At 41.3% G+C, this 288358-nt stretch overlaps 1 protein-coding gene across 3 annotated transcripts; it reads left to right on the forward strand.

Moving 5' to 3' along the window:
- Window positions 1-6643: 6643 nt before the first annotated feature.
- On the forward strand, window positions 6644-205754 carry LOC124787971 (coiled-coil domain-containing protein 22 homolog). 3 transcript variants are annotated; one of them, XM_047254978.1, is made up of 11 exons: window positions 6644-7308; window positions 75379-75547; window positions 97270-97402; window positions 102527-102730; window positions 130692-130972; window positions 141347-141544; window positions 142588-142824; window positions 145607-145746; window positions 157501-157675; window positions 158406-158540; window positions 202313-205754. In XM_047254978.1, exons 1-11 carry the CDS (start codon window positions 7259-7261, stop codon window positions 202442-202444), a joined length of 1854 nt encoding a protein of 617 aa, XP_047110934.1. In that variant the 5' UTR covers window positions 6644-7258; the 3' UTR covers window positions 202445-205754. The 3 variants fall into 3 exon arrangements, with proteins under 3 accessions (XP_047110934.1, XP_047110936.1, XP_047110935.1); XM_047254979.1 differs by having other exon boundaries at window positions 6645-7308; window positions 102530-102730; XM_047254980.1 differs by lacking the exon at window positions 202313-205754 and having other exon boundaries at window positions 158406-158546.
- Window positions 205755-288358: the final 82604 nt, after the last annotated feature.

Consider the following 288358-nt stretch of genomic DNA (forward strand, 5'->3'; position numbering starts at 1 on the left):
CGGTAAGCGCTCGGGTTCGTAATCCGAAGGTCGCCAGATCGAATCTCGCGCCATGCAACCTTTTTTTTTGTATTCGTTTTTTGTAATTCAAATATATTTATTTATTTATTTATTTATTTATTTCACAAATGTTATTAATTGTCTTCATAATGTTAACCACGTATAGTTAACGGAAGACGTAGAAACGATATTCCAAAACGAATACGTATAGCGTAAATGAAACGTTCGAATTAGAATAGAGACCCGACGAACACAAATTTGCTGTGGCAGGTATGAAATATAAACTCCGTTACTCGCTCGTTACACTTGGAGGACAGATGTTGAATGGGCCGAAACGAGCCGCCGCATAACAGCGTAGTTGCCTGCTAACTTCGAAAGACGGTAGATGCGGTCCCTAGCGCAACTAATAACATCGTCGAAAATCAGTGCTGACGGGAGAGCTTTGGTACACCCTGTTAAAAAAAAGGGGAAAAATGGAGGCAGTACATTTGGAGAGCGATCCGCCTTCACCAACATGCATAAGCAATTGATTAATATATATATATATATATATATATATATATATATATATATATTTGAATTACAAAAAACAAATACTAAAAAAAATTGCATGGCGTGAGATTTGATCCGGCGACCTTTGGATTATGAACCTGAGCGCTTACCGCTGCGCCACGACGCTGTAGAATATTATTAATCATAGAGGATACTTCACCGCAATGGTTTCTTTTAACTGTCGATTTTCTCGACAACGGCTCAGAAGTGCATCTTGGTGCTTTGCCACATTACACCTCTGGCCATGAACTTTTATTATGCGCAGTATGAATCGAATCTGAATTTCACAATTGGCGGCCTCCCCTTGTAAGAATAGAAACCTCTCTGCTTTTATAAAGCATAGCTACCTGTTCCGACTTTGGTCCTACTGTTCTCTAGCAGACAGGCTTGTCTGCTACCATCAAACATGCAACTAGTAATGCATTTGCTCGTTCATCCTTTCACACAGAAGGGAAGGGGGATGACAGTATCTTATCATATACAGTATATAAAAGAAAGCGGATGTAGGTTCCGTATAAGACGGTTTGACATGAATTACATATAAACTGTGTTTTAAAGTGTAGTAGTGTGACAGATCGTTCTTGATTATGTGTAAAAGTAACACGTTTCACTGCTCAGTCTCCTCCCAGATAGTCAGAAACACCACAGTAAATTTAGAAGTGGACTGTATGCCGTAAATGACAACAGATTTAAGAAATTAACATGAAAAGAATCCAACAGAGACCTTTCAATTTTTAGACTTCTGTTTGATTTGAGTTAACTTTAGGAGAAAACAGTTTTCAGAAGAGGAAGTAACTTTATTAATGCACGCTTTGCATTTTTCATTTGAGTCAGAAACGTCTATATAATTCATGTCTTTGAGAAATCTCCTAAAATTCTCAATTTTTGACTGATTTATTATCCTCCCATCCTCAGATTTAGTAGATTTTTTTTGCATGACAAATTACAACATTTAACACAAGTTTCTGCTTGCCGTTGTCAGATAGCCCATTTACTATTGGTTTTGTGATATGAGTCTTTTTCCTAGATTTGTCTACAAAGATGTTATCAATAACAGTTGTGACGAAGCAAGCTTGGATATTTTTACTTCACCTCTTGTTTTGTCATCTCCCTCCCTAAATTCAGTTTTTTATTTTGACTAATTACCATTAACATACATGAGTATAACTTGCATCTTCATAAAAGAGAAAGGTTGGCCCAGTTTTAAAGAATATGACATCAAGCTAATTTTGTGCTTAGTTTTATGTATGTAATAGATTTTCTGATTTATTTCGACTATTCCTAGTTAATACTTTCATTACAGGGCGGAATCAGTAATTGTTTCATAACTTAAACTCTGTTGTTGATATATAAACAAATATAAAGTCTATACTAATTATAAACGTTTTGAGGAACAACTAATAGTATTCTTAAGGGATCTATTTTTCTCTATTCGAAAACATGTTAGAAAAACCAGCACCTAATTAATTCCAAAATAATTTCTAGTTTCATCAGAAGTATCGTTTGGGTAACTATGTGCGTTAATTTCATAATTTAAACAAATAATTCGGCCTAAACCTTGTTGTAGGAAAAACTGTTAAAAAGACAGAAGTTTTCGAAGTATTCTGTTAATTTAATGCGTTAAGTTTTAATTGTAATTTTTTTAAATTAAACTTCGAACGATGTGTAGTTTCAGCACCAATTATTGTGAGGATATATAAGGGCCTGAGATAGTCAGTCCACGGCCGAGTTTGAGATGACAAACCTGTGTTGATTAGAACAACAACAATGCTTCAGCTTAACTATGAAATAAATGTTACACAATTAGGCTGTGTTTTGAAAGCAATGACAGTGACTGTTCCATACGTACCTTGATACTCTTTAAGAACTGTGTGGTTGGGTTTTTACTGCTCGTTGATGTTCAACAGTATACTATTGTAGCAGTATGTGGACGTTCGCCTGCAACCTATTAACGAAGCTTATCGGAAGTTAAACAATAGTGCACTGGCTATATAACTGTGTATTATTGGGGGTTTGTGGACAGTGAAAGTAAAGTACTATGAAACGCAAATGTACACCTGTCGGCTACATCATTTAAAGTAGTCAGTGTTGCACTTCTACAACCCATTTTTCAGCCAATGTAGCAACACAGCTCGTCGACACCAAGGACAACAAAAGAGGAAACAAAGCTGGCAAACCGTCACACAGTCTCAGAGCATTTACCAACCCTACTTGCAAAGTTCATATTAACAATCTAATTGAATGACAGTTTTGATTATTGCAATAATTGTTCACAGCCAGAGGTTTTCAATAAATCCAGATTAAAATCACCAGCAACCACTATATCCATTTTTTTTTACCTTGGAGTGGGACAATAGAGCTTCCAGATTTCTTATGAAATGGTTGGAGTTTCCTGAAGGTGCTCTGTATATACATACTACTATAAAAGACATATTATGAAATACTACATCTGTTGCACAAGCTTCAGCGTGCTGCTCTGAGCAAAATTTATTAATATCAATATTTCTGATATGAAAACAGTTTCTGACAAATGTGGCAACTCCTCCTTTTTCCATATTTCCTCCACAGAAGGAATCCTGTAACATTTAACATATCTATGAGCGGTCACATGATGTTTAGAGAGGCAGATTGTACCAACTGGTTTGCTCAAATCTAATTCTTCAGTACATATAAAAAACTCATTAAGCTTTCCCCTCGGATATTCTGTTGTAATAAGGATATCTGTTTTTGTGCACTATCTCCATGAAAGGTGGATGAACCTTATTTTTCTGTCAATTTTTCAACATATGCAGTTTCAATCAGAGGCTATCTGTATGAATTGTGTGCATTAAAATTTGGTATGTGTCTGCTTCTTTTATCAGTGTGAATGTCATTTCGAGTCTGTCTCTGAACATCTTTTGTTTCTACCCTTCCTGCCCTAAAAACCTGCTGTTCTGGCACTTTCAACCAATTGCATTTTACTGTTTGTGATAGTGCCCCCCCCCCCCCCTCCAACTCCCTTAAGTTATTTGCTACTAGCCCAGACAGTTTTCTCTTTCCTTTTCTGTTGAGGTGAAGGCCAGTATAATCCCACCTATTGATAGAGTCGACAAGAACCACACTGATACAAGACCCCATACTTGATCCAAGCAGCTGTTCCACCTTTAAATTAACTATTCTAACAGAAGAGTTTAAATGAGGACAGTCATGGCGCCTCAGAACAGACACAAGCCCATCACCACTAACTCTTGCTGCTGAAGCTATCTTTACCAGGTCATCCTCAATCGAATGAATAGGGTCCCTATCTATACTATTACCCAACCCACCCACTATTACCATGGTGTCTTCTTTGTGAAGTCTTTGCAAAGTGAACCTACAGCCTCTATCAGCTGATCCAGACTTGCACTAGGTTTTAAAAAACTTGTGACCTGGTAACTTGATCCTAGTTGATCCTGCAACAGATGGCCAACCCTTCTTCAATGTGAACTACCTAATAACAAAACTTTCTTCTTCTTCACAACTTTTCCTGACTTCTTACTTCTTACTTCTCAAAATCTTTGTGAAAGTTTCTTGTGTCCTGTCTACTCCTACATCTACTTGTGGCTCATCAGTTTACACCTTTGACAATAGATCAAATCAGCTTTCCACATCGACAACAACACTGTCTGAGAAAGTCCTATTCTTATTTTTTCCATAAACTGTTGTCGCTTCCCACCTTCTTCCTTTCCCTCCCTTAACCTTTCCAGATCCTGTTTTGCCTTATCCAGTTCCATCTGAAGGACAGCAGTCTTCTCCTTCTCTTCCACTGCCTTCCTGTCTGCAGCAAATCCTACACAACCAATGAGCCTTGTTTATATCTCTGATTCCCAAGCCACTACAGTCACCCATATTAAAGAAACTGCAACAACCCTCACATCACAACCCATAACTAACACTCCTACAGCAAGTCATACACTTCTCACTCATGGCAAACAAATTTTAGCTTTAGTCTCAATTAAACAAGAATAATTTCACAGACTACTCAACTAATATTCAAAACTTCCGGAGAAATAGAAATGATTAACAAATGAGCTTGTTGCTCATGTGATCAGCAATGGACAGATGATGTCAGCCATCAAAACTTTCCCCCAGAGAAACCTTGACAGTGCCGTGACATGACATGATGTGACGGCATGGCCAGTGTAGATGCTGCCATTTGAAATGCATTGCAGAATGTTTTGATGGGATGGAACTCGACGTGACATGATGGGCAGTGTGAATTGTCTTTTATCCTCTACAGCAAATATGGTTCAAGAAGTCCATAGTACATGGGGGCACATAGAAGTTGTTTGTTGGTATAATGTGAAAAAAATATTACATTCCTTAATTTACGAGAGACATTGTCTATATATCGTCCACATTGGAGTTTACTACCAAATGTAAATACCAAAACAATTATAGAGGTTACTTCTTTCAGTTTTGTTTCATATATGTATATATCTATGTAGTCTTCATTTTCTCTGTTCATGAACACCACGAACATTGTCTTTTCAAATTTATGATCACCAAAAGCTATTCTGTTTGAGTCAATGCAGTATGTTGTTTGTTGAAACATATGAGGTTCTTTTTCTATATTTACTAACCTCATGTCATCAAAATTCTGTAATACTCATTTTTTTTCACTGATTTCAATATTTGCGTGAAGAGACTCAACAAAAGTGAACCAAGTACTGATGCTCAAGATGCACCATGCTCTAACTTCAGATCTGCATCTGACCTCTGTAGTCACAGATTGCTTTCTGTTCTCAATCCATTGTACTGCATGTTAACAAATGCCATAGCTTCCAAGTTTTTCAATTAGTTTTGTGAAAATCAGTACATCAAAAGCTATAGAAAAAACCAAAAAAATTAGCAGATAACGAGTTTTTATAACTAATGTATTGACTACTGATTCTTTTGGTACTGTTTTCTGTACATTTCCCTTATTGGGAACCATGTTTTGCTGGAATCGGAATACTATGTTTCTCTAGAATTATAGTATGCCTCCTGTGCATAAAAATCTCTGTATTTTGGTCATCTTGTCATCTTTCTTATGTCTTTGTATCAAATGGTTCAAATGGCTCTGAGCACTATGGGACTTAACTGCTGAGGTCATCAGTCCCCTAGAACGTAGAACTACTTAAACCTAACTAACCTAAGGACATCACACACATCCATGCCTGAGGCAGGATTCGAACCTGCAAACGTAGCAGTCCTGAAGTTCCAGACTGTAGCGCCTAGAACCACACGGCCACTGTGGTCGGCCTATGTCTTTGTAGTCTACTACTTTGTTTAATTTAAGCCTTTTTCAGAATACCCCTTGTGTGAAGCAGCTGTTCACTGTATCCGAAAGTTGTTGAAATATTTCTTCACTCACATGCTTAATTCGATACTTAATAATCTTTTGCAGACGCTGCTCTATGAGTGAAAGATGAAAGACTACTTGTGTGTAGCAAGAAAAGGGATGATTCCAATACTGAACCTTGTGGAACACGACCACTCATTTGTTCTCACTCAGAGTATGATTCATCATGAGAAATGTATTATCTGATATGACCGTTTACTTGCTATCTATTATAAGTGGAGTGAATCACAAACCGATTGTACCGCATAAGTCATAAGTTTGAAGTTTCTCATCAATAATATTGCGATTTACGCCTTTAGATACCATCTTTTATAATATTTAGATACATATTAAGTGAAATCGTAGGGGGCAGTGGAAAAACCGTTCCGAAAATCAAATTGTTTTTGTCTAATTGAAGCTAACTAAATAAAATTTGTTGCGGTTGTCTTCTGCTTTGCTTCCTGATTGTTCACAATTACTTTAAAACCACAGTTGGCAAACCTAAAAATATATTCTTGTCTGTTCTTGTTAATTCAACCTGTGAAATCACCCATTGCACACAGGTCTTCTTCGTACGCAATAGAAATGATCTTTTAAATCCCTATTTTAAATACATGCTAGACACTGTCATTACCCCACTATTGTTACAACACCAGATTACTTCTTTATCAGTGTTTTCTACTTGGTTTTATTAAGTATTTCCAGAACTCATCAAGTAATACTGCAGCATGGTGATCAATAGATGGAATAAATGTTTGTAAATGATTAAACAAACGTTTAGTAGTTTGATACGCGACTGGTGTTGAAATAAAAATTTATTTTACTGGGTGTCATAGCACTTATGCAGCGATAAATTGAGCGTGGAATGCGAACAGCGCAGTGATGTAACCAAACCTGTGACATCGGCGTGAGCCGAGGGGCGTGCGCTAAATGTATGTTGATCTTGAGTTGGCGATGTGTTAGTAATTAAGCCGGTTAAAATAAAGTCTCTGAATTAGTAGAAGTGTGTTGAAGTTTTGAATAGGAATTGCGTGGATGAAACATTAGTGAGAATATGTTTAAAGTGTCAATGGTGAACTTCCTGTATGTCGGAAAGGATTTTAACCGGAGTGGGAAACTGGAGAGTGTACTGAATATTGCGCTAATTACTATGTTAACGTAGCATTTGAACGGCAAGTGATTTACGTAATTACAGTACATCCTATCTTGCGATTCTTTGGAGAAACGCTACACATGATGTGAGGAAAATAGCTAACCGTTTTGTACAAGACAAAAACTGCGTTATTCCTTTCGGTACACAGATAAAGGACTGCACAGAGAGAAGTGTCCGACTGGAAACTTACGTACGTGATCATAAGATTTACGATGGAAGAAGTGGATAAAATAATTATTCACTCTCTGCGGCAGGTGGGATGGTAAGTTTGTGATAGGTTTAGTTGATAATGAGTACCCTTTAGTTACTGTGCTATCAAACCACACATATCTGAATTTAATAATTAGAAAAATTGTTTTGTCGTTGCATGCGAGTGTCATGAAAGCTAACTAAAGTGAACGGTTTATGAATAATAGTTTGGTAATATTTCTGAACGTTCAGAGGTCTGCTACAACACTATTAGCAAATCTGATTGTATGTTCTGAAGACTGCAACGAATGTGATCAACACGACAGTAAATAAAGTAGGGCAAAACAGTTTACTTTGTGTGAACGAGTTGACAAGATGATAATATTTTGTTTATTTTACTTGTGAAAATGTATTGATAATCATTATCGGTCTATGATCCAGGTTTCCTTTTAGCAGAGTTCATAGTTATCACGCCCTCCGTTTTCAACAATTGTTGATTGGTAACGTTTTTTATTCGTTTACTAATGTTCAGCTGACTTATGTACATCACAGAGGCACTATCTGCCAACTGGTAACACGTGAAAATATGTCTTGCAGGATTTGCGGTTTGCAGGCCTTCCTGGGATAGGCCTGCATGACAACATAATTCCCTGCTCCTCCGAAAACAGTGCCAGATATTTAAAGAAATGATATCAAATTTGAAGCGAGGGAGGGATATAGGGGGAACCATTAGTATACATTTCGTTTAATGCCATTAAGAGCCAGCATTTTGGTAGAAGGCAGATGGAACAGTGAATGTCCTCAGCTACTCTTAGGTTGCCACAATGTAACGAAAAATTAGAAATCAAACATATAAAAGTGTTAAGATGGTTTAACTGGTTGTTATCAGATGAGTGTGTGTGTGCATCAGATGTTATGGACATTGTTTTATATTCTGAAAAAGTTAATGGTTCATCCTTATCCGCATTGTGAGCTGAGCTCAGAAATCTCTGGCACAATGGTTTTGTGATGTTTTTGTTATCAGGAATTGTTCTCAGTAAATTGTTCATTATGTCATCAAAGAACCACGGAAATAATGTTGAAAAGTTTAATGACATGTTGTATGTTGGAGGGCATGGATGGGACAGAGATCACTGCCAAAACTGAACATTTTGGATGTTGTGAGAATGATAAAAGTTTAGAGCTTTTTTATGTCTTATCTGTCTACTTTGTTTTGAACAATAGTCACAGCATTATTCCAGTTTTTCTGAATTGTTTCTTCCTACAGACATTGAAAAAAGCTGTTTGGATGTGTAGATGTAGATCATGCAAAACCTGATATTGTATTATCTGACATGAGATTGATTTGTTTGGCAACTGAGAGCTGCAAAACTTTAGTATATACAAATGAGGTAGGCTATATTTTTCTAAACTGAATTCATAATTACCAAGAAAGATCTTCTACAGATAACTGTTTTGACCAAAGCCTCAACTGAACATTATTCTGTGATAGAACTCTAGCCACCGCAGCTTAAAAATATAATGTTATGCTGTACGAGTGTTTATACCTAAAAGAGTGTACACATGGGAAGCTGACATTCTGGTATCCATTTGAATGTGATCATTTCATCAGTGTGAGACCAATGGTGCCTCATGGAGAGGTTTATTGTTAAAATTTCAAAAGAGCAAGTTCTGGGAAGAGTCAGGTGACATATAACTTCCTCCCATATGTGTCATGAAATGACCACATTTAATCATTGTCAACCATTTGTCATTCACTGCAGCATAAAGGTGTCCTCGAGACTTTTCCGTGTGCCAGCCATAAGAACAAGTGCTGCTCCTGCATGTTTTCCAATGTCATTAATCAGTCTATCATTGCATTGTCACTTAAGACTTTCCTTGTGTATTGGGATCCATCAGTGACATTCGTTTATCCATTTACACCCATTTACCATGTTTCATTACAGTAATAAATAAGATTTCTACTCCAGTATGTTCTGTGATAGGCTTGTTTATTTTTCTGCCTCTCCGAGTAGTTGCTATCATGCATCTCTGCATTGCTTGCAAAGCAACTCTATCTTTGGGTAATTTTAGGATTAAAACTACTGTCTCACTGCTGCAACTGCACACATACAGTTGAATACAGACTGCTAGTAAGCAGTCTCTCTTAGACACATCGAGACTAAAGTCAAGTGTTGACACCTGTTTAATTTAGCCAAATTATGCTAGGGCATTTTTCTTTCTTGAGCTGTCCATCTAGTCATTTTCAGTTGTTCTGGTTCTGTGACTTCATTGATAATGTATACTATTTTCCATTAATTGTATTCATTATTTATTTATTTAGTTCTATTGTAATTGATTGGCTTATCTACTTTCTAGATAATAGTGTTAAGATCTGCAATTTGTTGTTGAAGTTTATCCTTACCAGAGCCAAAGAGTAGTGTCTCCTCAGATAATTAAACATTGTCCAGATATGTTTCACCAGCAAGTATTCCTTCATTATTTTGACATTTTAAGAAAACAAAAACTTCCTTAAGGCCTCTTGAGAGGAGTTTTGTTGAGATGGAATCCCTTAAGATGCTAAATTTCTTGCTAAACTGATGAAGCCTAATTTGAATCTGTAGCACGTTGTATATGTTCTCCCGTATACTAACATAGGTTGAATTAATACCTTGTTTCTCAAGGGCTATTGATATAGATTTTGCTGAAACTGAATCAAAACCTGTGGCAAAGAGGTTTCTCTGCAATATCCTTTTGTCCCAGAGGATGGTCCAGCAAGATAAGCAGGCAAACTTTTGGGAAGTAGGGGGAAGGTACTGGTGGAAATAAAGCTGTAACAGCAGGTTGGAAGTTTTGCCTGGATAGCTTAAGCCAGTAATATCACTGTCAACGAAGGGCAAGGTTCGAGTTTTGAGTCCTAGTCGAGCACACAAATTTTAAAATACTAGGAAGTGTCAGAACAGCCTGCCACTGTGCTGAAAATTAAAAATGTAATGCTGGAATGTAATCTGATGTCTGTTAATCCCAAGCAAATTGGAAATTTCTACTCGTTCCATTCTGTAATTTCATTCACAACTAAAAAATACTTTGAGTGGTTGTACACTGGTTCAAATAGATATGGGTTGCAGTCACTTGACCCCTCACATTACTTCCTATCTTTCTTTACTTCTTCTGGTCCCGATCCAGTTTCAACCAATGTACTTTTCAGAATTTAGAGTGTGAATTGCGCAAGGAGGAGCACCCAGTGTGGCCATCCTGTCACCCAGTTCTGCACAAATGTCCTTCCATATCCAAAACTTAACACAATAGCTAGTTTGTTTAAGGGTGGATTGCGATGTACCTGCAAGGCTGTAGCCCACTGACAATGCAGGGATCCGATGCATTTACAGGGGACTCAGAGACAACAGGGTTGCTACCGGTGCCTTCATCTTGGCCTTTGAGGGTGACACATTGCCTGAAGAGGTCAAGGTGATGGTTCACCACTGTAACGTTAAACCTTACGTCCCTCACTCTATGCGGTGTTTTAAGTGCTGGAATTTTGGGCACATTTGCTGCAGCTGGGCCCTCTGGGCCTTCCGAATACATCTGCCCCCTTGGTGGAAGGGGAAAATCTCCTTCCGTTGCTCCCAAAGTACCTACTTCAGAAGCAAGGAACCCCCCCCCCCCCCAAATGCAGAATATCTCGCCCCCCCCCCCCCCCGCCAGCTGGAGAAGCAACAGCCTCCTGCGGTCCTCTTGTGTTGAAGGGGTCCCAAGGGACCCTCTCTCCAAAGGTCTCCACTAATGCCACAGCGGACACTTGCCAGTGGCTAAAGGAGCCAATAGCTGCTGGACAGAGAGCTTCACAGTCCTCCTCCATGCCTGAAGCTACTTCTGAGAAGTCCTCCCAGCAAGCCCCTAAAGAGAAGCGAGAGGTCAAGCAAATAAAGAAGTCTACTAAGAAAAAGGACCCTCCGGTGGCCACAACACCAACCACTCCCTACCAGTTCTGCACCTGCGGATGAGGTGGAGATCTCGGTGGTCCCTGAGGACCTGGATCTCACTGATGCCCCATTCACAATAGGAATGGATACAAATACTCAATCGGTGGCAGCAGGTGATCCTGAGGCGTAATCTGCCTCCTTGCACGCTTCATACCTTCCCAGCCTCACGATAATGTCATCCACCAGCGGAATTGCTGTGGTTTTTCCCACCACCTGGGTTGAGCTACAGCAACTCTTAAGCTTTACACCTGCTTTCTGCATTGCCCTCCAGGAAACCTGGTTCCCGGCAGTGCGGACCCCTGCCCTTCGTGGCTATAGGGGATGTTACAAGAACCGTAGCGACTATATTAGTGTCAGGTGGAGTTTGTGTGTATGTCCTGAACTCCATATGCAGTGAATCTGTGCCCCTTCAAACTCCTCTTGAAGCTGTTGCTGTCAGGATGAGGACGATGCAGGAAATAACTGTCTGCGTCCTCCATATGGTGCAGTACCCTTGAACGCAATGGCTGCACTGGTTCATCAACTCCCTAAGCCTTTCCTACTTTTGGGAGATTTTAATGCCCATAACCCTTTGTGGGATGTCACTGCGCTTACTGGCCAAGATAGAGATGTCGAAACTTTCCTGTTTCAACTCGACCTTGAAACTTTCCTGTCTCAACTCGACCTCTGCCTCTTAAATACTGGGGCGCCCACAAATTTCAGTGTGGCTCATGGCACTTACTGGGCCGTTGATTTATCCCTCTGCAGCCCAGGACTTTCCCATCTATCCACTGGAGAGCCCACGATGACTTGTGTGGTAGTGACCACTTTTCCATCACCCTGACACTCCCCCAGCACCATTCCCCTGTACATCTACCAAGAAGGGCTTTGAATAAGGCAGACCGGGAAACTTTCACCTCTGCTGTCACTGTTGAATCTCCCGCCCATGGTACCATCGATGTGGTAGTTGAGCAGATCACTAGAACAATTGTTTCTGCGGCGGAAAACACAATCCCTTGTTCTTTAGGGTGCCCCCGCCTAAAGTCAGTACCTTGGTAGTTGCTGGAAATTGCTGTGGCCATTAAAGAGCATTGGCGAGCTCTAGAGAGACATAACCTACAGCCTTACCTAGAGCACCTAATAGCTTTTAAACAGCTCCGTGCCCATGTTTGCCAGCTTATGAAAAGATTAAACAGGTGTGTTGGGAGAGGTACATCTCGATCATTGAGTGCCGTACATCACCTTCCCAAGTCTGGACGAAGATCACACGTGTTTGTGGGTACCAGACCCCGACAGGTGTTACTGGCATTAACATCAATGGTGTGTTATCTACTGTCACAAATGCAACTGCCGATCACTTTGCTGAGCACTATGCTCGAAACTCGGTGTCGGAGAATTATCCCCCAGCATTTTACACCCTCAAATGGCGGGTGGAAAGGAAAGCCATCTCGTTCACTGAACGCCACAGTGAACCTTATAATGCTCCATTTACAGAGTGGGAGCTCCTCAGCATCCTTGCACATTACCCCGACACAGCTCCTGGGCCAGATCAGATCCACATTCAGATGGTCAAACATCTCTCATCTGACTACAAGCGACATCTCCTAGTCATCTTCAACTGGATCTGGTGCGACGGTGTCTTTCCATTGCAGTGGTGGGAGAGCACCATCATTCCAGTGTTCAAACCCAGTAAAAACCCACTTGATGTAGATAGCTATCGGCCCATCAGCCTCACCAATGTTCTTTGCAAGCTGTTAGAATGTATGGTAAGTTGGCGATTGTGTTGGGTCCTGGAGTCATGTGGCCTACTGGCTCCATGCCAGGGTGGTTTCCTCCAGGGCCACTCTACCATTGATAATCTAGTTTTCCTCGAGTCTGCCATACAAACTGCCTTTCCCAGAAACCAACATGTGGTTGCCATAATTTTTTTTAACGAAAAGCATATGACATGACCTGGCGACATCATACCCTTGCCACATTATATGATTGGGGCCTTTGGGCCCGCCCCGAGTTTTATCCAAAACTTCCTATCGCTCTGTACTTTCCGTGTCCAAGTTGTTGGTTCCCATCTTTATTTTTTGTCGCCATTAATGGTCAAGCAGCAGCTGTTGGGCCGTCCGTCTTACCCCCTCTGTATGTGGATGACGTTCTGCTCCACTGGTACTGGTGTTGCCAAGCGGTGCTACAGGAAGCCAACTACAAGGTGCAGTCATGGGCTCTAGCCCACGGCTTCCAGATTTCGGCCGCAAAGTCGTATGTTATGCACTTCCGTCGGTGTCGTACTGTTCATCCAGAACCAGAGCTTTACCTTACTGATGATCCCCTGTCTGTAGTGGAGACATAGCGATTCTTAGGATTGATTTTTGACACCTGATTGACTTGGCTTCCTCATCTTCATCAGCTTAAGTGGAAGTGCTGGCAGCACCTCAATGCCCTCTGCTGCCTGAGCAATACCAACTGGGGTGCAGATTGCTCTACGCTGCTGCAGCTGTACAGAGCCCTTGTACAGTCCTGCCCTGACTATGAGAGTCTGGTTTATGGTTCAGCGGCACCCTCAGCATTGCATTTACTTGACCCAGTGCACCACTATGGCTTTCGACTAGCGACAAGAGCTTTTAGGAAGAGTCCGGCGACCAGCGTCCATTGCAGGTCAGGCGTGTGCAACTGCTTGCCAGTTACGTTGCACACGTTCATAATACTCCTGCGCATCGGAATTACCATCTCCTTTTCCCACCCACCACGGTTCATCTCCTGCATCAGCAGCCCAGGTCGGGGCTTATAATGGCAGCTTGCATCCGATCCCTTCTATCTGAACTGGAGTCCTTGCCTTTACCGCCTATACTCGAGGTCCATTCGTGTACACATCCATGGTGTTCACCTAGGCCGCAGCTTTGCCTGGATCTCTCACATGGCCCTATGGCTCTCCACTGTCACGTCCTCTCAATTCTTGACATGTACCGAGGCCATGAAGTGGTTTACACCGACAGCTTGATGGCTGATGGTTACATTGGCTTCGCGTTTGTCCGTGGTGGACATATTTAACAGCAGTCCTTGCCTAACGGCTGCAGAGTTTTCACTGCAAAGCTGGTGGCTATATCTCGTGCTCTCGAGCACATCCATTCATGCCTTGGGGAGTCATTTCTTCTGTGTACCGACTCCTTGAGTAGCCTACAAGCTATCGACCAGTGCTACCCATGTTGTCCTTTGGTAGAGACCATCCAGGAGTCCATCTATGCCCAGGAACGGTCCGGTTGCTCAGTGGTGTTTGTGTGGACCGCAGGACATGTCAGAATCCCAGGCAAGACCTCCATGCGGGCTTCTCGCATGGACTCTGTGGTTCTCTGCTGGCTCCGTATTGGCCATACATGGCTAACACATGGCTAACTCCTCCGTTGCGAGGACGCACCTCAGTGTCACTGTGGCTCACGTATGACTGTCATCCACATCTTGCTGGACTGCCCACATTTAGCTGCTCTGCGGCTGACTTTTAGCCTTGCCAGCACCCTACCTTCAGTGTTGGGCGACAATGCATCTACAGCAGATTTAGTTTTTCATTTCATTTGTGAGGGGGGGGGGGGTTATCGTACAATCTAAGGGTGGGCATTTAGCCTTCTCTCTGAGGTCGCCACCCTCCCTCCATTTTAACTCTGTCGCACTTTCTTTGCATTTGTTTGTCTTGGTGGTTGTCTTTTTCCCTACATGTGTTCATCTCGCCTTGTCTTTTTAGGGTGGACATTTTAATGTGTTTCAGAGTGGGTGGGTCATCCTCTTTTATTATTATAATCAGCCAGCCCAGGCCATATGCTCTATGATTTTAATACATTCTTCTGCTTTTCCTTGTGGTGTCTGTTTTCCCCATTTTTTGTTCGTTCCATTTGTTTTCTTTTTGGGTGTGGTGTTGGGTGTTTTTGTGCCTTGACCCTTGCTTGTGTCAGGAAAAAGGGACTGATGACCCTGTAGTTTGGTCCCTGTATACCCCAAACCAACCAACCAACCAACCAACAATGCACTGCTGGTGTGTGCACTACAAACTTTCCACGTAAGCCAAGAATTTGCCATGTCGTGGTGGCACCTGGGGACATACCACTTTTGGAATGGGTAACACTGGATCAAACAGTGGTACACGAAGCAACTCAGTCTTTCTTAAGCCAGCGAATGTGAGACCCTAGCAGACTCTTCAGATCAGAACTTCCTCTATAATGCTTTTAAGTACAACCCGAAAGTCTTCCCACCATTGGCTGCAGCATGGTAAGTTATACAACAGTGTTGGCATGGAGAACTATACTCATCACAGCACTTACTCAGTACCGGAAATGATGGCAAGACCTTTTTAATGACAAAACCTCAATTCTAAGCTGAACAAATTGGAAATAAGTTTTGAGAGTTGGTAGCACTGCATAACATGGAGGAGGTCCACACTGATCAAGACAGTGGAAGGACAACATTTAGTCTTGAGCCTTGCTTCCATGTACTTCTTTGGCCGATATCCATTTCTTGTACTGTATAGAAGCTAAAAAACACTACTAGGAATTATTAGTTCAATTTGATAAAGAACTACATGCTAACATGGAATGATGAGAGATGCAATTTGTGTGCTTATCAAGAGAGGGCTTAAGGATAATAGTTGACAGGGAAACATTTATTCTAGTCTTCGAAAGAACCACGCTCCCAGAAAAGGTGAAGATAATGTTGTACTGCTGTGATGCCAAGCCCTGCATACCACCACCTATGTGGTGCTTTTAGTGCCTCCATTTCAGACATAAGTCATCTAAATGTCCCAATAGATCACCTGTCATAATTGTGGCTGTGCTTCACATTACAGAATACCTTGTGTCCATCCTACAATGTATGTCAGTTGTCGGGACTGGTGCAACTCCCACTCGCTGATGTGTCCCATTCATAGGAAGGAATGGATAGTCCAAGAATTCAAGACATTATACTCAGGTCAAAATTACTTTGCCATTGACAGTGCCATGGGGGAGAGGATCAGTGTTGGTGGTGTGCAGCCAGCCACACTTCACAAGATGCTGCAGGCAACCTACAAAATAGGCAACACTGTAAGCACATGGCACTTTAGAAAAAAGTATGATTGGATGATGGCTGGACCATACCTCTAGACTTGTGGAAACATCAATTGCAAAGTAATTTTACATCAACAAAACAATCAATTTTTCAAAATATAAGTAACTGAATATATTAAAAAAATCTACTCACCAAGTGGTGGGAGGAGACCACAAGTATAACATTTATTACAGATGGCAAGCTTTCGGAACCAGTGGCTCCATCTCCTGGCAGAAGGGCTGAAAGAAAAGGGGTAGAGCCAGAAAAGTTGCCCAGAACCCTGGTCAGGAGAGACTTATCGGACAGGATGAGAAGAAAAGACTGATTGCTGGGGATTGCACCAGATGAGATTTGAAAACCTGTGAGCTTGAAGGTGGAAGATAGGGTAATATGCAAGAGAGAGATTAATGCCAAAACATTGTGCACGAGTTAATAAAAGCAAAAAGCTAAATGCATTGTAAGTGATAGAGGTGGGAGAGGGGCAGTGAAAAATAGGCAGGTCAGGAAAGGAAAGATGTAGAAAACTAAAAGGGAGTGAAAAAAGGAATAGTTACTGTGAAGAAATGCTGAGACTGAAGAAATTAACATAATTAAAGGTCATGTGGGTGGCGAGAACAAAGGACATGTTGTAGTGCCCATTCCTACCTGCGGAGCTCTGAGAAACTGGTGTCTGGGGGAAGAAACTAGATGGAATGTGTGGCAAAACAAGTACCAAGGTCTTGACTGTGGTGCTGTAGAACATGCTTTGCAACAGGATATTCTGTGTTGCCAGTATGCACACTCTACCTATGCCCATTCATCCTGATAAATAACTTGGGCGGTAGTCATGCCAATGTAAAAGGCTGAACAGTGTTTACATAACAGCTGGTTTATTACATGTCATTTCACAGGTGGCTCGCCCTTGGATAGTATATGTTTTGCCAGTTAGAGGTGGTAGGAGGTTGTATAGGGCAAGCCTTGCAGCGGGGATGGTCACTGGGGTAGGAGCCATAGGGTAGGGCCACCCAGGTTACCCCACTGCAGTTTGGTTGGCCTTTTAACCCCCCTCCCCCCTCCCCCCCCTCCCTCTGCCTGCCATCCCCCAAAAATCTTGTTGCAGTTTACTTTGATCTTTGTAAGGTCTATGAAACAGCTTTTAGCTTTGTGCCATAACATCCCCCTTAAGCTCCATGATTGGGGTTTTTGGGGTCCCCTCCCAATTTCTGTTCACCAGTTCCACAAGGCTCTGTATTAAGTTTCCTTCTTTTTCTCATAGCTATTAATCGACTTGTGGCCTCTGCCGGACTGTTGGTCACCCCTTCTTTGTATCTGGGTGATTTCTGTTTTTGGGCTAGCACCCACTTGGTGGCCTCTGTGGAATGACAGCTTCAGGTACTATCGGGTGTGGTCACTCTGGCACAGTTTTCATTTCTTTCCCCTCGAGTTGAGTGTGGTGCATTTCTGTTGCTGTACTACGGTCCATGTGATCCAGAGCTCTGCCTCGATGCCCAACACTTGACTGTGCTCCTCCAGTTTCATTTCTTGGGTCTTCATTTTGCAACAAGCTTACTTGATTGCCCCATTTCCGTCATTGAAGGTTAACTGTTTTCGTAAACTCAATGTCTTTTACTTTTTTGCCCACACCTCTTGGGGCATGGATTGTGTAACCCTTTTTTGCCTTTAATTCTGTCTCGTCTGGACTGTGGTTGTAAAGTTTATGGATCAGCTGCCCCTTCCACGCTGCTCCTCTTGGACCCATTTCACCATTGTGATATCCATTTAGCCACTGCTGCCTTTTGCACTACCCCTATTGCTAGTCTTCTGGTTGGCACTGGGATCTCTCCCCTCTGCTCCTGGTTTCCTGTGCCATCATTATCCACTCTTCTACTGCTCACAGCTCCAATTCTATTCTATTCTTTTCAGGGCCTCAGACCATTACCCACCCATTGCCCATTCTTGGGTGGATTTACTGGTTGGGCTCTGCCTCACTTCCCTCTGCCATAATTTCCATCTCCCCTCCTTGTCCTCTTCCCACCGTTTTCTCCCAACCACCCTGAAAGCTCTATCTCTCCAGTGGTGTATCGTTGATGGTTCCGAATGCTCTTATGGGAGTTTCAGGATGCCATTGTTTTTTATATTGGTGGCTCTAAATGTGCTAATCACTTGGAATAGTGGATATGCTTTCATGTCTTCTGTTGGCACAGAACATCATCTCTTGCCTGTCACATGTGGGATGTTTACTGTGGAATAGATGTCCATCTATCGGGCTCTCTGCCTTATTAAATGGTTCTCCCTCAACTGAGATTTGTTATGTACTTCCTCAATGAGTGGCTTTCAGGCAATCGCTCGGCGTTTTTCCCTTCACCGCTTTATCTATGCCACCCACGACCTTCTAGCCAATCTCGGTGATGCTGCTTGTTCAGTTGATTTTCTTTGGGTTCCCGGCCACGTAGGTATCCTGGGTAATCAATTCGCTGATCGTTTGGCGGGGTGTGGGGGGGATTGGACACCTTCATCAAGTTGTCAAACAAAATGGCAATTGTTGAGTCATTTACTCTCTTGAGAGCTTCATGCTTTCCGAGGAACATTTCACCATTCCCGTAAACTTTTAGAACACAAACAGCAACATTTGCAACATAATGCCCACCCACATCGATAGTGTCATCTATAGACACCCAGACCTTTTGGACAGCAACACTACTTCATATGTTGTTGAGCACCTCCTTGTAGTACACAGATAAATAGTTCTTTCTCATTGTAGATTCATCTGGAACTGGATGTGTTGTGTTCTTCTCCAATAACTGTCTGAAGTGTGGATTCGTCAGCATCTACAGTGGGATGTTGCAAGATACCATCATCTCACACAGGTCCTTGAAGAATGATTGCAAAGTTGAAGATGGACCTCTCTGCTCAAATAACAGCATTTGTGTGCTGTAATTTTCAGCACATCTCTTCATACAGCTGCTGTGTTCAGCAGTATTACAGTTTTGATGCACATTAAAATGCTTTTCTGCACTAACTTTAAAGTCACATAGTTTACAAAATAATATTTCTCCATCTGTGCAGAAGAACTTCTCTCCAAAATGATGAACAATACCTTGAAAACTCATGGCAGTGTAGCATGTTACTTTTGGCATGTTGAATCACAAGTTTGTATTCAGACTGAATAGTGTGAACACGTGTGCAATGTTTAATATGTTTGAAGCAGCCTTTGTTTTCTTACAGACTGTTTTGTGGACGTCACAGAACAATGTGTTAAGTCAGCTAACTGACTAGTGTTACGCTGTGTGTCTACTGTAGTCCCGATAAATAAGGCTTTGTAGTAATTGTGTTTATTTGTGAAATATTGTTTGAAACATTGATATGTGAGCAACATTTTTATGTTTTCATTCTTGTTTCCTTAAATATAAGACGAATATGTGCATTTGTGGCAAAAGTTGAATGAAATATGACCTGTTACTAAAAACAGTGTAAATATGCACAATAATTTCTCTGCACTATAATTCCTGTATTTGTGCGTAAGTTGTAAAATGCGTCCTAAAGTTCAGGGGAAAAAAAATGATCTGTCATTAAAATCCAGGCCCAAATGATCTCCTACCCATTTCATTGCAGCATGCAGCTTGTCATCAGCCATTGATCTTACACTTTCGTCACCCATCTTAGTCACCTTACACAATCTGCGTCTATTTCATTGCTCTGCAGTTCACACTTGTTTGGCAGGCAGTTCATACAACCGCAATTAGAATATTTCTCCACTGCTGAATAGCACGTAGGGAAAAATGAACACTTGAATCTTTCTGTTCAAGCTCTAGTTTCTCTTGTTTTTTCACAACGATACTTTCTCCCTAGGTAACAGAGAGTCAGCAATAAATTTTTGCGTTTGGAGGAAGGACTTGGTGATAGTAATTTCTTGAAATTATCTTGCCACAATGCTCCTTTCTTTTAATTATTACCAACCCAACTATAGTCTGATTAAAATTACGTGATAGCTGACAGTTCATGTGTTGAAGCTTGTTTCCTCCAATCAGGGCACTTACTGTAACACCTGAACTGTTTGCCATTACAAACTGCCACAACTCTTGGTCGGTTTACTTCCAATCCCTCGTCTGACATTCTGTCTGGAGTGTTTGGATCCTGAATCATGGGTCTGGCACTTTTGTTTCATTTTTCATCGTACATGATTACTACACTGCAAACAACCCATACATACAACACGGTGCAAATGAAATATATGTTTCATACACAACATTAACTAAACACTATTGGATACTTCTGTACAATACACAATTCGGCGTCACATGTGCAGTTAACATAATCACAGAGATTGGCTTACATTAGATAAGATTTGCTCAACATTACATGAAACAGAGGTTTTGAAGGCTGCAATTCATCATTGCAACTGGATGATCACAGTCAAAAATACGTATAACAACGTCATTCAGAGTTGTACTTTAGCGCAGTGGTTAGTATATTAACATACTATGTTGAAGGTCATAGGTTCGAATCTCATCAAATGTTGTGAAATTATTTTTATTTCTAAATTTATTCAAAAGAATTTATCATTTTATTCCATTAATTGGTTTAAAAGTAATTTTTTATTGTTAATTCTTTGTCGTGTGATTTTCATCTTCATATTGACTTTATTTCCTCTTATTTTTCTACCTATCATTCTTTTTTTTGTCTGGAAGCTGCCTGTGTCATCTATAATCTGCAACCAAGTGCCAATGAGAACTGCTCATCGGTTGATAACACAACAGCTCGTGTAGCCAGTGAGAGGATAGTTTCAGGTAACCAATGATAGCAAGAAATTACAGTTTGCTTTTAGGGCTGAAACTGAAATTTTTGTGTCTTGGGTTTTTTCATTTGGTTTAGCTTTAATAGCTCCACCCCTAGGTGGACAAAGCGATTGTGATTTTAGTTCTGCCGCAGATTGTTGGCCGCGACTTTTTCAGATACAATACACATCAGGAGGTTGTGATTGGTTTATGACATAAGTTCAAATTCAGAGCTACAAAACACATCCCCTGCTACAGTTCAGTCATTGGTCACTTGAAGTAAACTGTTGACAGAACATCTCATGTTTCTGACATACCTCGCGACAGCCATTTCCAACTTTGCTCCATGTCACACATTAACAGCATTTGTGAAACGACTTGCCGTGTCTGTGTGTTACCTATAACTGAGCTGGCCGCCAGTGTGGCAACACTATAGCGGCAAGTGACAGATATCAACTATCAAGTAATTTCAGACTGAGTATAATTTATCATTTCCATGATACGCTCTCCCTTATTTCATGGTAAGTGTTCTGCCCATAAGCAACCTTGAGTTTGCCTCCCCCACAACATTTTCAGTTTGTTGTTTGTAATATCCTGCTGTTATGTGCTCTGATAATCCTGTTCCATTGAATGTAAGAATAAATATGGCCATTTTGTAAGTTTGAAGGCCAACAATCTTTTGCCTGTTTGATCCTGTCACAATTCAATGGGAGGTGGAGCCATGCACTATGGGTTGCATAAAACACCCCTAAAAAGTAATAGATACTCTTCTTATCAAGGTTGCAACTTCTTGGTTTGTTAGGATGTCAATGTTTCTGTCCAAAAACACTTTGTGATGAGCAATTTGTATTAATTTACAATTGTTTGTGGCTTGGGCTGTATATAATGATCTCTGCAATGGTGACAACTTTCCAGTAGTACTGTCACTCCCATTCCACACTCTACCACTCCTCCTCCTCCTCCTCCTCCTCCTCCTCCTCCTCCAGTCCAATCTGCCCTTCAAGCATTCAAGAGATTAAACTGTTAGGTCTAACAGTTTAATCTCTTTGAACTTAATTTTTGTTGTCTCCCATAACTTTTGTTGTCTCCCAATATGTTCCCACTGATGGTGTTTCTTGAAATGTAACAACTGCAACCATAGACACCCCTGATGTTAAATGTAGTGATCCCATTCTCCAAGGGCCTTTATCATTGATAGCCAGTTTCACGGGGGACTTAGGGAATTGTGGTGACAGTCAGAGACAAATGATGAGCTTGCGAAGAGTTCTCGGGCTTCCAGCCGCGTGGCGGTGTCTTCAAACAGCGACGTTTCGACGAGTGACATACTCATCATCTTCTGGCGAAGTGCCGAGACTTTGCGGATGCCGGTCCCTTTATACCTGCGGTGTGCCCCCCACCACCTGGCCGCGGGAGGCTGGGTCCAGAGGAGCCGGCGGGCGAGGTGGAGGGGGAAGCGGGTGCGCCGTTCGTGTCTCCGTCAGAGCAGTCTGATTGCGTCTCGTGAGCTGGACGGTTCTTGTTGCGTTCCTGGTGTATTGCGGCTAATGCTGGATTCCAGGCCGCGCTCAGTTGATAGCCTTCGTCCCTGTACACAGGTTCTCGTGGACCCGTATTTCTATTGATTCTTTAATGACGCTATCCCAATAGCTCCCGGCTCGGCATAGCACCCTGGTGTTTTCGAAGTCAAAGGTGTGGTTTTCTTTGATGCTGGAAGCCCGAGAACTCTTCGCCAGCTGTATACGCCGGGAAAGCATACACTCACATTTACGACACCTCTACGGGGAGAAGATGCTCTGTAGCTTCAAGCTGCTGCAGAAAGAACGCAACGGGAAAGCCAAATTGCTCAGCTCACTGGCATTCCTCCAACGTTGCCGAGACAAGAACATCTTGCCACGATTTGCGGAATTAAGACATCCTGTGAAAACGAAGAAAACCGAACGTATTTTACGGCGAGCAGGGATGGCCATTGTCAGGGAACGCATTCACTACACACGGCAAGAACTGGACAAGAATGCACGCATCCTGATCGCATGTCACCTGAAAATGGCAGAAGCATTACCGGCACACACTTGGGAGTGGGTTGACTGCAGCTCTCACTCCGACAGTGAGGTGCAGAAACGACATGTTGCCGCAAAACAGATCAACAAATTCGGCAGACTCTCTGGAGCTCAGTCGACCCAGAAGGTGACAAATAGCACCAGAGCTATTGTAAATTTGACAGATAAGGTGCTAGATGCAGCCACAACTTCTGTCCTCACGAAAGGGTTGAACTTTGCACCTGTACCAAGGACCATACCGAAACGGGACATCATCAGCAGCGTAGAGGAAGCAATCCGGGGCCTACCCAAGGAGGAAGCTGAGCAGATCCGAAGGGAGACCTGCAGGATCATCGACAAGTCACGACTCCCTAAAGCTAACGTTACTGCGCAGGAGCGAGAGGCTATCCGCGCACTGAGGGATGATGCTGACATCATGGTCCTCCCAGCAGACAAGGGAAATGCGACGGTGCTGATTCGCACCGTCGACTACCAACAGAAAATCTGCTCTCTGCTGCAAGACCCAGCCTACAGGAAGCTCAACAAGGACCCTACATCGACGATGACCAGGGAAGCCGTGGCGCTACTGAAGGACTCAGATCTACCAGAGGCAGTGCAGAAACGGCTGTATCCCAGAGCGCCAACGACACCGCGCCTGTATGGGTTGCCCAAGATTCACAAAGATGGGGTGCCTCTACGGCCGATTCTGGACACTATCAACTCGCACAGTTATGGACTGGCCAAATACCTGGCGACACTATTGAAACCACTGGTGGGACACTGCAGTCATCACGTGAAAAACTCCGCGGATTTCGTTAGAATACTGAAGGACATCCGAATACAGAGTGATGACCTACTCGTGAGCTTCGACGTTACCTCCTTGTTCACAAAAGTACCGCTACAAGACGCCGTGGCGCTCCTTAATCGGCACTTCGAGCCTGAAACAGTGAAGCTCTTTGAATATGCACTTACGACCACCTACTTCAAGTGCAATGGAGAGCATTATGAACAAGTGGATGGAGTGGCCATGGGATCTCCCCTTGCTCCAGGGATCGCGAATCTTTATATGGAACACTTTGAGGAGGTGGCACTACAAACTGCTCACCGTAAACCCAGGCACTTCTTCCGCTATGTGGACGACACTTTCGTGATTTGGCAGCATGGCAGGCAGACACTGGAGGAGTTTATGGACCACCTAAACGGCATACATGAGAATATAACCTTCACGATGGAAGTAGAAGAGAATGGCTGTATTCCATTCCTGGACATACTGATCAGGAAGAAAGCGGATGGCACGCTGGGCCATTCAGTATATAGAAAAAAGACACACACAGACCTGTACCTCCATGCAACCAGCTGCCACCATCCGGCGCAACGCCAGTCAGTACTGACCACCTTGGTGCATAGGGCGCACGTCATTTGTGACAAAGAAAGCCTCTCAGACGAATTACACCACCTAAGAGAGGTATTTCGGAAAAACGGGTACAGTGAAACACAGATTGGCAGGGCCTTCAAGAGGAGACAGGCTGACAAAGCTCAGGAAGAGGAAGAGGAAGTTAACAAGAGACTCGCCTTTCTTCCATATTTGGGGCCCACATCATCCAAAATCGGGAGGCTATTAAGAAAATCTAACATAAATACCGTCTCCCGACCACCGCCGAAGACGAAAGAGCTGCTGGGGTCAGCTAAAGACCCACTCAAACTAAACACACCTGGTATATACAACATTGCCTGCGAATGTGGTGTGCAGTACATTGGTCAAACGCAGCGCTGCATCTCAAAAAGGTGCGAGGAACACATCAGGCATGTTCGACTTGGACAGATAGAGAAATCTGCTATAGCTGAACATAGCATCAAAGAAAATCACACCTTTGACTTCGAAAACACCAGGGTGCTATGCCGAGCCGGGAGCTATTGGGATAGCGTCATTAAAGAATCAATAGAAATACGGGTCCACGAGAACCTTGTGAACAGGGACGAAGGCTATCAACTGAGCGCGGCCTGGAATCCAGCATTAGCCACAATACGCCAGGAACGCAACAAGAACCGTCCAGCTCACGAGACGCAATCAGAATGCTCTGACGGAGACACGAACGGCGCACCCGCTTCCCCCTCCACCTCGCCCGCCGACTCCTCTGGACCCAGCCTCCCGCGGCCAGGTGGTGGGGGGCACACCGCAGGTATAAAGGGACCGGCATCCGCAAAGTCTCGGCACTTCGCCAGAAGATGATGAGTATGTCACTCGTCGAAACGTCGCTGTTTGAAGACACCGCCACCCGGCTGGAAGCCCGAGAACTCTTCGCCAGCTGTATAGGCCGGGAAAGCATACACTCACAAATGATGAGCTTTTCAGTGATTTATGACACCCCACACTGGTCAGTCTCTTCATCTTTAAGGCTGCACACAAAAGCCTGTGTTTTAATTAAACATCAAAAGAAAGGATACTAGGGACAAGACATCTCCTTCCTTGGAATGCCTACACCCTACACTTACGTGTGCACCTAACTCTGTGTGTTTTTGGGTCACCAGTGACAAATGAATGTTCTCAGCCTGTGATTTAATGCTGGTATTTTCCACCGATCCATCTTTACGTTTTGTGATCTGCTTTGCAGTGGCACCAGAGACTGCCTTTTACTCTTTCTGTTTTCTAGAAAGTAAAACAAGGACAGACACCTTCCTGCCCTTTGCTGTATGCTGTCTAGAGCCACATAATGATCGATTTATGGAGTGAGAGCTGGGTGCTGCCCTCAACTTATCCCACATTGCCTCTGGCCCTCCATTGACCCATAATCAAATGATATAACATTTGAATTCACATAAGAAAAATTACCTTCCCAGAGTTTTCAGTCATATGTGGTCCAGAGATAAATTCCCTTCACAATGAAGAGGTAGTATAATTGTCCAGCTCTTTGAGCCATGAAAGCACCCAGCTTCCATTCTTAGGTACAGAAAAATCAGCCTTACTCAACAGGATGGCAGCCCATTGAACGTGCAGGATTCTTAAATTGTGGGGCCTTCTATCCAGTGTCGTTTCTGGGATGGCTGTCCATAACTGATTGTGTGGTCAAATTAGAACTGGCAGTTGGATTAGCCTTTACTAAACTCCACCATCTTAGTATGGTTTTCTTCGACAAGAGAGTGCCACACTGCCTGGCACCATCATTTGTGGCAACACTCTGTCTTGGGATTTTTTGGTACACTTGTCACACCAATCTTTTAGAGTTAGTGTAAAAACTCCTCATCTCCTTACAGTTGCAGCATAGTGCTGTACCCCCAGTTATTCTTGTCCTCCATGCAGATAACATTTACATTTGATACAGCTTTCAGTCCGTGGTCCTTGCCTAGTCTTAAGACCATTGGGCCTTACACACACACACACACACACACACACACACACACACACAGATAAAATGTAAACAAAATTCAAATTTGGCACCAAACTCACTGGTGAACAAATTAACACTGACTGGGCTGGGACACACAACGGCCACGATTACAGTGTGCCTTCTGCGACCAAATTTCTGAAAATATGTGTTACATTGATGTTTGCTTCACAATACCTCATCAGGATGCTGAGAGAGAAGGGCTTGCTACACAAAAACGTAAGTAAAAATGAATATATGCACGAAATATCGTGACAAACTAAATTATCTTTGAAGCATATAATGGTAGGTTAACTCCCAACAAAATTTCTCAACAACATTGTTTGGTTGCAGATGACAAGCTACCAGTAAGAAATAATACGCAAGTGGTCCTGCAAAACCATGCAAACCGAATGTAAAGGTATTAACTAGCAGAAACAAATAGTTGTTTGAACTAAATATTTCTGTAATTTTGTAATCATTTACTGCAAATGTTCATATTACAGAGTAAATAAAACAGAAACTCACTGATGATGGCACAGAGGTGTTGAAACATGTTTGGGAACCTTTTTTTTTTTTTTTTTCCGGTGTTTTGCGTAAGTGGCGGATCTTACAGCCAACAATTTTAACTGCAGACATGAAAAATACAAGCACCGCAAATCCAAATGCTGAATAAATGTATTATTTCATCTTTTTTTTTTTTAACGGATAGATTGGCATTTCAGTATTATTATAGATTAACATTCACATTCACAAAAATTCGTTGTGGGAAAGAATGATGTAAAGAAAAACTGCGAACAAATGAAAAAAAATCATACAATGAATAAAACAGAAAGGAATAGAAATAAAAAATTACCCTTAAACCAATTAACTGAATAAAAATAATGATCGAAGTCATTTTGACAAAAATTTAAAATTAAAAAAAAATTAAGCACTGACATGATTTGAACCCATGACCTTCAGCATGTGAAACCCATACTGTATCAAAAAAAATTAGACCAAGCATCCACTTTCCAAAATTCTTCTCTCTTAGTGCTACTGAGTGTCCGGTAAAATTCCAAAATTTTTATTCGTCAATTACTCGCAAACGAGGGCTCACCAGGGTGAATGTCTGCAGGGTATGATACATGGCATCTTAACCTACATCACTAAGTAGATGGTTTCAAAAAATTTATCCCACTATCCCACTGCTGGGAACGTCTCCTTTTCAGACACGAGCAGAGAAATGCCCCCCCCCCCCCCTCCCCCTCCCAAAATACTTAGTTTGCTCTAGGACTGATCGGGATTCATTTTTGAACCACAAAGCTATTATTCTTTGTTGAATGTTTTGATGACAGGTTTAGAGAAGTAGCAGCAATTCGAAAATGAAAACTAGTTCATTACTGAGAAACGGCATCCTCTGCTCAGTTGCGGACGCAGTGTGCCTGTGGCAAGCTGGGTGACATTTCTGTAAGTATCATGCCCCCATAACAGTGTTGAAATGGTACTCGCCCCCATAACATTCTCAATATGGTACGAGGTGTCATCTTCCACTACAGCGTCCTTTTACAGACAGATGACAAGTCATGTGCCAGTATGTCCAGTGGGGACCAAAGCACAACAGGGTTGATACAGGGACCTTCATCTTGGCCTTTGAAGGCAATTCATTGCCTGAAAAGGTCATGTTGATGGTATATCAATGTGTTGTGAAACTGTATGTTCCCCCACCTGTGTGGTACTTTAACTGAATGAGGTTTGAGTTTTGGGCACATATCTTTGCATTGTAATGCGAGCCCTGTTTATTGGTATTGTGCAGATCAGTTGCACACGAACTTTTCTTGTGCCCCTCCCTCCATCTGTACCAGCTGTGGGGAGCACTGTTCCCTCTGCTCACCTGATTGCACTGACTTCCAAAGAAAAAAGAAAATCCAGTATTAAAAGACTCTTGACCAACTTGTGTGTAACGAGGCCACAAAGAAATATAACCATTTGCATCATGTACATATGACAGTGACGTTTGCTGTGGCTACCATGATGTCATCCTTTCTAGTGACAGTACCCTCTCCCACTCTTCGGGCCTTCCATTTTGGTTTTTTGGGACCACTAGACTACACCCACATTACTGATGGCTATGGGTCCTCTTCCAGCAGTTTATTCGTGCACATTTTGGGAGTGTTGATTCCTCCAACCACAGGGGACGTTGATACTCAGCTCCCAGCCAGAGAGGAAACACTCTCCTCCAGTGTCTCCACCAGGAAGGGGTCCGTTGGGGTGCTCCCCTCCCAGGATTCTGCTGATCAGCAGCTGGCTACCAGCCAGTGGCTGAATGAGCCAAAGGTTGCTGGTCATAGAACTTTGTATTCCTCTTCTGTCCCTGAAACTTGGGCAGACAAGCAATCACAGATGTAGAAATCATCCAAGGAGAAGAGGGACAGAAAGAAGACCAAGACAAATAAGATTCTGGTGGTTCCCAAACCTTCGGACCCCATGTGTTCCAACTCATTGCCTGAGGCAGAGTTCCAGATGGCACATCTGTGGTACTAGACACCCCCCTCCCTCCCCCCCCCCAAACACACACACACACACACACACACACACACACACACACACACACACAATCTGCTTCAGAATAAATGTGTATTAATCTTTGCAGCTGGTGGCAGCATTCGAGCCTGGGGCATGACTTACCTTCTTGGTCCCTTCATGCCCTCATAGGATGCTGATAATGTGATCCTCCAGTGGAACTGAATGGTTGTCCCCCCACCTGGCTGACCTATGACAACTCTTATGTGTTTCTTCTGCTTTCTACATTACCCTCCAGGAAACTTGGTTTCCTTCATTGCAAATCCATACCCTCTCCAGCTATCAGACATATTTTAAGAATCAAGCTGACTGTGACTGAGCATCAGGTGGAGTTTGCACTTACATGCTGGAGACTGTCTATAGTAAACATGTGCCACCCAATATGATGTTGACCAGGCGAGATGGCACAATGGTTTGCAACTGGACTCACATTTGGGAGGACAGCGGTTCAAACCTGCAACGGGCCATCCTGATTTAGGTTTTCCACAATTTCTCTAAATTGCTTCAGGCAAATGCCGGGATGGTTTCTTTGAAAGGACACAGCTGACTTCCTTCCCCATGCTTCCCTCATCTGAAGGGACAAATGACCACGCTGTTTGCTCCCCTCCCACAAAATAACCAACCAATCAACCCCACCCTGTAGCCCGTGGAGGAATAAGAATAAGATATTATTTTGGAAGCTGTGGTTGTTTGTGTTAGGACATCTTTGGATTTTACTGTCTGTAATGTGTACCTGCCTCCTGATGGTGAAGAGCCTCTGAACATGTTGTTGCACTGATTACTCAGCTCCTCCTCACCTTTTCCCCCAGCAGGTTCGAGGGTTAGAATAGACCCGTGGTATTCCTGCCTGTCGTAAGAGGCGACTAAAAGGAATCTCAAACAATTTGGCCTATATGTGATGGTCCCCTCTTGGGTTTGACCTCCATATTTCCAAATTCTTCCGAAGAGCAAGCCAGCTGGGGAAGGGCGCCTTACATGGTGCATTGTGTCCATCGTGCATTGAGACCTTTAGTCAGTTTTCTCGTGGTCGCATTGCCGTCCCGCTCGTTCTCCTTCTCTAGGGCGAGGATACATTCCTGAGTGCGATTTCCACCATGCACTGTGCAGTGTTGCTTTTAGCGGAGATGACAACCATGGACTTGCTTGCACCTAATATCCAGCACGGTAGCCAGTCCGTTGAGGTGGGGCCGCCATGTACCCTGTTGGTTATAGCCCCCTGACAACACGGATCGCTCTGCTGATGCCTGCACCATTAACTCCCCACGTATGCCAAGAAGTAGATGCCTATCTCCCTGGGGCATCGGGACTCCTGGCAATGGCCATCCTGCCAGGTGACCCTTGCTGTGGCTGGGTGGCACCCGTGGGGAGTGGGTGGCATCAGGGCAGATGACATGCAATGATGCATGGTACATCATCTCTTGCTGGTGGCCAGCTACCAGCAGTCTCTAAGCGTTCTTGGGCTCAATTCAATGCTCAGAAATACGATCCCAAATCGTTCCCCTCCCTGGCCACACCGTAGGAGGAGCGTAAGGCTCAGGATGGCAGTGACACTTATTTGCCCCGGTTCCTAGTTTGTACGAGAGCTGGTGGGGAGTCTTTCATGTCAACAAAGCCACAGTTCTTCGTAGAACATTTAGAGGACAAGTTTGGGGAGGTGGAGGGCTTGTCCAGAATGCACACTGGGTCAGTATTGATAAAAACGGCATCCTCTTTTCAGTCACGAAGGTTACTTGCTTGTGACAAGTTGGGGGATGTTTCAGTTACCATCACAACCCATAAGAGTTTAAATATGGTCCATATTTTCCATAGGGACCTTCTTTTGCAGTCTGATGGTGAGCTGCACACCAATTTAAGAGTGTCGAGGTGTTCATTTCGTCTGGTGTGTTCATCAGGGTCCGAAGGATAATCAGATTGGTACCGGTAACTTTATCTTGGCCTTCGAGGGTGATACGTTACCGGAGAAGGTCAGGTGATGGTCAACCGCTGCGATGTCAAGCCCTATATCCCTCCCCCGATGCGGTGCGTTAAGTGGTGGAAGTTCGGCCATATGTCTTCCTGCTGTACTTCCAGCCTCACATGTCAAGATTGCGGACTCCCATCAAATCCCAATACTCCATGTGCCCCACCTCCCATCTGTGTCAGCTGTGGAGAGCATCATTCACCTTGATCGCCAGACTGCAGGATCTTACAGAAAGAACGGAAAATCATGGAATATAAGACCCTGGACCGACTGACCTATACTGAGGCTAAGAGGAAACATGAACGACTCCATCCTGTGCAAATGACTTCCTCATATGCTGCCACTACGACAACCGTGATAGCCCCATCAGTTCAGCGAATTCCAGTTGGCTCACCGAGCCGTACAACTGCACATGCCCCCTTGCCCATGGGGGGCACTACTCACCCTGTTGCTCCTGCACCACCTACCTCGGGAGCAACACCCCCCCCCCCCCCCCCCCCCACCCATCAGGGATGTCCGTCCCCACTTCTAAGCCAGAGAAGCGTCCAACTTCTTTGTCTCCTGTCGCTTGCAAGGGGTCCCTTGGGTCCCTCCCTTCCCAGGTTTCCCCATGTGGGAAGGATGATGTCCAGCAGTGGCATAATTGCCCACAAGCAGCTGGTCGTAGGGCTTTGTGATCCTCCTCTGTCCCGGAGACTGAATCGGTGAAGCTCTCCCACCCAGTGAAACCCAAGGAGCAGCAAGAAAAGTCCAAGAAGAAGACCTCTAAAACGAAGGAACTTGTGGTGGCACCCACCCCACCGCAACCTACAAGCTCTGCGTCTGAGGGTGAGGTAGAGATCCTAGCGTCCACTGAGGACCTAGATCTCGCTGGACTCTCAGACACAATGGATGTCACTCGCACAGATACTCAGTCAGTGGCAGCAGGTGCCCCAGTGGCGTAATCTGCCTCCTTAGTCCCTTCACACCTTTCTCTGCCATAGAAAATGTCATCCTCCAGTTGAACTGCAGTGGTTTTTTGCACCATCTTGCTGAGACCCAACAACTTCTCAGCCTTCACACTTTCCTTTGCATAGCTTTTCAGGAAACTTGGTTTCCGGCGATGCGAACCCCCGCCCTCCATGGCTATCGGGGTTATTATAGGAACCGGGCAGCTTATAAGAGGATATTTGGTGGCGTCTGCATTATGTCCTTCTCTCCCTTTACAGCGAGTCTGTCCCTCTACAAACACCTTTAGAGGCTTTCGCTGTCCGGGTGTGGATGCCGCAGGCTGTTACTGTCTGAAGTCTCTATCTTCCACCAGATGGTGATGTGCCACAGCATGGCCTGGCTGCGCTGATAGCCCAATTGCCGCTACCTTTCCTGTTACTGGGCGATTTCAACGCCCATAACCCTGTGTGGGGTGGATTTGTGGCAACAGGCCGAGGCAGCATCGTTGAGCAAGTATTGTCACGGCTCGACCTTTCTCTTTTAAATAATGGTGCCTTCACACATTTCAGTGTGGCGCATGGCAAGTACTGAGCCATCGACCTTTCGATATGCAGCCCTAGCCTATTACCATCTGTCCAGTGGGGTATGCATGACAACTTGTGCGGTAGTGACCACTTTCCGATTTTTCTGTCACTGCCACAGTGTCACTCTTCTGGGTGCCCCTGCAGATGGGCTATGAGTAGTGCTGACTGGGACCTGTTCACCTCCATTGCCACTATTGAACCTCTTTCCAGTGACGCCATTGTTGCGGTGGTTCACTCGGTCACCACCGGCATCGTTACTGACGCAGAATCTGCCATTCCCTGTTCTTCTGGGTCCCCTTGGCGGAGGACTGTGCCTTGGTGATTGCCTGAGATCGTTGAGGTGATTAAAGATGGCAGGCGAGCACTCCAGCATCACAAGTGGCATCCCTCATTGGAACACCTCATCGCCTTTAAACGGCTCCGTGCGCGAGACCGCCGCCTCATTCGCCAATGCAAGCAGGAGTGCTGGGAAAGATATTTCTCCACCATTGTCCTCCGTACTACTCCATCGCAGTTTTGGGCCAAGATTAGGCGACTCTATGGCTACCAGACCCCCATCAGCGTACCTGCGCTTTCACTGAATGGAGTAATCTGTACTGACTCCGACACAGTTTCAAACCGCTTAGTGGAGCATTTTGCTCAGAGTTCCGCATCTGTGAATTACCCACTGGCCTTCCGCTCCCTGAAAGAGCAGCTGGAACGTCGGAGCCTTTCATTTCACACGTGCCACCCTGAATCATACAATGCTCCATTCAATGAATTTGAATTCCAAAGTGCGCTAGCCACTTGCTCTGATACGGCTCCCGGGTCAGATCGCATCCACTGTCAGACGCTCAAACACCTCTCGGTGGACTGCCAGTGACGCCTCCTAGACTTTTTCAACTGTATCTGGGTTGAGGGTGAGTTCCCATTGGAATGGTGGGAAAGCGTGGTAATTCCCATGTTGAAACCTGGCAAGAACCCACTGGAGGTGAACAGCTACTGCTCTATTAGCCTCACCAACGTTCTTTGCATATTGCTCGAACGCATGCTGAGCCAGAGGTTGAGTTGGCTACTTGAGTCTCGTCGCCTTCTGGCTCCATCTCGGGGTGGGTTCCATAAGGGTTGCACTGCCACTGATAATCTGGTGTGCGTGGAGTCTGCCATCCGTAAGGCCTTTGTCCGCTGTCAGCAGATGGTCGCAGTCTTTCTTGACATGCGGAAGGCATACGATATTACATGGCGACATCACATCCTCTCTACGCTTCATGGTTGGGGTCTTCGGGGTCCGCTTCCAATTTTCATACAAAATTTTCTGTCGCTTCGTTCCTTCCATGTGCAGTTTGCGGCCTCCCATAGTTCCTCCTGAGTTCAGGAGAATGGGGTACTGTAAGGATCCGTCTTAAGTGTCTGTCTCTTTTTGATTGCAATTAATGGGCTCGCTGCGGCGGTGAGAACATATATCATTTTCCTTGTATGCTGACGACTTGTGCCTATACTATAGCTCCACTGGCATTGCAGCTGCAGAACGGCAGCTGCAGGGCGCTATCTGAAAGGCACAGTCTTGGGCTGTAGCGCATGGCTTCCAGTTTTCGGCTGCCAACACCTGCATTATGCATTTCTACCGACGACGCACTGTTCACCCTGAGCCATGGCTTTATCTTGACGACGAACCTCTTACTGTGGTGGAGACGCATCGGTTTTTGGGGGTTGGTTTTCGATACCTCGTTGACTTGGCTGCCTGATTTTCGGCAGCTTAAACAAACATACTGGTGGCATTTTAACGCTCTTCATTGCTTGAGTCACACCAGCTGAGGTGCCGATCGGTCTACCCCTCTACGGCTGTACCAGGCGTTAATTCAATCCTGTCTAGATTATGGGTGCCTGGCTTACAGTTCGACATCCCCTTACGCATTGCGGTTGCTGGACCCCAACCTTCACAGCGGGAACTGACTTGCCACTGGAGTTTCCTGGACAAGCCCTGTCAACAGCATACTTGTGGAGGCAGGTGTCCCTCCATTGCGGTTCCGGCGCCAACGATTACTGGCCGCTTATGCTACACATGTTTATAGCTTGCCCAGGCATCCCAATTATTGTCTTCTGTTCCCTCAGTTCGTCGTCCATCTTCTGGAATGGCGGCCCCACTCAGGGTTTATGATTGCAGTTCACGTCAGAGCTCTTCTCTCTGGGCTTGAGGTTTTCCATCTTCCACCTATTTTCCGGACCCCTCTGTGTATACCCCCATGGTATGTGTCCCGCCCGGGTCCCAGGGCCCAAAGGACTCAGTCCCTACTGAGGCCCTCTGCCGCTGCTTTCTTTCAATCCTTGCCGTGTTTCAAGGCTCTGATGTTGTTGATACTGATGGTTTGATGGTTTATGGTCGTGTCGGTTATGCTCTTACTCTAGGGGATCATTATGAACGACACTCATTTCCAGCTGGCTGCAGTGTTTTCACTGCCGAGCTGGTCGCCATCTTTTGCGCCCTAGAGTATATCTACTCCCACTCAGGTGAGTCACTTCATTACCTGTAGTGACTCCCTGAGTGGTTTATGAGCTATCGACCAGTGTTTCTCTCGCTCTCGTTTGGTGATGGCTATCCAGGAGTCCCTCCATACTCTTGCCCGTTGCGGCCGCCCTGTGGTCTTTGTGTGGACTTCGGGTCATGTAGGCATCCTGGGAAATGAACAGGTTGACACGCTGGCCAAACAGGCTGTCGCTGCATCAGCCTTGGAGATTGGCCTTTCGTAGAGTGACCTCAGGTCAGTTTTGCGGCAGAAGGTACTTCGCACTTGGGGTGAAGAATGGCGCGCCCTGCCTTCACCCAACAAACTTTGGGCCATCAAGGAGGCTACTGGTGCGTGGCGCTCCTCCTTGTGGCTCTCTCGCAAGGCCTCTGTTGTCCTCTGCCACCTGCACATTGGCCACACCTGGATAATGCACAGCTATTTATTGTGCCGCGATGACCTGCCTTTATGTCGCTGTGGGTCAGCTTTGACTGTGGTCCACATCTTGTTGGACTGCCCGCTTTTAACTGCGCTCAGGCAGACGTTTGCGCTGCCTGGTACACTTCCTGCACTTTCATCAGATGATGCTGCGATGGCAGATTTAGTTTTGAGTTTTATTTGTGCAGGGGGTTTTTATCGCTTGATCTAAGTGTTTGTCCTTTTTTTGTGTTGAGTCTGGCCTTTGGCCTAGACTGCAGTTTTTAGTGCATTTCTTGGTGGTTGGCTTCTCTTTTTTTGTTTCTATGGTCGACCAACCACTGTCACACTCGATGAGATTTTAATTCCTTTTGTCTGGTCTCTGTCTGTGTCTTTCTGGTCCTGTGTCATCTCTTGTCATCTCCATTGTATGTTTTTATTCCTTGTGGGGGTTTCAAGTTCATGGAAAAAGGGACTGATGGCCCTAGTAGTCTGGTTCCTTAAATCCCACCAACAAACCTTTTCACCTTTCTTCATTTTGGGTGAGTTCAATGTCCACAACCCTTTGTAGGATGGAAGTACGGCCACTGGCTGTGGTAATATTATCGAAACTTTGCTCACAGAGCTCGGTCTTTGTCTCTTGAATATCATTGCCCACACATGATTCATTGTGACATATGGACCTTATTCGCCCATTGATCGTTCCATTTACAGCCCTGGTCTTCTCCCCTCCATCCATTGAAGAGCCTACAATGACCCCTGTGATAGTGATCGTTTTCCAATCATCCTTTGCCTCCCTGCACATCACTTGCTTGGGTATCCACCCAGATGGACTCTCTCAACAATGCTGGCTGTGATACCTTGGCCTCTGCTGTTGCTCTGAGCAACCTGCAATGTGAATGTGTCAATGTAGCTGTCCAGAGTACAGCCACAGCCAATCTATTTGCAGCAGGCTTGCGATCCCCTATTCCTTGGGATTCCCCCTATGGAAAGACAGAACCTTGGTGGACTTCAGAAATTGCCCAGGCCATTGGAGATTGCACATGGGCTCTCTAATACCATAAGTGACTTTCACTGAAGGAGCAGCTCTTTGCCACTAAACAGTTCTGTGCAGGGGTCCGCCACCTAATAAAACAGCAGAAACAAGAATATGGGAATGGTATGTTACTACCATTGGACTGTGCACTCGTTCTTCACAGGTTTGGATAAAGGTTTGATGCCCCTTGTAGTCAAACAGCAGGTGGAGCAAATGCACTTACCTTTCACTATGTGTCACCTGAAGCCATATAATGTTCTGTTCAGTGAGTGGGAATTCCTCATTGCCTTTGCATTGACATGGCTCCAGGGCCAGACTGCATCCACAGCCTTATGCTCAGACACCTATCGGAGGATTGCCAACATCACGTCTAGCCATTTTCAACAGTATCTGGAGTGAGGGTGAGTTCTCATCTTGACACTACATCGCACGATCATCCCGGTACTGAAACAGTGTAAACATCCCCTTGAGCTGGTCAGCTATCACCCAATGAGTCCTGCTAATGTTTTCTGCAAATTGCTCAAACATATGGTGAGCTGGTGGCTGTGTAAGCCTTGGGGTTCTTTGTCTCCTTCCCAGGGTGGTTTCCACCAAGGCTGTTCTATTGCTGAAAATTTGTTCTGCCTGGAGTCTGCTACCTGGTCAGCTTTTGCCTAGTGCAAACGTCTTATTGCTGTGTTCGTAGACTTGCAAAAGTCTTAAGACACCACATGGCATCATTACATCCTCATTACCTTACATGAGTGGGGTCTCTGGGGCCTGCTCCCGGTTTCTGTCTAGAACTTCTTGTCACACTTTACTTTCTGCACTGAAACTGAAGTTGGTGCCTCATACAGTAAATACCCCCACCTCCCTCCCTCCCCTCCCCTTCCCTCCCTCCGTACATGAGAATTGGACACTGCAGGGTTCTGCATTGAGTGTGCTTCATTTTCAATGGTTATCTGTGGTCTTGCTGCAGCTGTGAGGTCTACTTTGTCACCCTCCATGTATGTGGACAATGTTTTCATTTCATATTGCTCTTTCACTGTGGCTTTTGTCGAATGCTGACTGTAGGGTGTCATACAAAAAGCACAGTTCTGGACTTTCCCCCTTGGCTGCTGGTTTTCCGACACACAGGCATGTGTCGGGCATTTATGCCATTGCCGTACTTTCCCTCCATAACCAGAATTGTGCCTTGATGACCTATTGCTTACTGTGGAGGAGTCCGACTGCTTTTTGTGACTGTTCTTAGACGCCTGATTGGTGTGGTTTGCCCATCTTCACCAATTTGAGCAAACACGCTTATCAAACCTTCGACAATCTTTGCCACCTCAGCAACACAATCTGGGAGACTGGCCAGTCTACACTTTTGTGGCTTTATGAACTTCTGATCCTGTGCTGTCTTTATTACAGGAGTATGGCATATGGCCTGGCTTTACCATCAGCATTGCGGATGCTGGGCCCGATACACAATTGTGGGGCTTGATTTGGAACAAGTGTCTTTTGGACCAGCCCCGTGAACAGTCTACTCACAGAGGCGGGGACCTTCCACTACAGATAAGGCACCAACAACTGCTGCTCAACTATGTTGTACACATTCACTGCTCCCCTGAGCATCCCAACTACCTTGTCCTTTTTTCTGTTGCGGAGATACAGCTCCCACAACAGTGGCAGGAACTGGAGTCATGATCACATATCATTCAGTGTCTCTGCTCTGAAAGCAATGTGCCCTCACAGTCACCTTTTGTCAGGGAGCTATTGCGTACACCCCTATGGCATACACTACCCTGCTCTTGGATCTGTTAGACCTATCTTTTGGACGAAAAGATTATGTTGACCATGTTGTTCTTCACCACCTGTTCCTGGTTGTTCTTGACGCATTTCTGTGGTTGATGGATGAACTGGTTTTGCATACACACATGCAAGATTCAGTGAGCTACACTCTCTGCCAAACAGATGCAGTGTATTCACTACAGAATTGGTCGCCATCGCTTGGGCCCTCAGTCATGTTTCCTCCCTGTGGGTCCGAGGGTTAGAATAGCCCCAAGGTATTCATGCCTGTCGTACAAGGTGCCTAAAAGGAGTTCCACACGTTTTGGCCTTTATGTGATGGTCCCCTGTAGGTTTTGACCTCAATTTTTCAAAATTTTCCCTAAGAGTGAGCCAATTCAGGAAGGGCACCTTACAAGGTGCATCGTGTCCATTGTGCATTGAGATCTTTAGCCCACTTTCTCGTTGTTGCATTGCAGTCCTGCCCATTCTCCATCTCTTGGGCGAAGACACCTACCTGGGTGTGTTTTCCATCATGCACTATGCAGTGTCGATTTCTGCGTCGATGATGACCATGGACTTCTTTGCACCTGATATCCTGCACGGTAGCCAGTCTGTTGTGGTGGGGCCGCCATGTACCCTGTTGGTTATAGCCTCCTGACCACACAGGGATCGCTCTGCTTATGCCTGCGCCACTAATTCCCCATGTATGCCAAGGGGTAGATGCCCATCCCCCTGGGGCATCAGGACTCCCGGCAATGGCCATCCTGCCAGGTGGCCTTTGCTGCGGCTGGGTGGTGCCCATGGGGAGGACCCCTGGTCGGAGTGGGTGGCATCAGGGCGGATGACACGCGATGAAGCATAGTCCATCATGTCTTGCTGGTGGTGAAACACCAGCAGCCTCTAAGCGACCACGAGCTCCATTCAATGCGCAGAAGTACGACCCCAAATCATTCCCCTCCCTGGCCGCACCATGGGAGGAACGTCAGGCTAAGGATGGCAGCGGATCTTATTCACTCCAGTACCTTGTATGTTCGAGAGCTGATGGGGAATCTTTCATGACAATGAAGCTTCAGGTTTTTGTTGAGCTTTTAGAGGACAAGTTAGGGGAGGTGGAGGGCTTGTCCAAAACGAGATCTGGGTTGGTCTTGATCAAAACAGCATTCTCTGCCCAGTCACAGGAATTACTTGCTTGTGACAAGCTGAGGGATGTTTCTGTAACCATCACGCCCCATAATAGCTTAAATATTGTACAGGGTATCATATTTCCCAGAGACCTTCTTTTGCAGTCCGACGTTGAGCTGCGCACCAATTTAGAGCAGTGAGATGTACATTTCGTCTGGCGTGTCTACTGGGGTTCGAAGGACAGTGAGGTTGCCACTGGTGCTTTCATCTTTGCCTTCGAGGGTGATATCCCTCCTTCGATGTGGTGCTTTAAGTGCTGGAAATTCGGCCATATGTCTACCCGCTGTACTTCCAGCGTCACATGCCGAGATTGCAGATGCCCATCACATCCCAATACTCCATGTGCCCCGCCTCAACTGCGGAAAGCACCATTCACCTTGCTCGCCTGACTGCAGGATTCTCCAGAAAAATCATGGAGTACAAGACCTTGGACAGACTGACCTACACTGAGGCTAAGAGAAAATTTGAACGCCTGCATATGACATCGTCTTAGACCGCCACTACAACAGTTCTGACACCATCGGCTCTACCAACCCAGGTCACCTCTCAGAGCCGGAAGACTATACCTGACCACTTGATGTTGGGGGGCCATTTCCCTCCCTGTTTGCCCCCCCCCCCCCTCCCCCAACCATCGGCGGACATCCGTCCCCACTTCTAAGATTCTAAGATGGAAAAGCGTAAGTCGTCTTCGGCTTCTCTTGCTAGGAAGGGGTCCCTTGGGTCACTCCCTTCCCAGGTTTCTTCTAATGGGAAAGACAACACCCACCAGTGGCTGAAGAGCCCAAAAACAGCTGGTCGTAGGGCTTCACGCTCATCCTCAGTCCCGGAGACTGAGCCAGTGAAGTCCTCCCAGCCAGGGAATCCTAAGGAGCAGCGAGAGAAATCCAAAAAGAAAACCCCGAAGACCAAGGAAATTGTGGTGGCATCCACACCGCCGCTACCTAAAAGCTCTGCGTATGAGGATGGGGTGGAGATTTTGGTGTCCTCTGAGGACCTAGATCTCGCCAGACACTCAGACGCAATGGATGTAGACTGCTCAGGCAATAAATCGGTGGCAGCAGGTGACCCTGAGGCGTAAACTGCCTCATTGAATGTTCCATGTCTTCCCAGTCTCATGATGTCATCCTCCAGTGGAATTGCGGCGGTTTTCTCCACCGCCTGGCTAATCTATGGCAGCTGTTAAGCTTTACACCTGCTATCTGCATTGCCCTCCAGGAAACCTGATTCCCAGCAGTGCGGACCCCTGGACCCCTGCCTCCGTGGCTATAAGAGATATTACAGGAGCCTTAGTGAATATAATCGAGTGTCAGGTGGAGTTTGCGTTTATGTCCTAAACTCAGTCTAGTGAACATGTGCCCCTTCAAATCCCTCTTGAAGCTGTGACTGTCAGAATAAGGATGACGCAGTAAATACCTTTCTGCAATGTGTATCTTCCTCCAGATGGTTGAGTACCCCTGAATGTATTAGCTGCACTGATTGATCAACTCCCTAAACCTTTCCTACTATTGGGAGATTTTAATCCCCATAACCCCTTGTGGGGTGGCACACTCAAATGGCAGCTGGGAGGGAAGGTCCTCTCATTCACTACATGCTGCAGTGAATTCTATAACGCCCCATTTACAGAGTGGGAGCTCCTCAGTGGCCCCGACACAGCTCCTGGGCCTGATCGCATCCACAGCCAGATGATTAAACATCTCTCACCTGACTACAAGCGACATCTTCTCGTCCTCTTCAACCATATCTGGTGCATTGGCATCTTTCTATCACGATGGCAGGAGATGCTGAAACCCAGTAAAAACCCACTTGATGTGGATAGCTATTGGCCCATCAGCCTCACCAATGTTCTTTGTAAGCTGCTGGAATGTATGGTATGTCGGCGGTTGGGTTGGGTCCTGGAGTCATGTGGCTTGCTGGCTCCGTGTCAGGGCGGCTTCCGCCAGGGTCACTCTACCACTGATAATCTTGTGTCCATGTGTCCATCGAGTCTGCCATCCGAACAGCCTTTTTCTGATGGTAACACCTGATTGCCCTCTTCTTTGATTTACATAAAACATATGACACAACCTGGCGAGATCATATCCTTGCCACATTGTATGAGTGGGGTCTCCGGGAACCGCTCCTGATTTTTATCCAAAACTTCCTGTCGCTCCGTACTTTTCGTGTCCAAGTTGGTGTCTCCCATAGTTCTATCCATATCCAGGAGAATGGAGTCCCGCAGGGATCTGTATTGAGTGTCTCTGTATTTTTAGTGGCCATTAACAGTCTAGCAGCAACTGTCGGGCCCTCCATCTCTCCTTCTCAGTATGCAGGCGACTTCTGCATTTCGTACGGGTGCTGAGCAGTGCCTCCAGGGAGCCATCCACAAGGCACAGTCATGGGCTCTAGCCCACGGCTTCCAGTTTTCAACTGCAGAGTCGTGTGTTGTGCACTTTTGTTGGCGTCATACCATTCATCCGGAACCTACACTTTACCTTAATGATGATCCACTCACTGTAGTGGAGACATATCAATTCCTAGGACTGGTTTTTGACCCTTGATTCACTTGGCTCCCATATCTTCGCCGGCTTAAGCAAAAGTGCTGGCAGCACCTCAATGCCCTCCGTTGCCTGAGCAACACCAATCGGGGTGCAGATCGCTGTATGCTGCTGCAGCTCTACAGAGCCCTTGTCCAGTCCCGAATTGACTATGGGAGTGTGGTTTATGGTTCAGCAGCGCCTTCAGCATTGCATTTACTTGACCCTGTGCACCACTGTGGGGTTTGATTAGTGACAGGAGCTTTTAAGACGAGTCCGGTGACCAGCATACTGGTGGAGGTTGGTGTCCCTCCACTGCAGATCAGACGTGCGCAACTGCTTGCCAGTTACGCAGCACACATTCATAGTTCCCCTGAGCATCCGAATTACCATCTCCTTTTCCTATCCGCGGCAATCCATCTCCCGCATCGGCGGTCCAGATCGGGGCTAACAATTGCAGTTCGTGTGCGGTCCATTCTCTCCAAACTGGAGTCCTTCCCTTTACCACCTCTACTTGCAGTCCGTTCACGTACACCTCCATGGTGTATGCCTTGGCCGCAGCTTTGCCTGGACCTTTTGCATGGCTTTAAGGACTCCATTAACCCTGCCGCTCTCCACTGTCACTTCCTCTCGATTCTTGACATATTCTGGGGCTCAGAAGTTGTTTACATTGACGGCTCGATGGCTGATGGTCACTTGGGCTTCACATATGTTCATTGAGGACATATTGAGCAGCATTCCTTGCCAGTTGGCTGCAGTGTTTTCACTGCAGAGCTGGTGGCCATATCTCATGCTCTTGAGTACATCCGCTCATGCCCTGGCGAGTCATTTCTCCTGTGTACTTACTCCTTGAGCAGCCTACAAGCGATTGACCAGTGCTACCCTCACCATGCTCTGGTAGCATCCATTCAGGAGTCCATCTATGCCCTGGAACAGTCCCGCCATTCCGTAGTGTTTGTGTGTCCGCCAGGACACATCGGAATCCCTGGCAATGAACTTGCCGACAGGCTGGCCAAACAGGCGACCCGCTTCTGGAGATAGGCATCTCCGTAGCTGACCTGCGTTCTGTCTTACACCGCTGGGTTTTCTGGCTTTGGGAGACGGTATGGCATTAAAGCACCCACAACAAACTGCGTGTCATTAAGGAGACTATGAATGTGTGGAAGTATTCCATGCAGGCCTCTCGCGGGGAATCAGTTGTCCTCTGCTAGCTCTGCATTGGCCATACGTTGCTAATGCATGGTTACCTACTCCGTTGCAAGTGCCCAGCTCAGTGTTGCTGTGGCTCCCAAATGACAGCTGTTCACCTCTTGCGGGACTGCCTACTTTTAGCTGCTCTGCGGCAGATTTTAACTTTCCCAGCACTCTGCCTTCGGTGTTGGGCGACAGTGCCTCCACAGCAGCTTTAGTTTCACATTTTGTCCGTAACAGTTGGTTTTATACTTCTATGTAGGTTTTAGCACATGTCCTTTGTCGCTCTGTGTCCTCCACCCAAGTGCTTTTAGGGTGGAGGTTTTAATGTGTTGCAGGGTGGCTGGCTTTCCACTTTTACTCTCATGGTTGACCAGCCAATGTAATCTGCTTTTGTGTTTTACTCTCTTCTGTTTCTAGCGTCTCTCTGTTGTTTTCTTGTTCTCTTTTGTTCCTTTTAGTGCTCACTGCCTTCCCTTCATTCTTGTGGCTTTTCCTTTCTTTCCATTTTGTGTTATGTTTCATCTGTTTTATTCTCACACTTGTGGCATTGTTTTATTAGGAACAAGGGACTGATGACCTCATAGTTTGGTCCCTTCTCCTGCCTTTAAACAAACCAACCAACCTCAGTCATGTTTGTTCTTGCGCTGGTGAGATGTCCTTAATTGGCAGCGACTCCCTGAGTAGTCTTCAGGCTAGTGACTAGTGCAACCGTTGACACACCGTGGTTGTGACTATCCAGGATCTCCTTTCAGAACTCCATCAAGCTAGATAGTCAGTCGTCTTTGTCTAGATCCCAGGTCATGTAAACCTGCCAGGGAAGGGCCATGCTGAACGATTGGTCATATTGACTACCAGGATGCCGACTTTGGAGATGGGGTACCAGAACTGGTTGATTGTGTACCATCAATTGTTGGAGGCTTGGAACAAACTTTTGTACACCCTGATGTCGCTGAACAAACTGCTAGCAATAAAGGGATCCACGGACATGTGGCACTCTTCCCTTCATGCTTCTCGCAGGGAATCTACTGTTCCGTTGGCTTTGCATTAGCCATATTTGGCTGCCCATGGCCACACCCTATGACTTGAGGATTCACTTCCATGTAGGTGTGATGGTTGTTTGACAGTGGCCCACGTCCTACGGGACTGCTCTAATTTGGCCACCTTGTGGCGAAACCTTAAACTTACTGACACACTGCGTCTGGTGCTAGTGAATGACACCAAAGTGGCTGATCCGGTTTTATGTGTGGAGGTGGGTCTTATCCCTCTCTGTGAGATAGAGCACATTGGTCTCATCAGCCACTTAAGGGATTGGAGGGTTGCCCCATCACCTGCTCCAAGCCAGGGGCCCAAGACTGCTCTTGCTTGGTGGTTTGGCCTGGCTCTTACCCTTCTCACCTCTTTAAATTCTTCTTCTTTTCCTTTTTCTTTTACATATGTTGTTGGGCTACTGTCTCAGCATTGATCTGTCGGCCAAAGTCTTCTCAACTTGTCCACATTGGTAGTTTTCTTGTGGTAATGGAGGGTGAGGAAACACTGATCGGATGCAGAGGGTGTCTCCCCCATTGCATAACATGTTCCAGGGGCCTCCAGCTGCATTCTCATCAGAGCAACTCGCCCACTTTAACTTCTACTTGATTCCATTTCTCGGTTTCGTTGATTCTCAGTTACAATTGAGTTCATCAGAATTTGTTGTCTGCGTCCTTCCACTCAGAGGACTCTTCCCAACTTGACGCATATAGGGTGGAAGGACTGATGACTTCGTAGTTTAGTTCCATTAGCCCCATTGATCCAATCCAGTCCAAGGATGGCCATGTGCAATTCAGAGCTGAGTTTCAGTTTCTTTGTACACATTGTTTTGATGGTGCAGCTAACACGCCTGGGTGGAACGAAGGGTAGAACGAAGGAGTAAAGGAAATACTCATTCATACCAACAAGTTGTTAGATCCACTGCAGTAATAATTGTTTGGCTCTTCCCCTAGAGGAAGTTTCAAGAATCTGTGATTCAGTGTGTGGTCTATTGGTAATTGTGAAAAACATTTCAAGTATAATCCTGGGATCTGCAATAAGTAAGTACATGTATGCTGATGATGTGCTACCATCTGACGTCGTCAAGATGAATCCAAATCCAAATGTGTCCAAATGTGTCAGATCCAATGAGATGTAAGAGAAAAATCTTTTAACGTTTCAGGGAAAACTATGACAAGGTCCAGAAAACAGTGACCAAAGTATTGAATGCAGATTAGAGGTAAAAGATGACGAGCTCCGCGGGACTGTGTGAAATGGCTCGAAAAGTTTGAAACTATTTTTTATATCACAGTTGCTATTGAAGTTTGGACTGTACGAGCTGGCCAGATCTCTACAGAATCCAAATTTTAATGCAGCCAGATTGAAACTTGAGTATATGATTTAAAAGTAGCTTTTGAGACTCATAGGACTGGGGCAGCATTCAAGCTTTCAGTACTCTGTTAGAGAAAGCTTATGGTTATCGTAAGAAACTAAATCTCAATCAAGTATGTCAGAAGCAAGAAACATACCAGCAAGACTGAATGCCCAGAAATGTTGTCTTCTCTTGCAAAGAAATGCCTCATCAACAAGGATTTGAGCATGGTGTGTTTGAAAATTTTCTTCTGACTGAGATTGATTGAAGGTTCAACAATTGGCTCTAAAGCAACTATCCCATCTTAAAGAGAGAGTTGTTACATCCTCACAAACAAATTCTCTATATTCACAACATTTGGAACAGGTACCTGGGTAACACATACCAGGGTGTAAACTGGAGGACAGGCTTTATGTACGGTTCTAACAGTTGCGCATCATCACAACCAATCGACAACCATGTAATGTGTCTTCTGTTGAAAGATAACGTTTTGCTTAACGTGATGGTTTTAAAGAAATATTTCACTAAGTTATTCACCAGATTATTCTGATTATGACAGTTCCTTTACTATCAGCATCATAGGAGGGTATTCACTGGTGTGTGATAGCTCAAAACTTGTCTCAGATCAACAGTGATGTCAAGACTCACTCATCTACTACTCCTTCATGTTCATCAAGAGAGGGCTGGAAAATTTAACTTAACAGTTTTTATAAAAGAATTTTTTTCTCTGAACTATGGAAAGGAAAGCTACATTTGGAAATTGTCAAGAATTGCGTGTAAAATATTTGGAACCTAAAAATAAACAAAAATAAATGCCACCTTCTTTTTCAAAGAAATTTCCATTCTTTTTAAAGATACAATCACTGTTTCTAATATGGTATTAAAATTATAGTAAAGGTGACATGGCAGCCATAAATGACCTACAGGGGCCCTCTCTCCTTCATGTCACATACAAGATATTCTCAGTATCTTTACTCCAAAGAACACAAGCACAGACTGAATGAACATTGGATTGGTGAATCCAAGCTCAGCCATGATGCTCATGTGGAGAACAGATCTTCAACCTAAAAACAGTACTGGACTGTAAGGCAGCCTGAAACAGCCCAGTCATCTGCTTTTATTTATTTTTTTTAAAAAAAAAAAAAAAAAAAAAAAAGATGGCACAGGTTTGGTTGGCTGATATTTCCTTAAAATCTTAAAAGTCAAGGGACTGGCCCCAAAGACAGTAAACCTCATCAACCACACACTCATGAACACACAGTCCACTGTAAAATTTGTGGAGAAAGTACTAGGAGCCATTGCAATTAAAACTGGTGTGCTCCAAGGAGATGGACTGTTGCCATTCCTCTTCAATCTCTTCTTAGATAAAGTCATTAAGGAATTTGAGAACTAATTAAAAAAAGAAACAATATCTGGAATCCTACTCAACTATGATGACTGGAAGATGATATTAATGTCTCTTGCTTAGCTTTCATAGTCAATTTAGTGTATCTAATGGACAATGAAATCACAGTAATCAAACAGATAGAAGTTCTCAAATTTTGTTTATTTATTGAATTTTCCTCTATACGAAGGTTTTTCTCCAACATAAAAAACACCTGTAAATTATTACGTCTGTTATATGAGCTTAATTTATCTCCTCAGGATGTCCCTCCAGGTATTTTGATCATGTATACCGTCTTCCTCTGCACCAATCTTCCTGTTGTTAATTGTACATTTTTGAGCCAGGAGGTGGTCTTTCCTTCTAGTTCCCATTCCAGGATCATGTTCAGTATTCTGGCTTCCTCCATTCTTCTTACCTGTCCGTACCATTGTAACTTCCTTCTATCCATTGCATCATGTATTCTTTTTCGTACTTCTGTTCTCTTTATTATTTTGTCATTTAATATTTCCTCTTTTCTAGAAATTCTTGCTGATCTTCTCCAGATGTCCATTTTTACTGTTTGCAGTTTTTTTGTGTGTTTCAGATTAGTTCATGTCTCCACTCCATAAGTAACGATGCTCTCTAGTTGTGGCTTATATATGATTATTTTGGTTTGGTTTATACATTTCTGCTCCATAAGATTGAGTTGAGGCTCATAGTGACCTTCCTTCCACTGCTAAATCTTTTATTAATTTCTACGTATGATTTTTTTTCTATCTCTAAATTGGATCTCAAATAGAAGAAAGTATTGACCTTTTTAATTCTTTTCCTTAACATATCTCATCTGGATCTTTAGTGAGGTGTTCTGTTTTCCGATAAGTGATCTTCAGTCCCCGGTTTCTGTATTCCATTGCTAACAGATTACATAATAGAAATATTAATCCTTAACTCTGTATTGTTATGTGTATATACACACACACACACACACACACACACACACACACACACACACACACACACACACAGCGCACACAGCGAGAAAGCACTGGTAGATAGACACAATAAAAAACATACACACAAATTTCAAGCTTTCGCAACCAAAGGTTGCTTCATCAGGAAAGAGGGGAGAGGGAAAGACGAAAGGATATGGGTTTTAAGGGAGAGAGTAAGGAGTCATTCCAGTCCCGGAAAGACTCCTTAGGGGGAAAAAAGGACAGGTATACACTCGCGCGCGCACACACGCATACATACATATCCATCCGCACATATACAGACACAGGCAGACATATTTACATGTACAACGTGTAGGGTGAGTACATTGAAGATATCTTTCAGTGTGTAAGTCTCTAGCTCTCACTGAATTTCGTTGGCATTATCAGTAAATGAGAAGCATATCAACTTGTTCTTCGAACAAATACATCATTCACATTTGCTTGATTCGACGATACTAGTCTTACCATTCCTGTTAGTGTTGTATTGCGAAACCATTGAATAGTGTTTACATGTCAATGGCACTTTAGATGGATATACCGTATTTGGCGAATATTTACTATTCGCACGATATATGAGAGAGAATTGTCAGAGCATGTGCTTTGATAAATGCCGATGTGATAAGGAATACCACTCGAGCCATGATGAGAAGATTGCAGCACTGCATTGATACCAATGGTCATCACTTCGAACACCTGTAAATGGACGTTCATGCCACCTTTGTGACCTTTGCTGACCTACCTTACTGTTACACATCACTGGATTCGTCTCTATAGCTGCTATCATAAAATAAGTACCAACCTATAGCATCCCATTTAAAAAAACAAAGTTGGTCTTCGTATCTCTGAAGCGACCCCACCTAGCAAAAAAAGCCAGTGTCATATTATGGCTCCCGTTGTCCCATGCAAATTTTGTTCCACTAACTTTTCAACTCCTATCATACTTTCAGAGTTATTCTTGGTGGCAATAATTAGTGACTCTCACTGTTTATTTCCTCTGTACTTCCTTCTAATGATTCTTCCAATGTCCTTCCCATTCTGGCAGCAAAGAATGTTTGTATACTTCCATCTTACAGGCTGTGAATATTGAAGTGTAGATTTTGAGTTTCCTCAGCACGGTCCATTTTAATGTTGTTAGTATTATTCTTTGCCTTCTTCCATTGCCAAAAACACTTCATTTTTGCTAGGTAATGATCTGATCCACTCTGGGCTGCCTTGAAACTACGTGTCTGTCTGAGCATAACATAATCTATTACAGAACAAAGTTCCCTAGCGATCTGTTGCCATGTATATTTATGAATATCCACATGTTTAAAAAATGTGCTGGTAATTTTGAGATCAAACTGTTTACAAATTTCAAACACTCTTTCAACTTGTGAACTGAAAAAAACTGGCCTACAAACCTATTTAGAAAGACCAGAGTTCATCTGTACCAAATTTAACATATCAGAAATCAAACATGAAGTATGGACAAATCAAAATGAGCAGACACTTCTAGTATCTCAATGATACCATATTTAGTTTAAATTTCAATTCTCAACCAAAAAGATGATTTGGAAAACATACTGAAGCAAAAACAAAGGATTGCCTAGAAGAAAACAGAAGACAGACACAGACTAAAATCCCGCACAGCAACAAAGATATTATGAAATCTGGCAGCAGACCTTAGAAAGCAAATATTAAAATTTTATGAAAAAGTTCAGAGATTCTTAACAGTATGACTTACACAAAAGATTATGACATACATCGGAAAATTAAAGAATGTACCATGGATCCAACAAGTTATAAAGGATCAGATAGAAGCAGTGGAAGTAACAGGCAGAAATCTGTTCAGTCAGAAGGTAAACTGTTAGACAGTACAGACAGGATGTGGTGTAAGAAAACAAAAGAAAGAAAAAAATAAATAGGAGCAAAGTATACAAGTGGACTGACAGAAGAAAAATAACCCACACAGAGAGAATGAAAATGATATGGAAGATCAGGAAAATAAATTTAAAAGCAGTGCATGATGGAACAGGGCTCATGTGTGTTGTAGTTGTAGCAACTGAATGCTACTCTTTAATTCAGCCCAAACATTCATGGTAACAGAAAACTGTTTCCCTGCTATGGTTACTTAATGGCAGCTGATTTTCATGCTTGAGAAATAACAGTTACTAAAATGTGTTACAACATGATACTTCACTTTGGGACAGTTTGACACATGGCACTTGATGTCCTATACCTAATAAAGTGATATCTAAAATATCTTTGCTGTCTGTTGGCAGTCTTTGATATTATAAGTATCACTGATAGTAACTGTTATAGTTCTCGGTAAATATCGACTGCTAAGTCGTAAGGTAGCCTTCGGAGTAGTATGCTGAGTGAACTGCAGGCACTGAAGTGAGCTGCCTAACAGCTGGTTTGTGACTGTCCTGAGTATCTACATTGCATCGTGTTCTGAGCCTATTGATGGAACAATATCCATTCCTGTGTGTACGAGGCAGAAGCAAAGTAGTCTGTGGTTAACAGCGTTCCCTATTGACTGTCCACACTATTGACGATGTACAAGACATGCTGGAGGGAATGGTATGGAAGCAGAAAGAGGTCCATGTTTGTGAGTGCCATCTGAAGGACACTACTCGAACCTGAGAAGTGCCAAGCAAGTGATTAAGTGATTGTGATTGTGTGGTGTGGCGTGGCTTCTCACAGTATTTGTTGTGTACTGACACAGGTTCTCCCTGTTGGTATTTTACAGAGCTTTTCATTTGAGCATGCCAGACATATAACAATCAAACAATGGAAAATCCAGGATAGAATGCAACAATATTATGAGAAGGAAAGTTGCTACTCGCCATACAGCGGAGATGCTTTAGTTACAGATAGGCCCAACAAAAAGACTATCACAATTATAGCTTTCAGCCACAAAGGCCTTCTTCAACCACACACACACACACACACACACACACACACACACACACACACACACCACAACACAAATGACTGCAATCTCAGGCAAATGAAACCAAACTGCAAGCAGCAGCACCAGTGCATGATGAGAGTGGTGACTGGGTAGGGGTGAGGAGGAGACTGGGGCAGGGAGGGGAAGAGAGAGTGTGGTGGGGGTGGAGGACAGTAAAGTGCTGCAGGACAGACAGAGGGCAGAGGAGAGGTATGGAGGAGGAGGGGGGGGGGGGGGAGCAGTGGAAAAGGAGAGAAATAAAAAGGTCGTGTGTTGTGGTGGAATGATGGCTGTGTAGTGCTGGAATGGAAATAGGGGAAGGGGCTGGATGGGTGAGGACAGTGACTTTCGAAGGTTGAGACCAGCAGGATTATGGGAACATAGGATGTAATGCAGGGAACGTTCCCACTTGAACAATTCAGAGAAGTTGGTGTTGGTGGGAAGGATCTATATGGCACAGGGCGTGAAGCAGTCATTAAAATGAAGGATATCTTGTTTGGCAGCTTGTTCAGCGACAGGGTTGTCCACTTGTTCCTTGGCCACAGTTTGTTGGTGGCCATTCATGCAGACAGACAACTTGTTGGTTGTCATGCCTAAATAGAAAGCAGCACAGCAGTTGCAGCTCAGCTTGTAAACCACATGAATGGTTTCACAGGTAGCCCTGCCTTTGATTGAATAGGTGATATTAGTGACAGGACTGGAGTAGGTGGTGATGGTAGGATGTATGGGACAGGTCTCACATCTAGGTCCATTACAGGGGTGTAAGCCATGAGGTAAGGGATTGGGAGCAGGGGTTGTGTAAGAATGGACGAGTAGATTGTGTAGGTTCGGTGGACAGTGGAATACCATTGTGGGAGGGGTGGGACGGATAGTGGGAAGGACATTTATCATTTCAGGACATGACAAGAGGTAATCGAAACCCTTGCGGAGAATGTCGTTCAGTTGCTCCAGTCTTGGGTGGTACAGAGTTATGAGGGAAATGCTCCTCTGTGGCTGGATGGTGGGACTTGGGGAGGTGGTCGGAGACTGGAACAATAAGGCATAGGAGATTTGCTTTTGTACGAGGTTGGGAGGACTTATAACAGTGTTTTCTCTGGTTTGCACAACCATGGAGCTTTGACTCCATTCACCATGAGCACATTAGATTACTGACAGGAACCTTTGGAATAAGCTCTGTACCCATCCTTTGTACTGAGCTCAGAAACCACCTAACAATCTGGTAGAAATCATCATAATATGACATACATATATAAAATATGATCGACCCTCAGTCTCCTCCCCATCTGTCAGCAGACTTAATGTATGTAAATGACAGGACCAGCAAGACCATTTGGCTTTAAAGTAAAGAAGCAACCTGAATGTTTTAATACAGATTTGGAGCAAATAACCTCCCCAGTTAAAAGTAAGGCCAAGGTTGTTTTTAAACTTGAGACAGTAGAAGAAATCTTTTACATCAGAGTTTATTTTTTAAACAAGCATTTTACAAACTTTTAGATGATCTCTGAAACTTAAGTTACCTGAACTGCTATATGTAACCAGGGCCACACAGTCAGCTGCTCGGCACTTTCCCCTAGCATTGTCTCTAGAATAGAATTAAACTTCCAGATGAATTTACATTCTTTGCTGCAGAGCTTGTGCATACCTAATGGCATTGGAGAAGATGGGTTGCAATTGTCAGAATAATTTCCCTGTTTCCTCTGATTTCCTAGGTGCCCTTCAAAACATTCAGCAAATGTACACACCAAACAAAAGTGCTCCAAAACATAAGACACAATCCACATACTACCTTGGCAATAGAAGTAAGTATCATTCTGCTGGGTAATGGATTATGTGGGAAACCAGAAATATGAGCAGGCTAACATGGCAATAAGTGCACGTGCTGCAACAAAAATAACGTACTACTCTGTGCTGTTCACTTGGATGCTGTTACCTCATTGTTGAAGAGGAGAATTGTATATTAGTGGGAGGAATGAGAGGGTGGTGAAGCCAACAGTTTTGATATGGTGAACTTCCCTCCAGTCACACAGATGAATGAATTGGATTTAACACAATTGAGAATCAGGCACTATCCACTGACAAACAGGCACCTTCTCTGGCGGTATTGAAATATATCACTGCATAATAATTAATTAGCAAATACTTACCTTTATTACTTGGTGATCTCCAATGCTGCAGTAGCTGTAAAAGAATTTGCGAATTATCTGCTCCATCAAAATTTGTTGCAACTTTCTGAGTTCTTGACGGTATAGCTGTGGGTTTGGTAAATGTTAAGAAAAATTTCAAGAAATTCAGGTGCATAGGATGCCTCTTTCAAAATCACATTTTGCATAATACTGTAACAAAAGTGACTCACATTTTTTTTATTGTCTATGTCATTCATTACTAGAAACAAAAAATTTATGGATTACAGTCAAATTATTGCTAGTGTACACAAACTGTCATCATTCAGTTACACATTGATTCGCTCCTCTCACATTGCAACATAGTTTTACAAGGCTTTTAGCTTTTAGTATTGAAATTCATAAAATATGTTGGCTAACAATATTTTTCATAAAGTTAATTAGCTGAAAAATGTCCGTAACATTTCTGTGGGTTTATTACCCAAATACTGTTGGGATTCTAATTTCAATTCTTACAAAAACTGTCCTGCAATTACAAAAATGAGAATCGTTTGTCTTATTTTCAAGTATCAGTTAGTAACAGTCGAACTGATGTACACATATCGGAATGAAATTAATGACAGAAAATGAATAAATTGAATTCTAAATGGTCAGATAATTGAAATAAGGTTGCTACAAAATGTATGTAAGCCTGTAAATGTGACAGACTGGCACCTAAAGTCAACACTTAATGTCATACTTAACCTAACAATCATATATTGGTACATTTAAACACCCACCTCTTGGAGCAAAGTTGATGAAAATCAGAAATGATACTCCGTTAAAAATAAAACTTCAATCAATTGCCAGAAGAATAGTTAAAATTCCCCCAAAATTGCCAGTCAGTACCATATGAAGTTGACTTCAATGAACATACCAGGTGTACCGGTATGAACTGAGCGTTAAGATACAAATGTGTCGATAAGGAACATTTGTTTGGTTGGTGTGACATCTGTCAAAGATATTTAGTATACATCAAGTCATGGAACAAACAACATCATATGTTTTCATCGTGTTAACAATGTCGAATTTTGTACCAGAAAGTGATGATTTGCGGAAAGCATCATTTTTTTTGTTTTCATTTAAAAAGAAAAAAGTGCTGCAGAGTCGCATCGAATGCTTGTCGAGACATATGGTGATCATGCTCTATCAGAAGCAACATGCAAAATATGGTTTCCAACAGTCCAGAAATGATGATTTTGATGTAAGAAATGAAGAACGTGGAAGACCACAATAAATGTTCGAAGACACCGAATTGCAAGCAATATTGGATGAAGATGATACTTTGAGTCAGAAGCAAATGGTAGCAATGCTAACTTTTGCACAACAAACAATTTCTGACTGTTTGAAAGCTATGGGAAAGATCCAAAAATGTGGAAAATGGGTGCCACATGAATTGAATGAAAGACAGATGGAAAACCGGAAAACCATTTGTCAAATTTTGCTTCAAAGACATGAAAGAAAATCAGTTTTGCATAGAATTGTTACTGGCGATGAAAACTGGATTTATTTTAAGAATCCTAAATTGGAAAAATGATGGGTTAATCTGGGACAACCATCAACATCGACTGCAAAATCAGATCGATTCGGCAAGAAGACAATGCTCTGTGTTTGGTGGGATCAGAAAGGTGTGGTGTATCATGAGCTTCTAAAACCCAGTGAAACTGTGAATACTAATCGCTACAGACAACAAATGATCAATTTGAACAATGCATTGATCGAAAAAAGACCAGAATGGGCCAGAAGACATGCAAAGTAATTTTTTTACATGTGAATGCACCTGCACACATAGGAAAACTGGTTCAGGATACAATCAAAACACTTGGCTGGGAGCTGCTACCCCACCCGCCGTATTCATCAGACTTGGCCCCTTCCGACTACCATTTGTTTTCATCAATGGGACACGCAATGGCTGAGGAACACTTCGATTCCTATGAAGAAGTCGAAAATTGGGTATCTGATTGGTTTTCTTCAAAAGTCGAACATTTCTATTGGTGTGGTGTCCACAAATTACCAGAAAGGTGGTCAAAATGTATAGAAAGCAATGGCCAGTACTTTGAATAAAATGTTTTTACTTTTCAATTCAAAATTAGTGTTTCATTTTCACACACACACACACACACACACACACACACACACACAGAGAAAAAAAAAAAAAAAAAAACCACGCTCATTTCATACTGGTAAACCTGGTAAAATGTGACAGTGAGTGTAGTAGATCAAATACGCAAAAAAAGAAAAAAAAATGTATATATTCCTCTTGTATGCTAGTCTCACTGCTTGAGAAGATTCTAGTCCATTTGTGGTAACTCCTCCTTCCAGTCTCTTAATATTCCTGTGGTACTCCCAGGCACACAGTCTGTGTTGGGTAATCTCTGCAAATACATACAATTGAATTTTAGTCGCTGCAACATACACTGCACAGTGTACAAAGAAAGAGAACAGGAAGTAGTTATACATGGTTGATGTTCAAATATATGGATATAGTGCTTATATTAAAGTTTCAAATTTCATTATCATTACACAAATGTTGTTTCTTAGAAGTAGCCTCTAGCAAGATAAGTTTTGGTCAATTTTACCAATATTGGTGCACGACTTTCTCAAATGGCATTTGTGGGTAACAGACATTCTCAAATCCTCCAAGACAGAATAAAAGATGCGACATTGTGTAGACAGCAAAGTCATTTTCAGTTGTTTTTTTGGATGTTTGAAAATTCATTTTGACATTATACTTGCTCTCTCCATCCCCCCCACCCATAACCCCCCCCCTCCCTCCCCCTTAAGAGGGATACACGATACAGGCACATGCTTTTGTGCTAGTGTCCCTCTGATGTTAGCAAATTAATGTTTATTTCCATACAGTAATAAAATTAGCAATTAATAATTTCCTTCCTCCTTCTTCCCAGTACTGTACAATTATGGTAACATAATATAAGGAATACTGTACAGGCTCATGCTTTTGTGCAAGTATTCCTCACATTGATATGTAATAAAATGTTCATAAAATTACAAATCAGTATGTTAAGTGTGCAAAATAAACACTGAAGCGCCAAAGAAACTGCTATAAGCATGTGTATTCAAATACCCGATGTATGTAAACAGGCAGAATATGGCACTGCAGTTGGCAATTCCTGTATAAGACAACAAGTGCCTGGCACAGTTGTTGATTGGTTACTGCTGCTACAATGGCAGCTTATTAAGAGTTAAGTAAGTTTGAGTGTAGTGTTATAGTCGCCGTACAAGCGAAGGGACACAGCATCTGAGAGGTAGCGTTGAAGTGGACAACCATTTCATGAGGGTGCTGTGAATATCAGGAATCTGGTAAACATCAATTCTCCGACATTGCTGCGGCCGGAAAAAGATCCTATAAGAACAGGACCAATGGCGACTGAAGAGAATCATTCCGCGTGACAGAAGTGCAACTCTTCTGCAAATTACTGCAGATTTCAATGCTGGGCCATCAACATGTGTCAATATATGAACTATTCAATGAAACATCATCGATATGGGCTTTTGGAGCCGAAGGCCTACTCGTGTACCCTTAATGACTGCACAACACAAAGCTTTACGCCTCTCCTGGGCCTGTCAACACAGACATTGGACTGTTGATGACTGGAAACATATTGCCTGGTCGGACGAGTCTCATTTCAAATTGTATTGAGCTTATGAATGTGTACGGACATGGAAACAACCTCATGAATCCATAGACCCTGCATGCCAGCAGGGGACCGTTCAAGCTGGTGGAGGCTCTGTAATAGTGTGGGGCATGCGTAGTTGGAGCGATATTCGACCCCCGATACATCTAGATACGACTCTGACAGATGACACTATGTAAGCATCCTGTCTGATCACCTTCATGTCCATTTGCATTCTAATGGACTTTAGCAATTTCAGCAGGACAATGTGACAAGCATATCTGGGATGCCTTGCAACGTGCTGTTCAGAAGAGATCTCCACCCCCTTGTACTCTTACAGATTTATGAATAGCCCTGCAGGATTTATGGCGTCAATACCCTCCAGCACTACTTCAACATTAGTTGAGTTCATGCCACATAGTGTTGTGGCATTTCTGTGTGGTTGTGGGGGGGCCCCCCTCACGATATTAGGCAGGTGTACCAGTTTCCTTGGATCTTCAGTGTATGATTAACAGTTATTAATCCAGTCGGATGTGTCACTACAACTGATAGCGTATATGCAAATTCTATTCAGGTAAGTCCTTTACTGATCCAACAAAGTTACATTACAGTAAGCCAACAACTGTCCTTTACTATAACTCATCCAAAGTAATCCTCCTTTTAAATTTGCTTAAATGCACCATGTAAATAGCATTAACTGTCTGTCACACAAATATTTTTTGACGTAATATACTGGATATTCACACCTCATGGGTCAGTAGTAGACTTGCATTTCAGCACCTTTGTAATCTCCCATAAATTATTTAATTAGTTTTGCAGTTCACCACCTCTCAAAAAGAAATAACAATGAAACTTGTTTATTCAAATGCATCTCTCAATGAACAAATGAACTGAAGTAAAAGTGTGCCACTGAGGCTATGTGCCTTAAGACAAATTGCAGTAAAATACCATAATACACAACAAAACTCTCGAGTCATCCTGATCCTTGACCATTGATCCTACAATATGTGAACAGTGCGGAAGTACAAGACAGTAAGAATACATGTATCTGACAAGAGCATTGGCTAAATGACTTCACAAACTGCTGTGACTCAGACATTCTTTTCTGTATATTATTCAATATCTGTTTGCATAAATTCTCTGTGTATATGGGGAATGGGGGGGGGGGGGGGGGGGGCGTGTTTGTGTGTGTTCCACAAAACAGCTAATTCATGTTTTGTCAATAAGATGTAACTAATAACATAATAGGCTATATACATTCAGCTCATTTAAAATCACTTTTTAGTAGTGTCTGCAGCATAGGCAATGTAGAACTCTTCCATGTGAATATTTTTGAGATATTTTATGGTCAAACTCAAACTATTTCTTCACAATAGTCTATCAGTCACTCTGCAGCTTGATGACAAGAAAGATAGTGTAAAGTAATATTTACCATACTCATTGTGTATCACTAACATCATTTTTTCATTCCCAGTAGAATAGAAATCATGTGAAATAGCATATAAAGATGATATGTATGTATAAAGTGGATTCAACTGAAATATCTGTGCATTAGTTCAAAGAAGTATCCTTATACTTCTTACTCATTATGACTGAACCACAAAATTACCCACAGGATGCATGTAAAGTACCTAACATAAATTTGCAGCAATATTCTCGTAACAACATAGTGCTTGTGTGAAAGTAATAAGTAATTGTTTAAAAAAAGTCACTCCAATATCTCTTAACAATCTAAAGAAATATATCTTCTAGTATCAGTAGTAAAATATATCTAAAAACAAAGATGATGTGAATTACCAAACAAAAGCGCTGGCAGGTCGATAGACACACAAACAAACACAAACATACACAAAAAATTCAAGCTTTCGCAACCAACGGTTGCTTCATCAGGAAAGAGGGAAGGAGAGCGAAAGACGAAAGGATGTGGGTTTTAAGGGAGAGGGTAAGGAGTCATTCCAATCCCGGGAGCGGAAAGACTTACCTTAGGGGGAAAAAAGGACAGGCATACACTCGCACACACACACATATCCATCCGCACATACACAGACACAAGCAGACATTTGTAAAGGCAAAGAGTTTGGGCAGAGATGTCAGTCGAGGCGGACGTACAGAGGCAAAGAAGTTGTTGAAAGACAGGTGAGGTATGAGCGGCGGCAACTTGAAATTAGCGGAGGTTGAGGCCTGGCGGATAACGAGAAGAGAGGTTATACTGATATCCTCTCTTCTCGTTATCCACCAGGCCTCAACCTCCGCTAATTTCAAGTTGCCGCTGCTCATACCTCACTTGTCTTTCAACAACTTCTTTGCCTCTGTACTTCAGCCTCGACTGACATCTCTGCCCAAACTCTTTGCCTTTACAAATGTCTGCTTGTGGCTGTGTATGTGCGGATGGATATGTGTGTGTGTGTGTGTGTGTGCGAGTGTATGCCTGTCCTTTTTTCCCCCCTAAGGTAAGTATTTCCACTCCCAGGATTGGAATGACTCCTTACCCTCTCCATTAAAACCCACATCCTTTCATCTTTCCTTCTCCTTCCCTCTTTCCTGATGAAGCAACAGTCGGTTGCGAAAACTTGATGTTTGTGTATGTTTGTGTGTCTATCGACCTGCCAGCGCTTTTGTGTGGTAAGTCACATCATCTTTGTTTTTAGATATATTTTTCCCACGTGGAATGCTTCCCTCTATTATATTAGTATCAGTAGTAATTCGTTTGTGTGATTTCTTTTTTAAGATTGCTAGTACAACTGACTAAAGTACAAAATTCTGTGTGCATAGTCAAGTATTAACTTCGAAACAACTCATCACAGTTCAGTTTTAAACATTGTTCATGTATAGGTTACTCAGTGTATACAGTCCACTCCTCCAACAAACTCTTCCATTGCCAAGGAAAATCTGTCTCACATGTTTAATATTACCCGTGAGAATTGGTGGTATATAGTTGTGTAGTTGGCAGACTCACGGAGTACAAATAAGATGAAATTAATACAGAAAGCAAATAAAGTTTCAGCACAAAGACTGAGCTTCTTTGTAAGATTAACATTTCATCTCTCATTGCTCAGTAATGTTTCTGTATAACCTTTTCTTACCATAATTCCACAGTGTTAGGTAAATGAAAATTGACAGTCACAGGTCAGACATCAGCAGCAATAACAGAGTAAAAGAAGAGTAGGGGAATAACTGTACCATCAGAGGACTAAATTACAGAATCAAATGGCCCAGGGTTGGGTCCCTAGAGGTTGTGCAAAGAGGACACACATCCTGTAGTAGGGGATATTGACATTGTTATAAAGTAAAATTATATCTCATACTTTATGTATTCAGAAAATAATATACAAAAGATTTCATGCTTTTGTGTGCCTCTCTATAAATTAGCCCATTCAAAAATTCATTCTTCACTCGGTTTCAGATCAAAATTTATTTCAAAAAAATCTCAAATTTATCATAAGACATTTCAGTATTAATATTTTGATTTGCCTATGACAGTGCCTTCTCATCTGAAGTCTTCTTTAAAAATTTGACACTTAGATTATCAGTTATACCACTTAAAAGTTCTCTTTACATTGGTGTAAAAAATCAACAGGGCGAATTTTACTGTCATCTGGAAAATGCTTAATTGAGATTGTTATCCCACAAGCCAACACAATTATTGCTAAAGCTTTTTAGCTACAACAATTTCCTTCAACTCAGTAAATTTCTTGTTCACTTTATTCATTTTGCTACTACATGCACCTATTTTGGTATTTAAGTTTGTCTACATTATTGAGTTTGGAGTGTAACTCTGATACCTTGTTATTAGAAGAGTCTCCTGATTTTTTGAATTTAAATTCTAAGCCTGGCTTGTTGTTATTTATTACGTTTTTCAGTGCATCACTACTTCCTGTTACAGTCTTCTGAACAACTTTGAAACTGTGTTCGGTACTTGGTAATTCTGCAAGCTATGGTATTACTTGAAGTATTAACAGTTCCACAAGCTGCAACATAGTCGCAAATTGAACAGTGACCCGAATACAAAATAAATTTCTATTATTGTAAGTCTATTGTCACAAATTTTTTTGTCATCAGACTACCAATTTCAGACTATAACGACCATTTTCAGATCGTTTTGATAAAACATGTCCTAATATCTGTTTTTATAAAACAGATCTGACGGTGGTCGTTATAGACCAAAACTGGTAGTCTGATGACAAAAAATTTGTGACCATAGACATAAAGTAAAGGGAATTTATAATAATGATGAAACAATGGAAAATCTAAGATGGAATGTAACAATATCATGAGAACCTTTTGAGATTCATACTGGCCTTCGACAAGGCAATGGATTGTCTCCATTATTGTTCAATTGTGTGCTGGAGAAAATCATGCGTGAATGGAACAAGATATGCCCACCATCTATTAAGATTGGAAGAAAGATTCAACTTAACTGCCTTGCATTTGCAGATGATTTGGCACTGATAGCAAACAATATTGATGAAGCAAAGGTTCAAGTAGAACAACTAGAACGATTAGCGGCAAAGGTCGGATTGCAAATTTCGTTTAAGAAAACAGAAATGATGCCCAGCTTCTCAGTTGACACATCCCATATCGTAAATCATAATGATCAAAAAATTAAGGTAGTAAAGAAGTTTAAATATCTTGGTGAGATTATTACCTGGTTTGTTAATGGAAGAGCATCAATAGATAGTAGAACATTAAAACTTCAGAGAGCCCAGAGAACCACGTGGCCAGCCTACAAAAAACGATGGCTCTCAATAAATGCTAAATTTCGACATTACTCCTCTGTCGTTAAACCGGAAGCAACATACGCAAGTGAAGCACTATTAAGGCTAAATACTCAAGCAACAACTGACAAATTGCAGAAAGTTGTTAGAAGAATACTCTGAACAATTATCAGTAAGAAACACCAAGTTACTGAGCAGTGGAGACTTTTGCCAAATTCATTAGTGTATAAAGAAAATGAACCCATTGTTGATACAACGCGGAAAAGGAGGATTGCATTTTTCAGCCACATATCTCTCCTGCCAAATACTAGAATCCTGAAGAAACTTTTTGACTACTTCTGGAACAGCAAAACCAAAAACACCTGGTTTAAAGAAGTACAAAGTGATCTGGATGAACTGAACATCACCACTCACCAAATTCAACAAAGAGAAGAGAAACTGCTTCTGAAGAACAAATACACATGGCTGACATTCAAACCATCAGAACGGAAGAAGTATGTCATATCTACAGAAGAACGAGCAGCCAGATCACAGCAAATGAAGAACTTTTGGGAAACGAAGAAATTGCTGACTGCTAAGACCTAAACTTAATTATTGTAGACTGTTGTAGTATGTTTGACTTTAGTTGTCCAGTGTGGGCATAAACCATGTAAAATAAATAAATAAATATCATGAGAAGAAAAGTTGCTACTCATCATATAGCAGATAAAGACCTTTGTCAACAGCACACACACACACACACACACACACACACACACACACACACACAACTGCAGTCTCAGGCAACTGAAACCACATTGCAAGCAGCAGCAGCACCAGTACGTGATGGGAGTGACGACTGGGTGGGGTAAGGAGGAGGGTAGGACAGGGAGGGGAAGGGATAGTATGGTGGAGGTGGCAGACAGTGAATTACTGCAGGTCAGATGGAGGGCAGCGGAGAGGTGGGGGGTGGGGGGGGGGGGACATGAACGGAAAAGGAGAGAAATAAAAAGATTTGGTGTGGTAGTGGAATGAAGCCTGTGTAGTGCTGGAATGGGAACAGGGAAAGGGTTGGATGGGTGAGGATAGTGACTAACAAAGGTTGATGCCAGGAGGGTTATGCGAACATAGGATATATTGCAGGGAAAGTTCCCACTTGCACAATTCAGAAAAGCTGTTGTTGATGGAAAGGATGCATATGTCACAAGCTATGAAGCAGTCATTGAAATGAAGGATATCATGTTTGGCAGCGTTTTCAGAAACAATGTGGTACACTTGTTTCTCAGCTGCAGTTTGTTGGTGGCCATTCATGCAGACATGCAGCACAGTGGTCGCAGCTTAGCTTGTAGACCACATGACTGGTTTCACAAGTAGTTGTGCCTTTGATAGAATAGGTGATGTTAGTGACAGGACTCGAGTAGGTGGTGGTGGTGGTGGTGGTAGGATGATGTATGGGACAGGTCTCACATCTAGGTCTATTACAGGGGTATAAGCCATGAGGTAAGGGATTGGGAGCAGGGGTTGTGTAAGAATGGACGAGTATATTGTTTAGGTTCAGTGGACGATGCAATATCGTTGTGAGAGGGGTGGGAAGGACAGTGGGCAGGACATTTCTCATTTCAGGGCACGACGAGAGGTAATCAAAACCCGCCCCCCACCCCCACACCACTCTCCCCCCTTCTCCACTTTCTCCGTTCTATCCCTATCCCGATCCACATCCACTAATTCCAACATCCAGTCACATCTGCAGTCCCCTTTCTTCACACTTACCCACCCGCAGATCTGCTACCCACAGTAATATAAACTTTTTATCAGTTAGTCTTTACTTTGCTCCTTGCGACTTCTCACCAGTTTTAGTGAGTTTTCACCTATCGCTATCATTGCCTCTCTCAGATTTCATCTTGTTTCATCCTTTTCCATCCATTTCATCCTTTTTGTGAATTTTCTCCTTGTACCCTACCCCCCACCCACCCTCCACACCTCTCTTCTGCCCTCTGTCTGATCTGCAGCACTTCACTGTCCGCCACCTTCACCATTCTAGCCCTCCCCCTTCCCACCCCAACCTCCTCCTTAACCCCACCCAATCGCCACTCCCATCATGCACTGGTGCTGCCACTCGCAGTGTGGTTTCAGTTGCTTGAGACTGGTGTTGAAGAATGCCTTAATGACCGAAAGGTTTAATTGTGAGAGTCTTTTTGTTGTGCATATCTGAACTCAGCATCTCTGCTATAAGGTAAGTTGCAACTTTCCTTCTCATGATATTGTTATGATATTAATAGTCTCATTAAATAACCATGACAACAATTCTGCAATTCCACTGTTAGATGCTACAACTTAAGGAATGGTGAACAAGCATTCACATTACCACTTACTACTGCCTCATTGTCACAAATCTGGTCCTGAGCTACATCACTGTTTACTTTGATTTCACTTCAGTGCTGCTGTTAGTTAAAGTCGGCCGGAGTGGCCGAGCGGTTCTAGGCGCTACAGTCTGGAACCGCGCGACCACTATGGTCGCAGGTTCGAATCCTGCCTCGGGCATGGATGTGTGGTTTGTCCTTAGGTTAGTTAGGTTTAAGTAGTGCTAAGTTCTAGGGGACTGATGACCTCAGCAGTTAAGTCCCATAGTGCTCAGAGCCATTTGAACCATTTTTTGTTATTTAAACTCATAACGTTGTCTACTTCCTGATCCTGTTTTCTAAGGACACACTATCTAGATTACTATTACTTGCTGGATTGCTAAACAAACACAGTTCTAAACTTTTTAAATGAAAATTTCAGTCCTCATACTAAAATTGTAGTTTCCACACAAAATTCCCACCACACAGAAAAAGAATAAACAAATTACTTATCTCAGTTGTTCTTGATAATGCAGTTCCATGGCAGAAACATCATTTTCTTCTTTGTGTCCACTTTTTAATTATTGTCTTTTTAATCTCCTTTTTTGTGTTAATATGTAGTTTGTTTTGGATATCCATTCCAGTGCTGTTTGTTAAAAGCTATCTTGTATCAGTGACCATTATTGCATAAATCAACCTGAAACTCAAAATCCTGTTAGCAAAACCTCCATAGCAGTGCAGCTGTAAGTCCAGGATCCTCCATAACAATTGAAATATACCAGTGCGCAACAAGTAATTAACAAACACTCATCTTTATTTCTCACTGATCACAGATGCTGCAATAGCTGTAAAAGAATTTGTGGTTTTTCTGCTCCACTTGCTGAGTTTTTGGCAGTGTAGCTGTTGATTTGGTAATGCTAAGAGATATTGCAAGAAATTCGGGTTGACACGATGATCTCTTTCAAAATCACATGTTTATTGCATAATCCGATAACAAAAATGGCTCACAAAAACTGTCAGAAAACTGACATGCACTCATGGCTTATTTGCCATCCTTATATATATATCTGTAGCACTTGCTGCCTATGTAATCCATTATTAGAAACAGAAAATTTATGGATTACAATCAAAATCACAATTCCACACACTGTCATCACTCAGTTATGCATTAATTTGTTCATCTCACATTGCAGGATAACGTTTTATACAACTTTTAGCTTTTACTATTAAAATTTGTAAAATATGTTTGTCGACAATGTTTTTTATGAAGTTGCTTATACCATGAAGAATGTCCCTAAAATTTCTGTGAGTTTATCACCCAAATACTGATGGGATTGGCATAATCCGTATCACTTCAGGCAGGGCGGTTACCTTCATAATCTTTGATGTTATTGAATTTAGCATATATTAAAATTCACGAGTAAGTAAGAAACAGCTATTTTTTTGTTTTCTCCAAAAAAATTCCTGCCCCAAGATACAGACCTCCAAAGATGACACTGTGAACACCATTTTGAAGATGCGAATCTCGGAAATTTTTTTAAAATGCTGTGTCCCTGTAACAGTTCTAGATAGTTTGTTAGAGTTTTTTTATTTAGAAGATAATTGCTTTATGATTACAATGGTATCATCCATTTGGACATATCTGTCCAAGTTCTTTTACTGTCGGCTTTTGCATTTTTTAAATAATTTACAGAATTTTTTTTTTTTTTTTTCAAAATGTCAATCCAGAATTTTTTTTCTGTTGATTAGTACCATGTAGTACTATATTCTCTCTAAAGAAGAGCTTACGCTTTTAAGTTGGACGGGTTTTATTTAAAAAAAAATAATATATTTTTTTTAAAACTTTCAAGGGTAATGTATGTCTTCACTGAAGTTGTTTCTTACTAATTTCTTTGTTACAATGTTTATTTCTATTGTATTTGTTGCAATTATTTCTTATCACTTTCTTTGTTGCAGTTATTTCTTTTCACATTCATAGTTGCAGATATTTCTTGCACTTTGTTGTAGTTTCTTGTCAGTTTCTTTGTCATGGTTGTTCATTGCAGGTTTCTGTATTGTAGTTGTTAAGTGCTAGTTTATTTACTGAAGAGGCTTCTGAGAAATCTGAGACCATCCAGTGAGTTCTGTGTTTTTGTGAGGAATCTGCCAGTTGACACAGTTGCAGTGTGTTTTGTGGAAAGGACTGTTTGAAATGTCTTCTGACTAGGGCTGCAGGAGAGTGAAGTGTGCTGACTATTTGCATATCCATAAGAGTGATATACAAGAAAAACAAAAAACAGAATTTGTTCAGGTTGGGAATAAGTGTTCTCATTTGAATACTTTGTTTCAAAGTGAAGATGTTTCCAGTGACGACTTTTTGTGTTCTAAATGTTTTGACACAATAGCATCAATGATAGTATCTGAACAAGGTGAAGCCTCCCATGGTACAGATGATGCAGATTTTGCATCTATAGAGGAAGAATAAATACCCTGAATCAGTCAACTACAGAGTTAGGTGTTAGTCCTGTTAAGAAATTGTGGTCAGTGAAGTCGTGTCATAAGCTCTGTGCATCAAGAAAGCACAGAGAAATTACTAAAGCTTTGGATGAATACACTACAGCAGAACTGACAACGCTCTTCAAGCAGAAATTCCATCTTCAGAAAAAAGTTAACCACAGCACTCTTGCATCTCTTTCCAGGAATTTTTCACCAATATCAATTCAGCTGTTTAATATTGTGCATCCTACAGTGAAAAGGTTCAAGCTTTAAGTATTATTCCAGAGACATTTTCAAAGAAAACAGTTTTGAACCATGTTCCATCAGTATTAAATGGTAGACAAATCAAGAAATGTGAGGTCTGTAAAAGGAGTCTTTGGAAGACCAGATCCCTATTATGGTCATCCTGTACAAATAGCTCAAGTTCAAATAGTGCAGTCAATTTATCTGGAAGATAAATGGGACTGTTCTCATCAGAGTTCCAACAAAAAAGACACTGTAACTGTAACAGTTGAAGGTCAAAAAGTTGTGAAAGTGAAGAGGTACATGACTCGTAGTATTAAAGAAACTTTTGCAATTGATAAGAGCAATTATACAACTTCACATACTGGAAGATCAAAATTTTATGCACTATGATCTAAGTGGGTAGTTCCACACCCACCTAGAGATTTCTGTTTACGTGTGCACGTCGCGAATTTTGAACTTTGTTGGTAACTTTGAAGAATTTACTGAAGAATGTGACATAAGACACTGGTTGGCCGTGTGAAGTCATTAGTAGTCTGTGACATAAAGCGAGAGACTTGTTTGTTTTATGAATGTGGTGACTGCCCTGGATAGGAAGGACTGTCTTTACAGGCACTTGGCCTGGAAGATATAGTAGATAACTCTGCAGAAATTGCATATGCGACATGGGAGGAAAATAAACTAATTAAGAAAACTGTTGCTTTTGATAGTTTCATTGATGATCTTGGTAAGTGGTCAGTGAAAGCAGTAACACACCAGCATCAGAAGACATTGCGACATCAACACATTGCAGAAGTGAAAGGGTGTGTACATGCTGAAGAACTATGTTTAGTGCTTCACTATGATTTTTCTGATAATTGGTCTGTAATCCTCCCAAAAGAAGTACAAGGGTATCATTGGAGTAATGACCAGGTTTCAATTTTTGCAGGAGTGACATATTTTTGGAACAAGACCACAAGTGTAAAGTTATAAGTGATGACACAGGGCACGACTTGGCACACGCTTTGCTAGCATTGTGCAAAATTCTTCAACTGCAAACAGAGGCAGAGATCATCATCATTATTTCTGATGGTGCTCCTAGTCACTTTAAAAATCGTTACCAGCTGGTTGAATTGGGCAAGTTGCTTGTGCCAACTAACTGGGTATACAGTGCTATTGCTCAAGGGAAGGGGCCTTGTGATGGTCTAGGAGGCCTGCTGAAGCACCATCCTACAAAACATAATCTTTCCAGACCAAATGCAGCCGCAATTCAGAATGCTGAGGATTTTACAAGAGTTGTGAAATCTTACACATCCACAGCCCTCATTCTTTTATTCAAAAAGGAAATTGAAGAATTCCATGAACAGAAAAAAGCAAAATGGTCCAAATAAACTACTCCTGTGAAAGGAATTCAGAAGACACATTTTTGGACTCGGAAGTGATGTATGAACTCATATTGCATGCACTTCAAAGAACAAGAAAGGAGAAATTTTGTTCGTTCGGCCAACACCTCGGAAATGGCAGGATAATAGTCAGATTCACAACCTGAGAGGGGGATGTGTGTGTGTGTGTGTGTGTGTGTGTGTGTGTGTGTGTGTGTGTTTGACTGTTGGTGGATTGCAGAGATTATAGACACCAGTTACGAGTTAAACAAAATTGTACTGGACTTTATGCTACCACATGGACCAGCTGGTGGATATAGATTTCCAGCTGAAGGACAGCAACACCACCATCAGTGCTCACTTCCTGTTAACAATGTTCTGAAGATTATAAGTGCTCCAATTCCAATTGGTTCAACAGGAAGGCATCAGTCTAATACTGAAGCAGTGGAACACATTTTTAGTTCATTGACTGGCTAATTTCAGTACAAAACAGAGTGCACAGAAGTTGTATAAACTGAAACATTTAGGCCTAAGTCTTTCAATCTTTCACATTCATTTTGGAACTATTTAAAATGCTTCAAAAATGAGTCTCATACTCATCTTTCCAAACTAAAATTATGTTAAATAAGGCTAGGTTTTGATTTTTATGAGCCTGTTATGTGATAATGTGGTAGTATAACATGTTTTATGTATGCCAAAAATTTCAATTGTTTATAAAATCTGTTCAATCTAAAAGTGGAAGCTCTCCTTTTCAGGGAATGTAGAACTATATGGCACTAATTAACAGAAAAAGAAACAAAATTTTATGGATTGGTATTTTTGAGAAAAATTTTTTTTTTCCACAAATTATAAAAAAGCTCAGAACGCTGTAGTAAAAGAACTTTGACAGATGAGTCCAAATGGAGGCGTTCTGTGTAGTCATAAAGCAATTCACATCTTCAAAATAGTATGCGCAGTGTCATCATTGGGGAGCTATATCTTGGAGCAGAAATTTTTTTTCCTAGCCTGCCTGAATTGATATGGACTATGCCGATTCTAATTTCAATCCTTACAAAAACTGTCCTGAAATTACAACAATGAGAATTGTTTGTTTTATGTTCAAGTATTGGTTAGCAACAGTCGAACCAATGTACATATATCAGAATGAAATTAATGAGAGAATATGAATAAATTGAATTTTAAATGATCAGATAATTGAAATAAGGTTGTTACGAAATTGATGTATTTAACTTGGTATACCAACAATAAATAATAAACAGGGTACAAAACAGTAAGTTCAAGGGTGTGCATATTGATGAAAACTTAAATTGTAAAAACCATATAGTAGACATGTTAAAATTTTTAGGTTCACCATCTCTCGCCATAAGAATAACTGACAGCATTGGGGATACAGAGCTCAGTAGGTTAACATACTTTCTTTCATTGATATCTTGTTGGATGTATCCTGGGGTTACTCCTTGCTTAAGCAAAACAGTATTTCATTGCATAAAAGAAATTAAATAGAATTATGTGCAGGTTTCTCACATATGCATCTTGCAGGTTTCTCTTTAAGCATCTGGGAATATTAACCACAGCCTCACAGTACATTTGTTTACTTATAAAATTTATTAACAGTCCATCTAAGTTTGAGAGTAACAAAGGTATTTGCAATTACAACACTAGAAGGAAAAATGGTCAGCATTGCCAAAGCTGAAATATGCACCTATAAAGCTCTCTGACTAGTTACACATGGAAGTAAAATATCTGACAGAAAACAGAACTATTTTCAAATGTAGATTAAGAATGTTATCACTTGACAACTCTTTCTATACCATAGAGGAATTTTGAAGTAGAGACAGTTAGTCATTAAGAAAAACCTGTAAATGGTGAGCATGTAGCCATATATATTTTAGGTTTGACTACCAAGGCAGAAGACCTTTGCCAATTGCCCGACTTGTACACCTATGAACTTTGCCAAAGTGATCCTGTCCCAGAGGACCAACATAACGTCCAATCCCTGCTTGAAGTCTTAGGCCCTTCCCAGGTCCTCTCCTCTGAGTCCATTTCCCTTCTTACCTGTATGACATCCCACACACTATCATCTAAACCATTGAATACTTAAAAGAGATAGGAAAGATATTGTAGTCTTCTTATGAAAACTTTTATTTGTTTGCCAAGATTGTTTTGTTAACATATTAGTGGATTACTAATTTCACCAATATAAATTGCCTTCTTCATATCTATAAAAGAAAATATGCTGAAGTTACTGGCTTATAGCAATATAAAAACACATTATCGCATACACAAAAACTCAATTACAAAAAACTATATACCCATAATGTGACCATATGGTATACAAATTCCAAGTTGTACATACATAAATATTGAACATCTGGCATGTTATTGTAATACCTTGACTTTCTTATGGTGTGTTTTTATTTAATTTTACTTATTAGATGGGTTCATTACTGTATTTTGGCTTTGGATTGCATCCATCCATATGAAGGGAATTTTGAGATTTATCATCTTACAGTACATTGTCTGTTCTTCTTGTGACAGTGATTTGAAGCACTGTGTGATGTTAATGCCACTGACTGGTTTTATGGGTACATAAATTTTTATCATTGAGATTTTATGTGTGCGTTATTGTGTTTTGATATTGCTTTGAACCTGTAACCTCAGCATATTTTATTCTGTAGATCGCAAGATGGCAATTTATATTGGCAAAATTAGTAATTCACTAATGTGTTAACACAGTGATATTGGCAAATAAATAAGTTTTCATAAGAAGACTACAGTACAAATTTATAGATTGCCTTTTGCATGGACTGATCATGTGAGGTAACAACAATATATGAAACGTAATCAAACGATGGAAAATCCAGGATGTAATGTAACAATATTAGAGAGGAAAGTTGCTATTCACCATATAACAGAGATGCTGAGTCGCGATAGGCACAACAAAAAGATTCACACAATTATAGCTTTTGGCCACTCAGGCCTTTGTCAGCAATACATACACGCACATGCGCGCGCGCCAACTTGCACACACTTCTGCAGTCTCAGACAGACTCCTGTGTGTGTGTGTGTGTGTGTGTGTGTGTGTGTGTGTGTGTGTGTGTGTGTGTGTGTGTGTGTGGGTGGTTATTGTACCTGTTGCGACTCAACCTATTGCGACTCAGCATCTCTGCTATATGGTGTGTAGCAACTTTCCTCTCTAATGCAATATATGAAATGTGTTGATCAGTAGGTAGTGTGTGTGTGTGTGTGTGTGTGTGTGTGTGTGTGTGTGTGTGTGTGTGTGTGTGTGTGTGGGGGGGGGGGGGGGGGGTTATTGTACCTATTGCGACTCAACCTATTGCGACTCAGCATCTCTGCTATATGGTGTGTAGCAACTTTCCTCTCTAATGCAATATATGAAATGTGTTGATCAGTAGGTTGTGTGTGTGTGTGTGTGTGTGTGTGTGTGTGTGTGTGTGTGTGTGTGTGTGTGTGTGTGTGTGGTTATTGTACCTATTGCGACTCAACCTATTGCGACTCAGCATCTCTGCTATATGGTGTGTAGCAACTTTCCTCTCTAATGCAATATATGAAATGTGTTGATCAGTAGGTAACTGGGACATCTTTGAATAAAAAGAAGTGATCTAACATATGCAGCAGCAAAGGAGGCGCATACTCTGGACACATTGCTACAAATTTGTGTTTTTCTGCTGTTATCTCATTTAACACACAAAAAATGTCTGCAGTGCTAACAAAAATAAAAAAGTATAATTCATAAAGATTTATTTAATATCCATGTTTAAGCATTGAAAAATGCAATCAATGTCATCTTCTGTGTACATTAACACTTACGTATATAGTTACATAAATGGTGTAAAAAATATTTTAGTTCATTGCTGTGTGTCAAGATACAAAATTGTCCCTCATACTGCACTTGTTAGATTCACTTTATTGACACATATATAGGTTTAATCTGAATGATGCTTTGTGGAACATTTGGTCTGCTGTTTTATATGTTACTGACGTTAATGAACAGTTTGTCTTTGTTTGTGGCTGTACTGGTTTTCTTGTGTGTGAGTTAGATAACTTAGTATAAAGAGGGACATAACACGGTATTTTTAGTTTTCTGAAATACAGTCTACAAGATTCAATATTTCTGACTCTACACATGTGTCTGATTGCCTTCTTTTGCCAAATGAGAACTTTTTTAGTCGAGAGGAATTCCCCAATAACAAAATGGCATATGTCAGGTGGATGTGGAAAAAGGCATATTATGCTTGGCGCAATAACTTATCACTCACACAAGACCTTAGTTTACCCAACAAATGACACATATTCTAACTTAAGAGAGATATAATCAGTGTGACTCTTCCATGTTAATTTTGAGAAAAGACGGGCTCCAAGAAGTTTGGTTGGAGCACAATCATTGGTATCATCTTTAATACATAAGCTAAAGAAGATAACTACAGTTTTCTCATAATTAATTTGCAATTCATTGATTTGGAACTGCTTACTGGTTGCTTTGCAATGATCCTACATTCATGCTTTAATGTTTCTAAGTCTTCCTCAGCTCTAACAAAAGTGATGTCATCTGCATAGAGTGGATTTACACAACATAATGCTGAGCAAGTCATTTCCATATATTATGAAGAGCAAAGATGCAAACATAGAACTTTATGGTGTGTCCTTTGTGATATCCAAGACATTTGGCTTCATTTTGTTGAACTGCACAATTTGTTTTCTGTCACTCAGGTAGGATCTGATCAGAAATAGCTCTGAGCCTCTTAACGGAAGTAGTAGAGTTTTTTTAGCAGTATTTTATGGCGGACAGCATCAGATGCCTTGTTGAGATCTAAAAGTGTTGTATTAACTGATAATCTTAATTTAGATAATGATAGTGATATTTTCAAACTTCATTCATTTTTGACAAGCTGGACCTTAAGTTGTACTGAGTCACAAAGAATATTATTCACAGACAGTTGTTGACTGATTTGGAGCTGTAAGCAATGTTCCACTGACAAATATTTGGTTTAGAAGAGGACATAGTGGATGTGCTATTACAGTCACAATTTCTTTGTTCACAAAATTGGTGGGACCATAAATATCTTCTGATTTTGAGTAACTTACTGAATTATGGATGTTGACATGTTCAGTTGCAGCAGTGTAATTTATATTGCCAGCATTAATGAATGTCATCTTGCGGTGTTGCAGTTCTTACGTTTGTGCTTGCTATGAAAATAGGACGAGGATTTCCACCTTATGCAACAAAACTGGAAAGGTGTCTATCACAAGGCAGAAATCCTTGTCCTATTAATGAATGTGTTGAAATCATCTGGTGTAGCACCAGCATCACAGGAATTACCCTTGCTAATATCTTCACTACTACACAGAGTGCTTTATATTTACTTTGGGACCTGTTATTACAAATCATCATTTGGCTTGAACATGCTTAATCTATTTTTTGCCTTTTATTTGTTCTCTAACCTTATGTAGTTTCTTCTTTCCATTTCACTGTTTGATTTGTCATAAGAAATCATTTTAGGATTCTGAGCCTTTGTAGATCTGGTGTGAACCAGTCAAGCAAGATGTGAGACCTGACAGTTCCCTTATTTTGTTCTCTCTAGTTTAGGGCAACAAATTTTGAATGTGTCTGACAGAGCACTGAAGAATAATATAAATGCGTTTCTAATGTGATTACTTTCAAGCAAAATGTCATGCCAGGAGTCAGAGATCAGCTTTTTAATTTAAACCAAATGCCTTCATGCTCTGATAAAACTGTGTACTGAACAAACCTAGTTCACACTGATTTGTCTCAGCACAGGTAATAGCATTATCAAAGCAGGCATATTGTCTTGTTGAGTTATCATTAAAACAGTACAGGTCATGCAATTTTAGCATATTGAGTAGATTTGTTGCTTAGATGTCCTTAGTCTTAAGTCAATATTTATCTCACCAAAAATTAAAATCCTATGTCTAGACCATTTCTCAAAGTGTATTATCAGTTTCTGTAAGTGTGATGTAATTGTTTATTTCAAGTTATGCCTAACAAATGGTGTGTGTTCGGTGTAGGTCATTTTCAATGATTTAGGAGATGGTTTTTCTCTTGCAGTCTACTGTTCCCACTTTTATTACTCATCTCTTCTTTGTTGCTTCTCAACTAATCTTAAATAGTGATGTCTGTATATGTTCTTTGAATTATTCCCATAAATACGATTCCTCATATTTTCCATCAAAAACTTCCATATTTCTTCTTTTTGTCTGTCTGTGTCATCTAGTTGATTCTGACTCAGTGTAACCCTGTGGACGAAAGCATGCCAATTTCTTCTTCAATCTCTCCTGTCATGTACTGTCTCCCAAAGGCTTTCCAGGTTGGACTCCCTTGCTGCTGTGAAACCATTAGTCCATCTCATCATCCTTGTGCCTTTGATCACCCTGAACGTGCAGGTACGTAAGTCATGTCTTCTCATGATGTGCCCAAAATATGTCAGTTTTTGTTTCATTATCAGACCTTCCAAGGAGTGGTCTGGATTTATTTTCTGTAATACCACCTATTTTGTTCTCTCTGTAGTCCATAGAACTCTAAGGAGTTTTCTCCGACACCATAAGTCCAAGCAGTCTGTTCTGTCTGATTTTTGTCATAGACAAACACAAATTTGTCAGTCATCAAGTAGGCTCTATTTTTTTATTCGTTAATGTTTGTTACAGGAAAATTTGTTCACATATAGAAGGTGACCAAGAAAGGCTAGCACATTTCAATGCGTTTTCTGCTGATAACTTACAATTATTTCTATTGACCAGGCAATAGAAATTATACAAATTTTTTTCATCAGATTTAATTTGCAGTGTCTCATCGTTTAACATGTCAATCAGTTCCAGCTGCACTGCTTCGGGGAGCAAATAAACAAGGATAAAGTGCAGGTTGCCATCAGAGTGGTAGCTGGCTTTATGCGGCCCACTGGTTGTGGCCTGTGCATACTTGGTGACAGTATGTGGTCATGCCCTACTCCTTTCTGAACCTTGACAAATTTAGTTTCTCCATATAGGATTCTCATTGTGACTTCTCGCTGAGGCTTTAAATTCCATATAAATGAGGTAATCTGGCATTCCCATGTTTCCAGTACTTCCCATAATTTATTGTGTCTGCCTTGGTCAAAAGCTTAAGCATAATAATAATGCAGGTATGAACATATTTCTGAGAGTCTTGCACCTTCCCCATAGTGCATCAGATGTGGGGAAACTAGATCTCTGGTTCCTGTTCCTTTATGAAATCCATCTTGTTCTTCAGGTACTGGGCTATATACTGTACAGACAAAGGTTGTTTTTTTAAGATTTTACGCATGTCATTGGTGGCATGTGAGATAAGTGTGACTGTTCCGTGATTTGAGCACTTTAGAAATTCCCTTCTGTGGAAATGGGATAAATACTGAACTTTTCGAGCCTTTTTGGCCACTGTTGAGCACTGAAATCATTCCAGTGGCTTCAAACAGCTCTGCTCGAATATCATTATATCCACTAGCCTTGTTTTTAGCAGTATTTTCTAGGGCTCCTTTGACTTCACTTTCTAAAATATTTGCTCTGGTTGTAAGATCATGTTATCTTAGTCATGACCAGTATTCAGTTCTTTCTTATACAGATCTGTGTATTCTGCCCATCTTTCCTTAATGCCCTTTACTTCTGTTAGATCTTTACCATTTCTATCTTTTTATCATTCTAATTTCCATCTGGAATTTTCCTCTGTGCTTTGTAACTTTCTTGTAAAGAAAATAACGGATTAATAAATTTGTATGTGCCAATCAAAACAAACATTTTTATTTTCACTTTCAGTGACCTTGAAGAAGCAGACAGTCTGAAGCAGTTCTCAACAGAAATGGTAATTGAGGCTGCTGTGCGATGCCTGGATGTCATTCAGCCAGGATTGGGCCTCCCTCATTCTCTGCCACCAAATATGTCAGCAAGGTTTCGAGTTGGTGCGAGCATTGCTCAAGCTTGTATGGTGAGTTTTTATAGACCTAATCTGCTGGAGGTTGATGTAGGAATCAACTGTGCTTACAGGGTTGTCTTTTCAGCTTTGTTCAGTTACAGGATGGCTCTGACAGATTTCAAGAATAAGATACCTGTAAAAAGCAAACAAACAACAGCTTTTTATACTTAATTAAATTTAGATGGTTTCCTACACACAAATTGGAAAGCTCTCCTTTAAAATAGCAGTTAAAAGTGGATAATGAAGATAGCTCCTGCATAACTATTTGAATTCAGTACACAAGCTGGTCTATTATCAAACGAAATTGTGAAGAGGAATTAGTGATCTGGTCAATTCTGCTATTTTAGAGGCTGTTATTGAGTAGCAAGTTTATCCAGGTGAGCATATTCACAGTACATGTCAAATGCTTACCCTGGACATTATTAGCCACATTCTACCATTACCATTGATAATGCAGGAGAAGTTAAGATATGGGCCATGGAAAGTCTCGAAGAGATTCATATGCTGAAATTATTAATTTCATAGAAAGTCTGGAAAATATTGAGCTTCACTTATTCCAATATGAAAAAAAATTGTTAGTGACCTACTTGATTAGTAGCAGTGGATTCCCCAACCACCCATGCTGAAAACGCTATGTATGATAATTTTTTTGTAACTGACAAAAAGAGGCAAAGATGACGCGAAGATCGTTTTTCACACACTTTCAAAGCAATAATTTGACATGTGTATTTTATGCAGCAGCTTTGTTAATTTTCTTGGCTTGATGTGGTAAATAAGATAGCAAATACAGACATGAATTAAAGGTGTTTCATGGATTAAATAAATTTATTAGATACACTTGGAAAAAAGGCTTGGCATTTTCGTACAGAGTGCACATCTTTTCTTGACCCCTCTACTCCAAATAATTTGAACTGTTTTTACTGTGGTCCTAGCTAATATCAAATGATCACACACATTGAAGTGCAATTGAAATACTGTGTTTATTACTGTATTATGTACTGTTCATGAACATATGGGTGTATAAGAGAATCCCAGTTTAAATGTTGACTCTGAGAAACATGAACATTTGCTCCCTGTGTGAGAGACGTATTTACCATGTTAGCTATTCAGGATGAAGCATTAAGTGTAAGTCCAACTTATTTTATGTTGCACTGCATGAGGAAAGCTGAGCTTACACTCCTCAACTAATTCTTCTCTCACCATGACATACATAATAGGTAACCTTGGATAAAGTCTTTTCAGTAATAGTACAGAAATAAACCAGTTATGAGGGACATTCAATACATAATGCAACACTACACATTGCTTTCAAAATGGCGTCTAAATGAGGTACATTCCAAGTAGAGAGCTGTCATTGAGTTTCTTTTGGCAGAAAACCAAAGCATCCCAGATACCCATAGGCACTTGCAGAAAGTCTACAAGACCTGGCAGTGAACGAAAGCATGATGGTCGTGGGCAAGGGGTCTGTCATCAACGCAAAAAAGTCGCACAAACCTGTCCAATCTCCTGTGTGCTGGTCAGCCACACACACACAGCTGTGCTTACCTCGGAAATTGAAAAAAACTACTTCAGCTTGTTCTTTGCAACAAAACTGTAAAGGAACTAACAAAGCAAGTCTGTGCACCTGAGAAGAGTTCACAAAACTGCATTGGATTGTTCTTCTTCATCCACCCTATGGCTTGACTTATTTATTGAACAGCCCTCGTGCCTTCTTGAAAAGTCTCGTAACATTATTGACAATTTGACAGGCAATTTTCATATTCAGCCTGCTGTAAACAGTTCATTGACGCATGATCCTTTTTTTATTCAGATTTTAAATACTAAACATATAAAGCTATTGTTGTTGTTGTTGTTGTTGTTGTTGTGGTCTTCAGTCCTGAGACTGGTTTGATGCAGCTCTCCATGCTACTCTATCCTGTGCAAACTTCTTCATCTCCCAGTACCTACTGCCACCTACATCCTTCTGAATCTGCTTAGTGTATTCATCTCTTGGTCTCCCTCTACAATTCTTACCCTCCACGCTGCCCTCCAATGCTAAATTTGTGATCCCTTGATGCCTCAGGACATGTCCTACCAACCGATCCCTTCTTCTAGTCAAGTTGTGCCACAAACTTCTCTTCTCCCCAATCCTATTCAATACCTCCTCATTAGTTACGTGATCTATCCACCTAATCTTCAACATTCTTCTGTACCACCACATTTCGAAAGCTTCTATTCTCTTCTTGTCCAAACTATTTATTGTCCATGTTTCATTTCTATACATGGCTACACTCCATACAAATACTTTCAGAAACGACTTCCTGACTCTTAAATCTATACTCGATGTTAACAAATTTCTCTTCTTCAAAAACGCTTTCCTTGCCATTGCCAGTCTACATTTGATATCCTCTCTACTTTGACCATCATCAGACCTCAGCATCACCCGACTTAATTCAACTACATTCCGCTGTTCCAAGTCATTTGCTGTCTCTGACAGAATTACAATGTCATCGGTGAACCTCAAAGTTTTTATTTCTTCTCCCTGGATTTTAATACCTACTCCGAACTTTTCTTTTGTTTCCTTTACTGCTTGCTCAATATACAGATTGAATAACATTGGGGAGAGACTACAACCCTGTCTCACTCCCTTCCCAACCACTGCTTTCCTTTCTTGCCCTTCGTCTCTTATAACTGCCATCTGGTTTCTGTACAAATTGTAAATAGCCTTTCGCTCCCTGTATTTTACCCCTGCCACCTTTAGAATTTGAAAGAGAGTATTCCAGTCAACATTGTCAAAATCTTTCTCTAAGTCTACAAATGCTAAAAATGTAGGTTTGCCTTTCCTTAATCTTTCTTCTAAGATAAGTCGTAAGGTCAGTATTGCCTCACGTGTTCCAACATTTCTACGGAATCCAAACTGATCTTCCCCGAGGTCGGCTTCCACCAGTTTTTCCATTCATCTGTAAATAATTCGCATTAGTATTTTGCAGCTTTGATTTATTAAACTGATAGTTCGGTAATTTTCACATCTGTCAACACCTGCTTTCTTTGGGATTGGAATTATTATATTCTTCTTGAAGTTTGAGGGTATTTCGCCTGTCTCATACATCTTGCTCACCAGATGGTAGAGTTTTGTCAGGACTGGCTCTCCCAAGGCTGTCAGTAGTTCTAAAGGAATGTTGTCTACTCCCGGGGCCTTGTTTCAACTCAGGTCATTCAGTGCTCTGTCAAACACTTCATGTAGTATCATATCTCCCATTTCATCTTCATCTACATCCTCTTCCATTTGCATAATATTGTCCTCAAGTACATCGCTCTTGTATAGATCCTCTATATACTCCTTCCATCTTTCTGCTTTCCCTTCTTTGCTTAGAACTGGGTTTCCACCTGAGCTCTTGATATTCGTACAAGTGACTCTCTTTTCTCCAAAGATCTCTTTAATTTTCCTGTAGGCAGTATCTGTCTTACCCCTAGTGAGATAAGCCTCTACATCCTTGCATTTGTCCTCTAGCCATGCCTGCTTAGCCATTTTGCACTTCCTGTCGATCACATTTTTGAGACGTTTGTATTCCTTTTTGCCTGCTTCATTTACTGCATTTTTATATTTTCTCCTTTCATCAATTAAATTCAATACTTCTTCTGTTACCCAAGGATTTCTAATAGCCCTCGTCTTTTTACCTACTCGATCCTCTGCTGCCTTCACTACTTCATCCCTGAGAACTACCCATTCTTCTTCTACTGTATTTCTTTCCCCCATTCCTGTCAATTGTTCCCTTATGCTCTCCCTGAAACTCTGTACAACCTCTGGTTTAGTCAGTTTATCCAGGTCCCATCTCCTTAAATTACCACCTTTTTGCAATTTCTTCAGTTTTAATCTACAGTTCATAACCAATAGATTGTGGTCAGAGTCCACATCTGACGCTGGAAATACCTTACAATTTAAAACCTGGTTCCTAAATCTCTGTCTTACCGTTATATAATCTATCTGATACCTTTTAGTATCTCCAGGATTCTTCCATGTGTATAACTTTCTTTTATGATTCTTGAACCAAGTGTTAGCCATGTTTAAGTTATGCTCTGTGCAAAATTCTACCAGATGGCTTCCTCTTTCATTTCTTAGCCCCAATCCATATTCACCTACTATGTTTCCTTCTCTCCCTTTTCCTACTCTCGAATTCCAGTCACCCATGACTATTACATTTTCTTCTCCCTTCACTACCTGAATAATTTCTTTTATCTCGTCATACATTTCATCTATTTCTTCATCATCTGCAGAGCTAGTTGGCATATAAACTTGTACTACTGTAGTAGGCATGGGCTTCGTGTCTATCTTGGCCACGATAATATGTTCACTATGCTGTTCGTAGTAGCTTACCCGCACTCCTATTTTTTTATTCATTATTAAACCTACTCCTGCATTACCCCTATTTGATTTTGTATTTATAACCCTGTATTCACCTGACGAGAAGTCTTGTTCCTCCTGTCACCGAACTTCACTAATTCCCAATATATCTAACTTCAACCTATCCATTTCCCTTTTAAAATTTTCTAACCTACCTGCCCGATTAAGGGATCTGACATTCCACGCTACGATACATAGAATGCCAGTTTTCTTTCTCCTGATAACGACGTCCTCTTGAGTAGTCCCAATCCGGAGATCCGAATGGGGGACTATTTTACCTCCGGAATATTTTACCCAAGAGGACGCCATCATCATTTAACCATACAATAAAGCTGCATGCCGTCGGGAAAAATTACGGCTGTAGTTTCCCCTTGCTTTCAGCCCTTCACAGTACCAGCACAGCGAGGCCGTTTTGGTTAGTGTTACAAGGCCAGATCAGCCAATCATCCAGACTGTTGCCCCTGCAACTACTGAAAAGGCTGCTGCCCCTCTTCAGGAACCACACGTTTGTCTGGCCTCTCAACAGATACCCCTCCATTGTGGTTGCACCTACGGTACGGCTGTATGCATCGTTGAGGCACGCAAGCCTCCCCATCAACAGGAAGGTCCATTGTTCATGGGGGGGGGGGGGGGAGTATAAAGCTGTATGGCATTTAAAAACAGATGCACTGCCATGATTATTCGTTATACATTTTTGCAAGGTCTGACAAAAGAGAAACTATGTAGCACTCATTACTAAGAAACTTTTTCTATGGGATATTAGTGTAAGACTTTATCAATGTTAAATTGTATCTTTGTGCTGTGCCAAGTTTAATTACAGTTGATGAACTTAGTGAAGAAGATAAGCGGTTTACTACAGGTGTGTTCTTGCATTCTACTAGAAGGTAAATATGGATAAAATGCATAAATGTTTTGGAGAAAACATACACAGACTTCTGTGGACTGAAATGGGTTCTATCTGAGAAGCAACCACTACTGATTGAACACCTTTGGTAAGGACACAAATTTGAAGCACTAGCTGACTTCTTTTAATTAGCGGAGCCTTCTTGTAACATCTGATACTGCTACAGGATCAAATGCCATCAGTCTTTCAATAAGTTCTTCAGCACTTGCAGATACTGAGTTAGATCTTTCAGAAACTGCAACAAAATGTTAGATGCAGGCTTCCAAGCAGGTTCAGTAGGGTGTACCTGTACTGAGCTGTGTGTTGAACATGCTATGAATATGACTGATTATACAGCAGTAAAGTAATTCAGACCTTCTATATTGACAGCTGTAGCAGGAATGTAACTGGAAATGGTCAAGGCCAGATGGAATTGGGTGGTGAGTTGGCAGACTTGGCCCTCGACCTGGAAGAAATCGACAGTTTGGGGATGGATCTTGAATTCGACGAGTAAGCTGAATAACTGATACTAAAGCGGAGCAATGAGCTTGCCATGATACAATATCACCTAGTTGAGAGGCCAGTGGATTGTTAAACAAACACCACTGCTGTTGCTGCTGCTGCTGCATGGTGGTCAAAAATAAAATAAAATAAAATAAAATGGGGTTGAATTCAAGATATCAGTTCACATTCCATCTAGCATATTACATTATGTGTGTACTGATGCCTTACTTGCCTGGGCTGTGGATAATACTTTCTTAAAGTTGTGCCACTTTTAGTGCTGCTAGCTGGACTTCGCTGTCAAAGGCAAGCTGAAACACACAGACACCCATTGTAGGATCAGTGTAGCATTGTCGGCACTTGTAATTTGAGCTCTCAGTTTGGCATTGGTACTTAACCACAACCTATGCCTTATACAATTATGACTGAAGCTAGTGGATCTGAAGAAATTTTGGCCTAGAAAATGCAACTTGTCCCTTATAACCAAAACGAGTCATTAAGAAACCAGCAGAAAAATGCTCCTATTGGAGCACAAAAAAAGGGCGAATTTTCTCCTGTTTATAAAAGATTCTGACTGAAAGGTGGAGTACCAGCTGCCTTATTCTATCTTCTTCAGCACCTTTTAAAAATTTTCTCAAAAATTTTAGCATGTAAACATATTCATTTTATCATGCAACTCCCCTCACTCCAACAAGCTCTCCTAACTGTAACTCGCTCACTCGCACTAATCGGTTGCTGTAACTCGCTCATACCCATCCACTCCAACTTGTCCATTCCCACCCACTCATTCACCACAACAAATGGTCATTATCTCTTTGTGTCTCTCTAACTGTTGCTGTCTCCTGTCTCACAGCCACTGTGTACTTCATTCTGTCCTAGCACTACTTTCCCTTCTCACTGTCACTGTCACTCTCTCCCCCTCTCCCTCACCATCCCCCTCCCCCTTCCCCCTCCCCCCTCCCTCTCCCCCTCCCCTTCCCCCTCCCCCTCTCCCTCTCTCATTCTTATTGTTACTATCTCATTCATTCCTTCCCACTGCTTCTGTCCCTTGTCACTGTCACTATCTGCCTCTTTCCCATTGTCTTCGTCGAAGGCTTTGTCTCTCATTGTCATTGCCTCTCACCCACTTCCACACTCTCCTTCTGTTTATTCTTCTCCCAATGGCACTGTCTCCTTCACTCTTTCCCTAGCACTACTCTGTCACTGTCAGCTATGCCTGCTACCACTGTGTAACTCTCTTTCTCCCACGTCTAGTATTTATTACTTTTCTGTATCTTTCACATGCCACCATCTCCTCTCTCAGTGCAAAGTATGAATATGTTCGCAGGCCAAAATTTTTGAATTTTTTTTTTAAATGTGCTGAGGAAGGTAGAATGAAGCAGCTAGAACCCCACTTTTCGGTCTGTCTTTTGAATGGGAACATAATCGCCATTTTTGTACTGAGGTAGGAGCGTTTCTAGTTTGCTTATGTGAAACTTAAATAATGTAAATTTATTTTTACACCTCAGACCAGACTTTACATGCACAAAAATTTTACATGTTCTTCAGTCTACAACATGGAGTTCCCAGAACCCTTATGATGGTAACAGAGACACTTTGCAGCATATTTGACCCTGCTGCATCTCTTTGTAAACTACACTTTTGCCTGGCACTGGATTTTACATGCGTATTTTACATGTGCAAGTAGGATAATTTTGAACTTCTGTATCTCCAAAACGGATAAAGATATCAAGAAAATTTTCAAGGCGGTTAGAGTTTGGGATTTTAGGAATATATCATAAAAATATATCATTAAAAAATTACTGTGCATAGCCATCTTGTAATTTTTGGCTTGGGTTTGGTACAAAAAATGGTGAAAAACACTTTGTATTTTTTCTTCCCCCCCCCCCTCCCCCTCCCCCTCCCCCTCCCCCCCTCCCTCCCCCCCTCCCCCCCTCCCCCCTCCCTAAGTAACTGCCCATGAACTAATGGTGCCTCAATAAGCTCCTTAAGGCCAATCATTAATCACATCAAATGCAAAAAGATGCAACTGATTTGCTCCACTTGCCTAAATAGGAGGAAGTGTGAAATGTTCATACTTTCATCCTGCACTGTAGTATAGTGACACTAAGACAGTGCATCTATTTGGTATTGAAATGTTCCTTAGCCCTACCTTTCTGTCACTAGTAAAACCCAAGGTATGAGCCTCAGAAGTATCCCATTTTTATTGCTTGTATTTAGGAACACATTAGGTAGTACTTCCTGTCAGATATGTACTGATAAAACTTCGGAAAAAGACACTCATGTAGTTAAAAAATAGAGAAAATTTAGTAGATTAAGAAAGAAATGACAATAGTTGCTTGTGTAAAGTATCTAGAATGCTGAGAAATGATGAGGAGTTGACGAGATGTGGCTTGAATTCAGAGAAACAATATTGATAGCAGTTGAGATATTTACACCAAATAAATTAATAAATGATGGAGCTGATCCCCCTTGGTACTCAAAAAGGATCAGAACACTGTTGCAGAAACAACATAAAAAGCATGCCAAATTTAAACAAACACACAATCCCCAAGACTGGCAATCTTTTAGCGCCAATCTTTTACAGAAGCTCAAAATTTAGTGCGGACTTCAATGTGAGATGCATATAATAGTTTCCACATTGAAACTCTGTCTTGAAACCTGGCAGAAAACCCAAAGAGATTCTGGTTGTATGTAAAGTATGCTAGCAGAAAGACACAATCAGTGTTTTCTCTGCTCGTGCACGGTAGCAATGGAAATACTATTGACGACAGTGGTGCCAGAGCAGAGTTACTAAACACAACCTTCCGAAATTCCTTCACCAAAGACGGTGAGGCAGATATTCTAGAATTTGAATCAAGAACTGCTGCCAACATGAGTAACTTAGAAGTAGATATCCTCATAATAGTGAAGAAACTTAAATCACTTAATAAAAGCAAATCTTCTGGTCCAAACTGTACACCAATTTGGTTCCTTTCAGAGTGTGATGATGCAATAGCTCCATACTTAATTATCGTGTACAACCGCTCGCTCGACGAATGATCTATACCCAAAAACTGGAAAGTTGCACAAGTCAGACCAATATTCAAAAAAGGCAATAGGAGCAATCCACTAAATTACAAGCCCATATAATTAATGTCGATATGCAGCAGGATTTTGGAACATACACAGATTTAGAAAACATCTTCTTGTGAAACACAACCAGCTCTTTACTCACACAAAGTGTTAAGTGCTATTGACAAGGGATTTGAAATTGATTCAGTATTTCTAGATTCCCAGAAGGCTTTTGACGCTGTATCTCACATGCAGCTTGTAATCAGATTGTGTGCTTACGGAATATCATCGCAGTTATGTGACTGTATTTGTTATTTCCTGTTGGAGAGGTCACACTTTGTTGTTATTGATGGAAAGTCAGTGAGTAAAACAGAAGTGATTTCTTGTGTTCCCCAAGGTAGTGTTATAGGTCCTTCGTTGTTCTGTATCTATATAAATGATTTAGAAAGCAATCTGAGCAGCCCTCTTTAGGTTGTTTGCAGATGTTGCTGTCATTTATCGTCTAGTAAAGTAATCAGAAGGTCAAAACAAATTGCAAGACAGATTTTGAAAAGATATCTGTATGGTGCGGAAATTGGCAATTGCTCCTAAATAATGAAAAGTGTGATGTCATCCACATGAGTACTAAAAGGAGTCCATTAAACTTTGGTTACATGATAAATCAAACAAATCTAAAGGTCATAAATTCAGCTAAATACTTAGGAATTACAATTACGAGTAACTTAAATTGGAAAGAACACACAGAAAGTGATGGGGGGAAGGCGATTCAAAGACTGTGATTTATTGGCAGAACACTTAGAAGATGAAACAAATACATTAGAGACTGCCTACACTATGCTTGTCCATCCTCTTTTGGAGTACTGCTGCACAGTGTGGGATCCTTACCAGATAGGATTAACGTATTACATCGAGAAAGTTCAAAGAAGAGCAGCATGTTTTTTATTATCGAGAAATAGGGGAGAGAGTATCGCGGACATGATACAGGATTTGGGGTGGACATTATTAAAACAAAGGCGTTTCTCATAGCAGTGGGATCTTCCCACGAAATTTGAATCATCATCATTCTCCTCCCAATGTGAAAAATTTTGTTGATGCCAACCTATATAAGAAGAAATGATCATCGTAATAAAATAAGGGACATCAGAGCTTACACAGAAGGATATAGGTGTTCATTTTTTTCTGCATGCTGATCAAGAGTGGAATAATGGAGAATTATTGTGAAGGTTGTTTGATGAACCCTCTGCCATGCACATAAGTGTGATTTGCAGAGTATCTGTGTAGATGTAGAGTAGAGACCTTCCATTGATCTATGTTATCATCAAAAGTCACAAAATGAAGCCAACAAGAGCTGAATCTGCTCTTGTTGTGGTTTTTGCAGCATTTCCATTTTGTGAAGAGCATAATTCTAAATCTTTCGACAATTAAAGCAAGTTACCATTCTTTGATCCTCTTTGAAATCTTATCAACAAGATCTGACTGGACATTTCTGCAGACTTTTACAATTGGTACTTCATTGTAGGTAATTGCAGCATCTGCAAAATGTCTCAGGTTGTTATTGACATTTCTTCCTAGGTCATAAATCTACGTCGTCAACAGCAATGGTCCCAACATAATCTGATGGGTCATGCCTAAAGTTACTTCTACATCTGTACATGCTTTGTCCTCCCTATGAATAAATCCTCAATCCAGTTGCAGATTTCATTAGATAGTCCCATATGATTGTGCTTTCGTAATAATCCTTGATGTGATACTAAATCAGATTCTTTTCGGAAGTCGAGTAGTATTGCACCTACTTGACTGCATTGATCCATGGATTTCAGGATGTCATAAGGGAAAAGCATAGTAAACAATATTTTTGGGAGCCCTTTTGGTTGGAAGTTGAGGAGGTCATTGTGTTGGAGCTCAGAATATATTTTGAGAGTCTACAACAAATGGATATAAAAACATTTTGGGTGGCAGTTTTGTGGATCCTTCCTATAGACAAGTGGGACCCATGCTTTGTTCCAAATATAGGGCACAAGTTCCTGTCCGAGTGGACTACAGTATTTTATGATTAAAAGGAGCTAACGCACCACAAATTATGTATAGAATCGGATACAGCCTCAATTGGGCACTACAGTGTTCATAAATTTTAGTGATTTCTTTGCAGTTGTGTAATAATTAAGTTCTACTTGTGAAATTTCATTTGTGACAGGAACAGTTATGTATTGAGATAACCATTTCTGTTTTTACTTTCAGACAATGGAAAATCCATGATGGAGTGTAACAATGTCCTTTTGACAACCAAACAAATGGCATTTAACATTTCTCTATCTACAGCACTATGCTTTATTTTGCATCTCTTGTGCAGTAGTCTCTGTTTCTCTAGAAATTTCTTTACAGAGACCATACCACAGATGATCACTTCCCTCATGAAATGTTCTACTAGTTATGTATTATCCAGGGTTTAGTCAACTACTCTTCTAACTTTCAGCCAAAATTCTACATGCTGCTGTCCAGAACGAAATGTTGTAAATTCCTTATTGAGATATGACGCTACTGCCTCTTTATCTAGTTTGCTGAACATGTAAATCTTTCTCTGTTTTTTGGTCATCCTTTGTAAGGTAGGCATTTTTACTGCAACCACCTTATGGTTGCAGATACCAGTGTGTACATCCTGAAAGTGGTCAGGTCTATTTGTTGCCTTTAGATGCGTTACACTTCTGCAATGAGTGGGCTTCTGAACTGTATGCTCCTGCTAGGTTCCAGAGACTAACATAGTTTTACAGGATATTTTGTCATTCCTATCACTTCCAAAACTAATTATTCCACTTGATTTTTGAGTGATTGAAATTGCCTCCCATGATGACTGTATGAATGGTGAATACATGTGTCGGTGGACTGAGGTTTTCTTCAGTGTCATTAGTTACCTGTGGATAAATCTGCTGCTCAGTAGAAAGATACATTTAAAACTTTATTCTCATCGTTGATACTGAGTCTTCCCCAATCAATCTCACATGTAGCTCAATTTCTATTTTGGTGAATTTGAATATCTTTTGTACTGCAACAAATTTACCACTTCCATTTTCCAGTGGCGTATCCTTTCGATATGCACCTAAACCCAGCTCTAAAAATCTCACTGCTATCAATATTGTGTTTTAGCCAGCTTTCTGTATTACATGAGCTCTATTACTTTTTGGAGTGCTTTAAATTGTGCCATTTTACTGTGAGTGTCTCAGCTGGTGATCAGAATGTGGCCTCTCCCTGAAGATTCTCCTAATTAGAAAAAAAAAAAAAAAAAAAAACCACATTCAGCTACCTAGGTAGCAGCTTTTGATGCGTAGTGCCCACTTAACTCATTTGGACAACCCGACAATTCTCAACATTATGGTGCAAGTCTAGGATGTAACAACTTAGCTTGCAGCGAAACAATTTTTAGTCCTTGTTGGCAACCCTACTTTCATAACTAACACGTGATTCTGGATTCTACATGACAGTATTTAAGGAGTAAGAGAACTTCTGAATTCTATTTACACACAAAGTTTGTGATATAACTACCTTATATGTGAAAGTATATTCATATTGAGTGTGCAGCTGTGTGTACATGAGCTGTACAAAAGGTACAATTATCACACAGGGAAAAGTTGTAGAAGAGGGAATACTTGAATATTTTTGGAATTCAGATGCTATTAATTAAAACAAATTATGTAATGGGTAGTCAGTGAGGATGGTGGCATAATAAACCAGAAATTAGTAAAGAAATTGACTTAAGAAATAGTGTCATCATACAGGCAAAGTATTAATGGCTGAAATTGTTCATTATGTGTGCCAGAACCAGAAAAGGGCTGACTGTTGCGGTGCACATGTGTATCCAGTATTAACAGCCAGTTTCTGAGACTGACACAAAAGCATTCAGCTGTTATTTGCTGTGTGTGACGTTCTGAGGCTAGGCACCCAGAGGTGGCAGGTGCCACCATCATTTGAACACCATATCCTGTTCATGTTTCTTAGTTTTGTGAGGATGAGAATACTATTGGAGTTGAAACAGTTCTTAATAAGTGCAGGGTGTATATGTCATGAGGCAACTGGGAAATACGGGAAAAACCTGGAAATTTTTTCACCTGGGAGAAATCTGGGAAAAACCTGGGAACTTTTTAGAAATCCAGGAACTTTTCATTGTTTCAGTTTTCAGTTAAATTTTTGTAATTTTGGCTTTTAGGAACTGATACTCCAACAAAGAATTTTACTTTAGCCCATACTTGAGAATAAAACTCCAGTAATAAAACATAGATGCAAGAATAGCACCAAAATAAAACTTAAGTTGTAATTAAAATGTTCCATTTACAATATCAAAAGACAGCGCACATAAAAGCATATGCCAACAGCAAAATGTGTCAGACCATGCAATACTTCATGACAACAAACTACTTTTGATGTGTCTTTCTTGTGGGCCTCATTTCGATGTGGGGCCATCAAGATTTATGGACCTGATGTCACACTAGTCTGCTTGCCCACCACGCTTTGCGAATGCTCTGCTCCATGCAGGGCTCATGGGAAATCAATATTTAATTGAAAAGGTATGCACTAAAGGCCCTAATTTTATCATGTCCTATCCAGAAATTCTATGCGTTTAAACATGGAGTTAAGAATTATTGAACTTGCCTGAAATAATTACCCACTCCACGTCGGAGGTGGCTTCTGGCACTCGTAAGATCTGCAGTGTCGTTTGCTGTGAGATGCCATGACCTGTCTTTTTTGTCGGCTTTATTTTGATGAGCATGAATTCACAACTATTTACATTTCTACGAGGTAACAGGAAAATACTTCGAATGATGGTTTGAGAAGTGTTACTTTCAAAGTAAATTTCCTTTTCCGCAAGATGAACTATGTAACATGCAAGAATGTGTGATGAATTTCTTAAACCATGGAGTGTTAGTTGCATTCTAAACTTAATGCTTATGACCAGCCATTTAGAAAAATTTTGAGCCCAGAAGACTAGCCATTTACGCCAGTATTTAAAATTTTACTGGCACATTTGTGTTTGATATATCTTAAACAATAACACAAAATAATGGATACCAAGTTTCAGGGTTAGCTTTTCACATTTATTGTAGTGCTTTCATAGATTACAAAGTAAGTAATAATGACAGCTAAAAATTTCAATTCTCCTAAAAAATGTAAAGTGAGTTCTTTAGCATGTTCACCTGTAATTGACCTTTCTGTAGAAAAGTCAAAGTGCTTGACAAAAAATGTATTCACCCAGGAAACACGTGAAATTTTCTGTCGCACAATAGTGAAATGTGTAATCTTGCTTGTCAGAAATATTCAGCTGATGTGCTCCTAGAATCCTGCCTAACACCACATAAAATAAAAAAAAATAAAAATGAAAAATTAAGTGTTGCTGCACATTGAAAATCTTTCTGAAACGAGATGTTTTTTGCTGTGTTTCTTTTCCTTAAGTGTCAGGAAGTTCTACACCAGATTATAAAACTTTCACTATTCAAAGGATTGATAAGTTTCATAGCTCCGGTGGAAAGTATCTTTTCAATTAACTCACAAAAAGTACTGTCACCAGGTGCATACTGTATTTTCACTGGGGGAAAAGTGTTCTTTTACACAGAAAAAAAGTGTATTTTTAACTGGGTAAAATCACGGGATATATTTTCCTTCTATACACCGTGCAAGCGACTTCAGGGCACCTGGTCTAGCCCAACTGTTCTGCTTGCTTTAAATGCAGAGCTTTGCTTGATCAGATGTGCAGGACTCTGTATATTTGTCATTTTTGGTTTCCTAGTTCCTTGTGCGACCAAAATTGCACTGAAGACTTAACATAATTCAGTTCTCAGTTATCTGTGTGTATCACTAGAGAGCAACAACACTTGCAATGAAGAGGATGAAGAACATCTGATGTACTGTCATCAGCAATGAAAGGAGATAGTAACTGAACACATGCCATTGTACAGATTACATTTATTATTAAAGAGAGGATGGAATCTGTATTTGAAAAGTTAGTGCCAGAAAATGCTTTGAACAGGTAATGAGACTATTTGTATTATACTCACTGAAAAAGTAATGGTTTGTCAGGAAGTATGGTTACTTATTGATAGTATTCTTGGTTAGTATCCCATAAGTTCCAAGAAAACAGTTATTGTGATGGTGCTATCATAGCAAACTGTAATGAATGAAAAATTAAGTTTAAAGCGGAGGAAGCAACAAATATAAATAATGTTGTGAAACAAATGGATGGAGAGCTTGAGACACCAAACTGCTAATATAATGTACATTCATTCATTTGAGCAGAGAATGTAAATTTTTAATATACATTTATCCGAAGGAAAATGTTACTATCAAGTTCTCCTCACCTAAAAATGCAAGCACTGCAGTCATGCTACCATGACATGTCTGGATCTGAAACAACACAGTAAATGTGGTAAGTGCGCGTGGTACGTGATTATTGGTTTGTGCTAACTGTAGAAGTAACCATGTGGTGTGGCGTGAGTCCTGTCCAGTTCAAATAAAAGAATGAAAACTGGAAGAAATAAAAACTGTCACTTGTCCCACAGTACAAAAAGCCTATAGAACTTTTCAGTCACCTGTATTGTTTACTTTTGCTGTAACAGTAAAAAAATAGTGCAGAGAGTTATTTCTACAGCAATACACTAAGTAATGCCAACAATATTAGTAGCTGCAATTGCACATCAGACAAACAAGCTCCATAGTGTCCAGTCTCCTCTAGACACCTGTGTTGCAGAAGTAAATATAGTATGCAAACAATGTCAGGTAAGCAAACACTGTGTCCCGCTGTCTAGTTAACTCATCATAAATACTGAAAAACCAGTATCCAGTAAAAAGTAGTAATAAATTCAGAAAGATTCAATCTGAAGTTGTCAGACCATGTCACTTTGGTTATGTGCAACAGATCAAGCTTCCAAATATAGTGAAGGGAATATGTGAGGAAAAGAATCCTTGCTGCAGAAATGGTCCCAAAATTGTTGAGAGATAGTGAGTTGGTTTGTGACTTGCTTGAAAGAACTGGAGCTCATGCCACAAGAACAGCCACTGTCATTGTTTTTGCGTGAAACGAATTTAAAACATTCTGATTCCCCGCCTGCAGTTCCGGGGGTAAGAATAGTCCCGAGGTATTCCTGCCTGTTGTAAGAGGTGACTAAAAGGAGTTCCACATGTTTTGGCCTTTATGTGATGGTCCCCTGTAGGGTTTGACTCTCATTTTTCAAAATTTTCCCGAAGAACGAGCCAATTGGGGAAGGGTGCCTTACATGACGCATTTTGTCCATCGGTCATTGAGATCTTTAGCCCGCTTTCTCGTTTTCGCATTGCAGTCCCATCCATTCTCAATCTCTTGGGCGAGGACACCTTCCTGGGTGTATTTTTCACCACGCACTATGCAGTGTCGCTTTCTGCGTCGGTGATGAACATGGACTTCTTTGCACCTGTCATCCAGCATGGTAGCCAGTCCATTGTGGTGGGGCCACCATGTACCCTGTTGGTTGCAGTCCTTGGCTATACAGGGATCGCTCAGCTGATGCCTGCACCGTTAACTCCCCATGTATGCCAAGGGGTAGATTCCCATCCCCCTGGGGCATCGGGACTCCCAGCAATGGCCATCCTGCCAGGTGGCCTTTGCTGCGGCTGGGTGGCACCCGTGGGGAGGGCTTCTGGTCAGCGTGGGTGGCATCAGGGCGGATGACATGCGATGAAGCATAGTCCATCATCTCTTGCTGGTGGTGAAATGCCAGCAGTTTCTAAGCATTCACGAGCTCAATTCAGTGCACAGAATTATGAGTCCAAATCGTTCCCCTCACTGGCCACACCACGGGAGGAACATCAGGCTAAGGATGGCAGCGGATCTTATTCGCCCTGGTACCTTGTGTGTTCGAGAGCTGATGGGGAATCTTTCATGACAATGAAGCCTTAGTTTTTTTGTTGAGCATTTAGAGGACAAGTTCGGGGAGTTGGAGGACTTGTCCAAAATGAGATCTTGGTCAGTCTTGATCAAAACAGCATCCTCTGCCCAATCACAGGCGTTACTCGCTTGTGATAAGCTGGCTGATGTTTCTGTAACCATCACACCCCATAAGAGCTTAAATATGGTCCAGGGTATCATATTTCACAGGGACCTTCTTTTGCAGTCTGACGATGAGCTGCACACCAATTTATAGTGACAAGGTGTACATTTCATCTGGCGTGTCCACCGGGGTCTGAGGGATAATCAAGTTGCCACCAGTGTCATCATCTTGGCCTTCGAGGGTGATATACTGCCCGAGAAGGTCAAGGTGATGGTCTACCACTATGATGTAAAGCCCTAGATCTCTCCCCCGAGGCGGTGCTTTAAGTGCTGGAAGTTCGGCCATATGTCTTCCTGCTGTACTTCCAGCATCACATGGTGAGATTGCGGATGCTCATCACATCCCAATACTCCATGTGCCCTGCCTCCCATCTGTGTCAATCGCAGAGAGCACCATTCACCTTGCTCGCCAGACTGCAGGATCTCCAGAAAGAAAGAAAACTCATAGAGTACAAGACCTTGGACTGACTGACCTACACTGAAGCTAAGAGAAAATTTGAACGCCTGCGTCCTGTATGTATGACATCATCTTATGCCGCCGTTACAAAAGTTCTGGCACCATCAGCTCCGCCAACCCCAGTCACCTCTCAGAGCTGGAAGACTACACCTGCCCACTTGATGGTGGGGGGCATTTCCCTCATTGTTGCTCCTGCATCACCTACTTCTGGAGAAACAAAACCTCTAAGACCAAGGAAATTGCAGTGGCACCGACACCACCACTGCCTACGAGCTCTGCGTCTGAGGTTGGGGTGGAGATTCCAGCATCCGCTGAGAACCTAGATCTCACCAGACCCTCAGACACAATGGATATAGACTGCTCACGCAATAAGTTGGTGGCAGCAGGTGACTCTGAGGTGTAAAAATCATCATTGAATGTTCCATGCCTTCTCAGACTCACGATGACACAGTCTTCCAGTGGAATTGTGGTGGTTTTTTCCACTGCCTGGCTGGGCTACAGCAACTGTTAAGCTTTACAACTGCTATCTGCATTGCCCTCCAGGAAACCGGGTTCCCGGCAATGCGGACCCCTGCCCTCCGGGGCTATAAGGGATATTACAGGAAATGTAGTGACTGTAATTGAGTGTCAGGTGGAGATTGCGTTTATGTCCTAAACTCAGTCTGTAGTGAACCTGTGCCCCTTCAAACCCCTCTTGAAGCTGTGGCCGTCAGAATAAGGACGACGCAGGAAATAACTGTCTGCAATGTGTATCTTCCTCCAGATGCTGCAGTACCCCTGAATGTATTAGCTGCACTGATTGATCAACTCCCTAAACCTTTCCTACTTTTGGGAGATTTTAATGCCCATAACCCCTTGTGGGGTGGCACTGTGCTTACTGGCTGAGGCAGAGATATCAAAACTTTACTGTCTCATTTCGACCTCTGCCTCTTAAATACTGGGGCCGCCACACATTTCAGTGTGGCTCGTGATAGTTACTCAGCCATTGATTTATCAGTTTGCAGCCCAGCACTTCTCCCATCGATCCACTGGAGAGCACATGACGACCTGTGTGGTAGTGACCACTTCCCTATCTTCCTGTCACTGACCCAGTATCATTCCCATGGACGCCTGCACGGCTGGGCTTCAAACAAGACAGACTGGGAAACTTTCATCCCTGCTGTCATCATTGAATCTCCCCCACATGGTAACATCATGATGATGTTTGAGCAGGTGATAACACCAATTGTTTCTGTGGCAGAAAATGTGATCCCTTGCTCTTTAGGGTGCCCAAGGCATAAGGCAGACCCTTGGTGGTTGCCGGAAGTCGTGAAGCAATTAAGGAGTGTCGGCGAGATCTACAGTGGCATATGCGGCACCCTCCCCTGGAGCACCTCATAGCCTTTTAACAGCTCCGTGCCTATATTCACCAACTTTTCAAACGACGGAAGCAGGAGTGTTGGGAGACATAAGTCTTGACCATTGGCTGCCATATGTCACCTTCCCAAGTCTGGGCAAAGATCAAACATCTTTTTGGGTACCGGACCCCACCATGTGTTCCCGGTGTCACCATAAATGGCGTGTTATCTACCGACGCAAACGCGATTGCCAAGCACTTTGCTCAAGCCCCTGCATTGAAGAACTACCCCCCCCAGCCTTTTGCACTCTCAAATGGCACTCTCAAGCTGCTGGAACGTATGGTATGTCGACGGTTGGGTTGGGTCCTGGTGTCACATGGCTTGCTGGCTGCATGTCAGGGCGGCTTCCTCCTGGGTCGCTCTGCCACTGATGATCTAGGGTCCCTTGAGTCTGCCATCCGAACAGCCTTTTCCAGACAGCAACACTTGGTTGCCGTCTTTATTGACTTACATAAAGCATACGACATGACCTGGTGAGATCATATCCTTGCCACATTGTATGATTGGGGTCTCCAGGGGCCGCTCCTGATTTGTATCCGAAACTTCCTGTATTCTGTACTTTCCATGTCCAAGTTGGTGCCTCCTGTAGTTCCATCCATATCTAGGAGAATGGAGTCCCACAGGGCTCTGTATTGAGTGTCTGTATTTTTAGTGGCCATTAACGGAGTAGCAGCAGCTGTTGGGCCCTCCGTCTCACCTTCTCTGTATGCAGACGACTTCTGCATTTCATACTGCTGCTCCAGTACTGGTATTGCTGAGCGTCGCCTACAGGGAGCTATTCACAAGGCACAGTCATGTGCTCCAGCCCACGGCTTCCAGTTTTCAGCCGCAAAGTCATGTGCCATGCACTTCTGTTGGCATCGTACCATCCATCCGGACACAGAACTTTATTTTCATGATGATCCACTCACTGTAGTGGAGACATATCAATTCTTAGGACTTGTTTTAGATGCTCAATTGACTTGGCTTCCTTATCTTCGTCAGCTTAAGCAGAAGTGCTGGCAGCACTTCAATGCTCTCCAATGCCTGAGCAACACAAATTGGGGTGCAGATCGCTCTACACTGCTGCAGCTCTACAGAGCCCTTGTCCAATCCCGAATTGACTATGAGAGTGTGGTTTATGGTTCAGCAACACTCTCAGCATTGCATTTACTCGACCCTGTGCACCACTGCGGGGTTTGACCTGCAACAGGAGCTTTTAGGACGAGTCCGGTGATCAGTGCACTGGCCTAGGCTGGGGGTCCCTCCATTGCAAATCAGACATGCCCAACTGCTCGCCAGTTATGTGGCACACATTCGTAGTTCTCCTGAGCATCCAAATTACCATCTCCTTTTCCCGCCTGCGACAGTCCATCTCCCACATGGGCAGCCCAGGTTGGGTCTAACGATTGCAGTTCGCGTGCGGTCCCTGCTCTCTGAACTGGAGTCCTTCCCTGCAACACCTCTATTTGCGGTCCATTCACATACACCTCCATGGTGTACGCCTCAGCCACAGCTTTGTCTGAACATTTCACATGGCCCTAAGGACTCCGTTCATCCTGCGGCTCTCCACTGTCACTTCCTCTCGATTCTTGAGTGTTCTGGGGCTCTGAAGTGATTTAAACCGACAGCTTTATGGCTGATGGTCCTGGTGTCTTTGCCTACATTCGTGGTGGCCGTATTAAACAGCATTCCCTACCTGATGGATACAGTGTATTCACTGTAGAGCTGGTGGCCATTTCTCGTGCACTTCAGTATCTCCATGCATGCCCTGGGGAGTCTTTTTCTTTTATGTACTGACTCCTTGAGCAACCTGAAAACTATTGACCAGTGCTACCCCTCATTATCTTTCGGTAGTGTCCATCCATGAGTCCATCTATGCCCGGAAGGGTCTGGTGTTTGTCTGGACCCCTGGTCACGTCGGAATCCCAGAAAATGAATTTGCTGACAGGCTGGCCGAACAGCCTACACGGAAACCACTTCTGGAGATGGGCATCCGTGAAACTGACCTGTGCTCGTTATTACGGAATGGCAAAATCTAAGTACGCATAACAAACTGCGAGCCATTAAGGTGACCACGAATGTGTGGAAGCCCTCAATGACGACCTCTCGCAGGGATTCTGTGGTTCTCTGCTGGCTCCACATTGGCCATGCCTGGGCTGCCCGCAGCTACCTCCTGTGCCGTAAAGACCTGCCTGAGTGTTGGTGCGGCACCTGGTTGACAGTGGCCCATATTCTTCTGCTCTCTCCTTCTTTGGCTGCCCTGCGACTTCCTCTTCGGTTGCCGGACTTGTTGTCATTGATTCATTGATTTTAGTAGCAGACAACTCCTCATTGGCTGATTTGCTTTTATGTTTCATCCGCGAGGTTGGGTTTTATCATTTTATTTGAGTTTTAGTGCATATCCTTTGTCCCTCTGTGTTCTCCATCCTAGTGCTTTTAGGGTGGAGGTTTTAATGTGTTGCAGGTTGGCTGGCTTTTCCTTTTTATTTTCGTGGTCAGCCAGCCACTGTGATCTGCTTCCTTGTTTTACTCTCTTCTAACTGTTTCTTGCATCTCTGTTATTTTTCTTTTCCTTTTGTTCCTTTTAGTGTTCGTTGCCTTTCATTCTTGTGGTCTTTCCTTTCTTTCTGTTTTGTGTTATATGTCTTGTCTGTTTTATTCTCACGCTTGTAGAATTGTTTTATTAGGAACAAGGGTCCGATAACCTCATAGTTTGGTCCCTTTCCCCCTGTTTTAAACCAACCAACCATTCTGATTCCATGAAACATCTCAGTCATTTTGATGACATCTCTGTGCTAAAAGTTCTTCTTATCTGCTAGCATACATTGTTGTTGACCAGCCGTGAGCAAGGGAAAAAATAGGACATTTAAGGAAAAGAAAAAGAAAAATACAGTAAAGATTTTATGCAAATGAACTTAAGTTATTGTTTATAGTCAACTAGTTTAGCAGTAGCATTATGTGAAATATATTACCTGGTATTTAAAATGTTTCTTATCGTTTGTGTATTCTTTCAGGACCTTGGTTATCCAGGTGAGATAGGGTATCAAACCTTCCTTTACTCAAGCGAAGCAGATGTTCGCCGTGTATTTATGTTCCTGATTGAGAAGTTGCCTAAGGAAACTGAGAAGACAATAGTTGATCCAACTGGTGAGTATTAAGATCAGCTAAAGTTGTAAAGCTTAAAAGAACAGCGAGTAGTGTCCCATTCAGTTTTCCTGATTAATCTTTTTTACTGGATGTATTGGTGTTTATTAGAAGCTCATTTGGTTCATTGCCGTACACATTTTGTCGTTTAGATTACTAAAAGGAGAAAATAAATATACATATGCTGTATGATAGTAAAGGTAGGGAAAAACAGATGATGATTCACATAACTTGTACAATTATCATAGATCATTAAGACTGTGTCTTTCTGCACTAATGGCCATTGGGGATTGAGAACCACTAGGGATGAGTTGTGGTGAGAATATGTGCTTGTACAGCAATGAGGCAACAGTGCAACACTTAACTCGGTGATAACTTATTGCTGCTCCACCTTACATCATGCATATGCACTGCAAAGGTAAGGTGTGAATGGCTACGGCTCACACAGGTGCAAACAGGCAATTATTTTACCATTATTCCGTTTGTGGTGGGAATGGGAAAAAAATAACTAGCAGTTTTGTGAAGTATCACCTGCCATTCAAAGCACAGAGGCATGCAACAGGCCACTTTTTATTGCTGACCTTATGCAATGTTTCTGCTTTGCTGTTCAACCACGGCACAGCTCTAGCTAGTACCAGCATTCCTTGGCAGTGGCCAGGCAATAAGAGAATGTGGTATGCGACATGAGAGCTTGTTGCTGGATGACTACTAGATACGCACACAGTCAACCATATGTCGTAAAGTTAAGACACTGATAAACTCCAGAAATAGGTTGGTTTTCTCCAAAGTACAAAGTCGCTTCGAGTTAAGCAGATGGTTCATTATATAAAAATGAACTCGGACATTAAAGGAAGCAATTGCAGCGTAATTGAATCTGTGATCAATTAAGTCATGTCAAGTGCCTTTATTTATTTATTTATTTATTTTTTAAGAAAGTAATAACAAGACTGAAGATCAAAGAAAATATTCGACCTCTTCATATTCTTCAAATTAAGAACTTAAGAGCTGTTGGATTATGCATTGTGACAGATTGTAACAATATCTTAAACCATAAAAAAATCAGATCATCAGATTTCTGTAATTTTATACTTACCTGGCTTACTTTCTTTTTTACCTCAACACAAACATAGTCATTTCTATATTTTTGATGATGCAATTCTTACTTTCTTCAAATATTTCCATCTTGGACATTACCTTTATATTTATCAGTGCACAATAGCTAATGAAACCATCAAAACTGCCTCCTATGAATATATACAGATCTAAAAGTAGTAAGGAGAGAAATCCCCAGAGGCAACTGCCAGCCAATCTGAATATATACAATATGGATGATAATAGTCAAAATTTTAATCCAGAAATTAATTGCAGTATCCAGACTGTAATATTTTGGTTCTTGCAAACCATAAAAAGTTTTGGAGCTGGAAACAATATATTACTAATCATTAACCTACATTTATGAGTGTGGGGTGCTGCTGTTCATGGTGGTGGTGGTGGTGGTGGTGGTGGTGGTGGTGGTGGTGCTGCTGCTGCTGCTGCTGCTGCTGCTGATGATGATGATTGTTGGTCACAATTACATTTACAAATACGAATAGAATCATGAACTCACAAAGTTTGCATTACGCACTCTACAAATATTCAAGTGGATCTCTATTCAGACAGTACTTGTCAAAGAGGTAGTAGCCAAATTCATTCTAAACCTTATGTAGCAGCATCCAGTCAGGGGCCATCACAGTAGCATTGATGCATTCTCTGAGCTGTTTTAGTTTTTGTATCTTTAAAGTACTTCAAAAGGAAAAAGTTTCAAGGCATTAAGTCAAGTGACCCTAGGGTGCCAAGGGAACAGACCTACATCATGTTCACCACTATGCGCAGTCCAACCATGCGGAAATTCGTCGTTTAGGTAGCGACAGACATTGATGCTCAAATTCTAAGAATCAGCAGTCACAGTCAGTCGCAGAAACAACCACCACCACAACATATTGAGGTATCAGGTACCCGTCACATTCTTCTCACAGAAGAAAAACAGCCAATATATCTTCATCTGTGAGATTGCACAGAAAACATTAACATTTGGTGAATCTTATTTCTGCACCACAATTTCATAAGGATGTTCCTTTATCCACACTCTCACATTGCAGCGATTAACCTTTCCAGATAAATGGACGGTTGCTTTGTTGTTGAGTATCAGCTTGAATGCTAAATGTTCATCCTCAGGTGCTTCCTCCACTTTGACGCACAATTGAAGGTGTGGACCATAATCTTCTGGTTTTAATTGTTATGTGAGCTGCGGGCAGCATGTTGTAAATTGTAACCACTATCGCAAAATCTTCCACACAGTTAGCTGTAGAATTCAATTTTTGTAACTTTGTGGGTGTTGATTTTTTAGGACTGCGTACACCCTCGACGCATTTGTATCTAGCACACTTGTGAGCTGTGATGCTGTTCACATTGGTGCTGTTTGTAGGTTTCCACCCTCTGTTGGAGGCCCGACCGTATCCTTTAGTTGGCATGGTTGCAGTTGTTTGTCTTCTTCTCGTCTTGACTGGCGTCACTTGTTTTGCAAGTGTTGCCTGTCCACTAGTGGCAGCAGCAGCGGTTATCGATATGTAGTAACTGTTGCCCTATCTTTGGGGTGACGTCATTGTTTTTCCGTGATGTGTGAGTGTGGCAGTTCGGTTGGGGGACTGGGGAGGAGCCAGGTCCACGCAGGGCGAGAACATGCCGGGACCGCTGGTGGCGCACATGGACTGCCAGATGGAAGGGCTGTGGTCATGAGGGTGCACGAACTCATCGTAAACCAGATCCTGCAGGCTTTAAGATGAGTGCATTTCAATTCAAGTAGAGAAACCTCCACCATTGTGATATCCCGCGATTCTCCAGTGACTCAGGTTCGTGTTGCTGCTCTTAGTGTCGCCGAGGCGAAGAGCAGTGAGTGGAGTGCTGGGGGAAAGCAGATCTGATTAGCTTTCCTCGACTTTTTATTACTGTTTACTGCGTTCAGCTTGTTACACTTTGTTAAATTCAACCAGCGGTATTTTTCCTGCCTGGTGGCTGCTAATGCCCCAGTTACCTGCCCTGGGGGTTAGTGTATGTAAAGGCAGTGTACGTTTCCTCGCCTTGCTGCTGTTGTCCGGTAAGGCCTGAAGTTTTGACAGCGTTCTTGATTGTAGGCCACTTGTGATTCTTCTACTGTGGTGATAGTGATTCCTTTCTCGTTCTAGGCACTCTAAGCACAGTATTCTGGGGGTGTAGTGCAGTCTGCCGGTTCTGGCTTTGGCAAGTTGTTCCATTCTTGTGTTTGGTTTATTGTACATCTGGTAGCTTCAGCAAGATTATCATTAGTCATTCTTTAGACTTCCACTAGTCTGAGTTACCATCTTGTGAAGTGAATGCAACTCTTGGCTGCCTATCTCATCGCTCGTGAAAGTGTTTGTTGCCGGACCTTCTCAGAGGTAGATTCCTGGAGCACCATCTGTAACTGGTCCTTGTTTTATTATTGTATTATTTATTACCATACCTTGTAATGCCTACATTAAAGGTTATGTATGTCTAGTTAATAGTTCCAGTCGCCTTCTGGAATAAATCTAGCAGTGTAAAGGCTGTTTTACAAGGTTACCATCATCTTATTTCACCCATTTGGTGGGCAGTTGCTTGTTTCTTTTAATTAACCTTTGCTTGTATTTGCTGTTTTACAGCAGGTTTGTAAATTTTTTATATAATTGCCGTTCCGGGCGTGTAAGGCCTTCAGTCTGATCACAGTGTCTTGTCTTCTTCTTCTTCTTCTTCTTTTTTTTTTCTTTTCTTTTTGTTTTAATAAAAAAAACATTATCTGTATTTTATGGTGATTTGCTAACTTGTAATGCACAGAAAACCCTATTATTTACACAGTTTTTTATTCCTTCATTAATAATGTGTGGTATTTTTTATTTACTGTTTTAAAAATAAATGTGTGTACCTGTAAAAGGCAGCCAATAGTAACTGATTACGGCCCCGTCCATGTTGTAACTGAATCCTGCCTTCCCAGGTCACAACTTGGTTGTCTAGTATTTTTCTGTTTGGAGATAACCAGTGTCCCAAAATGTTGACATCAGTATACTGTTTATGTGGTGATTCTTTTTCATAATTCCTCCTGAAAGCACACTGCACTATTGTAACAGATAACTATCTCACATGTTCCAACACACACAACCTCTTTTCCTGCTTAGTCACCATTTTGTCAAGGCACTGCACTCATAATACCAGCTCGTGGGCACAATGCAAACTAGATGAGTTTACAGTTCAGTTCATGCATGTCATATTTGTACATATAATACTTTGGAAAATACAGAACTTTGAAAACAGTTGAGTCATTTATAGTAGCATTGTATTCTTCATTTGTTTATAAATCATTGTTTCACAGCTGGGTATAATTTTAACATCAACGAAGTGCACTTCAACTGCAGCCAACTTATAACTAGTTAGTGACTAATTGCTTTGTCCTAACACTGGATCTTATGTAGATTTACGACAGTAAATGATGCATACATTATTGTTATAATTAGCATTACATGAAATTGATTATTGGCAAAGCCTGTACAAAATTATTTAGATGTGGTAACACACTAGCCAAATAATAAAAATGTATTTATGATAATTTTTTTGTAAAACCCAGAGTTTTTCTATGCTAAAATTCATAAGATAAATCTCATAAAAATGTAAGTCTGAAGAGCAAATAAAATACTGCTTGTTCACATCAGTACCATATCCTTTGCTTTGCTTAATTTTAAATGTGTAGCAGTCTTGGAGGTTAAACACATTATTCTGACAAAGCTACAAGTGTATTGAGTGTAATAGTGATCTCTTGAAGACATGATTAAACTTTTGGAATTTTAACATTTTTAGTCAGTAAAGAAATTTCCTCAGAAGTAACATTTCTCATGAGGGTGTAGTAAAATTTTCTTTTGTATAATTTTGAAACAGTGGTACCTTTGCTCTTAATGACAGTAGGTAAGCATTTTTGCTATCCGTTTTTGACTAGTTTCTTGTTGTTCTTGAAGTTGTCAGTCTGAAGACTGGTTTGGTAAGTGACTTTATGATAATTTCTAACATAAAGTGTTAATATATTTTGTAACAAATATTCTGTGTTAGTAGGTGGTGCAGAACTCTTGGAACAGCAGGTAGCTGAGGAGGTAAGAAGACAGTTATGTGCCCCATGGCTTCCAAGCTATTGTCGACAGGAAGGACTTCGTTGGCGAAATGATGGTTCCTGGAGTCGTGAAGGGTGTAGGCATTGCAAACCCTTCTTATCAAATGGCTTTCTTCATATTCCTGATGCTAATAACCAGTCAGAAGGTTTGTAATATCAGCTATCTAATTTTTGACTTGAAAACTGTAATGAGTTAATTTCTAGTGTACTTATAAAGTGAACAGGGTGTAGAAAAGTGTAAGTGATTGTAAGTAACAGTCTTCCCACATGAAATGGTGTGCGAGAGGGAGGGGGGGGGATTTGGTCAGCAGCTCTTCATACTCATTAAAAATATGTGTGTGTGTGTGTGTGTGTGTGTGTGTGTGTGTGTGTGTGTTTTTGGGCTCTGAAAATGTTTTGTGACTGAACCAATAACTTCACTAAAGATCTGTTGCTTTGATGTTGTTTGTGAGCACTTTCACCATATTAAATAGTTATGGTCACCTTCTTGTGGTTTCCTAGTGCAGTGGACCTGCTATGCAGTGCTGCTACTGGTGCTGTGGCACTTCTCCACCATCTGTAGAAGGTTGAGGGGTGTAAGAGAGCTCACAGCTAAGCCAACTTGCTACAAAATGCTGTCACTGCCTTTTTAGACAACTCCGCTGTACTTGGCCATTCTTGTAATCAACATTTAGAGCAATAGGTGACAAATCTCTTCTTACTCAGAACATCATCTGAAGTGAACCTCGGAACTGAACCAAAGAGAATGAGATTTCTTATCAACTTCTTTTAACTGTGTGTGGGTGTTGTCATTGTAGGAAAAGGTGCCTGCTCTGTGCCTTTTAACACATGGCTAAACTGTCACACTAAAGTGTAAATGCCACCTGATAGCAGGTGGACACCCTTAAAAATAGCATTGTGTCTTGCTGATGTTCATTGCTCATGCTTTTCCCCATCATCTCTGCAAAAACCAAAATTTTACAGAAACATCGTTCATCTGATTGCGAATAAGAGATGGAACAACTTGTTACACCACAGATCCTTGCACTAAGATGAATGATGTCGTGTAAAATAACTTACTTAAATAATTACAAACTTTTTTATAATCTCCAACTTTTGATAAATTATTTTTGTTACTAAAATTAGTGTCTCGTAAGACTGAATTCGGTGTTATTTCTACATACATCAGAATATATTATGATCTTACATCTAAAGTCAATCATTTTAAGTTTGTGATTACTAGGTTTAACAACAGTCCCATTTACCTTCTAATTATGCCTTTAGCACTTATGTTTCTTCAGTTAAAGGATAGAGTTTTTACTAAGTTCGTTTCTCTATCCTGTCTCATTTTCATAAACTACCAGAGCCATCCAACTACTTTGTAATTACATTGTTAGATTTTCGTAAATGAAGAAAATCCATAAAAGATTCGTTCTATTTGGCCTGGCTCAGCATTTATTTAATTACTCTTGCACAAAGATAATCAACTGCATGCTGTTCTCAAATCATTGTAAATAACAAAACCAGGTTTTCAAATTTATTGAGATAGACAGTGTTTAAGTCTTTATTTACCACACAGAGTTACATGCTGGTACTTCACCTACACTACTTTCCATGATGTGGTATCTTGGATTTACTGTAAGTCATGTAAGCAAGTGAAAATTTAAAGAAATTTTCGTTGCTTAGGTAAGTCCATTTGCTTTTGACTGCTCCCAGGTTCCTACCTTTGTAAGAACCGCACCCACACCTTATCCTACGGGCAGATTATGTGTACATATATTATTGTCTTTGTGATGCAAGTGTCCATTTTTTTACCCCTGTACATAAAAGAAACAGTACAGGTCATTCCTTTTATGGAGTCACATGCCCTGCACATAGACCATTCCTCTTTCAGGTCTTTACTCTCCAGTATGTTGCTAATATTTTACTGGTTGTTCCTTCTGTGGATTCAGCAAACGAAAGATTACACATACCTTCTCTGGTTTCAACTATCATTTTGCTCTGTCATACCTACATAACATTGAGTCCACCCTTTTTTAAAAATTTGACACTGTATGCATATTTTATGAACCTCATTTCTATCATTTTCAATGACAAAGTTTCTCCATATTCCAGTGACTTTACCAGGCTATTTCAAATGGAAATTTCCCGACTCCTTCATAACATTCTTATCCACGTTGTCAAAGGCTATTCACCACTGGTTTATTTATTGTTACTAGAGTATTATATTTGTATTTTTGGATCATTGAAGCGGTCATGTTATACTTTGATGGAGCCTAGGTGAGCAAATGCTAGCTACATGAAAGAGTGGAACTTAGTCATTTTCATGCTCTTTTTACATTGAAACCCCATATATTTGTAATACAGTAGCTTCTCACTTTCTGCTGAGAATACTTTTACATTTGCTGTTAATCTCTGTTTTATCTTTTCTTTATTATTACAATATATATGAAACCATTACTTCATAGCTCTTCAGTTTTCCATTTTACATTGAAAGACATATTCATAATTATTTGTGTATTTATTATAGTCACACATCCCTTCATACCACTAGTAGATTATATAGATTATAATGAGAGATCATTAAAGTTAACAAGTCGTTGGCTCTCTCCTATCCTACATAATGTGAATACCATTTATCATGACATCGGCAAAGCAGTTAGTGTTCTGTGCTATTTCATTTTCACGTGTTTGTTAGTACATAACCTTCTATTTTAAGGCTAACGTTAGCACTTGTCCCACCCTTTACCCCCGTACAATTGATGTCACTAACATTCATATTTCACCATAATATAAATGATTTCCTTGTTTACTATGTGTCATAAAAAAATTGTCTGTGTGAACTATCTATATATACTTGGTGCTTTAAAGTATTAGATCTTTGTCACCTGTATTTCTGTACTTCCTTGCTGACAGTGCATAATTAACATGTTAGATTATCTAACCTTCCCAATAAAGGATGTATGAAACCCAACCATTTTTCATAATAGGGAAAGAAAGGTAGAAAATACCATAAACAAAATATACAAAGGCGCAGTTGTTTAACTCAAAGTTCATAATTGATATTGAAAAGTGGATATTCTTTATGCATGAATAACATGCCTTCCCCATTACTTTCATTCTGCAAGATACTACAGCAAGACAGATGTAAATTATAAACAGTGGAATAGTTGGACAGGAAGAAATTGCTCCATGGACAACTAAATATGAAGCAATGAAGCAATTAATTTGGAACCTGGTGGTTATCAATCTACCTAATCTGCAAAGTTGGCATATTCTCCTGAAGGTTTAAATTTCTTTAATACACAAATGTTGTATAAAATCCGTTTTCTTGACCAGTCTCTCGATTTTGTAAATATATTGCAAGATCATGTAGCATAGATTATATTATGTACCACTAAAATACTTTCAGTTGATTACAATGCTCATTTAATATATGTCCTTGTTGTGGGGGTCCTACAGCTGTTGCCGCATGATACATCCCTGTTGCCAAATGCCTGTCCCGCCATTCTTCCTCGTGCTCCTCCATTCCTCTTCTCTCTTCGTTCCTTAGTCACCTTTCCATTGTCTTTCTCCTCTCCTTCCAGGCCATCTGTCTTCAGCTCTTCTGCTGATATGCCCAAACCATCCTAGCTGTCTTTTTTCTGTTTTATCCATAATACTATAATGAATTAATTTCCATTTCTTATGTGGTCAAGACGGGAAATTCCAAAGACTCTTCTCAAGTGGTCCATTTCTAAAGCTTTAAGTCTTTTTTAATTTCTTTCTGTAATTCCCAGTAATCACTCCTGTAGGTTGTTGTTGATTCCATGTTGGATTTTTATGAATGAATTCTAAACTTTAAACTCAGTTTTGAGGACCAGAGTGCAGGGTTTAATTTTTGGATAGCTGCACTCGGACCAAATTGAGGAGCAAATCTCTAAGGTCATGGAACATGTCAGTACATGAAATTACAACATAAAAGTAATAACAGATAAAAATAAAATGTTCATGAACCCAGAAAAAGTCAGGCCATAAGTTTAATTACACGCAGTCAACATAAGAATCGGCTTAATTTTTCAAGTAACTCCTCAACAGAATAGAATGAGTGACCTATGAGGAAACTCTTCAGTTTCGATTTGCAAGCGCGTGAATTACTGCTAAGATTTTTGAGTTCTTGTGGTAGCTTATTGAAAATGGATGCAGTAGTATACTGCACACCTTTCTGCACAAGATCCCAAGTACTAACTGAGTGAAAGCTGCTTATTCTTGGGAATAAGCTGATATTGTTAACAAGAAACAACAGTAATGAATATATATATTGAGAGGCCAATGTCAAAATTCCCAGACTAGTGGCCGACAAGAGGTTCGCAAACTTACCCCACTTATTGCCCATACCTCCCATTTCTGAGCCAAAAATATCCTTTTTGAATCAGAAGAGTTACCCCAAAATATAATACCATACAACATAAGTGAATGAAAATAAGCAAAGTAGGCTAATTTTTGTGCCAAACAATCACTTACTTTAGATACCATTCGAATAGTAAAAATGGCAGCATTGAGTCTTTGAACAAGATCCTGAATGTGGGCTTTCTGTGACAGTTTACTGTCTATCTGAACACCTAGAAATTTGAACTATTCAGTTTCACTAATTATATGTGCACTCTGTGAAATTGAAATGTTGGGTTTTGTTGAATTATGTGTTAGAAACTGTAAAAACTGAGTCTTACGGTGATTTAGCATTAGTGTATTTTCTACAAGCCATGAACTTAGATCATGAACTGCACTACTTGAAACCTAACCAATGTTGCACACAACATCCGTTACTAAACAAACTAGTGTCATCAGTAAACAGAAATATTTTAGTGTTACCTGTAATACTAAAGGACATATCATTTATATAAATAAGGAACAGGAGTGGCCCCAACACTGATTTCTGGGGCACCCCCCATGTGACCGTACCCCACTCAGACCCAACATCACAGCCATTCTCAACACGTGAATAATGACCTTTTGCTGTCTGTTGTTAAAGTAAGAGGTGAACCAGTTGTGAGCTAATCCCTGTATTCCATAATGGTCCAACTTCTCGAGCAATATCTTGTTATAAACACAAATGCCTTAGTTAAATCAAAAAATATGCCTAACATTCAAAACCTTTTGTTTAACTCATTCAGTACCTCATAGAGAAAAGAGAATATAGCATTTTCAGTTGTTAAAAGACCTCTAAAGGTGAACTGAACATTGATAGCAATTTATGTGACACAAAACGATCAATTATCCCTACATACACATCCTTTTCAATAACTTTAGCAAACACTGATGGCATAGAAATAGGTCTAAAATTGTCTACATAATCGATTTCTCCCTTTTTATGAAGTGGCTTTTCTGCTAAGTACTTTAATTATTCAGGAAACTGACCATTCCTAAAAGAAAAATTACAAATATGGCTAAGTACAGGACTAACATGTGCAGCACAGTACTTTAATATTCTGCTAGGCACTCCATCATATCCATGAGAGTGCTTAGTCTTCAGTAACTTAATTATTGACTCAATCTCCCCCTTGTCTGTATCATAGAGCAGTACTTCAGACATCAAACTCGGAAAGGCATTTGCCAAAAGAGTTACGATTCCCTGTAGAAAGCAAATTTATATTTAATTCACCAGAAGTGCGCAGAAAATGATTGTTAAATACAGTAGATGTATCTGATTTATCAGTAACAAAAATATGTTTACTACGAACTGAAAGACCTGAGTCGAAACAAGGCCTCCGGAGTAGACAACATTCCATTAGAACTATTGACAGCCTTGGGAGAGCCAGTCCTAACAAAACTCTACCATCTGGTGAGCAAGATATATGAGACAGGTGAAGTACCCTCAGACTTCAAGAAGAATATAATAATTCCAATCCCAAAGAAAGCAGGTGTTGACAGATGTGAAAATTACCGAACTATGAGTTTAATAAGTCACAGGTGCAAAATACTAACGCGAATTCTTTACAGACGAATGGAAAAACTGGTAGAAGCCGACCTCTGGGAAGATGAGTTTGGATTCCGTAGAAATGTTGGAACACGTGAGGCAATACTGACACTACGACTTTTCTTAGAAGAAACCTACGTTTCTAGCATTTGTGGACTTAGAGAAAGCTTTTGACAATGTTGATTGGAATACTCTCTTTCAAATTCTGAAGGTGGCAGGGGTAAAATACAGGAAGTGAAAGGCTATTTGCAATTTGTACAAAAAGCAGATGGCAGTCATACGAGTCGAGGGATATGAAAGGGAAGCAGTGGTTGGGAAGGGAGTGAGACAGGGTTGTACCCTATCCCCAATGTTATTCAATCTGTATATTGAGCAAGCAATAAAGGAAACAAAAGAAAAGTTTGGAGTAGGTTTTAAAATCCATGGAGAAGAAAGAAAAAATGTGAGGTTCGCCGACGACATTGTAATTCTGTCAAAGACAGCAAAGGACTTGGAAGAGCAGTTGAACGGAATGGACAGTGTCTTGTAAGGAGGGTATAAGATGAACATCAACAAAAGCAAAATGAGGATAATGGAATGTAGTCGAATTAAGTTGGCTGATGCTGAGGGAATTAGATTAGGAAATGAGACACTTAAAGTAGTAAAGGAATTTTGCTATTTGGGGAGCAAAATAACTGAAGATGGTCGAAGTAGAGAGGATATAAAATGTAGACTGGCAATGGCAAGGAAATCGTTTCTGAAGAAGAAAAATTTGTTTGCATCGAGTATAGATTTAAATGTCAGGAAGTCGTTTCTGAAAGTATTTGTATGGAGTGTAGCCATGTATGGAAGTGAAACGTGGATGATAAATAGTTTAGACAAGAAGAGAATAGAAGCTTTCGAAACGTGGTGCTACAGAAAAATGCTGAAGATTAGGTGCATAGATCACATAACTAAGGTATTGAGTAGAATTGGGGAGAAGAGGAGCTTGTGGCACAACTTGACTAGAAGAAGGGATCGGTTGGTAGGACATGTTCTGAGACATCGAGGGATCACCAATTTAGTATTGGAGGGCAGGGTGGAGGGTAGAAATCGTAGAGGGAGACCAAGAGATGAATACACTAAGGAGATTCAGAAGGATGTAGGCTGCAGTAGGTACTGGAAGATGGAGAAGCTTACACAGGATAGAGTAGCATGGAAAGCTGCATCAAACCAGTCTCAGGACTGAAGACCACAACAATAACTGACCTTATATCGTCGGCCTTGTGCTGCTGACCAGACACTTTTTTCACAACTGACCATATGGTTTTAATTTTAGCCTGTGAGTTAGTTATTCTATTTAAGTACAGATACTCTTTGCCTTCCTAATAACATTTTTAAGCACCTTACAGTACTGTTTTTAATGGGCTACTGTAGCTTGATTGTGACTACTTCTAACATTTTGGTATAATTACCGCTTTGTTCTACATGATATGCTTATCCCACTAGTCAACCACCCAGGCTGCCTTTTACTGCTAGTACCCCGTTCAGAACATTCCAGTGGAAAGCAACTCTAAAAGAGCATGACAAATGGGTTAAGGAAAACATTATATTTGTCATCTATGTTATTGGCACTACAAACATCATGCCACTCCTGTTCCTTGATGAGTTTTAAAAAACTCTTTGTAACATTACGAGTCAAGATAGCTGTAACGGAACTCGAATAGCGTAAAGTTATTGTTAAAAATGCACACCGCATGATTTGTTACGATTTGGTTGGTCATAATAATAGTGACATGCTTTTGAATACCATTAAAATATAACGGCGATACCTGTTTAGTGTTATTGGATAACATGTAATAAATTAATGAGTAAGGTAGCCGATCCGCAATGCTGTGACTAATACTCCACTGTTACATCTTCCGAGACTTGATCAAGATTTTTATATTGCTGCGGATGCTTCTGAAACAGGATTGGGTGCCACTCTTTTCCAGATGGACAATTCAGAAGATATCAGTGCCATCAAAATAAATGGGTTTGCCAGCAGAACACTCTCTAGCTGCGAACATGCGTATTGTACTACTGAATTGGAAGTACTGGCTGTGGTCTGGTCCCTTAGAAAGTTTCGCTATTTTGTATATGGAAAGAAGATCATTGTATTCTGCGACCACAAAGCTTTATCTTTTATTTTAACAGGAAGGATGTTCCATTCACGTTTAACCCAGTGGGCCTTGCTACTGCAAGAATATGATATTACACTCAAATACATCAGAGAGAAAGACAACATCATAGCCGATGCTCTTTCAAGACTACCAAAAAGAAAGAATGACGACGAGTGTGGAGAACGGACTATTGACTTTAAAGTCATGAATTTATCAAGGCAATATTGTGAGAGGCAGATTTCACAGCTATGTCAAAGTCTTCCACAACTGCAAGAAGATGATAAGTTGTGGAAAGCCATTAGACATGCTGTTGAAAGCAAAACGCTAAGTCACTCTCAAGAACAGTATCAATTAAAATCCGGAATATTGTGTCGGAGGAAGGATGAAGAAGATGTTTGGAAAGTTTGTGTTCCAAATAAATATTTAGAATCACTAGTGTGGTACACTCACTTGAATTGGGGTCATTTTGGTGCCGCTAAATGTACAGCCAAAATAGAACAATACTGCTATCATCCAAATTTGGGACGTCTAGCTACAAATATTCTTAAGAAGTGCAAAATATGTCAGAAGGCAAAACCCATAAACTATTGTCGGAAGATAGAATTACATCCGATCATCCCACAACCACCTTTAATGTTGGTGTCATGTGAGGTCTGTGGGCCATGTCCCATGACACGTGGACGGTTCAAATATGTTTTGGCTTTCTATGATCTCTTTTCAAAATATGTGAAATTATATCCTTTGAAAAATCTCCACGTTCGACCCATGTTACGCAAATTTATCAACAACTATATAACTGAGCTCGGCAAACCTATAATGATCTTGACAGACAACGCTGCTTATTATACAAGCAAAGTATGGAGAGACACTATGAAAGAACAAGGAATCCAGCACATTTACATCTCAAGATTTTACCCTTGTGGAAATCCGGTTGAGAGAATCTTCCGAGAGTTGAACCGATTTTTACGGACGTACATACCCAAACAACATTATAAATGGATCGATTGGATTTATGAATTTGAGAAAGTGTATAATGACTTACCACACTTATCGACAGGTTATTCACCTAACCAAATAGTATTTGGTGAAAGTATTGTGCCAGAATGGATGAAGAAATTACCTGCGATAGAACAAAAGATTACCAAGAAAGAAGATATGGTGAAGAAGGTCTACGAAAACCTGAAGCATCAAGCACAATTGAGAAAAACCCGTTTTGATAAAAATGTGAAGAAAGTAGTCACATATGATGTAGGGGAAGAAATTTTATTGAGAAATCACCCAAAAGCTTCAACCAGGAAAAGAATGAATAAGAAATGGCAATATTTATATACAGGTCCATACAAAATAATGAAAATGCGTCATGAAGGGAGCTACCTCCTGGCAGATTGTGATACTGATGTAATTAAGGGCTTGTTCCCTCACATAGACCTGAAGAAGTATTATCAATAATGAGCAAAATATAGATTCAAGAAACACTGAATGATACCAAGACTACACTCAGAGTGGACTAAATAAAAGCACCAGTGGATAAATACATACTTATACTAACTTACAAAGAAAATTAAAGAATGTACCGACGATTTCCATGAGATACCTTCTTGGTATCAGCAACAATGACGACGCTGAAATACGATTTATCCTCTCACCGAACAGTGAGGATGGATGATTTAAAAGTGGAATTAACAGGAAAAGAAAAGGACCCAATCCTCTCTGGTTAAACAAGTGGCCTGATAAGGGTTTTGGCCTGGGATGCCAATCGTCGAACCCGGCTGTGATCCCTGCCTTGCACAGTCGGTTGAAGAACTGAGGGCTTCATCCAAGAAAAAAAATGTGGTGTGAATATGAAGTGATTAGTGTGAAGTGTTTCTAAGACAACCTATAAACAAATGTTGAATTTAGTTAAGGGCATTTTGTCTAGGCCCATTAACTCAACTTTAATATTGTAGAATGTATGTACTGACTAGTTGAGTGAATCTGAGAGTGAGTGTATTTGCCAAAACAAATACCCTCTCCTGTCACAGTACACAAAAAAATAAGCCTGTTCTGTCTGGAACCCTCTTCAAGACATCACAGTCTGGGGGGCCGTGTAATGTTAAGAGTCAAGATAGCTGTAACGGAACTTGAATAGCGCAAAGTTATCGTTAAAAATGCACGCCGCGCGATTTGTTACGATTTGGTCAGTCATAATAATAGTAACATGCTTTTGAATACCATTAAAATATAACAGCGATACATGTTTAGTGTTATTGGAAATAATATGTAGTAAATTAATGATTAATATAATGGAAGGAAACATTCCACGTGGGAAAAATTATATATAAATACAAAGATGAGGTGACTTACCAAACAAAAACGCTGGCAGGTCGATAGACACACAAACAAACACAAACATACACACAAAATTCAAGCTTTCGCAACAAATTGTTGCCTCATCAGGAAAGAGTCATTCCAATCCCGGGAGCGGAAAGACTTACCTTAGGGGGAAAAAAGGACAGGTATACACTCGCACACACGCACATATCCATCCACACATACAGACACAAGCAGACATATTTAAATATGTCTGCTTGTGTCTGTATGTGTGGATGGATATGTGCGTGTGTGCGAGTGTATACCTGTCCTTTTTTCCCCCTAAGGTAAGTCTTTCCGCTCCCGGGATTGGAATGACTCCTTACCCTCTCCTTTAAAACCCACTTCCTTTCGTCTTCCCCTCTCCTTCCCTCTTTCCTGATGAGGCAACAATTTGTTGCGAAAGCTTGAATTTTGTGTGTATGTTTGTGTTTGTTTGTGTGTCTATCGACCTGCCAGCGTTTTTGTTTGGTAAGTCACCTCATCTTTGTATTTATATAAAATTAATGAGTAAGGTAGCCGATCCTATAAGAAGAGGTAAAATTGGGCATATTAAGGTGTTTTGCTTTATATCGACTAAGCCGATGATATGGCGTCTTTTTATTCCGTTTACTCTTAGAAAAAAAACAAGTAAAGAAGTGCTAATTGTGCGTTGTGAAAAATATAGGGGCGAATTTTAAATAACTACAGTGTATAATCAGGCTAACAAATGGACATTCAGTTACGCGAAATAACGGATAGCGAAGTGTGGTCATTAAACTGAGTACACCTACAGGGCGGTCAATTCCGGGATAAGTCTATTCGCATCTCACGAGGGATGCGGTATTGAGACCGTTTTTTAATTATATTGCGGAGAGTGGGCTTCAATTTATAAAAAGGAGAAAAGCTGTATCTTTATCATTGACTGTTGGTGTCAAGCAACCAAAACTGTTCATCAAAGGGTTTCGGTGAGTGAGTGGTGAATGCGAAATGAAACTGTGAACGAAGTTATGTTAAATAAAGCAGAAGAGACAAGACAGTTTGGTCGTATCTGTTATTATTCCATAAACTGTAACATTTCTTCTCGTTGTACGAAGTCTTTATAGATGATCGTTATGACAATTTGCTTTGAAGGGATCTCGTTAAGAGTTAAGTTTTGGGGACCTGGTCAAGAGGGGATAGTTCGTAGATCTTAACTACTGCAGCTATTCTGGAATCAGGTGCTACCGTGACCGTTGTGTGTTGTCAATGGCTTAAGATCATCATATCTCATGCTCTAAGATCAACGCGCCTTTCCTCTTGGTATAACGGTGTCTCACGGTAACAACGACAACGCCGACAGCGAAGGATGATACGGTAGATCTCTATTGCTGTTGGATTAACTTTCCTACGTAGTTTGCAATTATATGTGACAATGGTTTCAGTACAAAAGCCTTTCAGTGTTAAAAGTTCTGCATCATGGTCTGAAGGCCATTCACCCTTTTCCTCTAACAGAATGCCCATCTAGTAATGGAGAATGGATAAAAATATTGTCTATGTCTGTTCTACTATTCCCATGCACTCTGTTTGGAAAAAACACAGCCTGCATCACATCATAAGAATTTAGAAGATCTACCAACATCCTTTTTCTTGCACAATTATATACAAAATTAATATTGAAGTCACCACATATAATTAATTTCGGGTACTTCCTATAAAGGGAATCAAGAACCCTCTCTAGCTTGAGTAGAAATGGTCGGAAGTAAAGAGTTAGGGGACCTATAAACAACAAAAATTAGAAGTTAAGTTTCACTAAATTCAACTGCCCCTGCACAGCAATCAAATATCTGTTCAGTGCAGTGCAGAGATACGTCTGTGGACTCAAATGAAATACTGTTTTTTTACGTTCATGGCCACTGTCCCACCCCGCAAGGAACTCCTTGAAAAACAGCCAGCTAATCTGTATCCTGGTAAAGAAATCATCTGTATTGTCAAATTGTTTAAGTGGTGCTCCAATATACCAATAATTTCACAGTCAACATATATAAGCAGTTCACTAACATTCTTTCTTCCCTCACATGATGGGATATTATCCAGGTACTTAAACTCTTTACACACTTTGATGAGATGTTTGTCATTGTCCAGGTTATTTCCCCTCTTCTTCACAACAAAAATAAAAATAATTTTGAAAGCCAAACAACTTCCTTAGCATGTAAGATATATCTTCTTCATCATTTGCTGCAGTGACCAGATTGTCAGCACAGAAAAGTGTATACAAACACTGGTTACGTACTAAAATCCCCATGCCCAAGAACTTTCTACACTGTGGATTCAGTGCCTTCCATGCACATACATCTTAAAGAGGGTGTGAAACAGGCAACATCCTTGCTTCAGTCCTTTAGATATTCTGAAGGCCACTCTAGAAATTTATTTCTCTGCTTTAATGAGATATTCTGCTGACTTGTAGAGGTTTATGATGCTTCTTACATCAAGTTTTGGCAGTGCCCCTGACCACAGCATCTTGAACAATACCTTTAGTGACATTGTGTCATATGTTTTCTCAAGGTTTATGAAAACCAAATGACTGCTTAGGTTCCTTTTCAATCTTTCCTTGATGATCTGTCTTAGGGTAAAGTTGTTACCTACACATGATCTTCCTCTTCTAATTCTAATACTCAATTTCACTACAATAACTATCATATTTTTCATGTATTAACACCTAAGTGTCTGGGAAATATTTTGAACATTAAGGTTATGGTCTGTTGTTGAACCAGCAATTATATTTAACATTGGACTTTCTCTTCAGCAGACGAAAGCAAATGAACACCTTATAACATTAATTATGATACATAAATATGTAAACTTTCTCTAAGAAATTCTATTCGTTTACAGACCAATAAATGAAGAAGAAAATTACACCAAACTTCATCTCAGAAAAGTTATAAAGTAAATATAATCATATAACTGAAATAAATAAGTCCATTTTCCAGGTCTGTGACTGGTAATGTGAGTCACGCCTCATCTGTAATGATATTTTGATGCCATCTAAATTAACTATTCTAGCCTCCTCCCAGATCAGGAGAGAGAATGCATCCAAAATATTTCTCATTGACCTTTCCCACAATTCTCCTCAGAATGTACCGTGCATATACATAACAGAGAACATCTGATGCAGCACATAATTCACTGATGATAAACTTTCCTCCTTCAATCAGTGATAAACAAGAAGACAGCTTACTTAGCATGTCCAAGTAATTATAATGTAATTTTTCTGTCATGTAAGCCGTAAAGTACACACAATTATGATCCTCAGTCTTAAAACACAAACACACAATAATGCCACTCACACTATCATCAGATACTCTATTTTAAAAGTTCAGATCACCAGTATCGTATTCTTTATATCTGAAATATTTTTCAAAGATAGGTTTCCTCTCGATCATAGTTACTTTTATGTTCCTTTTATCTTTTTGCATGATAAATTGTAATGATGTGAAACAAGTCATCTTACATTCACATCACACATTAATTTGTAAGAAAGCCTACATGATGAATTGTAAGTTTTTTATTTTTTTAAAATCTTGTGAATCAGTTCACTAAGATACACAAATGGTATTTGGAATTCCATTCCACCTATTCCTGTTGTAAGTGTTGAAGATTAAAATTAATTTTAGCCATCGTTCTGCTTGACCTTTGGGTAACATTTCCTTAAATTGCATCAGAAATGTCACGAGATGTGTAGGGTCATCTGGTTTGAAATTTATAAATTCCTTCTGGTGTACTACAGTATCGTCCAAAGAATTGGTGATTGTGCTAGTAAACTCAACATTCTGTTGGGGGTGATTGTAGGTAATGCGTAATTCCCAGCCCCGGGTCATAACCCTTGGTACAGGCCATGCCCAGGGAGGGGTGATTGTCTGAGCTTCTACCTTCCCAAATTGCTGATTGGTCCCTATGTCTGTCAGGAGTTGTGACCTGAGGTGTGAACAATCACCTAAGGTGGGTGCACCCCCTTGTGAAGGGGGCCACCAGTTGGAAGGAGCACGCCATCGGAGACACTGGCAAGCGTGGGGGGATTTTCTCGCAGTGAGCCAATCATCTTCACAATCAACGTCTACGAAACATTAATGGAATGAAGCTAACAATTCAGAGACCCTTCCAGCTGCACAACGGTTCCTTGTGATCTCACGTACTGAAGATGGTCAGTCCTTTGCAACAGTAAATCCATTTATTACTCAGAAACATGTTGATGCCGTTGCCGGTTCTGTGAAATCCTGCTCTAATTTACGGAATTGCACTTTGCTCTTGGAGACCACTTCTAATTCTCAATCACAACTACTGTCTGCTGCCTCGCTTCTCCATGGCTACCCTGTTTGTGTCGAGGCCCATAGAACTTTGCACTCTTCCCGTGGTGTTTTTTACACTAGGCTGCTCCATGGTCTGACCAAGGCCAAAATCCAATCTTACCTTTCTGATCAGGGTGTCATTGCCGTCCATCGGGTGATGAACAAGGTGGATTCCTCATTAGTGCCCACCCACACTCTTTTCCTTACCTTTGATAGAGTTGTGCTTCCATCCAAGATCAAAGCAGGCTATGAAATTATCACAGTCCGACCGTACATTCCGAACCCAAAGCACTGTTACCAGTGTCATCATTTCAGCCACACTAAAACATCTTATCGACACCCAGCCAAATGTGTAACCTGCGCTAGGGATGTGCATGAGGATGATTGTCCGCCTCCTTCTCCCCGCTTTATCAACTGCAGCGGCAGCCATGTCGCCTCCTGTCGGGATTTTCCCACCTATCTCAATGAGCAAGCTGTCCAGTAGATCTGCATAAAGGAAAAAGTGCCTCACCCAGTTACTTGCAAGTTATTGGCTAGTCGCAAACCCTGTGTTCTCCCGTCTGACACTTATACTTCTGTTCTTGTTACCTCTTGCTCCAAGAAGAACATGGCCACGCAAATATGCAGCGTCAAATTCAGCTGTGAGGTTATGAAATCGCCCGGTGTCAATATAGCATTGTTATCCCCCTGTCCATCTGTGCAAGAAGCCATCAAACTTCTCGCCTCAAGGGGCAAAGGCAAGCCATCAAACTCTCGCCTCAAAGGGCGAAGCCACCAGCTACACAACCGGTAGGCCGGAAAGCACAGAGTAGAAGTCCTGTGAAGACTTCCTACATCACTCCAGTCAAACTACACCCGAGTCTTCCTCTGCTAACCGGAAAGGCTTGAAGAAGTCCAACAAAGGCAAACGGTCTTCTCCTTTGCCGTCTCGAAGATCCTCTTCGATGGTGTTGCCACATGATACCTTAGCCCGGTGAGCCTCCATGACGCCAGTGCACACCACCAACCATTTTTCTATGTTGGACTCCACAGACTGACAGCACAAGCGTGCCAGTGCTTCCGTAGATTTCGTGGAGCAGGAGCCTCCTGCTTCTGTGCCCTGTAGCAGCGAGTCTTCGGCTGTCACTCAGCAGCAGCTGAGGTGACACCCCTTCATTTCTTCTTCATCATGACTCTCCTCCAATGGACCGTTTGCGGCCTTCGGCCCCACAAAGAGGATTTATGGCTGCTTTTAGCACCGCAGCATCCCCTTGTACTCTGCCTTCAGAAAATAAAATTGCTTCCTTACGACTGGTTTGAGCTTTTACATATCTTCCCGGTTCGTTTTGACCTTCCCCCTTAGGTCAGCATCCCATCTCATGGGGGCTTCTTGCTGCTCATAGGGGATGACCTTAGTCAACCCATCTCCCTGGTTACCTGTCTTCAAGCTGTTGCTGTTCACCTTTTCCTTCCCCACCTGACTTTCTCCCTCTGTACCATTTATGTACCTCCATCCTTCGATGTCACCAGGGCAGACTTCCTTCAGCTTATTGGGCAGCCACCTCCCCCATTTCTGCTACTCGGTGACTTTAATGCACGTCATCCCCTTTGGGGTTCTCCCAGAAGGTATTCAAGAGGTGTCCTCTTGGCTGATCATTTTAATCGATTCAACCTCTTCTGCCTTAACACTGGAGCACCCACTTTTTCCTTTCTGACTCCTCGCACACCTATTCCCATTTGGACCTATCCTTCTACACTGCCCAGCTCTCCCATTGTCTTGAGTGGTCTGTTCTTTCTGACACCTACTCGAGTGACCTTTTCCCATATGCTATCCATTTTCTGATTCCTACCCCACCTGTGTGCGCATCCAAATGACAGCTTACTAAGCTTGACTGACGGCTTTACTCCTCCCTGGTGACCTTCGATGAACAAGATTTCCCCAGTTGTGATGACCAGGTGAAAGATCTCACAGATGTTATCCTTACCTCTGCAGAATGTTCCAGTCCTTCCACTTCCTCTTTACCATGCCGTGTCCCAGTCCCTCGGTGGACTGAGGCATGGCATGACGCAATTCGCCTGCGGAGATGTGCTCTCCGCGTTTTTAACCATCATCCTTCGATGACAAACTGCATTCATTATGAACAGATGCATGCAAAGTGTTGTGTTCGTCAGGATAGCAAAAAAGCTAGCTGTATTTCATTCACTAATTCTTTTAGCAGTTCCGCCCCTTCCTCTGTTGTGTGGGCCAACCTCCAACGGCCATCTGGGGCCAACATCCATTCACCAATTTCCGGACTGAAAGTAGCAGACAGTGTCATTGTATTATCAACCTGCCTTCCTCCATCGGAAACGAGTGGAGGAGGTTCGGGCGATACCCTTCTCTTCTTAGAATCATGAGTGCTTCAATTCCATCTTTACAGTTAGGAAGCTAGATCATACTCTGTTCATCCCAATCCTCTGCTCCAGGGCCAGATGCTGTCCACATTCAGATATTGCAGCTCCTTTCTCTTGCGCGCAAACATTTTCTGCTTAATACATACAACTGCATCTTGGCAGAGGGCACATTTCCCAGATGTTGGCATGAAGCCACCATTATACCCATACCTAAGCCCTGTAAGGCCAAAAACCTTCCTTCCAGCTACCATTCCATCTCTCTTACCAGCTGTGTTTGCTAGGTGATGGAATGTATGATTCATGTTCAGCTGGTACGATGGCTCAAGTCATTTACTAATGACTGCACAGTGTGGATTTTGAGCTCACCGTTCTGCAGTTGACCATCTTGTAACTTTGTCCACCCATGTCATGAATGGTTTTCTGTGGAAATCCCAGACTGTGGCAGTGTTTTTTGATTTGGAGAACCTGCTGGAGAACTGGTATCATCCTCCTCTTTACACATGGGGCTTCCATGGCTGCCTGCCCTTTTTCTTTCAGGAAGTTTTAAAAGACCAAGTTTTCAAGGTGCGTGTGGGTTCCATCTTGTTGGACTCCTTTATCCAGGAAACCGGTGTGCCTCAGCGTTCCGTCCTGAGCGTCATCCTCTTTGCTATTGCCATTAACCCTATAATGACCTTTCTCCCGCCAGGCATCTCCGGCTCCCTTTTTGTTGACAATTTTGCCATCTGTTGCAGTTCTCCATGGACCTATCTCACTGAGCGTCGTTATCAGCGATGTTTCAATCGTCTTTATTCCTGGAACAACGACAATGGCTCTCACTTTTTCACTGAGAAAACTGTCTCAGGGTATATACGACCTGGAACAACCGGGAGATTTGGGAAAAACATGGGAATTTTTTCATCTGGGAGAAAACCGGGAAAAACCCGAGATATTTTTAGAATTCCAGGAATTCTTCATTGTTTTAGTTTTCAGTTAAATTTTTGTAATTTTGACTGGTAAGAACTGATACTCTATCAAAGGATATTATTGTATCCCGTTACTTCAGAATAATACTACAGCAATAAAACGTAAACGAGAGAAAAAAACGAAAATAACTTACATTGCAAAAGAAATGCGCCATATGCAAGCGTCTGCCAATTGAAAAGGTGTCAAAGGCTTTAGGAAGACTTCATAACAACAAATTGCCTCGAATGAGCAGGAAGTCGCAACTGTTTACATTCGATTTGTTTTAGCAGCTACGCGTATGCGCAGTTGATTCACGTTTGAGTAGTAGATTCTCACACTTCTGGCTACAGGAATGTGGCTGTTGGCTGTGCAAGCAGTCGCAGCAAGCAGCTAGATGCTACTGGGAAAAGGGGGATTCATATTCTTGAGGAAAAAAACTTGTTTCACAAAGCGCCTAGCATCCAGCGCACGTTTGTCTATCGATTATTCATATGATTTTGAAAAGCTTCCCTGTTGGTTTTTGAACATTTTTGAACACATTTGAAGTTGATTTCTGAATGAATCATAAGTTGACTTTTGAATAGTGTACATGATGTCTCTGTCAGGAGGATCCTCGTCACATCTAGAAAGGGGACGGGGCTATACGAGATAAGGGAGTAAAGCCGAATGGATGAATGCCAGTCGCTGTCTGATTATGTGGTTGATTGAGTTTGCGAATGATCAGTGTTGTTATAATTACTAGCGAAATCCATAGATTCAGACTACCAGAATGGAAATAAACGACTGACAGGATAACAGGTGGGAAAGATTACGTATTATCTTCTCGGTGTATCCAAGAAAACGAAATTTTGACAGAAAATGTTTGGCGGGACCGCTACACTAGTAAGGACCAGTAGTACAGTCCCTGGCCAGCAGCCGCTTAAGTTCTATTCTGGAAGTAATGCGGAAAACGTGTTGTTCGAATACCTAATAACGCCTAACCGGAAAATAATTGCGGGATAACTAAACCCGTGAATCTGGCAGGGTTAGTGAAGTTAATCGGCAAACAAATTTTGACAATGGCAGGAATAGCTACAGAATTGGTGATGGCAAGATCGATTGTTAGAACAAGGAAGGAGAAGAAATGGGGACATCACACAAATTATGGAACAATAAGAAGATTCCAAATTTATATAAAAATTTCGTAATACTACTTTTCAATTTCATGCTTGAGAAGCTGGTGCGCATGAATGGAAATGTGAAACTATTTCCTAACATACAGCTTTTTGCTTGCAGCAGTCCTAATAGGCATTTGATATTGGTACTTCGTGGATTATATTCTGTCGTGTTATAAAAGTGGCCATTTGTGCCAAAACAGTCTCGTTCATTTGTTGTGTTACAAAATTGCTACCGTATTAGAAAGGCCTATTTTGTTTTATCTAGCAGACAGTGACAGAATAGACATAATCAGATTGAGAAACCACACAAGTCTTGGGTATTATTTGTATTAACAGGTTTTTCAGTATTAGATAACGACATTTCGATTTTTCATGTAGCAAAACGTTTGACGAACTTTGATGAGGTAATAGATTCTTTCTCAGAAAGGAATAAAGCTGCAACAAGATTAGAGAGAAAAAATGCTAGGAACTAAGGTTTGAAGAAATGTGTAATTTCTTGCTTATCTCTTGTCAGTATTGGTTTTATATATCCTACATTTAATTTTATGTCACACAAAAGAGCAAGTTATTAACTAATAGGCAATAAAGAGTTCAGATTTTCTCAAGAGTTCTTATTCTGTCGATTACAAATAATCCCATCCGCTATTAATTGAGAGTTTTTTAAAATCTTTTTTTGAAAAAAGACGGGCAGGCTGTCAAACCGGCCGACTGGGAGCAGGAGAGGCACCATCGGACATTTCAGTTTCCACTCTCCTGAATGTAGTTTGGACGTGCGGTAGAAAAATGCTTTATGAAGAGGCGTGGCACTGCACTTTGGCATACTTAAGACCAAATAATATGTCTTACATTTCCTCGAATACATATGTTTTATGTTTCAGACTTTTCCGAAAGATGTGCGCTGTAAGATGAACATATTTTGAAAATTCGAATTTCTTAGTATTGACCCGGTTCGCAAATGTCATACATCCGGGGCTGATGCACACAGCAGCCTGAGTTATAGTGGGTAGACTCCACGTGACCCATGTTTACATTTAGTGATATTGCTGTTTCTCCTTCGTTTACTCCCACGTCAAATGAAAACAAAATGGATATATGTAGCCGGGGGCTATCAAGTGAATTAAAACACATTCACATAATTATGGAAGGCTAAAATATGTCATTACTTTCAGATTTTATTTTATTTCCACCTTTCGGACAGTCTAATTGGCTTGCGGTACAATAAAGTTGTTTTTGTCTGTTTGCTAAAGAAATTTGACTTCCGTTAACCTTTTCCGCAGAGGCAGTCAATGTATTTGAAACGAAATGTTTATTTTCACAGTGCTGGCTAGTTTCAACTGTTCGCTGCATTTCAAATGCACGTTTTCATTTTCTAGAACGTATGGCATTATGCCATAACAAAGAACCAAACATGATATAATATAGTGTTGGTGCTCCAAGAAAATTTACATCCCAAAAACCACACTGAAATGCTTAATATCAGGTCGAGGTCTACTTCATTGGGAATCTGGACATACGAATGTGCACTTTAAATGTGCAAATTTTAATATGGTTCACGAAATTCCGATGCTCTTGGAGTATCCTCTGATGTCTTGTTTCTTTTATGACATAATGTATGATCTTTGAATGTTTTACACGTAAGTACATATAGGCTTCCTACGTCATGATAGCTACCCAAGCGCGGTGTCGCCTGTTATCTGCGCTCTCTGGCAACTGCTGAAACGAACGTATTTCCAACAGGCCGTGGGAAAATATTGCGAATAGTGGTTTGAAAAGCATTACTTTCGAAGTAAATACCCGAACTATGTGCAAGAATGTACCATGAATTTATTAAATCACGGAGCGTTTGACTCTCATTTAAAAATCAACTCTTTGATGACGAGCCATTTAGAAGAATTTCGAACCCTGAAGATCAGACATTTATGCCATTATTAAAAATTTTACTGGCACGTTTGTGTGACATATCTTAAAGTGTAACACCGCGCAGTATATGAGAAAGCTTAGCTTGTCTTGCAGCTCGAGACCAATATTATATGTGAAAGCTTTGCTTTTCTTGTAGCAACACTATGTATATTAATTTAAACTATTAACTTTCCCTGTTTGTGTGTTCATGCTACTTAACAGTGATGTTGCTGTTGCCTGACTACATCACGTGTCTTAAACTCTGAATATCCTCTGTCATCGGCTGGCGAGATCACGTGACATGAGCTACTAACGACTTACAAAAGCGCATCGAAATCTCAATTTCAATGATTTGGAAAGTAACATGCTGTGTTTGGTGGAATTCCAATGTATACTTTTGTAATACGAAAATATGCAGCTTACATGTTGCTGCACATCAAAGATTTTTTCAAAACGTGTCTTTTTCCCTGAGTTTTGTTTTCTAAAGTGCCGGGAAATAGTACGCCTGTGTAAAAAAAAAACCATAACCATTCAAAGGATTGATAAGGGAAAATATACTGTCACCAGGGAGAAAGTGTGTTTTTAACTGGGAAATCTCTGGAAATTTTTTTTCCTTGTCCACGTATACACCCTGTGTCTGTATGAATTTCTGGTGGTACAATGGTTTCTCCTACCATTGTGGGCCTGTTGCTCTTCTGTTCATTGAAACTATGAAATTCTTGAGGCTCTTTCTTGATAGGAAAATCTCTTGGTCCTCCCGTGTGTCTTAAACTGGCACAGCCCGCTGTACGTAATCCCTCAATGTCCTATGTAACCTCAGTGGTACTTTCTGGGGTGCCGATCGAACCACCCTCGTGCGTTTGTACTGGTCCTGTGTCTGTTTGAAACTAGACTATGTAGTCTGGGAGACGAGTCTTTGGTATTGACAGCTCGGTAGCATCTTTCCGTTGCCTAGCGACCGCAGGCAGGCAGCCAATGACGGCCTGACTTTGAGCGGGTAGCAAGCGCCACGTTGCCGCTCTGAAACCCGGTCGCGCGCGCTTATGAAACTTACCAGTGTCTCGCGTGCAGGCGGTGCGGTCGTTCGTCGTTTGTCTGAAGTTGAATTCGCAGTTTATTTCGTTTTTGTTGTTTTTAGTGTTTCTTTGTTTATGTTTTGTTGTAAACAATGTCTAGTGCGGTGGGTAGTACCAGCCCAACACAAGAAGTGAAACGGAGGAAGAAAAGTGTGCTACACACCCAGGCCCGTGAATTCGTGTGCTCTGTGAGGGATTACTTTGAGAAAGAAAAGGACAAAGGTGGGCCCTTAATTCTTGTTGTTCAGGTTGTGAAGAGAACTGCAGCAGCATTGAAAATAAGTAAGAACACTGTTGTAAAGATAGGGAAAGAACAGTATAGTGTAGATTGTGACGAGAGTGGCACAACAAAGCTGCACACACCAGGACAGAAGCGACCGAGAAATAAGCAGGTGACAGCTTTGGACGATTTTCAGAAAGACGCTATTCGTCGTCATATATACAGGTATTATAAGAGAAGGGAACATCCCACTCTATCTAAATTACTGGTGTCGCTTCAGAAAGACGATCTTTTTAAAGGGAGCAAATTTTCGTTGCGTACATTGTTGAAAGACATAGGCTTGAGCTATTCACTGTTTAACAGACGCAAAATATTAATGGAAAGGACAGATGTAGTTGCATGGCGGTGCAGATTTCTGCGCAGGATCATGGGTGCGGAATTCGAAAGTATAGTGTGGTTAGATGAAACTTGGGTCAATGCCAGCCATTCTTTACGCAGAGGCTGGAATGATGGGACGCCCGAGGGGACAATGGCAGTGCCTGTTGGCAAAGGAGGGCGTATTATTGTCTTACATGCAGGAACATCGAAAGGTTTTGTGCCAAACTGCTTGAAAATGTTTCGGTCAAAAAAGACGAGAGATTACCATGAAGAAATGAACAGTGTAGTATTTCAAGAATGGTTCGAGACATCGGTTATGACGAATCTGACAAGTCCATCAGTGATTGTTATGGACAATGCGCCTTATCATTCTGTTGTTCACGATAAGGCACCAACCTTGGCAACAAAAGAAGACGATATCATTCAGTGGTTGAAACGGCGAAAAGTAGATTTCAGAGAAGATTTAAGGAAGGCGGAACTGCTCGAAATTGTGGCACAAAAGAAACCTCAATTTCCAACATATGTAATTGACGAGATTGCTAAAAGGCACGGGCATGAAATCGTTCGGCTTTCTCCATACCACTGTCACTTCAATGCTATTGAAGGAGTGTGGGCGCAGATAAAAAATTACATTGCTGCAAACAATACAAAATTCACGATCTCTGAAGTGGAAACTCTCCTTCCAGCAGCTATCAATAAAGTGACAAGCGAGACGTGGGCTAAAATTGTAAACAGCACTGCAAGTGCCATCAGAGAGGCGGCCAAAACCGAAGGGGTTGTGGAAGAATGCATCGAAAATTTAATTATACATCTGGGAGAGAGCAGTGATAGTTCGAGTAGTGCTGAGGAAGACAATGTCAAATCAGATTCTGACAGTGATGTGAGTGGTGTTTTTCCATTACAGTAACTACAACGTATTCAGGAATGTAAGGAGGGAGTTTGCTATCAATCTACAACCAGATCATCATATTGTGAGTACTTTCTTCAGATTATAACTCCTAATACACTGACCAATTATTCTGTAGCTTGTAGTACAACAAATTAATAATGCTAATACTTAACAATGGAAACCAAAACTGCTAATGTTCAACAACTTGCGAAAATAGTTTTCATTTCCGTTGTGAAGTTTAACAAATAACTTCATTATGTTTCAGCATCTGAGATACTTGTACTAAATAGCTCTTATCAGTTTTCGAGTTAATATATTTGAAGCATCAACTTTAAATAAATTCACGCGTACCAATACGACTGGTATTTTGTCTCGCTTTTATTTCTGCTGCTAGAGAATGCGTGTAGCAGACAGGGCGCCGCGTGCTGTGAGCCACGTTCGGCAACAGCGCCGTCTGCCCGCCGGAACTGTCAGTACCAATCACTCGTCTCACGGACTATGGGTGCTTTGTTTATGTGTCTGCACGTCCATCTCTCTTACACTGTCTTAACACTATCCACCATTGTGGTATCCATTTGGCCACTGGCACCTTTTACACTAGCCTGGTTGAAAGTCTGTATGCTGAAGCTGCAGAACTACCATTGCCCTACTGCCATGACTTTCCGCGCAGCAGGTATGCATGCCATTTGTCCACCATGTGCGGCCACCCATCCTGCCGCCTCCTTCGATAATTCCTTTGATCACCAGTAGGGGGAGTGTTCCTCTTCTCTGTTACCTCCTGGAGTCCGCTTTCGGCACTTGCTCCGGCAGCTTTCACCACCTTGGCTTTGTGAAGCAGCCCATGTTAACCTTGGCCTTTATTTGCTTCCTAAGGATACTACTCCAGCCTTACTCTATTGCCCACAGTTTCACGACCTTTGCATGGAACTTCGCGATAGTACATTTGTGTGCACTGATGTCTCGGAGTGACCTTGGCGCCAGGTGTGCCTTCATCATTGGTGCCCATGTTTCGATATTGGCTTTTGGCACACTGCTCAATATTTACAGCCAAGCTCTTCACTCTGTATCAGGCCACGGAGTACATCTGGCGACACAGACTTTTCAGTTGTGTCATCTGCTCAAACTCACTCAGTGCCCTTTGAAGTGTTATGTGCACAATACACCGCCCATCCCGTAGTGCAGTGGGTCCAGGAAAACTGTCACTTACTCGCTCTTGGTGGAGCCACTGTGATGTTTATGTGGGTTCCTGGTAACATTGGTCCGCCAGGAAACGTGGCTGCTGACTCTGCTGCCAGTGCTGCAGTCCTCATACCTCAGCCCACTGGTTCCTATATTCCCTCCAGTGATTTCTGTGTTGCCATCTGTCAGGAGGTGGTGTCCCTTTGGCATTGTCATTGATCCTCCCTTCATGGGAATAAGATCCGGATTATTAAGCCTCTCACAGCACCTTGGACCACCTCCACTTGGCCCTCTTGCCAGGTGGAGGTCATTTTAACTAGGTTGCATATTGGGCACTGGTTTTTTGCCATCGTCGTTTGATAAGTGGTGCTCCTCCACCACTTTGTACACATTGTGCCCAAGTTTTAACTGTGCGCCACTTTCTGATGGAATGCCTATTTTTTAATCGTTTACCTTCTCACATGGGTTTGCCATCTGAGTTATCGGCCATTTTAGCAAATGACGCGTGGGCTGTCGACTGCGTTTTAGTTTTTATCTGTAAAAGCAATATGGTGAAGGCCATTTAATTTTTAGTTTTGGACTTCCGTTTCTGTACAGTGTCTTTTGTAGCCCTTTCTCTAAGACCCTGTTTTTAGCTGTCTTCTCTTACGTCAGTTGGGATTGATGTATAGTCATTTTTTAACCCCTCTCTGACTTCTTGTTCTTTAATTTTGACTTGGGCACAGATGACCCCAGTTGTTTTTGTGCCCTAAAACAAAACAAACAATTCTCTTGTACCTTTGGTTAATCTCATTCTGATAGGTGTTTTTCCAAACTGATCACAGTATTTGTGGCACTAAATATTTCATCGAAATTTCTATTTTCTTCTAATGCCCCTATATACCATGCATATCTGAAGATTTGATCATAAAATCTCATGTACCTCTTTTAAACTCCACATTGACTTTGTTTTCTTCTGGGTTACAACATTAATTAATTTTGGCATGTAACGTCATAGGTAAATCTAAGATCTACACTAGAAAGTTTATCCAATTTTGTGTTTATCTCACTATATTTTGTTTTAAATCTGTCATGTTATTTGATAACTCTACTGTATTGACTTCAGTAGTATTTGTTAACCCTTCTTAGTTTTCTACAGTATCATTTAAAGAATCAGGTGTAGTGATGAAAAATTCAACTGTAGCTTGTACTTTCTGCTCAACTAATGCTTGTTTCCATTCCTTCAAACTACTTAAGGTATTCGGGTTAATAGTTATTACAAAAATTTCTGTGCTATGTCGTAATGCCTTTTCACATTGTCGTGTACCTGAAATTTGGTTATTTATCCTTTACAGATTACAAGAGGAAGACTTAACTAGTTCAATATGTAGCTTTTTAGGTAATTTTACCAAGGTTTTTTCCTATTTTAGAAATGGTATCTACTTTCATGGGTACTTCCTCTAATGCTTGGCCATGGTTTATGATATTAATTTTTAAATCCTTTCTTTGTCTTTGAAGTGTAGTAATACTTCATTTAAAGTGTAGTAATACTTCATTTAATTCTACCACTTGATTTTTGCTACTATTCTTTAATCCCTCCATTTGACTTTTGGTAGTTCTAATTTAGCAAATAAGGCCACAAGTTTTCCCTACATTTTGTGAGTATTGTCAGACATACAGTAAGAACAGTAGTATGCCTGATAAATTACTTTAAAATGTCATTACACAGTTTTAACCCCACTGCACAACACTACAAACGTATATATCTACAGTTCCACCCACCAAGTCACTAAAAAAAAATCTCAGCTTGGGGCTTTTTACAGCTGATTTAATGGGGCACACTGGTAGCTGTACTGCACTGCTAATGCATTGCATCTGGGCAAAGCAGTGTCGTGATCAGCCACTGTGCTTCTATTGCAAGTTACCTGACTGACTGCTGTCCTGTGAAGCGAAGCCACAGAGGTGTTGCGCTGGTTGGCTGCTGCAAAATCTTCCTCAGTGATTGCTGCTGTGCCTGCAGCCTCATAATCAGCATGCTGAAACTTCGTTTCGCCGACATACTGTTTCTTGACTGATATGTCAATGTTTATGTCAACACATACATATTTCTTGTTGACCTGGTTGCTCTGGTTTGCTAATACCGTATACTTCCTTTGTTGTGATGATTCACACTTACTCGTTTTTTTACCAGATCACAGAATTTCTTCTTAAATACAGTAATTAAATTGGGGGACACTACGGCATGTGCTCATCTGTGTCATCTTTGTTCTTTACTTTGGGTTGCTGTAGGCATCATCATACATAATCTTCCTTTATTTCAAGAAAATGCTTTTATCATAACAAAAGCTCTCTTGCTTCAGTGCCTTTTATCCCCGTCACTCCATTTGGGTGCCAAAGTGAAATGTTAGGGCTCTGTTTATGGGTTGTAACTGAACCAATGACTCCATGAACAATCTGTCACCCTGATGGCAATGAGCAAATATACTTCATTAAAGATTCATGGTTGCCTTTTGTTTTCTGGATGCTATGGACCTGTTACGCTGTGCCACTACTTGTACCATGCAACTTCTTTGTCATCTGCAGAAAATTGAAGGCAGTAAGAGAGCTCATGTCTATGTCAGCTTGTTACAAAATGATGTGACTACCTTCTTAGAGAACTCTTTAGTACAGGGTGCGCCAGCATTCATAGTAGGATATAAAAACACACCATCAGGCAGCAACTGTAATTTATTTATTACCTCTTATGTCAAGTAATAGTTTAAGGTATGCCATTTATTTTCCTGCGCAGGAGAGCTTCTGTAAAGTTTGGAAGGTAGGAGACGAGGTACTGGCAGAAGTAAAGCTGTGAGTACCGGGCGTGAGTCGTGCTTCGGTAGCTCAGTTGGTAGAGCACTTGCCCGCGAAAGGCAAAGGTCCCGAGTTCGAGTCTCGGTCGGGCACACAGTTTTAATCTGCCAGGAAGTTTCAAAATTACTTATGTTTGGGGCCTTGGGGCACATTGTACACATGATAATTACCTGAGACCACTAATATTTGCCTCTGGTACTCCATTCAGTGAGGTCCATGGTGAAAATATTATTAAAAAACCCATAAATGACTGAATGTGTGTGGTTTTCTTTTTTTTTTAGTTGAAGTGTCAGAAATTTGTAATATCATAGATTACCCCCCCCCCCCCCCCCCCCTTCCCCAACTTCATATGGCTTTCATGGCATGTTAGTTTGTTTTTAAGAGTATTTTTGTTGCTCATTGGATGTATTCTTCACTCTTATTTATGTGTTCTAAGGATTATCAATTAATGTTGCAGCATACCAAGAATACATAGCTCTTCATTTGCCATCATTTCCGGAGCAAGTTAATCCTGATGGACAGATTTTGCCTGCTTTAATTACTACTAACGCATTCTTACTGCACTGTCAGTGTGATGTGTTACCATCAGCGAGAAGCCTCAAGAAATGGCCTCAGCAATTTTCGGATTGTTTGCTTGATGGTGCAAGACAAAATTCTCATGCACCTGGTGTGGAGTCGGTACCACGAGCCCGAGCAGGACCCAAACCACCAGTGAAGCAAAAGCCAGCATTCTTACAGGTAACTTAATGATTATTATTTTAAAAATTATTCTGGGAAACTAAAACGTGAAACACATTATTGCAAAAAATGGGAAGTTCAGGTTGGAATCTCAGCAGCACAGTGTGTATCAAAAAGAATCCTCCAATTTGACACGTCTATGTTCCTGAAACTAATAAGTATATACCATGAATTTTGTTTTTTGATGAACGGGAAACTCAAAAAGTTTTTTTTTTTCCCCCCTCTGCATACCTTTTCATAAGTGTTCAGTATGTCACCCTTGAGATTCACAGCATATGACAGTGTGGTATTCAAATTGTTTCCACACTGCAGCAAGCAAGTCTTGAGTTACAACTTAACACAGCTGCTGTAATGCGATTTCTCAGTTCATTTATTGTTGTCGGTAACAGAGGCACACAGACAGAGTATTTTGTAAACTCCTACAAGAAATAATCACATACAATCAGGTCCAATGACCTTAGAGGCCAGTAACCAGTAATGTAAGGCCCCAATCATTTGGTCCAGTGCGACCAATCAATTGTTCAGTAAGCCTTTGATTTAAAAATTCCCGCTCTTTCAGATGCCAGTGTGGCGGTGCCCCATCCTGTTGGTAAATGAAAAGTCTCCAAAATCTCCAACTGAGGGAAAAGAAATTTCTCAAGCATATAGAGATATAAGCTTCCTGTAACAGTGTTTTTGGCAAAGAAAAATGGACCATACACTTTCTCCTGTGAAACTGCACAAAAGAAAAATGGCAAAGAAAAATGGACCATACACTTTCTCCTGTGAAACTGCACAAAACAGATTAAATTTTGGCGAGTCGCTCTCATGTTTTACAACTTCATGTGGTTATTCCGTACCCCATATTCTCACATTATGATAGTTTATCTTTCCATTTAAATGGAATGTTACCTCATAATTAAACACTAAGCGTTGAAGAGAATTGCCCCCCTCCATCTTGCTAAGAATGAAATTACAAAACTCAACACATTGATGTTTGTCACCTTCATGAAAAGCTTGCAGTAGCTGAATTTTGTATGGTTTTATGTGTAAACGTCAATACAACACTTGGCAGACAGACATTGGGGGCATGTTGAGCTCTCGAGCTGCATGGCAGATGGATTTCTGCAAACTTCTTGTGAAACTAAGGTGGTTGCATTCGATGTCTGTATCAGGCACTCGGGGATGGCCCGGTGATTTGCCTTTACACAAACAACCTGTTTCTCAGAATTGTTCATGCCATTGTGTAATGCTCTGTGCTGTAGGAGGCTCCACACCACACCTTGTACGAAAGTCGCGCTGAACAATTATCACAGATCCGTAATACGCAATACGTAGAACATAAAACGCTTTCTATTGTCCCTACACCATTTTTACTAGAAGTGAAGTGGGCGCACACTACTGCTACCTATCAGGAACCATGTAAAACTCTAGAGTTTGTTCTTTCCAACAGTACATTATTCACACACACATCTCAGGTAACATAACAGTTATGATTTTTTAAAATCTGATGATACTTTTTGATACAACTTGTAATATGAAAATGACTGATTGTTACTTGGTGTAAAGATGACACACTGAGTTAACAGAAAGGAACAACAAAAAGAGAGCTTTCAGTTAAAACCTTCTTTAGAAGATAGAACACACACACACACACACACACACACACACACACACACACACACACACACACACATATATATATACATACATACATACATATACATACACATACAAGGAAGCACACCTCATGCATGCATGACCTCTATCTCTGGCAGCTCAATGCGTAAAAAGTCTTTTCATTACGCTCGTCTGCAACTTAACATGTCATCTTTATGGTGAGTAGTGATCTATCCTTTTCATAATATTGTTAAATATATTATTTTATATTTTACAGCCATAATAAATAAATTTAAAGAAGACATCTGTCAACCTAGAAACTGTTGTAACAGTAGTTTAATGTGTGATGCAGCCACGACTCAGCAAACAATAGAAACAAAATAGTGTAAACAAACATGATATGTTTAGTCAGTAACAATATTTGAAACCACTAGATTATTTGTTGTTAGAATAAATTCTGTTGTAGTTTATTAAGCTTAGAGTTAATCATTACACCCAGCCATTTGAGAATGTATCTAGTGCATCTTTTTGAATGACATTGCATTAATCTTACCGAAATCCTGTGTACAGGTGGCACAGTTTTTAATTTTTGTTTTCCCTGGTTCTGCTGTTAGACATGAGAAGACTTGGAACAAACCATATATCTTCATCTGTAGTCATCTGCCGTTACAGTTGAAAAACACAGGGGATGGGTCAACCTGCAGTAACCTTTTTCAGTCTTTGTATTTTAAATTTAGGATTTTGGGTGTAGCCGTATATATCATTATGTACATCTGTTACTTAATAAAAGAATTTAAAATTTACTTTTGTGGAACATTTGAATGTTTGTTGTTGTGTACTACTTCACTTACAATGGTAAGGACACTGTCCATGTAAGAACTCTACCAGCTATGGTCCGTCATGTGGCTGGGAGCAGCGGGAAGACAGGAAGAGCAACAGAGTTTGGTCCCGTGTGTGGGAGGCACAAAGTTTGTCCACCTGTTGCTTCAGTGTTAGTATGGTGCATTCAGCTTCGCCATTGGATTGTGGGTGGAATGGTACACTCATGACGTGGTTGATGCCGGAGATGGTGGTAAACTATTCTAACTCGACAGCAACAAATTGAGGTCCATTGTCAGCCACAGTCATTTCAGGCAATCCCTCGAGGCAGAAGATTGATGATAATGCCTAGATTGCGGACTGAACTGTAGTAGAGTGCATGGGAACCATGAAGGAAAATTTGCTGACAGCGTCAACGACAGTGAGCCAACACATATTCCAGTGAGGTTGCACAAAATTGAAGTGCAAATGTTGCTGAGACACTTAAGGGTTTGGTCCATTCAAAGAACTACTTAGGTGGTGCTGATTGATGTTTAGCACAGGCTTGGCATTAAGAAGTCAGATGTTCAATTTGTGTGTCCAGACTATTAAAAGTGCAATGACATCATGTCAACTGTTTGGTGCAAATAACACCTTAGTGATCGTGGTGTAGCGAACAAAGCACGAAAGGCTGGAGAACTTATGGGATCACAACACGTGGCTGGTCATTAACAGTGTGAAGCAAAATCAAGCAAAATATCGGCAAACCACAGAGGTACAAATCTGTTGGGCTGAATGTGGCCAATAACTGCAGATTTAGTGCATTAGAATCTTCATATCAGGATCTGCTGCTGTGACCTGTGCAATTTTCTGGTGATTAAGTGTAAAGCTATGCAAAACATCTGCGCCTCGTGCATTAGTGCAGCAACAAGAAGCAGAGGACTCATTGAATGCTGAATCTGGGCCAGTAGGGAAGGAGAAAGAGCATCTGTGTTGGCATGCTAATAAGTGAGCCGATACATGATCTTGTATTGGTAATATGATAAAAGAGGAGCCAACCCTTGCAACTTCTGGGCTGTGTAAGTTGCGACTGGCTGAGAAGGGCTAAACAAAGATTGAAGACGTTTGTACTCAGACATCAAGTTAAATTTCGTAACAGAGATATACTGGTGAAACTTAGTTACACCATATACAATGGTGAGAGCCTCCATTTTAATTCAAGATTTGACTGTACAAAACCCTGATCCATCCTGTTGTTCGTTATGGCTGTGAGACATGGAGTATCCGGAAACAGGACTTCCATAAGCTCCTTGTTTTTGAGAGAAAAGTGCTTCAGAAGATGTTCGGTCTGGTTCTGGATGCAGATACAGGGGAATGGAGGATCAGATACAACCAAGAGCTTGAGGAACTATACCAGCAGCCCAACACAGCAGGAACTGTCAAAGCCAAATGAATGCAGTGGGTCGGCCATGTGGCCCGGATGTAGGATCACAGATGGCCTCGGAAGCTCCTGGATTTCACACCTACAGGAAAGGGACTGCCAGGGCGCCAGGGAGACCCAAGAAGCATTGGAGGGATGGACTCCATGAAGATTTAAACCAAGTGTCAATAGATGTGAACGGATGGCAGATAGCAGCAATGGACAGGATACAGTGGAGCAGGAAACTTGTAGATGCATACAGTCCACTGGGCCTGATTACGTAGTAGTAGTATTAGTTTGATCACCATCTTTAATGCAAAGGCAGTCAGTCTGTCAACGGAATGAAATTTGTGGCAAAACTGCACCAACGCTGTAAGAGGAAGCATCCGCAGCCAAGACCACATGTTTGGCTGAATCAAAATGAACAAGTCCTCCATCAGTAAGCAAAGCATCTTTCAACTTCTGGGTAGCAGACTGACACACCTGCGACCAAACAAAAGGAACATTCTCCCTGATCAAGTCACTTGCTCTGCCTAGTCAGGCAAAGTATCACACCAATGTTTTGCTCTTCTACAGATTGGATGGTGGACAGAGGCGCTGGTAGTGAGACCCCCTTGTATGACTTCTGGGACATTTTGTTTTTACTGTGATGTGCATGGCGTTAAGAATAAACAGAATGTATTGCATGAGTTTCTCTAACACAGACTGCAATTCCCACACAATGCATGTGGGTTGGAGGTCACAGATAGCAAGAAAATGTGATTGATGGGATGAACACTCTGGCTGAAAATGACATAATCTAAGTACTCAAGTTCTGTCTCAAAAAACACACACATTTGCCTCTGTTACACTTGAGACCAGCTACAGTCAACACTTGAAACAGAATATGAAGGTTGCTAATATGATCTTCAGGATTGCAACATGACATGAAGACATCATCTAAAAAACTCAAGCTAAAATGAGCTTTTGCAGTCAGCTGCTCCAGAAAGTGCTGAAATACAGTGTGTGCGGAAGTGAGGCCAAACGGCAATCTCAAGAATTTGAAGAACCCAGATGAGTGTTAATGACAAAGATCTATTGCGACTGCTCATCCAGAGATATTTTCAATTAAGCGTCACTGGATTCAAGTCAGTTTTGGAGAAATAACATCCAGCATCCAATTTGTCCATCAATTCTTTCATTGTCTTGCAAAGCAGTAAGTTCCTGAGCCACTTATTCTGGAAGAGCATGAGGAACAGGATGCGCTCAGAAAGAACATGGCTGTGCAGCATTCGTAATTGTATCATGAGCAACAAAATTGTTAGCTCTCCTTAAACCCTCAGAAAACAAACCCTGAAATTCTGCACATAACTTTGCAACACAGTCCCATGGATTGAAGGAAGTAACAGAAAGTACATTGTTCTGAACGCTTAATCCAAACAAATCAAGAGAGTCTAGACCAAAAATGTTAGCACTGTCACAGAAGTAAAGCACTGTAAATGTCACTGTCTTTGTCAGATTTAGGAAAGAATGCCTTGTGGCCATTAGACACTGTCAGTGTATGGCATGAGGAGCGCAACTTAGGTTTGCCAAGCAATGTGGTTGAGCAAAGTCATTGAAGCTCCAGTGTCAAGTTGCAAATGGACTGATCCTCCAGCAATACTGTTCCCAAATTACTGTGTCAGCTACACTGTGCATGATGTCATCACAAATCATTGCATCACTGTAGTATTTGCCACAGTGACGTTTGAATCTACATTATCTAGTAAGGTCTTTCAAATCAGTCACCCACCAACAATATGACTGTCTTTGTAGCTTTTTTTATGCATCCTAAAGAATTTGTCATAGGTAGCTGCCACTTGTGCTGTATCTTCAAAATACTTTGTAAGTGCCTGTAAAAGTTTCTTATATTTTACATGTTCTACATCTACATCTACGTCCATACTCCGCAAGCCACCTGACGGTGTGTGGCGGAGGGTACCTTCAGTACGTCTATCGGTTCTCCCTTCTATTCCAGTCTCGTATTGTTCGTGGAAAGAAGGACTGTCGGTATGCCTCTGTGTGGGCTCTAATCTCTCTGGTTTTATCCTCATGGTCTCTTCGCGAGATATACGTAGGAGGGAGCAATATACTGCTTGACTCTTCGGTGAAGGTATGTTCTCAAAACTTCAATAAAAGCCCGTACCGAGCTACTGAGCGTCTCTCCTGCAGAGTCTTCCACTGGAGTTTATCTATCATCTCCGTAACGCTTTCGCGATTACTAAATGATCCTGTAACGAAGCGCGCTGCTCTCCGTTGGATCTTCTCTATCTCTTCTATCAACCCTATCTGGTACGGATCCCACACTGCTGAGCAGTATTCAAGCAGTGGGCGAACAAGCGTACTGTAACCTACTTCCTTTGTTTTCGGATTGCATTTCCTTAGGATTCTTCCAATGAATCTCAGTCTGGCATCTGCTTTACCGACGATCAACATTATATGATCATTCCATTTTAAATCACTCCTAATGCGTACTCCCAGATAATTTATGGTATTAACTGCTTCCAGTTGCTGACCTGCTATTTTGTAGCTAAATGATAAAGGATCTATCTTTCTGTATATTCGCAGCACATTACACTTGTCTACATTGAGATTCAATTGCCATTCCCTGCACCATGCGTCAATTCGCTGCAGATCCTCCTGCATTTCAATACAATTTTCCATTGTTACAACCTCTCGGTACACCACAGCATCATCTGCAAAAAGCCTCAGTGAACTTCCGATGTCATCCACCAGGTCATTTATGTATATTGTGAATAGCAACGGTCCTATGACACTCCCCTGCGGCACACCTGAAATCACTCTTACTTCGGAAGACTTCTCTCCATTGAGAATAACATGCTGCGTCCTGTTATCTAGGAACTCCTCAATCCAATCACACAATTGGTCTGATAGTCCATATGCTCTTACTTTGTTCATTAAACGACTGTGGGGAACTGTATCGAACGCCTTGCGGAAGTCAAGAAACACGGCATCTACCTGTGAACCCGTGTCTATGGCCCTCTGAGTCTCGTGGACGAATAGCGCGAGCTGGGTTTCACATGACCGTCTTTTTCGAAACCCATGCTGATTCCTACAGAGTAGATTTCTAGTCTCCAGAAAAGTCATTATACTCGAACACAATACGTGTTCCAAAATTCTGCAACTGATCGACGTTAGAGATATAGGTCTATAGTTCTGCACATCTGTTTGACGTCCCTTCTTGAAAACGGGGATGACCTGTGCCCTTTTCCAATCCTTTGGAACGCTACGCTCTTCTAGAGACCTACGGTACACCGCTGCAAGAAGGGGGGCAAGTTCCTTCGCGTACTCTGTGTAAAATTGAACTGGTATCCCATCAGGTCCAGAGGCCTTTCCTCTTTTGAGCGATTTTAATTGTTTCTCTATCCCTCTGTCGTCTATTTCGATATCTACCATTTTGTCATCTGTGCGACAATCTAGAGAAGGAACTACAGTGCAATCTTCCTCTGTGAAACAACTTTGGAAAAAGACATTTAGTATTTCGGCCTTTAGTCTGTCATCCTCTGTTTCAGTACCATTTTGGTCACAGAGTGTCTGGACATTTTGTTTTGATCCACCTACCGCTTTGACATAAGACCAAAATTTCTTAGGATTTTCTGCCAAGTCAGTACATAGAACTTTACTTTCGAATTCATTGAACGCCTCTCGCATAGCCCTCCTCACACTACATTTCGCTTCGTGTAATTTTTGTTTGTCTGCAAGGCTTTGGCTATGTTTATGTTTGCTGTGAAGTGCCCTTTGCTTCCGCAGCAGTTTTCTAACTCGGTTGTTGTACCACGGTGGCTCTTTCCCATCTCTTACGATCTTGCTTGGCACATACTCATCTAACGCATAATGTACGACGGTTTTGAACTTCGTCCACTGATCCTCAACACTATCTGTACTTGAGACAAAACTTTTGTGTTGAGCCAACAGGTACTCTGAAATCTGCTTTTTGTCACTTTTTCTAAACAGAAAAATCTTCCTACCCTTTTTAATATTCCTATTTACGGCTGAAATCATCGATGCCGTAACCGCTTTATGATCGCTGATTCCCTGTTCTGCGTTAACTTTTTCAAATAGTTCGGGTCTGTTTGTCACCAGAAGGTCTAATATGTTATCCCCACGAGTCAGTTCTCTGTTTAACTGCTCAAGGTAGTTTTCAGATAAAGCACTTAAAAAAATTTCACAGGATTCTTTGTCCCTGCCACCCGTTATGAACGTTTGAGTCTCCCAGTCTATATCTGGCAAATTAAAATCTCCACCCGGAACTATAACATGGTGGGGAAATCTACTCGAAATATTTTCCAAATTATCCTTCAGGTGCTCAGCCACAACAGCTGTTGAGCCAGGGGGCCTATAGAGACATCCAATTACCATGTCTGAGCCTTCTTTAACCGTGACCTTCACCCAAATCATTTCACATTTCGGATCTCCGTCAATTTCCTTCGATACTATTGCACTTCTTATCGCTATAAACACGCCTCCCCCTTCACTGTTCAGCCTGTCTCTACGGTATACATTCCAATCTGAGTTTAGGATTTCATTACTGTTTACGTCTGGTTTCAGCCAACTTTCTGTCCGTAGTACTATATGGGCATTGTGACCGTTTATTAATGAGAGCAGTTCTGGGACCTTTCTATAGATGCTCCTGCAGTTTACTATTAGCACATTAATATTGTTATTCCCTGTTGCATTTTGCCTACTCCTACCTTGCCGCGTCTCAGGAGGCGTCTTGTCGGGCCTAGGGAGGGGATTCTCTAACCTAAAAAACCCCCATGTGCACTCCACACGTACTCCGCTACCCTTGTAGCCGCTTCCGGCGTGTAGTGCACGCCTGACCTATTCAGGGGGACCCTACATTTCTCCACCCGATAGCGGAGGTCGAGAAATTTGCACCCCAGATCTCCGCAGAATCGTCTGAGTCTCTGGTTTAAGCCTTCCACTCGGCTCCAAACCAGAGGACCGCGATCGGTTCTGGGAACGATACTACAAATTGTTAGCTCTGATTCCACCCCGCGAGCGAGGCTTTCCGCCTTCACCAATTCCGCCAACCGCCTGTACGAACTGAGGATGACCTCTGAACCCAGACGGCAGGAGTCATTGGTGCACAAAGTGGGAAAGAGTTTGGTGCACAATCAGTAAGCAGTCACCCCTGCCATGAACCAAGAAATAAAAATGTTTGTCAATACCTTGTGCAAGATGCGCTGCGATTTGCATATTAAAGTGTGCAAGGTATTCATGACAGTCTTCCTTCATCTCGCCAAATTGATGAAATGGCTGTATGTGGTGTGGGCTGCTGTTGGTTCCAATGATATTTTTGAAGCCGCCTGTGCTGCCATGAAATGATTCATCACTTGAAGCAGTTGTGCCATTTGGTGACTCTGAAACTGAATAACCTAAGTTAGATCAGTGGCAGGCAGGTGAATGCGGCATGGTAGTCATTTTGAACTAAGCAATGCATAAAGAAATAAAAAGCAATACAAAACAGCACAGGGGGAAAAAAAAAGAAGGATGCAAAAGTAGCAATGTCGGAAGAGTGCCACACATGGAAATGAAAACATCTCATCGCCAGGTTTGTTGTAAACCACTATGTATACAACGGTAAGGAAAGGTGGGCTACAGAGTGGTGCAGCAGCTGTAGGGAAGCTGGACAGGAGCAGAAATGAATAGTGAAAATGGAAATACAGTAAACAGAAGTTTTACTTAACTTTTAGCTTTCTCCCAGCATTGCGAAGAAACTTTACAAAAGAACAAACAGCAATAAACTCCAACTACTACAATTTACTTACTGCACTTATTGTGCAGTGTGAGGCTTCCACTACTAATACATGAGCAAACTATTGAAGGCTGACTAAGATAACACTGCGACTGCAACTGAGACTGAGACTGGGCCGTGTAGCTGCAGCCGGCCATCCTATATCGCAGCAGCAGAAGGTGCGCAGAGTTCGAGCTGCTATAGGCATGGCTCAGCGGGTACACGTCAGTGGATCTGTCGGGTCCTTGGGCAACTGCTATCGGCATCTGTTGGAAATGTGCATTTCTGTTGCCAACGGTGAGATGACAGTGAGAATGGTATCAATCTATGATACCACATTTGTTCATGTGTTCTTCATTCTTCGTGTTGAGAACACTGCATTGTGGAGATAGTACTGACTTCATTGTACTGTTTCTCCCCTTGTAACATTATATCTGTATTGAAACTTATGTCTTTTGCTCTCTGCCCTCTCCTCTAAAATCAGCAAAGGGAATGCGCGTGGACTTTGCAGTCAACTGCACAAATTTGAAAATGTGTATCATTATTCATATCTGTTAAAATTCCAGAGAAGAAATTCTTTATTCTTCAGACTCACAATTATTGTTCAATATCTATGTGCTTTTATTCTGATTTTAAAAAATGTTGAAAGAGTATTTATTTCAAATCATACATTATTCTTAACAGTCAAGTATTATTTTTGTATGATGAAAATCTCATTCTAATAACATATTTGCAGATTCAGTTATTGGATTATTATATATTAGTTTGAATTTATTAACAGAAAACATCACAGAAAGAGGCTAAAAATGAGGTAATTCCAGCAGAAATAATTGCAGCTGAAAGAACAGTACCAATTCCAGAACCAAGAAAAACACAACAGCAACTGATTGAGGAAGGTCGTAAAGAAACTGAAGAGCTCTGTCGTCATATAGAAGAATTAGAACTAGATATTCGAAGTTTGAATGCTAAACTTGCCCAGGTAATTCTTCTGAAATGTAATTAGTCGTAGTTGTGCTACTGCTTATGTTGTGTTGCCAAGGCTAATTTTATATGTGAAGTGCACAAATTTTAGTACGATTGATATTGGGAAAAGTACTTCAATTATTTGAAAGGTGGTACTATTACAGTACCAAAATCATCAAAAGCAACTCTCTTTTAGTCTCAGTCTGTTCTTCCCTTATTTCAGATGTATTTACATGTCTGTATACCACTTCCAAATTATTATTTTTTCACGTTCCGTTGTTGAGTTCCTATTGTCATGTTTTCATGTTCCATTGTTGACTTTCTTTCTTCTTCTGTCCTATGTTCTTTCATTAATGTTACTTCTTAGATGGCTCCCATACTTAAGCCATGAATGATCTCTCTTGACCCTCCCCCTCCCCCCCTCCCTTCCCTTCAGTTGAGGGAAAAACTGAATTTGACATCTAATGATTAACTTTCTTCATGACTTTTTTTCTGCAGCCTTGGTTTTTTCATTGTCTTTATCTCTGAGCTACAATTGTTTTTTAATGATTTAGTTTGAATAATATAAGTGTGAGAGTCAAAAGCTTACATTCTTACATTGTAAGGTTGAACTAGTGTTGAAGCCTTCTGAGATTTCTGTGAAAGAATTAGAAATCAGCATTGACAATAATTTACTTGAACAAACTACATAACTTCATCGTTGGTTGTATGAGGACTGTGGAGCAAGTAAATTCTGTAGCTCTGTAGTGTGTGGAGGAGTGGTGATAGCAAAATGATTTCAGCATAGCAGTGTCGCCTGTCTCTGATAGTCTGGCACTGTTGCAGAAATTATTGAACTTTTATGTGTGCTACAACTGTAAATCAAACTAGCATCTATCACTGAAAATCCCACAAGTGTGAATTGTATATTGTAATTAGTTTCCTCTGTGTGAAAAACATGAATGCTGTAGACACTTCTGTTTAATGCATGCTTATTGGTTGTTACTCATAAGTGTTATGTATCACATCAGTGTAATTTCTGTTGAAAAACAATTTATGACTTACAATAATATGTTGTAGATTTCAGGAGAAACTGTGGCAGAAGACCGAACACTTCAGGAACAGAAAGATCGTTTGGCTGTCAAACAACGTACTTACGAGCTACTGCCTGAAGCAGATGAAAATCTTGCAAAACTTCAATCTCTGGTTGAAAACAGTGCTCAGAGGCTTGTAGGACTAGCAGCCCAGTGGGAGAAGCATCGTGCACCACTTCTTGCAAGATATCGTGAACTCAGGCACAGAAACTCCAGCCGTGCAGTAAGTACATATAATGACAACTAAAGACGTGATCTTCATTGATACTCTTGTAGAATTGCTAGGGTACTGCAATATTGACTTAAGAAGTTATTAGATTACAGACCCAGAATGTGTTATCTCACTTATTAAGCTTGGAAATTATTGCTTGTGAATTTTTGCATTATAGATTTTGTTCACACGGTGTGCCTTTAAGGCATTTCACTGCTTACAAATTATATTTTCTTTCACCATAAACTTTGTACATGGTAATACTTGCGTCAGAATAATGTGTAAACGATGAAGTTTAATGGACAACAGGAAAATAAAAGAATGGGAGCAGCCTTTGAAACACACACGCACTATTCAATTTTTAGCTTGAAAAAGGATTTTTCTGAAAGCTAGGTTTCATTATTTTCGTGTGCCTGTCAATGTCTCAATGCTTTTCCTATGTGGTGAGTTGTTATCTTTACTCCTAAATTATTTACATTCTGCCAGAGCATTTGATACCATATGGAATTTATAAAGGTAACCCTGGAGGAGAACTGGTATTTTCAGACACACAGATGGGTAAACAGTTTTGTCATAAGAATGTAAAGTGCTCAAATATCCATCTTTTGGCCAGTTTACAGCACTTTTTATCATGCCATAATGAGGTTCTGACTTTTGAGTGAATGTGCATTTTGAATCAGTTTTTTTCAACAATGGAAAATCCAGGATAAAATGTAACAATAGTATGAAAAGGATAATTGCTACTCATCATATAGCGGAGATGCTGAGTCGTAGATAGGCACAACGAAAAGACTGTCAGAAAGTGAGCTTTCGACCAGCAAGGCCTTCACCAGAAATAGACAACATGCAAGTGTGGCACCCCTGCCCCCCTCTACCCCCCCCCCCTCCCCCCACCTGACACTCACACACACACACACACACACACACACACACACACACACACACACACACACACACACACACATTTAAGACTGTTTATGAATGGTTTGCAAAATTTGATTGAGGTTGTGCTTCTGTGAAACAATTTTGTGAAGGCCAACCAAAATTCGTTATTCCCAGTTTGAGGATCAGTATGTGATCCAAGAGTTTCCCCATAGAGACATGCTTAAGTGCATTGAAGACTGGAGTATATTCTGTTTTAAGCAAACATTTAGCTATTAAAGAGAGAGTCTTCCTTGTCGATTCTGTACAGTTTGACCAAAGATCACAAACAGGCTTGTCAACTGGTGCACAGAAAAACTCATTAGATTTGATTGAGGAATTAAAAAAAATCTGTATTCAGCATTGCGACAGGAATCAAACTCCAGAATCTAAGCATTAGTCAACTGATCGTGGTGTTCCACAGTGAACCAGTACAATAAAAGTGTTTTGTTGGTGAAGCAGTTCAATGAAAATGACCTTCTCTTTACACATGGGATGTGTCTTGACCACTGATTTAAAGGATCAGAGAACAATTGAACAGGGGAAGAATCAAAATTTTGCTTGCCGTAAGTCATTGATAAAATACAGAAAAACATAAAAAAAACATGGCATCATTCTTCTGTGCAACAGTGCAAGCTGTCACACAGTATGTCAAATAATGGATTATTTTGTAGAGAAACACATAGAATTAATGTCTCATTGGCTGTATTTACCAGGTTTATTTTCAAATGACTTCGTTTTGTTCCCTTGCATCAACACACGAAATGCTTAGCCAGTGACTTCATAGCCTCAATAAATTCTTGAGTCCTTTCGAAACAATGTTTTGAGCTTCAACATCAGCGTGGAAAAAAGTCCACAATTTGTTTGAATGAATCCAAAGGTTTATAAATATTAAAGGCACACATTCTGAGAAACAGTAAACCTGTTTGTTCCAAAAAATAGTTTTCTTTTATTGTCTTTGTAAAAACTTGAAAAGCAGCCTTCACAAGACTTAAAAGCTTAGTCAGTCAACCATTCATTCCCAGTCTTATTCAGGTTTGACTGCATGTAGTGTTAAGCCAATTTATTAATACTATCAACTCACAGAAGCAAAATGCATGTTTTTTTCCTTTTACTAAAATATCACATTTGTGCATCTTTGTTCTCCATATGTGCTATGCCAACAGTGGCAAACCATCCCTCTCTTAATGAGCGGAAGGTGTTGTCAAAGCATATGTAGCTCAACATTGCGCAATAGACCTTCCGTAAACTATCTTTTCATGCTCCTAATATACACCGCACACTCACGTAAAAGTCACCAAGAACGATGTACGCTGCATTCAGTCATAAACCTGCTCATACCCTTTCCCAGTCCTATGGCCCTATCCTTATCCCCTCCTCTCTCCACTTGCCTCATTGACTTTGTTACTCCAAGTCTTGTATTTTATGTACTTTTTGTCATCACTCTGTTCTTCCTGGGTTGTCCCTGCGACTTAGTCATTTATCGTCTTGTTGCACTATTTTCTTAGCAGTTTTCTGGAACCTTGCAGACCTCACTTCCTGCTAAGAGGCCTTTTTATCTGCATAACTACCATTTGTCGTTGCTGTGTGTGTATGCCATTGTGCACTTTGTTGTATTTCAGGACCCAGGAGGGACAATTTGTGTGACAGTCTTAATAAGTCCCCGCTCTCCTCCCATGAGAGATGAATTTGAATATACCATACTATTAGGAATAATTTTGTATTCACTTTGTTTCTTTGCTATACAGCTACCTATGTAAAATATGTGCTGAGCATTTGTATGAATAGCCGAAATTTATTGTACATATGCTATAATCAAAAATGGCATCAGAATAAATTTTCGATTAGTATCGAATGATTAATCTGTTTTCAGTCAGAAAGCCAGAAACAAGCAGATGCCATTCGAACACTGCGAGAAAAGATGCGTGAACTTACCGATGAGGTTCACAGTAAAGAAGAACTTCATACACAGTTACTTGCAGACTACGAGAAGGTGTCAAAGGATACAAACACGTGAGAAACTTTTATGCTTTCAAGAGTTGATTGTCAGTTGCTATTGCACTTATTTAACAACACAGTTTAAATACATGCTTCAGCAGACTTTTATTAATGATATTGCATTCTGTAATTAGAATTGAATGGGCATACATTTTCATTCATCATTATTGTTCAAAGATAAAAATGATGAATTTCCATAATGGAAGAGATGAGCTGTGATCCTTTTTTAGAAGGGGGGGGGGGGGGAGAAGGGGTGAATCCTTTCTAGGAATACAAATTACTGACTCTTCTTACTTCATTTAGCTACAACTAAGGTGGCTGGCTTCACATTATACTCCCAAGGTTTGTTAATATTAGTTTTGAGGTGATAAGGTTTGATGCAATTTTCCTTCTGTCAGGTATAATGTGTGATTTATGGAGGGAGGCAATTCTGATACCTCTCCTCAAACAAGGAAAGGCCTGAACATATCCTATTAGTTTCTGGTATGTTGCTGTAACAAGATGTATGGAAAAGACCTTGGAACAAATGGTCAACCATTGTTTGATCAGGATATGAGAGACCAAGCAGTTCCTTACTCGCTCTTAGTGTGGATTGCGGAGATGTTGATCCACTGTCGACAACCTAACCCTGCTAAAGGTGGCTATCTAGCGGACTTTCCAAAATAGACATCATTTATCAGGACTCTTTTGACATCAGTAACGTGCAAGACACTACTGGGAGGTACAGTATTCTATGACAGCTCCACCAATGGGGCTTCTGTGGCCACCCCACCATATTTATTTGGTCCTTCAGCTCCACCAATGGGGTTTCTGTGGCCACCTCACCATATTTATTTGGTCCTTCAGCTCCACCAATGGGGCTTCTGTGGCCACCTCACCATATTTATTTGGTTCTTCGTATCTAAATTCTTTGTTAGATACCAAATTGGTGACATGATGTCAAATAGTTTTGAGCAGAAGATTGGTGTTCCCCAAGGAATTGTCTTTGTCATAGCCATAAACAGCATAATGTCTGCAATAAGGGATCCTGTGAAAGCTCATTATTTGTTGATGATGATTTTGCAGTTTTGTGTTCCTCCTCCAACAATGTAACAGTGGCTCATCAGTTGCAACTGACAGTGAAGAGGTTGTAGGGGTGAGCTACAAGGTCACATTTTACAGTTTACTTCCGATAAGAGTGTGTGTGTGTGTGTGTGTGTGTGTGTGTGTGTGCGCGTTTTCCTTTGAATTGTTCTTATATTATTGCTTATGATCTACATCTACATACATACTCTGCAATCCACCATAAGGTGCGTGGCAGAGGATACCTCATACCACAACTAGCATCTTCTCTCCCTGTTCCACTCCCAAACAGAACGAGGGAAAAATGACTGCCTATATGCCTCTGTACGAGCCCTAATTTCTCTTATCTTTGTGGTCTTTCCGCGAAATATAAGTTGGCGGCAGTAAAATTGTACTGCAGTCAGCCTCAAATGCTGGTTCTCTAAATTTCCTCAGTAGCGATCCATGAAAAGAACGCCTCCTTTCCTCTAAAGACTCCCACCCGAGTTCCTGAAGCATTTCCATAACACTCGCATGATGATCAAACCTACCAGTAACAAATCTAGCAGCCTGCTTCTATGTCCTCCCTCAATCCTAATAGGGATCCCAAACGCTCCAGCAGTACTCAAGAATGGGTTGTATTAGTGTTTTATAAGCGGTTTCCTTTACAGATGAACCACATCTTCCCAAAATTCTACCAATGAACTGAAGACGACTATCTGCCTTCCCCACAACTGCCATTACATGCTGGTCCCATTTCATTTCGTTCTGCAATGTTACGCCCAAATGTTTAATCGACGTTACTGTGTCAAGTGCTACACTACTAACAGAGTATTCAAACATTACAGGATTCTTTTTCCTATTCATCTGCATTAATTTAAATTTATCTATATGTACATCATTCTGCATTTTAAAAGACTTAGTGAGGTTTTAGGGCCTCATTTTTATTCCATACCTCGAAGATTGCCACACCTGCATTATCTGAAAACGAGGGCCCAGAAAGTGCTTCATATCTTAAAGTACCTTAGCCACAGGTCTTGTGGAACAGACACGACAAATCTTCTCCAGTTTTATAGGGATTTCATGAGACAGCAGCTAGAACATGGGTGTGTGATATACAGATCAGTGATGGGTTAAGGAAAGGCAAACCTACGTTTACAGCATATGTAGAGTTAGAGAAAGTTTTTGACATTGTTGATTGGAATACTGTCTTTGAAATTTTGAAGGTAGCAGGGTTGAAGTACAGGGAGCAAAAGGCTATTTACAATTTGTACAGAAACCAGACAGCAGTTAACAAGAGTTCAGGGGCATGAAAATGAAGCAGTGGTTGAGAAGGTGGTGAGACAGGGTTGTATGTTGTTCAATCTGTACATTGAGCAAGCAGTAAAGGAAACACAAGAAAAATTTGGAGTAGGAATTAAAGTCCAGGGAGAAGAAATAAAAACTTTGAGGTTTGCCAATGCCATCGTAATTCTGTCAGAGACAGCAAAGGACTTGGAAGAGCAGTTGAATGGAATGGACAGTGTCTTGAAAGGAGGATATAAAATTAGTATCAACAAAATCAAAACAAGGCTAATGGAATGTAATAGATGGTGCTGAGGGAATTAGCTTAGGAAACTAGCCACTTAAAATAGTAAATGAATTCTTGCTATTTGGACAGCAAAATAACTGATGATGGCTGAAGTAGAGGGGATATTTAATGTAAATTGTATACTGACAATGGCAAGAAAAGGGTTTCTGAACAAGAAAAATTTGTTTACACTGAATATAGATTTAAGTGTTATGAAGTCTTTTCTGAAAGTATTTGTATGAAATGTAGCCATGTGTGGAAATGAAACATGCACACTAAACAATTTAAACAAGCGAATAGAAGCTTTTAAAATGTAGTGCTATAGAAGAATGCTGATGGTTAGGTGGGTAGATAGCCTAATTAACAAGTAGGCACTGACTAGAATTGGCAAGAAAATTCAAGGACATCAAAGTATCAACAATTTAGTATTTGAGGGATGTGTGGGGGATAAAAATCACAGTTGTTGTTGTCTTCAGTCCTGAGACTGCTTTGGTGCAGCTCTCCATGCTACTCTATCCTGTGCAAGCTTCTTCATCTCCCAGTACTTATTGCAAACTACATCCTTCTGAATCTGCTTAGTGTATTCATCTCTTGGTCTCCCTCTACGATTTTTACCCTCCACACTGCCCTCCAATGCTAAATTTGTGATCCCTTGATGCCTCAGAACATGCCCTACAACCGGTCCCTTCTTCTTGTCAAGTTCTGCCACAAACTCCTCTTCTCCCCAATTCTATTCAATACCTCCTCATTAGTTATGTGATCTACCCATCTAATCTTCAGCATTCTTCTGCAGCACCACATTTCGAAAGCTTCTCTTTTTGTCTAAACTATTTATCGTCCACGTTTCACTTTCATACATGGCTACACTCCATAAAATACTTTCATAAACGACCTCCTGACACTTAAATCTATACTCGATGTTAACAAATTTCTCTTCTTCAGAAACGCTTTCCTTGCCATTGCCAGTCTACATTTTATATCCTCTCTACTTCGCCCATCATCAGTTATTTTGCTCTCCAATTAGCAAAACTCCTTTACTACTTTAAGTGTCTCATTTCCTAATCTAATTCCCTCAGCATCACCTGACTTAATTTGACTACATTCCATTATCCTCGTTTTGCTTTTGTTGATGTTCATCTTATATCCTCCTTTCAAGACACTGTCCATTCCGTTCAACTGCTCTTCCAAGTCCTTTGCTGTCTCTGAAAGAATTACAATGTCATCGGCAAACCTCAAAGTTTTTAATTCTTCTCCATGGATTTTAATACCTACTCCGAATTTTTCTTTTGTTTCCTTTACTGCTTGCTCAATATACAGATTGAATAACATCGGGGAGAGGCTACAACCCTGTCTCACTCCCTTCCCCACCACTGCTTCCCTTTCATGCCCCTCGACTCTTATAACTGCCATCTGGTTTCTGTACAAATTGTAAATAGCCTTTCGCTTCCTGTATTTTATCTCTGCCACCTTTAGAATTTGAAAGAGAGTATTCCAGTCAACATTGTCTAAAGCTTTCTCTAAGTCTACAAATGCTAGAAACGTAGGTTTGCCTTTTCTTAATCTAGCTTCTAAGATAAGTCGTAGGGTCAGTATTGCCTCACGTGTTCCAATATTTCTACGGAATCAAAACTGATCTTCCCCGAGGTCGGCTTCTACCAGTTTTTCCATTCATCTGTAAATAATTCGCATTAGTATTTTGCAGCTTTGATTTATTAAACTGATAGTTCGGTAATTTTCACATCAGTCAACACCTGCTTTCTTTGGGATTGTAATTATTATATTCTTCTTGAAGTCTGAGGGTATTTCGCCTGTCTCATACATCTTGCTCACCAGATGGTAGAGTTTTGTCAGGACTGGCTCTCCCAAGGCCGTCAGTAGTTCTAATGGAATGTTGTCTACTCCCGGGGCCTTGTTTCAACATAGATCTTGCAGTGCTCTGTCAAACTCTTCACGCAGTATCATATCTCCCATTTCATCTTCATCTACATCCTCTTCCATTTCGATAATATTGTCCTCATGTACATCACCCTTGTATAGACCCTCTATATACTCCTTCCACCTCTCTGCTTTCCCTTCTTTGCTTAGAACTGGATTTCCATCTGAGCACTTGATATTCATACAAGTGGTTCTCTTTTCTCCAAAGGTCTCTTTAATTTTCCTGTAGGCAGTATCTATCTTACCCCTAGTGAGATAAGCCTCTACATCCTTACATTTGTCCTCTATCCATCCCTGCTTAGCCATTTTGCACTTCCTGTCGATCTCATTTTTGAGACGTTAGTATTCCTTTTTACCTGCTTCATTTACTGCATTTTTATATTTTCTCCTTTCATCAATTACATTCAAATTTCTTCTGTTACCCAACGTTTTCTACTAGCCCTCGTCTTTTTACCTACTTGATCGTCTGCTGCCTTCACTACTTCATCCTTCAGAGCTATCCATTCTTCTTCTACTGTATTTCTTTCCCCCATTCCTGTCAATTGTTTCCTTATGCTCTCCCTGAAACTCTGTACAACCTCTGGTTCTTTCAGTTTATCCAGGTCCCATCTCCTTAAATTCCAACCTTTATACAGTTTCTTCAGTTTTAATCTACAGTTCATAACCAATAGATTGTGGTCAGAGTCCACATCTGCCCCTGGAGATGTCTTAAGATTTAAAACCTGGTTCCTAAATCTCTGTCTTACCATTATAAAATCTATCTGATACCGTTTAGTATCTCCAGGGTTCTTCCCTGTATACAACGTTCTTTCATGATTCTTAAGCTATGTGTTAGCTATGATTAATTTATGCTCTGTGCAAAATTCTACCAGACGGCTTCCTCTTTCATTTCTTCCCCCCAATCCATATTCACCTACTATGTTTCCTTCTCTCCCTTTTCCTACTCTCAAATTCCAGTCACCCATGACGGGAGATCAATAGATGAATACAGTAAGTAGATTGAGAAGGATGTAAGTTGCTGTAGTTATTCGGAGATGAAGAACCTCACACAGAGTATTTTAGGATGGAGAGCTACATGAAACCAGTTTCTCAGCCTGAAGACTGCAGCAGCAGCAACTACACGGCCATTTTTTTCCTGCATAATAGTTTAACATATGCAGATACATTAGTAATCCTATACAGGTAAATGTGATTCGCAAACAAAATCTATGCCAGATTTTTACAGCTAGAGACATTCTGCACCTCAATACTGGAAAAGATAAAAAGAAATATTTTTGAATTAATGTTTCTTAAATATCTTAGCAAAAAATATAATGGTTCTGTTATCTTCAATGCCCACACTGTAATGCCTGCTACTATGTGCCCGCAATTCACATGTCACACAGCCTATGGTCGACCATTCCTGGCTCGTGCAGTGCTGCCCAAGCGTACAGCATGGGCATGGTCCGCGCACACAGCTGCCCTCACAGTAAAGTAGCAACACCTGGCTGGCGTAGCCATGTCAGATAGCTGCATGACGGTACTACACCAATTGCGCTGTATCACAGCATCATAGACTTATTGGTGGTGGCATATTCCTACACTGCCACAGCTTTATAAATGCACACAGCACCTCATTCAGCCATCTTGTGTTATACTTCCCTGTTGCGGATCTCTTGATCCCATATCATTCAGTTTACCCTGATCTGAATTATCAACTCTGGATGTAACTAGACTACTCAAGGTCTTCAGGGTACTCAAGCCATCAGGTTCATCCACTGACTTTGTTGATCACTATCCCAATGGCAGCATTAACTCAGTTATCAAAGTGTTGTATTGTTATGTTTTTCGTTCTCCATCTGTAGAGAAATAAACCTCGTTAATTACTCACGCCTTTCGTTATTTGTTGTTCCACCATTCACGTATACAGCAGTAATCATACTAGAGTTCCTTTTCTCAAGATTTTTATGACTGATTTCCACTTCCCTTTCTTACACTCTTTCTTCTAATTTCATAATTTCTGCACCCTCAGGCGTACCATGGGCCAATTTTGCTAGCTTTAAGTAATTTTTTTCGAGTGCTTTCTTCAGTTTAGCTAAATCTTGAGAGATAAGCTCATCTCGTACCTTCTTAGGTCCCCCCCCCCCTTACCCCCCCCCCCCCCCCCCCCCCCCCCCCCCCTGTTCTTACAGAGGCACTGTCTCATTCAGTTGATTTTTTTCGTGTCATTCATTTACTTAATCTCCTTTTCAAGATACATTTGGTTCTGTTTTTCTTGCTTTTTTTCTAATTCAAGTTTTCTTTCCCTTTAACATTCTTCCTTATAAGGAGTATAAGTTGCATGTGTTTGCTATCCACAGGTAATGAGCCATGCGTCAGTGGGCACAGAAGGGGGGGGGGGGGGGGGGGGGGTGGCAAAAAAAAAAAAAGGGTATTGTTCCTAAGCATCCCTCAGTCAAAATGCTCTTTAAAATCTTTTAAGCATAATCACATTGACTTCTCCTTATGTGTGCTTCAAAATGGAATCTCTTCTCTCCATCTGTATTTCCATGGGACAGTATGAAAGAAACCTTGACAAGTTTTGAAACTTTTAGTAACTCTGTGAAGGATGAGTCTGTTTTTGAGATGCGCTGCCGCCAGTAATTATTGATATCTTTGTTTTCTAAAGTTGAATCCTCTTTTACAGATTGTACAACTTTCCACACGCCTAACAAGTAATCTTGCCGGACATCGAACAGTATCATTTCTGCTACCATTAATGTGGTATTGTAGCTTCTGCTCTTAATTCGTTCTTTCGTAGTCTAAAAATGTAAAACTTTTCAGTGCTGCTCTTGATAAGCACGTCATTTTCATCACACATTTGCGAGTTGCAATGTAATATTTTTGGCCCTTCTTTAGAAGCCACGACTTGTCGTGTTCTTCCAATTTACTAAGCTCTTCGGTTACTTGCTCACTAACACCTAATTGTTCAAGAGGAAGCAGATTAACCAATGTAATGAGTTCCATTTGAAGAACTTCAGAAATACTCAGAATTTCTGTTTACAACTTATGTATCAATGGTGTTTGGCTTTGTAAACATCGTGTGTACTTACTGAACAGTTCAGCACACAAAATTGCGAAATTAAGTTCAGATATCATTGGATTTTTTTTAGTGTGTTCACAGTGGCATTGTAGGATTGGGACTGAACAGTAGCAGAGTTCTTTTGTAGAGGTATGTGCTTAAAAAAATAATATTGAATACCATCCCATTATTGCAAAATCCTGTTGGCTGAAGGTCCTAAAGTAAGGCACTTAGTGATGTGGAATATTAGACTGAATTCTTTCATATTCTTCCTAGCAAATAGGCCAAACATCAAAATAATGGTAAATATTGACCAGAAACTGAGATGCTTCTTCACCTACACGTTATGAAGTCTTTGCGTGGGCTTTATGAATTGCAAGAATGTTGCAGGTTCCGACATTTATAAGTTTGTCTACCCCGAGTCTCCTGGACGTCACTATTTAAAAGGCTAAACAGTTTTTTATTGACATTAAGTCTGTCTGATCCCAGTGTAAGGCATTTATTTAGGGATAAGTTGGCTTCAGAAAGTGCCTCACATAATTTCTGCTGTAACTTTCAATCATCTGCTTTGCTGAGTTCTTAAGCGAAGTGTTGTTATGCAACACTTATTCTCTGACCAAAATGCAATAGTCGTTTGTAATTCTTTTTTGTCTTTAACATTGGTAGTTTCATCAGAACTGAATGTGTAATATGATGAACATGGTTTTTCTAATTTATATTCCCCAAGAAACGGTGCAAATGCATCAGTTATTAGGTACCTCATTTTTTTGACAAAAGTGCAGAATGTTAAGGAAGACTATCAGGGGGCATCAACTTAAAAAGCCACATATATAATTTGAATTTGACAAATCCGTAGAGTAATTGGGAATCACTGGTTTTATTGTCCAAACATATTCAACAATGGTAGAACTATCCTTGGTACTTAAAATCTGTACTGTTGGCACATTTTCCAAACGTGAAGGGTATGTCTGACCTGAAACTTATAAATGTAACTGAACTATTTGGCTTTTCAAACCATTCACTACAGAATTTATGTTTCCACATTCCAAAAAGTTGCTTTTCAAAACAGGACAGTGTGTCACAGCGGCAATATTATCACAGAAAAATTAGAAATTGGAATAAAACTGGAAACAATTGTAGTAGAGGAATATTTGACACTAATAATAGTTGCAAAAATTACAGAAACTCTCAAAAATAAAAGGAGAAATCTGTCCCAAATTTCAGAAACATTTCAGGTTAGATTTTATGTACTTTCTTCTTTAGGGCAGTCCAGAAAGTTAAGTGAATGAACATGAATACAGAAACTTGGAAACAAAACTGTTTTCTTCCTAAAAGAGCAAAAAAGGTGACTAGTGGTGAGAAGGGTGACTGACTCTTCACCCTGCGTTTGGAATCTGCATTAAAAAAAAAAAAATAATAATAAATGTACTGAATTGCTTGATCCGGCGCATGTACAGACCCAAATCCAGGGTTGGAAGTGACTGCCACATTGGTTACTGCAGAAGCCGTGACTAATTTTAGATTTAGTACAGGCTGCATTCCTGCAAATGTTTTTAATACAACATTTTATGACATTTTAAATGAACACCACACCTATATAGCTGTATCCATGGCTGGGTATAAACAGGTGGATTTCATTCCTTGCTCTGTTGTTTTCCCCTGATAGCGCCTGAAGATCCAGTTACTCAGGAATTCACTGTGTTTGATGCCCAATTATACATGATCTTGTGGGCACTGGTGCAGATGAGATGTCTCATCACTGCTAAATTCCTCATTTGTTCAGATTTCCTGGTGTCCTCATCTCTCTAACACTTGTACCCAGCAGGTAAAGTAGTCCAGAATATCCAGAATGCTCTTCTTCATCTACAAAGTCTGGGGCAGGTGGAGTCTGTCTGTTGGGTTTCAGGCCACATGGGTATTAAGGTCTCCAAAATGACAGAGGTAGCAGTGAAGGAGGCTTGATGTAATAGTTAGGCAGTTCAGTGTGCCATCCCCTTACATGCTGTCACCTCATTGAGGTACAGTGTCATGTTTAGTTGGGAAGAAGAGTGGCTGGAAGTAACAGACAACAAGCTGTGTCTATTGAAGTTCACAACACAGCTGTGGCATGTCTCCTTCCAGCCATGCAGATGGGAAGAGATCAGCTTCTTACTCCAATGGGAAGACCTTCCACATTGTGGTTTCTGTGGCGTACAGATCACGCTGATCCACATATTAATGAACTGTGGTTTATATTCAGACAAGGTGACAGCAGCTAAATTACTGACAGACTTGCTCTCTATTTTAATTGAGAGTAAAATGAAAATGGTACATATTTTAAGGTTTTGTGAAATGTCTGACTTCTTCCCTAAAATTTTAGTGATAAATTTCCAGTGTTATCAGGATGGCTAGTTCATCAGTGTTTTTTTGTAAGTGATAAACCAGCCACATATTCCTTGTATCTGTTTTGGTTTTCCTCTTGCCTTATTTTAATTGCCAGTTTTAGAACATCTGACTTTGGTAATGCTGTCATTCAGGATATGAGCTAGTGTGTGGTTGATCAAGGTTGAGAATGGGGGAGTGTGTGTGTAGCTTTATATCAGTTGCTCCTTACACCTTTCATCAAATTTTCAACATGTTAATCATTTTCATTTCTGCTTATTTTTGTAAGGGCACTAATAACCTCACTGTTGAATGCTCCCTAAACAACAAACTGTAAGATGCAAACATTTGATATAAATATTGTGTATTGAAACACCATGTTGAAACTGAATGAATTTTTACATTTTTTTTTAAAGTAAACCTGTATTCCATTAATCAAAATTGTAATTAAGTATTTTATGCCTACTTCCAAGAAGAATGTCATTGCTACCTGTGAATTTTGATGGTGGTGATTGTCATGGTGATGGAGCAGGACAAGGAAGAGGAGGAAAAAGAGGCAACCAATTGCTGCAGATGAATGATGGTCGGCACTTAGGCACACTCGACAGATCAGGAAATTTCGTGAACTGTTAATGGCACAGAACAGAAATTATTTCGTACACACAGTCAAAAGTTATTTTGATGAACAGAAATAGAAGTTACAAACGTGGTAGAGTCATGCAGTAACTTGTGACTGCAGAGCTCTACCATGTTCATAAATGTGGAACACTTCCATTTATATTCATCAAAACAACTTGAAATGGCCTTCAAATTGTTAGCAAGAACATTGCAGAGTGCATGAGATTCCTAAAATTCAAAATAAATATCTGCATTGGGATAAATTTCAGAACAGAAGAGGTGTCAAGCTGAAGACAGGTCCATAGAAAAGCACAATTACTGGCTATCCTTACAGGGTATAAGTATTTCTTCAGAGGAGCAACGGACAAGTTTTGAGTTATGCCTGGATAGCACTGTCAGTAGAGCATTTGCTCTCATATATCATACAACCAGTTTTTGAATACCACCCTCATAGAAATCTGCTACCTGGTTAGGCAACAATTGCAGAAAGCATACTTCTAAACACTTGAGGAAACTTGTCACATAATGTCAAAATTGTAATGTTTTTGTTCTCTCCCTCATTTTCATCAACTTTCTGCACCAAATCATAGTTCATGACTGAAGGTTGCCCACTTTAGTCCACATCATGCACATTCATATGGCCATTTTTAAAAGCTATCACACATTTCCATACGATCCCATTTCTTGTAAAGTTTTCTTCGTGCACTTCACTGATCTGACAATGAACTTCAGCTGCTTTCATGACTTTAGCAATAAGAAAATGAATCACAGCACATATTTCGCAGTCAGTGGGATTCTCAATTGGAGAAGGCATTTCAGATAATCACAAACAAATGTAAACACACTGAATATTGGTGGGAATTATGTAGAGAAGCAGAGTATAGTACAGGCACTCACGTAAAAACAAAATTGCTAGAAACGCCTTCTTCTTTTATTTTAATTTTAAAACTGTTCTTACTTTAAAAAGATACACTTCATAATTGTCCTTTTCTACACACCTGGGTAATGCTCAGTGCATTTTCTATTTCTACACATTATTCTCCCACATCAGTGGAAATAATCTTCTCTTTATTCTGTCCAATTATAGTTTCAGCCTTAGAAGATCATTTAGTGTGATTATTTATTTAATATTAATGTTTGTTTTAGAAATAAAAAGCATCAAAAACTTCATAATTGTAATACTGAATAGTCCCTTTATTTCCAGGGTATCCAGGACAGCATACACCAGGCGTATCATGGAAATCATTGGAAACATTCGAAAGCAACGTGATGAAATTGCCAAGGTCCTAGCAGATACACGAGAGCTTCAGAAGGAGATAAACACTCTCTCAGGACAACTTGAAAGATCATTCACTGTTGCTGATGAACTTATATTTAGGGTATGCCTCCTCTTTGTGACACATTAATGTATTTTGTAATTACTAGAAAAAGAAACTTTATAGCATATAATAGCCCAGGATGTGAATTAAGTATCAAACTGTGTATGTTACAGCCAGTTCAGTTTTTAATACAAAGTTTAACTTGGAAATTTTTGAAGTTTGATTTTGCAAACAATTTTTGATCTCAGCATGTAATTTGTGAACCCACACAGTGATGATTTAGTCACGTGCTCTCAGTGCAACAAAAATCTGTGAAACATGGATATCTCATGCAACCATTTATAACGTAAAGATGTTGTGGAGGAATGTGTTTGTGCTAAAGTTACTCAACATGCAAATACTATGAAATTTGGCATGTGCTGAAGTGGTGTGGCTTAGTATTTTTCCAGAGATATGTTTGTCACTATGTGTGAAGTTTTCTCATCATAATATAGTGCCTGCATCTGGATTTCAGTGCTGTTATTTAAAACAAAAATTGAACTTTGAGTGCTGATTATCAGCCAGTATTTCATAATTGCTCTTATCTGTTTTTACTGCAGATGTTCTTGCTATGGGCTACTTACTGCCCTAAAGTTGTGATGTATCTTTCACTACATTATTCCTCTTTTATGTCTTCTGTCACAACTTTTGTCAGAGGAGACATATAGTGTTACTGCATCATATACGTGTTTATTTTCCTCTTAATTGATTTGCCAACTTAGTTCTCACTCAGTTACAACTTTAATTCTAGGATGCCAAAAAGGATGAAGTTTCACGGCGTGCCTACAAGTTATTGGCAACACTCCACTCAGATTGTTCAGAACTAGTTCAGATGGTAGAAGAAACTGGCGCTATAATACGAGAAATCAGAGATCTTGAAGAACAGGTATGAGTGTTGCTCTTTAAGTTTAAAAAAGTGAGCAGTGGATGTTTGTGTAACTTTGCAATGCCTTTTCGCTTAGTGCCATTTTAGGAGAATTTATAGTCCATTGATATTAGTCATTACCAGCCACAGAGCCCTTACCTTGTTCACTCATTTTCTTATGCTGCAAAAATGAGGCATTTGTGTGACTATATCAAAAAGACACTCACATCGTGAGGTGTCACAGTGGTCAGCACACTGGACTTGCATTCGGGAGGATGACAGCTCAAACCTGTGTCTGGCCAAACTGATTTAGGTTTTCCGTGATTTCCGTATATCACTTCAGGCAAATGCTGGGTTGGTTCTGTTGAAAGGGCATGGCCAACTCCCTTCCCAATCCTTCCCTAATCTGATGGGACTGATTGACCTCACTGTTTGGTCCCCACCCCAAAATCAACCAATCAACCACATCAGTACAGCTAGTAATCGTAGTATAGTTGAGAAAGATATTGCAGATTACAGTCTGTTGGCTGTGTTCGTATCTTTGGTTTGGGCCACGTCAGTCTAACAGCTAAGACTATTTGGTTATGAAGCATTTACACATTACAATTGTTACACTGTAAAGCTTTGCTCAAGCTGAACATTGTATTGAGTAATATAGTGCTTTACTAGACATTGTTGTATTGAAGTTGGTTTACCTTTGCCTTCATCTGTCCTTTGAATCAACTTCTCAGCCAGTTACAGTTGTACCTGTAGTTTGAAATGTACACCGAAATGCAGTGCAACATGATTTTTTTTCATTGCTAGAGGTGAAGTGACAGAAACAGTGCTAGGACCAATGGGGGTTCAAATCCCAGATGTTTGGCTTTGTGGTCTGGAACTTGACCATGAGCCACCGAGGCACACAGCTGTATAACACATTAATAAATTATTTATCAAACAGAAACTGCACTGAGTCACAGAAAGAAACACTGGTTATAAGACGCAGCTCTGTTTGAGAATCAAACAAAGAAAATGGTGGTGATATTCTACTTTGTTATTTAAGGTCTGATTAATAAATAACAAATAATTACATGTAAGCACAGAACTACATAATCCACTTATCCATAAATAATTTATTCACTAATACAATTTTACAACTGATCTATTTGTTAGAATAGTTATATAGAAGCAAATTTATTGGAATAATGCCCATCCCTGTTTGTAATACTATTGTTGATTTCCACATTACACATGTATGTAATTTTGCAATGTAAATTAACAGATAATAATAAGTACTTAAGAATCCAAACTGGATATATGCTAATATTTTGATTCCATGGGTGTTCTCAAAAAGGTAGAGAACAGTAACTTGTGCCAAAGAGCCCTCACCTCTTATAGTGATGCATAAAGAGTTGATAGTCTTCTTAACAAGGGGTTATATAAAAATTGATGACAATAATAACTGTCGTTAGAAGTCATTTGATGAGCATGACAGACAAATTATGCTGTCCAGTCAGTTTGGTCATTATTTCATTTTTTGCAAGAAAGCAGTGAGTGAGTAAAACATTAGTGTATATACATTATAATTATCTGTGCTCTGGGGAACTGGTTGACTGTGCACACTTTCTTGTCAGCCATTGAAGTTGGATGGTATCTTTGTCACTTGCTTGCATATAGGACAAGACTCCAGTGAAGTGACCAATTGGTATGCAACACTTGGTGAGCTGTTTGTTTGTACGTGCAATCCAATGTTGGACTGGTGAGCTATTTGTTTGTATTCACCATCCAATGTCAAGATCCACTGTTTGTTTGGACTTCTAGAACTGCAGATGTGAGGCTTGTTAATGTGTTTACATTAAATCCATGTAATAACATTCTCAGTACTAGTGACCTTGCACATTATGATATTGACCCTCAGTAATTTTGTGGGCAACTCTGAACCCAACAATCAATCTTGGCATAAATTTGTGTATTTGTTATTGTATATCAGTGTACTTACAACTGTGCTCTGTGTTTAAGACAGAATGCTTAGCTACTCATGTCCAAAGTGGCATGTCAGACAACATTCCCCAGAACTAAATTTTCACTCTGCAGCAGAGTGTGCACCGATATGAAACTTCCTGGCAGATTAAAACTGTGTGCTGGACCGAGACTTGAACTCGGGACCTTTGCATTCCACGGGCAAGTGCTCTACCATCACAGTTTTAATCTGCTGGGAAGTTTCAACTTTCCCCAATTGGAAGTATATAAGATCCATTGTTTTATTGCCACAAACTTCCTTGCAACACATGTCTAAGACAATATTTTTCTTTACCTATATCAAGCTACATAATAATATTGTCAGAACGTTTTTCATAATTTTCATATTTGTCAGGCCAGCCTCCGCTGAAAACACACACACACACACACACACACACACACACACACACACACACACACACACCATCTCATAGAATAAATATGTATTATGAATGAAAACACAGAAGACACCAGTGTGTGTTTTCATACATAATGCATAAAATGAAGTACCAAGAACTGATGGAACTGTCAGTCATTATGAAAAGGATAGTTGCTACTCACCATATAGCAGAGAAGGCAGCCAGAGACTGTGGTCATGTATGAGAGTTGTCGTTGCACGTGTGTGTGTGTGTGTGTGAACGAGCACTTACTTTTTGTGTATTGTGCATGGTATCCTTTGAAATACTCTCCTCCACAATTGATACACAGCTTCCAATGCCATTTCCACTTCTGGAGGCAGTTTTGGTACGCCTCTTGCTGGACCTCATGAAACACTGTCTGCAAATTTTATTTTATCTCATCTATAGTTGCAAATCTTCGTCCTTTCAAGGGGGTTTTAAACTTAGAAAATAAAAATAAAAGTCGGAAGGGGCCCGTCCGGAGAGTATAGAGGATGGGGCAGCTAACTGATTTCGTTTTTTGTGTAATAGTTACGCGTCAACAGGAATGTAGGAGTGGGTATGTTATTGTGATCTATGACATTGTCAGGCTCACAATGCATCACAATACTACCATCAATTAACAGTTTTTCCTAGTGGCACAATTTCATGATGAACTAATCCTTCAAAGTCAAAGAAACTATCAGCATGGCTTTGACATTTTACCTGATCTACCAAGCTTTTTGTGGTCTTGGAGAACCTTTCCCAACCTATTGTGAAAATTGAACCTTGGTCTGAACATCATAAACGTAGACCCATGTCTCATCACCAGCTATGATTTTCTTAAGAAACATCTTATTCCCAAAAACTCTTCACAGATCGCGAGGCGAAGGTCTTTCTGGTTTTGACCCATGAGCCGTGGGACAAATTTGTGACAACATGATGCATTCCATGATGTTGTACTAGGATTTCATGATGTGATCCAACTTAAATGTTATATTCTTCTGCGAGCTCTTGGACAGGCAGTATGTGATTGGTATGCACAATTTCGTTGATGTTCCTGACATGCATGTCATCAGTAGATGTTGAAGGGCGTCATGAATGAGGGTCATTTTTAACTTCCGTCCTGCCATTTTTAAACCATGTGAACCATTTGTAATACCGAGTACGGCTTAAGCACTTATCACGGTAGGCTTCCTGCATCATTTGGTGTGTCTCTGTAAAAGTTTTCTTGAGTTTCACACAAAATTTAATGCAAATATGTTGCTTCTCTAACGCTCCAATCTCAAAATTTGCAAACTGTGAGAGACGATATTCTACTGTATACAGCACTGAACAATAACTAACAGACATACAACAATGAAACTTCCGGCAGTTACAATTTAAACACAGGGGTGTGTAGGGATATCAGTCACATTTTGCTCCAACACTCTATTGACACTAAATTACTAATGTTCTGGAATTTTTTGAACAGACCTAGTATGTTTTCGAATTCTGTTGAAAGCTTTGTTTGACATCTTTTTGTTACCGTATTTACTCGAATCTAAGCCACACTTTCTTTCTGGTTTTTGTAATCCAAAAAACCGCCTGCAGCTTAGAATCGAGTGCAAAGTAAGCAGAAGTTCTGAAAAATGTTGGTAGATACCGCCACAACTAACTTCTTCTGTTGAATATATGTAGCACTTCACAGGCATGCTTTGCAGGCACAAAGATAAATACTGACGCCAAAACCTCTGCGTCAGTAAATAAATTAAAAAAATTCTTGTCTTCCACCTTTTTCTCCGCCCCCAAGTTTCGACCACTGCATTTTCATACATTATCCAACGAAGTAAATACAAATTCTGTATTGTTCATCTTTGAATGTAGCAGCATTTCAATGTACTACGAAAATCCGGCTGGCAAGACTGTTTGACATGTTTGTCAATATGGCCAACTGTACGTTCTGAATTTTTTCTACCTGTGAGAAGAGATGGTTGCTAATAGGAAGTTCTATGAATTGTGAATCACATGCAGTATTCTCTTCACCATAAGAATAATACGAATATAAACATTTTGCCATGTATTGTTTCGTGTTTGCTGCTATCTCATTTAAATCCTGTCTGCCTAATAAACTACGAAACTAGAGACAGCAGCAAATGGTAAAGAATATACACATCATCTCATGTTTATAATTGTATTATTCTTACGCGTAATAGTGATACAGTCAGAAATGAAGCACGGCAATTGACTAGATTTTTAAATCTAAGATGACTCTAATTTCTTTGCAGAATGTTACGTACTAAAGAGGCGTGTGCAAAGATTTTCAAACGGAGAAAAATTTTCACTAAACTCTATCATACGCAGTCTATTATTTGGTTCTTGTTGATCATTGTCAAAGAAAGCAGCAGTGTTAATAACAACAAATAGCAGTCTCTTGCCATTGTTTTGCTAATGAGACGATTCCTCTCTCTCTCTCTCTCTCTCTCTCTCTCTCTCTCTCTCTCTCTCTCTCTCTCTTTAATTGTAAGCGGCGGTAGCGTGCACAAAAGCAAGCCATGCTGCGAGCGGTGACATGCCATAAACTCTCATTATCAGAATGCGACACAGTACATGACACAGTACAGTAATGCATTTTCAGCTTAGAGTGACGTAAACACCTATAACAAAGAGAACGGCACTTATCAGATCAAAGAAAGAAAAGCAATCAATTCAAACCAGACAAAGCACGTAAAAAGGAAGGGTACCTGTATAAATACGGTCGGAGCGCCTGATGCATAGCAATGGCTACATGGTAAAGCTTAACTGCGAAGCTTACTACTCGAACCAAACTACTGTAGCTGTATCATCATTCATACGACCTAAATTGTGTCTCATATTACAATGGACCAACTATGTTTAGATTTGGAGGTGACACACACTGCCTGCATAATGTCTGTGCTGGTGAAAATGGCCACACTGCCTACATGCCTCAAATAAAATTAAGTGCCAGTGGACCATTTAAATGTTGAAACACTGCTTAAGTTTGGGTGACAGTACACTCACGTGTTTTTCGATTTTGGAGCACATTTTGTGTTCTGACTGGAGACAAAAACAATTCCACATATTTGTTTCCTCTTTGATTTGCAGAGAACCACCTAATTTGTTAACTTTATAGTGACAGATATTTGTCAGAAATTTGGGGATGGCCAAAGAACCCACTAAAGCTGGATCAACTGGCTAGGTGTCATCGCCAAGTTTGAACAGGACAGTAACGACAAGAGGAAACTGACAATGCAGACAGCATATCAGAATAAAAAAGTCCAAATGAGTAAACCAAGAGTGTACACCTTAGACGTAGTCGAATCTGACAAGGAATGGTCCAATAAGACAGATCAGAACCTACCCCAAAATTTTTTACACAGGGAGAAGACGACAGAAGGATTGCACTGTCAAAATTTTAGCTGCTAAGAGACACTGCAAGTATTAAAAAGAAAAAAAAAAGGCTGAAAATTGCCAAATTTATAGTGCGCCGGGCGGCGGTAGAAATGTACACCCCTACTGGTGCTGTAGCAACTGAGCATGCAAAACTAGGCGCACGCACACAGCCAAGGTCGGTGGTACATTGTAAACAGGAAACACGATACAGCCTGATCGTAATTTGTGAAGGACATTTCAGGCTACCGTTTGTTTACAGTTTCTCTGCTGCAGTACACAGTTACTGTTGTCTCGAATTAGCCATTCAAGTAACATCTATTACAAATTATCAGTTGCTTTTTGCAGTATTGGTAAGTATTGACAATACAGATAAAGCTGAATTAATATTTATTGTGCTTTCATAAGGCATGCCTGCTAATAGTACATTCATTCGAATGATATAAACATTTCGTTTGAAATTGTGGATATGTTAGAAGAAATAGGAAATAACTGTGATGATTCCATGAATTGTTGTTCAGATGACTCCAGTTGTGCCAGTAATAGTTCTGAAGAAGAATACTTTGTAAGCCTGGAGGAAAAAAAAAAACATACATACTACGACAACTTTCAGCGATAAAGAAAAGGCAATGAAATATTAGTTAAATGAAAGAGGAGAATAAACGCTTGAAGTTATGCAGTGTCAGGATTGCGACAGGTTCTGGAAATCAGGGAGTATCATGGAATTTAAAACACGTTAGAGAAATCAGGGAAATTTGAAAAAATCTCTGGAAAAATCTAATTTTTGTCTCAGTAACTGAAATGGTTTGTTTACTGAGGTGTCACGCTTTGACGCTGGCTCGGTGCAGGTGAGTATGTGCACTGCTTCACTACTCCCTCATTCCTACTGCTTCTGGTCTTCCAACAACTCCCCTCACCTTGCAGTTAGTGCTGCCACCACTTCTTGCCACTAGCCTAGCAGCTACCGATGAGAGGCAGGGAGAAATGAGGACTGGTTTGTTTGGATCTAATTCTCAGAGACTGTAGACACAGTGGCCAGAAATGGTGGTCATGTGTGCATGAGTTATGTCTGAGTGATTGTGTGAATGTGTGTATACTTTCATTTTCTGACAAAAGCTATGGCTGAAAATTTAGTTTTGAGTGTGTGATTGTTTTTTCTACATGCCTGTCTGCAGCGCAGCAATCATTTTTACAGTGAGTTGCTACCTATCCTCATTATTATTGATTCTCAGAGTATTTGAACAAGTATCTGTTGCATGTATTGATCACCGTGGTCTCATTTCATCAACGTGCTGTCTGTGGGTCGAGAATAGTTGGCCATGCGAGTGGATTTCTATGCCAGTCTAAAACTTCAGGCTATGTCTGTGGGTATCTGTAATGGATCGCACCTGCTGATATGAAGCCATTCAGTTCCCACTAATGTGCAGGTCCTGCCCGTCGGATGTAGTCTCACAGATCTGACCGCAGGCCAGGTCTGTCTGTGTGTGGCATAATGTAGTGAATTTTTATGGTTTATCCACGGACCCAGGACTGCAGTGGCTCCTCAATGGGCCAGAGGCCATGGGCAGTGGATTTAAAGAATTGTGACTGTCTCACCACAAGCATGTTGTACAGTGTGGCATTTTATAGACATTTTATTTGTTCTAGTACATTTTTTGGTTTATATGTTATATATTTGAAAGTATGGATGATAAGAAAAAGAAAATTGTGTCAGTTGCTGGCAGTTTGCATGCTGCATACTCATATTTCTCAGAAGCAAAATCAAACAATACCTCTAAAATAATAGATATAACCCAGTGGGTAACAACTGACAATAATGAGCATGGTAGAACCAACATTTTATTGGTAGTCACCTACAGTGTTGGTTTACACAATTGTTCCCCATCTTATACACTTCTTTCAAGATGCCTACTTTTTTCTGAGGTTATTTCTGAGCTTAGTGAAGGTATTTTAAATCTGTATTGCAATTCCAAGGAAATGCATATTTTTGCCGCCAAATGTGTTTCGTTTTATTGAAATAAAATGACATCAGTGGTCTGAATGAAACACACATACCACTTCTCTTGCTTTCTCCATCTAAAAACAGTTCATTACAAAAGATGTTGATGTTAGTACTAAGATTTTTTTTGTTTGCATCAGGAAACACAATCTGCATGCAATTTTTTTTTTTTTTTTTTTTTTTTTTTTTTTTTTTTTTTTTTTTTTTTTTTTTTTAGATCTTGTTTGCATTATTGTTTCTTGTACCATGGCTGCAAAGACAGATTGTCAACTCACTTCTTAACTTACACTTGAGATCTCAAAATTTGCCTGGGAAATATGCTACAACTTTTTTATGCTAAAACTTGTTTGAAAATCAGGGAAATACGGGGAATTTCACTTGGGGAAACTTGCAGCAGCCCTGAGTGTGCAAAGGCATCTTAAAGAACTGCAAGGCAAATTAGAACAAAAACTAAAAAATTGACAGTTTAGTTGCAAAAATCTTGTAATCAACATATCAAAATCTGTAAAAATGGGAAAGAATAATTTTCAGCATTTCATTCGAAATGCATTCCTACCAGCTGCAGAAACTAATTCATTGCCTTTTTTGGATTCATGGCCTGGACATAATGATGCTGCATGTTTTTATGGAGGATGACGAAAAATCTGTAGATGTAATGTGGATTCCGCCTAGAACAACTAGTGTGATTCAACCAACCTCTTGACAAAAAATTTTTTCAGCAGTGGAAAGCATTTATCAGGAAATTATCAGACAGCGTAATTTCTGATACCTCTCTCTTATTTCAGGTTTATCTGCAGAGCAGTATTCTTAAGCTCCAGTCATTTGTGCATTACCAGTTTTCTTTGCCATGCTTTACAGATTTCATCAAGTATGCCTAGTATGCAGCACAATATGCAGGACAACGGCCAGAACCATTTCTGACTCCATCCCAGTTCTGTCCAAATAAAACTAGTGGTTACTGTGAAGTGCCTGACTGCATCAATTTTTCCTTTATCTGGTGTGCCTGACACAAGAAAAATGTTTGTTTTTGTCATTCAATAGACACTTCGCATTTTTTTGATGGCTACAGGGAATAAAAAAGAGCTGTTTGAAAAATGTACAACATTCAAACATTATTATAAGGAATAGCCTACAGGAATTATTGTAAAATTTGGTACTGCAAGACACATTTTATTTCAACGAATTAAAAGTCCTAATTGATGGATATCATCTGTGACATCAAACACGGTTAGGATTTTATTTTCTCTGCTAGCCACTTTTCTCACAATTACATGTGCAAGAATTGAACTGTCAATATGAAGTTCTTCAAAAAAATGTTTGTATAGTTTAAGCCAGGTTTTCACTGGAGCAAACAAGCTAACAAGAACGAGTAAAATAGAATTCTGTCTGGTGTACCCTGTTGGCCTCTTGCAGGCCTTTCAACTGGATGCCACTACAGCTACTTACATGTCTCTAACCTTCCCCAGTTAGCTTATCGGAAAATGGAGACCTGCAGTTTAACATGGAATCTGAATCACATGTCTTTCATGGCCACTCCAACATCAGTGAGAAGTGAATGCTCCATTAAAAATCGTAGTGAAAAAGTTGTGGTCTGAATGGGATTTGGTCCCACGCTCTCTGTATCATGAAGCACGTGCTTCGCCTCAAATGAAAAACAGCCCACAGTTGCACTAAATTATGTTTATTTTAAACCTTGTCCATGGTTTCTGCTATAATAATATAGCCTTCTTCAGAAGTCTTAAAAATGATCAAAATAACATCTAAACTAATGATACAATCTACACATAAACTTCAAAATTAGGTGAGTGATAACATATTACTTATGTACAAACTAATAAATGAAAATTGTCTTAGCCCAGCGGCTGCGTCAAGACCAATAAAATAATTTCAACAGACATAAGCCTGTTTAGAATATAAGTAAAATTTCGTATGGCACCGTGTGTCCTCCGCAATTACCTCTGTTATACTGGGCCCATGGTCATCAAATGTGCTGCACCCCCTGCACCATAGGTGGCACATACCACAATGAGCTACATCGCACCGTTTATCAGGCAACTAGTCAATAAGTATGATAATAAATTTATAGCAGCCTACATGTGCAAATAAAGGACCATATACTTCTCAATACGAATGTCCGACAGATGAAACACTGTTGCGTACGATCATTAGATTGGTAGAACATTAACAATTTCATATAACAAAGTGTGTTATATCACTATTTGATGCATGATTCAGTAACGAGACTATCATATGCAAATATAACTTCAGTTTACATTATACGCTCTAATAACTTATAGGGCTAATTCTACCAGCCAACCGTAGTCATTGTACATAGCCACATTACCAGTGATTGACATTAGTTCTACGGCTAGCACCCTAGTATGTGAGTGTGGTAACATGATACAAGGTGACCAAGGGCACATTAACATATCTGCCTTCAACATAACTACTGTTAACATAAAAGCAGCTCATGACTTTGTATGACAAATTCCTACAGGAGCATTGTCCTAAAACATTAGTTTATCTCAAAAGATAATCGTACAATCATATGGCACAATCGAGTAACTACTAGTGCCTATCTGCTACGCCCAATATGGGCTGAAAACCTTCAAGGAAGCTGGAACTTTTCAAATAACACTGATCATTCAGTAAATTCCTATTGTCAAACTTTCTGTGCTTGTATGTCTGCACCTTCTCCAATAAATTTAGTTTCATACCATTTGCTTCTTTACACAATAGTTCGGTGTCGTTAAAAGGTTGAGGTGTATGTCCTCCTTCGATGATTTGTTCAGCAAACATTGACCCATTCTTATTCATACCCACCCTCGACGGCATGTGTTCTTTATATCTTATGGCTATTGACCTACCTGTTTGCCCTATGTAATACGGCGGGCAATCATTACACTTCAATTTATAATCTCCTGATTGCAATAGCTTATTGTAATTGTTCTTGCTGAAACAAAGAAAATTCTGTTTTAAGCTATTGTTCATGGAAAATGCTACAGTACAGTCGTGTTCATGGAGCACACGTTGCATTTTATAACCAGACCATTCTTGTTTTAGAAAAAAACAACGAAAAATAATGTGACCATTTGACCTTACACACATAGTGGAAATGCAAGCTGTCACCTCGTGAGATTATGCTGGACATTGGTAATTAGTGTTCTGTTTATAAATTACCCCTCAATGGTAATGAGAAGCCAGGGAAAACTGGCAGCTGACATACAAGGAAAATTTTGGACCAGTGTTAAGGAGAAACGGAGATACAGTTCTGTGTAAAGTGCATGGTCTCCACGCATGTCAAAGGCCTTTGAATATGTCTGCTTGTGTCTGTATATGTGTGGATGGATATGTGTGTGTGTGAGCGAGTGTATACCCGTCCTTTTTTCCCCCTAAGGTGGGTCTTTACACTCCTGGAATGACTCCTTACCCTCTCCCTTAAAACCCACATCCTTTAGTCTTTCCCTCTCCTTCCCTCTTTCCTGACGAAGCAACCATTGGTTGCGAAAGCTTGAATTTTTTGTGTATGTTTGTGTGTCTATTGACCTGCCAGTGCTTTCTTTTGGTAAGTCACATCATCTTTGTTTTTAGATATGAAGTACATAGTACTTTATCTATAATTTTCTTTGAATAAATGGTATGAACAAGATAAAACTCTTAGTACTTTTCCTGCATGGAGCACATTACATATTATGTAGAATAAATTATTTTGAAACTTCCTGGCATATTAAAACTATGTGCCGGACCGAGACTCGAACTCGAGTTTGATAAGCTCGAGTTTGAGTCTCGGTCCGGCACACAGTTTTAATCTGCCAGGAAGTTTCATATCAGCGCACACTCCGCTGCAGAGTGAAAATCTCATTCTGGATAAATTATTTTGCTTAACGAGTGTTTCATATTATGAGTAATGTGAAATCAGTTCAAAAGTAAATAGGGACAACATACTAAGAACATAATTTTTTGAACACTCAGGTTGAACATAACAAGCAACAGTGGTCAAATCTTGGACAATGAAAGTTTTTATAGACTAGAAACATAATGTCTGTACTTGAATACACAGGCTGTCCAAAGTTTCTGTGCAGTCTTTGATCTAATGACTGAATAATCATGTTTTCTTCTTGATGCAAAGTTTCAAAAACAGAAATAAAAATGCTTGCACAAATGTAGGTTATGGTACATTGAAAACTTTCAAAAAAATACTCTTCTCTTCGAGAGAATACTATCATTTACAGATGACATTTGCCTACTTCACACAAAATGGCTGATCCTGAATGGCTCTTACACAGATGGAGACCACAGCTTTCACATGTTAACTTGGTTTTCGTGATGTTGTCTCTGGCTATCCGGTTACTTGCATTCCTCAAGCATCTTGATTTCCTAGTTGGTTCCTCATTTGCAGCAATTTTGGTTACCCCTAGTTTCTTTTCAAGGATGTCTCCCAAAGCACAAATAATAGTCATTTCAAGTCCTCAGATCACTCTTCTACATATGGTTTCAAAAGTTTAGGAACTAATTCATGGAGACACAGTTTTCTGGCATTTGATTTCCCTTTGTTCCACTTAGGCACATTCATTTTGAACAGTGTGCGTGAGTTTACTGCTGGTATATCAAGTAGAATGTAGAATGTTGTCATTGGCCATCTTCTTGTAGCCCTTTTTGTAGAGTATGTCCTAGTCATTTGATCTATGGCATCTACTCCTCCCTTAGTGGAATTATACCATAGGTATCGATGGGTTTTCTTTTTTGGTGTATCAACATCTACTCCTGCATCATGTGTTGACAGCATCAACAGATTATTATTATTTTTTTTTTTTTTAAGCGAGAATCGTTACTGGAGACTTCTTGGTGGCTGAATCTGTGAATGCAAATTTGGAGGAATACAGCTCTCTGCCTGCTGTCATCTTAAGTTCTTGTGGTATGTGTTTTCTACTGGATTTGAGTGTGCCAACCAATGTTAATTTTGTAATCTTCATACAGAATGTCCGCCAATTCCACAGATGTTAGAAACGGTCAGCTGTGACGTTGCAGCTTGTATTCTTTATTCGCCCACCAGTCGCTTCATAATCTCAAAAGGACCTTGCTCACAGGCTAGTCTACTCTCTTTTCCAGCATACATTTCCATTTTTATAGTGTATTGTTTAGTTGCACTACTAAGAATTCAGACAAATATGGCATATTTTCTAGTTTTGTCTTTGGAAATTCATCAGTTGCATTGTGAGGTCCACTTCTGAATTACCTTGGAAAATTCCATTCAATTCTTCAAATACTGCATGCAACAGTGCAAATTTGTCACTTACATGTCTTTGTGCTGTGGTGCTTTTATCATCAAAACAAAGAATTTTCAGTAGCTGATATGCTCCTGTCTTAATTACAGCTCCTCTTTATACAGCTCTTCTCAATAAATTTGGCCATAAATCAGATTACGAAATATGGGTGTCTTGGGAAATTCCCACTAGAATTAAAATTCCCATCAAAGCATATGTTTCAGAAATGCTAGCAGGAGATATGTTCTCTTCTTTGCTTCTTCATTTGTATGGTCAAAAATTTCCTGTGCTGTTTTAGGAGTGAAAAATTTCTTGAATGATTACCATCAGTAATCATTCCCTGGTGTTCACAGACTATGTTGGCAAAATCCCTTTTACAATGCCTTGGAGCTTCTGCAAGATACGCTCTACCAGAACTTGTAAAATATTTGTTCAGAGCATTGTCTGTATGTTTTTTTCCTTCATTGCCCTCCACTTCTGTTTTGTGTGATCTGACTCAAAATCACTGAAATCTGATAAATCGTCATCTACTAAGAGTTTCACAAGAATTTCTGCATCATTCAAGCCTCTATAACTCAATTTAGAAAAACTTCTTTACAAGAAAGGCATTTGCTCTACTGTGACAAATTTTTGATAATGATGGTTAGTAATCAAAAATGAAAATGAAACTCAAAAATTACTCTCAACAAGGCACTGTAAAACTCGCATTTGAAATTTCTGTGTGAAATTTAATAAAAGAAAAATGTATGGTCAATTTTTGTCCATGCTTGGTGGTTGCAGGGAAGACAATACAATTATGGTCTCATGTTGTACAAACCAGGGCAAAATGTGCCCTAGAGCATAAAATTTCTATTTTTTATTTGCAATTTTTAAAATTTTAACCAAAGAAATGTACGGTATAGTACTGTATAAGATGAAAGATAAGTAGAAAAAGGCCCATAACACAGAAGGATTTTTTAATAAAAGAAAAATGTACAAGCAACTTTTGCCCATGCTTGGTGCTTGTAAGGTTAGCAAATTGGCTCAACCTGGCCTCTGCCTGAGAGATCATCTGATACAGTTAATATTTCTGCCAGTTAAGTGGTACGTACCTCAACCAACTTGCCTTCAACTGTACAAAAGTTTTAATGCCTTGCTCATTTGGTATTTATTTCAAGAGTCCTTAATATCTTGTTTTATAGTTGATAACTACTCAACATTAATGAGTTTACTCATTCTCCAATAGCCTGTCTGTCTGTTAGGCCAGTTTCTATCCATGCCCATATGAATTTAAATCTCTGAATCTTTGATGCTTCATTAATGGTTACGGTCTTTTAAGTTTTATTTTATATTTACTGCTTTTCTAACTTTGATTTTATTGTGGTGATCTCTCATTTTGCTTTATTAAACAACTTTGCTTGCTGTTCATATCTGCGCTGTAGCTATCATTTACCACAGCCTCTGGACAAAGTAGTGTCTAGTTGCACCTTGTCAAGCACTGTTCATTCAGTCTTTTGAAGGTGCAGGTGTAAAGATAAATTACACTTTTATGTTTAAGCTGTGCAAGACAAGATTTGATATTAATCATTGTGGGTGATATTAGCTTTACCTTGAAAAATTCTCCACTATTATGAACCCAACACTGCTTCATGGCTTTACTTTGCCAGTTTATTTCCTTATATGTATCCACTTACATAGCAAATACATGCTGTGCAAATGTGTACTATGCAGCCTTATTTTTTAATGGCTCTTATGCATAACTTTGACATGCTCAGTTAAGAAGCTGATAAAATATGAATTGAAATGTTCTCTTGACAGTGTGAATATTTGTACTAAATATCAATAAGACTGTCTGTAATCATTTAACATTCTTCACTTGTTAGTGTTTTCACAGTATAGTAAATTGTCTCAGAAATATCTTTGATTGTAATCTGGGTTTTATTTGTGCCATGGTTATCTAGCATTTTAAAACATTGAACTTGCATTTGGATAAGAACAAACATTAGTGGCTTTTGACCTGTTTTAGTGATTAACAAGATGTAGACAAAAATACATTTTAATTTATTATTTATTGATAGTTACTGAACTTGATCATCTTTACGAAAGTCATTCACCAAGGGTGCTCGCGACTCTTTTGTTAGTGTATGAGTGGCAAGCATGGGGCCCCAAACAGTCACAGTACTTGGTTATTTCCTGTATCTTTTTTTCTCACACTTGGCATGTAGGGCAGATGCCCTGTTGACAACTTAGCCTGTTCATAGGATAGATCGATTATGGCTTTTCCTATTTTGTATGTCTTGTTTGACACCATCAAACAATGGAATATCCAGGATGGAATGTAACAGTATTATGAAAAGGAAAGTTGCTACTCACCATATCGCGGAGATGCCGAGTTGCAGATAGGCACAACAAAAAGACAGTCTTTGTGTTGTGCCCATCTGCGACTCAGCATTGCCACTATTATGGTGAGTAGCAACTTGCCTTTTCATAATATTGTTTTACACCATGTAGTTTGAGTAGCCATGAACCATGGGCCTTGTCATTGGTGGGATGGCACGTAAGCCTCAGCAATACAGATAGCTTTAGGCTGCGTTCACACTGCCGGCCGGGCCGAGCCGGGCTGACGCGTGCTGGCTCGGCTCGTGCCTACCCAGCTCAGGCCGACGTGTGGTGCATTCACATTGCGCGCCGCGCCGAGCCGGGACGGCGAAATGGGGGAAAATCCACTTCTCCGATTTTCATGTTCTAATAATTCTTAGCGGTATATAAGACTTCGCCACTTCGTTTTATGAACTTATTTTTTCCTTAAAAGCGTTACTTACGTCGTGAAAAAAGAAAAAGTCTACTTTTCGTTTCGCGTGATTTCTTAGTTTCGTAACGCTTCCCAACCGATTTTGAAGAAAGTATGCTGCTAAAGAATCTGATTTTTGTACACGTGGTAGTGCAACATCTTAGCTTCGTATTGAATCATTTATCTTTCCACATTTCTTAACAGTCATTGTGAAATGATGCTATTTGTCAAAGTTGTGCACTTGATTCACAAATCTTGTAGTGAAAAAGTTATGTAGCGGTTAGCTTACTGTTAGATCCGTTTTAGACCATACATTGTTGGGAATGAAATGTAGCTAAAAGTACCAAAAAGTTTTTGAAATGATAGTGATACTGATATCTGTCTCTGGTCTCAAGTAATGCGAGCTATTCAGTGGCGACAGTGCCGCGTCTGCAAGCCACGGAGTTCGCGCGGTTACAGCTTGGTTTAGTGTAGTCATATAATTACTAGTGATCAGCGCAGACCTAGTGCCGGTACCTCTTATTATTTTAATGGTCTCATTCTCTAGATAAATCCAAATGTATAAGAATTTTTCCCTCGGCTACTGGACAATCATCTGCTATGCTTTTATAATTGGCCACACGTTGCATCACAAAAGACAATTATTTGTCATCAACATCCTACAATTAGTATGATGTACATTTCGTATTTCGAACTAAAAGATAACTGAAGCGCAATTCTGTAGTCTCGTTGTCTACTTTGACAGAAAAAATAATGGAGAGTTAATGAAACTACTGTAGATCGGCACAGATGTGCGTTTCATTGTTCTTCATTGTTTTTTTTTTTTTTTTTTTTTTTTTTTTTTTTTTTTTTTTTTTTTTTTTTTTTCCTTGGCGGGCTGCGCTGCACTGTCAAGGTAATCCCCACTCTTTGGCTAAATGGCTGGTGGGAGGCCAAATAAATAAATTTAAAAAGATCTGCACCCTTCGACAGCTGACAAGCAAGTCAGTAGAAAACGCAGCTGCAGTCAACAGTTGCTCGCCTTTAGCTAGTCTGTGCTGTCGTGTAGAACAATGTCTTCACTCTTTTATTGGTATTGTTTTGACTCTGCAGTAACTCGTCGAGTTTTGAAGTACAGAAGAACTAGGAGGTTATGGATTCATCCTATGAATAGTGACAGACATTTAGGAGAGTTTTTTTCTTTATATGAAGAACTTAAAAACTATCCTGAAAAATTTTATTCAAATTACAGAATGAATCATAATACATTTCAGTATGTGCTGCAGAACATTCAAGACAAAATTTCTAAACAGAACACAAATTTTCGCAGATGTATAACAGCAGAAGAAAAATTGTGTATAACGATAAGGTAAGATTCGTTAGTACACACTTTTTGGTTTGCAGTAGAACTTTGTACAGCATTCGCTACCTCCAGTTAATTGTAGTCATGCTTTTGTATTTTAAATTTCACAAACGCTAACCTCTGAGGGGAAGAGAGTTTATGGGACTCCTGAGAATCATTAGGAAGTAATTAGCTTCGTCATTTTGGGTAATGTCTTGCTGTGCCTTCAACGAAGAATCGCAGAAATACTCCTTCAGAATTTTCCAACTTTTTTCTTCTTTTTTCTTCATGATGCAGCGCTTGGCAGTGGTGATGGTTCATCATGTGGAGCCACTGATGACCTCACAGAATACTTTTCATTACCTTGTAAGATAGACAGATTGATGGGCGAAGAGTTTTGAGATAATGCCCTTTGACTCAGTGGTTCTATCTCCACTGATAAGGAACTGCCACAGCATGACTTTACAATGCATTATCATCTGGTAGGGACACATTTCCGTCCCTCAGTGACACTCATATCTGTCTCCGTTTACAAGTAAATGCGAACTATTCAGTGGCGGCAATGCCGCGATCGCTGGCAAGCTATTGTTGTAAATGCATGTAAATACGGTAGATTAAATAAATGAAATAAAAGTAATTTCGCATGTATCATCATAATAAACGTAATTTTTCCTCACTGATTGTGAAATGTGAGGTAACATCTTAAAATAAAAGACGTATGCAGTCACACAGAAGGGAGACGTGTGATGCGTGTACTGCAGAAGCTGTAGTGCTGCTCCACAGGCTCGCGCATGCGGTCGGCTCGCGCCGGCAATATTAAACACTCGGGATGTCGCCGGCTCGGCTCCGGGAGGCTCACGCCGTGTCGGCGCGGCCCGGCCGCCAGTGTGAACACCGCAATTCAAAACCATGTGTTTGATATCGAAGCAGGCGGCGGCCCGGCCAGGCTCGGCTCGGCCCGGCCGGCAGTGTGAACGCAGCCTTATGGTAGGTTTAACCTAAGCAGAGGGGTATCTGTTACAAATGTGTGGCTTCTGAAGAGGGGAAGAAGCCTTATCAGCAATCACAGGGGCAACAGTCTGAGAGATTCACTGATGTGCCCTTGCAACATCAACCAAAACAGCCTTGCTGTGCTGGTGCTGTAACCGGTTGAAAGCAAGTGGAAACTACAGCAGTAATCTTTCCTGATGTCGTGCAGCTGTACTGTATTGTTAAATAATGATGGCATCCTCTTGGGTAAAATATTTGAGAGGTAAAATAGTCCCCCTTTCAAATCTCCAGGCAGGAACTATGCAGGAGGACATTGTCATCAGGATAAACAAAACTGGCTTTCTGCAGATTGGAGCGTGGAATGTTAGAGCCCTTAATCAAGCAAATAGGTCAGAAAATTTACGAAGGGAAATGGGTAGGTTGAAGTTACATATAGTGGAAATTAGTGAAGTTCATTCACAAGAGAAATGACTTCTGGTCAGGTGAATACGGGGTGGTTGTTGTTGTTGTTGTTGTTGTTGTTGTGGTGGTGGTCTTAAGTCCAGAGACTGGTTTGATGCAGCTCTCCATGCTACTTTCTCCTGTGCACGCTTCTTCATCTCCCAGTACCTACTGCAACCTACATCCTTCCGAATCTGCTTAGTGTATTCATCTCTTGGTCTCCCTCTATGATTTTTACCCTCCACGCTGCCCTCCAATACTAAATTGGAGATCCCTTGATGCCTCGGAACATGTCCTACTAACCGGTCCCTTCTTATTGTCAAGCTGTGCCACAAACTCCTCTTCTCCCCAATTCTGTTCAATACTTCATCATTAGTTATGTGATCAGCCCATCTAATCTTCAGCATTCTTCTGTAGCACCCCATTTCGAAAGCTTCTATTCTCTTCTTGTCCAAACTGTTTATCGTCCATGTTTCACTTCCATACATGGCTACTCTCCATACAAATACTTTCAGAAACGACTTCCTGACACTTAAATCTATACTCGATGTTAACAAATTTCTCTTCTTCAGAAATGCTTTCCTTGCCATTGCCAGTCTACATTTTATATCCTCTCTATTTCGACCATCATTAGTTATTTTGCTCCCTAAATAGCAAAACTCCTTTACTACTTTAAGTGTCTCATTTCCTTATCTAATTCCCTCAGCATCACCTGACTTAATTCGACTACATTCCATTATCCTCGTTTTGCTTTTGTTGATGTTCATCTTATATCCTCCTTTCAAGACACTGTCCATTCCGTTAAACTGCTCTTCCAAGTCCTTTGCTGCCTCTGACAGGATTACAATGTCATCGGCAAACCCCAAAGTTTTTATCTCTTCTCCATGGATTTTAATACCGACTCCAAATTTTTCTTTTGTTTCCTTTACTGCTTGCTAAATATACAGATTGAATAACATTGGGGAGAGGCTGCAACCCTGTCTCACTCACTTCCCAACCACTGCTTCCCTTTCATGCCCCTCGACTCTTATAACTGCCATCTGGTTTCTGTACAAATTGTAAATAGCCTTTCGCTTCCTGTATTTTATCCCTGCCACCTTTAGAATTTGAAAGAGAGTATTCCAGTCAACATTGTCAAAAGCTCTCTCTAAGTCTACAAATGCTAGAAATGTAGGTTTGCCTTTTCTTAATCTAGCTTCTAAGATAAGTCGTAGGGTCAGTATTGCCTCACGTGTTCCAATATTTCTACGGAATCAAAACTTATCTTCCCCAAGGTTGGCTTCTACCAGTTTTTCCATTCGTCTGTAAAGAATTTGCGTTTGTATTTTGCAGCCTTGATTTATTAAACTGATAGTTCGGTAATTTTCACATCTGTCAACACCTGCCTTCTTTGGGGTTGGAATTATTATATTCTTCTTGAAGTCTGAGGGTATTTCGCCTGTCTCATACATTTTGCTCACCAGATGGTAGAGTTTTGTCAGTACTGGCTCTCCCAAGGCTTTCAGTAGTTCTAACGGAATGTTGTCTACTCCCGGGGCCTTGTTTCGACTCAGGTTTTTCAGTGCTCTGTCAAATTCTTCACACAGTATTTTACCTCCCATTTCATCTTCATCTACATCCTCTTCAATTTCCATAATATTGTCCTCAAGTACATCACCCTTGTATAGACCCTCTATATACTCCTTCCACCTTTCTGCTTTCCCTTCTTTGCTTAGAACTGGGTTTCCATCTGAGCTCTTGATATTCATACAAGTGGTTATCTTTTCTGCAAATGTCTCTTTAATGTTCCTGTAGCCCATTTGTATTCCTTTTTGCCTGCTTCATTTATTGCATTTTTGTATTTCCTTCTTTCATCAATTAAGTTCAATATCTCTTCTGTTACCCAAGGATTTCTACTAGCCCTCGTCTTTTTACCTACTTGATCCTCTGCTGCCTTCACTACTTCAACCCTCAAAGCTACCCATTCTTCTTCTACTGTATTTCTTTCCCCCATGCTTGTCAATTATTCCTTATGCTCTCCCTGAAACTCTGTACAACCTCTGGTTTAGTCAGTTTATCCAGGTCCCATCTCCCTAAATTCCCATCTTTTTGCAGTTTCTTCAGTTTTAATCTACAGTTCATAACCAATAGATTGTGGTCAGAGTCCACATCTGCCCCTGGAAGTGTCTTAAAATTTAAAACCTGGTTCCTAAATCTCTGTCTTACCATTATAAAATCTATCTGATACCTTTTAGTATCTCCAGGCTTCTTCCCTGTATACAACCTTCTTTCATGATTCTTACGCTATGTGTTAGCTATGATTAATTTATGCTCTGTGCAAAAGTCTACCAGACGGCTTCCTCTTTCATTTCTTAGCCCAATCCATATTCACCTACTACGTTTCCTTCTCTTCTTTTCCCTACTATCGAATTCCAGTCACCCATGATTATTAAATTTTCGTCTCCCTTCACTATCTGAATGATTTCTTTTATCTCATCATACATTCCATCAATTTCCGTCATCATTTGCTGAGCTAGTTGGCATATAAACTTGTACTACTGTAGTAGGGCTTGTAAACACAGAATCAAATTGGGGGAATGCAGGAGTAGGTTTAATAATGAATAAAAAAATAAGAATGAAGGTAACCTACTATGAACAATAAAGTTAATGCATTATCGTAGCCAAGATGGACATGAAGCCAACACCCATGATGATAGTAAAAGTTAATATTCCAACTAACTCCACAGAGGATGAAGAGATTGAAGGAATGTATGAGGAGAGAAAAGAAATTATTCAGAGAGTTAAAGGAGACGAAAATTTGATAGTGAAGAGAGACTGGAATTCGATAGTAGGAAAAGGAAGAGAAGGAAAAGTAGAAGGTGAATATGGACTGGGGGAAAGGAATGAAGAGGAATCCATCTTGTAGAATTTTGCATAGAGCATAATTTAATCATGCCTAACACTTGGTTTAAGAATCATGAAAGAAGGTTGTATATGTGGAAGACGCCTGGAGACACTGGAAGGATTCAGATTGATTATATAACGACAAGACAGAGATTTTGGAACCCAATTTTAAATTGTAAGGCATTTCCAGGGACAGATGTGGACTCTGAACACAATGTATTGACTATGAATTGTAGATTGAAGCTGGAGAAATTGCAAAATGTAGGAAATTAAGGAGGTAGGATGTGCATAAGTTGAAAGAACCATAGCTGGTTGTGAGTTTCTGAGGAAGTGTTGGGCAATGACTGACTAGAACAGGGGGAAGGGAATACAGTAGAAGATGAATGGTAGCTTTAAGAGATGAAATAATGAAGGCAGCAGATGGAACAGGTAAAAATAGAAGGCCTAGTAGAAATCCTTTGAATAACACAGGAGATAATGAATTTAATTGAAGACAGCAGAAAATACAAAAATGCAGGAAATAAAGCGAGTGAAAGGGAGTACAAATGTCTATAAAATGAGATTGACAGGAAGTGCAAAATGGCTAAGCAGGAATGGCTAGAGGACAAATGTAAAGATTTAGAAGCATATTTCAATAGGGGAAAGACAGATACCGCCCACAGGAAAACGAAAGAGGCCATTGGAGAAAGGAGAAGCAGCTGTGTGACTATTGAGAGCTTAGGTGCAAAACCAGCCCTAAACAAAGAAGGGAAAGCCAAAAGATGGGAAGAATATGTAGAGAGTCTATACAAGGAAGATGAGCTTGATGACAATATTTAAGAAAGAAAAGTGGGCTGAGATGAAGGTGAGACGGGAGATACGATAGTACGAGAAGAATTTTACAGAGCTCTGAAAGATCTAAGTCGAAACAAGGCCCCAAGAGTAGAAGACATTCCATCAGAACAACTGGGAGGGCCTGTCATGACAAAAAGGCTTGCACGATTTATAAGACAGGCAGAATGCCCTTAGACTTCAAAGTAATATAATAATTGCAATTCCAAAGAAAGCGGGTTCTGACAGGTGTGAAATTAGGGAACTATCAGCTCAGTAAGTCATGATTTCAAAATACTAACATGAATTCTTTACAGTAGAATGGAAAAGCCATAGAAGCCGACCCTGGGGAAGATCATATTGGATTGTGGAGAAATATAGGAACATGTGAGGCGATACTGGTCCTACGACATAGTTTAGAGGATATGTTAAGAAAAGGCAAACCTACATTTATAGCATTTGTAGGCTTAGTCAGACTTTGGCAATGTTGACTGGAATATTCTCTTTGAAATTCTGAAGATAGCAAGGATAAAATATAGTGAGCAAAATCTTGTGTACAACTTGTACAGAAACCAGATGGCAGTTTATAAGCGTTCTAGGCATGGAAGGGAAGCAGCGGTTGAGAAGGGAGTGAGACAGGGTTGTAGCCTCTCTCTTATGTTATTCAATGTGTACATTGAGCAAGCAGTAAAGGAAACAAAAGAAAAAATTGGACTAGGAATTAATATTCAAAGAGAAGAAAGAAGAAGTGGAGGTTTGCCAATGACATTGTTGTTCTGTCTGAGACAGCAAAAGACTTGGAAGAGCAATTAAACAGGATGGACAGTTATCTTGAAAGGGGGATATAAGGTGAACATCAACAAAAGCAAGACAAAGGTAATAGAATGTAGTTAATTAAATCAGGTGACACTGAGGGAATTAGATCAGGAAACAAGGCACTTAAAGTAGTAGATGAGTTTTGCTATTTGGACAGCAAAATAACAGATGATGGCTGAAGCAGAGAGGATATGAAATATAGACTGGCAATGTCAAGAAAAGTATTTCTGAAGAAGAGAAATTTGTTAACATCAAATATAGATTTAAGTGTTAGGTAGTCTTTACAGAATGGTATTTGTCTGAAGTGTAACCATGTGTGGAAGTGAAATGAGGATGATAAACAGTTTAGATAAAAAGAGAATAGCAGCTTTTAAAATGTGGTGCTACAGAAGAATGCTAAAGACTAGATAGGTAGATCACATAACTAATGATGAAGTACTGATAGAATTAGTGAGAAAAGAAATTTCCGTCACAACCTGACTAGAAGAAGAGACCGGTTGATAGGACACATTTTGAGACATCAGGGGATCATGAATTTAGTATTGGAGGTAAGTGTGAGGGATGAAAGTCGTTGAGGGAGATCAAGAGATGAGTACAGTAAGCACTTTCAGAAGGATGTAAATTGCATTTGGAGATGAAGAGCCTTGAGCAGGATTGTTGTTGTTGTTGTGGTCTTCAGTCCTGAGACTGGTTTGATGCAGCTCTCCATGCTACTCTATCCTGCGCAAGCTTCTTCATCTCCCAGTACCTACTGCAACCTACATCCTTCTGAATCTGCTTAGTGTATTCATCTCTTGGTCTCCCTCTACGATTTTTACCCTCCATGCTGCCCTCCAATGCTAAATTTGTGATCCCTTGATGCCTCAAAACATGTCCTACCAACCGATCCCTTCTTCTGGTCAAGTTGTGCCACAAACTTCTCTTCTCCCCAATCCTATTCAATACCTCCTCATTAGTTACGTGATCTACCCACCTTATCTTCAGCATTCTTCTGTAGCACCACATTTCAAAAGCTTCTATTCTCTTCTTGTCCAAGCTATTTATCGTCCATGTTTCACTTCCATACATGGCTACACTCCATACAAATATTTTCAGAAACGACTTCCTGACACACAAATCTATACTCGATGTTAACAAATTTCTCTTCTTCAGAAACGCTTTCCTTGCCATTGCCAGTCTACATTTTATATCCTCTCTACTTTGACCATCATCAGTTATTTTACTCCCTAAATAGCAAAATTCCTTCACTACTTTAAGTGTCCCATTTCCTAACCTAATTCCCTCAGCATCACCCGATTTAATTTGACTACATTCCATTATCCTTGTTTTGCTGTTGTTGATGTTCATCTTATATCCTCCTTTCAAGACACTGTCCATTCCGTTCAACTGCTCTTCCAAGTCCTTTGCTGTCTCTGACAGAATTACAATGTCATCGGTGAACCTCAAAGTTTTTACTTCTTCTCCATGAATTTTAATAACTACTCCGAATTTTTCTTTTGTTTCCTTTACTGCTTGCTCAATATACAGATTGAATAACATCGGGGACAGGCTACAACCCTGTCTCACTCCTTTCCCCACCACTGCTTCCCTTTCATGCCCCTCGACTCTTATAACTGCCATCTGGTTTCTGTACAAATTGCAAATAGCCTTTCGCTCCCTGTATTTTACCCCTGCCACCTTCAGAATTTGAAAGAGACTATTCCTGTTAACATTGTCAAAAGCTTTCTCTAAGTCTACAAATGCTAGAAACGTAGGTTTGCCTTTTCTTAATCTTTCTTCTAAGATAAGTCGTAAGGTTAGTATTGCCTCACGTGTTCCATCATTTCTACGGAATCCAAACTGATCTTCCCCGAGGTCCGCTTCTACCAGTTTTTCCATTCGTCTGTAAAGAATTCGCGTTAGTATTTTGTAGCTATGACTTATTAAACTGATAGTTCGGTAATTTTCACATCTGTCAACACCTGCTTTCTTTGGGATTGGAATTATTATATTCTTCTTGAAGTCTGAGGGTATTTCGCCTGTCTCGTACATCTTGCTCACCAGATGGTAGAGTTTTGTCGTGACTGGCTCTCCCAAGGCCATCAGTAGTTCTAATGGAATGTTGTCTATTCCCGGGGCTTTGTTTTGACTCGGGTCTTTCAGTGCTCTGTCAAACTCTTCACGCAGTATCTTATCTCCCATTTCGTCTTCATCTACATCCTCTTCCATTTCCATAATATTGTCCTCAAGTACATCGCCCTTGTATAAACCCTCTATATACTCCTTCCACCTTTCTGCCTTCCCTTCTTTGCTTAGAACTGGGTTGCCATCTGAGCTCTTGATATTCATACAAGTGGTTCTCTTCTCTCCAAAGGTCTCTTTAATTTTCCTGTAGGCAGTATCTATCTTACCCCTAGTGAGACAAGCCTCTACATCCTTACATTTGTCCTCTAGCCATCCCTGCTTAGCCATCTTGCACTTCCTGTCGATCTCATTTTTGAGACGTTTGTATTCCTTTTTGCCTGCTTCATTTACTGCATTTTTATATTTTCTCCTTTCATCAATTAAATTCAATATTTCTTCTGTTACCCAAGGATTTCTATTAGCCCTCGTCTTTTTACCTACTTGATCGTCTGCTGCCTTCACTACTTCATCCCTCAGAGCTACCCATTCTTCTTCTACTGTATTTCTTTCCCCCATTCCTGTCAATTGTTCCCTTATGCTCTCCCTGAAACTCTGTACAACCTCTGGTTCTTTCAGTTTATCCAGGTCCCATCTCCTTAAATTCCCACCTTTTTGCAGTTTCTTCAGTTTCAATCTGCAGTTCATAACCAATAGATTGTGGTCAGAATCCACATCTGCCCCTGGAAATGTCTTACAATTTAAAACCTGGTTCCTAAATCTCTGTCTTACCATTATATAATCTATCTGATACCTTTTAGTATCTCCAGGATTCTTGAACCAAGTGTTAGCTATGATTAAGTTATGCTCTGTGCAAAATTCTACAAGGCGGCTTCCTCTTTCATTTCTTCCCCCCTAATCCATATTTCCGTCTCTCTCTTTTCCTACTGAAGAATTCCAGTCACCCATGACTATTAAATTTTCATCTCCCTTCACTACCTGAATAATTTCTTTTATCTCGTCATACATTTCATCAATTTCATCATCATCTGCAGAGCTAGTTGGCATATAAACTTGTACTACTGTAGTAGGCATGGGCTTTGTGTCTATGTTGGCCACAATAATGCGTTCACTATGCTATGCTGTTTGTAGTGGCTTACCCGCACTCCTATTTTTTTATTCACTATTAAACCTACTCCTGCATTACCCCTATTTGATTTTGTATTTATAACCCTGTAATCACCTGACCAAAAGTCTTGTTCCTCCTGCCACCGAACTTCACTAATTCCCACTATATCTAACTTTAACCTATCCATTTCCCTTTTTAAATTTTCTAACCTATCTGCCCGATTAAGGGATCTGACATTCCACGCTCCGATCCATAGAACGCCAGTTTTCTTTCTCCTGATAACGACGTCCTCTTGAGTAGTCCCCGCCCGGAGATCAGGATAGAGTAGCACAAAGAGCTACATCAAACAAGTCTTTGGACTGAAGATAACAACAACAACAACATTTTGATTAACTCCTATTTGGTTTCTAAAGTCAGGCTTGAGCACTTTTTTTTTTACAGAAGAGCAGGCTGTGTGGAGAAGGTCACCCAATAACCAGCTTGGTAGCCATTGCATGTGGGAAGTCATCATGTAGCCGTATTGTGGTAGCCCTCTGGCTACGCAAGGATCACATTATTAATGCCCAAACTATCTGTGTGTGTGTGTGTGTGTGTGTGTGTGTGTGTGTGTGTGTGTGTGTAGGAGCATCAAATGCCACAAGGAACATGGCATCTACATTCATTTAGACGGCCAAGCAGGTCTGAAATCTCTCTCAGCCCTTGCAGTGAGGTCCACGATCGTTGCAGAATGCCATGAAGTTCTTGTGAGGCTAGGGTAAAGCACAAAAGGGTAAACCTGCTTGTGTCCCTGATCACTCAGGAATCTGTGACAATGGACAATCCGATAGGCTGGCCAGGACAGGTGCAATGGCTCCATTTATTGGACTAGAACCTTCCCTAACCGTCAATAAGGCAATGGTAAAATCAAAACTATGTAGTTGCATCAGGAGGCAAAAAAAAGCTAGCTAATGGGGCTGAAGTCAAGTTCCAAAAGAAATTCTGAAATCCTGGGCTCGAACAGGAAGCAGATTAAACTCTCAGACTAATGACTAACCATGGAACCTACACCTACACGTGATGGGTATTGAGAAAGTAACTACTAAGTGTAGATGCTGTGGTTAGGAGGATGAAACTGCACCACCTTTATTCTTCCAATGTAAATCTTTGGTGACCAAAAGAGAATATTCATTTCTTTAATTCCTGAAGACATTGCGCCAGAGAACTAGTAGAGTGTCTGTACTACTCTTCAATGGTACCAGCTGGCTTTACGAGAAGCACAGGTCGAGAAATCTTTCAGTAAATTCAGTTCTGGTGCTGGTAGTTGAGAGTCAACAGGACCAAGCAACAGCTGTATTTTTGTAATTTTTTATATTTATAATATATGAAGTTCAGAGGTCAAATTCGAAACTACTAAAGCAGTCTGCTGTAAAACTCAAAAATTCTTGAGGAAATGGACTTTGAAAATACCTGAGCATTTTTAACTCACTAAAAATACCACATGTGTGTGCCACATGACTCAGTGGTAGAATATGTGCCTGCCATATGGGTGGCCTGGGTTCAATTCCCAGCCAGTGCAAATTTTTAAGGAAAGGTGAATTTCATATAAGTATTTTCGTCAAGTGTAAAATATTTAAAGATGGGGAAAAAACTCGTAGCATTAGATACTGGTAACCGCCGTGTCAACTCTCATTTTGGTCATTACGTGGTTTTGTTCAGTAAAATAGCTATGTCATTTATATATAAAGTTCATCAAATATATGCTAGTGAAGACATACGTAATTATTGTTTTTATGAAAATTGCATGTGAGTTGAGGAGCAAATGTGATAAAAATGCAGTATTTGTATGTTGTGCTCAATGCCATGTTTATTGTTTTCCGTGTTTTTATGACACTTATCACTCTGGCTTGTGTAAAACTACATCTGTGGCATAAAACAGTGGACACAGTCCGAAAAAAGAGCTTTGTGATTTTTCACTTTTGCCCTAAAATTTAATTTGTGTAGTTATTTTTGAAATTTAATCTATATTTATTAACTATCTTTTACAAAGAACAATAATTAAGAATAATTTAGATTTGCAGTGAAAACTAGAATACTGCATGCGATACTTAGTATCTATATTTGTGTGCTACATGTACATCATACATCTTCAATATTTTCCTTGAAATGTTGATTTATAGTTAAGTTTATTAATTGAGCTCATGGCTACCTTCAGAAATGTACCAATGCAATTGTTATTCAATAAGCAGTAGATGCTATGAATACAGGTGTTGTGGCTGTTTTTATTTATTTATTTTATAGTGATATTTCAGGAAGAAGTGGTGGTATAAGCTATAATATTAATAAAAGATAATAAAATAATCAAAGAAGATAGAAATTGTCCTGAGAAAACTAAGATAGGAATGCGGAAACAATTTAACTCGGACAGCCGGTGGTTGTCAATCCACTGAATTTGTGAAGGGCACAAACTCTTCTGGGATCTTAAATCTTTTAATCATATCTGTATAGTATAATTCTGTATCACGGTCTATTAGATATACTGTTTTTGGATGGGGTATATTCTGAACTTGAAAAGGTCCACTGTAACACAGAAAAAGTTTAGTCATTTCCTTCTTTAAATTCGAGCTATGTTGAAAAATCACACATTAACACCCTGCCATCTGGCGACATCACAGTGGTGTTGTGCGTGAAATAGCGGTCAACAGCCGGCGACACCACAGTGCCATTGTGAGCATAGTATCGTGCAGTGGTCGGCAACAACACTTAAGTATCTTTTGCATATGTTGATGTTTTGTTTAGGTAAGAAGAAGTTACAAACATCAACAAGTTTTTTGTTTTTAGAAGTACTTGTACCCTTTCATCATGGCATACGAAAGAAAGTAAAGCAGAATCATTGGAAGATAGTGAAATATGACCTAGAAGAATTCGGCGAATGCTATAGTTGCCAACTGATTCGGATGAATCAGGTGAAGAAGACAGTGCATAGTGGTCAGACTTTGATTTACCGAGGACCAGTAATAAAGTTGAAGGATCTCTGGGTCCAAACATATTTCCCAAAGATACGCTGAGCGTTGATGATATAGTAGAATTATATCTTGGGAACAATCTATTTGAATATATTAGCAACGAAACCAACAAGTACTACAGTCGAAATTGCAATAGAAGGAAACCGGATTTAAAAAATGCCAAATTTGTCTATGTTACAGGACCCGAACTCAGAAAATGGTTTGGGTTTGCTATCCTTATGGGAATTGTAAAAAAAGCAAGGATTGATGATTATTGGTCAACGAATCCCATGATAGACAAACTGATATTTCGCAAAACGATGTCCCACAACAGATTCAGACAAATATTATCATGTTTACATTTTTCTGACAACAACAACAACAAACCACATAATGCCAACTGGCTTTTCAAAGTGTAATTCATAATTGATTATTTTTCCAAAAAGTATAAAGAAATGTTTAATCTAAGTCAAAACATCTCAATTGATGAAGGAATGATACCATGGCGTGAATGAATAAATTTTAAAGTTTAGAATGCGTCGAAAATTATGAAATATGACGTACTCATTTGGATGCTGTGTGATTCGAGTACAGGATACATTTCCTCATTCAAGATATATTCCGACACTGGATAGCCTTTAGCGAAAACAGTGATGGAACTGTTGACACCTTTTGATGGAAAGTGACATCACCTCTGCATGGATAATTATTATAACAGTGTAGAACTTGCAGAGAAGTTATTTGAAAAAGAAAAATAGAGTTTGTGGAATGATACGGGAAAATAGAGGATTTCCAGAAAAATTAAAGCGCACAAAAGTCAATGTGTTTGAAGCTTGTCATCAACAGAAAGGTGACAAGCAGCCGGCGACGAGCCAAGTAATCCAAATTAGCGATGCTGGCACCAAGCAAATAAATTTGTACAAGACATGTGGGAGGAAAGTGTTAATACCAAATCATTCATTTTAAAGTTTGGCACAACAGCCTTATCATTAAAAATTCGGACCCCCCTCCCCCTTTCTCTCTCTCTCATATTTTCTTTCTTTTTTGTGTGTATGTGTGTGTAATCAGATTCACTGGTGAATTGGGCCATGTTAAACAATTTTAACAAGGGCTCTCCTATAAAGGTTTTGTTCATAATTTTTACAGGAGATATTCCTATTGACCTATGCAGTAATTCATTAAACATTTCTTGAAATTCCAGCACTAGTTGTGTCCAGGTAGTGTGCCTCATAGAACAGTATGTTTTACACAACCGTCCTAATTCCTTCATAACATGTTCACAAGGATTGGTTTGTGGACTATAATTGGATATAGTTACCTCTCTTAATTGTAGCTCCTCTCACAAAACCATCTTGTCTTATCTTTTCATTCTTGGATAGTGTAGTTGCCCCTTCATGCTCAAGCCACTGCCAAGCCGCGATGCCAAAACTTAAAAAGATCCTGCTCACAACAGTTGAAGCTGTTTACTTTTCATTACACCTAGCTGTTTTCTTGTATTCCACACCTCCCATTTAATGTCTGCACATGCGAAATCAAACACCCCTGTGCGGTATATGTTCCATGACTTACACCCTACTTAATATTATTCTGTCATGATCATCATTCCTTGTGCTACACAAGAAGGGTGAAATGTTGTTACCTAAATGGCATGTAACACTTCAGGGGTCTGCATACTGCATGTGGATGCAGGAGGAGCTGCCTGTAGATGACTAACAGCTGAAGATGCTGTTGGCCACAGTCAGCTGTATGGAAGCTGCTGCCTCAGAGTGTAGTGATGTTGGAGGAAGTGGCATTCACATGGAACACCTCAGGTGTAACTTGTGTCACTCACGGGCTCTGCTTCCAAGGTACCTTCTAGCCTGCCTGACATTAGAGGATCTGCATTCACTGCTGAGTGGGTGAAAGATTGTAATGTGATTGCGTCGCTCGAGGCAGAGTCTCAGTGTTCAGACATTCGCCCTGTGAGTGGACTGGTGGCCACTCATTCAGCAGAGTTCGAGGAGGCTTACAGGGAGAGGGGTTTGCTAGGTATCAGGAGGTCCAATGTTAGCAAGTTTTAGTTCATGTTGGGATCAGTGATGCCTGTCGCTAGAGTTCTGAGGCCATCCTCTGGCCGCATGGGTGACTGGCAAAAGTGGTAAAGACTACTAGCCTCAATCATGGGCTGAAAGCAGAGCTTAAAGTTAGCAGTATTGCACCCAAAAATGATTTGTGTCCTTTTGGTTTGGAGTGGCTCTGTCAATTCTGTAATGGTACGGCTACAGACTTCTGGACCTAAGTTGTGGATAGTAGAACTGTAGGATTTGCTTTGGTAGGTCGGGGGGTCCACTACACAGAGGAAGCATCTACTCAGGTAACAGACTACTTTTGGAGTGCTTATTTGAGTGGAGTGGAGTGGAGTGCAGTGGAGTGGAGTGGAGTGGCTGTGAGACAGTTTGAGGTTCGTTAGTTGATATGCAGAGAACAGAGAGAGATAGTATACAAAGTAAAGACACTTCAAATGTCAGCACATTAACAGTAAACTGTCAAAGCATTCATAACAAAACCCTGAATTTACTGCCCTCCAGGAAACCTGTCACTACTTGGAACCAAAATTTGAATGAAACCTGAAGTAGAGATCTCTGAAAATTTAATGAGATGTCTATAGAAAAGACAGATTAAATGCTGTAGGAGGGAGAATGTTCATTGTAATCGATAAAAATATTGTCCCTGTTGAGGTCGAAATTGAGTCTGACTGCAAAGGTATTTGGATGAGGTAACTGGCCTAGGTGAATGCAACTTCATCTTTCACAGGCAAGTGTTCAGGAGAGCTTCTGTAAAATTTGGAAGGTAGGAGACGAGGTACTGGCAGAAGTAAAGCTGTGAGGACGGGGCGTGAGTCGTGCTTGGATAGCTCAGATGGAAGATCACTTGCCCACGAAAGGCAAAGGTCCTGAGTTCAAGTCTCGGTCCGGCACACAGTTTTAATCTGCCAGGAAGTTTCATATCAGCACACACTCCAATGCAGAGTGAAAATCTCATTCTGGCAACTTTATCATTAGATATTTTTACCAGCTGCCAGATTCCATTGTAAAAGTTATAGAATCATTCAAAGAAAGTCTACACTTGGTAATGCTGAAGTACACCAATCATGCAATATTAGTTAGACGTGACGTTAACCTACAGAGTATAGACTTGAACATCTATGGTTTCACTGCAGGCGATATTGACAGACAGTTTTGTCAAGTAGCTGTGAATACATTATCTGAAAAACTGTCTTCAGCAGCTAGTTCAACAACTTACATGCAGTGGAAATATTTTATACTTTGTTGCTACAGACGGGCGTGACCTTATCGACAGTGTCAGTATAGAAACAGGAATGAGTGATAATGGTGTCATAATGACAGTGGTTACTAAAGAAAATACATCCATGGAGAATGATAGGAGAATTTTCATGCTGGAAAAAGCAGAGAAGCAGCTGTTAGCATCCTACTTAACACAATGAACGGACATCATTTAGTTCAAATATGTTGGACATAAAAGAATTGTGGCAAAACTTTAAACTTATTGTAAATTGCATTCTGGAGAAATATGTGCTGAATTAAGTGTTACAAATGTAAATATCCACTGTGATTTAATCACAGAATGTGGAAAATTCGAAGGAAGTAGTTATTGCTGCATTCTCACTCCAAAGAGGAATGCGGAAATGTTGACAAACAGATATTAGTAAAAATTCCTGCATCTATAAAAAGATGTGTGTGAAGCGTACTACTACTTCCACCATTAAATTTGAGCTAAAGTGCTTGCTGAGAATGTGAGAATATTCTGGTGCTATATAAAATCATTAAGTAAGTTTGATGGCTTCTGTTTAGTCATTTGTTGATGAGTCTTGTGTGGCAATAGAATACAGCAAAAGGAAAGCTGAAATTTTAAATTTAACATTCAAACAATATCATTCACTCAGAAGGATCGTACAAACATTCCATAGTTTGACCATTGCACAGATTGTGTTATGTGACTACCTCTGTTAGAGCTGCTCTCCTAGTCTTAATGTAATTTGGATTAATGACAAGTTTGAAATTACAAGTGATGCACTGCATTAGTTAATTTGACGTTTTCCCCATTTATTAACACACAAACTATTACGATGATCGGCTGGTACATGATAATTTATATAGTATATTTGTCTCGGGTTAGTATGTACATTCCATTTTGAAAGATTTGGCCATGAACACTCATATTCAGTATTCTTTAGCTATACAGTTCTGACAGAAAACCAACATAATTTATGTTCACTTGCATATTCAGTACACATTTAAGCTCTTCACATTTGGGTAGCTGATCAGAACCTGATGGTAATACTAATTGGAAATGTTGACATTGAAACTACTGCAGACTCCCTCAGCGAAATCTCACAAAGATGTTTACACATACAGGGGTGGGGCAAAAAGATGAAGATGGAAACATCACAAAAAATGCGTGCTTCAACATAAATGCAGATGCTAGCCAAGCCTGAAGGTTGCACTGTTGTATTTGCCTACAAACGGCACCTGTACAATGTCCTCAATACATTGCAGCTGTCAGTCATGGTTATAACAGTGTTCTATTTATTTGTGAGTGCATAATGTTGGAGCTAAGTGAATTCACACATGGGCAAATTGTTGGTCCTTGTATGGTAGGTACTTCTGCAACCTTGGTGGCCAAAGTGTTGGGTGTATTCACTGTACTGAAGATCTATACCACATACAGGGAGGGCAGAGAAACACCACCCACGAAGTCACAATGTGGACGAAAGTTTATGGTGATTGATTGTGACAGATGGCCATTGAAGAGCATTGAGATGAAAATTAAGAGGATGGCAGTTTCAAAAGTCAATGCAGCACTGAAACAATGTGGTAGAAGTTCCATAAGAAGTGTGAGTTGGAATTCCTAACACCGTTCATCAGTGATGCCTAGAAAGAAAAAAGTAGTAATGAACCCATAAATTCTGGACAATGGAGCAGTGGAACAAAGTTGTTTTGTCAGACAAGTCTTGTTGCACACTGTTTCCAAGTTCTTGTCAAGATTATGTCCCGGGTTGGGTGATGGTTTGGACAGCCATATTGTGGTAATTGTGGTACTCCATGGCCCCCATGGGTACTCTGCAAGGTCACATTACTGCCAAAGACTGTGAGACTATTTTGACTGATCAAGTCCAGTTCATTGTTCGTGTCCTAGTGGTGACGCTGTGCTCAAAGTCGAGTGGTCCCCTGTATACACAGTTCTCATAATCTAGGACAGATTTTGTGAGCACAAGGATGAATTGTCACATCTCCCCTGGCGACCACAGTTACCAAATCTCAGTAGTATATAGCTTTTGTGGTCTAATTTGGAGAGAAAGGTGCATGGCCACTGTCCACCTCCATCATCGTTACCTGAACTTGACACTATTGTGCAGTGAGAATGGTATATGATTCCCTTGAAAGCCATATGGAACTTTCACATATCCATTCCAAGATATCTGGAAGCTGTTTTGAATGACAACAGGTTTCCTACACTGTATTAGGCATAGTAATGTGTTATATTTTCGGTGTTTTCATACTTTTGTTCATCCCATGTGAACGTTTGCATTTTGATAACTAACCCAGGGCAGACTAAAGCATTGTTCATATGTTGGTTGCTAAATGAGAACTGGCTTTAACACTTATATGTTCACATGTTGATAACTAAACATGTACTGCCTGAAGGATTGTTCAGTAAAACTATTTATAGAAAAATCTGTGACTAATTCAAATTTGTGATTACATTTTGATTTATAATGAGGAGAAAGAGCAAAAATAGCAGATATGGAATTACAATGAACCATGGAGTAATAAGATTTAACTGTCTGTTGGATGACTGAAAACTTTTGAAAATTATAATTATGTGGACTGTATTGTGAATACTGTGTACATATCCACATAGAGTCACGATTCTTGCATTTTTGAAATAATTACAGTTAAAAATGGAACATGGGGGAAGACAAAACTTTAATTATGAATAACTTTCAAAGTATGGCATTTGCTAAGTAGAGAGGCTGGTGTCTTTAAATGGAAGTATAACACTTCAGTCAGAACTACTTGTTAGCCCACTTCGACTGATGACCACAGCAGTTAAGTCCCATAGTGCTCAGAGCCATTTTGTTAGCCCACTTCAAACCCTATTTCCATGTGTTTGTGCAACATCTTAAATTGTAGACATCTTAATATCAAAATAACTTCCAAGTACTTAACTGACCTGTTGTCATCAATAATTGGGAAATTACATTGTGAGTAATAAATCTTCACAATTCTCTGATTGAGTAATAAAGTAGCTAATCAGTGGAATAGTCACATTGTGTCATTCATAAAATGAGATGAAATAAAGAAGAAACATATAATTACTGTCAGGAATGATATAACAAGAAGTAGATGGTTCCAACTCACTCTGTTACAGCTTATGTATGGAATACATAGAAGAAGGAATCCTTGGCACTGAGAACCAACTAAAACATTCGAAAACAAATAAATCAGCAGGTTTGGATTGATTGCAGTTCAGCTACAAAGGGAGTACTCTTTGGCATAGGGCCTGTACTAAGCTAGAATTTATTGCGAATCTCGTGCCCATTGCAAAGTCCCAGGTGACAGAAAGAAAGAGTAGGTGACTTCTGTAAGTGAGGAGAATAAAATAATGGACTTGCAAATTACAGGCCAATATCCTTAACATTGCTTTGCTGGAGAATTCTTGAGTAATTTGTAAGTTCAAATATAATAAATTTTCCTGAGACAGAAAAGCTTTTGTCCATAATATCAATAGGGATTTAGAAAGCGTCGCTTATTTGAAACTCGTCCTGCCCTTTTATCGCTTGATGTCATGCAACCTTGTTTGAAGGGCACTACACAGGTTCCATATTTATAGATTTCTGGAAAGTGTTTGACAGAGTGGCCCACTGCAAATGGGTAATAAAGGTCTGAGTATACAGAATATGTTCTCACATATGTGATAGGACTGCTGTTGTCCTCTATATACATAAACACACTGACTATTTAAAATCCAGGATGGAATAATGCAATATTATGAAATGGGTAGATTACTACTCATCATATAGCATAGATGCTGAGTCACAGGTAGGACCAAAAAAAAAAAAAAAAAAAAAAAAAAAAAAAAAAAAAAAAAAAAAAAACACCACCTGTCAAACAAGTAAGCTTTCGGCCGAAAAGGCCTTAATCAGAATTAGACGACACACACACACACACACACACACACACACACACACACACACACACACACACACACACACACACACACACGTTTTATCCCCTTAGTGGTTGGATTTCCTAAAAACACTGAGACACACATTTTTTATTTTCTGACTGAGAAACCAAATACCAATTTTCGTAGTTCTAGCTTCAAAATTTCTTCAATAGTGACACTTTCAGATAGCCTTTCATCCACTGCATCAGTGCATTAGGAGTGGAATTTTGGACAATCCTTTCTTAAATGATGCCTACAGTATAAGGTCCAAACCCTCTCCAAACTTCAAGATTCCATCCTTAGTGGTTTGGGCTGGATGATGCTGAGTCAGTGAATCAGTCTGACTCTTATTTCATCTCCTTACGGTTGAATTTCCAAAAAGAGTGAAACATGTATTTTTCAATCTCCAAATGAGAAGCCAAACACCAGTTTTCAAAAATGTAGCTTTAAAAATGCTTTCACAATAAAATACTCCCATAAAATGTTGCACTCCTTTTCCACCCTGCCCCCCCCCCCCCCCCCCTCCCCCTCAGCAGTTGAATTTCCAAAAACAGTGACACGTTTGTGTTTTATTTCTAACAGAGAAGTGAAATAAGACTTCTCACAGATTTAGCTTCACCAACAGTGAAGTATTTCCATAAAAGCTTTCATCCGTCATTTCACCCCTATAGGGGTTGACTTTCCAAAAACAGAGAAACATATTTTTTATTTCTGAGAAGCCAAATTTAAATTTTCATAGATTTAGCTGTAAGAATGCTTTCATAATAAAGTATTTTCATAAAAAAGCTCATTCCCTATTTCTCTCACTTTGCGTTCAGTTTCAAAAAGCACTGAAACATATTTTTTTGTTTTATGTTTGTAATCAAGAAGTTAGATACCAATGTCCAGAGATGGAGCTTTAAAACTACTCTAGTAGTTCTTTAATAATAATATATTTTCAAAAACAGCTTCCACCCACTATTTCACTCCAGTAGAGTTAAATTTTCAAAAATGCTAAAACTAGTATTTCTTTATTTCTGACAGAGAAACCATATTCAAATTTTCATAGGTCTAGCTCCAAAATTTCTGTAATGGCATGACATTTTTCAAAAAAACCCTTCATCCCCTGTTTCACCACCCTAGAGATGGAATTTCAAAAAATCCCTCCTTGCAGGTTGCCTACAGTATAAGATCCACACCTTTGCCAAATCTGAAGTTTCTGTTCTTAGCCATAGAAACTAAGGATAGAAAGTTGAAATTTGGAGAAGAGTTTCTATTTTTAGCGCCACTGTGCCCCTCCCCCATTAACCCTGGACCTTGCCATTGGTGGGAAAGCTTGCGTGCCTCAGTGATACAGATAGCGATACCGTAGGTGCAACCAAAACCCAAAACAGAGGGGTATTTGTTGAGAGGCCAGACAAACATGTGGTTCCTGAAGAGGGGTAGCAGCCTTTCCAGTAGTTGTAGGGGCAACAACAGTCTGGATGATTGATTGATCTGGCCTTGTAACATCAACCAAAATGGCCTTGCTGTGCTGGTATTGCAAACAGATGAAAGCAAGGGGGAACTTCAGCCACAATTTTTCCTGAAGGCGTGCAGCTCTACTGTATGGTTGAATGATGATGGCATCCTCTTGGGTAAAATATTCCGGAGGTAAAATAGCCCTCCCTTTGGATCTTCAGGCAGGGACTACACAGGAGGATGTCATTATCAGGAGAAACAAAACTTGCGTTCTATGAATTGGAGCATGTAATGTCAGATCCCTTAACCAGGTAGGTGGGTTAGAAAATTTAAAAATGGAAATGGATAGGTCAAAGTTAGATATAGTGGGAAGTAGTGAAGTTTGGTGGCAGGAGGAACAAGACTTCTGGTCAGGTGAATATAGGATTATAAATACAAAATCAAATAGGGGTAATAAGGGAGTAGATTTAATAATGAATAATAAAATAGGAATGTGGATAAACTACTATGAACGGCAAAGTGAATGCAGTATTGTAGCCAAGACAGACAAGAATGCCACACCCACCACAGTTACATAAGTTTGTGTGCAAACTAGCTCTGCAGATGAGCTGGAGATTGAGAGAAACGTATGTTGAGATAAACGAAATATTCATGTAGTTAAGGGAGCTGAAAAATTTATGGTGATGAGAGACTGGAATTCGATAGTAGGAAAAGGAAGAGAAGGAAAAGCGGTAGGTGAATATTGACTGGGAGAAAGAAATGAAAGAGAGAGCTGTCTGGTAGAATTTTGCACAGAGCATAACTTAATCCTAGTTACACTTGGTTTAAGAATCATGAAAGAAAGTATACATGGAAGAGACCTGGAGACACTGGAAGGTTTCAGATAGACTATATAATGGTAAGACAAGAGATTTGGGAACCAGGTTTTAAATTGTTAGACATTTCCAACCGCAGATATGGACTCTGATCACAATTTATTGGTTTTAACTGCAGATTAAAATTGAAGAAACTGCAAAAAGGTGGGAATTTAAGGAGAGAGCACGCGGATAAACTGAAAGAACCAGAAGCTGTAGAGAGATTCAGAGGGAGCATTAGGGAATGATTGACAAGCACAGGGATAAGGAATACAGTAGAAGTAAAATGGGTAACTTTAAGAGATGAAATAGTGAAGGCAGCAGAGGATCAAGTAGTTAAAAGATGAGGACCAGCAGAAAAGCTTGGGTAACACAAGATATATTGAATTTATTTGATGAGAGGAGAAAATAAAAAAAAATGCAGTAAATGTAGCAGGTGAAAACGAATACAAATGAGATTTACAGGAAGTGTAAAATGGCTAAGCAGGAATGGCTAGGGGACAAATGTAAGGGTGTAGAAGGATATATCAGTAGTGGTAACACCCTGTGGGTCCGGGGTTTGGAATAGGCCCGAGGTAGTCCTGCCTGTCATAAGAGGCGACTAAAAGGAGTCCCACACGTTTCGGCCTTTGTGATGGTCCCCTGTAGGGTTTGATCTCCATTCTTCAAAATTTTGCCGAAGAGCGAGCCAATAGGGGAAGGGTGCCTTACATGGTGCATCGTGTCCATCGTGCATTGAGATCTTTAGCCCACTTTCTCGTCGTCACATTTCAGTCCCACTCATTCTTCATCTCTCGGATGAGGACACCTTCCTGGATGTGTTATCGACCATGCACTATGCAGTGTCGCTTTCTGCGTTGACAATGACCATGGACTTCTTTGCACCTGATATCCAGCAAGATAGCCAGTCCGTTGTGTTGGGGCCACCATGTACCCCGTTGGTTGTAGCCCCCAGACAACACAGGGATCGCTCTGCTGATGCTTGTGCCGTTAACTCCCCATGTATGCCAAGGGGTAGATGCTCATCCCCCTGGGGCATCGGGACTCCGGCAATAGCCATCCTGCCAGGTGGCCTTTGCTGCAGCTGGGTGGTGCCCGTGGGGAGGGCCTCTGCTCAGAGTGGGTGGCATCAGGGCAGATGACACGTGATGAATCGTATCCATCATCTCTTCCTGGTGGTGAAACACCAGCAGTCTCTTAAGTGTTCATGAGCTCAATTCAATGCACAGACGTACGATCCCAAATCATTCCCCTCCCTGGCCACACCGTGGGAGGAGTGTCAGCCTAAGGATGGCAGCGGATCTTATTTGCCCCAGTACCTCGTATGTTCAAGAGCTGATGGCGAATCTTTCATGACAATGAAGCCTCAGTTTTTTGTTGAGCATTTAGATGACATGTTGGGGGAGTTGGAGGTATTTCCAAAGTGAGATCTGGGTCAGTCTTGATCAAAACAGCACCCTCTGCCCAGTCATGGGAGTTACTCACTTGTGACAAGCTGGGGGATGTTTCTGTAGCCATCACACCCCATAAGAGCTTAAATATAGTCCAGGGAATCATATTTCACAGGGACCTTCTTTTGCAGTCTGACGAGCTTTGCACTAATTTAGAGTGGCGAGGTGTACATTTTGCCCAGTGTGTCCACCAGGGTCCGAAGGATAATCAGGTTGCCACCGGTGCCTTCATCTTGGCCTTTGTGGGTGATGCATTGCCTGAGAAGGTCAAAGTGATGGTTTACCGCTGTAATGTAAAGCCCTATATCTCTCCCCCGATATGGTGCTTTAAGCGCTGGAAGTTCAGCCATGTGTCCTCGTGCTGTACTTCCAGCATCATATGTCTACATTGTGGATGCCCATCACATCCCAATACTCCATGTGCCCTGCCTCCCATTTGTGTCAACTGCGGGGAGCACCGTTTGCCTTGCTCGCCAGACTGCAGGATTCTTCAGAGAGAAAGGAAAATCATGGAGTACAAGACCCTGGACCGACTGACCTACACTGAGGCTAAGAGGAAATTTGAACGCCTGCATCCTGTATGTATGACATCGTCTTACGCCACCACTACAGCAGTTCTGGCACTATCAGCTCCGCCAACCCCAGTCACCTCTCAGAGCCAGAAGATTACAACTGCCCCCTTGATGGTGGGGGGCATTTCCCTCCGTGTTGATACTCCACCCCCCACCCCAAACATGAGGAATGTCTGTCACCACTTCTAAGCTGGAGAATCAGAAGTCTTCTTTGGCTTCTCTCACTAGGAAGGGGTCCCTTGGGTCACTCCCGTTTCAGGTTTCTGCTTGTGGGAAAGATGACACCCACCAGTGGCTGAAGAGCTCAAAAGCAGCTGGTCGTAGGGTTTCATGCTCATCCTCAGTCCTGGAGACTGAGCCAGTGAAGTCCTCCCAGTCACCCTTTGCCTTGGCCAGTCTTTTATAGTCTGTTCATCCCAGATAACAAATCTACCGAATTTACCAAGTTGACTCACAACCTTGGTCAGTGTTTTGAGATCCATGGTACCTTGAAGTTTAATTCTTACTAAAGTCATACACATCCCAAGCTGCCTAGTTTTACATAAGTACATGCCTGGGATGCTTGCACTGCCTGCCTCAGTTGGTTTATCGGTCTCCAGTCTCCAGCTCAAAAGCAGCTGGTCGTAGGGTTTCATGCTCATCCTCAGTCCTGGAGACTGAGCCAGTGAAGTCCTCCCAGTCACCCTTTGCCTTGGCCAGTCTTTTATAGTCTGTTCATCCCAGATAACAAATCTACCGAATTTACCAAGTTGACTCACAACCTTGGTCAGTGTTTTGAGATCCATGGTACCTTGAAGTTTAATTCTTACTAAAGTCATACACATCCCAAGCTGCCTAGTTTTACATAAGTACATGCCTGGGATGCTTGCACTGCCTGCCTCAGTTGGTTTATCGGTCTCCACCTTCAGTCAGAAGATGTGCTGTCTGATTTACATTAGTGAAACACATGGTATGAAACATTTTTAACAAAACTAATTATCACACTACGAAAGATTACTATGTAGGTACTTCTCATGGTAATTTACTTTATTCTGTACTATTGTAAGAAGCAATTATCCGCCATTGACCATAGGCCACTGGGCAAAGTAATGGATCACCACGAGTCCCCTGCAGGTCAGCCTATTTTTTAACTGTTATGGGAGAAGGTTTAGTTTATATTTCTTTCCCAAGAATAGCTACATTTATTTATACATTGGAGTTTTTATGTAAAATTCTTACACGCCTCATCTAAATGGACTCAAATACACCCTTCATATACAGGGTGGCACACGAAATGTGTTACCAATTGTTTCTTTCACAATTTACGACGCACATTAGATATTGCACTGGGATCTCTACAGCAGTACCAGCAGAGCTTGGAAAAACAAATGAGTTATGAAATGACATGTAATTCACGATACTGCCGCTAGGAGACTAGTAAGCAGCAAAGGATGACAATGGAAGACTGACGACACAGCAACGATCGGCAATTGTGTTACTTTTTGTGACTTTGTTACTTGTTGTGACTCGGAGGCGTTTTCGACAACAGTTTAACACACGATGGGTCCGTTGCAAGAAGACCATCCACAGTTTGTATGATAAATTTGTGCAGGAAGGAACAGTATTGGAAGCGAAGCGACCTCTACCTAAGCCTGTTTGTTCGGCGGAGAATATTGAAGTGGTATGAGTTGCTGTACAGAGAAGTCCCGGGAAATCATGTAGAAAGACAGCAGTGAAACTGAGAATATCCAGACGCTCCATTCAATGCATTCTTAAAAGTGACCTCCATATGTACCCATACAAGATGACCTGTGCACAGAAGCTCACTGAAGAATACAAGCAGCAGAGACTACTGTTTGCTCAGTGGGCGGAGGATAGGGAAGAAACTCTCAACAATGTTTGGTTTCAGACGAGGCGCATTTTCATTTAGACGGTGTGGTAAACAAACAAAATGTATGCTTTTGGGCCACTGAAAACCCACAAGTGCTTCATGAATGACAACATTATGTTCCACGGATTACAGCGTGGGCAGCAATTTCCAGTCACGGACTTATTGGACCCTTTTTCTTTGAAGAAACTGTGAACAGCGGGCATTATTTGAGCATGCTTCGCAATAGCTTCATTCCACAGCTTCTTGTTACTGCCTTGCCCTTCAACACGCAGTGGTTCATGCAAGATGGAGCAAGGCCACATACTGCAAACACTGTGTTGGAGTTTTTGCACAAGCATTTCGACATGCGGATCATTTCGCTCAGGGTTCCAGGTCGCTTCAATGATGGACAAAATTGACCCCCCAATAGTCCAGACCTCAATCCATGTGACTTTTTTCTTTGGGGATACCTAAAGGAAATAATTTTCCCGAAACGTCCACGTGGTTTACTGGGGCTCAGAAGACTTATTCTTCAAGCTTGCAGTGAAATTACGGAAGACATGTGCCATAGGGTAATCACTAACTTCAGTGTTTTTTTGAAGGAAGTTAGGAAACAAAATGGTGGACATATTGAGCATATGCTGAGTTAGAACAAATCTCCATGGACGGCTCTCCATTGTAGTATATGTTACTTTCAGATTGTATTGACAATAAAGTTTATATTCAAAAACAATACAGTAACATATTTCGTGCACCACCCTGTATTTATGCAGAAGAATCAAAGACTAAGGTGTAGGTATCCTGCCTTTATAATTGACCAATGGTGTGATGGAGTTAATCTGGTTTGAAGGGTCTTTCTCATTGCTGCAATAATACGAAAGCCATTGGTCACAATGGCTTTACTGATGCCAAAATGTCATCCATAAGCATAGATGGTGCTTTGTTGCTGCCAAAAAGTGCTTGGTATTTAGAGCTGCAAGTGATTAAATGCTTTATTAGGTGAGGAATTATGTTGTTGTTTTGATGTGTATTAAGTTAAAAATTATTTATAATTTTATTGGAACTGTACACATTTTGTGGATAGATTTTTCATCTCATTTATTTCAAAAAACGTTTGTTGACTTCCAGATAGAAACTGAAACTGCAAAGAATGTTGGATCCAATTTGGAGAGAGTTTCTGCTGACTTGCGACAGATGCAGCAAGAGAATGCTGCACTTACAGCACAACTGAAATCTAAAGCTCAAACAAATCAAGTTTGAAGTTGGTGCAACAATTCACATTTCATGCATGTTAATAGCTCATGGTTAAGCTAGCTGTAGAATAAAATTTATGATAATATTGATGCAATATGGTTTATTAAAAACTGCAGACTTTTTTCCCCCCAGTGCAAGTGTCTGCTCTATAGGCCAACCTGGTGACTGTCGAATTTCAGTAGAATCACATATTATTATTTGTTAAACAGAACTTTGTTTTAGACTGAAACATATTAGCAACATATAATGTCACCTCATTGAGGTATTGTGATATATTACATCGTGATTGGGAAATGATGAAACATGTACATATATTTACAATAGTTACATGCAGAATACTTGTAGAAAAAGTGCCTTATGGGAAATGCTGCTGTTTTCTTATTTGCAGAAATTGTTCTCTTGCAAACAGCACTTACAATTTTAAACGGATATAGACAGTAGAAAATCAGTTTTTGTTATTGACTGTGCAACAGCTTTGTTGAAGTGTAATATTGTAAATTACCACATGATAACATTCACTTTCACATCACATTGCTTGTATGGTGCTTCTGTAATATAACTCCATTTTGTAAAGAAGTTTAAATAATATGCTTTTTGGCAGCTTCATTAGATTACTGTGTGAGAAATGTGATTATGGATTAGTGTATGGAAAATTATTGTGTGAAAAGGGTATGGTGTTCAGCAGGAGAAGAATCAGCCAGTACATGTGGTAGGTACAAGGCCTAAACAACCAGAAAAGGAAGAGGAAAAGGCAGATGTGTGTATCTGATCAGCACAAGAGAAGAAGATGCAAATATTTATATAGTGATCCTCAGGATTAGTGGCTACAAATTTACCACAGTACCAGATGCCATAAAAATTTCAAAGTTGTTTCCCAGCCTTTTACACTACATTATCGTATTTTTGCTACACAGCAGTCACAGTTTCTAGCACTGAAAGGAAAAAAAAGGCTATTCTTATATGGAAACATTTGGGCATTTACAAAATGTTCTTATGTGTATTTATACCAGGCTGTGGGAGGTGTTTCTGTCACAGAACGCAAATTAGGTAGGCGAATCATGTTAACAAGCAGCTAAGCTAATGGAGAACTCAGCATTTAAGTACTTTTGTTTCCAAATATTATTAGCTGGAATTATTTTCAACTGCGCAAATTGTGTGAAAGATTAATATAAATATCACTGTGGATGCTTTACCATAAGAAGAATGTTTTGTTGGTGTAAATATTAGCTAATCTACTTTTTATTGGTTGGACTGATGAAATAATGTAATTTGAGTGTTTTTTGAAGTATTCTACAAAGTAATGTAAGAGTAATGAAGGGAGACTATGATAATCCAGTATGTATATAAAGAATTGTTGATGAGTTTTGAGTTTTCCGCAGCTAATGCGTCGTGTGCCACCAACTAAAACTTGGGGCATGGAATGTTTAGATTGGGAATTTGTGTTTTTAAAGGCATTGATGATGGAATTAAGTAACTTTTATTTCCTCCGGCAATACTGATTTTGCAGTTTCATATTACAGACTCACAAATTTCTTGTTCACAAATTTCTTGTTCTCCAGGCAACTGAGAACTGAAATTTTCCTACCAAGGCATCAGCCAGTACTGGCATTGCTACTGCCATCTGAATCAGTGATCATGTTAATCAATTGCTGCTTGCATGTTGTATGATCTTGATTCTGTTGTTGCTGAACATTTTCTTGCCAGTGGGGGGAGCTGGGAGCTTTACTAACTAAGCTAATAGTGGGGAAAAAAACCTTGTGACTCACTTGAACAATTATTGTGATGGGGTAGATTATGATTTGATGTTGATATTCAAGTTTTGATCATTTGTTTAGATAACTACTTTTTTTATTAAGTATGATTTGAATTGTCTGTATTCAAAAAGCTATGATGCTAATTTATTCATACAAATAGTGGAATTTACTGTTTCAAACATTGCAGTGGGGTTGGGAGTCAGCAGTAAACAGCATGTAAATTATTAAATATTACACAAGCTGTCAGTGACATTTTAATGTGAGAGTTTCTGAAATGTGAAGCTATGAAAAACAAATGAATTGAAACTTTATGATGTAAACATATTTTCAGTTACTTGAATTTTTCAGCAGACTGGGCTCTTCCAGTTAGGTGTTTTTGGAAGAGAATGGCCCACTAAAGTTAGTGTTTGTGATTGAGTTTGCTTTTAAGTAGTCACTAATACAGAAAATCAGAATGGCTATTTTCAGTTTTAGTTTATGTGGTGGTGCAAATAAGGAAAAAGTGAAAAAAGATGTGTAAGAGCAAATTTGCACCTAAATGCCTCAATTATGGCAGCAGTTAATCATTTAATTCCCCATTTGTGTGGTCATAGCTTATGTATAAATACTTTCTTCATTCTGGCATATAACAATTACACAGCCAGTAATATTGTTCATTAAGTATTTGTGACAACAGTTGATTTATTCTGTGGTATGAAAGTGAATGAGAGAAGTTACAGATGAAACTGCTAAGTAATGTTATCTGATAAGCACCATTAATTGAAGTGTGTATTTCTTAGAGCAAATTTTGTTATGGTTGAGTTGTAAATGATACATTCCTATGTAAGTCATCTCTCTTCATTGATGGTGATTATGTTGTATGCTGCTATTTTGCTGTAAATTTGTTAACATGTTGCAATATACATATCACATGTAATATTTATATACAGAAACATCGAGAGGTCTGTAATTTGTTCTGGTGTGTTCTAATAAGGATGATATTTATATGCATGAAGAAGGGGAAACAATGTTCTCATAAGTGAACATATATGAAAGTAGAGCATCTTGTGTATTAATGATGTTAATTAGCAAGAGAAACTTCTTAATACACTGTCTATTAATAAATAGTGGTCAGTATTGGTGAAATGTGGAATATGTACCCCATTTCTGGTTGTATTGGAAGTAATATACTAGATTTAAACTGGCAAATTGAACATGTGTGAATGAGAGTCGTATTTTCATGTTTATTTGTTGCCAAATTAGCTTTATAATTCCCATTTATGTTGTCGATATTTTTTACCACTGAAAACTTTGAATTTGGTCAATATTTTACAAATGATTGGAAATTTCCAATTCAAGGCACTGAAGTAGCCTTTCTTTTGGAAAATAGAAAAATGCTTTAGAACAATATGATTTGCTTTTCATCTTTGCTAGGATGCACTGGTTTCATATTTATTCTGTACTAGATTACTCAAGTAGCTCTCACAAATGTCCAACAAACAAGTAACAAATCATGATGTTGCAAAACAGTCTGAAAGCAAGTCGGCAAAAAAAAAAAAAAAAGAAAGAAAGAAAGAAAGAAAGGATTGTAATAACTTGTTAAACTTGGCTGAAGAGAAGCATAATGAGTATTTTTTCACTTATTGTTGATTTTTATTCTTGTTTGTTGTATTTATGTCAGTAATGGTTCCAGTGGCAATTGGATGTGGTACAGTGACAATACAAGAAGAGATTTGTTTGTTATTTATACCTATGTGTTAATAAATTTTTTACATTTTTCAATTAAAACGAGTCATCTGCACTTTCTACACAGTATTAGAGAGCTCCTCAATAATCTCTTAATAAAGTTTGGACATAATTAAGTGTGTGTATGTGTGTGTGTGTGTGTGTGTGTGTGTGTGTGTGTGTGTGTGTGTGTGAGAGAGAGAGAGAGAGAGAGAGAGAGAGAGAGACTAAGACACAGATGAAAAGTTTGACAGTTACTTGTCAGTTTGAGAAAAGCAGCTGTGTATTCAGGATTTAACATTTGATATATTTGGTACGGATTTAGCATACCCACTAGCAAATATTGAGATTGGGTACACATGAGCTGCCATGAGTATCGAAGAGGAATAGTGCAGAGCTACTGATCCAGTTGTTTACTTGCTGGCAGTAAAAGACCTGGTCCAGCAATTCTTATGCAGACATCAACTGCATCGGACCTGGGCTTTGCTTTGTATCATCCTTTGTTTTCCGTGTGCTTAGTTTACTCATTTGCTTGTGATGGTAGCATTGTGTTTGCTCCATGCTCATCTGTATGCAGTGTTTGGACACTTTGCTCTGTGATACACTGATTCACACATTGAGTTTCATTCCCTCTTCCCAAGTTCAGCTCTCTGAGTTTGTACTGTAGTTGAGCCACTGTTGGCGAGTAGAGTAAAATTTTGTGCCAACTGTGACAGTGTCACTAAATTGTCACGCCTGTGCACATGCTAAACTTCTTATATTTTACAATCTTTATATGTTTTAGAAATGTATTACAAAGACTTTTAGATAATTTGCAGTATGATATTACATTATTAAACACAATGCATAGCTGAAAGATCAACATTTATTTAAACTTTATGCGTCATAAATTGAATGTCAAGAAACTAATCAAGTTCGTGTCTTTATTCAGCTTCCTGCTGCAGTACAGTCATCTTACAAATATCAACTTATTAAATTCTCATTAAATTAACATAAATGAATTGGGATAATAGGACATATCATTCATGTGGGTCTGATCTTTATTGTGTATGTGGAGACCTCTTTATTTTGGCACTATTTAATGAGATATTAACTAATTTATTTATAACAATTTGTGTATGTTAATTCTCTAGTGCTGTCTTCAAGATCTACACGACTGTGTGCCATACATGTATCTTGTCTATAGCATTTATTATTAATTTTATAAACAATTTTATATATCAATGTTAGTAACTTCATTAATATTTACTTCATACATGTAATGTTTTTAGTGAGTTCGTCTCTTTATTGAGACTTCAACACTGTCGTTAGATCTTCTGTATCAGATCTAGGAGTGGTTTTTTAGTGATGTTCAAAGCTTCAGATTTTGCACAGTCAGAAGCTGGTTATTTTTGCTTAGCATCCATAAGCATGCAGTAGCCAGTTAGCCTTAAACATCCTGGGATTTCCAAGCAGCAAGGTTACAGTGGCTCGCCAGACAGCTTCCCAATCTCGTTTCCCAGTTCCCTGCAATGACTTGGAACGCAGCTGCAATTGCAGTTGTTAAACGTAGGTTCCTGTTATGAACGCTTGGATATTTTTTGTGTTACAGCATTGCGAATGACAATAAGGGTGAGAACTGAATCTGGTGTGGCACATGGTGTATTCTCGTCAAATTTCTTCAGCAGGATTAGCATGCTTACCATGTGCTTCCTGAGCGAAATACTGTTCACAGTCTTTCAGTTGTCAAACCATCAGTACCCACTGGCACACTAAAAGCTGATGACGTGGCTATGACACAAATTTATTTGTAATAAAGCCCAAGTAGCCTTTCATTGATGTTAAGAATATATGAGTGGCTTATATTAAGGATATACTGGATGAGTCACGAGGTTTCCCCCGGTTTCTGGAGGGTATTCTTTAGGTTATTTGGGACAAAAAATGTACAGAAATAATGGGATCAGATCCATAATTAAGGAGCTACAGTAATTGAAAAACTCGAAAATGGCAGAAAAAAAGTTTTATTGTAGGATTTCACTATAAAAATGCACATAATAATTAATTTAAACAATTATGTAGCAGTCTCTTGCTTTCAGAGTGAATTTAAAGCAAGTGCTCAAAATTACCTTCCTGTATTTGAAGGCAAAGATTTGCACGGGAGTGACCCACGCGAGTAGCATTTCGTAATTTCACATGCTCATTCCTTATTGACGTTGCAGCATCGAAAATGCATTGTATCAATTCTTCTCATTTTTTCGTTTAACTTCGTACACAATGTCTTTCATCCACCCCCAGATACAGTAATCTAGGGGTGTTAAATCCGGGGATCTGGTAGACCAATTGATAGGGGCCCCACGACCTATCCATCGATGTGGAAATTGCTGATTAAGATAAGCTGTTACCACATGGTGGAAGCGTGCAGGTGCCCCGTCATGCTGGAGGTACAGGTGATGTCTTGTTTCCAGAGGAACATCTTCAAGAAGCTACGAAAGTCACCGCACATCTGACCATTTAAATTTCCCAGGAGAATAAACACATTGACACTGAATCTGCATTGAAATTGAGATACTACCGTGACGTGGATTTTCGTCTGCTCGGACATGCATGTTGTTGATGCCATCTCTTGTAAAGGTTGCCTCATCACTGAACATTATGAAGCGATAGAGCTGCCGATTTCCATTTAACCAGTTACAAGAGTGCAAACAGTTGGCGCAAACAGTTGGCGCAATCATGTGGCTGTAATTGGTGAACTTTCTGCACATGAAAAGGATACAGTCCATTTTCATGAAGAACCCTACATACCTTAGGTTGTGAAACGTTCAATCAGCCTGCTAGCTTGAATGAGGACTGTGCTCTATTTAATTAAGAATGTTTTCCTCTTCTTGAACGTCATGATGTCTTTTGAAGTGAATCTGAATACTAGGAAGAGTACCAGTTTCTTTGCAATGTTCGATATGTTCCACTAAATGTTTTGGCACTCAGAATCCTACGATTAGGATACTGACGGTGATTCTGGCTGGGGTGGCCGAGCGGTTCTAGGCGCTACAGTCTGGAACTGTGCGACTGCTACGGTCGCAGGTTCGAGTCCTGCCTCGGGCATGGGTTTGTGTGATGTCCTTACGTTAGTTAGGTTTAAGTAGTTCTAAGTTCTAGGGGACTGATGACCTCAGAAGTTAAGTCCCATAGTGCACAGAGTCATTTTGAACCGACGGTGATATTTGGCAACAGCAGCTTTTGGATCACCATCACAGAAGCCCAAAATGTACACCATCTCTCCATACTCTTATGATGAAAACTTGTATGGTATCGCAAAGTGTACTGTACACAGGAGGCAATAACAGTAAATAGTGACTGCAATATCAGCAACGTGGTCTTTATGCAAACATACCACGTGCTGCACTTGTCTACCTAAGACTGATCATGTGTCCTGTGAACACATGTGTAGTGCCCCATACACCATGGCATGTTTCGGAACTCTGTTGTAGATCCTTAATTAGTGATCTGATCACATTACTAAATTACGTTTTTTGTTCCAAATAACCTAAGGAATAATCTCCAGCAACCGGGGGAAAACCTTGTGACTCACCCTGTATAAGTGGCGATCAAAAATTTCCATACAAAGGCCATACAGACCAGAATCACTATGCCAGCCAAGTAAAATCACCGTGAGTATTGAAGCAATCAATTATCTTACCGAAGCATCAGGCTGAAGTTTTTTAACAGTGCAGTAAAACATCATGTTCTGTGTGTGAAAAAGTTTGTAACTGCCTGCTCCACATCCTCATCTGACAGGAAACCCCGGCCCCTCACAGCCTTTTTTAAAGGACTGAATGCAAGACATTCCCGTGGGAAGAGATCTGCATCTATATCTACATGATTACTCTGCAGTTCATCATTAAGTGCCTCGCAGAGGGTCCATCAAACCACCTCCAAGCTCTTTCTCCCACGCTACACTCTCGAATGGAAATATGATGAAGATCCTGCCGCAAAGGAAAACTCCTTGTTTTAATTATTGCCACTTCCTCACTTATCATGTCTGTGGCATGTTGTCTCCTACTTCGCAATTATAAAAAATGACCTACTTTTCTTGAATTTTTTCCATGTCCTCCGTCAGTCTCATATGATTCGGATCCCACACCGCAATACTCCAGAACAGAGCAGACAAGTGTGGCTTGTAAGCAGTCTCCTTAATAGACTTGCACTTTCTAAGTGTTCTGCCAATAAATCATGTAATCTTTTGTTTCTGTTACCCTCAACATTATTTATATGATCTTCACAATGTACATTATTCCTAATCATAATCCCTAACTACTTAGTTGCATTTACGGACTTTAGATTTGTGTGATTTATCGTGAACTGATATTTAGCAGATTTCATTTAGTACTCATGTTAATGAAATCATACTTTTCTTTATTTAGAGTCAATTTACATTCTTCACACCTTGTCTAAATCACTTTACAATTGGTTTTGATCATCTGATGACTTTACAGGACTGTAAATGCCAGCAACCTCTGCACATAATCTGAGAGGGTTGCTCAGATGGTCTTCTACTTTGTTTATGTAGACCAGTAACAGCAGTGGGCCTATAACACTACATTGGGGAGTGCCAGATATTACTTCTGTTTTACTCTATGACTTTCTGTCAGTTACTACGAACTATGGCCTTTTTGACAGGAACTCACGAATCCAGTCACAAGTGAGACAATATTTTATAGGCAAGCAATTTGATTAGAAGATATCTAAAAATGTGGAACCGATTTGACATCTACTATCAATAGAACTCATTACTTCTAGAGAATAAAGAGCTAGTTGTGTCTCACAAGAACGAAATTTTCTGGATATATGCTGAGTATTTGTCTAAAAAGCATTTTCTTCGAGGTAATTCATAATGTTCAAACACAGCTTGTGTTACAAAATCCTACTGCAAATCAATGTTAGTGATATCAGTCTGTAATTCAGCAGATTATTCCTGTATCCTTTCTTGGGTATTGTTGCAACTTGTACAACTTTCCAGTCTTTCGGTATGGAACTTCCGATGAGTGAATGGGTGTATAGATGTTAAGTAAGGAGCTACTGTATCAGCATACTCTGATTGGACTGTGCCCATACTAAGTCACAGGAATTTCCTATTTCAATTTCACTACATGGTAAGCCATTTCTGACAGCAATAAACACTCCACTATCAACTGTATTTAATCTATCCTCTCTGATCCTGGTTAGATCTTTTGTAAAAATTTCGGCTGAACTTATTTCGGGCTTTTGCCAGCTTTTTGCACCTGTAACAATTTGAGCTTTAGTGGTTTCTATTAGTGCTTGGAGCTTTGCTTCTTTTCCAACAGCAGTGACTGTTTACAACTACAATACCAGTTATTGCGAGGTCTACCAGTCTGTGTTGGTGCCACACCCTTTTAAACTTACACCCTCTCTGTAGTTTCCTGAGACCCTTTAATTTAAAAAGCTGCTCAGTCCCCTTCACATAGCCCGTGTTACCTGTGTAGCCACTTCCTGTATGTAGTGTATCCCTAACCTATAAAGCGGAATCTGGAAACCCGCCACCCCATGGTGCAAGTCGAGGGATCTGCAGTCTACAAAGTCGTAAATCTGCCTGAACCACTGATTAAGATCCTCCACTCGGCTTATAACACTACCTGCGTTGCGCGTGCATTCGCTACCTGTATCCTAATAACTGAACTTCTAGTCCTGTCACAGGAAAGCAATGTCAAATGGCAAATATGACCTTAATGTGCAGTAAGCATTACCCTCTGGGAGGAATTTTGTAAAGTTTGACCACGCTATAACATAAGGGATAGTGGGAATCAAACATGAATTTCTTAAGGGGGCTATTAGTAGAAAGCAGAAAAACTATAATTTAGAAAATAATGAAAGCAGAGAAAATTTATGTAAATGAAACAAAAAATGGTTGCCAGCCTAATTAGGCATGACAATATGCAAACATTATTCTCAGTGTATTTGTATATACTCTTGCAAAAGGAACTTTCATAAAATCTTTCTTAGTAAAGTGCAATGAACATCTACAACAACCAGATGGACTACACAGTGGGTAGCAGTAGTTATCAACAGCATAGGTTAGCAATCACAGAAATGTAAAAGAAAATTTACCCCTGTTAACTACAATCATCACTTCAACCTTTGACTAATTCACCACAAAATTTGTTCTCAAAGACAACAAGAGACTAAGTGGCACCTGACAAGAGCTCAAGTTTGACTAACACACATATACACATCACAAATGCAATACTATGACACTGAAATATCACTTTTCATATTCATTCCACTTTGGTAATATTTCAGATCCATGAGCAATAACCAGATGCAAATTAACTTTCTCCTGCTAGTAAAGATTAAAGTGGGGACCCTTAAACTGTTCCTTCCTTTATCATCAACTATGCACACCTTACAGAAACACTTTTCATTATAATAACACTGATTTCCAATCCCACTTGCTATTAATTATCTTGCAATGCTTTATAATCATTAGCCCTGACAATATGCTTAATTAACTTGAAAACAATTTCAAGTTAGAGCTAAATTTCAAATAGGATCAAAATTAAGTGCGTTATAACACCACTTGTGAAGCAAGTGATTTTAACTGACCACAATTATGTTCATTAGTACTAAAACTTTGGTATTTTCAAAGTAAAAGCAGTTCATAGCAAATTAAAGTTTTTCATAAGTTTAGTATTATGTGCCTCTCACTTTATCTGTGAAACCAATGATTTAACTAGCATCTTTTATATGCTTTAAAACTGAAACTTAGGCACATTGAAATTAAAACCAAATTATTAGTTCGTAACAAACATGATACTCGATCTTCAGCACTTCTAGGATAGGACCCTACTTGGTAACATGAAGTGGACAATTTCTATGGTCAAACACAAATTTTGCAACACTTGAATTATTATTGAAACAAACACACACAAGCACACTGGTTCATTTTTAGAGCAATTCCAAATTCGAGAGCACCATTTTACAGCCGGAACCACATCTGAGGCCGTTCCATCATAGATTTGGTTTCAGAACGCCTCACTTGGCACCTGCGGTGTTGACTATGCGACTTCTGACCACTGACTGTCTAACATGCTCTCTCTCTTGCCGCCCAGATTGACCGTCGCTTCCACCTTTTCTTGTGCGCCAAGCCCTTTCCGTAATGTAGGGGTTCCCTACGCCTTTTAAATTACATCATATAATTTCCCTAAGTGTGAACTAGTTATTTATATACAATTATGTTTTTACAAACGGACATATTTTATAAAATTCCATTATTTAAGCACACTGTTAAGTTAAACAAATTAAACATCATAAAGTTCCATTTCCCTCAAACCGTTCAAAGGCCTTAACTCATGCAGAATAAACACTTCATAATTACATACACTTAATTACACTATACTAACTACTCATAATCAACAATGGTGTTACACATGCCCCATGTGTCATTAAGGTTTCCCAACAGGCATACATCAATGAAACATAAATAACACCTAAGCGGTGTCAGACAGCAAATAATTAATCCATCTAACCAAAGTTGGGCATAAAAAAGGCACAAAATTTTACACAGAGACACAATACACTTTATACACATCACTTCCAAAACAAAACATCAATATTCATTTCCATATACACATGACAATCCGTTCTCATTTTATGAGACAACAAGCTAAACAGTACACAAGATTTCTTGCCTCACTAGGAAAGTGGCATAATATTTAAGAAACATGTAGGTACCCATATACAAGAATACACGTAACAATGGCACATAACATTTTACACTGTATACTATATACACTCTATAACATAGTGGCAAATTTATCAAGCAAGAAATTTTTTCATGCTGCTTTCATTAATAGCAGTCCATTTTTGGTTAATTACACAGGCATACACACACTTACATTGGGCCTAACATTATTTCTCACCGACCCCAATAGAAATAGACAGTCCAGTTTTTGAAAAGTCATAGCAAAATACACACAACAATAGTTAAGATAATAATCAGATTATTTAGCTGCCTGCAGTAGTAATTGGCAGTCCATGTTTGGAAACATGTAGACACATATTTACGTAGAAAACACTCAAAAGAATTTCAATTTTTCATACACTGCACATCACTGATGTATGGTATTCCATGATAGACATATACTCTCTTGCCCCAGTTAGGCAAGTCCTTATTGCTGCCCACATTGTTTTCAAGACAGTCCTTTGTCATTTTCTTTGTCATTGTTTGTCTGCCCCACAACACCTTACGCAGTCCATATACTCATACTGCAATAATTCATTATTGCAGTCTTTATAAATTTCATAGTCAGGAATATATATATAGTCATGTAGAAGGTGTATGACGGACACTAACTTCACTTAATGAAAGTTTATTCAGTACTTGCACATACAAGAGCGCGGAGTGAACTGCCTCTGGCCAGAACACATACAGTATATATACAGCTACAGAACATTCCAGTACAATGATTCTTGATATTTGTGGATACTTCTAGAATGTATTTGAATCGAATATAGAAATTAAAATTCTACAGTCCAGGTGAGTTTTGAACGGACGACCCTCCATGCAACAGTTTATCATCGTAACCACTTTTTCTTCCGGTGTCACGTCCTTCTAGTCCGAGAATGAGTCATCGGTCCTGCATACTCCAACTCCTGATGACTAATTTTCGCTCTGGTGGTGATATTAGAACTTCTCTTGCCGCTATGCTCTTCGTCACCTTTCTGCTTGTTGCCTGTCGCTGGAGTTTCGAATTTACCCTGGGTTGCAGGATCCTTATAGGACGTGGACCGTATCTCTGATCTTTCGTCATCTTGTGTTGGGGGCGAAATCTTCAACTTCATAAATAACATCAGACAACTGTCTTACAACCTTATAAGGTTCAAAGTAGCGCCTGAAGAGCTTCTCAGAGAGACAAACCTTCCGAACAGGAGTGGAGATCCAGACGAGGTCACCAGGTTGGTAGACGAGAGGGCGGTGGCTCGCGTCATACCTTCTTGAGCCTGCGGCGTGCAGAAACGAGCCGACTGCCGAGCTACCTCGGCTCTGGTTAACATCTGGCCGATGTAGTCGTCGTCGTCGTAGTCGCCTCACACCGATGCAACAGGAAAAATGGCGTAAACCCTGTGGTGTCTTGTTTGGCGGTGTTGTAGGCAAACGTCACGAAAAGTAGCATCTCATCCCAGTTGCTCTGCTCAACATTGACGGACATTGATAACATGTCGGCCAAGGTCTTATTAAGGCGTTCAGTAAGCCCGTTAGTTTGTCGGATGGTAGGCAGTCGTCATGTGACGAGTAATGTTGCTCCGTTGGTTTATCTCTGTCACAAGATTCGATTGAAAAACTTTCCCACGATCCGTAATTACCGACCTTGGGGCACCATGTTTCAATACAATGTCTTCCACGATGAATTTGGCTACCTCGGATGCTTCGGCTATTTTCACAGCCTTTGTAAAGGCATAGCGTGTCAGATAATCAGTGCAAACAGTAATCTGTCTGTTGCCACTAGCAGACGTTGTAAATCGTCCGAGAAGGTCAATCCCCAGGTGGTTTCTGAGGAACTGCCTTTCTCCTCTGGCACTCTCGACAGTGCGACAAATAGTGACAGACACTCCTAAATAAACCTGGCCAGAAAAATCTCTTGCAGATTCTATCGTATGTCTTAATAAATCCTAAATGACCTGCATCAGGTGTCTCATGGAATTTCTGTATAACATCTAAGCGCATGTGATTAGGAATCACTGGTAGCCATCTCTTTCTAAACGGACCAAAGTTTTTCTTGCAAAGTAATCCGTTAACTACCTTAAATTGTCCTTTCATATCCTCTGACCGATTTAAGGCAAGCACAATTTGAGATATCTCGGCGTCCTTCTTCTGCTCAGCAGAGAGATGCTCGAGTACAGCGAGACTGTCACTATCTTCATCGAAGTCTTGATAGTTTTGCACAGGGTTTCTTGAGAGACAGTCGGCATCTTGGTGTTTTCTTCCACTTTTGTACTCTATGATAATGTCATACTCTTGAAGACGTACTGCCCACCTGGCGAGTCATCCTGTTGGATCCTTAAGACCTGTCAACCAACAAAGTGAATGATGGTCTGTAACAACTGTGAATGGCCTTCCGTAGACATACTGTCGAAATTTGCACATGGCCCAGATCATAACAAGACATTCTCTTTCTGCAGTTGAGTAGTTTCTCTCGGCTTTTGTAAATGTCCTAGAAGCATAGGCTATAACCTTCTCTTTTCTATCCGAAATTTGCGCCAGAACAGCACCGATCCCATACCCACTGGCATCTGTGTGTAGTTATGTAGGTGCTCTCTCATCATATAGACCAAGTACAGGGTCAGTCGTCAGAGTTTTTCGCAGCACATTGAAAGAATCTCGTTGAGCATCTCCAAAGATAAATTTAGCATCAGCTTTTAACAACTCTTGGAGTGGCCTGGCTTTGATACAAAAGTCTTTGATAAAACGACTGTAATAAGAACATAATCTGAGGAAACTTCTCACGTCTCTAATACTTTTAGGAATAGGAAATTCCGTTATAGATCTCACCTTTTCTGGGTATGGCCGCACACCTTCGTTTGACACAAGGTGTCCAAGTATTTTGATTTCTTTTGCTCCAAAGAGACACTTTCTTGGATTAAGTTTCAGTCCGCCTTGTTGGAGACACTTAATGGCCGTCAGTCTTTTTATATGTTCATCAAATGCCTCTGAGAACACTATAATGTCATCTAAATAACAAAGACACATCGCCCACTGCAGGTGCCTTAGAAGATTATCCATCATCCGTTCAAAAGTTGCTGGTGCATTACACAAACCAAACGGCATTACCTTAAACTCATACAGGCCTTCAGGGGTGATGAATGCAGTTTTCTCACGATCAACCTCATCTACTTCGATTTGCCAGTATCCCATGTACAAGTTCTTGGTTGAGAAAAACTTATCCCCCTTCAGACAATCTAGTGTATCGTCAGTTCCTGGAAGAGGGTAAAGGTCCTTCTTAGTTATCTTATTAAGCTTCCTGTAATCAACACAAAAGCGCCAACTGCCATCCTTCTTCCTGACGAAGACCACTGGTAAGGACCATGGGCTCTGTGAAGGCTGAATGATGTAATTCTTCATCATTTCCTGTACCTCGTCGCGAATTATTTGACGTTCCGTTGCTGACACACGGTATGTTCTCTGGCTTATTGGTTGATGGTCTCCAGTACTAATACGGTGATTCGCTGTCGACTTGTCTAATTTGCTCTTCACCTGTGGACTGAAGCATTCAGAGAACTCTTGAAGAATGCCAAGTAGCTTCTTCTGTTGTTCTTTAGCGAGATCTGACGATAGTCGAGCTAGAAGATTCCCCCCCCCCCCCCCCCCCCCCCCCCCCCCCTTCACCGTCGACTTGTCTAATTTGCTCTTCAACTGTGGACTGAAGCATTCAGAGAACTCTTGAAGAATGGCAAGTAGCTTCTTCTGTTGTTCTTTAGCGAGATCTGGCGATAGTCGAGCTAGAAGATCTTGTCTCGTAATGGTAGCGCTGATTTCGCCCACAGAATCGGCATGGGAGGTTTCTAAGACGCTCAGCTGTTCTTCAACTAATGGCTCAGCGTTTTTTACAGACATGCATCTTGGAAGGATCTGCGGTTCTCGTCGACAGTTAACTATCCACAGTTCACTGAATCCATTCTCAAAGGAGATGACAGAGGCTGGGATGACCAAGTTATTCTTCAGTGGTATGCTTCTCTTACATTCCACTACAAGATCCATGGGTTGATGCGTGGCATGACACGTGACAGTTACCTTTCTAGCGCTGACTGCAGGAACGATCACTTCATCCAGCACACATAGCCTCCACATACTCGGATGCGCATCTTCCTGTCCACAGGATCTCATCTCGTCTAGCATAATCTTCGAGTGACCACAATCTACAATTGCCTGAGAAGCTTTCAAAAAGTCCCATCTGAGAATGACGTCATGACTACACTCTTGTAAGACGATGAATTCTAAGGGCTGTGTATGGACACTTATACCCACACGAATGGTACATCTTCCTGTAGGTTTTACATATTTCCCCCACTAGCCACTTTCAGCAGAGAAGTTTTACTGTCGACGAATACGGTTTTCTGCAACTGGCGATGGTACTTCTCCGAAATAATTGAATATGATGCTCTAGAGTCCACAAGAGCTTGGGCTGGTCAGCCATCCATGAGGATATCGCCATAGTTCCCTGTCATTTTTGTAGTGATTGACAGCGGATGATTTTTGTCTTCGGCAGCCTCACCTCCAAGAAAGGTCGCACCCTTTAGTTTTCGGGGCTGTGGCGGCTAGGTGATCGGCTGGAGCTTCTAAACGGCGACTGAGACCTCGATTGGTGTGTTGGAGAGCGTCCTCTCCAGCGGCTAGCTTGCGGCAATGGTGACCTACATTGTCCTGCATCCACATCTTCTTGTTCATCTTCGTCGTCCCGGAGTTGGCGTCAGCTAAGATCGGTCTGCTGTCTTCTGGCGCGGGCTTCATCAAATATATGCCGCCTTTCTCGACAGTAGCGCACCACATTTCCCGGTCGTCCACAGTGAAAACATACTGGTTGGTTATCCTGGGTCCTCCTTGGTGCCCAAACTGGTTCCTCATGTGGCATTGTAGGAACGTAACTTCGCCTAGATCTCGACTTTTTCACCATTTTATAAGGAAATGAAGGACGAGAGATTGGGTTCAATGTCTGATCACTCCCTCCCTTATGACCTCTTGAAGCGTCTCGGTTTTTTGCTCGCCGTGCAAACCAAGTGCCTTCTGAACTTCCTCTATCACTATCTGACGAAGAACACTTGTGAGATCAGTTGCTTCCTCCATCACAGACATCGATACGGCATTTGGAAGCCGTTCAAACTTCTTGCGTGCAATTCTTTTTTGATGCATTGTCTCGATATACTGGCACCATTTTATAAAGTCGTCTGCTGTCGAAGCCTCCTTTAGGAGTAGGGCTTGATGCATGTCCTTAGCAACACCCTTCATGAGATGTGCAACCTTATCTTCCTCCTTCATTCTAGGATCCACTATTTCACACAGCTCCAAGATGTCTTGAATGTAGGATGCTGTAGTTTCTCCTGGACACCTTGCCCTGCACTTTAATCTATCTTCAGCCTTGCACTTATGTCGTTGTGTGTCGCCAAAATATTTGCGCAGTTCAACCTGGCATACTTCCCAGCTTGTGAACTTCTCCTCGTTGTTCTCATACCATTGCTTCTCAATGCCCTCCAAGTAGAAAAATACGTTAGCCAAATACACTGTGTCATCCCATTTGTTAAATTTGGCTTTACACTCATGCACTATCAGCCACTTGTTTGGATCTTGGGCATCATCACCAGAGAACCCGGAAGGATGTCATTGTAACGTCCACTTCTTCTGTCTCCGATAGATTGCGATCTGTTGAATATGGCTCGAACTCTGGTTTCTCGCCACGTAAGCGGCAGCTCTGTTGTGACCTGATGGGAGCCATTGTGTCGTCGATAATGTGCGCTATCACAAGTTCAAATACCCAGCGCCTCCACCAGAATGTCACGTAGAAGGTGCATTTAGATGAATGACGAACACTAACTTCACTTGACGATGGTTTATTCAGCACTTTCACATACAAGAGCATGGAGCGAAGCTCCGGCCAGAACACATACAGTATATATATACAGCTACAGAACATTCTAGTACAATGATTCTTGATATTTTTGGATACTTCTAGAATGTATTCTAACCAAATATAAAAATTAAAATTCTACAGTCCAGGTGAGTTTTGAACGGACGACCCTCCATGCAACAGTTTAGTATCATAACCACTAAACCATGGTACTACACAGCTTCTTCTGCGACATTTCATAGTACATATACATTTCATTTTGTTATATTGAATCTGAAACTTACAGACAGGCATTAGAAACTTGGTGGCATTCAACCTGAGTGTGTATGGAGCCCCGGTAGGCATACCAGTTTGCACAGGAGTAATTGTGGAAAAGTTTAGTAGGAATATCAGGGCGAGGAAGGGGGCAGGGATGGCGACCATCAGTGATAGTGAGGAGGACAGGGGCATGGTCACTGCCTATTACGTCAAGGACATCCACGGTGAGGTACCCAAGGAGGTTGGGAGAGGCTAGGATCATTTAGGCAGTGATGTTGGATTCAGGCCGGGTGTGTTGGGGGAGTAGAACCAGATCTCCCTGGAGGGTGGTGATAAACAATGCCACCACTACAGATCGGCAGGAGCATGGCTGTGGATATTGAGGTCTGCAGCAATCACATAGGTGGAGAAGGTGTAGTCAATGTGGCTCAGGAAATCGTATGGGATGGGGGTGTGAGAGTGGATGTAGATGGTAGCACATGTGACAGTAAGGATGGGGAAGAAGAGGCTGAGGGTGAGATGCTCGGCAGGATTGTTGAGGAGAGGTTGGAGCCAAACATGGAGGAGTTTAAGGTGGCTGATAGCAACCCCACCATGTGCTAGGGCGTATGGGTTATCAGTATAGAGGTGGGTGTAAGGGGCTGTGGAGATGGAGAGACAGTGTTGGAGGAAGAGGAGTTTGTGGGTGGGCAGGGAGCGGATATTATGGTAGAGGACACTGCAATGTTGTCACGCCATGGTAGGGGAGATTTAGACGAGGGCGGTGAAAGGGGAGAAGGTGAAGTGGGCCTGGTTGTGGGAGTAAGTGGTATAGGAGGTGAGGTGAAAGATGGAACGGGCAGCAATGGCGGCTTCGGAATGGGTATGGGGGGCATTGGAAGAGGTGGATGTTTTGTAGGACAATGGTGACGAAGAAGATTATGTCCTCAGCAGTAGGAGGAGGGCAGAGCTAGTTGTTGGGGTGGATGGGGAGGTGATGGGAGGAGGTTTTGCTTTACATTTAGAGGAGTAGGTAGGATGGGGTTCATTACAGGAGTGGGGAGAGGCGAGGTTGGGGCAGTTCTTCAGGAAGTGGGTATCTTTGCAGTGGGGACAGGTAGGGGGATTCTTGCAAGCAGCAGTGGCATGGTCGTCATACTTAAGGCAGTGTTGGCAGATGTAGGACTGGAGGGGGCAGTGAGAGAGGTCGACTTTGTGGTGGTGTCTATTTAGATGAGGGCTCCCTCTGTAAGGAGGAGGATTTCATGAAGAGTTACGTAAGTTAAGTTGGCCTGACATCATTAAAGATGCAATGGGCCAAGCGGATTTCAATGTCGTGATGGGAATTGAGCTCTGCCAACAACTCAGCCTCCATGATCATGGGGCTAAGCTTTGTGATCACAGTGGTGAAGGTTAGCGGACAGTGGTGAGATTGAGGCTGTTGGGGAGAGAAGGGGGTGTGGTAAGGGGCAAGGGTGGCCTGTGGGACAAATTGGATATGTGGGATTTTGGAGAGGAGATCGGTGTGGAAGGAGGCATTGGGGGATTTGTTGAGGACCAAGTCCTTGCGAGGAATGAGAAGGGAGATGGGAGCAGTGGGGAAGCATTTACAGATGGCCAGGGTGAGGGTGCGGGTGTCGAGGAATTGAGTGTGAGAATGAAGGTGTGGGTGGAAGGAGTTGTAGGGGTAGGGGATGGGGTCGTGTCCATGGGGGTGGGTGGGTCATGGGGATCAGGGGTTTTTCTTTGTGGAGATGGTGAGGGCAGGGTCAACATTAGTGCGTTTGGTAGATCTTGGACAAGATAGGTTGGGAAGGGGGCTGGGGTACAGGTTGGAGGGGGAGGTGTAGGGCATTTCCTCCCTGAGGGGCAGGTGATGCAAGGGGTGGGGGCGTGCGTGTAGCAGAGATTGTGGTGTGGCGAACTGAGATCTGTGCTGGCTGGGAGCTTGACACAGATGATGCAGTGAGTGGTGGGAATTCTGAAGATGGTGAAGGGGTGACAGCTAAGGTTGAGGGAGAGTTGGGGGAAGTGACAAAATCAAGACAAGGTTGGGGCTTGTCGGGATGTCAGGACAAGAAGGTTCATAACGGTGACAGTTCCGATATATTAGTATGGGTGGCAACCACAGGTATGTGTGGCTCCTCAACAATCTGCTGGAAACTGAAATGAAGAACAGTGATGAGGAAAAAATACAAAATGAGAAGACACAACCCTGATTCTAGTGGATTCTGGCGTATATGAAAATCCCAAATTTGTCAAGTACGAGGATGCCTATCTGTATATAATCTTTCACGATTAAAGTTGTGAAAATAACTTTTTTTATAAAATAAAATACGAATTACACATTGAAGGTTAATTAACCTTTGCAACTACTAAAAGCCTCCCGTAATTATTTCTCATTTTCTGGAATAATCACTAAATACATTGTTTTGAAATCGACATAAATAGTTCAAACTGGTAAGTCAATTATTATCCACAATTTAGTTATATTTTTGGTTATTCTGTTTGTACTGTTGTTTTACGTTTATGACGCACGCTTTGTTTATATGTTGTTATATCTTTGCCATTTGCAAGCTGCTAGGCTAGTTTCGTTATCGCTGCCGTGCTGTTAATCATGGCTACTCTGCTGTCTATTTGCACCAAAGAAGAGAAACGTTCAGTGATGCGTTGTTTTTTTTGCTGGAAAGAGTATCAGGGGCCGAAATTCATCGAAGACTTTCGGTACAGTACTGGAACAGTGTTTTGCCACAATGGAGTGTCTTCGAATGGATTGAAAAATTTCGAAATCTTCGCGCAAGTGTTACGCACGATAAAGGAGCCGGCCGACCGTTTACCGCCACAAATGAAGAAACCATTGAGCGTTCAAGCGTTCACGTGAAAGGATTCTCCTAGACAGACGATTAACTATTGACGAAGTGGCACATTGTCTGCAAATTAGTCACGGTTGTGCCTACGAAATCAACCCCAACAGACTTGGGTTTCATAAAGTTTCTGCAAGATGGGTCACAAAACAACTCACACAGTTGCATAAACAAACGCGCTTGGACAACTGCAAAAAACATTTGGATTGCTATGGTAACGAAGGGGACAACTTCTTAGACAGGATCATTACTGGTGGCGAAACATGTATCCATCATTACGAGCTGGAGAGTTAACTGCAGAGTATGAAATGGAAACATCCAAATTTGCCGTGCAAGAAAAAGTTCAAGACCCAACCGTCCGAAGGAAAACTGATGCTTGCGGTTTTTTGGGACGTGCAGGGTCCAGTACTGGAACATTATGGGGAAAGAGGCACAACAACATACAGTGTACGTTACAGTGAGATGCTTACTGCCAGGCTAAAGCCTGCAATTCGAAGCAAACGCCGAGGATTGCTGTCAAAAGATGTTGTGTTGTTACACGACATGCCCGTCCGCATACTGCTGCCCACACTGCTGAAACGCTCCAGAAACTCAAATTTGAAGTACTGGATCATCCTCCATTTGCTCCCGATCTTGCATCTGAGATTGTGCACGAGAAAAGAGGTATTGTGTGGACATGCTTTAGCAGTGTCACTGTAAGCGGATGCAAGTAAAGTTGTGCCTAACGCTCAACGCAAAAAGTACTTATCTATTATTATTTCTTGGAGGCTCGGAATGAAAAGTTTGTCTCAGAATGCTGCAGAGGAATACTAATGCATCATCCGCCCTCTGCTATGTTACTAGAGATGGGCACTAGAGATGTAAAATAGTTCTTCAATGACCGGTCTTCTTTGGTACCTGGTCATTTTTACTTGCCCACTGTTCCTTTTTCATATAATTATGTAATATACTTAAAAAAGTGTAAATGGGAAACTGGATGTACTAAACCCCCATAACGAGAGCATACCCACGGTCTCAGGAACTAGGGGGCGGAGGGCAACTAATATTCGTTTCATGGTGAATGGCGAAACAGTTTTCGGAGTTCATAACAAATGGTGTGGGTGCATTTGCTACTAGCCAGCATCAATTACTTGTTGCACATTACTTCAAACTAATACTGTAATGATATGTGTTTCTGTGTGATGAGCATAACACAATTTTGGTTTGTGTATGGGTGGATCACTTTACTAATGATGAAGTATTGAATAGAATTGGGGAGAAGAGGAGTTTGTGGCACAACTTGACAAAAAGAAGGGACCGGTTAGTAGGACATGTTCTGGGGCATCAAGGGATCTCCAATTTAAGATTGGAGGGCAGCGTGGAGGGTAAAAATCTTAGAGGGAGATCAAGAGATGAATACACTAAGCAGATTCAGAAGGATGTAGGTTGCAGTAGTTACTTGGAGATGAAGAAGCTTGCACAAGATAAGGTAGCATGGAGAGCAGCATCAAACCAGTCTCAGGACTGAAGACCACAACAACAACAGATTCAAATCCTCCCACTGCCCCCCCCCCCCCCCTCTTCCCCTCCCCTTGGTATGGCCATTCCCTGTAACAACTATATTTTAGAAATGAGAATACATAAAATGTTTCTAAAGAAAAAGCTTTCTCTCATGACACGCACTCCACTCCAATAACAAACAAGTTTATAGTCTACTGGTAATAAAAATTGTCACTTCAAAAATTGAAATAAATATTGTATATTCATTAGACTAACGTGGGGTCAGAAGTTTTCGATATTCAAACTAAGAAACTTTGTGACATGAGAAGATGAAACTGAGTTTAGAACGTACTTCAAGTAGTCCGACTACACCTCTAATCCCTTCAAAAGTTTACCAGTCATATCTCAGGTTGTTTCGATAAATTCAGCCAACTTAAACGAGACTGATCGAATGAGACCAATGAATGAGACTGAGGCGGAACGAAATCACCCAGAACTGAAATGAAGAACGGCTTTTCCTTAGAGGTTGTTACTTGTTCCTTCTGTTCACTTTAGTGAACCATTCCTTTGGACTGTTCCTTCGCGAACAACCCACCTCTATGGGTTATGTCACCGTGTCATGTGTTCGAGTCCAATTCTGAGCATTGTTATATGTTTTCAATGTATTGACGCAATGTGTGTCCTATTTACATGAAGAAAAAGATGATACAAATGCAAAAATATGTGATGCTACTGAGAAGTATCCCCATAAAATAATTTAGACTATAATACGCAAAATTTGTTAGGTTCAAACCCCATGTATTCAAACTGACAGAAGATGATGTCTTACCGCATTTTTGCTTTTTAAGCAACAAAAAGTGGCGCTTGGTATCATCTTGAAACCTTTGCCATTATCTTGCATGATGCTGAAAATCAAAGAAATTTCCAAAGGCTAACACTAATTGAGAAGAATTTAAAGAAGAGAACATTATCATTAAATTAATCAGTGATCCTACTATTAGGTATGAAAGAAATGTACAGAGACTTTTATGAACACTCAAAATAGCCATCACTAAATTTCAAGCAAAATATATATGATACCAGAGAACACCAAAGTACCTCACTTAAGAAGTCTACCAAAAATGCACAAATCCAGTATTCCAGTTAGACCACTATTTACACAAAAAGTGCACCATCTTGACACCCAGCTAGACACACACATACATTACTGCAGAAACTGTACACTTACACAAACAAGGGGGGACCTACATAACACCAACAAACTGATAGAAAAGATGAAAGACATAAATATTCCACCAGTGGCAAAAATTATATCCTTTTACGTCACACCCATGTACACAAATGTGCCAATTGGAGAAACAACCATCATTATTAAAAACAACTACAGAGACAAGGGTACACAGAAATGCATTCGTAGAATAAATAGGTGCAATTCTAAAGCTTATGGCAGAACGGAACTACTTCACTTCCAACAAGGAATTCTATTTACAAAAACAAGACCTACAAATTGAGTCACCTGTCAGTGGCCTACTTGTAAATACATTTCTGAACCACACTGCAAACAAAAATCCAATATAATTATACATCTAAAACAATACAAGGCTATATACGGGTACTGCCATGTGGATAATATCATTTGCTTGGTAGATGAAAGAGACACCCGGATAAAAAGATTACACAGTGACGTAACCACAAAGTAAAATTCACTGTCGAGATAAAAACAGATATGAAACAATTTCCATACACAGGGCCAATAACAGATATAATTTTGAAACCTGTAGGACACCTACAGCCTCAAGCACACTGATTCACAATGAATCCCATCACCCACTGACACACAAACATTAACAGAATTTGTGTGTCCACTGGACAAAGTCAACTACATGGATGAACTAAATGCAATATACCAGATATCCAGAGAAAACAAGTACAACATACGAAAACAATAAAGAAACTAAACAACAAAATAAAAAAGCATATTAAGAAGAAGAACTGCTACAAGAACTTTGCAGACAGTACCAATATCACGTACTGTGCATACAGGAAACACACAGGAGGTGCGACATGCGTATACCGAAGGTAAACGGAATACACCTTGCCATCGAAAGACCACATGATAAATACGGAAGGGCTATCTTCGTTCATTCAGACTTCCAGATTCTATCCACAGCACTCATAGAGGAAAAACATCTAAATCCTTACTATAGAAACAGCTAATTCACCATTTCGTCTCTCTACAGCCGCCTGGTGAAGAATTCATAGTTAATAAATCAACAAATTACCAAAATAAACACGTGCCGATTGTGATTGGCAATTTCAACAGCCATAGTAACATTTGGGTCCATGCTAATGAAGATGAAACTGGGGCAGCAGTACTAGAATGGGCAGAAATGAATCACGTTAACCTAATCCACGATGCAACACCACCTGCATGATTTAACAGCGGCAGGTGGAGGCGAGGGTACAATCCCGACCTCATATTCATCGCTACAGCGTTAGCCAACAGTGTATAAAGTTTGTCTGTTCACAACGTAGACCAATAATCTGCCAAATATTTGCTGCCGTTAGACCTTAAAAATTCCATTTCGAAGGTGGTGTAACTGTAGAAAGGCTGACTGGTCGAGATTTGCAGATCTATCGGATGTTGAAGTGTCTTCTGTAGAACCAACACCAGAACAGTATGGCACCTTCACCACTGACGTAAAAAGATGTTCCAAAATGTTTATCCCTCACGGCTGTCGAACATCTTACATCCCTGGGCTCACATCAGATCACACAGCCTTGTTTTCAGAATATAGCAACTTATTTAAAGAAAACCCTTTCAGTGAAACTACTATAAAACAGGAAACAAACTCATTTCGCCTATAAGAGAGTCAAAAAGGAGAAAATGGATTAAAACAATAGAAAACATGGATCTGAGAAGAGACAGTCATAAGGCTTGGAGACATCTGAGACCCCCGTATAGTGATCGAAGTAAGACCACTACGCACCAAAGCATCACCGCCAACCAAATAGCACGCTAGCTACTACGAAATGGGAAGCCCAACCATAAACCCAAAAAAACCGAAACTATGAAGAACTAAACAAGAGGAGAACAACGACTTTTCACTCCCATTCACTATGGATGAATTACAGAAGGCTGTTAAACAGAGTGAAACTGATAAGTTAGCCGGCTTGGATGACGTATGAATTGAGCTAATTAAAGCACTTTGGATTAGTAACAAAGGAATGGATTCTCCAACTTCTCAAAAAATGTACTGATAGATGTCAAATTCCAAAGATATGGCGAAAGAGCCGAGTAATTGCTATACTGAAACGTGGTAAAGAAGGAAACAGTCAAAAGAATTTTAGACCAATCACATCTCGCCTTTATAAACTGGTAGAGAGAATGATTTTAAACGGTCTCTCACGTGTTATTAATCCCTTGCTTATACCTCAAGAAGCTGGATTCCCCCTGGTGAAAGCTGCACAGGACAATTACTCAGTGTGTCATAGTTTATAGAAGATGGTTTTGAAGCCCCTAAGGTGACAGGAGTGTGGAGTTGACAGCAGCGTACTACACCGTCAACCACCAATTACTACTAAACAAGGTCTTCACACAGCCTTATTTACAGAACTTCAGCCTCAATAGGTTCGAGGCCAGTCTTCTGCAAATCCGTAGATTCTTCGTTGTCCTCCAAGGACAGCGCAGCCGATGGATGCTACAGGAGATGGGTTTGGCTCCAGAACTGTCAAGTGTGTATACTAACGACCAACCCACAGTTCCCAAGTGCAGGAGTTTCGTGTATGCTGATGACCCGCTCTGGCACCCTACAGCATAAACTTCAGTTCAATGAAAATCACTCTAAACAGTGCTCTGAATATATGTCAAAACGCTACAGAATAAACTAGCTTAAACCAAACCCGTCAAAGACGCAAGTGTGTGCTTTCCATCTGAGAAATAGGGAAACCACCCGCAAGTTAAATATAGAATGATCAAGGGTTAAGTTGGAACACTGTGACTCTCCAAAATACCTAGGGACAACACTTGACAGATATCTAACGTTCAAAAAAAAAAAAAAAAAAAAAAAAAAAAAAAAAAAAAAAAAAAAAAAAAAACCTCTTTGAATTTCAGATCAAAAGTCGCCATCAGGAACAACTTACTGCGAAAGCTGGCCAGATCACAGTGGGGCAATCAAGCTGAAACCATCCGAACTTCTGCAATGGCCCAATGCTACTTCGCTGCAGAGTATGCCTGTCCTGTTTGTTATGAAGTCAATACATGCCAAACACGTGGATATTGCCCTAAACGACACATGCAGAATTATAACAGGCTGCTTGAAGTCAAATCCAGTCGAATAGCTCTCCCACCTTGCAGGGGCTGCAACACCTCCTGTTCGAAGAGAAGCAGCAGCAAATATGGAAATAAAACTGGAATAGAAAAAAACGTATCCCATGCATGGGCAACAACCCTACCCACAACTACTAAGATCAAGCAAAAGTTTCCTCAGAACACTGGAGAAACCAACAGCCACCGATGAGGAAGCCAGGCTTCAACATGGAAGGCTGAGACGTCCCACCCTACTGGTTGGAAAGAATTTTCCGAAACCTTACCCCCTGGTCGTGATGAGAATTGGCCAATCTGGAAGTCCTTGAATAGGCTTAGTTCAGGAATGGGCAGATCAAGGGTTAACCTGGCAAAAGAGGGATACATTGAAGAAAACAAAATCCAATGAGACTTCGAGGAAGAACGGACTGTTCAGCGTATGCTTCAGTGTCAACTGTGTCCAGCCACCTGCACAGAAGCTGACCTTCACCAGGCAACTTAAAATGCACTGGAAGTGTCCCAAAATTTGGTCGAAGAATATATAAACTGTGTTGATCTGTCAGCAATTGTATAAACTGTGTTTACGTATAATAATATAATCAAGAAAGGATGAAGCAAGTGTAAATTATTAGCCGAAGAAAGAAGGACTACAAACACTAGCAACGCCTCCACAGGCAAATTTTCCAAAGCTGTAAACTATCAATTAACTTGTAGTTCATGCTAATTTGTTTACATGAGCAAAACAGATAATGCTGAAACTGATTCCCAGACCATCAGAGAAAGCAACAATCTCTGTTAAAAACTTACAACAGAGGAGAATTATCACATTCAAAACGGAGTGAAACAAGAAAAGAAAGTTTTGAACGAACACGACACCGTGCAACAGAACACTTCTTGCAACACTTAACGGATTGTAGCTAGAGCGCTCTCCAATAAAACGTAAGACTCAGACATCCTCGGATAGCCGGCCGGTGTGGCCGAGCGGCTCTAGGCGCTACAGTCTGGAACCGGGCGACCACTACGGTCGCAGGTTCGAATCCTGCCTCGGGCATGGATGTGTGTGATGTCCTTAGGTTAGTTAGGTTTAAGTAGTTCTAAGTTCTAGGGGACTGATGACCTCAGAAGTTAAGTGCCATAGTGCTCAGAGCCATTTTAACCATTTTGAACCATCCTCGGTTAACCAAAAACACATGCATCTCAATCCCCTCTCCTCCCCTCCCCTCCCTTTTTTCTATCTCTCTCTCTCTCTCTCTCTCTCTCTCTCTCTCTCTCTCTCTCTCTCACACACACACACACACACACACACACACACACACACACACACACACTACTTAATTTTGAAAATTTTAGGTGCCAGAATACACCTCTTCAACCATACAGCCACCTTCCCGCCCCAGCCATAAAAATCACAGATCACAGTTTCCATTTTTGAAAACTTGTGCTTGTGATAAAACTTAAAATGAGAAATCATTTTTACAAAATATTGTCCTAAAATCCAGGATTTTAGAACATAATTTCATATTATTAAAACAGTAAAACTGCAAGGATTAGCATAAACAACAGGTGCTACCGTCTGTCCACGTAGCAGTGTCACCAGTGGACCAATTTTACATGTTCATGAAAAACCTCTGTTTTTTGGTTATATCGTTGAAACTAACACATCTATCAATATATAAAGGAATAAATTCTGCGTTTGATGATACCAAAAGTGAAATGGACCACCCGTATCTGTACAGCTAAGTTTGTACTTTCATTGCTATGCATGTAAGGTACTTCACATCTACAAATCTAGGTCTCTAGATCAGTTTTATGCAGAGAACTCAAAAATAACATTATCATGAGTAAAGATTGAAAAAAATTTAAAAAACTGTTCAAAATCAGGGGTAAATTGTAAATTTCGTGACAAGAAATTTAAGGTAAACTTTGGCAATCGCTTATTAAATGGGAAAGCCTTTTTGCACCTTGTTTTTCTGCCTTTGTGTATATGTTCTGCCTGGCAAGCCAGTGTAATAATGAGAAAAGTGTATCTTTTGTCATTCCTGAGCTAATCGTCCAGAAAGTCCTGATGTTATCTTCACCGAGTTAATGATGGTGACTATGACTCAGGAGCAATTCCTTTCCAGTCACAGAAATAAAGCACGTCTCATTAGCTTGCTTATTTCGAGGCTTGAAGATGAAGGCTTCTCAGTAAAGCAAGCTAATGAAGACGCAGACCTAATTGTTGCCACAGCGCTTGAAGTATCACAGGAACATGAGAAGGCTGTGGTTGTTGGTGAAGATACGCACCTCATCATGCTCAATGCCCTAGCCACACCATCAGCAAATGTATATTTCTTGAAACCTGGAAGACGAAAGACCTCATCAAAGGTATTCGGTTCCAGCAGTTTCAAACTGGCAAACAACATCAGAAGGCCACTCATATTCCTACATGTCATAAGTGAATGTGACACAACTTCAGCACTCTTCGGTCAGGGCAAGAAGAAGGTGGTCAATCTACTGGTCAAAAATAAATGTCTTCTGGAAGATATCAAACCTTTCTTAGAGCATGACACTCAAGCTGAAGCTATTGTCGAAGCTGGCCTCCGATTTTTAACAACCCTCTATGGAGGTGCGGCAGGAGACACTTTAGACAAATTGCGATTAGACCTATCTTCCAAAGCGATTGTGAAATCCAGACTCACTCTAGCATCCCTACCACCAACGTCCGAAGCAGCTCGCCAGCATTGCTTGAGGACCTACTTACAAGTACAAATGTGGATAGGACACCAGATGGATTCACTCCTCTGGGGAAAGCAGGCTTCAGAGTTTGGTCATGGCCCCATTCCTACCTCCAAAGAACCAGCTCCACAGTCTCTTCCCTCAACAATTTCGTGCAAATGCAACAAGAGCTGTGCAGGTAGTTGTGGGTGTCGGAAGGCTGGTATTAAGTGCTCATTAATTTGTGTCAACTGCAAGGGGAACTCATGCACTAACTCCCTCCAACCAGATGAAACTGACGAACCAGATGTTGACGAAGACCTGGACTGTATATATGAGGTGACGAAAATTACTGACTTTGAGGAGCCGAGTGACGGGGCGTCGGACTCGGAAATTACAGACTTTGAGGAGCCGAGTGGTGCAATGACAGTCAAATGTCGACGTATGTGAAATTTGTGTACATACCTACTGTCACCCTTTTCATCTCATACATTTATGTGAAATTTTGTAATTACGAAATATTATAACCACTACTTAATTTCAAGGCGTGTCTCTCTCTTCCTGCCTCCTTCATATCAGTTGAATGGGTATCACTATGCTATACCGAGGGTTAAGAACGGAGACCACATATCTGACAAAAGACAAATTTTACAGGGGAGCTAAAAAACATAACTTTTTAATTAAAATGTTGATTGCTTTGATTATTTTATTTAGAGCATAATCATTTATTACTCTCAGGTTCTGCATTGTCTTTTTTGCATCATTTTGTTATAACATATATTTTTTTCACTTACAAGTTTTTTTGAGCCAGGACTTTTTCTGACATCTGTCAGATACTAGGTCTCAGTTCTTAACCCTCGACATATGAAAAACTTTTTCAATATTATTTTTCAAATTTTACAAAATTTTAATATTTGATTCTGTTACTATATTAAATAAGTACAAGACAATGGGTTGCTATAGTTCTGTATTTAAAAGAGTGTACATAAGAATTACTGACGAAATGGTCCAAATTTAATGAGGGGCTGTACACAAATGGGTGGTCCAATAAATTCGCTTTTGGTTTCATCGAATGTAGAATTTATCTCTCCATATCTTTTTTTATGAACGACGTTATTGATAGGTGGATTAGTTTTAACGATATTGCCAAAAAACAGAGGTTAAAACGAAAGTTTTTCATGAACATGTAAAATTGGTCCAATTTTGAAGAGCACTAGTATGGAAACGAGTGGTCCAAAAAATATGCGGATGGTCTCATTCAATGCAGGATTTCATGCCCTACAATGTTTAATTCCATCATGTTTTCGATATTGTGAGTCATTTACGAGATATAATCACAAAACCGAAAAAATACCCCTTTTTTGGGTACACTTTTGCCTCCACTTTTCCACAATTCCACCGAGGGGAAAACCTAGGATAGTCATATTGGGTCACAAACGAAGCCATTAAAACAATAAAACCTTTTGTAGTAATTATTTCCGATTTGAATGCTAATTCTACAGGACTAGAGCGGTTCTAGAAGCTTCAGTCCGGAACCGCGCTGTTGCTACGGTCGCAGGTTCGAATCCTGCCTCGGACATGGATCTGTATGATGTCCTTGGGTTAGTTAGGTTTAAGTAGTTATAAGTCTCATAGTGCTTAAAGCCATTTGAACCATTTTTGAAACTTGCCGGAATCGTGTGAAATACTCTGTGTGCAGGAACTAAAAAAAAAGTTCATCAGCTCACTCACTTTCATCGCACTTGAAGAAAACTCACTAAACAAGTTAACCACTAACGATTCAACATCGTATTACAGTAGTTTTAGTCCAAAGTTCCCAATACTGTGGAGTATATGCGTGTGACAGTGTCCTGCAATAAGATGTGGTGCTTCAAACAGGTTTTTCAACTCCATGAAAACAGATTGGTTCTTCCCATAATTGAGGGAACAGTTGCCCTCACCATAAGCAACTGATTGCGATCCTGAAAGACCAGTCTTAATGATGCTCGTCAGCGTCTTCGTAAAAATCTGTAACAGCTGAGGTCGTTCCCATTTCTTGGTCGAAATACCGGATAGCAACTGGAAATAATTTCATGTTTCCTTTGTTTGAATGGAGAATGGAGTTGCACCATTTTTTTTTTTTTTCAGAATTTGTTGCAGGGAATGTGGAGCCAATACATTCTCTACTATAGATTCAACTTTAGTCCGTCCACAGTGAATTTTGGATGACAGTTAACGAAACTTAAAACTAAGAGTGAGATAGGCGGGCATTTCCACAATCTTGTGAAAGGTAACTGTTATGATGTTTCACCCCATAATATGTTAATATTAGTTCCGTTGCTAACACTTCCTCTTCCTGACTAGTTCTTGCTAGCACGAAATACCGTTGCACAGTGGAGTTTCGTAGCACATCTCGCACCTTATCAATATAAGTCTTGTTACTGGCATGACACTTTACCGCTTTCACTGAGTTGTATTTCACTATAAAACTTACATGGCATGTTTTGTAATATCAGGTGTATTCATCTTGTTTCGAAAACCACCGCGAAAAGTCTGTTTCTTGTAGCCATTTGTCATTGAAATGACGCTCACGGATCTGTTTTTTAGCCTCCTGCATTTGAAAAGCTCACTGTAATACGATGTTGTATACGTACATTCAATTAGTCACTATAACGCTGTTCTTAAACACTTAAATTTTAAACTAAACGCATGCCGTGTGCGGTTCATCTAATACAGCACGCAAAATCTACACATCAGTCAGCCGCGCGCAACAGTGGGTATACTTGTCGTGCTCATTTGTTCGACAGCGTTATTCTTTTTGACATTAGTTGGTCTTCATTGAAAGCACCGATAATAAAATGAAAATGCGAAATTGTCATGGCTTGTTTTGTTTGTTGTTTTTTAATGCCTTGTGATATAACTGTGCAAATAGACGTAAACTGATACTTCAACTCTGCTCTATTGCCCACGTGGAAGTGACGTGCAGCTGTCATAAGAAAATACAAGCTATCCCCTCGTGGTCTCGCGGTAGCGTTCTCGCTTCCCGAGCACGGGGTCCCGGGTTCGATTCCCGGCGGGGTCAGGAATTTTTCCTGTCTCGAGATGACTGGGTGTTGTTGTGTCGTCTTCATCATCATCATTCATTCCCATTACGGTCGGAGGACCCTGCCTAGTAAGGCTCTGTAAAGAAGCATGGGACTTCATTTCCATTTTTTCATTATTGGCCTATTTTTCCTGGTTCGTCCTTGCTGGAGAGGTCTTCAAATGAGTTGACGAAAATGGACACCGCGATACAATAAAAATACAAAGCCTCTTCGACCTCTTTGACACGGTTTGTCGATCAAATGAATGCGCCAACTTATATTAAAATACACTGGAATTCGTTGCGACAAATCCACAATGTTCCCAACTTGTGACACAATTTGATACAAAATATTGTAACCAAAGAATAATCAAAGTGCAAAGTTTAACTGACTCCATTTCCATTTTATGGCATCCGGAAAAAAATTTTCAAAATGAAGTTACTAAATATGAATTTAGCCTAATTTAATGGGGCCAGAAAACCGGACTTTTGACGTCCAGTCGGGTCGGTATGTTCGACCGGACACCACAGCTTTTACTTAAAAACCGGACTGTTGTGTCTAAAAGTGGACAGTTGCTAACCCTGATGGTTAAAGCATTCAATAATTTATCTTTAAATGCGATGAAGGTGAGTGAGCTGAAGAACTTTGAGTTCAAGCTGTCGGAGTAATCGACGCTACTCTGGCATGTTCCTACACGATTTTTGTCTCTCTTTTTTTTCTACTCTAGATAGACTGCTCCAGAACTGGCCATTGTTGAAGTCCTATTTAAGATATAGCGAGGGTGAAGACAATACTGTCAAACTTACATATTTCGACACTTGTAGCCCATGAACACGACAGTGAAGTGGGCGATGAAGTACACTCTCAGAGATTTACAATTAGTTTGTCCACAGTGTTAGTGGAAAATGATTATATACAGATAATTGAAATATATTCTTCATTTCTGAAGTTGCATACAGAAATTACTAATAGAGAAGGAAATAATTTCTTCGGATTCAAGGTATTACAGGAGCTGAGAAAATGTCCGCACCATGAGCAAGCAAACTTATCATAAAAGCACAGTAAGTCTACAATAGGATTCTGGAATATCTCTAAAAATGGTTAGACTTCAGAGAAGATTGAATTTCCAAGTATAGCTCTCAGTTAAATCTTGAAGAGAACATAATGAAACTTACAGATTATTTCAGCATAAATATAAACGGAGACGAAATATTTTCTGAAATACGTGCAGTGAATGACTTCCTGCCATTCATTAAGGGATTATCAGACTCAAACATTTCAAACAAACGGGTGACTTTTTTAAGGGATGCAAAGTACGTAATTTCCTGAAAATTGTTCAACATGTGCTAGCAGTGACACCGGCCAATGCGTTTGTAGTGCAGATTTTCGGTGTGATGCTAAATATTTGGATCAATGAAAGAAACAAACTGAAAGCAGAAATGATGAAAGCCTAACTGTTTGTGAGTTTTAACCAATGTACGAAATGTGCAGAATTTGCTTAATTTGTCAAGTCCAACAACGGGAAATACTCTAATGGCCATTAAAATTGCTACACCACTAAGATGACGTCCTACAGACGCGAAATTTAACCGACAGGAAGAAGATGCTGTGATATGCAAATGATTAGCTTTTCAGAGCATTCACACAAGGTGGGCGCCGGTGGCGACACCTACGACGTGCTGACATGAGGAAAGTTTCCAACCGATTTCTCATACACAAACAGCAGTTGACTGGCGTTGCATGGTGAAACGTTGTCGTGATGCCTCGTGTGAGGAGAAGAAATGCGTACCATCACGTTTCCGACTTTGATAAAGGTCGTATTGTAGCCTATCGCGATTGCGGTATATCGTATCGCGAGATTGCTGCTCGCGTTGGTCGAGATCCAATGACTGTTAGCAGAATATGGAATCGGTGGGTTCAGGAGGGTAATACGGAACGCCGTGCTGGATCCCAACGGCCTCGTATCACTAGCAGTCGAGATGACAGGCATCTTATCCGCATGGCTGTAACGGATCGTGCAGCCACGTCTCGATCCCTGAGTCAACAGATGGGACGTTTTCAAGACAACAACCATCTGCACGAACAGTTCGACGACGTTTGCAGCAGCATGGACTATCAGCTCGGAGACCATGGCTGCGGTTACCCTTGACGCTGCATCACAGACAGGAGCGCCTGCGATGGTGTACTCAACGACAAGCCTTGGTGCACGAATGGCAAAACGTCATTTTTTGGGATGAATCCAGGTTCTGTCTACAGCATCATGATGGTCGCATCTGTGTTTGGCGACATCGCGGTGAACGCACATTGGAAGTGTGTATTCGTCATCGCCATACTGGCTTATCACCTGGCGTGATGGTATGGGGTGCCATTGGTTACACGTATCGGTCACCTCTTGTTCGCATTGACGGCACTTTGAACAGTGGACGTTACATTTCAGGTGTGTTACGACTCGTGGCTCTACCCTTCATTCGATGCCTGCGAAACCCTACATTTCAGCAGAATAGTGCACGATCGCATGTTGCAGGTCCTGTACGGGCACTTCTGGATACAGAAAATGTTCGACTGCTGTCCTGGCCAGCACATTTTACAGATCTCTCACCAATTGAAAATGTGTGGTCAATGGTGGCCGAGCAACTGGCTCGTCACAATACGCCAGTCACTGCTCTTGATGAACTGTGGTATCTTGTTGTGTCTGCACGGGCAGCTGTACCTGTACACGCCATCCAAGCTCTGTTTGACTCAATGCCCAGGCGTATCAAAGCCGTCATTACGGCCAGAGGTGATTGTTCTGGATACTGATTTCTCAGGATCTATGTACCCAAATTGCGTGAAAATGTAATCACATCTCAGTTCTAGTATAATATATTTGTCCAACGAATACTCGTTTATCATCTGCATTTCTTCTTGGTGTAGCAATTTTAATGGCTAGTAGTGTAACTTGTTAAAGCTCGAAAGTCAGAGAAGAAGTATAACTTCAAAATATAACTAGCAAAGAAACTAGAGGCTCGAAGAAATTACTTGATTCGTAGTAGGAACAGTGAGTATTGTGTTAAATAAATCTATGCTTTCTGCTGTAGCAGGTATAATAATATTAATAATAATACATTTTTGAGTTTTCCAGTTTTGGCTCTAGTTAAAGTTGGCCACCATAGCCCAGCCTTACTCATGTGTCGAACTGTAACGAAGAAGATGATGTTTTCGCCACTGTGAATCTGTACTAGAGAAAGAAATCCCAGGAGAAGCACCTGAAACCAGTTTTGAATCTTTATTTGATGAACCATTCCGGTGAAGCACTTGGGTTGACGCTTGCACTATAGTAGATGTCACTATCTAGTCAGAGCTTACTACTTTGAACAGTTAGAAGTCCTAAAAACTCATACAGCGAACAAAAACTACGTTGCTGTTCAGCGTCGAGGCTCGCTTATCGATCTGTCTTTGGTGGAATGAAAACATGGGCTCACGGAGGATTGGAAAATGAAATGGTGGCGTCACGTATCTTTTCGAAAATAAAACATCTACTGTCATCGAAAATTTTCTTCTCATTTCTCTGGCAAAAAGGCAGCCATCGACTTCAAGAACGAGATGGAAGAGATTTGTGGAACGGTGGTATGACTGTGAAAGAACACGCAATAGAAGTGCTCGAAAGATCTGCAATTCGTGTCAGAAAATCATTTGCCCCACCATTCTAAGTTCCTCTGTATGTCTTGTAAAGGAGACCATGACTAGATTAATATATTTCAGACTATCTTTCTTTTTATCTCGATCACAGCCGAACGTGTGATTTTAGATAAAATTAGGAGGAACTATTGATTTTGCAAAAATAGGAGGATTTGTTTATTTTTTGTGAATGCTTTTTCATAAGCAGTACTTATATAACAAGTAAGGCAGCAAAGAAAACCTTTTAAAAAAGTGATGACATCATGTTGTAGTTGAGAAAATGGCATCCATACCTTACTTACGTTTTTTTTAGAGCGCGACAACTGCAGGATTAAATAAAATTACTTCTGTAAATAAAACTGTAATACAATTAAGTTATAATACGGGTGATCATAAAATACGGGCTAACGATTATTGTTTCAACACTTACACAATAGTCGTAGAAAACGGCGTTAAATTTAAATATTGCAATATCACGCTTCCCATAGTGAGCATAATCAAATAAATGCTTTCTCTGTCTTTACCGTAGATTCAAAGAAAATTAATTCAGATAAATAATTTACTCAAATATATTCAGAATTTGATAGTGGGAAATGATTATGAAAATTTAGGGATCGTGGGCGTTTCTTGTTATCGATAGCAATTAACCGCGCGGGATTAGCCGAGCGGTTTAGGGCGCTGCAGTCATGGACTGTGCAGCTGGTCCCGGCGGAGGTTCGAGTCCTCCTCGGGCATGAGTGTGTGTTTGTCCTTTGGATACTTTAGGTTAAGTAGTGTGTAAGCTTAGGGACTGATGACCTTAGCAGTTAAGTCCCATAAGATTTCACACACATTTGAACATTTGATACCAATTAAAGAGAGATCTGACAAACATTATCTACTTTATTCAGAACTAAGCATTGTACTTAAAATTCTATTAAGCTACACATTAAGTTATAACAATCAGAAGCTGATGAACTCGTCGAACAGGCGATAGATTTGCGTTTAGTGCTAGACTACCTTTTAACTGAGAGAACCGTGTTTCATGAGTACTACGGGCCCGGGATCGATTCCCGGCTGGGTCGAGGATTTTCTCCGCTCAAGGACTGGGTGCTGTGCTGTCTACATCATCATTTCATCCCCATCCGGCGCGCAGGTCGCCCAATGTGGCGTCGAATGTAATAAGACCTGCACTAGGGCGGCCGGACATGCCCCGTAAGGGGCCTCCCGGCCAATGACGCCAAACGCTCATTTCCATTGTAAAAATATCCACAAATGCACTTAAATGAAAATCAGCTCCGCAGCGAAGTCTCAAAGCTTATCGCATTCCATCATAGCTCTGTCAAAATTACTCTTTCACTTCCAGTAACCTAGCGTTTGTATCCATAGAACATTGATTTCTATACAAAACCATTATTTTGTAAACAATTTTATTTCAACAGGTCGCAAGAACTGGAGCGAAGGCGACGTTCTTTTTAAGGAATACTATTGAGAAAATTTGGAAAACCGCCATTTGAAACAGATTGCAGATCGATTCTACTGCGCCCAACATACATTTCACGTAAGGACCACGAAGATAAGATATTAGAAATCAGGGCTCATACGGAGACATATACACTGAAGCGCCAAAGAAACAGGTATAGGCATACGTATACAAATACAGAGATATATAACCTGGGACAATACGGCGCATCGGTCGGCAACGCCTATACAGGACAAGTGTCTGGCGTAGTTGTTAGATCGGTTACTGCTGCTACAATGGCGGGTTATCAAGATTTAAGTGCGTTTGAATGTGGTGTCGTAGTCGGCGCACGAGCGATGGGATACAGCATCTCCGAGGTAGCGATGGAACAGGGATTTTCCCGTACGACTATTTCACGAGTGTACCGTGAATATCAGGAATCCGGTGAAACATGAAATCTCCGACATCGCTGCGGCTGGAAAAATGTCCTGCAAGAACGGGACCAATGGCGACTGAAGAGAATCGTTTAACGTGACAGAAGTGAAACCCTTCCACAAATTTTTGCTGATTTCAATTCTGGGCCATCAACAAGTTTCAACGAAACATCATCGATATGGGCTTTCGGAGCCGAAGGCCCACTCGTGTACCCTTGATGACTGCACGACACAAAGCGTTACACTTTGCCTGGGCCCGTCAGTACCGACATTGGACTGTTGATGACTGGAAACATGTTGCTTGGTCGGACGAGTCTCGTTTGAAACTACACTCCTGGAAATGGAAAAAAGAACACATTGACACCGGTGTGTCAGACCCACCATACTTGCTCCGGACACTGCGAGAGGGCTGTACAAGCAATGATCACACGCACGGCACAGCGGACACACCAGGAACCGCGGTGTTGGCCGTCGAATGGCGCTAGCTGCGCAGCATTTGTGCACCGCCGCCGTCAGTGTCAGCCAGTTTGCCGTGGCATACGGAGCTCCATCGCAATCTTTAACACTGGTAGCATGCCGCGACAGCGTGGACGTGAACCGTATGTGCAGTTGACGGACTTTGAGCGAGGGCGTATAGTGGGCATGCGGGAGGCCGGGTGGACGTACCGCCGAATTGCTCAACACGTGGGGTGTGAGGTCTCCACAGTACATCGATGTTGTCGCCAGTGGTCGGCGGAAAGTGCACGTGCCCGTCGACCTGGGACCGGACCGCAGCGACGCACGGATGCACGCCAAGACCGTAGGATCCTACGCAGTGCCGTAGGGGACCGCACCGCCACTTCCCAGCAAATTAGGGACACTGTTGCTCCTGGGGTATCGGCGAGGACCATTTGCAACCGTCTCCATGAAGCTGGGCTACGGTCCCGCACACCGTTAGGCCGTCTTCCGCTCACGCCCCAACATCGTGCAGCCCGCCTCCAGTGGTGTCGCGACAGGCGTGAATGGAGGGACGAATGGAGACGTGTCGTCTTCAGCGATGAGAGTCGCTTCTGCCTTGGTGCCAATGATGGTCGTATGCGTGTTTGGCGCCGTGCAGGTGAGCGCCACAATCAGGACTGCATACGACCGAGGCACACAGGGCCAACACCCGGCATCATGGTGTGGGGAGCGATCTCCTACACTGGCCGTACACCACTGGTGATCGTCGAGGGGACACTGAATAGTGCACGGTACATCCGAACCGTCATCGAACCCATCGTTCTACCATTCCTAGACCGGCAAGGGAACTTGCTGTACCAACAGGACAATGCACGTCCGCATGTATCCCGTGCCACCCAACGTGCTCTAGAAGGTGTAAGTCAACTACCGTGGCCAGCAAGATCTCCGGATCTGTCCCCCATTGAGCATGTTTGGGACTGGATGAAGCGTCGTCTCACGCGGTCTGCACGTCCAGCACGAACGCTGGTCCAACTGAGGCGCCAGGTGGAAATGGCATGGCAAGCCGTTCCACAGGACTACATCCAGCATCTCTACGATCCATGGGAGAATAGCAGTCTGCATTGCTGCGAAAGGTGGATATACACTGTACTAGTGCCGACATTGTGCATGCTCTGTTGCCTGTGTCTATGTGCCTGTGGTTCTGTCAGTGTGATCATGTGATGTATCTGACCCCAGGAATGTGTCAATAAAGTTTCCCCTTCCTGGGACAATGAATTCACGGTGTTCTTATTTCAATTTCCAGGAGTGTATATCGAGAGATGGACGTGTACGGGTATGGAGACAACGTCGTGAATCTATGGACCCTGCATGTCGGCAGGGAACTGTTCAAGCAGGTGAAGGCTCTGTAATGGTGTGGGGCGTGTGCAGCTGGAGTGATACGGGACACCTGATACGTCTAATACGATTCTAATAGGTGACACGTACGTAAGCATCCTGTGTGATCACCTGCATCCATGCATTCCGACGGAGTTGACAATTCAAGCTGGACAATGCGACACCCCACACGTCCAGAATTGCTACAGATTGACTCCAGGAGCACTCTTCTGAGTTTAAACACTTCTGCTGGCCTCCAAACTCCCAAGACATGAACATTATTGAGCATATCTGGGATGCATTGCAACGGGCTGTTCAGAAGAGATCTTCATTCCCTCGCATTCTTACCGATTTATGGACACCCCTGCAGGATTCATGATATCAGTTCTCTCCAGCACTACTTCAGACGTTATTCGAGTCCATGCCACGTCGTGTAGCGGCGCTTCTGCCTGTTCGCGGGGCCATACACGATACTGGGCAGGTGTATCAGTTCCTTTAAGTCTTCAGTGTAGACAGTCGTTGTCTCCTTGCTCTATTTGCGAGTGGAACAGGAAAGGGAATGACAAGTAATGGTACGGGATGCCCTCCAACACTAGCCGTACTTTGGATTGCGGCGTATGTATGTAGATGTGGAAGTAGAAATAAAATGCACATGTTATAGGTTTTAGACCTAATATAGAAAGAAAAATTAGTGACCTTTCTGTGACGTTTTACAGAAATAAATCGAGACTCCCCCCTCCCTTCTCCCCAGAAGAGGACACTTAGGCTTCGAAACATATTTGGGTAAATACAGGGTGGCGCAGGGAAACGGGAAATTTCGAAATAACATTTCCATGAATAAATTCATAAAACTAGTAATTTATTAACGAAAGTGAATGTATTCAGTATGCCATTATGTCTTTACAATCAAAATGTCCAAAAGTGGCTCTTTACTTTTTAAAGATGACATCGGAAAGATGTGCTCCCATTCGGCGTTCACACTCTAACAGCCTGTTATGAAAACTCCGGAATGCGCGGTGTAGCAAATCTTGGGGAATGGCAGTGATTTCGTTTTCAGTGTTCTCCTTCAGTTCATGGATTGTTGCAGGACGTGTACGGTACACCTTGCCTTTAAGATATCCCCACAGGAAGAAGTCGCATCAGGGGATCTCGTAGGCCATGCAATGTCACCGTTACGTGAAATAATGCGTCTTCTAAACAATTGACGAACTGCTGCCATCGATTGTCGAGCAATGTGTGACGTGGCTCCGTCCTGCTGAAACCACGTGTTTTCGACATTAAGATTATGTTCGTACAGTCTCGGTGTAAAGAATGTTTGAAGCATTTCAACATATCGAGCGGATGTTACTGTCACTGCACTACCATCCTCACGTTCAAAAAAATAAGGGCCGATAACACCATGACATGATACAGCACACCATATTGTGACTTTGGCGCTATGTAGTGGTCGCTGGTGAAACTCACAAGGATTGTCCTGTGCCCAATAACGAAAATTCTGTTTGTTCACGAATCCGTTCAGGTGGAAATGGGCTTCGTCTGATATCCATAAGTTACCAAGGAAATTCGCGTCCTCGTTGATTTTAGCCAATATCTGGCTACTAAACTCCATACGTGGCGCTGGGTCTCGTTCATGTAAGTGTTGCACAATCTGCAACTTATAGGGATAGAAGCCTAATTCGTGCAGTATACTTTGCAAGCTTCGTCGCTTAATCCCTAGCGAAGATGCATGCTGTCGAACGGAGCGGCGAGGACTTCTCTCGATTGCAGCTCTAGCAGCTGCAGTGTTCTCTGGGGTACGTACCGTTGGAATGCCACCTGGAGGTTTCTTTTTCAAAGCAGACCCTGTTTCTTCAAAATTACGCACCCACGTTGTAATCGCATGCGCAGATGGGACACGTCTATGACGTCCAAGCTGGTAATGCTGTCGAAATGTTCCACCATTTTTGCAAAACACTTTCACAGCTACTGCACGTTCCGCACCAGTCCAATTCTCCATGATTAATAAATGCAATGCGTTCACATCAATTGTGCAAAGTTTCGAACATCTGTCGGCGCTACAGTGGTGCCAACTGTAACGTTCAAAATTTCCCGTTCCCCTGCGCCACCCTGTATAAATAATATATTATGTATTATGCAGAAGGAGGAGTTTAAGAATCTAGATTTCATATTTTTGGTTGAATTGGCAGTGGTTTTGGTGCACGGAGAGCCAAAACTCAGTATCCTGCAAGTGGGCGGGCCAGAGTTTCGCCCCGGAAGGAAGCAGAAAAGGAAATCTCGAAGCGGACGTGCGGACGGGTCGTCGTGTGCGACATGGGAGGGGCCAGCAGAGAAAATCGGCACGACGTCGGTGGCGGCTGCAGCAGAGCCGGCCAGTGCGGCGTGAGACGTGGGCCCGGGTCGAGGCGAGGCACTTCCCGCGGGAAAACCACTCACTGCTGCGTGCGTGCGTGCGTGCGCGAGGGCCGCTGCTGCTCGACGGCTTCTGCAGCCTCCGTTCTGCAGGTCAGGCCCGTCTCAATATTTACCCACACTCCAAGTGCGAATATCTTGTTACACTTGACCGTTCCCGTTATGAACAACATCTGAAGATACGCATTGCTGTAACCAGGCACATTTACGAATTTGAGCTGTCCGCTGCTGGTTACATCCTTCATCAAGTGTATTTATGCCGATTATTTTTGCATGGCTGCATTATATGGACGACTTTTGGCTAACCTGTGGCAGTATCTTTCAGTGGTTACAATCTCCTTTCCGATTCGCATTCGTATCATATATTATACACTGTGTACATTGTGTACCTGATCGTGCACTTTTGCTTGGCCCCTATGTGATTAGTGGAAGTCATCTGTCTTTTTTCCGCTCCTGTATATTTACGGTCGGTGCTAACATTAGCTGCGTAACAGTTTTGTGCGCCTAACAATAAGCACCTGTTGTGAATATAGTGTTGATCCTCGTGTGGTGTTGTGCGTAGTGATCGTTAATGAATACAGAAGTGAGAGAAGAGACTGTACTTGGTCCTTGTAGCGACTCGCCATCAACTGTAGTCTCTCTTCTGCGACGCAGTAACAATTGCCGTATTAAAAGCGCGCCCGGCTAGCCGCGCGGTCTAACGCGCTGCTTCCCGAGCGGGAAGGCGTGCCGGTCCTCGATACGGATCCGCCCGGCGGATTTGTGTGGAGGTCCGGTGTGCCGGCCAGCCTGTGGATGGTTTTTAAGGCGGTTTTTTATCTGCTTCGGCGAATGCGGGCTGTTTCCGCTTATTCCGCCTCACTTACACTATGTCGGGGATTGCTGCGCAAACAGTCTCCACGTACGCGTACTCCGTAATTACTCTACCACACGAACATTTGGGGTTACACTCGTCTGGCGTGACACGTTCCCGGCGGGGGTGGTTCCGTGTGGGGCGGCGGTGGGATGGGTCGACTGCTGTGACCTGTTGTGGGATTGTGGGCCACAGTGGGCTACGGCGGGATGAAGCCTCTCCGTCCTTTCTAGGTCCCCTGTTCAATACGCAATACACAATTGACCTATTACACGTTCATTCCTTTTATAAACTGTAAGCTGACTGCTGTGGGAAGACACGGGGCTTTTCCCAGGAGCCAATGTGTTACGAGCCGGCAGCAGCCTTCCGCTCTCAGCATTATCTGCGGAGGGACCAAGTAAAAGTGTACGATCAGTACCTTGGCCGGCCGATGTGGCCGAGCGGTTTTAGGCGCTTCAGTCTGGAACCGAGCGACCGCTGCGGTCGCAGGTTCGAATCCTGCCTCGGGCATGGATGTGTGTGATGTCCTTAGGTTAGTTAGGTTTAAGTAGTTCTACGTTCTAGGGGACTGATGACCTCAGATGTTAAGTCCCATAGTGCTCACAGCCATTTCCATTTCCAGTACCTTGCTCGTAACAAGAATAAACTTGAAGTAAACAAACACAAACTCGATGATTGGTCAGCAACCGTAGCATACGTACACCTGCTTTCTTGCTCTCATGGAAAAATTATCTATGATACTGTATTACCATAAATGAAACTTTAAGATATGTTAACGTATTAACATCTACAAACTTTCTTAATCATACTTTATCTAAGTAATTTTTATTTCAAAAATAGTGTATAGTCGCAGTCTCTGTAGTGTTGTGTTCTGATTATCGCGCCCATTGCTACGTAGTGTCAAAATCGCTGACGCTACATCCCGCTCTGTAGTGCAACAAGCGTGTGTAACACCGTTAAAAAGTGGCGAGAAACAGATTGTTCTCAAAGTTTTTCACAAGTTTACAGAAAAAATGGCGTTGAAGTTTTACGAGGACTAAGCTTAAGGCATTCTCGTAGACGGGAGCATAGTTTTATTTGAAGCGTTGTGGCATCGTAATCCGGGAAAGGCCATACATCGCTAATTCAAATCTCTCTTTAGTCCAATTTTTTCGTTGTTTACGATACCTTCATCTTTTAATTATAAAATTCATCAAATACATGCTAATTAAAACATAATCATCAGTTTGTATGAAATATGCTCGTATTCTTGTTTCTAATGACAATTGCATGTAAAATTCCAGTTTTCAATGCAAATATTTAAATTAATAAAACAAAACAAATCAAATTGTTAGGACAAAATACAAAAAAATCATAGACGTTTTATTTGGACTATGTCCGTTGTTTTACGCCAGACGTGTTATCTCACACGAGCCAGAGGGATAAACGTCGTAGCTCGTAGAAACATATGAAATAATAATCCTCACGGCATCGGGAACATCATACAAATGCTGCATTTTTACGGTTGTCGTCTTACCATTGCACTATGAACCCAACAGAATTGATCGAGAGCCAAGTTACGGAATTTGTCACGAGAAATAAGGCTGCCAGATGTATTGGACTTAAAGTGTACAAAGCTTTGCCAGGCGTCAGTGACTATTGTACGCGCAAACTAAGTTGACGCTAGGCGCGGTGGCTGATGAGAGCGACTGCAAAGGCATTTCCCATTTACAGCCGCTCGCACCATCCAGCGCGCCGAGTGTGAACTATGTTTACGCGATTAATAATGCTGGCGGGATGCAGAACGGACGTCGTAAGAGAAACGAAGAACGTGTGGCGCTTGTATAGCTTCCTGTATTCTATTGTTGATCGACTTATTGTCAACGTGGCAGAGGATCTAAAATTGAAATGTATTTCTCGGATTCGGACATGGAAGGAGTTCAGAATTACAAAGCCGACTGACTGTAAGTAGGACCTTAATTGGTTTCAATATTTAACTATGCGATGAAATCCGTGCAGCACGTTTTTTAGCCACACATAGCTCTTGCAGGAAAATTACCCTGTGTGTATGTTAGGAATTTTCATTACTCTTGTTTTTAATTACGATACTACGTTAGCTAAGAGCGAGAAAATGTTATGCTCTCCGTCTGGTTGCCTAAGAACTGTGCGGTGTTGCTGGTACTTTGCCGAATATTAATCATTGTGTTTAAAAATTAAATTACATCAGAAGCTATATTGTTTCTCTGCTCGCCTCTTTTTACGTCTTAATTGCAGCTTTCACATAATTGCCGGTTAGGCTGACTGGCCAGTGCTGTTCAAGTTACATGCGCCGGTAAAGTTGTTATCGATGTGTGTGTAGCGCAAGCGTAAATCGTATCCCTTGTACTTGATTGTATTCGAGACAGCTTGGCTTCGTCTCCACGTGAGACGAAATCCAATCAGATTCTAGCAAACACAGGAAAATACATGGTGTAATATTTACATCAGGTTTATTCTTACCATGAACACATACAGTACTCGCAACTCCTTTACGTACTAAAAATTTAATTTATATTAGCGTTCCCTGTACATCTAATACATCTACAGGGATAGGACAAAAATATGGAGACACTGCCAGAGATGCATGCCTGAACATAAACGCAGATGCTCGCAAAGCCTGCAGGTTGCGCTCTTGCATTTGAACACGACCGGTTGCTGTGCAACGCTCTCAATACGCTGCAAGTGTCGGTCGTGGTCAGGGCAATGCTGTGTGTAGCTGTGAGTGCAGTATGTGGAAGTCAAGTGAAGTTGGCCACGGGCCGGGAAATCTGTTGGTGCTTGTGCAATGAGTGCTTTCGTTGTCACGTATCTAATATTTATATCACACTCAGGGAAAGTGCTGAAACACCATCCGCAGAGTCACAGTGCAGACAAATGTGTGTGTTGAGTGACCGTGGCGGACGGTCATTGAAGAGGACATCTGCAAAAGTCACTGCAGAACTGAATGTCGCACTCGCGAACCCTGTCACCACCAAAACACACTAAATCAGTAGGGAAATACAGAGGAAGCTGGGATTCCAAAACCATTCATCAGTGGCGGATATACCCGTAACAGGAAAACGTGGTGCCGAAGCCTGGACTATAAAGCAATGGGGGAAGTCATTTCGCCAGATGAGTCTTGTTGCACACTGATCCACCTTCTGGTCGACTTTACGTCCCAAGAGTGAAACACGACGGAGGATTCGGTTATGGTTTGGGCAACCATATCGTGGTATTCCATTAGTACTCCCGCGGGTACTCCGCAAGGATGCATTAGTGCCAAGGATTATGAGTCCATTTGGGCTGATCAGGCTCATCCCGTAGTACAATATTTGTTCCCCAGTCGTGACGCTGTGTTCCAAGACGACAGGACCCTTGTTCACACAGATCGCATCGACCAGAACTGGTTTTGTCAGCACGAGGAGACACTGACGGATCTCACCTGGCCACCACAATCACCAGATCTCAGTATTATTGATCTTTTGTGGTATAGTTTGGAGAGAAGTGTGCGCGATCACTGTCGACCTTCGTAGTCGTTTCCTGAACTTGCCACTATTTTGCTGGAATAATGGTATAAGATTCCCTTGAAAACCATATAGGACCTGTGTTTATCCATTCCCAGACTACTGGACACTGTATTGAATGCCAACAGGTTTCCTACATCGTATTAAGCATGGTAATGAGTTTTTGGTGTCACCATGTTTTGATCCATTCTTTGTATATCAGAGATGCTCAGAGAACATAAAATTTGTCTCTTTGGAAGAAAGGGGCGTTCTTGAACAAATTAAGAGAATCCATAATCGAGGAAGGCTGGGTGACTATTCTGCTGCCAGATTGCCTCGCGGAAAAATCATGAGAAGAAGGGTGGACAGGGCGTGTACGGAGAAAGATAACTTTTCCTTCGCTCAGTACACGAGTGGAACAGGATAAAAACTGCACCTCACTGTAGAATAGCTTGCAAAGTAAGCAGAGAGATGCAGACGCAGAAGAAACCGTAGATTACGGCTGCTGCCTCTCTCTGTACCTGTTTGTTTATTGTCATTATCATCTGCGTTGAGTACACTACACGCATAATGCTCAAGGGAGTCATCTAAATGTGTTATTAAGCAACTCTTCCCCGCAGAGCACCTGCAGTCTTTGGTCTCCTTCAAATGAACTGAAGCAGGTAATTGTTTACAGACGTCTTAGGAAACGATACCTGCGGTTTTTATCTCTTTACAGCTTAACTTAAGACATAGTACTGTTTTACGACATCAGTGTGTTTACATTACCACCGAGTTTTTTTGATCCAGTGTCGTTAGCCTCTCTAACTCCCATCGGTTTCAGACCATGCCCTAGCTGACGTATTTCGTGCTTTCTCAAATGGTTCAAATGGCTCTGAGCACTATGGGACTTAACAGCTGAGGTCTTCAATCCCCTAGAACTTAGAATTACTTAAACCTAACTAACCTAAGGACATCGCAAACATCCATGCCTGAGACAGGTTTCGAACCTGCGACCGTAGCAGTCGCGCGGTTCCAGACTGTAGCGCCTAGAGCCACTCGGCCACTCCGGCCGGCGTGTGCTTTCTCACTCTTCCTGACGAGGAGCAGTGTTATGGATTGAAGTCGGACAACGCTCACAAACAACATTATTGTTGGTAGCACCTGACAAAAACAATTAGAAAAGGTGACAAAATATTGTCTACGATGAACCCATAAAAATTTCGAGATTACATGGTCTTTTAGTAACTTCTTTAGCCGGTTCCACAATTACAACAAAATTTTGAGCTTCCTTGTTGTTCAGAAACTGCACTGAAAAGCCAAAGAAACTGGTACACCTTCCTAATATCGTGTCGGGCCCCAGCGGGCACGCAGACGTGCCGCATCACGACGTCACATGGACTCGACTAATGTCAGAAGTAGTGCTGGAGGGTATTCACACCATGAATCCTGCAGGGCTGTCCATAATTCGGTAAGAGTAAGAGGGGGTGGAATCTCTTCTGAACAGCACGCTGCAAGGCATGCCAGATATGCTCAATAATGTTCATGACTGGGGAGTTTCGTGGCCAGCCGAAGTGTATAAACTCAAAAGAGTGTTCCTGGAGCCACTCTGTAGACATTTTGGACGTTTGGGGTGTCGCATTGTCCAGCTGGAATGCAGGTGATCACGCAGAATGCTTATATTCGTGTCACCTATTAGAGTCGTATTAGACGTATCAGGTGTCCCGTATCGCTGCAACTGCACACGCCCCACATCATTGCAGAGCCTTCACCAGCTTGAACAGTTCTCTGCTGATATGCAGGGTCCATGGACTCATGACGTTGTCTCCATACCCGTACACCTCCGTCCGCTCGATATAGTTTCAAACGAGACTCGTCCGACCAGGCAACATGTTTCCAGTCATCAACAATGTCGGTACTGACGGGCCCAGGCAAAGTGTAACGCTTTTTGTCGTACAGTCATCAAGGGTACACGAGTGGGCCTTCGGCTCCGAAAGCCCATATCGATGATGTTTCGTTGAAACTTGTTGATGCCCCAGCATCGAAATCAGCAGCAATTTGCGGAAGGGTTGTACTTCTGTCATGTTGAACGATTCTCTTCAGTCGTCATTGGTCCCGTTCTTGCAGGACCCTTTTCCGGCCGCAGCGATGTCGGTGATTTCATGTTTCACCGGATTCCTGATATTCACGGTACACTCGTGAAATGGTCGTACGGGAAAATCCCCACTCCATCGCTACCTCGGAGGTGCTGTGTCCCATCGTTCGTGCGCCGACTACAATACCACGTTCAAACGCATTTAAATCTTTATAACCTGCCATTGTAGCAGCAGTAACCGATCTAACAACTGCGCCAGACACTTGTTGTCTTATTTAGGCATTGCGCCGTATTGTGGCAGTTTACATGTCCCTATATTTGAATACGCATGCCTATACCAGTTTGTTTGGAGCTTCCGTGTATATAGGGGCTTCCTGATATCTCTCAATTACGAAACGATTGCAAGTTCTGATATTATGAAGTTTCCTTTGTACACTTGAGGGAGACTACAGTGTTGCTGAATATTTACTTAATGTGTTAGCTGACCTGAAACGGTGGTTTACTTGTTTTGAAGTGATGCTGCGTACCAGCAGTGGACAATCAAGAGCTCGGAAAATTCTATCAGACAAGACCGTACCATACTAGACTGCAAACCTTAAGGTTCAAATGGCTCTGAGCACTATGGGATTTAACATCTGAGGTCATCAGTCCCCAAGAACTTAGAACTACTTAAACCTAACTAACCTAAGGACATCACACACATCCATGTCCGAGGCACAATTCGAACCTGCGACCGTAGCGGTCGCGCGGTTCCAGACTGAAGCGCCTAGAACCGCTCGGCCACATCGCTCGGCCCAAACCTTAAGGATGAATTCCATTTTCGCATAGTAAGATAGGTCGATGAAACTTGGACCACGATCATGTTCAGCAATGCTGAACTTACCCTCATGTGGCGAGAGGTGGAACACGTAATCCGCCCAGAACATTGTACAACATGATCGCTTTGATGGTTCAGGTGTTATGATGTGGGGAGGCATAATGTTGCATGTGCGTACTGGCCTCGAAGTGTTTGGACACGGTTCTCTATATGCGTCTTTTCAGGGTTGCATTTACCCCTGACTTCATTTTTGTAATGACAGTGGTGGGAGACCGCATAGAACTGCGCAGGTGGAGTAGTTCTTGGAACGAGACGGTATTTGGCGGATGGAATGGCCTGCCCGTTCCCCGACTTACATCCCATCGAGTACGTACGAGATGGGGAGGCGTGTTGCAGTACGTCCGCGTGCGTCAACGACCATCAATCAGTTTCAACAGCGCTGGTGGTAGATTGGAAAGCCCTACCACAAAAGCACTGCCTACCATTCTTGTGGCCAGCTTGGGAGCGCGTTACAGAGCATGCACGGCCAGCCGTGGTGATCACACACACGCTTTGAAGAGCCATTTCCTGTCTTTTGTTAAGTCCAGGGGACAATGATAAGTCGAGGTAATCTCAGTGCAATTGTCGTTGAATAAAAATGTCATTTCTGTTCTTATGACCACAGATTTCACACACCTACCTTCTATACTACGCTCTAGTAGTTCTTTCTAAGTATTGCCAAAGTTTCATCGAGATATTTGACTTGACAGTGACACATCATGAGAAAGCTGATTTCGTCCTGACGTTTTGCACTTTCGTCCTGACGTTTTGCACACCAGTGTAGTTTCCGAAGCCGGTGAGCGTCTGAGAAATGTCGAAAAATCAAGGCAGCTGTTTACTTACTCCTGTGCTCTGCTGTGACCCTAGCTTCTTGCTGCCCTAAGAATACAAAATACTAGTGAGTAATTACAATTATTGGATTTGTAATGTACAGGTTGAAGCGCGCGACGGTCTCTGGATCATTTGATGCCATAATGAGAGCAGCGGGCATTAATTATTATGGATTAGCTCATTCCACAATATCTGTTCCTGAAGAGCCGTCCGTTCTCGAGGCTTAATATTCTTTCCTCTACACACACACACACACACACACACACACACACACACACACACACACACACACACATACTCCTGGAAATTGAAATAAGAACACCGTGAATTCATTGTCCCAGGAAGGGGAAACTTTATTGACACATTCCTGGGGTCAGATACATCACATGATCACACTGACAGAACCACAGGCACATAGACACAGGCAACAGAGCATGCACAATGTCGGCACTAGTACAGTGTATATCCACCTTTCGCAGCAATGCAGGCTGCTATTCTCCCATGGAGACGATCGTAGAAATGCTGGATGTAGTCCTGTGGAACGGCTTGCCATGCCATTTCCACCTAGCGCCTCAGTTGGACCAGCGTTCGTGCTGGACGTGCAGACCGCGTGAGACGACGCTTCATCCAGTCCCAAACATGCTCAATGGGGGACAGATCCGGAGATCTTGCTGGCCAGGGTAGTTGACTTACACCTTCTAGAGCACGTTGGGTGGCACGGGATACATGCGGACGTGCATTGTCCTGTTGGAACAGAAAGTTCCCTTGCCGGTCTAGGAATGGTAGAACGATGGGTTTGATGACGGTTTGGATGTACCGTGCACTATTCAGTGTCCCCTCGACGATCACCAGTGGTGTACGGCCAGTGTAGGAGATCGCTCCCCACACCATGATGCCGGGTGTTGGCCCTGTGTGCCTCGGTCGTATGCAGTCCTGATTGTGGCGCTCACCTGCACGGTGCCAAACACGCATACGACCATCATTGGCACCAAGGCAGAAGCGACTGTCATCGCTGAAGACGACACGTCTCCATTCGTCCCTCCATTCACGCCTGTCGCGACACCACTGGAGGCGGGCTGCACGATGTTGGGGCGTGAGCGGAAGACGGCCTAACGGTGTGCGGGACCGTAGCCCAGCTTCATGGAGACGGTTGCGAATGGTCCTCGCCGATACCCCAGGAGCAACAGTGTCCCTAATTTGCTGGGAAGTGGCGGTGCGGTCCCCTACGGCACTGCGCAGGATCCTACGGTCTTGGCGTGCATCCGTGCGTCGCTGCGGTCCGGTCCCAGGTCGACGGGCACGTGCACCTTCCGCCGACCACTGGCGACAACATCGATGTACTGTGGAGACCTCACGCCCCACGTGTTGAGCAATTCGGCGGTACGTCCACCCGGCCTCCCGCATGCCCACTATACGCCCTCGCTCAAAGTCCGACAACTGTACATACGGTTCACGTCCACGCTGTCGCGGCATGCTACCAGTGTTAAAGACTGCGATGGAGCTCCGTATGCCACGGCAAACTGGCTGACACTGACGGCGGCGGTGCACAAATGCTGCGCAGCTAGCGCCATTCGACGGCCAACACCGCGGTTCCTGGTGTGTCCGCTGTGCCGTGCGTGTGATCATTGCTTGTACAGCCCTCTCGCAGTGTCCGGAGCAAGTATGGTGGGTCTGACACACCGGTGTCAATGTGTTCTTTTTTCCATTTCCAGGAGTGTGTGTATATATATATATATATATATATATATATATATATATATATATACAGGGTGTTTCAAAAATGACCGGTATATTTGAAACGGCAATAAAAACTAAACGAGCAGCGATACAAATACACCGTTTGTTGCAATATGCTTGGGACAACAGTACATTTTCAGGCGGACAAACTTTCGAAATTACAGTAGTTACAATTTTCAACAACAGATGGCGCTGCAAGTGATGTGAAAGATATAGAAGACAACGCAGTCTGTGGGTGCGCCATTCTGTACGTCGTCTTTCTGCTGTAAGCGTGTGCTGTTCACAACGTGCACGTGTGCTGTGGACAACATGGTATATTCCTTAGAACAGAGGATTTTTCTGGTGTTGGAATACCACCGCCTAGAACACAGTGTTGTTGCAACAGGACGAAGTTTTCAACGGAGGTTTAATGTAACCAAAGGACCGAAAAGCGATACAATAAAGGATCTGTTTGAAAAATTGCAACGGACTGGGAACGTGACGGATGAACGTGCTGGAATGGTAGGGCGACCGCATACGGCAACCACAGAGGGCAACGCGCAGCTAATGCAGCAGGTGATCCAACAGCGGCCTTGGGTTTCCGTTCGCCGTGTTGCAGCTGCGGTCCAAATGACGCCAACGTCCACGTATCGTCTCATGCGCCAGAGTTTACACCTCTATCCATACAAAATTCAAACGCGGCAACCCCTCAGCGCCGCTACCATTGCTGCACGAGAGACATTCGCTAACGATATAGTGCACAGGACTGATGACGGCGATATGCATGTGGGCAGCATTTGGTTTACTGACGAAGCTTATTTTTACCTGGACGGCTTCGTCAATAAACAGAACTGGCGCATATGGGGAACCGAAAAGCCCCATGTTGCAGTCCCATCGTCCCTGCATCCTCAAAAAGTAGTGGTCTGGGCCGCCATTTCTTCCAAAGGAATCATTGGCCCATTTTTCAGATCCGAAACGATTACTGCATCACGCTATCTGGACATTCTTCGTGAATTTGTGGTGGTACAAACTGCCTTAGACGACACTGCGAACACCTCGTGGTTTATGCAAGATGGTGCCCGGCCACATCGCACGGCCGACGTCTTTAATTTCCTGAATGAATATTTCGATGATCGTGTGATTGCTTTGGGCTATCCGAAACATACAGGAGGCGGCGTCGATTGGCCTCCCTATTCGCCAGACATGAACCCCTGTGACTTCTTTCTGTGGGGACACTTGAAAGACCAGGTGTACCGCCAGAATCCAGAAACAATTGAACAGCTGAAGCAGTACATTGCATCTGCATGTGAAACCATTCCGCCAGACACGTTGTCAAAGGTTTCGGGTAATTTCATTCAGAGACTACGCCATATTATTGCTACGCATGGTGGATATGTGGAAAATATCGTACTATAGAGTTTCCCAGACCGCAGCGCCATCTGTTGTTGACAATTGTAACTACTGTAATTTCGAAAGTTTGTCTGCCTGAAAATGTACTGTTGTCCCAAGCATATTGCAACAAACGGTGTATTTCTATCGCTGCTCGTTTAGTTTGTATTGCCGTTTCAAATATACATGTCATTTTTGAAACACCCTGTATATATATATATATATATATATATAGTTCTTTGATTTATCGTAGTAACACTCAAGACCGATGCTGCACGCTTACAACTGCTATATATATATATATAGTAGTTGTAAGCGTGCAGCATCGGTCTTGAGTGGCGTGCTTGCCCGGCGGGTACTACGATAAATCAAAGAACGAAAGCACTAGACTGCTATTACGCCGTAAAGAAGAACAATGTTGGACAGCAATCAGATGCTCTATATGTATTCTTTACGACTTATGAGTGTGGCAGATTTTTGCTTATTTTAATTATGCTGTTACAGCCTGTTGCTATACTTTGCATACATACATACAGTGGGGGTCAAAAAAGATATGTCTCGTGCCTGAAACATGTTTGGCGGCATAGATTCATCGGTAAATGATAGACTAATATCGTTACTGCTCCATGCACAGAAAATGCACAGAAAATGCTGTCACTTTAACAGTGCACGTATAGTCCGTTAATGCCACTGTAAGCATTCATCTTCTTTACACCAGTGCCACAAGGCAACATTCTAATACAACGTTATTGTTCATGGATTTATCGAGACAGAGTTTCGGCAATGGCTGTTCTAGAGCTGCAATACCAAACAATGTTTGAACGGAGAAAATAGCTCGATCACGCAAGAAATCCAAGTTGTGAGTACCAGGCTGATAATACTCGGCTCGAGTCACATAGTGAAGCGGTTCGACGAACGCTACAGAAAGCTTCTGTATTTCGCTACAGTTACTTTCTTGCAACTGTACATAGCTCTGAAATTGCATTTTTTTTTGTGTGTGTGTTATATGTACTGGCCGTTGTAACCAAGTGACTGATGTGGTAACAATTCGCAGTGATAAGATACGCTGGAAGCATACGTAAAAAGCAAAGTTCCGCATTCTGGCCCATCTGTGCCAATCGAGACCTACCGACCGCTGTGTCATCCTCTGCCAATGGCGTCATTCTGATGCGGTATGGTGGGGCACGTGTGCAGCACACCGCTCTCCCAGCTGTTGCTGGCTTTCTTGACCTTGGATCTGCTGCTTCTCACTCAGCGAGTTACTCAGTTAACCACACTAGGCTGAGAGCCAAAATGGTTCAAATGGCTCTGAGCACTATGGGACTTAATATCTGAGGTCATCAGTCCCCTACACTTAGAACTACTTAAACCTAACTAACCTAAGGACATGACACACGTCCATCCCCGAGGCAGGATTCTAGCCTGCGACCGTAGCAGCAGCGCGGTTCCTGACTGAAGCGCCTAGAACCAATCGGCCATCGCGGCCGGCGGCTGGGTGCACACCGTTGCTGTACTCCCAGCAAGGAAATATCCCTCTGGTCCTCTGCTTACTTGCTGGCAGTCAGACTTAATGACCTCTGAGCTACAGACTAGAAACACTGGAAACATACAATATTTATGTATGTAATACAAACTCGTGTCTCTCCTTCCATTGGTGGGTCGTATCGTGGCCTCCTACAGCAGCGCTTCAGCTTTTCGCATTGTTACTACTTATGACTGACTTACACACGTCGTAACTAGCAGAGCCGCTGTAAGTTGCTTGCACTGAAAAAAAAAAAAGTCTGCAGGCGCGGAGTGGGGCAGGAGTGCAAACTGGTTTTCAAGTTTGTTCCTGCAGCGCAGAAGCCCCGTGTCTGCGAATATAGGTTCCTATTCAAGCCGCTAGCTATCCAGCGCGCTCTGCATCGCAGAGTTTGTATTGGAAATTTAGAATAACCCCTTACATCGACCTGTTGTGGGCACAATATGTGCAGTCCTTCTTCAACGTACTTTCGTAATGGAATCTTTATGAGCGATACTCTTGTCCTTTTTTGAAATTTCTTCAGCAAATCTTAGTGCGTTGTCAAGCGGTACCTTAAGGGAACTGACTGTAAGTAAGTTGGTTTTCATTTTACGCCTTTGCCTGACTTATTTACGTATGCTTTTAGATGTGCTGGGATAGAAATCTAAGGTGTTTTTCATGGGCATTTTGAGGTTTTTAGCCGGGCGGAATGGCCGTGCGGTTCTAGGCGCTACAGTCTGGAACCGAGCGACCGCTACGGTCGCAGGTTCGAATCCTGCCTCGGGCATGGATGTGTGTGATGTCCTTAGGTTAGTTAGGTTTAAGTAGTTCGAAGTTCTAGGCGACTGATGACCTCAGAAGTTAAGTCGCATAGTGCTCAGAGCCATTTGAACCATTTTGAGGTTTCTACACGCTCCTGACATTATAATTTTCTATTTTATGGGTATGTTTTCTGTAGCTGATCTAGCTGCTCGCCTCACACAGCAACCGTTTGCCATCGAGACTGGGAGGGGACGCGGCTTTTAACTGAATCCGCTTATCCGATTAATCGTCATTAACCTGGTACAGAGGTCAAACAGTTTACTTTCTTAGACATTTCACCGTAACCGTCCAGGAAAATTGTTTCCTTCTCCTTCTAAAAATAAAAAAGAGCAGTTACAACCTGCAATCCAAATTAGATGCTTCGCAGACCTGATTTGCTCAACCGCATCGACGAGTCGTCTCGGATCATGCGAGCACACAGTTTATTGCCAGCATCTAAGGTGAACAGAAATGTTTCAGCCCTACCGCTAAATGAGAATCTTGCCAAGCCTAGATTACTATACCCTCATAAAATTTGCGGTTGAAGTTGGTACCATGTCGCGGTTCCCGACGATCTGGTATCGCCAGTATAGGGCGTAAAACGGGAGATTTTTTACTTATTTTATATGTGACGTACCAATAGAGACCCTAACAGTGTAATTAATTACTGCCTAGAGACCCTAACAGTGTAATTAATTACTGCCTAAACTGTAAATTGTGCCTTCCTTTGAACAAAATATGGAGTAGTAAAATTTTCGAGGGTTTACGAGAGCTGATCAACGAAGACTGAGACGGATTTTTTCCTGTAGCTTCCGTGAAAGTTTCTTCTCTCTACCACAAATATTTAAAAAGACCAGAGTTCTACGTATAACGTCCATAGGCGGCAGCACTCTCGTATCGGTAGGTTATTAGCATTGCTCAATTTGTAGACGTTCTTTGCATTTCGCATACCAAATAATGGACTGACGCAAGAGGAGCAGTAGAGAGCGATAAAATTCAGTAGGTTCGCCTAAACTACACAACCACTAAATATACGTAAAGCTACAGCAGGAATACGGTTAAGATACTCTACCTCGTGCAAGTGTTTAAGTGGTTCAAGGACTTCAAAAAAGGCTGAATTGTCTATCTTAAGCAAAGTGGGCCTGATGTTTCGGCTTCTGTTGTAGCTGAAGTCAACATCAACATAGCTGCTGTGATTGTCCGTGAGGATCGACAGATAATATTACATAGTCTCATTGATGTACTGAGAATTTCGTATGGCAATGTCTTTGAGATTATGCGTAATCATCTCTGTACGTCCCATGCTTGTGCCCGTTGGGTGCCAAGTCTGTTGACTCCCGAACAAAAGGCTGTGCAAATGGCTACAGGTCTTGAAGTGTTGCATCTCTTTGCTGATGGAGCGGATCCATTTCTGGACTCACTTATCACCGGTGATGAGACATGGCTCCACCATTGTGATCCTGAAAGAAAGCGAGGCAGCACAATGTGCAAATCGCCAGGTTCTCCAAGACACTAAAAAGGGGAAAGTTGTTCCATCCGCAGGGCAAGCAATGGTGGTCACATTTTTTGACTGTCGTGGAATGATTTACCAGCATGCAGTTTCCTCTTACACTACCGTTAACAGCAGCATGTCATACGTCAGTACTGGCTAAACTGAGGAAGCAGATTGCAGGGAAACGACCATTACTTTCTTGAATTGGGTGGTGACATCATCTTCACAATGTGCGGCCTCACGCTGCAAATCGAGTCATGCAGTTTCTGCCTCAGTTCAACATTACCGTGATTTTTTCCCCATCACTTAAGGGCAAAGCTTCGGGGTATTCGATTTGTGAACTGTGAAGCAGTGCTCAAGAAAAGTGAGCGACTGTCAAGGACGTGACAAAAAATCGTCTGCACAATGTATTCGAGGACTGGCAGAGAAGCTGTAAAAAGTGCATTCACGTAAGAAGGGAGTACTCTGAAAAAGATAATGTAAACACTGAAATGTAGTAATAAACTTTTGTGAAAAAAATCGGTCTCAGTCTTTGTTGATCAGCTCTCATATAATAATGTAATACTTTCCTTCATTTAGTGTTCTAGGGTTAAGCAGACGTCAGACTGCTGTCCAGCCAAGTGGAGCTATGTTCTGCATGGTTCCCTGGAATGATGTCACGATGGTTCTTTAAAACAAGAATTCGACTGATGTTTTCGGCATTCTCATTTAATCACAGTTTGCGCTTCGTCACTAGTAACCTTCTTTTCCGAACTGAGATGCACATCATGTTGCGAATGAATATCTCATCTGAGAGAGCTATAATAGTGCTGATAAGTGACAAGAGTTCGCTACTGGTGGCCTAGTGATTAGTCTCACTGCCTCTAGATCACAAAGTCCTTGGTTCGACTCCCGCCCGGATCGGAGATTCATTTCGCTCGGGGACTCGATATCTGTGCTGTCCTAATCGTTTCTCCTCACCTTCATCACAAAGACACGCAATTCACCGAAGTGACGTCAAAGAGAAAAACACCTGGCGGCCAAGCAATCCCAGACGGGATCTCAGTAATGCTGTACGGTCATTTCATTTTGTGAAACCTCCGTGTTATGAAAAATAATCCGTGGCGGAATTGACTGCTTTTGAGACAGACCAACCGTTAAGAATCAGTGGTAGATTAAACGTGCATAACGGATTAAATCAACGCTTTAGAAGATTGTGACCCTAACAGTGAAACTTAAGTTGCGGTATTCACAAGTTATCATTCAAATACACTGAGCGTGACAGACGATTTGCTAACTACGTGAATCAGAAGTATAACTTGGGTGATCTCTGTATTTACTACAAATATTTAAGTGCACGAAAAAGAAGAAGCTTAATGTTGTATCCGTGAATGGTGGAATAACAAATAATAGAAGGCGTGAGTAATCAACAAGGTTTATTCCTCTACAATACAGACGGAAAACAGAATGATACAACACTTCAGTGACTTGGGCTACCGCTGCCCCTAGTAAGGTAATCAGCAAAATCCGTGGATGAATGCGATGGCTGAGTATCGAGTAGTAGAAATCTCTGAATAGTCCTGTTCGAAACGTAGTGGTCGTCCAGATGAGGGCAAATCGATTGATGTGACGTCGAGGTATCGGCAGTTGTGAAGTCCAAGACGAGACTGCGGAGTGAGGGGCCGAATGCGCTTACAAAGCCCTGGCGGCGTAGGAATATGCGCGCCGTCGATGTATCGATTATGGCGTGGCACAGCGCGACTGGTGCGGCACCGTCGTGCAGCTAAACACTGAGGTGACGGGAGCCTTGAGATACCTCCAAATACCGTGTCGGACCTTCTTTTGCCCGGCGTAGTGCAACAACTTGACTTGACCTCAAAAAGAGGTGGAGCTCCACCACGCCCACACCGGCATGAAGGTCAACACAACAGGTCTACTGTCATCACTGCATAAGGATTAGTTATGACTAGAGTGAAGTCTTGCAGGATGTGGGTACTGCGATGTTTGCGTACGTCTGGTTAGGGTTAACCATTAATACGCGGTCATCTGGAGATAGAGTGCGTCGAAAGTTGAACGAAGGGTAGCAGTTTGAAGGTCAGAGCAAGAGCCAAGGGGGGGAAAAAATACCTCTGCGATCGTTGGGTCGGGTTGTAAGAGCAGTAGCGGTTTTCTTGCTGCCTGCGACAGGTCATGCAAGGGTAGGCTTTCTAATTAGTGGGTATCATGCTGGTCGATACCTTTGACGTTGTGTGGTGCTGTTATTCGGCGGCTGCCGCTGGGCGCCGGTGTTGATTTCTCGGTCAACTCAGCATACCTGTATCAGATTCACGGTGTAGGGTGATGTTGGCGATTTGTTTGTGCGTCAGTGTGTGCGCTTGTCGGTCTCCCTGCTGTAGCCTGTTGGCCGACGTTTGCCGCTTGTGGGTGTATGTTAGCTTGCAATAGGTAGTTATGCCCTAGCTAGAAGTGTCTTTGGCCGCTTATGCTTCCACCTATGGTTGTGATCATCGTTTCCCAGAGTAAGGATGAAAGGATTGTTCGAGTGTCTCGAGTTCTTGTATAGACGTGTGGCATGTTTTTTGAATACTTCCTTGAGGGTTTCAAGAGGGTATTCATTGTGAAGATCCACGGTGCGTTTGTAGCGTGGAGTGTTGCTAATAATGCGTAGCACTTTGTTCTGTATGATCTGCAGGCGTGTAGGAGCTGCGTATCCCCAGACGGGAGCTGCGTACGTCATCAAAGGTATAATCAGTGTCAAGCATATGGACCTTGACACCCTCCTATTCAGTGTACTTTCCCTGTTGAGCATTGGGTAGAGTTGTTTGAGCCTCACGTGCGCTCTGTTGGCAATATATTCGATGTGGTCCCCCCATGTAAGTTTCCGGTCCAGCCAGACACCGAGATATCTGACTTTCTCTCGGAAACGTATTGGGCGTGTATGTAGTGTTACCTGTCTACAGTGTTGATGTTTGCGCAGTAGTTTCGGTGTGCGTGTGAACACAACTGCTTCGCACTTGTCGATGTTTGCTTTAATACGTCATCGTTTCAAATAAGGCTCGGGAGTTCTGAGTGCCGTCTGTATCCGTGAATTTATGTTCGACGGTTTCCAATCTTGCGCAAGGATGGCTGTGTCAGCTGCATAGATGACTAACGTCTTGTTTTATAGTGCTGGGAAATCATTAAAGTACAGATTGAACAACATGGGCCCCCGGATGCTTCCCTGCGGTACTCCAGCTTGGATGCCGTGTTGTGTCGATTGTTTGCCCTGAACGTCAGTGTTGAAACATCTCTTCGTGAGATATGAGATATGAGACGTACGAATCTGCCCGGAAAACCAGCTTCGCTTAGTTTGCGTATAAGGCCGTTCTGCCAGAGACGGTCGAAAGCTTTTTCGATGTCCAGGAACACGGCCCCTGTGGCTTGACATGGACTCAACCATTTGTTGGAAGTCCCCTACAGAAATATTGACCCATGCTGCCTCTATAGCTGTCCATAATTGCGAAAACGTTCCGGTGCAAGATTTTGTGCATGAACTGACCTGAAGATTATGTCCCATAATTGTTCGATGCGATTCATGCCAGGCGATCTGGGTTGCCAAATCATTCGCTCGAACTGTCCAAAATGTTCTCCAAACAATCGCGAACAATTGTGGCCCATTGACATGTTTGGGAACATGAAGTCATGAATGGCGGCAGATCAGTGATCGGTTCAGCTGGACCAGCCGACGCAGTCCATTCCATATAAACACAACCCTCACCATTACGGAGCCACCACCAGCTTGCACAATGCCTTGTTGAAAACTTGGGTCGATGGCTTCGTGGGGTCTGCGACACACTCGATCTCTGCCATCAGCTCTTACCAACTGAAATTGGAACTCATCTGACCAGGCCACGGTTTTCCAGTCGTCTGGGGTCCAACCGATATGGTCACGGGCCCAGGAGAGGCGCTGCAGGCGATGTCGAGTTGTTAGCAAAGGAAATCGGGTCGGTCGTCTGTTGCCATAGACCATTAACGCCAAATTTCTAACGGATACTTTCGGCGTACGTCCCAAATTGAATTCTGCGATTATTTCACGAAGTTCAAATGTGTGTGAATTCCTAAGGGACCAAACTGCTGAGGTCATCGGTCCCTAGACTTACACAATATGTAAACTGACTTTGGCTAAGAACACCCATGCCCTAGGGAGGACTCGAACCTGCGGTAGGAAGGGCCGCACAAACCGTGACATGCGCCCCTAACCGCATGCCCACTCCACGCCGACTTTCGCGAAGTATTTCTTGTCTGTTGGCACTGACAATTCTACGCAAACGCTGCTGCTCTCGGTCGTTAAGTGAAGACCGTCGGTCACTGCGTTGTCCTTGGTGAGAGTAATGCCTGAAATTTGGTATTCTCGGCACACTCTTGACACTGTGGATATCGGAATATTGAATTTCCTAACGATTTCCGAAGTGGACTGTTCCATACGTCTAGCTCCAACTACCATTACGCGTTCAAAGTCTGTTAATCTCCTTTGTGGAGCCATAATCTCGTTGGAAACCTTTTCTCATGAATCACCTGAGTACAAATGACAACTCAGTCAGTGCACTGCCCTTTTATACCTTGTGTACGCGGTACTACCGTCATGTGCATAAGTGCATCTCGCTATCCCATGACTTGTGTCACCAGAGTATGTAATGGGGATACGCCGGGTGGGCACTGCTATGTTACCGCTGAGGCTGTGTGCAACTGCCCCTGCGCCGTCCAGCTGGACAGCGCTGCGCGTGACCCGGAAATATTTGGCCTTGTGCTATGCGAGTGCGATTTGCGCCCGTGTGGCGGTAGGCGCCGTGGTGTGGGCATTCATGATACCACACATAACATGAAATTTCTTGATGCGCAGTAAAACATTGATTACGATTGTAAGTTAATTGGTGGGGAATTGAAGTTTGCTAAACATGTTCTCCCTTTCCTAACGAATTTACCCCAGTCTGGCTATCTGGCTATGCATCAAGAACAGTGATTGTGTGGCTAGAAAGAGAAACTAAAGTTATTCGTGCAACTGTGACTGTATTGTCGATTATGGGACGGCTAAATCGAAAATAATGTTGAAACCTTAAGTTCCCTTCATCGTAATGTGCCATTGCTGCAAGTTACTGTCTCGATACTCTTTGATGTAACTTGAGCCGACTGTTGATGGAGTAGCTGGAGCCGATCGAGTTCACTAGAAGTGTTCTGTTGTGAACTCGAGCATTGGATCCCCGGTTGAGACCGAAGCCAAAGTCTCCCGTCTCGTGCCGCTTCAGAAGCCACAGTCCAGTTTGTTAAAAACGTTAAAACGAAGACTGCATTTGTTTCACGCCTAGAAACTCTCATCTACCAGTCCTCAAAAAGTTACATTTTCTCTGCGAATAGCGTATTTTTTTGTTGTTCAAAATCTCCCACCCGAAACCGCCAGAAACATCAAATCAAATAAGGTCACTTTTCGCCCCTCTATTCTCGAAAAACAACTCAGTATGTCGTTCTTACTTCAGACTATAGCTACTAGTCTGTGGTCTCTTTAGCAGTGATCGCGGTTTTCTTTAGCCCTGGGAAAAGAATTAAGGGAAAAAACTAAACTCGTTCCTTGGTGTCGCCTGCTGACCTCCCAAGGTGCAATATAAGGGATGTTTCTTTGAAATGAGTCCGACTGCCACCACTTACTTTACCGTACAACTAATGCTTTCAGGACACCTTCCTCTAACAGCGCACAGCCCGTAAAATGCTCTGTCCCCCAGCTGGACCTCGCCTTTCAGCTTGTCTTCCACCTTGGCTCTTATTGTTCCAGACTCATGGACACCTCCACGCTGGCGCCACTGAGCCTGCATCTGGTCCTTCATTTTCACGCGGACAATGCGTAAGACTCCAGTTATCTCTACCTACCTCGGCCACCCGCCAGCTCTCAGTGCACCTTATCCCGTATCTGCAGGGGTTCAGTTTCACGTGTGCTTCAGTCTGCTGCAGTCCCACGAACTACAGCATGCCACAGCTTGAAGGTTCAGCCAAAGAAACAATTCTAACAGCAAGCACTAAGTTAGTTGCAGTACAGTAAAGAAAAGGAAATCGCCCCTTACAATCATTGTTATAGCTTTATACAACACGAAAAATGTGTTTGCACGATCTGCATAAATTTAATTGTATTATATTAAGTCTACATATCAAGATGAATGGAAAGCGACCAGGCAAAACGGCTCAACGCTTTTCAATTCCATTAAGTACAGGCACTATCATTCTTCAGTGGACCATTCCCAAGAAATATATTCCCAAGAAATATATTAGAAATGTACGATTTCATGTAATGCTCCAGGTCTGGTACCAGGTGATACAGACTTCATAGCTGAAGTTTTCTCAACCTGCTGGTTTGTTTGAACCGCTCATTGCTTTACTACTTATTGTCCTATTGGATGCAATAGGCCCTTACCTTTCTCCGACATTTGGATTGACTTGCTTATCCACTTTTAGAGGGATTTACTACTTAACGTGGAGTCTGAACCAACTTGGATTTATCACAAATGTAAATAATTGCTATACGTGAAACAAGTGACAAATGACAGAGAATCCTACGACCAACTGAGGACTGACTTCCTGGCCACTGGGTCTGTAACATGACAGTTTAGCAGATACGCTTGTACAAACCGTACCACTTGATAGATCCAAACTGTCTGCTGTATCGAAGCTCGCATCCGGATCTTTCTCAGTCACGAGCAACACTCTCTCAAATGATCAATCCGAGCATGTGAAAACGACCTCCTTATACCTCCAGTAGGTCAGTGCGTTTTTCTTGGGGTTATAGAAGCTTTCTCACAGGATGGTTCCTTTGAAATGACACGGCCGACTTCCGTTCCATCCTTCCCTAATCCAATGGGACCGATGACCTCGCTGTTTGGTCCACTCCCCCCCGAACCAACCAACCAACCAATCAATCCCTCTCAGCGTGCTGTGAGTCAGGTTCCGTTGAAAGAAAGACTAAAGGGTCATACGTCATTATCCACACTAGTTTTTCCTCTAGAAAGCTCTATACCCGCAGTAGTGGGGGACTCGGAACACAGGCCAAAAGGGCGCTGATGTACTGTAGCTTTGAGCTGAGATGTGCGGCATTCTCGAACTGTTCAGTTGGTTCAGCGTTGCCCTTAGAAGCAAAGATTAGTATTCGAGTTTTGATCTTTGAAGAAAAGCAACTCTTCGCCAAGAAGTTGACGTTTCATTCGAGGTACATATCCACACATAGAGTAAAAACTGCTTTAACATTTGCACGTTTCACATTTTTGACAGGCCAGCGAGGTGAAATCAGTTTCAGATCGGAATAAGGACCGTTTCTGCTTTTTCGCGGTCTGACGAGTAGGGGAACAATGGTGGACGGTACTAGACACCGACTGTGGCAGAAGTGATCCACAAAATTACCGGCTAAACTCATTGAAGACCATCTGCTGTAGAATGCTGGGACTTATTCTTGGCTCAAACATAATGTGGTACGTCGAACTGAATGAGCTTATCCACGCCAATATGGATGGATTCCGAAAACATTGATCGTGCGAAACCTAACAAGTGCATTTCTCGCATAACATTCTAAAGCCATGGATCAAGGCAGTCAGAGATATGCAATATTTCTTGACTTCCGAAAAGAATACTGTGGTATGGGATATCAACAGTAGTTGTTATCTGGTTTAAGGATTTCTTAGTAGGGATGACGCAGTATCTCATCTTGGATAATGAGTTGGCTCTGAGCACTATGGGACTTAACTTATGAGGTCATCAGTCCCTTAGAACTACTTAAACCTAACTAACCTAAGGACATCACACACACCCATGCCCGAGGCAGGATTCGAACCTGCGACCGTAGCGGTCGCGCGGTTCCAGACTGTAGCGCCTAGAACCGCTCGGCCATCCCGGCCCGCGGATAATGAGTTCTCAACAGCAGTTGTAGTAATTTCAGACATTTTCTAAGGACATATACTGGGGGCCTTCCTGGTAATGTTGTACATTAATGATCTAGCAGACAATATTGACAGTAACTTCCACCTTTTAGCATATGAGACACTTATGTGTAACGAAAAGCTGCTCGAATATTCAGTCAGATCTGGATAAGATTTGAAAGTTGTGTGACGATTGGCAACTTGCTTTAAATACACAGAAACATAAAACTCTACACTTCACAAAACGCGAAAGGATAGTATCCCACGGCTGCTTACAAATCACTTCCGCGTTATATCTTGGAATACTGCTGAAGTGTGTGGGACCCATACCAGATCCTCTAAGAGGGGCTATTCAATGCATTCAAAGAAGAGCAACACAAATGGTCACAGGTTTGTTTGACTAACGGGAGAGCGCCACAGAACTGCTGATGTAACTGAACAGGCGGACACTTGACGATAGATGTTAGTTGTCCCGTGAAAGCCCACTCTCACACAAGAACCAGCAGTAAGTGAGAAATCTGAATACGTGCTTCAGCTTCTTACGTATCTGTCCCGTAGAGACCGCGAAGAAAAGGTTAGATTAATAGCGGCGCGCGCACAGAGGCACTTCATTCTTTCTGCGCTTCAAATGCGACTGGAACTGGAAGAAACCACAGGATATTGTACAAAGCTAACTACCCTCTGCACTTCAAAGCGGTTTGCAGAGTGAGTATGTAGATGTGTACATAAGATGTGTAAGTGATTCTGTCCCGAGGAGAGTGAGAGGTGGTCATCGCCTCTGGTCTCCCCGTACGGAGAATTACGGAATGTTGACCGGTTGCAGGAAAGCTGGTTCCTGACCTGCACCGCTTGGGAAAAACCAGAGTCCAGTTCCCCGGGATTGCAACCTGCACGACTGTTCGAGAAGCGGCGACCTACTAGAGGCCGCAGCACTGCATGCCAATTGTAACCAAGCAGATGCGGCTGCAAACCCGAACAACCGGATTGGACTTACTGTGTTTCTGTTCAGTATACCCTTATAGCATCTCTTTCGACGGCTGCATGCAAGTGTGAGAGGCATTACTAAGTGAAGACCCTGACGGACTAGTTAGCCCTTTCTTCCCTGGCTGTACATGTTAACTGATACTTACGTTGTTATATACCTCGCACATACAACTTACAAATTTTCTTAGCGCGTTGGAGTACATAAACGAAACAACAAAAAAGCTCGTTCCTAAGTGCTTTCCGTTTTTCTATCGGCAAATTTCGCAATCACCGTATAAAATTATATTTCACTCTCCTACTGGTTTTATACAGTAGTATTGTAACTTATTATACGATAGAGAAACAATTACACAAAAGAAACGCAGGAGCTGCGAAACTATAAAACGTCGTAAAACTGTTACTTGATGTGGATTGTGGCATGAAGAAACATGATTGGACAGTTCAGGCACTTCAGTTAGTTATGAGTCCTAAACATACCGACGCAGCTGAACGTAACACGACTTCGCTAATCTATAGTTATAGAAAAGTGCAAATGCTATGTGATCGCAGCATTCAATTAAAGGCTCTGGTTACACTTCCACGTCATGGAGTTCACCACATGTACAAAAATCTCGCGCATAATACTTTCACATCTTCACGTAATCAGTGGTTTTTGCAATAAATGTAATTATTTGCTGGTTGCAATGAAATGAAGTCCATCGAAAAGTGTATAAAAATTATCGATTCTTCATTGATTGTTGACGCAAAAGGTATTTAAGAGTTCTCTTAACAGCTTACGCACAGGAACATTTCCTAGAAAGACTCTGAAGGACAAGGCCCTATACGTCAGCAATATAGCCAGAAAGCACAGGCGAGGAGAGGCGGCGCTTAGAGAGACTGGCACTCTTTAAGCAATAGGAGCGGGTGCAACTCCACTACCCGTGTGTCATTTCTTTCTGTTAATCGATGACTCGAACGAGGTATTGCAATGATTACTGCGCTCGACTCGTGTTAAGAAGAAGAGGGCCTTAAAACCTCGTCCAGTCATCCAGATTTAGCTTCTTCGTGTCTTAAATCATATCAGCATAGTAGTGGGACTTTCCGTACAACAGATCATGGTGGAATCTTTCCATACTACGTCCTCTAACGGACTGATGTTTTTACTGTAATGGTAAACGGAGACGACTGAATGCTATGCCTTACCTGTCTTTCGTTATTTCTCTGTAACAGGGTAAAAAGGAAGTTATACCAGGATGGTTACAAACACACAAACCTATCTCGCTACATTTGCAAGTGCAATAGAAAAAGCAGCGCCCCTTGCAAGCTTTGAACATTCTCTTCCTTGCTAATTATGAACCAGGTTCATTCCAATATAAATGCAAAACATTTTTCCGAAAATCCAACTTCTGTTCTACTTTTGTTCTGCTTTTATTCTGCATGTCGCAACTTAAGTGGGAGACGCTCGAGCACCCGCACTATAGTCCTGATCTCTCCCTAAGCGATTATCACGCCTCCCGTACCTCAACAAGACTCGAAAGTTGGGCGATTCCGGTCGGATGAGGATATACACCAGTTAACTAAGGACTTCTTCATGCAGCAGGACACGATGTTTTACCAAATGGACTATCTTCAACCTCACTGCTCACGGATGTTTTGCCCGATTGGCACACCAACTTTGCCCCGCACGTCTTACGAACGGAAAATTTTTGATCGCCCTTTATAGGTCACCCCTTACACAACAGTAAAAAATAAATGTATCAATTTTGCAGGAGACATTTAAGTTTCTGATTGTGATCGTTTAGTACACTGACCTACTACACGACGTTCATAATTCGCGACGGAAAGGCGCCTGAGCGTTGGGAAAAATCTTTCCAATTAGGTGGATAAATCTGCCATTCGATGCCATATGTCTTTACCCACTCATTACTTCGTCTAAAAATCTTCGTCATTCATCGAGTTTTGGATCTGAGGACCAATATACATCCTTTCAAATCATGGCAATATCTCCTCAAGGTTTTTGAAATGTGTTTGATGCATAGCTTTGTGAAATCTTGTGGCCTAAAATTCTTCCTTTTCGAAGCAAGGGTACAAACATTCCTTTGTACTTCATCAGTGAGAAAACTGCAACCAGTTTCGACATTACGCAGAAAGATGAGCATAAAACTGAAAAATAGAAAGACTTTGCAATCAATATTCCATAAATTTCTGCAGGTATTTTTACGGGATAGATATATAATAACTCTTATAATTGAATTTGTAATATTTAAACACAGTATATACTTTCAGACAGCAGACTATTCGCATTTGCTTGGTAACGACAGCACTCCTGGGCTTCTACATGGAAATTCACTGAATTAATCTCCTAAAAAGTGTTCGCATTTCTTTTTATTTTTGTATTTTTAAGCAACTTTACCAGTGTGCAGGAATATTACTTCATTTTATATATCTTACAAGATTTCACCACTGTAATAAAAGAATCCTTTACTGAAAATACGGTACTAAAATAGAAATAAAAATAAATTAAACAGTGTTCCTGAAGGTGTCTGCAAATGAATATTGCGCCACTCAGCTGATCTAGATGTTGGTTTCTGTGTGATGGCGTCATGTGTGGTCCATACGATCTATGAACTAAGGTTGGAAAAGTGGACGTGTCGTGAGACACGCATTGGCAGACAGTGTGTAGTCGTTTGCAGGTTGGATGAGACGCGCGAACAGAATGTGACTGACGCATGAGACATACACACCCGAGGTCGTGCAAGTTCTGGACATTAAATGCTCCAGCTTATCAGTCGAGTGCTGCGATTAACGTAATTCCGAAAAAAATGTGTTGGTGCCAGATCGCGCTCGAGTGTAGAGCCGATGATCGGGCAGTAGTGTAGTAGGTCGCTTGTTAATTAAATGCTGGAGAGTTATTAGTGCTTGACTCCTCGTTAGGTTTCATTGCTATATTTGTTTCAGTGTTTTATGAAGGAAACAGAGAGTAGTTACGGGACACTCACCACTCATCATACGCTGAAATGTCGAGTTTCTGTTAATTTTTTGTCAGAGGCTTTTCATCCAAAGCACAGTTAGCAGCGTCAGGTTACGACGTCATTTACCAGAACAGTACCGAGTTAGACGTGGTTCCCTTCGTGGATATCCGACGACATTACAAAAACTTGCTGCAGTGCCATGTAATAAATGTTAGTAGTCATACTGTTTTAATGCTATTTATTTGCAGGCCCTTGTTGTAGAATTTCCGCTCTTGTGTATTTGTACGTATATTGAGGCTGTTTTGTGACTGATATAGGATTTTCGTAATTTCAGCAGATTTGACTTGAGGTAGACTTTCTAGAGGTAAGACATGTCATGTTACCTATCGAATCGACCTCCTTTATGTGCTTTTCTTTCTCAGCAACATTTTTGCGAGGATTTTTTTCTCTTATGGCCACTGAGCGAGTAATTTTTTTAAACATATGTGCTTTTCTTTCTCAGTTACACTTTTGTAAGCATTTTTTATGGTATGAGCGATGAGCAAGAATTTTTTTTTTAATCTCAGATACTTGATTGGAAATATATTGTTATACAAAAGTTGTCATGTGCGCTATAAAATGTAGAGCTGACAGAAAATGAATTATAGTTATAGTTATTAGTGCGCTTGGATTCGTCGCAGCCAAATCACAACCCTCTAGGGCTACGTGTTGCCTGTAAAGGCTAAATGCATGTGCGTTATACAGCCACTGTTCTCCCTCTTACTGAAGTTAGAGTCGACTTAATTCCAATTCGGAGAACAGACGGTACAACCCATGGTCTATTCTATTAAAATATTTTCACTTGCACTCAAGGGAGTTTTGCTCAGCTGTAATTTTATTTTGTCATCAGTTTCCATTTTACATGGAACGTGAACTTCAAACAGCGTAAACCGACAATTTTCGAAGATAAATTAAGCAGTTCTCTGTGACTGAACAACCCTCCATAGTTTTCAGAATAAAAAACCTCACTATACTCGGTTTTATAAAACAAGCAATGTAAAGCGGTCAATGAATGGGGTGCAATGTTCAAGTTTTTTGGGGTACGTAATGACGAGAATTTAAAGAATCATATTACTTTTCATATATCTTTTCTCGGAAACAATATTTTTTTGCATATTTTCTTTCACTAGTGTTGTATGGTCTAATTTGTGGGATGGTTAAACATTAAGAGTGATCGTGTTTCTTGATCAAAAGCGAGTAGTGTGTATAATATTTGGTTTTCTTCGGCAGTCATCTTGTGGGTCCTCCTTCAAGGAGTGAGTCATTCTATCCACACATCACTGATAAAATTCCCAACAAATTATCCATCAAAAATTGAAAATAATAGTAATACCCTGAACTACAACACTATAAGGAAAGAAAGACTCATGGAAGTCCACTGAAATTTGTCCAAGACAGGCAACATTCTGCAACTGCCATTTTTGATACCAGACTAAGTTTGAGAACGCATCATGTCTAAATAACTAATTTTGACAGGAAGTACATAAAACTTATTGCATCTCAGACGACTGATAGCTATTCATTCATTGTTTTGAAGATACGTTGCTCGCCACAGAGTTTGTGGCCTTAATTCATGGTGAGAGCATCTGCTCGAATTTGAAATTTCACACGTTTTCCCCCCTCTCTCTTATCGACTGACGTATTTAGGTCAATATATGTACTTTGATACCTACATTGAAAGCATAGTTTATTAATAAATTCAAAGTAGATATTTTTGTATTATGAATACGACATGAATCGTTTTGATTCGAGGAGATGAAATTACATTCTTCTAACTGTTAAATTCGTGAAATGTCACGTGTTGTTTACAGAAAAAAATAAAATTGACTAATAATGTTACAGTGACAAATTTAACAATTTGAAATAAAAAAAGAATGATAGGAGAAACTTCTGTTGGGTAGAAACAAAAAAACAGTAAAAAATGACGCACTAGTACTCTGTGAAATGGAGGAAATGGAAATGAACTTTAAAAAATATCTATTCAACTTGATGTCAACTGCAAGCCTGTGTTTGCTTACAAAACCATACGAAGGTAGTGGATTTATTGCATTATTTTCATTTCTTCTCTTATTTAACGAAGACTGTTGCGGAAACGTTGGAACCCATAGATTAGGAAAGGGCGGAAACGATCGGCTGAGCGACAGATACATTATAAAAAACACTTTATTAAAAATAAAAAAACTTTCGCAGCTCAGCAAATGACAATTGTATATTCCATAGAGCAACTCCATTCATCGTCAGATATCTCATAAGAAAAATTACTTTGCTGAAACATGACAATTATTCAAACCGATAGTAGCTCAATATTATTGAACTGCTCTTAAAGCAGTTATGGATCCAGCAGCAGAGAAGTTGACCGAATGCGAAAAAAACAATTGAACGCAATAAGCAGTTGTTGACAAGAGCATCGAGTAAGTTGTCTGAAATGAAATTACACTACAAACAATAGAATATCCACAAGTCTCAAAGTTTGGGTAAGGTAACTGTACAGCTGATAATTCTACTAAGGCAGCAATTTTAAAAGAACAGTAATAAGCATAATCTTGCATTGAGGAAATACTGCCTATTTCATCTAGCAGCCAGACCAACATTAAAATTATTATTATCAACCAAAATTATCATATACTTCCCTTTTGCAATGCTCATTCAATTTCCAGGTACCGTTCGTTGCATGCGGATACTCGTTTGATCGATTACCAAGCCCTTCATAGAGTATACAAAATATCTCATAGTACACTTGAAACAACGCAGTATTAGGAAATGCATTACAATATTTCACTAATGTATGCGCTCGGCCCAAAGTTATCGTAAGTCAGCAGAATCAAGCAAGTACATTGCAGATATTTTTATTGTAATGAACATATTAGCAAAGGCTACTGCTGAATCAATAGAAAAAATGAATGCCACAGTACAGAAGGTGAGCTTAACGGCACATGCGCACATAGCAGCTAAGACAGAGTACGTCAACTTAACTCACATCAGTAACACACGCTGAAGGCGTTTATGACTAGAGCACAAGTAAAAGAATGCACTTGCAATCCAAGTGTACATCGACGCCCCGCGTGGGGCACCATATCTAGCAATTGTTTCACGAACAAGTACAGTAATTGCCAGCAAGAATCCATAACCCGAGACACAATGATCATTACACAGTACCCGAAAACAACGAGCCTCCAACTCCGTCAAGGTTGACAATTTATGCACATCTATTCGTTCACAAACTTCAGTGCTCAGTACGCTCGTGACCAATAGGCATACACAGTGTGGATATCCGGTAAGACAGAGCACGGCGCCTTCTGTCTACTCTAGAGCCAAGTAAAAAAGGTGTCTGCGCTGACAGTGGATGCGTCGAGACACGCACTCGTTGCTTACTAGCCGTCACTGCCCCGAGTCACTATTGCTCTCCTACTGCTCTGAAGGCTAAGATAAACACCTATTTCGGCCAAAGAGGTCACGTCAGCATCGATAGAGAGTGTTGCCGACATAACTATAGTGCCGGACACGCACAACTGGAATTGTTACAATTGAGCAAAACATATTTTTCAAATGGTTCAAATGGCTCTGAACACTATGGGACTTAACATCTGAGGTCATCTTCCCCTAGAACTTAGAACTACTTAAACCTAGCTAACCTAAGGGTATCACACACATCCATGCCCGAGGCAAGATTCGAACCTGCGACCGTAGCAGCAGCGCGGTTCCGGACTGAAGCGCCTAGAACCGCTCGGTCACAGCGGCCGACTAATATATTTCTAAAGCGCCTTTTGTGTGTTACGACAGCCGAGGATTTTCAAAGCAGTCCTCGTTTCCCCCCTTTGACATAGTATCATGCCGTCGTGCCAACTAGAGAGCAGCATTAGAGGTGCTGTGTACTCACCTACAGAGTTTATGGTCTTAATTCATGGAGAGATTACCTATTCGCATTTGAAATTTCACACCTATTTTCCCTCTCTCTTCTCGGCTAATGCATTTGTGTCAATATATGTTACAGATGTACACACCTACATTCACTTCTTTGTACACTTTCAAATGCCAAACTGCTGTCGTGACTAAACTGTGCAATAAGGGGAGGCGACGTGCTTGTGGAAATTGGAGAAGGCCCACGGGCGGGTACACTGCAGCCACGTTTGTGTTACTTTCTAAAACACCGCTAGAGACAATGAACTATTTGAAATTAATTATAAAATAGTCTAGATTGCAAAGGAACGTTTATTACAAGTTGACTTGTTTCGATCATCAGATGATCCTCTTGAGACCTTCAAAACCATATTGGTGGACAAATGAAGCAGGAACCGCTGAATGAAAATAATCGACTGTGAGCATTTCATTCAGCGGTTCCTGCTTCATATACAGCCATTGTCTATCAATAAGATTTTGAAGGTCTGAAGATGATCATGTGATGAACGAAACCAGTCAGCTTGTAATCATGTTTGTGTTTTGCTGGAAATTGTCGGCGGAATCTTGGCCCGGTCATTTTCTTCAGCTGGATAAATACTGTGCGAGGAAGAGACAGAGAAAGATCGGAGACTGTATTTAAGCACTTTTCTGCAACGGTGCCAACGACCTTGCCTCGTTGAAGACCCCGTTTGTGTAAGATCACTGCAGTTAAGCAACGTTGGGCGTGGCCGATATCTGGATGGGCAATCGCTCGGATACGCCGCACACTGGTACTTGTTTCTCATTCGCCTTTCCGGTAAAGCAGCAAAGTTCCTGATCACCTGACTTTGCGCCATTGACCTGGATTCAGTTGCAAACCTCTCCAGAGCGTCTCGTGGAGGGCATATGACCCTGTTGATGGTGATCTGTTCGCCGGATGGGGACGTTAAGCTCCGTGGACATCTTGGTGCTATTCGAGAGCAATAGGCTACGTGCCGGCACAGGATTTCACCCCTTCCCTTCTCTCGTCATCATACAACGCAAACATGACACCATACTTAACACACGACTCTCACACGTCACGAAAGGAAGGCGCATTTGTGCGCGAAGGATAGGGAAAGTCTTTCCAATTAGCGGATGACCCTGCCCATCGGGGTCTCCCAGCCAACGATGCCATACGACTTTACCTTTCCTGCAAAGTTTCACATCCATTATGCCTGCAGAGCAGGGCCAAAACCGCGACCGCACCACGGAAATTGCGTAATTTCCAGTGAACGGAGCTACGACCTGATAAACTCAAGTTGTATAGAGATTTCTAAGGCCGTAGTGCTTGTCGTCGCATTCGGCAAGGCTAGGTCTATGGTTTATTACATTCGCAGACAGTTAGTGCTAGAACAGCGTGAGAATGTTTTAATGAGTAATCAGTCTAAACCTCCAGATTCCAGGAGGGGACAAATGCACTCCCTTGCCATCTCTTGTGGGTAGCTATGCAAATATCTTATCACCAGCGCGGACGGTGGTTCAGAGCGAATATGTAAATGGTATTCCCGTAGTCACCAACGCAAAAAATTAACGTACATTTTGAATGCCAACTTATTCGATCCACGTAATAACAACCTTGGAAATGATCTATGTGTTATTAACTAACTAGTGACCTATGATTTGTCTCTTGGCTCGAAACTCTGAATATAAACATGGCAAAATTTCATGTGCTGTGATTATTTAAAGTATCTGGTACGAATATCGAAGTATCAGAGCTTGCTGCGAATCTTCAGGAAAACCGTCCGACTTTACGCCACGTATCAACTATTCGACGTCACACCTGCTTCTACAGGAGTGGGAGACGACGCTACTGGAGGGAGCCGCACTTGTCGAAAAATAGAGAGAACCGGACTTCGGCTCCAAGGCAGGGCGTCATAAAATTTACTGAGTCGTTAAGGAGTGGCAGAACTTTCAGACAGATGTTAACGGGGAAAGCGACTACGAGGGACGTAGGGAGAGGCCTTGTTGATATGGAGGAGCATGCAGATGCAGACAGCGAGGTGTGGTCCGCTTTCTCTCGTAATTCTTAGGAACGACGGGATGGCAGAGGCACTGTTGATGCACTGCGCGTGCTGGCTAAGCGTCCCTGGAGAACTACCTTCGGGAGAAATCGCGTCTCCCGTTCTCCGTAGAAAGCTAAGCCCATTTGGCTGATTCTTCAAATTATCTAGCAGCATGCTAATCGTATTTGTCTGAGTGGTCTCTGGTGTCGCTGTATAACAAAAAATCAATTTAAATATTAGCTTGCTGGAAGAATGCAAGCAGGTGTGACAGTTGTCATAATTAGTGCTCGGTTGTCACTGGTGATGGCCGCATTATATGTGGTTCGGCTTGTGGTTATTGTTGAAGTCATTCTTATACTTAAAGATAAATTCAGTGCATTTTAGATTCTTTTAATAATTTCATCGAAAATGGTCATACGCCTCAGTAATGGCTTTCAGTCACATTTGTAATACTATTCCGTTAAGCCGCGAGAGCAAAAATGAACAAATGAAAACGCTTAATCAAATAGCAGTAGAAGATTGTTATGTGCGTTAATATAAGTAGATAGGATTAATACAACAATAGGACACAGAAACCAACTAAATGAGGTAAATCCGCAGAAATATAGTCATGCCGTATTGAGAAATCGTTTAACTTAAACTGGCGAGATTGTTCAACAACAAAGTAGTTAAAATTGCATCCTGGGAGGATGACAAACTCGAGCAAATGCTAAAACATAAGATCACAAGATGTGCAAACTGGATAGGATAAATAGGAGTATATGAGATAATACCTCAAAATTTGGGGATGAACTGTGAGAGTCAGGCATGAATTACTTTTAAATTAAGGTTCGAAGAACGTAATGAAAAAGAGAATGGTTTGAAATTTAAAACTTTCCTGGCGTACAGATTCTTCCATGAAATTTCGAGCGAACGGCCGGATGTCTGCAACTTGTTGCCACGATATTTCGGCTAAGGGCCATCTATCCATCTTCAGGCGAATACTGAAGAAAATGCACCGAGCTCCCGTGTTTAAGAACCCACCGGCACATGCGTGGTGTATCGAGTTGGCTGTTTGAGCGAGTGTACTTCTGCTGAAAGTCTGTGCGTCCCGCCGCGCGCTCTCCGTGCTGAAAGCTCGCTCGCCTCATTGATATCAGATCGATTGTCTTCGTACGATAAAACCAAAGGACGACCCTGGCTACGTAAAGCACGAACTCCTTCTGACAGGATTCCGTGCCGAAATTAAGTGGAAGTCACCGTCTCGATTAATAAGATCCTCAAAGAGCCGTATTTCCCCTGATTCATTGATGTTGGAGATCCAAAAGTTTTGCCGAAGTGTGTCACGTGCAGCCGTGGAGAGGGTGAGCAAAAGTTTCGTACGCAGTCCCAAAAATTCAACGGTTGGCGCAAACCAGGAGCTTGGAATGTCGCAGAAATTGTGGGAAAGGTTTTGCACAAAAAAAAAAAAAAAATAAAATAAAATAAAAAATAAAAAAAATAAAATGTTTAAATGTGTGTGAAACCTTATGGAACTTAACTGCTGAGTCATCAGTCCCTAAGTTTACACACTACTTAACCTAAATTATCCTAAGGGCAAACACACACACCCATGCCCGAGGGAGGACTCGAACCTCCTCCGGGACCAGCCGCACAGTCCATGACTGCAGCGCCCTAGACCGCTCGGCTAATCCAGCGCGGCTAAAGGTTTTGAAGCGGAGGTACATTTTAAACAGTTCTATGTGGAGCTTGCGCAACAATTAAACCGAAAGATTATATCCGACATAGCTTGGACGAAGCACTTGAGACAAACATTTCGCCTACAACCTGATATTTAGCAGTGAAGCAAGCTTTCATTTCATTTATTTGAAAAAGTTAATCGCCACAATGCGAGAGGGTGAGGCTGTGAAAATCACCATAAAATAGTTGCGCATGAACGAGATTCACCGAGAGTTGTTTTCTAAGAAATGAGACATTTTTCTTCTGTGAGAATATTGTGGGGCCCAGCACTTATCCTGATATAGTGCCGCTGGGTGAACGTCATCTGCCAGCGTGTGTACTGTCAACAGTAAAATTCGGAGGGGGTGGTGTTTTTCATGGAGGGGGCTTGCACCTCTTGTTGTTTTGCCTGGAACTATCACAACACAGACCTACATTGATGTTTTAAGCACCTTCTTGCTTCCTACTATTGAAGAGCAATTCGAGGATGGCGATTTCATCCTTCAACACGATCGAGCACCTGTTCATAATGCGCGGCCTATGGAGGAGTGGTTACACGACAATAACATCCCTGTAAATGGACTGGCTTGCACAGAGTCCTGACCTGTATCCTATAGCACACCTTTGGGATGTTTTGGAAGGCCGTCTTCGTGCCAGGCCACAACGATCGACATCGATACCTCTCCTCAGTGCAACACTCCGTGAAGAATGGGCTGCCATTCCCCAAGAAACCTTCCAGCACCTGATTGAACGTATGCCTGTGAGAGTGGAAGCTGTTGTCAAGGCCAACACCATATTGAATCCCAGCATTACTGATGAAAGGCGCCACGAACTTGTAAGTCATTTTCAGCCAGGTATCCGGATATTTTTGATCACATTGGGTATGACGTGTGACCAGAGGTGTACTTATAGAATATTTGTAAAGTGCAAAATGCAAACTTGGAGAGTTTACGAATTTATTCAGGCATCAGTCATATTTGTACATATAATACTGTGGAAAATAAAGGGCTTTGAAAACGAATGAATGCAGTCTTTAGTAGGTGTTTGGCAGTTGACTTCCCTAAGTAAACAAAGCTCTGTGAGAGTTAGCGTTGTGCCTGAGCACTTGTCAAAATGCTGCAAAATGGCTCAAATCATATCTCTGGCGGGAAACGAAGGGTTTTATAAGGAAAGAGACATGTATTAAGCTATTAGGCATCATCCAACTGGGAACTTATTGAATGTGGGGTCCCACAAGGTTCCATTTTAGGGCCCTTACTTTTTCTTGTGTATATCAATGACCTTTCATCAGTAATATTACCAGATGCCAAGTTCGTTTTGTTTGCCGATGATACAAACATTCAATAAACAGCAATTCAATTGTAGTCTTAGAAAGATCGGCTAATGAAATATTTGTGGACATTAATCACTGATTCCTAGCCAATTCTTTGTCACTAAACTTTGAAAAAAACACACTACATGCAGTTCAGAACTTGTAAGGGGTGTCCCACGAGTATATGCCTAACATACGAACACAAGCAGATAGAAGAAGTGGACAGTGTTAAATTCTTGGGATTACAGCTTAATAATAAATTCAACTGGGAGGAGCACACCACAGAAATGCTGAAGTGTCTTAACAAATCTCTATTTGCAATGCGAATTGTATCAGACATAGGGGATATAAAAATGAAAAAGCTGGCATACTATGCTTACTTTCATTCCATAATGTCATATGGGGTTATTTTTTGGGGTAATTCATCAAGACAAGCTAAAGTTTTCTGGGCACAAAAAGTACAGTAAGGTGTGAACTCAAGAACATCCTGCAGAAGCCTGTTTAGGGAACTGGGGATACTAACTACTGCTTCCCAATATATTTATTCCTTAATGAAATTTGACATTAAAAATATATCAGTTTTTCAAACCAACAGCTCAATTCATTGAATCAATACTAGAAATAAGAGTAATCTTCACAAGGATTTAAAGTCACTTATTCTTGTACAAAAAGGTGTGCATTATTCAGGAACACACATTTTCAATAACTTGCCAGCAGCCATAAAAAGCTTAACAACCAATGAAATTCAGTTTAAGAGAAGTCTAAAGGATTTATTGGTGGCCAATTTCAGTGCAGTTATGTGTTCATCGTAAATAAGTGTGTGTGTGTGTGTGTGTGTGTGTGTGTGTGTGTGTGTGTGTGTGTTTGCGTGTGTGAGTGTAAGTAAGTACAATCTAACTTCCGCACCATTTCAGTGCAGTAATGTGTTCAGTGCATTAGTATTTGTAAAATGATTCTTTAATATAGCGTTCATTTAAAAAAATTACCATAATTACACTTGGGACCTGTGGAAGGTACATTAGCTTATTTGTTTCAGTTGTAAATATTTGCCGGCCGCGGTGGCCGAGCGGTTCTAGGCGCTCAGTCCGGAACCGCGCGACTGCTACGGTCGCAGGTTCGAATCCTGCCTCCTCATGGATGTGTGTGATGTCCTTAGGTTAGTTAGGTTTAAGTAGTTCGAAGTTCTAAGGGACTGATGGCCACAGCTGTTAAGTCCCATAGTGCTCAGTGCCATTTGAACCATTTGTAAATATTTGTTATGTGTTATTGTTTTTCTGACATGTTCTACATCCTGGAGGACCTCCTCACTATGGATCAATTGGAATAAAAGTAAATATAAAAAAGCACTCCATCTTCAGGCCACGAGTGGCCTACCGGGACCATCCGACCGCCGTGTCATCCTCGGTGGAGGAGGCGGGGCGTGGGGTCAGCACACCGCTCTCCCGGTCGTAAGATGGTATTCTTGACCGAAGCCGCTACTATTCGGTCGAGTAGCTCCTCATTTGGCTTCACGAGGCTGAGTGCACCCCGAAAAATGGCAACAGCGCATGGCAGCCTGGATGGTCACCCATCCAAGTGCCGACCAGCGCTTAACTTCGGTGATCTCACGGGAACCGGTGTATCCACTGCGGCAAGGCCGTTGCCCGAAAGTAAATATAATCTAATGTAATCTAAGGCTAGTAAAAAGAGGGTGATAGTGCTTTTTAGGATAACCTTGCATATTACACTGACAATTTGTTTTTGTTACTAGTATGAGGGAAATGTCCCCATACGAGTAAGCAATATGATACATGTGACTGAAAGATTGCGAAATATGCTGTACGGAGATAATTGTCACTGACCATATCTCTCAGTTTCCATAGGAGGTAGGACACTCGTGAGATATTTTTACGGGTTTAGTTGACATTCTCTTCTCAATTGAGTTTGGCATCAATATGTATTCCTAAGAGTTTGACACATTTATTATCTATATTCTTAAACAGTCCTAACATTACCTTTTGTGTTTTATCTAGATTACAAAAAAGTTTATTGCCTGTAAAACAATTTTATGCAGTTAAGTGTTTATTGCGTAATATTATCAAGAGCTGGCATCTGTAATGCGAAATAGGTAGACTTTTATCACCAGCATCGCAGATGACCGACTGTGCAGCAGAGGAGCAGATCACTGACAGCCACAATGAAAAGGACGGGGCCCTGTGGAACACCTGTACTACTAAGGGAGAGTGTGTATTTTTAAATGAGACAAACAGCCTTCTGGTGTTCAGGTGGGAAGAAATCACTGCTAATGTGGATTTTTGTGCGCCGTAATAGTCTAATTTTGTTATGTTAAAAGGAATGCAGTCAGCGCGTTTCCCCGCCATCCTCGGGCTTCGAGAGATTTTGTATCTTCTCCCACATCGTCTATTCACCGGTTTCGTGGCCTTCCTCTGTCTTCTTCCAGTTAGCCTCCATTCAAAAACCATTTTAGTCGCTCTTTCAATAACCATTATAAGAACATGTCTAAGCCCGGCTATTCTACTTTTTATTATTCTTACAATGTCAGCTCACTGTATGAGGCGATCCAGCTCAGGGTTCCCTCTATATCTTCAGACACCATTGTAATCCTGAAATGGCTCATAGATCTTGCGCAGAACCTTGCGTTGAAATATCCCAGCTGCTGCTCAACAATACTCGATAGTGTCCCTGTTTCACATCTGTAGATTACAACTAGCCTGTTCATGACCCTGTAAATTTATAGTTTCAGCGGTTTGTTTAAAAATCTAGAGACCACGAATTTCTTAAACGTGAGGAAGCATCAGTCACCACAGAGGATGCGCAGTTTTATTCCAGTTGACATGGAATTTGTTGAAATTGCTCTGAGCACTGTGGGGCTTAACTACTGTGGTCATCAGTCCCCTAGAAATTAGAACTACTTAAACATAACTAACCTAAGGACATCACACACATCCATGCCCGAGGCAGGATTCGAACCTGCGACCGTAGCAGTCGCGCGGTTCCGGACTGCGCGCCTAGAACCGCTAGACCACCGCGGCCGGCATGGAATTTGTCCCATTAATATTAGATCCCAGATAGTCAACGTTCTGCACATGTCCAAAATTGAAACGTGCAACTGACAGATTAACCATGTTATTATTTTCCTCTACTTAGTCTTCATTTCATTAATAGCAACGTCTCTAGGCAGTGTGACTTCTTTCATCTCACATATTGTTCTCTCTATTGAAACTCCTCTTCTACTAATAATTGCTACAGCATCAACATATGCACATTTATTGGTTGATTTTGTGCTTATGTAACAGATACCTGATGCTTTCGAATGGCTGCTTCAAGAGTCAGATTAAAAAGCATGGTAGAGAGGGCATGCCCTTGTCCTTTACTAATGCTAAACCATTTACTAAATTCTCCATCCACTCTCAGTGCGGTCTTGGAACCGGCCAATGTTGCCTGAATAAGTGAGAGGCCACGATTTTCGGATCACGGATGTACTTCAAACGTTGTAAACCTTTAGCAGTCCTTTAGGCAACATAATGTGCAAGTAGTAAGGCGTACTGTTTATGCGATTTCGAGAAAATTGCGTCAGAAGTTTCACTCGTCAGTGCTGCACCGCTGTGTTGCTACCCTGAGCACGAGCTGGCGGCGGTCATGAGGTTAGCGTTCGAGCTGCGTCATCGGTGGCTCGCTGGGTCGAGTCTCGCTCATTTTTTTAATGTATATTTTTTCAACGCTAGTCATATTAGTTTGTGCATATTGCATTCAAATGGTAATATCATGAAAATACACGTGTATTTGCATGACCTTTTATTGGATTTACAATGTTATTTCTCTGTTTACTAATTTTTATTATTACAACAAATAGTACGCGATTTTTATTTTCACAGGTAAGTTCAAAACTTTATCATGTGCCTTAAAACTTGTTCATATGTGGAACGAACGAGAAATTGGTTTTCGTGCTGATACTATTAAAAGTACATTAATCGTACATTGCCAATTTTCGGCACCGATATTTACGAAAACGTTGCATTACACATGATTGGAATCCATATTATCGGACGAAAGAGGAGTTTTTAAAAATGTCAATGAGTTTTGTTTTTCCTGAGAAACTCTGAAGATTCCTTGTGCATGCGGGAAAATTGTATTCATTTGATGTAGTAGATACCGTTTTAATTTATGTTTTCCCTGTCTGTGTGAAAAATAACATCCTGGAACTTGTAATGTCGAAAGCACATGCGACGACTAATCGTACATTACCCTCATATTCTGTCATATTGTAATTCATTGTGTAACTGAATGAAATTGTATACACTTTTACTTATTGATGTTTGACTTGGGCTCTCCAAGCCTGTCCGTCGTCCTTGAAACCTGTGTCTGCAGATCGAAGCGTCTACGTGCAAAGCACTACTTGGTACCTTACCCAATTGCAGGTATAAATGATTACGGAGATCACGACAGGCATACATTTTCAGGAAGATGTGCCGATAGTTATAATATTTGTTGTGATACTAAAAATTAGCAAACAAATGACATCGGAAATTTAGTAAAAGTTCATGCAAACACATGTGCCTTTTCATCCTATTATCTTTCACATGTAATATGTATGAAATAGTATGAATAATGTTGAAAAAAATATAATTTAACAGAAAAGCATGACCAGGACTCCATCCCGTGGTCCATCGCTTACGGAGCTTAAACGGCGGCGATGTCACGCCTAGTGTGGCAATGCAGTGGTATATCAATAGCGCGTATAAATTCTCTTCTGCTTTTCTCGCATTCGCCTAACTTGTACAGCTTACTACTTGCACAATTTTCTGCCCTATGAAGACTAATTGTAGAGTACTGACCCTTCAATTTGCTACACCATCATATGAACTGTACTGCACGGTTGGATACGCAAATGATTAGCATTTTAGCGCAACCTTACAAAGCAGGTAGGTGTGACGCCGTCTACTTTCTGTGTGTAATGAAAGATACCCCGCCCGGTTAGCCATGCGGTCTAACGTATTGCTTTCCGGGCGGGAAGGAGTGCCGAACCCCGGCACGAATCCGCCCAGCGGATCAGTGTCGAGGTCCGGTGTGCCGGCCAGTCTGTGGATGATTTTTAAGGCGGCTTTCCATCTGGCTCGGCGAATGCGGGGTGGTGCCTCTTATTCAGCCTGTTACACTATGTCGGCGATCGTTGCGCAAACACTTTCTCCACGTACGCGTACCCCATAAGTACTCTACCACGCAAACATTGGGGTTACATTCGTCTGGTGTGAGACGCACAGTAACCCTGGGCTCGGTGTGTGGCGGCGGTGGGGTGAGCGTGCTGTAGCCTGTTGTGGGGTTGTGTACCACTAAGGGCTACGGCGGGTCGAAACCTCTCCATCGTTTCTAGGTCCCCAGTTCCGTACAATACAATACAATAGTGGAAGATCATGCAGCAGGTTTCAGAAACCGCATTTGAATGTTATTTGTTTGTGACGAGATCGTGTTGTGCCACGTATGAGAAGAAGAAGAGTCCACCAGTACGTGTCGGAATTCGCCAGTGGCTCGGCCGTGTACTATCAAGAGTGCGGCTTATCTTTCCGTGATATTACTGCTCGCTTCTTCCGCGATACCACGACTGTCATGCGAGTATACAGGGTAGCGCAGTTAAAATGAGCCCGCCTCCCCACTGAATGCGAATGCAGTATTTCGACTCCTGTAATGGAGTAAACAGCTACAACAATGGACAGTTTTATGCAATAATCGAGTGTTAGCATTCATCAGTGAAGTTAGACATTTCTCTTTGAGTACGTTTACATGCGACACATCTTGCGAAATATAAAAACCGAATTTCGGAAACCATTTCTCGCTTACATGTTAAGGTCTGAAGCGGATTTGTTAGACCATTTAAATATGGCGCCCGGCAAACAGCTGATACAGTTTATGATTTAGTCAGCACAGTCGTTATTTCTCTTCAGTTAGATGCGATATAAACAGTTTCAGTCTAATATTTCTAGTTATCATTTACTGTGCAAAAAGTCGCTCCGTCCATATCAGTCGAAAATTTTTAGAAACAATACGAAACCTGACAGGCCAAGCACCTTTCAAAACCGGCTGCATTTACGATGGTGCGAAAATCGATTGCGTAATTGGAAAGCCGGCAGCCAGAAGCGGGTTTCCAGTATCGATTTTGAAGTGTTTCCCTGACCACGCAGAAGAGGTATTGGGAAATCGGTTTACGAAATCCGGTTTCGGGAGCACCGTGTAAACGGGGTGTTTGTAGTTTGCAAAATGACTTTCTCAATATGAGAAAGAATTGAAATTGTTGAAGCATATGTGAAAACAGGTTCGATTAAGGAAACTCGCGGAATTTTCGGAGTCAAGCGTCCGCACAGAGGACTACCGGCAAATAGAGAACTACAGACTCTTTATAAAAATTGGCGCATCTACGGATCTGTGCAAAATGTAAAACTATAAATAATTCCTTCGGCCCTAATATGAAGCCGTATCGTGTGACGGTTTTGTAACAATCACGGGAGTATGAGAGTAGAAACGTGTAGATTATTGCGTGTGGCTTCTGAATAACATCAACGATAGTTTGTTATCATCCCTTCCAGTACACTCGACCGATGAAGCATGGTTCCAACTTTCCGTTCTTGTGACTTCAAAGAACACAAGGTACTGGGCATCGGAGAACCCTAATAATGTATGTCAGCAATCACTCCATGATGAAAACATCGGCGTTCGGTGCGGTGTTACAAGAACGCGCATCAGTGGACCCATAATATTCGCTACTGCCCAACACAGTTCATATTTGGAACTTTTTGATAAATTTTGTGCTCAACCCACTGAGTACGAAAGACAATACTGTTTCTTCCAGCAAGATGGGACAAGATGCCACTCGTCTAAGGTATCCTTGGAACGAGTCCATGATGCCTTCACTGTGGAACGAACGGATCTAACAACATGTGATTTTTTTCCTGTGAGGACACTTGAAGATCAACGCCTATGAAACAAACCTTCACACAATACAGAAACTGAAAGACAACTTCAGTCGTGAGGTTGTCGCCATAAATATCCCAACTTTACGCCGAGTGTATCTGTATATGCTTAGACGTGCACAGCTGTGTATTGGTGTTGCAGGGGGTCACTTCCAACATCTTCTATAAATGTATTTTTCACTGTGCCACCCTGTATAATCGATGCGTTCGCACGTTATCGAAAACCCTCATTCATTGAAAACATCTGGTCATGGGCAGAAGAGCCACCACTATCCAGCGCTAACAGTTCTTGAACTCCGGCGTACAGTTGAGGCGACATGGAACGCCGTACTGCCTACTCGTATCTGTCATCTAAGCTCAGTTCGACTTGGTGGCCAACTAGGTAAGAGTCGTTGTTGCTACCAGAGTCGGCAGCACTGTACATTACATTTCGCACTGTGCACACTTCGAGTTACCTACAGATCTGCGAGGAGCCTTAATTGAGTAATTCGACACATTTTTTCTGATACCAGATTGTTTTTATCCAGAATTCCAATATACGATATTATTCCCTCTCTTTTGGAAACAAATCCCTTTTTTTCAACATAATCCCCGATCAATGCGACCGCCTTACGCGACCTTACTAGGAGAACCTGTACGCCCCCATGTTACCACTCTACTGTCGGCGTCGGAACCAACGTCTTGCTGCATCAGTAGTCTCTCTGTCATCCATGTACTGCTTCCCGAGGAGTGCATCCTTCATTGGGCCAAACAGGTGGCAATCGAAATGTGTGAGATCCGGGCTGTAAGGTGGATGAGGGAGAACAGTCCGATGACCAGACCAACAGAGACGTCCGTCCAGCTGACAATCTAGGTGTTTGACTGTGATCCACCGATCACCTCAGAAGAGAGTGTCCACACGTTCCAACAATACAGGAGTTACAGCTGTGTGCGGCCGTCAGGCACGCGGGAAATCGAAAAGGTTTGCTGGACCTTGTTGCGATAACAGACGTCTCGTCCAACGACTCAGCGTGCTTTTGTTTACTGCCAGGTCTCCGTAGACATTATTATGCAAGCGCCTATCTGCAAGGCTCTGATTTTCTGCCAAAAGAAATTCGATGACAGCCCTCTGCTTGGAGCGCACCTCTGTTACAAACGCCATTTTTTGAAGGCTACATATGGCGACGCCACCAACCGGAAATTCATAAAGCGACAGGGGCTGAAGCGGGAATACTCCACGATTACCCGCAACAAATTCCGCATTTTTTTCAAACTAACCACATATTCGTCCTACACACATAACAAGTAAAATTTTGTTTATTTAGATCCTTCCCGATGTTGCAAATTTAATGGCCAGCAGTGTATGATCAGAACTTGCAATTTAGTCCAAATAAATGTCGATCCATTGCTGCTGCTTGGAATATACAGAACGGCCTCCTTCTTAATTGCAGCAGGATTAACAAACGGCCCGTTCTCCCGTATGGCCTCAATACTAGAGGCTAACACGCGGAGACCGGTTCCTCTGAATGTCACTGTCAAGTGCGTCTTCACCTGAACCCACTTCTGCGTTTCAGTGTCGTCGCTTCGTCACTTAAGCAAATCACTGTTAGCCTCACGGGACTCCATGGTCTCCTTTCCTGACATATCGGCTCCGGAACTGATGCGGGTAAGGTAGCGGGTCCCATCCAGAA

This window comes from Schistocerca piceifrons, chromosome 3 (genome assembly GCF_021461385.2).
Source record: "Schistocerca piceifrons isolate TAMUIC-IGC-003096 chromosome 3, iqSchPice1.1, whole genome shotgun sequence".
Classification (NCBI taxonomy): domain Eukaryota; kingdom Metazoa; phylum Arthropoda; class Insecta; order Orthoptera; family Acrididae; genus Schistocerca; species Schistocerca piceifrons.

Bases quoted from the DNA above. Each gene is read 5' to 3' on its own strand.
- LOC124787971 (XM_047254978.1), top strand. From the start codon at position 7,259: ATGGAAGAAGTGGATAAAATAATTATTCACTCTCTGCGGCAGGTGGGA. The intron at 142,825-145,606 runs GTAAGTACATAT...ATCTGTTTTCAG, and splicing joins ACAGAAACTCCAGCCGTGCA to TCAGAAAGCCAGAAACAAGC. The intron at 158,541-202,312 runs GTATGAGTGTTG...GTTGACTTCCAG, and splicing joins TCAGAGATCTTGAAGAACAG to ATAGAAACTGAAACTGCAAA.